The sequence below is a fragment of the Hydractinia symbiolongicarpus genome, chromosome 6 (genome assembly GCF_029227915.1).
Source record: "Hydractinia symbiolongicarpus strain clone_291-10 chromosome 6, HSymV2.1, whole genome shotgun sequence".
NCBI classification, from domain to species: Eukaryota; Metazoa; Cnidaria; class Hydrozoa; order Anthoathecata; family Hydractiniidae; genus Hydractinia; species Hydractinia symbiolongicarpus.
In genome coordinates, this window is record NC_079880.1 from 12,802,906 (window position 1) to 13,089,269 (window position 286,364).

Genomic DNA, 286,364 nt, shown 5'->3' on the forward strand with positions numbered 1-286,364 from the left:
TCCTACTCCCAGCCAGACTGGGAAAGAGTTCTGGAAACAGATATTTTGTTAATCGTTGTGTCACATATTTTAGTCCGTTGGATGTATGATTGAAAAATTTACTTTGTTGTATTTTGGTGAGAATGACCATTGATTGATATTTTTTTAGGTCAGCGAATATTCAGTTTGGGTAAAGATTGGCATAAAGATTGCTTCACATGTGAGAAGTGCAACAAGCGTTTAACTTCTGATGCTTTTAAACAGGTATGTTGTTACATGGAGTTTCCATGGTTGCAATTATTAAGTTTTCCTGGGAACAAAGTTGCTTTGTTAATTTTTTTATAATTAGCAAACCAGATTATATCCAACTTCGTCTCCAAAGCCTTATATAAAAGCAATCCAAAATTGAGTTCGAGGAAAAGCAAAGAAATGTTCTTGACGTCTTTCTAATCTTGTATGTACAAGAATAACCTAAAAGTACCGTAAATGATCGTTGGAAGCCCATTTCCGAATAACTCGCCTTCCTAAACAGTCTCCCAGGCGAAAATCAGTGTTGTTAAAAAAACATGGCGTTTATTTGGTCATTTACGGTATTTAATTTTCAGGTCGAAGCGATTTATACACAATTAACTCCGATTTATATCACACCCAGATCTCAGTATAGATTATGGGAACTAGCAAAACACGCTTTTTTTGTTTTATTGGTGTCATTCGTGAGCCAATGGCACGAACTCTTTAGAATTTACGCATACAGGACACTTTGATTGCACAGACAGGATTGTACGCATACAATTTGGTACTTTGTACAACAATACGGCGCGAATGTTTACAAAGGCAGAACAAATTCAACGTTGTTTGATATTGTTTTTAAATAGGGACCTATAATAGCATTTAGATTTGAGCTAGCATTTATTAGTATTAAGTAAATTGAGTCAAGTCACAGATTTTCTTTTTTTCTATGGCTACCCAAAATAACTTTGAGAGTACAAGGCTGAGATTTTTATCTGGATTAAATGTCAAAACCTAAGAAGGAGATTACGTCACAGTTTCTTGCCTTATAGCTACATAAGAACAACTGTGGGACATTTCATTGTTCGTCACGTTCCCCAACATGGTCATGTTTTGTTGTAGTTACCGACTAGTTTGATAATGATTTCAAGATGGTACCGAAATAACATATTAGCTTTCAAGATGGTAGCAGTAAAATATATTTTCTTTTTTAGCACGAAAGAAAGCCATACTGTATATCTCCTTGCTACGATCAACTCGTTAAAGTCGAAGAAATGAGTTAAAGAAATAAACCTATATGTCTTTATTTACAGCAAAATCTCGATATTTTTAACCAAACTCAGTTTTCCCTCTAAAACACATTTATATACCCTGTAGATACAACTTTTTTTTGCCCTAAAGAATTTTCTGTGTCCCTTAGGTTACATAAGGGATTCACTGTAATTTTTTACTAAAAGAATAAACCTTAATGTGACCGCGAATTTTTTAAGCAAATTCAAAATTAAGATACTTTCAGTGCAGCCTCCCTTACGCACTCCACCACCCTCTTCCCCAGGGATATTTGCCTTCTCCCTCACGCCACGCCACCTCTTTCTTATGGTGTACTTCAACCTCGATCCTAAAGGCTGCTATCTCTTTTCTGTATATTTTGCGGCGAGAAGAAACATTTTCGTCAGATTCATTAAATAAGCGCAGCACTGGAGAGAAAAAAGGCCTGGTAACGAGGTTGAATGTGCTACTTTTTTATATGATAGTTGTGTTTTTTACTGTTTTAAATTTTCTGTTACATAACTCTTTTATGTCACTATTTTGAATACAAAATGTTATGAATTAATATTTTTGTTACTTAGCATTTTTTTCCATTATCTACAATTTTTTAATGTTATAAATTCTGAAATGCGTAACAAGTATTCAAAGCGTAATTTTAGATTACGTTTTCTCACGGCGTGCTTTTCTTTCGTGTAACACACCGCAACACATATACCTTCTTTTTTATTGTGTATAGAAACCATTCTTGTAATCAATCGGAATGAAATAATAGAACTCACTTGAATCAATAGTGAATGGTTTGTTGCTCTTCCCCGTTGATAATTCATGTATTCAAAGTAATACGGAAACAAAAAATGTATCCAATGGAGAGCGTTAATATATCTATGTTACTTGTTGGTATCAAGTTAGCCAGAAACATAAAATAATAGTTTTGCTACGAGTGTTATTAATTACCATGAGTAGTTTGATACCCCAACTAATGGTACATGGCAACATCTAATACATTGCGCTGTATAAAATAAAGGCGGTTAAGTTAGTCTGCATTTCAACTTTAACTGAACGAGAGAAAACTGTAAATTAAGAGAAAAGTAAATATGCCTAAGTGTCCATCCTGCAACAAAGAAGTTTACTTTGGTAGGTGTTTTAATACTAAGTATTTCAGCTTTACTTTGTTATATTCGTAAAACATATACTTTGTAAAAGATCTTTGTAAGTTAACGATATTTTGTCGAATTTCTGTTACAGCTTTTTCTACTAGTATTTTTTTACTTGTTAATGCATTCTCGCTTTCAGAGTTCTTTTAAGATTAAATTTGTCCCGAATAGCGCTGCGGTACGTGGATGCTCCATGTGTTATAGTCGGTTCGCTTAGTTACCTCGTGATAAATTTTGTTTTGTTTTATTTAGCCGAGAAGGTAACTTCTCTTGGAAAGGATTGGCATCGTCCATGTTTGAGGTGCGAGAAGTGCAAGAAAACGCTGACGTCAGGTGGCCACGCAGAGGTAAGCTATAAAAAAGTCCATGGGTTAAAAGCTAAATTTTTACTTAAAAAAGAGTAAAAAAATCGAACTGGAAATTTCCTGCGATGTTTTACTCATGCGTTATGAATGTGATTTTATTTTGTTTTGATTTTATCTTATTTTATTTCAGCATGATGGAAAGCCATATTGCAATAAACCGTGCTACAGTGCACTTTTCGGTCCCGGTGGTTTTGGACGTGGTGGTTCAGAGTCGCATAAATACTAAACGGTTGTTTATTTAAATGTTATTTGCTTGTAAATTTCAAATGTAAAAAAAATAAAAATTCACGATTTAAATTGATGTGGTGTGTATTTAAAAGATTTCTAACTTGACTGTCTCAAGACTTGTTAGGTTTTTGTATTGAACGGGACTCCAATAAATATAACCTGATTGGATGTTAGTGTAAGCGGGGACCTAGAGACGCGGTTTGGCATTAGTGTAAATTGTACTTTACCATTCATCGTAGCGTCCAGCTAATGCAAAAATCTAATTACAAATTCAACCAAGTATAATAAAGCTCACTTTGTTCTCTCCCTCGAGGTTTTTTTAATCCTTTTGTAACGTCGGTTATTCAAGCTTTACTCGTATGACGATAACAAACGCAGCAAAGAGTTGCACAGTAACAATATTTAGTATGATAGCTAACATGGAAAAAAGTTTATGGAGCGCGCTAGAAAGAAAACAAAAGAAGGAACAAGAAAAAAAAAATAAAAATAGAAAATAAGCGAAAAAACATCTTCACTTGTTATTCGTAAAGCTTATACACGATGCCAAAGTGTCCAACTTGTAGTAAAGAAGTTTACTTCGGTAGGATTGCTTGACGTATTGTGTTATTATTTATGTTTTCATGCTGTGTTGTTATAAAAAATTTTTTTGTTTGTTTGTGAAATAACGAAAACTGTTAAACTTCCAGCCAGATCGGGAATTTATGTAGAATTCTTATTCGTTAAAGAGAGCGGTGGTAATAAATACGCGTATTTACATACATAGCAGAGTTTACAAGATATAAAGTTTTCAGGCTAGTAACCATTTTACAATTTGTTGCAAAGTTAACGTTAATACTCCAAGTACCACGGCTTTAATGCCGAAAGTGGCGTGCGTTTGAAAAATGTACCGCAATTAACGGCTGGTTTCTACGTAAACATCGTACATACGAGGACTATTTCCATCATGTGTACTCACCCTTTCCTTTTAAAAGTCTTTTCGTACCTACCAGATCAACGAATTTTCGCCTGCATACTAGATTTGCACCTGTTTTATTTATATATATGAATCATACTTCTCAACCAAGACTTCAGACCCAGACCCAGTATTCTTGAATATCTTTAATTTTAACCTTCATTCCCAAACACCATTCTTGTCCTTAGACCTCTTAAGAGAACGGTTTTTCCCAATAGGATTCTAACCCTAATTTTGGGACGTTAAGGGGGGGGGGGATTAGGTACCCTTGTAAGTTGTGGCTCGAATGAGCAGTAAGGAAAGCGGTCAAACAGGAATTAAAAATTTGAAAGTAAAGGTAGATAAAAAAATGTTTGGCCGGTTACCATTTTTATAATCAATCCCTAAATTTATCGGTTTCGAACCTCGAGATTCTTAAAAACCGTATTCATATAAACAAAAGTGCATGTCAACTCCAGTAGCTACAATTGCATGCTATATGTAATCTCTCCGACGATAGCCTATTGGATTCAACGATGAACATTTTATGAAGAAATAAAAAGTTAACTTTGTTGGAGAGGTGGCAATAAAAGTTGAAATTACCATGGTGGTAAATATTAGGATACTTTTAGAACTGCAATGGCGTAGTATATGCGCGGTAAGCCAACCACTTTTCCCGCCCTCCTCCTAAAAATTCCACAAAAATATCACATAATTGTTTCATGAGTAATTTATCGATACCAATTTAAAGCCTAGATATTTCAAACATTTTTTATCCAGTGGGCACTGACATGTTGGGGTCTCCTTATTCTACGAAAAAAGCTCCATAAATTTGAAATCTCGTCTCTCAACTGAAGACATGGGGCTACACCCATGAAATAGATCCTTCTCCTTCAAAAAGGAGAATTTTAACGATACAAATAGAGAACAAATGTAATTTTTTTGTGTGGAACTTCTGTGTGCCTGACAGTAAGAATTGTACTCTTTATTTCTCTTTCTGTACAGCTGAAAAAGTGACGTCGTTGGGAAAAGACTGGCACCGAGGTTGTCTTAGGTGTGAAAAATGTAAAAAGACATTATCTGCTGGAAGCCATTCAGAGGTAACTGTATAGACTTCCTTTGCATAATGTTGAACGTTTTTGGTTTTGGCCCTCGAACCCCGATAACCTGGGCGTCATGTCATCTGTTGGATGTAACTCGCTATAGCTTTTAACCTTAAAATATCAAAATTGAGTAGAAAAAAATGGTGCTTGCCAGTGGTATTTAACTAGGTCGATGGGCAGAAAATTATGTTACGTGTTAAAAGATGGTTGCAAAATCTCGTAAATATTTTAAGTCTATTTAGTCAAGAAGTTAATTTTAGAGCTAGAATTTCATTAGACAATATGTTAGGGCGTTTTCTTTTATTTTTAGCATGACGGAAAACCATATTGTAATAATCCTTGCTACAGTGCACTTTTCGGTCCCGGTGGTTTTGGACGTGGTGGTGCAGAATCGCACAAATATTAGTGTATTTTAAAGATTGGTTTTGTAGCAAAGTAGACATAACAAAGAAAAATGATATTGTGGGTTTTTTATTTATCGCAGATTATGTGTAATGCATGTCTTAATATTAGAAATATATATTGTTAGAAACTTTTGACTGAGATTACGCACTAAGATCTTACAAAAATATCAGAAAGCACAATTTGTACCCTAGTTGTATGGAATGGGTGTTGAGATGGGAGTTGACAGTTTTCTTCAAATCAACAACTCATGACGGTGAAGTATCAACGTTAACGAAGGGAGGGGGAGTGGGGTGGGGTCATTCAAATTGTAATATCAGATCTCTTTTAAACACAATACCTTTGATTAATAAGCCCTGGGTTGATGTTCGGGTGGTACGGATTTTGCTTACATCAACATCACGTGACTAAACAAAACCATTAACATTGTCATTGTTACCGCACTTTTTAAAATTTTTTTAAAATGTAAACGTTATGTGTCTAAAAACGTTTTCAGTAGCAGCGTTAGAGAAGGTTAGTTAGTTACCTAAATTAGAATACTTTTTAATATTTCCTTTCCGAAACGCATCTCATCGCTTCTTTTCCTGCCATTTATTGGTCGAACACTAGCGCTAAAATTTGTCCACAGCATTATTTCCTTTATTTTCGAATGTTATTGTATACAACATGCAATTGTAACAATGATCAAATAGCATTTTCTGGCATACTGACCGTAGCTCTCTTGCCTGTCTCGATCCAGCACTGCTTGAGATAAATTCAAATTAAGATGGGCGTTAATAAATTAAAAACTGGGTAATAAAATTTCCCCAAATTTGGTTGTGTATCCTCATAAGGTTACAAAGAGAAGGGGGGTGAATGACATAGAATTAGGGCGTACCCAGCGATGTTTTAACGACAGTATATTAAATTAACAAGTATTTACAGTAAACTAGTTTGCTGCATGTGGTGCACGGGGGTTCGCTCGTCCTTTATATATCGCATTGTGTCCGTCGCATAGCTGTAAAAACGCGCAGAGGTATTGACCGCTACTGTAGTACCATTTTCCGCAGAAACACAAAGTGCGGGTATATGGAGACCTTATTAAATTAATGTTACAATTATTACAATAACCTTAACCATAAACATTGTGTGGACGGATGATAAATAGATGAGCTTGGTTTCTGCCATGTCGTAATTGGCTATTTCTGGTCCTACACGATTCTGAGTACTGTCATCAACGATCCTTTAGACTTTAGACGTATAAAATGTGTGAAAAGAAAAAATATTAAACATATGCCAACAATATTTACAGTCTACAGTAAGAATTTTACACAAAAAAACATTTGCTTAATGTTGCGTTGGCTTCAAAATAAATGAGACTTGAGACCTGCATTTTCCACTGTAGCTTGCAGGGTCGGATCCAAGATTTTTATGTAACTAAGCAAAAATTTTTTTGGGGAAATTACCACCCATAATGGGCGTTAAAATACGCCAAATGGTCGGACCTAATAGAAACAAAATTTATCACTTGTTCAGGCTTTTTCAAGTGTAAAAAGTACACTATGTAACAATATACATGAAAAATATACAGCTGAAATATACAAAACATGTAAACTATTTATAAATAAACCAATAAACTCAATCAGTATAAATCAATCATCAAGTATATATATTTAAAAAACCCTTTATCTCTTATTCTTTTTAACAAACTCATCTATTACTTCATCAGAGTGATTGACCTGTTAAACATTAGAACTCCTACGCTGCTTAACCTTTCCTCTGTGTTTCGCATCTGAGTCCTTAAACACGCTGAAAGATATTTCTCTCACAAGTGCATGAGGTTACAGGAATTGTAGCCAAAATTCTCAAAACTTCATCAATTGATGGAAATGTGTACATATATGTAGTTTTAAGTAAAGAGATATCTGATGGTGAACACCTTTTCCAAAATATCCCCCATACATTCAACTGGGCATATGTTACTTATGTCCTGGGCTCAACAAATGTGTTGAATAAATTGCCCATTTGTTTATATCACAACCTTTGATAGGTGGTAATAGGATGCTACAAAATTAAAAAATATATAGAGTGACACAAATTTTAAAGGTACTGCCTGCATCACATATAGTTTACTCCTGTCAGGAATCGAACCTGAACCATTTACGAAATTGTATCATAAATATCATACCATTTGAGCACAGGAGTTTAGACATTAAATAAATAAAAAAAATCAAATGTGCACATTCCATGAAAAACTCAACATACCTCAATAAAATTACAAATTGATAAAACGCACATAAACGATGTCCAAATGAAGAATTTTGAAACATGTTTTGCTTTCTCAATTATCGCCTGTTCTCTTGACTGCGTCTTTGTGTACATGTCACAACCAACATCCGATAAACATTGCACAAAAATATTGTTAGGAGATTGTTGGAGCATTGGATGTTCAGCATAATATGTTGCATTTTGATACATTTCTAAAGAGGTCAAAATTCTCAAAATTGAAGCTAGCGTTTTATCACCAACCAGCAACACAGAAATAGATCTGTAAAGACAGTTACCATCTCCACTGACACCGATGGGGATAACAAGAAAAAAACACATTTGATAGGAAGGAGTTTTGAAATAAAAATTATTAGTAAGTTTACCAGATTAAAACTATAATGTTAGGCTTATGAAAAAAGCATGTGTATACTATTATAGGTATACCTGACTGGCCTCAATCTTGATAATGAAGCAGTACTTTTTCTAACCATATAGTTATGTATAACATATGCCCAGTCGTTTTGGCGAAGAACACCACAATGACTTGGTTTGAAAATTGATGGATTTTCCATCCTTCATACAACTTTCGTTTCCATTCATCATGCTGGCTCAATACTTTAGTGTATCCTTGCTATTATGTATAAAATAACAAATGAACCACCACATAATGTTTTTTGAGTGTATTCTACTTCAACTTTTCATTTGATGTATTTATTTGTGTGGTGGGGAGGTTTGAGGATAAAAACAACACAACACAAAGCACTAGCTATACAAACCCATTTTTTCACAAAATATAGCACCGCCCAGAAATTTCATACAGAACAAAACCAGTGGGAAAACTTAGTTTGCACACATTCTCAACTAGTGGTTTAGTGAAGAATAAATAAGTATCTCATTCAATAAAGATATTCTTGCAGAGAGAAACCTAGCATAGCTACCCTAGAATAATCTTCCCTAGCCAAAAACTAAATCGTGGTACCTAAAATTCATAAGAAATAGTGAAAAAGACATCCAGAAACCTTAAAGTAGTAGCACAGTACCCCTACCGTCCATCGATTGTTGATTGCTTATAAACACAAACAAAGTGGACTTATGTTTGCATTAATTTTGCCAAGGTTGAGAAATTCTGTCTACCTTGCCTTTTTTTTGCTTATTTGCTTATACGCGATAGCAAAGTAGTTATTCATCTCCGCATTCTCTCCATGCAAAAAAGCAAACATATCAACTTTGAGACGCTTACTTGCTTATTCTTTAATAAGCGAGAAAGCAAAGTTGCTTTTCGTTTTGTTTGCTCAGAGAAGTATTTATCTACTTTGTTTAGGACACTGAATAAGCTCAATAAGCAAAAACACAACTTCCTTACTAGACTTCCTAAATAATACAAGGAAAACTACACACGAGACCAGCGTGGGCTTTTTCTCTATGTTTTTGAAAGTAAGCGCGCGCTTATCTTGCTTATACCTCCATCCGACCCTGGCTTGTGCACAAACAAATAAAAGCTCTGATTTTATCAAAATGCACACGCGGTAACAACTAAAAATGGGTGCGCCTTTATACGCTTTAGCGGAAAAGGCAACCTCGTCCCCATGGTCTTGTTATTACGGAGTGGCCAACAAAGCCGCTATCAACTTCATCAACAAGGCATTTTGCCCTGGGAACGAGGTTGCGGAAAACGCTGTCAAAGTAGACCAATCTTTAGGTCATACCCGACTTAAATCACAACTTCAAGAATAATTACACATTTAGCGACGAAATAAACATTATATAAGAAACTGAAATAATGGTTGCACAGGAATGAGTTCTGTTAACCATTAAAGGTCCGGTCTGTGTTAAAAATGTTAACGGACCCAAACTTGTATTAGTAGCTGAGGACAAGACATAAACGGGTCGTGTTTGGTACCCATGAGTTACCAAATGCCTTCTTTTTCTGAAACATGGTCACTTTACACGACAACCTAGTGCTCAGACGTTATAGCAGACCCTTAGTGGGATGTTTTTGCCTCCATGTTTGCCGTATATTTGCCCGGTTTTGGCAAGATCCGGCAGTTTGTGATAACACATCTTGATTTCCTAATTCACGCACAGATCAACTTCGGCATAGTACGAAACGAGCGACATCGTAACATATTTTACGAGCGAAAAACTGTTAAACATTTACTAACATGTATAAAATCACTAATCACGATCTCGTGAAAAAAAATCCAGGGGAATTTTTCCGTATTACAAGTTTCAAACCCAAAGTAGCATTTCAGCTACATTTCTGAACAGAACCACTGCTTATAAAAAGAAACAAAAAATGGAGCAAAAAAGATGATCTAGTTAAAGTGTAGTAAAGTTGATATGCTATCTATTTTCCCGCCCAAAAATGTTTCCAAAAAAAAAGTGCAGTGTTTACAGTTAGGTGCAAGTTGAAATATAACACACAAATTTCTGCATATAAATATCGCAATAAGCTTCGTTACCAGTCTCTTGGTTAAATTATATAAAAACAGACCAAGAGTACCTAGTTACGTAAGTTGCTTCTCACATATTTACATTTTGCTTAATAAGAAGAAAGAGCAGCGTAATTATATTTCGTTACCAGACTACTAATTATTCCAACGCGACATTTTAAAATATATCCTTTAAACTTCGTCACCAGACTGTTGAAGCTTTTTTGTTACAAAGTTGTTTCCACAATAGAGACTGTGGAATTTTTTTCGGCTAATTATTGCTGAGATAATCAGGACACGGAAATCAAATACTACTAACAAGCAAAAGTTCCAAAAATTTAAATTTCGTAACCATATGACATAGAGTACGCGTTCAAAGTCATATCTTCGAGTGGATGAACATTTTTACGGTGGCCGAACCAGATCGTAAAAAAATTAGGTCTATGTGATTAAAAAAAAATTGTCACTCGCTTAATCAGTCCATTTTCAAATTCCTGTATATATATTTAATAAATTTAAGCGAGGCAAAGAAACTAACAGTTCCTAGCATAAGAAAGAATATATAGCATGCCAAGAGAGTGTAACCAAAAAATTGAACGCCTTGTAAGAAACCGGACATATTGGATCGCTTGTGATAGTAGAATAACGCGTACACGAACACGAACAAACCGGTGGACCTGAAATAAAAATAAATAAAACAATCAATCGAACATATTGTTGTAGATACTATAAAATATAACGAGAAGTATCACACGATTTGTTTTTAGTCTGAGAAATAAGTTTACATTTGCGATACATACTGAATTCTGTTAAATCACTGTTTTTTACTTCAAAAAAATTAATTAATTGACGTAACAACCCCATAATTGTGACGTCAAATACGAGTTGTTACAAGAACATCTGAATCTCAGCTGAGGCTGAACGTGATTATTTTTCATTTTCTCAGCCTCAAATGTTTTTGTTTGTGAAGTCAAGCAGAATAGGGAATATATTTGGAGTAACAGGCGATGAATATTTTTAGGATTAGAAGAAGTGACTAATGAAGTTGAAAAGATTAGTAAAATAATTGGTTCTTCGTACTTCCAGCACAGCACTGTCACTTCCTCTCACCAGCATATATCATTTTTTTTAACCTTGTCAACAGTTTCCAGGAGAGACGACGAAGGTAGTTGAAGTGTTTAAGCCTACCATTTGAGCTACAGAAGCCAACAAGACGAAGGCCTTATGCGAAAATCGAACCCACCGCTTCTTGGACATGAGTGAGCTGACTAAACCTCAAGTTAAGCAAAGTTTTTTCACGTTTCACGCATCAAAAGACGCTTGTTTTATATATTAAATAACTAGTAAAATCAACGAAAAATTGTTTGGAAATAATCGTTTATTAACAATGCTAATTATTTTCAGGCGACCCATAAGATTTTCCAGCGGCACGAGCAAGCGAAAAAGAGCAAGTATTTAAATCTTTTTTTGGAAATCATACATGGAAGTTTTACACCATTGATAGTTGGTACCAATGGAGGTGTTGGAAACGAGTGCAGCAAGTTTCTACCTATTTTAGCGAAAAAATTGTCGGAAAAAAAACAATGAAAATTATGGAACTGTAATAACGTGGCTTAGAACTCGCCTCTCCATGGAAAATAACTCGTGCCTCAATACTCTGTCTGAGAGGTTCGAGAGTCCCATTCAGACAATGAGAATGTTGGGGATCAACGTCTCGATAACGTTGTTAGTGGTACATTTTATTTGTTACTTGTACATGTAGAACATTTAGAATAACTTAATTTATATGCTAATCATTTCATTCATTTAATCTATAAAGGAAGTCAAACCGAGTACTCCAAGCTGCAGGTCATTGTTAACTGATGCCGTTTGTCCATTTTAAGATGGAGCTAAGAAACGGTTAAGTAAACTTCGTACCCAATTCGTACCAATTATCTTTCACACAATTTCTCAGGTCAATCAGAATAGGGAATACATTTGGACTAACAGGCGATGAATATTTTCAGGATTAGAAGAAGTGACTAATGAAGTTGAAAAGATTAGTAAAATAATTGGTTCTTCGTACTTCCAGCACAGAACTGTCACTTCCTCTCACCAGCATATATCATTTTTTTTAACCTTGTCAACAGTTTCCAGGAGAGACGACGAAGGTAGTTGAAGTGTTTAAGCCTACCATTTGAGCTACAGAAGCCAACAAGACGAAGGCCTTATGCGAAAATCGAACCCACCGCTTCTTGGACATGAGTGAGCTGACTAAACCTCAAGTTAAGCAAAGTTTTTCACGTTTTACGTATCAAAAGACGCTTGTTTTATATATTAAATAACTAGTAAAATCAACGAAAAATTGTGTGGGAATAATCGTTTATTAACAATGCTAATTATTTTCAGGCGACCCATAAAATTTTCCAGCGGCACGAGCGAGCGAAAAAGAGAGAGTATTTACACCGTATTTTGGAAATCATACATGGAAGTTTTACACCATTGATAGTTGGTACCAATGGAGGTGTTGGAAACAAGTGCAGCAAGTTTCTACCTATCCTAGCGAAAAAATTGTCGGAAAAAAACAATGAAAATTATAGAACTGTAACAACGTGGCTTAGAACTCGCCTCTCCATGGAAAATAACTCGTGCCTCAATACTCTGTCTGAGAGGTTCGAGAGTCCCATTCAGACAATATGAGAATATTGGGGATCAAGGTCTCGATAACGTTGTTAGTGGTACATTTTACTTGTTACTTGTACATGTAGAACATTTAGAATAATTTAATTTATATGCTAATCATTTCATTCAATTAATCTATAAAGGAAGTCAAACCGAGTACTCCAAGCTGCAGGTCATTGTTAACTGATGCCGTTTGTCCATTTTAAGATGGAGCTAAGAAACGGTTAAGTAAACTTCGTACCCAATTCGTACCAATTATCTTTCACACAATTTCCCAGGTATTATATCTTGGGTTGTAGGTTCTTAGCAGTTAAGCGTCTACTGCGTAGCCACGTGATGCAGTAAATTTAACAACATTAGTTAATGAAATCGACGTAAAATTTTCATAGCGTTCTTTCTTTTAACGAGAGAAAAAAGTAGAAAAATTCGAAGAGACTTCACGTGACGGCAAATGCCAGCGAAGGACACAAGTAGCTATCATGCTTACTGTATTACGAATGAATATAAATCACTCTGTTCATAACTTATCACACAAGCCAACCCAAAGATTAAAGGCATAGACATACAACAGCTTCATATAATTGAGTTTCAAAACACCGGGTAAGAAATTGCACAGTAAATTTGACGTCATGACTCGCAAGTTATAAAAATGACGTCAAATAACATTGAATTATTCGGACATGACAATGGTCACGACAAGAAGTCAATCAAAGTCTGGAAATCATGCAAATAATGATATCTTGAAAGTTAGACACAATGATGTATCGGTAAAACGCAAGAGCGTCCATACGTATCCGTTATTAATAAAGGGGAAACCGGTTAATATCGAACGCGATTACTGCTATCCAGTGAAATTCACAAGATGCGCCGGACTAGCTCAAATTGAAGACATCTGGCACGAAAAGAGGGAAGCTTACATCAAAGTTAACTTTTTCGTCACACCGGACCAACTACACGGTACCGAAAAGTGTCAAAACTATGGAGAAGTAAGAATATTAGTAATAGTTGTACTGACAGGTTGTAGCAGTCTTGGCACAAGGTTTGAATTTTTACCATGAGGAAGTCAATAATAAGATCTCACATACAATAATCATAATTTCAGCCCTTTGGCTGTTTCTTAATATCATATCTGAAGAAACATTTATTATAAAAAAGAGACAGCTAAGCTGTAACTGAAAATAACATTGTGCTAAAGCCCTGTACCCAAACCGGGCATTAATGAATTAAAGAAAAGTACCCTCTTTAAAAAATCAAAGAAAAACACCCGCTTTATGATTGAGATGATATATAACAAATATAAAACATGGCGAAAGCATTTTACGTGTTAGCCTTATATTGTTTTAACCTTAGGATGAAATACTGTTATACGAACACAAGCTGTTATTATCCAGTCAACAATTCCGACATTGTTACCGTCATGTTCTGAGTACCACACTCAAAACGGCTGGTACGAATATTTTTACGGAAGACGATATTAATGTGATCACAATAAACTCGACAGAATATATCTCGTTGAAACATCCGTCACAAAAGTTGTCAACCAATCCGTCAGCAACAAAATTTATAAAGACAATAATGACAGACTTTAACGTTGATCACGACAGTCGTAACGATGACGTTAATCACAAGAATAGTCGTCGGAAGTTACGGATTCGCGTAGTTGACTACAAAAAGTACTGTGAAATCAGAAAATGGAAAAAAGCATTAGAAACTGGAGTAATAATGAAAAAACAAACAGCTTTGGATATCGGGTTATTGCAGGAACAACCGACGAAAATCTTTTTCGCTACAGGGGAGCAATTTGCATGTGATGATATGGTAGAGAATGCTGGTTCTTTTACGACCTTGAAAGGTAAACATTCTAAAATAATCTCCCATCTGCCGGTTCTATCAGTGAGAAATCCGTCGGGAAAATTATTTTGTCACTATATCCCAACGAAAATGTCCGCAGGTAATAAACAAGATTGTCTGTTCTAATTTTTGGGTATATATATTTTTTTATTTATTTTTTTGATCCGATCATTCATTACGGCAACTGTCACTTCTTTAATTTCTTTATCGATGGAAAACGTTTTTATCATGAAAAGCAAAAACCCGAAAAAATCCCCTTTTCGTTGGATTTTACAGTGTCGGGAAATATTATTCTGGAAAATTTTTTTGTCAACCTTCTTAAATTTCGTCACTTGATGATCGCTTCACTTTTCTAGGTGAACGAAATCACAAAAGAAAAATAAGTACAGATAAGGAGATGGACATGATCGATGACCAAATGTATAAAAAATTTAAACATGTTCCAGTGCTCACAATGTACAAAAATGAATAGTTAAAATGAACAGATGAAAGTATGAAACGATTCAGCATGTTTTATTGAATGAAATAATGGGGAGCTGAAGCACCTCACTGCCTTGTTGCGGAAAGCAATCCGTTGAAACCTTCATCGACCAATCAGAATTTTCAATGCCATTGCGTTGGCTCGTTTACTTGGAAATTTTATTTCTTCATTTCGGAATGCAATCCCTTAAAATCTTTGGTTGAACGTTAGCTAAAAGTTTGTCTTTAACGCTGAGATCAGTTTGAAAATTGTGCGAAGATCCACATTATTTGAAGTCTTCGATATTTATTGTAAACATCCTTATAGGCAAAATCCAAAGTGAAAATTATTCCCAACAAAATAAAAGTGTAACATTAAACATTTTCTGAAAGTCATTTAATTGCGAAATGAGGGAACAAATTATTTGCGCAGATTTCCTCACGGAAGTAATTTTGCGGTTGAGAGGTTCAAAATTAAATCATTTAGCAAGTTATATATTTGCAATAAATTTTTTTTGATAAAAATTGTTGCGAAAACAAGAAATAGAACATTTGGCTGAAGAATTTTTTGCAGGTGACCGATTTTTAAAATTTTTGGACTAAATCTGAAAGAATTTTGCTTTCTTCCGCAAATAATCTCTTCCTGTCAAACAGCCGAGCACTTACCCAGCGCTTATAAGTGATCTCCACCACCAGCGGTAGTCTTCAGCCGCCAATTGAAAGTACGTGAGTGCAATCGAGATACTTGCCGTAACACTCAATAAGATTACGAAGATTATAAATAAAATGCCGTACAATGTGTACTGTTCTCTTCCCCACAGTGTGGCAAATATGTAGTAGAGCTCCACTGAGATAGCGCTAAAAAGTAAAGTGGAGGTGAGTTAAACAGTCATACGAATTGTGGACATCAACTTACACAAGGAAATAGTGACAAAAATACATTAAGTACTGTAACTTGTGGTGCTAATATGTTACACTATTTTAAATTTTTCAAAATTTTTAGCCATTTTTTGAGGGTTTACAAAGGTTTGTACTACATTTATCGCGATCATCGTTCCGAGCACAAAGACCAGTACAAAACATTAAAATCTATGGGGAGTTAAGTATTTAAAAATAAGTCAATGTTTCTTAACTAGACCGGAATATTTGTAAAAGTAATCATATTACCAAGGTTTTTGTCTAGAGAATGGATATTCCAGTCTGCTTTTAAGGTTTTGAGAATATTGAGGTCCGGCACATAACTTAAGTAAATTAATTTTAGGAGTGGTTTTTTAACACCTTTATAAATGATTGTATTAAAGCTAGACAAACCTGTAGAAAAACACGCCACTCAAGAAGAAAAAATAAACTAGTCGTATATTTTCTTAGCACTTTTAATTCACAACGGAAATGTTAAATAAAGAACACAACACACCTAAATGGTAAGAAACCTCCCACGCACATGTAAACAGGAGCTGATCGATACCTAAAAGAAAAATATGCAATAAAACATTTCAGATTGGGTAATTTCTTCCAAAAGATTGCACAGACCACCACCTCCCTCCTTCCTCCACCTTCTACAATTTAAATAAATATATATAATATATAAAATTACAGGAAACAACAAAGCTAAAAGATAACATACAATAAAACACGCAAAAACAACAACAACAAACCGACAAGGAACTAGGGAACAAAAAACTAACCATGGTACAGTTGGGATCTCTCTTGGAATGTTTTTAGTTCTACAAGGAGCATCAAATCCACTTGTCCAATTCTTTCCAAAAATACCTCCAACGACAGTGAGAGGAAATCCAACTATATAAAAACGGTTTACAAGTTTTCTCAAACAGAGTACAATATAAACTATTACTCGCAGGAATTTTATAGACTTAAATTGAATAGTAAAATATCTTTGTATAGTGCAAGCCCCATAAATATTTATCTTTTCAACTTTGAAGACTTCTTTGTTACAATTAAACACTTGCTTCCCGTAAAGTTAGCAACTAACACTAACTATACAAGAGGGTACAGCACTCAAACCTAACCCAATACTAAATATTAAACATAAGGAATTCATAATGCTCTTGAAAATGTTCTACAACATACCTAATAGCCAGACGAGCATGAGCAGCAGCACAGTTGTGAATGGTAACGCTTGCGTTGATTGGTACGACCATGCAATCGAATTCACAATACTCCAAATCACAAAAAATGGAACTAGATAAAAAAAAGGGTAATAGGCTTGTTAAAACACGATACGTACATGAAGTCTGTTCAAAAGCAACCATTTATAGCAATTAAACTAGGTAATAAGGGGTAGGAGAAGAATTCCAAATTGCAGTAAATTCCAGTGGATTTTTCCACGGACGACTACTTTATCGGACAAAAGTGACGAAATTTTTTTTGAAGGTGACGAAAATTTTGTCCGGCGAAAACTTTTGTCTGACGAAATATTTTGTCGGACGAAAAATTTGTCCAAAAAAAAAATATATTATCTGAAGAAAATTATGGCGATGGCTGTAGTGATCGAGCAAAGGCAAAAAAGAAAAAGGCCGCCAATAAATATCATACTCGTCCACAGCCGAAGATGGAGATGAATTCGAAGAAAATAAAGACGGTTGAACGATTATTTACAAGAACAATTATTTGTAAGAATAAAATTGATAAATCAAAAATATTTGTTATTATTATTGACTCGATTATTAAAGTATGCTATAATTTTAGATTTGGACAAAATTTTTCGTCGGACATAAGTGACGAAATTTTTTGGAGGTCACGGAAATTTTGTCCGACGAAAAAATAGTCCGACATTTTTTTGTCCGATAAGGTAGTCTCTTTAATAATAGCCGTATTTTGTCTGTGTGTCTTCCGGAAAAAAGTCGTGTTACGGTAACACGAAATGCACTATAAAAAGGAGGGGCAACCCCGTGGATTCTTCCACGGGTTGGCCACTAGTCTCTATAATAATAGCCGTATTTTGTCTGTCTTTCCACAAGTTGTTAAACGGAGACACGTAATAGCGTGTAATTTGAAGACGGACGAGCCCTTGGAATATCCCACGGGTTTAACGACTAGTCTATTATAATAATACCCATACTTTGTGTTTTCCAAAATTTGCGTGAGACTTAATTTAAAGTTCCACACAGAGTAAATAATTTGACTAATAGGCGTCTTTCTCTAGTAATGCTAGAAACGTAGCTAGTGCTATAACAATACTACATTAATTTCACATACCAGAAAACAGGGAAGCAGTTAGCACTAGATTCCAGGCCCATTTTTCACCATTAATCTGTTTGTACATGCTGTTTGAAACATAACCGGCAACACCTACAAAAAATTCGACGTTAATTTTGAGGTAAACTCCTACCTGCATGTGCAAAAAAAGAGAAGAATAAATAAATATACAAATATATATATAAATATAAACATACAGCATGTCAGTGCATACAAAAGAACAGCTGCTGTATTCATAGAGCCATGTCTAAAAAGAAATAAGCATTTTTATAAAAAGCCATACCATGTAAAATTGAACTGTGTGTCATATTTTACAAAACAGTAGGAGATCACAGTTTATGAGCAAACAGTACAAAGAACTATATTATAGACATATAAGGCAAGGCAAGATAGGACCAGACAAACAGGGTATTTTAATGAAAAGAAACAAATTTATAATGTGAAAAAATTAATAAAACTAATTATTTACTGACCTGTGAACGTTGAACATGCCAAGCAGCGCCATGATGATTATACCAAAACAAAGCGCAAGAAACTGGCATCCGTTACCTGATAAAAAACAAACACATTATTTGATAAAAGCTACCATTTATGTGTATTCACCTTACCTCTTCTAATACAAATATTAATGAGCATTACCCAATATTGAGCAAAGTAAAGCACGATGACCAGGAAAGCGGAAGACATCACTGTGTATAATTTTCCATCCATAATCATCTTGATCCAGCTCTTCCATATTCTCTTCATCGCTCACATTATAACGCTGGAAATCATTTCTTAAAATACGCATCTAATTGCAAAGATATTTGATATCATACAAAAGAAAGGAAAGAACATTATACAGGAAATATCGGAGAAGAATCCTAATGCCTGCATTTCGCAAAAAAAAAAAAAAAAAAAGAAGCCACCTACAAGAATGATGACAACAAAACCAATCAACAAAAACACCAATACACTGGAATTTAAAATCGACAACCAGTGAATCTATAAAAACAAAGCATGCACATGATCTTTTGGGTGTAGAACTAGACTAGTAAATTATATTTCACATAGAAAATATTACCTCCAGTGACTTAGGAAAGAATCCTTCAGCTTTGTTTTTCGTCAAACGTTCAGAGTGTGGTACACTAAATGGTTAAAAGTAGTTACAAAGTAGCTCAAGATGACCTTTTCTACAACTTAATTGGCTCAAAAAAAAAGTCCACTTACTTCGTTTTGGTCCAAGCAACACTGTACGTAAATTTGACTTCCACAGGATATTCTTTTATTTCATCCAAGTCAACTGGCTCATGGCCTGAAGTTGTGACGTTCGCTGTAATAACCTGAGTATAAGTAAAATTAATACTTAAAAACCGAATCGTACCTGTAGGATAATTCCTACATAATTTGATTTTGTGAAAAATTTTTGTGTACACATACATGTACTAGTTTCCAGACTCATGCATAACATACACATAATACTAGACAGAGAATATATCACTTAAAAGAACATAGTACAATTTATTTTGATAAAAAGATGTAAAACAGTAAGATTTCTGATCAAAAATTATGATACATTCAGCACCCAATCAACAAAAATATCAGAAACATAACATATGGCTCTGAGCTAACATATGACTTCAAAACATACAATTTCTGCATTGCATCTATAGTGGGGTTAGAAATAACATCAAAACAAAATGTGTGCGATCATTTAATCCTTATCTCACCTCATTGCCATTATATTCAATATTAAAATTCAAGTGCGTCCACAGATGTATTTTATGTGTGTGAGGTAAAAAACCACTTTCTTCAAGATGGCCAATAAAACCACGGATAGGAAGATCATCTGATAAGGCAAATAAACAGAATTCAATTAACATAACTTAATGCACAACGCATATTGAATGTCTAAAACACCAGAGTTTCAGAGTAAAATACATAAGTGCCTAGACATAGTAAGTACAGCCAATTACAAGCTTACATAGTTAAAATGTACATTTGCTATAAACCAGGCCTATCAATAAGGGGAGAGCAATCGCTCTTACTCACGCAATGATTCATGCAATTCTGAGAAATAAGAAACTAGCTGAGCCATTAATTTCTCCTCCCAATTCCACAAAAAGCTTGTTTGTCTGGATGAGCAATATCAATTCATCTCACATGGAAATCAATGTTATCATTTTTATTATTTGCAGTAAAAAATAACCAAAATATATATAAAAGATAAGACAAAATAGATAAAATGTGATAAAATATACATTTACAAACTTCTTCTATTTATTCAGGTTGCTCGCCTGGTCTAAATTATTATAAACTTGGGCAATTTTTTTCTTGGGCGGTTTTTTTTAGTTACACAGTGAGGATTTAATTGGTGCTAATAACTGTTCTGTTAATTCTTCTAGTTTAAAGGGCCAGCCTTGAAATTTAAAGTTTTTAAAGTTTGAATGGCATAGTGATTTAGTAAGTTTTTCCATTACTTTAGCAATCCAGTGGTAGTACATTTCACGAAACAAAGTAACACAAAAATCAACATCACTACAGTAGTTAGCTGAACACATTGTTCATTCAGATGTTTACGTTGTCTTAGTTTAGCTTTGATTACAAACAGGTAGAGTTTACTTGCAAACAAATTGATTTTATTACGCCTTGTCCACTACTTCAAGCAACAGCAAAATAACATACAGATAGCATCAACACGGACTCTTTATTCAAAGGCCATTTAGGAATGATGCACCAAAATATCACTTTTAAAACTAGGTCTGATTGAAAGTTATTTCTGATGTTATTTTTTTGCTAAGCGAATTTTAAAGTAACTGTGGCTAAAAAAATGATTATTGTAGCAAGACTTAGGCTATACAATATCAAAAAAAAAACATAACTATCTTACCAAGTATAAATTCAAAATAATACAACTCTTCAATGGCGTGACGTAATTCATCAATATCTTTCAATTTTAAACTTTCGGCACAAAGAACAATATCTTTAACATTCTCTAAATGTAAAAATAATGAAGCTTCGGTATCAAAATTATTACTTCACATTTATAAAAAGTTAACTTAAAAATAATTTGTATCTTCTTACGGTTGAACTTTATGTCATACATAGCAACAGCCATTCGGTCACCGTCTAAGACTTCTCCCAAAGTAAGACTGCGATGCTCTACCTAGAATAAATGCCATTCACAAGTTTATCTGGCCCACAAAAAAAACGCTCCATGATGTGAAAATCATGTCTAATATTTAAATAGTAAAACGAACAAAAGCTAGTTAAACCAAATTAATAATTTTATTGAAAGAAAATATATATTTATGTACAACATAGAGGCCGAATAAAGATTTTTTAAGGATGAAAAATCTATTCTTGTGACAAGTATAAATATTTCATGAATTTAACTAGAACAGGGTGGTAAAACTAGGCTAGGAATTCATAAGGACCCCCGTTGCAGGACCTCGTTGATAGCAGTACCAATAGGAACTGCAGAGGCTATCCATGGTAAACAAATTTCAGTAACAATAATTATTCTAACAAAGCTTCCTGTTACAGAAATCCCTACGTTTGAGAGTAATGTCACCACACCTGGTGGCATGTGCAGAATGAAAGCAAGGCCAACTTAACATGATTAGTGCTTTTGCAAAGGTGTTTGTAAGAGGAAACAATCAATCTTGAATTAAATAAACAATACGAAATATATATTTATATTAAAATATAACCTATAGTTTTTATGTGTTAACATTTCCAATTAAAGCACACAAAATTCCACTCATAGCATAAATTTCTCTACATTCTAACTTAAAAAATTTCTCAAGTAGCTAAAGTACTAAACATTTTTTGGGGAAAATGTACTTCAAATACACTCCAAAAACCAGTCTTATATAATGACTGAACAATCTATCAAGTTAATCTACAAAAAAAATGCCAGGTTCACAAATTAAGCAGTCTCTGTTGTGTGAGGCACATACGGCAACATGCACACATTTGTTTTAGGCGTACACACACAAATTAATGTGTTTCTACTAGCTGTTTCCCGTGGAAGAATCCACTGTTAATTCACGTAACAGATATATGTCAATCTGCATTGCTATATAAATGACCAAATAAATCAAAGGTGTTTAACAACCATAAAAAGTGAAATACGCTAAAACTATATATTTGCTTTGTCATTCCAGAAGTACACCAGGGAAAAAAGGATACCAAACATTAAAAAAATCCAACATTTTTCGTTAAGTCATACAAAATCAGCTATATTTGGTCTATTGGATACGACAACCCTTCCAAAGTTATACTCAAAATATAAGAAATTAATAGTTGACAACACATAAAGGAGAAAAATAAAAACTTAAATCATTTGATATATCTACCAAAATATTTCAATCCAAAATATTAGAAGAACAGTTTACCTTAATCAAGAAAATCACACAGAAAATCAAAGAAGATAACAATGCAGCGTTTTCGAATTTAAGCTTAGATGTATTCTTAGGATATTCTAAACTTCTGACCCATTTTTCAGAGTACATTCTTACAAAATAAGTGCTTAATGAAAATCCCAATACGCAACAACAAAATTAATATTTAAGGAAAAAAAGCTCTGAAAGAAACAGCTTAGAAATTTTTATACACCCAAATTCATTTCTCTATCAAAAAAATTAAACAACACACACCTGATTTTCTTTCGCTTTCTCAGTAGGTCGCTAGATAGGGTTCTTTGTAAAAAAGTCCAATCAGTTTTTTATCCCAAAGGGAACGAATTGGAAATGTATAACTAAAATTGTCTGATGCATTTCTAATAAATTATTTTTGTGATGTTCTATCATTGTACGTTTTTCTTCGTTTTAAAAAATATTTCACTTCGTTCGACAACAACAGTTTGTTTTTTACATTTTATATTTGAATTACGAATAAAAAATAAATGCGATACAACTTCGGTCCCAGAACACAAAAATGGAAAATGTAGAAAAACATCACATACATGCTTTAAGTTAACCTCATGATGAGTAAACAGTGGCATGCCTTGTTTGAAATTTTTTAAAGATTACTTTAGAAAAAAGAGACAACCTTCTTTGCTTCGGTTTTCTTTGTCAGTAGAAAAAAACAACTTGTTTCCTTGAGATAAAAAAATCTATAACGACCCCTGTGGGGCTTTTAAAACAAAAAGAAACAAATAAAAACATTTAAAAAAATTAGTAAATAAATTAGTTTTAATAAAATAAAAAAACAGAGTTTTATTTTTTAAAGCAATAAGAAAAAAAGAATAAAATGTTTAAATGGTAACCCCCTGATTTGCGTTTTTTAACTAAGTAAATTTTAGCGTAACACCACGCTTTGGGGAGACAATTCATGAGAAATAAAAAAAATGACGCGTATATTTTTGTCCTTGGCCTCACCGTGCGCACACACAAGGCGCACACAAAACTATGAAATAATGTGAAGTCATGCACATGCATCCACGCACAATTAATTGATTACAATTCAATAAAGTAATTTGAAACTATTTTGAAAAGAATTGAACCAATTTTTTGGTAAAATTTAATTCCTTTCATCCATATAGGCATCGTTTCAAATAGAATATTATACAAATTGAAACGATTTTTTTTGGATATGGTTTCTAGAGCAATTTACATCTGTACTACCAACAAAACAACTTGTTCCTGTCTATAAACAAATTAAGTTTACATGGTCTACAAAAAGTTGTTTACCCAATCTCCAAAAAAAGGTTATTTATGGTTATTTATTACAAAGAAAAAAGTTGTTTACCTTATCAGGTCTACAAACAGGTAGTGAGTAGTAATGGTAAGTTTCATGTGGGTTGAAATAAGGTCCAACCTTATTCACATATACTGGAACCTAAAAGATGAATAGTACATAGCTATCTCTTCAATACTAACTTCACCCCAATCAAGATTTGAAGGAATGCTAAATTGACAGTTTTGCATGTGTAAACATTCTTAAATTTTACAAAAAATTGGCTTCTAAAGTTCTGTTAATAATCACATGGCTGGATTAAAATTACTTTGCATCATTAATAGGATTTCTTTGCAATTTCCAGCTGTTTTGACATTATCAACTTTCACAGACAATATCCTTTTAACAGAGCTTAAAATAAATTTTTGAGGGGAAACTTTTAAATATGGTGTCATGATATACATAAACTACACCCTACTTAAGCAACAAACCACGTAACAAACACATAAACAGTATCTCGTATCAACTTCCTGAGATTTGGTTACCAGCCTTACAGAAGAAATAGTTAACTACATCTAGGTCCGAAAATGTTAGTTACCGTAATTAACTGTAATTACCAGCTCGATTCTGATTGGTTAATTTTACACATGCTCAACATCATTTTACTTTGCCCGATGATGGGAGAAGGATCTCCCAAAACGCCGCTTACTAAACTATCATGTTCAAGAAATGATAAACTTTGCAGAGCAATATGAATACTGAACAGACAAACCAAAGTAATATCTTCAATAATTATAGCAATGTTCATTATTTTACTTAATATCTTTAATCATTGCAGTCTGTTGTTTTTATTTTTTTTCCTCTCCATTGTTCTCAATGCAAAATAAAAACTATACATACTATACATACTGCAACTCATCTTGCATATACCGTTCGTATTATGTGAACGTGTTACAGTACCACTTAAAAGTAACTTTTTATTTGTTGTCTTTGTTAACCTATTGTTAAATGCATGAGATGTTTTTGCATGTATATATCTCAATAGTAGTAAAAAAAAACATTTTACAAATTATTATGTTCGAAAATAATGAAAAAATGACTACACATACTACAAATTGTCATATTTTGTTCTAAAATGGTGAAGAAAACCTACAAAGATTACAAATTGCTGTATAGCTAGCATGTCACACATGAGGATAAAAGACTCTAATCTCATTGTTATGCTTCACTCACAATAATAACAATAGAAATCAATTAGGTTCATGTGTAAACAAAAAAGATATGGTATAGTACATTTTTAAATTCTTTATACATTAAAGTTACATTTAAGTGGTACTATAATTGTAGATTTCACCTTTTTTTTCACTGGCAACACCGGATGGCTATATGACATAGCTGATCAATGGGAAAATCTTGTACGGTAGGGGTATGTCATTTTAACATATTTTTATCTTGGTAATTATTTATTAAATGCATGACAACTTATATTATTATGCGATCTAAAAGAGCATTTCTATCGCCGCTTTTCGTTTATAAACTTTTAAAATGCGATCTTAAAAAACATTTCTATCGCTGCTTTTCGTTTTTAAACTTTTAAAATGCGATCTCAAAAAACATTTCTATCGCCACTTTTTGTTTATAAACTTTTAAAATGCGATCTAAAAAAACATTTCTATCACCACTATTCGTTTATAAACTTTTAAAATGCGATCTTAAAAAACATTTCTATTGCCGCTTTTCGTTTTAAACTTTTAAAATGCAATCTTAAAAAACATTTCTATTGGCGCAGACAAATTTAACTTTTCTAGATAAATGACATTTCGTAAAATTACGATCGCGTCCATGGCGAAAAAGTATACACCAAGCAAAAACTACGAATATCCTTTTTTAACTTGATAAAATCTGTAACAAACAAATTAACTTTAATAAAAGACTTTTTTAAGAAAAAAAAAATTAAATTATACTGGTTATAAAAATTGTGGAGCTCGCGAAAATAACCGTGGGACACATGATCCTTCGTGGAGACAATAATATTAGCGTGGTGGCCACGATAGAATGTTTGAATGTTTGTTATACATAAAGACCACGATTTTATCGTGGTTCGTGTGCACCACGCTCGTTACACGAACACGATGTTAACAAACCTTTTCACAGTACTGTATTTTATTCTGAAACTAGACAGGTTGAAGAATATTTTGAAAAAATTTGTGCTCTCCTCCACAGATACTCATTCTTAATTTGTTTTACCAAGTTTTTCTAATGCCAAGTCTGTTTTTTGAGAAAAAAGAAAAAGGGTATATACATGACAATGTTTGAAGCAGCAACTAGCTACATCTAATACAATAGGCTTTAAAAATAATTTTAGTGGATCTAAATTGGAAAAAACACCTCATAGAATTTTGACATAAATCACAGAGCTAGGACATTTTAGTGGATTCCTTTTTTTGATTAACCCTAGGGAAAAATTTGCCTTGTTTACCGATATTTTTGCAAAATTGTTTCAAGGGCTTATAGTCAAAACCATGAAATTATGTCGCTAGAGGAGTTGGAAAATCATCACTAGAGCTGTTTAATTCGATAATGTAATAAGAACAGTATATGCTGAAGATGAGTTGCTGCTTGACGTTATTTGTTTACTTCAAGGTAAGCCATTTGTCATTTGCATGGAGAAAAAAGATGCTAAGGTTTGGTAAAGAGAGGTCTTTTGCTGTGAATTTTTAAGGTTTTAAACTAAGGTTTATTATAACATGTAGATTGATGCATTTCAATTTATTTGAATTCATTTAAAGTCCACAATTCATGCAGTCTGGTTTGCGTCATAATACTGGTTGAACCAATCATGGGCCAGTATTCAAATTAAGCAGCCATTATGAAATGATAGTGGTGAAACCTTCATAAATACAATACGGGATTTTTCAAGGAATTCTTCTTCTTTTTAGGGACCGTCTCAAAATGTTTGTGCGTAGTTCGTATATTTCGTATAAAAAACGATATCGATTTGTGTATGTATAGATTTATTAAATCTTTCGTATCATTTTATTTTTAAAACGAACCTTTTCGTATCATCAAAATTACAAGTTCGTATAAAGTTCGTATCATTTAAAATAAAGTTCGTATGTAGTTTGTATTGTTTTTAAAGAAGTTGGTATAAAAATTTGCTTATACGAAGTTCGTTTATTATAATTGGACTATTATCTAAAGTTTTATATTGAAATTTGTTCAACAATTATAAAGTTCGTTTCGTTATACGAACTTTGTTTATTTTAATTGCATTCAGTATCTAAGGTCTTTAGGGATCGTCTCCACAGCATCGTAGAAAGCAAAAACATCTCCATAGATCGCTTAAAAATCATGAAAACAGGATAATAGAAAGCGAAAAGATCGTTGTGGAACGTTTAAAATTCATGAAAACGGGATCGTGGAAAACGGAAAGATCGCAGAGATTGTTTAAAAATCATGAAAACGGGATCCTAGAAAACGGAAAGGTTGCCGTAGATCATTTAAAAATCATGAAAAGGGGATCGTAGCAAACGAAAAGATCGCTGTGGAACATTTAAAATTCATGAAAACGGCATCATATAAAACCAAAAGATCGCCGTAGATCGTTTAAAAATCATGAAAACGAGATCGTAGAAAGCGAAATGATCGTTGTAGATCATTTAAAAATCATGAAAACAGCATTGTAAAAGCTAAGAGATCGCGGTAGATCGTTTAAAAATCATGAAAACAGGATCGTAGAAAGCGAAAAGATCGCCGTTGATCGTTTAAAAATCATGAAAATGGGATCGTAGAAAACGAAAAGATCGCCGTAGATCGTTTAAAAATCATAAAAACGGGATGGCATAAAGCGAAAAGATTGCCGTAGATTGTGTAGATTGAAGCTATGAATATGCAATTTTACTAGTCTTTTCAAAGAAGTCAACCTCGTATTTTTTACTTTTTTTATTTCTGGTTTCGTTTAAAGTGCGTATCATTTCTTTTCGTCTTTTAAAAAAAATCGTTTAATTCTTTTGTTTCTGGTTTCGTATTGAAATAATTATGCGCAATTACGCCGGTACTTTTAAAGTCCGTTTCAAAATCGTATAGCAATTTACTTTGTTCAAAGTTTGTATCATTTCATTTTGTACGATAAAAAAACTTCGTTTAAGTTTGTATCCTATATAACAAAAGTTCGTTTAAACGAAGCACTTCGTATGACATTCGTTTCTCGAAACGAAGTACTTCGTAGCGTCCGTATAATTATACGAAAAAAACATATGAACATTTTGAGATGATCCCTTAGTCAAATCTTTAATATGTTTTAGATTTTAACGCTGTTGTGCTTATAAGTTCTGTTTAATTAAGGTTGCTACTGTGAAGGTTTGACCCTTAAAAGTCCATTTTGTACCCCATCAGAGAGCAACGAAGGAGAACATTACGACCCCAAGAATAGGAGAGCAACGAAGAACAACATTCTGACCACAAGAATGCCTTTCAAGGACAAAATGGCTGAAAATAACTTTGCTTCACCTAGCACCCCAAACCTTTTTCCACCCACACAGATGCCAGAGCCAACAATCTTACTGCTGAAATGTACTCAGGATTGTTTACTGAACAAAAAAACTAGCTGTAACGAGTGTTCTAGAGCTGCTGTCCTCTCCAAGCCGTAAAAAGATAGATAGATAGCTAGCTAACTTACTCTTTCGCCATCTTTGTAAGCAACCACTGGACTAACAGTTATAACGAGAGTAATAAGAGATTTTATAATCATCATAATGGAGATAAAATTGTATTCGTAAAGCTAGCTTTGGTAGGTATGTAATATGTTTGTTTCGATGCTATTGGGCCGCCATCTTTTCCTTAAAATGTGTACATCTATTAATTCGTGATCGCGTTAACTAAATGTAGATGGCAATATTCTAACTTTATTATTATTTCGTAAGTGTGGCCAATACTTAATTTGTTTATCAAATCGGAAAAAGCCGTCTCCGCGGGAAATGTCCACGTCCGCATCCCCTGATTGCTGACCTAACTACTACTCTGATCTTGCCCTGTGAGCTGGTCACCTCCTTATTTGTGTAGTAGAAGAATTAATCTATGATCAACAAATACTCCTCTTTGCGATTCCACAGATTAGTTTGATCCATGGTTTAAATCCTGATTATGGCAGCAGTTGCAAAGGTCACATGTTTTGAGTTATAAAAATGATAGTTCGTTGATGAGGTAGCTAATGATGGGGGCAAAAAATAGCATCTCTGCGTAGTGACTAGTTCAATTAAGATTTTGACAAGAACTCTTGCGAGTCCAAGAGGTCACAAAGATTTTGCAAGATTAAAACATTCTTGATTTGTATAAGTTTTTGAATTGCTCAAATTGTAGCTATCTCGTAATTGTAGGAATGGTATGTTGAATATGTTTTTTTATGTTTGAAACTAACACCTTACAGTGAGTTTATTATTTAGTTTAGTATATATATAATATAAAAATATAAATATGTATAGCTAGACTAAAAATAATTTAAAATCGAAGGAAGAATTTATAGAGGACTTGCCAATGTTTACCAAAATTTTTTTGCACATGCGCAAGGATTTCTGTAGGCAGAAAATATAAACATAGAACAACATTCTGACCACAAGAATGCCTTTCAAGGACAAAATGGCTGAAAATAACTTTGCTTCACCTAGCACCCCAAACCTTTTTCCACCCACACAGATGCCAGAGCCAACAATCTTACTGCTGAAATGTACTCAGGATTGTTTACTGAACAAAAAAACTAGCTGTAACGAGTGTTCTCTAGAGCTGCTGTCCTCTCCAAGCCGTAAAAAGATAGATAGATAGCTAGCTAACTTACTCTTTCGCCATCTTTGTAAGCAACCACTGGACTAACAGTTATAACGAGAGTAATAAGAGATTTTATAATCATCATAATGGAGATAAAATTGTATTCGTAAAGCTAGCTTTGGTAGGTATGTAATATGTTTGTTTCGATGCTATTGGGCCGCCATCTTTTCCTTAAAATGTGTACATCTATTAATTCGTGATCGCGTTAACTAAATGTAGATGGCAATATTCTAACTTTATTATTATTTCGTAAGTGTGGCCAATACTTAATTTGTTTATCAAATCGGAAAAAGCCGTCTCCGCGGGAAATGTCCACGTCCGCATCCCCTGATTGCTGACCTAACTACTACTCTGATCTTGCCCTGTGAGCTGGTCACCTCCTTATTTGTGTAGTAGAAGAATTAATCTATGATCAACAAATACTCCTCTTTGCGATTCCACAGATTAGTTTGATCCATGGTTTAAATCCTGATTATGGCAGCAGTTGCAAAGGTCACATGTTTTGAGTTATAAAAATGATAGTTCGTTGATGAGGTAGCTAATGATGGGGGCAAAAAATAGCATCTCTGCGTAGTGACTAGTTCAATTAAGATTTTGACAAGAACTCTTGCGAGTCCAAGAGGTCACAAAGATTTTGCAAGATTAAAACATTCTTGATTTGTATAAGTTTTTGAATTGCTCAAATTGTAGCTATCTCGTAATTGTAGGAATGGTATGTTGAATATGTTTTTTTATGTTTGAAACTAACACCTTACAGTGAGTTTATTATTTAGTTTAGTATATATATAATATAAAAATATAAATATGTATAGCTAGACTAAAAATAATTTAAAATCGAAGGAAGAATTTATAGAGGACTTGCCAATGTTTACCAAAATTTTTTTGCACATGCGCAAGGATTTCTGTAGGCAGAAAATATAAACATAGTTAACAATAGTTAAAATTTACATAAAAAATCTTCAATCTGCATTAAAAACCATTTTGCCCTGTGCAAGTCCTGCTTTTTTACCTACACAAAAGTGTGCACATGCCCATTGTTCTCAAAGTGAAATCAATTCAAATACGTCATGCGGAAAGTGGTCTATTAACTTTTGAGTTTTGCAACAAATCTGAGAAATAGCCTTGTCAAAGTACAATGGTGCAAATGTTGGGTATATCAGTAGCTTCCGATACATAATTGTTAAAAACCTTGCAGGTTGACTTCTAGTGATATAAGCTTCATTCTCATTCCTGTGTTTAAAAATATCTTCTTTGAATATATGAACATGTGTTTAAAAATATCTTCTTTGAAAATATGAACATGTATTTAATATTCAGATTATTAAAATTATTTATTTACTTTTATACCTAGATTTCTTATAGATATATTTCACTATGGGGATTTTGGAAAATGCACGAAAAAACTGGTTTCTGTATGGCATTGTCCTCTTTATTGCATTTGCAAAGATTGCTCCATGGATTGGTAAGAAAGGTGGACCTTTGTATCCACAGATCACTATCAAGTACATTGCTGTCTCAGTTATATTTTTTAATAGCGGATTATCATTAAGAAGTGAAGATCTAAAGGCTGCATTCTTTCACTATCGTTTACATTTATTTATTCAAATGTTTACTTTTGCATTTATTCCCGCCATTATCTCACTTTTTGTGAAATTGTTGGCGCTGGTTGAGTTTAATGAGTATTTGATTCGGGGCGTACAAGTAGTAAGCTGCATGCCACCTCCCGTTTCTTCAGCTGTTATTATCACGAAAGCCATTGGTGGAAATGAAGCTGGTGCTATTTTTAATTCTGCTTTGGGAAGCTTTCTGGGCATTTTTATAACACCTCTTCTATTACTGGCAAATGTTGGGGTCTCAGGAGGTGTTCCTGTCATAAACATTGTGCAGACTCTGACGGTGACTGTCGTCATTCCTCTTATGCTTGGTCAACTTGCTAGAATTTATATAAAGGATTGGCTTGAAAGGGAAAAGCCTCCACTCGGCCAAGTAGGAAGCTTTATGTTATTAATGATTATTTACACCACATTTTGCGATACCTTTTCGAGTGATGTCACAGGTGTAAAACCAACTGATTTACTTATCGCTGCAGTAATCATTTTTGGAATGCAAGCTGGTTTGCTTTATCTTATTTTTAGTGTAACTAATCGTTTCCAACTTGGTTATAATAAAGAAGATATCGTTGCGCTTATGTTCTGTTCAACACACAAATCACTGACACTTGGTGTGCCTATTTTAAAAATTATTTATGCTGGAGATATGATACTGCCATTCATTTCGATACCATTGTTAATTTACCACCCAACACAAATATTGCTGGGTGGTTTTATGGTTCCACTCATTAAAAGCTGGTTGCACGAAAGTAAGGAACACAAGAATGGAGTTGTTGATGATGAAATAGCATAATGCAAACATTAACTACTTACTACGTCATTATAGTCATAAGTATTACAAAGACTGCACAATTTTTTACTAGTAGTAGTAAAGGGTGTGTGTATTACTCCTGATCCAAAGTTTTGCATTAGTTTGTTTTAATTAAAGGTCTTTTTTTTTATTTTCAATGTAACACTCTCACCTTTTAGATTTTAATTGTTAGTACTGCTGGTCCCATAAAAATGTATTATATTATGCAAAAACCTATATAAAAGTTACACAGCAAGTATTCAGGATTTACCTGAAAAAGCAAACTGAAAACCAAAACTAATTAATTGTCCTGTCCTACATATGTGCAATTGTTTGAAGGTTTTTTCCAGCAAAAGCTGGGTTTTTTTAACAAGCTCTTATTCAAACAGTTTAGTCGTAATATTTTAATAATCTTTTTACTTAACCAAAGTATTGTTTTTGTAACACCAAAAAAAAACTATACAGATACACCCTTAGAATGGTAACCTTTCAAGAATTTCACTTTGCTGTAAGATATATTTTTTTAGAGATTAATTTATTTATCGTTGTGTATTTATTTGTATTGCACAGGCACAATAATTGTTTCATTTGGATTGTAATTTTTAGAATGGTTAGAAATAATAGTTACGCAAATATAATTATTTAATTAATAACATGCCTTATTTATATTTTAAAAGAAGGTTTTGGGATATTTGTTTTATACTTACTGTGTTAATTTTCTGTATGGCAATGTACTGGTTAGCAGGAGAATAAATTTTGAATTGACCTGTAAAGTGTATAGCAGAAAAGAACAGGTGTTGATCGTTTCAAAATTAATTCTAATAATTTTTATACAAATTTTTCATTAAGCAACCTGCTGGAATTGTATTAGGTTGTGTTTAGGAGCTGTGTTTGGCATAATTTATACTTAAATATGTTTAGTATATAATGCCTGAAACTTATTAAATCACTGTCATCCTTGTTATTGTGATTGATGTCATTGTTAAGATATATTTGATATATTTTAACAAAGGGCATATAAAAGCCATGTATACTGATGGAGTTAATCTATAATGTGTTTAGTTTTCCTTTTACAATAAAAATAAATAATACCTTTCTGAGATTTTAGTGAAGCTGATTGCATTAATTTACCATTCAAAATGGGTGTCAAACATTTATGGGACATCATAGATGAAGCAAAGTCTCGCGAAACTTTAGATTGTCTGCGTGGTAAAGTATTATGTGTGGACCTTAGTATCTGGATTGTTGAAGCTATCAAAACATTGCAATTCAAGAGTTCTATATTGAAGCCACACCTCCGCAATATGTTTTTCAGAATACTTTGTTTGCGAAGATTGGGTGTAAAATTGTTATTTGTTACCGAAGGAGATGCACCTGAATTGAAACAAGAAACCATGAAAAGGAGAAATGAAATCCGTTATGGTGTTAAATCGACTACAAAGTCTAAAGTAGGTCGTTCTCGATTTCAGAGAACAATAAATGAGTGCTGTCGTTTATTGGATATACTGGGCATTCCTTATGTGCGAGCTGCTGGTGAAGCAGAAGCAATGTGTGCTGTATTGAATAAACATGGACTTGTAGATGGGTGTTTTACAAATGATGGTGATTTCTTTTTATATGGTGGACAAGTGGTTTATCGTGATTTGGGTATAGATCCAAAAGACCCCCATGTTTTAAAATACACTCTCAAAGCAATTAAATCTCGCACACGTTTAAGTCAAAACGACATGATTGGATTGGCTTTGATTAATGGTTGTGATTATACGAAAGGTATAGCTGGTGTTGGAAAAATAACTATTACAAAGTTTCTTGAAGAAAAGTCTTTCTCAGATGATTTAATTCAAAGGTATCATGTCAATGTTTAGAACGAATTTACAATGCTTGACCAAACTACACATTTCTTGGTAGCTTTGAATTATTTCCCCCCCTGAATTTTGTTATTAATTTAGGGTATTTCTAGTGATTGTCAGACCAAGGCCAAGTTTACATTTCACTTTCCAAAGGTCTTGTGTGTACATTAGCCTATAAATGCAAACATTATACTTGTTAAGAAGGTATTGGTTTACCATAAAAGTGGAATTATAGAGGTTAAGATTTGTGCAATATGGATGTTGTATATGTTGTGAACAACAACAACAAAAAACGGGTAATTAATGGGGGGATGTGGAGGGCAAAAATGCATTCCTTCATTAATAACATAGGAACAGTTAACCCAATGACTCTGAAACTTTCTGCAGGTAAGTCAAAAAGAAATTTTGGACAATTTTTATTTTTATGCAATTGGTGCGTCAAGAAGTTATTGTTTATGGCTAAATAGTCCAACCAAGTTTTATGACTTATATTCCAACACATGATGAGTAAATAGAGTAGGCACTACACTTGCCCCTGGTACTGTATTCACACCCCCATATCCACATAAATATAATTAATTAACTTATCATACCAGATGTTTTGAAAATAATAGCACCATAGTGCAGTTCTGTAAATTTTAAAAAAAATATTTTAGATTTAGGAATTGGTATAGAAATGACTTCTTTCAAGAAGCTAAAGATGTTGGAAGAAATGAGCTTGTAATTGCAAGGTATAAAATAAGTATATTTTTGATTTCGTTTTTCAAGTATTTGATTGTAAAACTGTTTTATGAAGATAATGAATCCAAACATTTTTTTTAGAGAAATATGATTATTAATGTTTTCCATTTTCTTATAGAAAAGCTCTGAAAACAGAGAATTTCTTCAATCAAAAGGTATTTAAAAGTTTAACTTGTTTGATCATGTATATTTACATGTCTATCCATTATCAATTATAGCTTTAAACGAGATAGTAGATAGAAACGGAGTATCTTAATTTATTTTGTTTTACCGTTCGTGAATGTTCTATTGGCTTTGAAAAGTGACTTTTACTTGATTGCCTTGTTTGTACAAAACAGGCCCTACGTAATACAAAAAGGTAAAATCGATATTGCATTATTATCGCGTGCTTAATGATGAACGAACTTTCAAATATAGATGGCCGTGAATTAACGTAATAGATTTCGATAAAGAATTAGATATAAAGTCATCTCTTTCCAGCTGTGATCTGGGAGTACTGTAGGCCACTTGCAACTAATCTGTTGTCAAAATTTATGCTATTTCAACAGTCTTTACAGAAATAGGTGATACAAACGATTAAATAAAAACGGGATACGCCATTTTAACGTCTTTGTAGATTGATTTTTAGCATCTTTGTAGTTGATTATTGAGTTGCAAAATGCGTAGTGATTTTTAGCATCTTTGTAGTTGATTATTGAGTTGCAAAATGCGTAGTGATTTTTAGCATCTTTGTAGTTGATTATTGAGTTGCAAAATGCGTAGTGATTTTTAGCATCTTTGTAGTTGATTATTGAGATGCAAATTGCGTAGTTTTTACATTTCAGTGAGCTTTTTGTTTTCCTACTTTTACATGTTGTGAATACCTTCATCGTGAAGTTAAAAACAGGTTTATGCCCTTCCTTTTTCTTTATTTCATTTTAATTTACTTTAATTTATTTTACTTTTACTTTAGTTAAAAGTGTAAGTGTAAACAAACCATTCTAACTTGTTGTTCCTAATCGCAATTTATACCTTCTATTCTATTATTTAACAAACAACAAAAAGTGTTTTCTTGTGTGTGTAACACCCTATAGTACTTTGTGAGTATGTTTTAGATCATTGATGAATACTTAATAGAAAAAGACGCTTTGGACGGTGTCAAAAAGAAATTGAGATGGAAGTACCCTGATATAAAATCCCTTCAGGTACATATGATCTCAAAAGATTTGTTGTATTAAGGCCGTTTCACATTACAGCAATATATAGAAAAATATTGACAGCAATATATTTATGAATAATGATATCAATTGAAAATTATTGAATTCATTATATTGGAAAATATTTCGAATTATTGCAAATTGTCTCTTTAAATGTCTCTTTAAATGTCCATTTAAATTTTGTTGTAATTCAAAATGTCTGAGGAACAGAGAAAAGCGGTTGCTGCGATTATTATTGCTACAACTTTACTTCCGACAAACTTTTCCAAACCTAAGGTTACGCGTAGAATTAGGGTGAAGGAGTGGATGAAAAAACGAAAATCGATCGGTGTTTACGATAACTTAGTGCAAGAACTACGTTTGTATGACGAAGAGAGTTTCCGCAAATACCTGCGAATGAGCCCAGACATATATGAGGTGAATATAATTTTTAACTTGATATTCATGTGAAATAATTCTGAGTTTGATCTAAAACAATCCTTTTGTTTAGCTTTTACTTGAGAAAGTCAGAAGTAAATTAACGAAGAAGACAACGCATTTACGGAAACCTTTGGAGCCGGAGTTGAAGCTGACAATAACTTTGCGCTTTCTCGCTACTGGGGAGAATTTTACTAGCTTACATCATCACTATTCTGTTGGTATTTCAACCATTGCCACATTTATTCCTCAGGTTTGTCAAGCATTATATGATACACTAAAAGATGATTTCCTCAAGTTCCCCGAAAACAAAGACGACTGGCTTGAAATTGCATCTGAATTCGAAACGATGTGGCAATTTCCAAATTGCATTGGGGGAATGGATGGAAATCATATTGCTCTGTACCATCCTAAGCTTAGCGGTTCAACATACTACAACTACAAAGGTTTTTTCAGTTTAGTTTTACTAGGTATCATTGATGCGCGTTATCGATTTATTTTTGTCGATATCGGCTGCCAGGGACGTCTGAGCGATGGTGGAGTTTTCAGGCGGTGTGAATTTTTCAGAGGATTATCTACAAACAGCATAGATTTACCAGAAAGGAGAAAACTGCCAAACATATCTGGAATTGATGATTCCTTCCTTAACCCTGAGTGTGACCAGCCACTCTTGCCATACGTTCTAGTTGCTGATGATGCTTTTCCCTTAACTGAGTATTGCATGAAACCTTACGCACAGAAAGGACTTACTGAGTCAAAGCGCATATTCAACTATCGTTTATCACGTGCAAGAAGAACAAGTGAAAACGCTTTTGGAATACTTGTAAATCGGTTTCGCTGCCTCACTGCAAAATTAAATGTTTTGCCCGAATCTGCTGTAAAAGTAACGTTAGCTACTTGTGCGCTACATAATATGCTGTGTACTATGTCTATGCAAACGTATACAAACGCGGAGGGACCGGAAATCAAAGATAATATTTTTAACAACCTATCAAGTCTGTCCCCGATGGAAGGAACAAAATCAAGAAACTTTAGCACACGCGCAGAAAATATTCGAAATTCTTTCAGTGATTATTTTCAAGGCATAGGTCAGGTGCATTGGCAATGGAATCAAGTATACGGACAATAGAACTTTATTCACCAAAACAACAAATACAAACAATGACGAATCTAAGGGTTCTAGAAAAGCTGTATTCTTCGTTTTGTTTGTAAAATAAGTGATTGGATTTCTATCTTCAATTCCTCCTTATCTTCGCTCTCGGGAATGGAAGACATAGACTTTGACACCATCATTCCAAACAGATCGTCAGCTGACTTTTCAGAAGGCTGTGCGTTCGGCTTAGGAGTAGACAAAACATTCAAAGCTTTGTCCATAAGCGCAGATTGTTTGACGTACAGCAGATCTTGTTGACACGAACTTTGCCCCTTACTCCGGTTGTTGTTTTTCGATTTTGGGGTCACATAGAAAGATTCGTGAGACTCTAAATCGTCAATCTCCGATGAAGCCTCGTTTTGTCTCATGTTGGAATATGTGCGCTTGGAAGTCAAGTTATCGTTCAAAAATTCCATAAGTGCATACCAAGGCCAATTAGGCTTCTTCAAATCAGCTCTCCCGCTTCCACTTTTCCTCTTCGATTCCTCATAATTCTGACGTAATGTCCCATAATAAGTCTTCATGCTGTGCATCTTCTTTTGTACTTCACTCTCGCTACAATTTAGCTCGGCTGCAATCGCTACAAGTGCCAGTTGTTTTTTGTTTTTGTCCATATATCCTGGGCAACTAACTTTGTATAGAACTTCGTGTTGTGACCACAAATTTATCAAATGTTCAGTTTCACCACTACTCCAAACTTTCTCATGTTTCAAGCCTTTTCTTCCTCGCTTCTGAGGTTTCGCAGAAGTTTCATCTTCTGGATTTTGAAATACGGGGCTGAGTGAAGGTTGAAGTTGCTGTGGCACGCTCGGACCGAATATTTGTGTGTTTTGGCTCAAGATTGACGAGGTTGGTTTTGGTGAGCTCTGAGTGAAGACATGTGCGGCATGTTGCTGTTGCGTCGTAGCTTGAGGAAATAGTATTTGATCATTCGTAGCAAAATCGTGTGGCTGACTTTCAAAATAATAAATGTTATTTTGCTCCATCTTTTATCTTCGATCGTATGTTTCATTTACTGTTTATTTCAGACAGACAAATTTCGAATACATTGCTGATTCGATTTTTCTATTGTTCGGAGAACAATTGAGTCTTCTCACAACAAAAGAATTTCCCTTGCAATATTTTTTAATTCAAACCGTGTTTGAATTAAAAAGTCTTGACAAGTATTGAAAGCGATTGCGTAATGTTTTTTCGAACGTGTCTCAAAAGTTGGTTTCACATTATGTCAATTAATTGAGGCAATATTTTTCAATAGTTATCAATAATTTCCAATATATTGGATTCAATATATTTCTGTAATGTGAAACGGCCTTTAGTACCGTATATATTCTTCAGGTGAAGTCTCACTGGAACGGATCGAATTCGTAAAAACATTCATTTCTTGAATCTGACTAGAAGTTTCGAACTAAAGTGGAAATATTTTCAACATCTCTTGCAGACAAAAACAGAAAATTATAAAACCAAAAACAAAATATTAGAGTAGTTTTACTTTGTTCTGTTTTACACTTAAGTGATAAATCACGTTTACACGTATAAAGTAAGAGAAATATGTTATGTAATAGTTGATATATGTTTCAAAGTTTTTCCTTCTTTTTTGTTATGTACCCAGTTTGTTTTTTTTGCTTTCCTCTATTTTTGGATTAGAACCCAGCCTTTCTAATTTACGTCTGCACTCGGCAATTGTCAACGCGAGTGCCAACCGCCGGCTGGCTAATAACATCACGTTGATAATATTTTGCCGACGCGAATTTAAATAAGAAAGGGTGGAGCCAAGACGTTAGCATGTGCTCCGGAAATTGAAATACGATTCGCTTTGTTGTAGCAATTTTTATTGGACAATTTGGAATGGCCATTTGAATATACCCTGCCCAAGGTAAGAAGATTTATTGATTTATTAATTTCATTGAATTACTTTGTAATGTTGTTTATTAAAAAAACACTTTCAAAATATTATCTTGAGAAACCTAGTAAGGGGTTTCATTTTAACTGTTGTCATCTGTAGTTTTTGAATGATATAGGTCGAGATTCAATTCAATGTTGTCAATAGGAATGTCGAAAATAACTTTGAATGTGTAATACTAATATGACTTTTTAATGTATTCTAAAAATTGTTCTCTTCAAAAATTGTAACGTAATTGCATGTTGTCAATGAGGAAAATATGTTTCTTCCAAAATAAAAAGTAATAAATCGATCTAATTACTAGTTATACATATGTTCCACACATGCAATCTTATTTTTATATTATTATATTTTACTAGTCGTTAGCCCGTGGAAAATCCACGGGTTCGCCCGTCCTTTTTATACCGCATTGCGTGTTTCTTGCTATTGCGCAGCTAAGCTACCATTTTGCGTGACAGACAGACGGACGGACGGACAGACCTATACGGGCATTATAATATAGATTGTTATCTTTGTTTTATTTTTAGGCATTACAACTTGCAACAAGTACGTATTTAGAGAAACTTGCTGATTCAACTTTTTTTGATGTACCTATATCTCCTTCACAGTGAGTTTGTTTCGCATGTCCATGCGCTGTCAGCTTATTTTACCGCCAAAAAAATACTGAATAAATTTTTTTGTTTCTTTTTGGAAATAATAAAAGTAAAAAAGTAGCAATTCCATAATAATAAATTAATCATAAGCCAGGTTGTTTAAAAGTGTGTATAGTTTCCTGCACCTTGAACTTTTGAGTGGTCCGTTTATTACACACCATTCTTCGGAATGTGCAGGGATTAAGCTTATTGTTTCGTTTCGTAAATATTAAATTAAAATTTCCAGATTCGTAAAATAACTTTTCGCAAAAAAGTTATCGCGAAATATCTTGACATCGCGAAAATAAGTCTAAGAAAATTAATCAATTGAGATAAATCACTAACAATGCCATAACCACAAAACTTGACAAATCTTAATTTGAATCTTGAAAAGTATTGCCGACTGTGTTGTTCTGGTCATATTTTCCAAGGAAAAGTGATCGATCGGTAGATGGTTGTTGGGTAGACAAGCGCTAGTACCACTAAACCTATCGGTTAAAAAAGTCAGCAAAGTTTGGATTTACGAGCTTTTTCTTTTAATAAAAAATTCAACCAAAAAACAATGAAAACTTGAAGTAAAAAAATAGCCAAAAGGGTAAAGTTTGTTAAAAAAGAAAAACACCTAAAAAATTGTAATCGGTAAAAAAAATCGGCGAAAATATTTTGTTGGATAAAAAAATGGCAAAAATTGTTGGTCAGAAAAAAATATTAGGCGGTTTGCAAAAGTTTAGTCTATTTTTACTGACCTTTTTTCACTGATAAGGTATGTGAGACAGTAAAATTTCTTTTAGTGTGATGAAGACAAGATGTCAACAAGGTGTTTCTCTTGTTGAAATCGAATGGAAGATGGATGTAAACGAAAATCTGACGTACAGCAAAAAGTGGGAGAATTGTCCAGAATCCTTTGTTACCTTGGAAAATCAACAGGTGAATAGTGTGTGCTTGTTTTTTTGTTGTTGTTTTTGTTGGCTTGTTTGCTCGTTCGTTCGTTCGCTCATTTGTTCGTTTGTTCGTTCGCTCGCGCATTCCTTCCTTTATTTGTTTGCTTGTTCGCTCATTTGTTCGTTTGTTCCTTCGCTCATTTTTTCCTTTATTTGTTTGCTCGTTCGTTCGTTTGTTTGTTTGCTTGCTCGTTCGTTCGCTCATTCGTCATGCGTTCCGTTATTTGTTCACTCGTTTGTTTGTTCGTTCTTTTGTTACATACAGCCACTATAATTCATTTTTTCCCTAACATTTTGTTTTTCTGCACAGGTAGTGGTGAAAATGTTACCTGGTATGGTGGAAGATTACGTTGAAAAGAAAAAGGAAAAAGGTCGGTACATTTTTTTATTAATTTTTTTTTTTATGCTTTCTTAATGCAATGAAATATTTTTTGTATCCATAGTACGATTTTTTGTGCTTGTTTTAAAGGTACAAAAAAGACGAGGAAAGACAAAACTGGTAAACCCACTAAGAATTCAGACAAACGAGACCAGGAAATATTATCTGAAGAAGCGAGACGTTCGGACGATGTAGATGAACTGTGTGATCGATTGAAAACCCTAGCACCACACGAAGTCTGTAAAGACGTTTCACTTGAATGCAGTTGTAGTGACGATTCTGAGAGTGATGTGGTCTTGCCGTTAAGTGAAAGACTTTCTAAGAAAGCTGTTTCAGACGTAACGAGCAAAACGATAAAGAAACGTGAACCGAAAAAAATTCAAGCAGGTGGATACGTCAGAAACTTACGAGAGGGTGTTACTGAAAATATTTGTGAAAATAAGGTAAACATAGAAAGTCTTGGAAGAGATGAAATTGGTTTAAAGCAAAGCTTAAAACCTCGAAAAGAAGATAAAGACGTTTTTAATAAAGAATTAACCACGAGAGAGTGCGTCACAAAATGTATAATACAACCCGCTGAGGAGAACAGTCCGAGCCAAGTTAAAAAACATACCAATGAACACAATTCAATCATTGCGAATTTGGCAGCACTTCATATCAAGGAAACGCCGACAAAAGTAAATAAAAACGGAACGCTACTTAAAATGCTGTCGACTCCTTTATGCTTTGACGTGGACACACCTCCCGTCGAAAGTACGCCGTGCGCAAACTTATTACAATCTAGCGTAAGTGTGAAAAAGAAAATCTTGTCTGCGTTTAAAGATATTACGAACTTCTCAGAGCTTGGTGATTCGATTTTATGTGATTCACTCGAACTGTGCGTGAATGACGAAACATCGAGTATTGAAACGTTTAAACAGAACCAGCCAATAGAGAGTGGTTTGGTACATGAAAGTTTTGTTTGTGGCGAAGTCGATGACTCGCCTGAAAATAGTCCAATGTGTTTAGCTGATAGGTTGAAGTTGAAGCAAGCTTTTGTACGCAGCTAGGTTACCATTGATTACGATATTGAAAAGCTTAACTCGGTTCAATTCACATTTTTGAATTCACAACAAGTGGAGCCATCAGCGATTTTAGTGATTTTATCACTATCAGCGATTTTAGTGATTTTAGTGATAAAATCAGTGAAGTCTAGGCAAAATTTAAGTATCTCTCATACACTTCCTTGGTTTGATTTCAGGAATTAAAACTATTTATGTTTTTATATGCTCATATTTTAGGAATAAATCAGAACAGAACTCTAAGCCTGACTGTTTTTTTCGTATATCCTGTCCTGATTTTGATTTTCACTATCTTATAAACAAAATGCAATTGATCTGTGTAAGGAAAACCATGAAAGATTAACACTTAGCAATGGACAAGCTGTTTTCGTAAAAATCAAAATGCGATAACTTAATTTAAACCAGGTTATTAACTTCCAGGATTGTCACTGAGCCTGGAAAAACTTGAATAGTCTTTTGTTAAAAAGTGCTCGGTAAAGCCAGGCATCTTGCATGAACTGACAAATAGGACGTGAAAAAATAAATCGGCAAGGGATTTTCCTTCAGTATATTATTACCATAGAGATAATCATTACATAAGCCACTATTTAGATCTTTGTAGAACACGGACTGAGATTTAAAGCAGATTTTCACGAAGCGAATTGTGAATGGCGAATTCCGTGAGGGAGATTAGCTTCATAATATATTTTTAATTTCCACGAGAAACAAAAAAAAAATATGTGGCGAATTCGCAGAATCAAGTATCTCTTCGAAACAGGACCTTGAATATAAATCGACAAATTGTGCCTGCTTAATGATTACTGTTAAATATCAAATTTTGAAGTAGTGTCACTGTAAATTAAAGTTGTGGATATGTGGATATGCATGTATAAAATAATTCACGTGTAAACATTAAACCAAAACACCGTGGCATCCCTACGCAGCAAAAAAGTGTGATTATTTCAAGCAATAAAATTCTTGTTTTAAGCAAAGTATTGCTGAAAACAAATAAATGTTGTCTTGTCCATATAGCAAGCCAAATTGTATTACCAAGAATTTTCTTTCATTGAAACGAGCAAATTTAGTATTAAAACTAGCAAAAAACGTGTTCCTAGTAATTTTTCTCTTGGTTAGAATAATGCAAGTACTTATTTTCTTAGATAAAATAAATGTGAGTATTTCTTTACTAGCCTAGAGAGTTCCTTTTAAAACTAAAAAAAAGTTGACATATGAAAGAAAAAAAAGAAAAATTCAATTGAAATTTATTCTACATATATAACATTAATTTATACGCTTTAAGCAAATTAAGGACTACGATAACACTCTTTGTCAAAAATGCAATTCGACTAACGTGCAGTACATACAAATAGGCCGCCATTTTATAGTCATCTTTGTAGCTAAGAAAGAAACATTGACTTAAATTAATACTAGTACGAAGTTAATGTTCACTTAATTAGGGCGCTAAACTCAAAACTGCATTACACGTTTTTTTATAAGAAACCACTTTATAAGAAACAGACTAGTCGCCTTCCAAAAAATTCAGAAACATTTGCTTGTTGCAAAAAATTTTAGCTAAGAAGCCTTTTTCACACATGCTTCCCATTAATCAATGGAATTTTAATGGTATTCAGGTATGGTATATATAACAAGAAATTAGAGAATATCGACTTCAATGGAACGCACACCATTTTTGATGACGAATAACAGGCGAAAAAGGCATTATTTCATCTTTTCTTTATTTGACCGTTCAACTTTTTCCCGTAAAATTTAAGAAACTTTCACCAGTTGGCCGGTTGCTTGGTTTCTTTAAACAAAAAAAGTGTAATTTTAATTTCCCGTAATAAGGTAGAAGTCACTTTAATTTTGAATCTATAGGATGTTTCAATCCATATTTAGCGACGCCATAATAAATAATTGTTTCCAATTCAACAACTAATCCCCCAACCGATTCGTTAAAAAACGAATTTATCTCCTTACCCTCATCTTTACCAAGTACTCGATCTACTTCTTCAACAATGTAAAATGTGTTGATAAATTGGTAAGAAATCATTTACCTCGATGAAAGAGAATGTCGGAATTTTTGCAAGAATTTAGTTTTGTAATTTTTGAAAAATTAAATTTTGTTCGAAAATATCTTCCTTTATGCTGATTTGAAAAATTTAAAAATTCAGATTTATTGAAAAATTCAGATTTTACCCGCATCCCCGCCCCAGGTATGGTAACACAGGTACCAGTCGGAGAAGAGGAAAAGCCACTAGAATAAAATCTCGAAGCGCATTAAAACTTTCCATTACTTATTAAATTTTCAAAACAATATGCTATTTTGTAGCACACCTTAACCGTACTGGCTATCACGCTAAAATATATTTAACCGTATTGGCTACCACACTAAAATATATATAACCGTATTGGCTACCACACTAAAGTATATTCAACCGTATTGACTACCACTCTAAGAAAGATATTTAGCGCATGTAAGTAATGGATTGAGGGATAAAAAAATCCGGAGTTTTCTCGGGGTTTTTATTTTATGAAGAACTTTACATATTATTACATTTTGTGCAACCACAAAACACAAATTTATTTATTTATTAATAATATTTTTTTTTTGTTTTTTTGTCTTTTTTTAATTAAATTTTAAAATAACTGAAAAAGTAAAAAATCGGCACATCATTTCACATTACTTCTAATTACATTTTGTCTGTCAAATTAAAATTGGACAACCTCACATCAACTATTCCACCGATCATCCCTGATCTCTTTATTGTAAAAAGCATGACCACTCCTTGTAAGAAACAGTTCATTTAATATAAACCGAAGTACATAAGTCAATTTTTAATATGTCTGTGGACTCTTTAAGACTGTAAAAGCTCTCGTTGATTATCCACCAATTATTTCCAGATAAAACAAATCTCCGGTAGCTTAGGACCTTGAACCAACCAACATTTACCTCCAGTCATCATATAAAGAAGACTTCCGTGATTCGTCAATCGATATCTATACAATTCACACATATTATTAAATAAGCAATGATTCGTATGCTGATCTGAACGTCCATCATCATTTGCAGTTGTATTAGCTTTAAATGGTTACATTTTAAAAAAATTTGACTTTAAAAAAGCGGAATACACATTAATTTTTACAGTATATTTTGGTTATGTGTTTACAGCAAATGTTCAATTCGGATAATCCCTTTTCAGCATCATACTGTGCACATAATACCATCTATTACCTCTTCTACACAGATCATAGTAATTGCAATTATCATATTCCGAAGCAGTAAGGAAGCATTTATAAAAGCAATCGCCCCTTTCGGGCCGAATACACGGACATGATACCGTTTCCAGTTGATACCCGCTACTCTTATCTACAATCTTAAATCCTGAGCAGATTATTGGAGATGTCCAATCAAACATCTTCCAATATAACAAATTTTCACCAGTAGCAGTCAACTGATGTATGTTTTCAACACCAAGCCAATAATCCTTATCAAAATCGCCAAATCCTTTTTCGTAATCATCTTTTCGTTTGTCACACAGAACTGGTGAATGTCCAACCCTATTGTAAAATCTAATCCATCCTCCATCTTCTGTTTGCATGTCGCAATAAACTTTTGTCAAATTTCCATTGATATCGATTTCATACACACCGCTCTGGCTGTATCCTGCTTGAAGCCAATCAACACAATCTCGTTTCATCGAGCAATTGCTTCCACATCCACTTACATTCACAACAATTAAACTGTTTTGACACGTTAGGTGAACTTCATAGTAACTGGAATTTACATGCCTTTCCAATGTTTTGTTTTCACTGGTAATGTTAAACAGTTCGCACTTAACCTTATGATCTTCCTGGATGGCATTGAAAGAAACGCAGTAACCTTTATAAAGACAATGATCCATACACTGATCTTCATTTTGAACTTCAACAGTATCAACTGCAGTTGCATTATTTCTCAACTGATTACCAATCAATTCCACCACAATATCATCTTCGTCGCGATAACAATATGCATTTATTCCACAATTTGTCGCAAGAACATATAAGAAGATAACTCCAAACATTTTGCTGAAATGAGAAAGAAATTTACATAGTTTTTAAAATTAAAGATTGTACGACTTTATATTTAATAGAACAATGAAAGTTAATGTACCCTCCCACACCGCCCCGCACCCTAATAAAGGCTGTTTCACATTAGGCTGTTTTACAATTTTGACTTATGTCGTATTTTTTTCTATGTTACACCATGAAAGTGGAAGTTATGCATTTTATACCTTTATCGTTTCACCAAGCTCTTAACCTGTCTCTGTTTCGACTAGTAGGATAGGTTCAAGAATATCTTCAACAATGTCTTGTTGAAAATGTTAAAATAATATCTTCACCATTTTCGAGCAGTATGTGATGAGTTCAACAAGTTAAGTCAATGTATTATTCCGTGAAATAGATATAAATAAATATATTTACTCGGTACTGAATATAGATTCAGTTCGTAAATGTTTATATATTCACGAGAATTTCAATCATGACTTGGCAAGAGATGAGATATGAATCTAGACTATTGTTTATTTATGCTATAAGGTATATTTTCATGGTTTTATTAAAGCAAATAATAAATTAACAATTCAGAGCTATGCCGATTTAATTGGTTGTGAATGTGGTTTCACATTGATATATTATTAGACTTATATCAAACATGACTGAGTAGGTATAGAGATATGAAATTAGGCTATTAATTATTTAAGTGATGAGGTATCATGTTCATGACTTTCTTGTTAACCAATCACATGTATGATATTTTTTCTTGCTATTATTATTGTAAAATTCGACATATTGTGTTCTGTAGCATGCGACAACGATGATTTAATAGCTGATTTTAGTGAGTAACACACGAGAAAGATACACGTAAATATACAGAGATGTTTGTAAACATGGATTTACTTTTATAATTCTTTCACATTGTTTTTTCAAAGGAATTCTTAATAGAGTCGGAATATCACAAACAATAGTTACATTTTGATTAGACCATATAGGCCTCACATTAAGAAATTATTCCAAAAGAATAATATGTATTTTAGTGATAACAGAGTTCAATATTTAAAAATATTTGACAATTTACTTTTCATGGAGGGAAACATTGTCGTCTAGTGTCATAACTGATTAGTAAATTCGTCTTTAAATACGATTATCAAACATAAATATTACTGTTGCATGGCAAGAACATAAAATCGAGTAACTTTGTTTTGAATGACAAATCTATATAGTATTTGGTATTAAAAAGTATTTAAAAAATCTAAGAGAAATTTAATGTTGTTAGAAAAGTCATTATTAAATTTGTCGAAACATGTGGAAATCCATGCCAATTATTTCAAACAGCAAAAGTATGTAAGACTTTCCTCTTTTTAGTAAATTATTAAGAAATTTTTGTCCTTTTTCAGAAGTTTTTGTTAAAAAGATATTTTGCAGTTCTCACCTTCACGAAATTGGGACACAAGAGTAGTTTAATATCAAAAAAATTCAATTTAAACATCTTTTTTTAAAAAATGTTATTAAAAAAACTATCCGATGCAATGCCAATTAGAGAATATTGTTTTAAACTTTTGCAATGAAAACAAAAACTATCAACAAAATTCATGCAAAAACATTTAAATATCTGACGATAGCTATAAATTCTATAAATTTAGAATTTAAATAATTTACCTGCGAAAAGTAATGTCAGGTATCAAAAATTTCTTCAATAACAACTCTAGTTAGACAAGGTATTTCAACCTTCTTCATGAAACAATTATCATGTTCTGTTTTGAAGAATATGTTCATGGTGCTATTAAAGCGAATAATAAATTAACAATTCATAGCTGTGTGGACGAGTTCAAAAATTGACGTCATCGTACGATTTATGATAAAGTTATAAAAAAATATATTTAATTGGTTTTAAATGTGATTTCATATTGATACATTATTAGACTTATATCAAACATAACTGAGTATGTATAGAGACATGGATTTAGGTTATTACTTATTTAGGCAATAAGGTATTGTGTTTATGACTTTCTTGTTAACCAATCACATTTTGTGTTCTGTAGCATGCGATAACGATGGTCCTAATAAATGACGTCAATGAGTAACACACGAGAAAGATACACGTAAATATGTAGAGATGTTTGTAAACATGGATTTACTTTTATAATTCTTTCAGATTGTTTTTTCGAAGGAGTTCTTAATAGAGTCGATATATCACAGACAAGAGTTACATATTCATTGATCAGACCATATAGGCGTCACATTAACAAATTATTCCGAAAAAATAATTATTATTCTTGATAAAATAGTGTTTAAATTTTAAGAATATTTTACTAAACGGTTCTCGACTATTTTAAGACTGTCGTGACACAGTCTCAAGTTTACTATCTCGCTGTTATGGAAATAAGGGAACTTGAATGTATCAGCCTTTTGAATAAAATTTTGTATTGAAAAGTATTGAGCAGTTAAGATCAACTTTGATATTTTTAGAAAGACATTGACGTGCGCCAAATATTACATCGCAAAAACATAGATAAACTTTTTTGTTTGTTTTGTGTCATTACGTCATTCAGAATAACTTACATCTTTTATTATAAAGGGATTTCAAAAAGAAAAAACGCATACTGAAAAATATACTACTTTAAGGCTAGAAACTTTCGCAGGCAGAAAATTTCGCGTTTTTCGAGTTATTGACCCTTTTTGCTTTTGAGAATTTAAAAACAGCAAAATGCAAAAGTTTTTTCACGCAAAAATCATAGCCAATCTCAAAAACGCCAAAGTTTTTCACGCGTAAAAATCTTTCATTTCTAAGCAAATTTAAGACCTCTGCCTGAAGTTCGTTGTTATCAAAAAGATCAATTACACATTGATGGAATTTATGTTTACTTTTTGCGCATTCGCAAAAGTTTGCCCTTAAAGTAGGTTGGAAAAGTTGGAAAAGTTAGAAAGGTTAGAAAAGCTGCCCTCAGAGTAGGTTAGAATATAAACTGCATTGTTTTATACTCACCCAAAAATCATACACCCCAAGTCTTTCAAAATATTGCAACGCAACAACTATACATTTCAAAAACCCTACATGTAAAATAGAATATCGGGTATTAAAAATTATTTAATCACAAATCCAGTTGGACAAGATATCTTCTTTATGAAACAATTAACAATTAGAAATATTTTTATGGTATTATATGGAACATACAAAAATTAACAATTCATAGCAGTATAATATTGAATCCAACAAGTGACGTCAGTGTATTCTTCTTGATAAAGATATAAATATATATATATAGACGTTTGTGAATACGGTTTCACATTGATGAATTAATATAAGCATGGAAAATATGTAAATAGTGACTGGATAGGAGGAGGGAGATGACTTTTAGTCACTATTTATATGAATTGTGACGGATGAGCCCACACGAAAATCCATGATCTTGAAGTAAAAATGTTGTATCACGACTTGCGAAGATGGTACCTATTACCCGTTACCCTTATTTACATTGAGGTTGAGCTTCAACAGTTTCTCTTTAAAAATGGTGAATAATTTATCAACTGGGCCGAATATAGTCGGCCCAGTTGATAAAAAAATAATTAAAAATAAATAATGCAGATATTTGGACATCTAAAAGAAGGGTTATTTTCACCCTAACCATTTTGTTTTAAAAAACTTTTCATGGAAGAATTAAACGTGACTAAGACAAGTATTTTCGGCATTATTTATTTAGGCCATAAGGTATCGTGTGTTTCTGAGCTAGTCACGTGCAAGATAATTTTATTATTAATGACGTATTGACGTAAATACGTGTTCTTCTTTCACAAAAACATTCGAAGAGAATTATTGAAAACTGGTCGTTAGCTTGTACAAAAGTTTACGGGCCGCCGGTCCTCAGATCTGTCTATTTTTGTCCACCCGTAAGAACGAAGAAAATGTATTAATCTGCTGGGGTCAGAAATTAAGCTGCAATTTTACCATTTTAAACAGACGTTGACCGTAGTAAATCCACGGGGTTGCCGTGTTTAGACTTTCGCCCATTTTTCATAATTCCCGCATCGGAATTTCGTGCATTTTTGTCCCCGTGTTAGTTAAAATTATTAAATTACTCTACCGGGATGGGGGATGGTATGTGGGTTGGGGGAGGAAAGGGGGTGAAGAAAGATAGCGAAGTAAAGCTGCGGTACAACTATGCCAAACAGATAGACGGGGCTATCAATATAGAGACTATTCTTAACCCTTCTAAAAAATCCACCTGTTTTTCCGTAACCAAAAAATCTGTGGAGGAGCTGAAATGAAGCTGCAGGCAACCATTTTAAGCACGTATAATACAGCTATTAAAAATATTGGTTAGCAGGTTAAAAAATTCTTAGAATTATTTATTTAAAACATAGTCACAATTGTCCCTTAATTGCAGAAAAATAGAAACTTGTATTTAAAGTACATATTCACAATTCTCCCTCCATTGCAGAAAAATAGAAACTTGTATTTATAGTACAGATTCACAATTGTCCCTTCATTGCAGAAAAATAGAAACTTGTATTTAAAGTACAGATTCACAATTCTCCCTTCATTGCGGAAAAATAGAAACTTGTATTTATAGTACAGATTCCAATTCTCCCTTCATTGCGGAAAAAATCGTCTTCTAGTTTGCTTTATTATTGATTAACGATTTCGCCTTATTAATTATAAATAGAAAGAAAAAGTTGGACGAGCAATTGTCAATCTCGACCAAAGGACTTCTTTTTCGCTTTCTGACATGTGGCTGCGCTTCTTGTGGGCTAGCCACATATCAAAAAGCGAAAATGAAGCTCTGGGGACGAGATTTGATTGAAATTACACGGTTTTAGTTACAGAAATTTCGTAAGTTGAAGTAAGAATTTCAAAATTAATTACAGAAATGGACGTCCTTGTCAATATCAACTGACTTTTTCAAATTTATAAACATTTCGTGAGTAAGAAGTTGATAGTACACACAACCCCAATCTCTTGTTTCTTATAATCGTGCGTTATAATCAATAAAAATATTAAATATTAAAAAAAAAAGAAAATTCAGTTTTTTATTATTTATTTATTGAGGGATAAGTTATCGTGCAGAGGTTTCTTAACCAGTCACGTTCGAAATGTTTTTTTCTGGGACCACATTTAGCAAGACGGTTGCCATGACAACTTCCAAAATAGGATTTTTAATTATTTTCGGTGAAAAGTTGGGAATTAAAATAAGAGTCTTACAATAAGTTTGTTTTTGTTTTAGGAGTTATATTAAAACGTTGGTGGTCCTCCTCTTCTTCTTTTATAAGTACAAAAAGAGTAAATCACGATCCATTTTGTCGAATCCAATTTGTGAAATTGAAGTGAGACATATCCAACCTTTATAAATTAGTCGAAAGAAACGTCGACCAAATAGTTTTTAAAAATTGTATTAAATACGAATTCGATAAGTTAAATAAAAAATGCAACCTTGTACCAAGGCTTCTTGTATCTTTTTGACATCAGGACTGCGATACACAGCTGACATCATTGCATTTAACAAAGTTAGATAAAATAGACAGTTTACAGTTTTTTCCAGGACCTGTTGTCCCTTTTTGCATATCGGATGGCAAGACGAACATAGCCCTGGTGGAGGCTGGTCAAAAATCCGGTCACGCCCATACACGGCTCGGAATAAAACCAGACATTTTTCGTCAGACCTATCAACAAGCGTAGCGCCGGTGAGAGACAAAAAACCCTGGAGACGAGGTTGATAAAGTAAGATAACGTACCTGTAAAAAGAATTCAGCAGAATGGTTGGCCACACCTTCAGCTAAGACAAAAACAATCGTAAAGATATTTGGACTTGCTCCGCCAAGGTCTCAATCAGTTCTGTTTCAAAAATATTTATTTTATTTTCATTACATTCATTAGAATACAAAATACATTAACATTTCATATCAGTGTGTCCAACATTTGACGTCAGTCTACGGTTCATGATAAGGATATAAATAAAGTAGTCGATATGAATCCACTTCGGCAGGACAACAATTGAAAAAAACCTTCATTTAAACTTTAATGACGTCCGAAAGAACCTCAACCTCGTCCCCAGGGTCTTGTGGCCCCTGAGCCGTTACTACAGACAACCTCATCAACAAGACAAAATTACCTGGGAACGAGTTTTAAAAAAACCCGACAATACACAAACATTTTTTTTAAATTTGTTTGCCCGTTGCCTCTGTTGTGTAGAACTAGAGAAGCTGATGAAAATAATGTATAAAATAATGTGCTTTTGACGAAAGGGAGATAAAAGGGTTCGAATACTGTGACGTCAGCCAGGTCCCACCAATGTACAAAATATTTTTTTTAAAAAATTTGTTTAACTTTTGCGTCTATTATGAAGAGCTTGAAATGTTGATAATGTATAGGATCATCTGCTTTTGACGAGAGGTTAAGGAGATATTAACGTGTGTCACGCAAAATTGTAACTGCAGTAGCGAGACACGAAATGCGGTTAATAAAGGACACGAGAAGCCGTGGATTTATCCACAGGTTACCGACTAGTATTCAAAAACGGGTGAGTTGACTGAGCTTTAGAGAATATTTTTGGTGATTCCTAGTTACCCACTCAGAGGATGGCATCAGTTATGTTCACCCATCTTCAAGTTATTTAGCCTTAAAAAATTAGAAGTGCAATGAAATATCTTCAATTGTTTAATTAAAAATATTGACGTCAATCTAATTTATCGACGTAACGTCAAAATAGGGAAAAAAGTGTATCTTACCTTTGTCTCTCACAAACCCACGCAACCTCGTCCCCAAGGGTCTTGTGGCCCCTGGAGCCGTTATTACGGAGTGCCCGCTATCAACTCCATCAACAAGGCAAAATGCCCTGGGAACGAGGTTGAAACACACGCTCAGTTCAATAATGGTCTTACATAGGTAAATTAACATAAGCACAAAAATCTCCAATCCTGACTGGGTAGGAGAGACATGAATTTAGGTCAAACTTTATTTAAGCTATACGGCATCGTGCCTAATACTCTCTTAACCAACCTCGTCCCTAGGGCTCCTTTTTACTTTTTGTATTGTGACGGCTTCAACAAAAAGAGCAAAAATTATTACCCGCGAAATACTATATTATGCTTGGTACATATCACCACATATCACCATGTCAGTGTGTTATTTATAAAATTATATTCAGTTTCTCGTGTAAAGATGAACCTGCATTGAAAATTCCTTACTTATTTCCATTTGCTTACGCTTGGACGCCTGGGGTCTAATATTAAAAAGGCGTAAATCATTCCCTGTGGGTACAGTCATACTCGTGGGTATGGTCCCGCGTTAAAGTTTTTTTGGTACGTTAATTTTAGACTGCATTTACACGTCGGATAAAAGAAGATATGATAGTAGCCAGTAAATCTTTTGTTCCAAAATTATAGAATTTTTAAATAATTCTTAAATAAATAAAACTGAAGAAAAATATACCAAACTTTAAGAGGAGAAACGAAATGGGCTGGGAATGGCTGAAAAACAAAAACAAAATAAGAACAATGGCAAGGCTGAATTATGCTGTGTTTTTTATTTTCCCAGAAAACATAGAAGCATGGTAAAATTTGTCAAGGCAAAAGAAATTGTTGTTATTTACATGCTGAAGTGCCAGAACTTAGAAACATATAGAAGCTTTCTTTATTTGTATGTTGCAACTAAAACTACATTTCAAGTTACATGTTTCTGTAACCACAACATTATGATGTCATGTGCAACGCAAAAAGAATTTAAACTTTTTCACAGTTTGGTATGTCTCAAAGTTGACGTCACCATAATACGTCGTGTCGAAATGTTGACGTAACTATAATCCGTCGTGTCAAAATGCCGACATCACTATAATCCGTCGCGTCGTAATGTCGATGTCATAATCCGTCGTGTCGAAATGTTGATGTCATTATAATCTGTCGTGTCGAAATGTTGATGTTAATATAATCCGTCGTGTCGAAATGTTGAGGTTACTATATTACGTCGATGTTGACGTAATTGTAATACGTTATGTCGCAACTATAATACGTCACGTCGGAGTTTTCAAAGGTTTAGCTGTTTTATTTATTATACTTGTCCATTTAACTTTGTTGAGAAACCCAACCAAGCTTTGCATGTCGGGTAATTTAAAAGTTGATTTAAAATGTTCTAAAATCGCTTGCGATTGATCAATACTATCGTATTCAGCTTCCAATTCTAAAAGAAAAAGAAAAAAATAAATAATTCAAGGATTTCTAATTTATCAATCTTTCCGCAGGACAAAATTTCATTTGTTATTTCACTTTACAATTAATTGCTGCAATGCTGAATAACAGCAAATCTATCTACCTTGTATTCTTTCTTGCATATTTTTTAAACGTTGCGCGATTACATCTTCAATTCGTTCCACTTCGACAAGCAAATTATACCTTGCCAACAAACTTTCTCTAGACGCCTCTGCCAAACACGTGTCATCAAAAATTGTACCAAGTTCCATTTGATCACGTGATTTATATTGTTTTTTCTCGTTCTCGCCTTCAGTTTGATTCCATTCATCACAGTCCGTTTCCATATACGGAATGCTGCTCTCGTCGTCGTTAATATTATCCACGGCATACGATTGTTTATCGTCTATGACGTCGACACGTTTGTTTTGTGTCGAAGTTAGGTTCGAATTGTCGCTTGGTGAATCCAATTTTACTGTCTTATTATTTATGTCTTTTTCTTTACTTGACTCTTGTTTCGAAAGACCAGGTGTTATATTAGAATCCTTCCCTGTGATCATCTTACAAGTATCTTTTGTTAGGTGATTCTGACCCTTATCGACAGCATTGTCGGTTATCTCGTCTCCTATGTTGGCATTATTTGTATTAAAATCATCACCCTTCTTCGGAGAGGATTCAACGTTTATATTGTTTCTCTCAATCGTATCATTTGCCGTAAGTTCTTTTACATTACTTGTCCTGTCTATCGACTCGTCTGTTGCGTTATTTTTTCGTCGTATCGAGTTAATCATATCACTCAAACTTTTATCGAAATGTTCTGTTATTTTTTTTGTTATTTCTTCTTTATTCTCATCCTTCCCTTTCATATGTTGTAGCGTTGTCGCTTCGTCATCTGCTTTCCACTCCATAAGTAACGGGTGGTTCGGGTTTCTAAATTTCTAAATATACAGCCAATAAACAGTCATTCTTTATTTCAACCAATAATGACTGCAGCAAAACTTTTGACTTTCAGCCAATGCTCCACAATCAAGTCGCTTATCAACTTGATTGTGGAGCATTTGGAGCAAAGAACACCGGTTTTTTTTCATTCTATACTAAATCATACCAACCACCCTAACCCTTAACCCCCACACCTGTTGCAAAATAAACAGATAAACATCTGCCTAGTTTTTTGTCACATAAAACGTAATAATAAAATTTAGATGCAATGATAAACAATTTTGGTGATTTAAGAAGGAATCAAATTTTGGATACAATTTTAGCTTTTAGGATGGTCTCAATTTTTAGTTTATTTAGTAGATTTAAGGAAAAATAAATTGTGGAAATTGGTAATTAATGGTTTATTTTAATCGGGTTATTACTTATTTACTATTAAAAAACCCATAAAAATCAATAATTCGCTTATGACCATGAACTTTTATTTAAAGTACATATTCACAATTCTCCCTTCATTGCAGAAAAAATAGAAACTTGTATTTATAGTACAGATTCACAATTGTCCCTTCATTGCGGAAAAAATCGTCTTCTAGTTTGCTTTATTATTGATTAACGATTTCGCCTTATTAATTATAAATAGAAAGAAAAAGTTGGACGAGCAATTGTCAATCTCGACCAAAGCACTTCTTTTTCGCTTTCTGATATGTGGCTGCGCTTCTTGTGGGCTAGCCACATATCAAAAAGCGAAAATGAAGCTCTGGGGACGAGATTTGATTGAAATTACACGGTTTTAGTTACAGAAATTTCGTAAGTTGAAGTAAGAATTTCAAAATTAATTACAGAAATGGACGTCCTTGTCAATATCAACTGAATTTTTCAAATTTATAAACATTTCGTGAGTAAGAAGTTGATAGTACACACAATCCCAATCTCTTGTTTCTTATAATCGTGCCTTATAATCAATAAAAATATTAAATATTAAAAAAAAAAGAAAATTCAGTTTTTTATTATTTATTTATTGAGGGATAAGTTATCGTGCAGAGGTTTTTTAACCAGTCACGTTCGAAATGTTTTTTTCTGGGACCACATTTAGCAAGACAGTTGCCATGACAACTTCCAAAATAGGATTTCTAATTATTTTCCGTGAAAAATTGGGAATTAAAATAAGAGTCTTACAATAAGTTTGTTTTTGTTTTAGGAGTTATAATTAAAACGTTGGTGGTCCTCCTCTTCTTCTTTTACAAGTACAAAAAGGGTAAAGCACGTTCCATTTTGTCGAATCCAATTTGTGAAATTGAAGTTGGGACATATCCAACCTTTATAAATTAGTCGAAAGAAACGTCGACCAAATAGTTTTTAAAAATTGTATTAAATACGAAATCGATAAGTTAAATAAAAAATGCAACCTTGTACCAAGGCTTCTTGTATCTTTTTGACATCAGGACTGCAATACACAGCTGACATCATTGCATTTAACAAAGTTAGATAAAATAGACAGTTTACAGTTTTTTCCAGGACCTGTTGTCCCTTTTTGCATATCGGATGGCAAGACGAACATAGCCCTGGTGGAGGCTGGTCAAAAATCTGGTCACGCCCATACACGGCTCGGAAGAAAACCAGACCTTTTTCGTCAGACCTATCAACAAGCGTAGCGCCGGTGAGAGACAAAAAACCCTGGAGACGAGGTTGATAAAGTAAGATAACGTACCTGTAAAAAGAAATAAGCAGAATGGTTGGCCACACCTTCAGCTAACACAAAAATAATCGTGAAGATATTTGGACTTGCTCCGCCAAGGTCTCAAACAGTTCTGTTTCAAAAATATTTTTTTATTTTATTTTCATTACATTCATTAGAATACAAAATACATATTAACATTTCATATCAGTGTGTCCAACATTTGACGTCTACGGTTCGTGATAAGGATATAAATAAAGTAGTCGATATGAATCCACTTCGGCAGGACAACAATTGAAAAAAACCTTCATTTAAACTTTAATGACGTCCAAAAGAACCTCAAACTCGTCCCCAGGGTCTTGTGGCCCCTGAGCCGTTACTACAGACAACCTCATCAACAAGACAAAATTACCTGGGAACGAGTTTAAAAAAAACCCGACAATACACAAACATTTTTTTTAAATTTATTTGCCCGTTGCCTCTGTTGTGTAGAACTAGAGAAGCTGATGAAAATAATGTATAAAATAATGTGCTTTTGACGAAAGGGAGATAAAAGGGTTCGAATTCTGTGACGTCAGCCAGGTCCCACCAATGTACAAAATATCTTTTTTTAAAAAATTGTTTAACTTTTGCGTCTATTATGAAGAGCTTGAAATGTTGATAATGTATAGGATCATCTGCTTTTGACGAGTGGTTAAGGAGATATTAACGTGTGTCACGCAAAATGGTAACTGCAGTAGCGAGACACGAAATGCGGTTAATAAAGGACACGAGAAGCCGTGGATTTATCCATAGGTTACCGACTAGTATTCAAAAACGGGTGAGTTGACTGAGCTTTAGGGAATATTTTTGGTGATTCCTAGTTACCCACTCAGGGGATGGCATCAGTTATGTTCACCCATCTTCAAGTTATTTAGCCTTAAAAAATTAGAAGTGCAATGAAATATCTTCAATTGTTTAATTAAAAATATTGACGTCAATCTAATTTATCGACGTAACGTCAAAATAGGGAAAAAAGTATCTTACCTTTGTCTCTCACAAACCCACGCAACCTCCTCGTCCCCGAGGGTCTTGTGGCCCATGGAGCCGTTATTACAGTGCCCGCTATCAACTCCATCAACAAGGCAAAATGCCCTGGGAACGAGGTTGAAACACACGCTCAGTTCAATAATGGTCTCACATAGGTAAATTAACATAAGCACAAAAAATCTCCAATCCTGACTGGGTAGGAGAGACATGAATTTAGGTCAAACATTATTTAAGCTATACGGCATCGTGCTTAATACTCTCTTAACCAACCTCGTCCCTAGGGCTCCTTTTTACTTTTTGTATTGTGACGGCTTCAACAAAAAGAGCAAAAATTATTACCCGCGAAATACTATATTATGCTTGGTACATATCACCATGTCAGTGTGTTATTTATAAAATTATATTCAGTTTCTCGTGTAAAGATGAACCTGCATTGAAAATTCCTTACTTATTTCCATTTGCTTACGCTTGGACACCTGGGGTCTAATATTAAAAAGGCGTAAATCATTCCCTGTGGGTACAATGCATTCATACTCGTGGGTATGGTCCCGCGTTAAAGTTTTTTTGGTAAGTTTATTTTAGACTGCATTTACACGTCGGATAAAAGAAGATATGATAGTAGCCAGTAAATCTTTTGTTCCAAAATTATAGAATTTTTAAATAATTCTTAAATAAATAAAACTGAAAAAAAATATACCAAACTTTAAGAGGAGAGACGAAATGGGCTGGGAATGGCTGAAAGACAAAAACAAAACAAGAACAATGACAAGGCTGAATTATGCTGTGTTTTTTATTTTCCCAGAAAATAAAACATAGAAGCATGGTAAAATTTGTCAAGGCAAAAGAAATTGTTGCTATTTACATGCTGAAGTGCAAGAACTCTTTATTTGTATGTTGCAACTTAAACTATATTTCAAGTTACATGTTTCTGTAACCACAACATTATGGTGTCATGTGCAACGCAAAAAGAATTTAAACTTTTTCACAGTTTGTTATGTCTCAAAGTTGACGTCACCATAATACGTCGTGTCGAAATGTTGACGTAACTATAATCCGTCGTGTCAAAATGCCGACATCACTATAGTCCGTCGCGTCGTAATGTCGATGTCATTATAATCCGTCGGGTCAAAATGTTGATGTCATTATAATCTGTCGTGTCGAAATGTTGACGTAACTATAATCCGTCGTGTCAAAATGCCGACATCACTAAAATCTGTCGCGTCGTAATGTCGATGTCATTATAATCCGTCGGGTCGAAATGTTGAGGTTACTACATTACGTCGATGTTGACGTAATTGTAATACGTTATGTCGCAACTATAATACGTCACGTCGGAGTTTTCAAAGGTTTAGCTGTTTTATTTATTATACTTGTCCATTTAACTTTGTTGAGAAACCCAACCAAGCTTTGCATGTCGGGTAATTTAAAAGTTGATTTAAAATGTTCTAAAATCGCTTGCGATTGATCAATACTATCGTATTCAGCTTCCAATTCTAAAAGAAAAATAAAAAAATAAATAACTCAAGGGATTTCTAATTTATCAATCTTTCCGCAGGACAAAATTTCATTTGTTATTTCACTATACAATTAATTGCTGCAATGCTGAATAACAGCAAATCTATCTACCTTGTATTTTTTCTTGCATATTTTTTAAACGTTGCGCGATTACATCTTCAATTCGTTCCACTTCGACAAGCAAATTATACCTTGCCAACAAACTTTCTCTAGACGCCTCTGCCAAACACGTGTCATCAAAAATTGTACCAAGTTCCATTTGATCACGTGATTTATATTGTTTTTTCTCGTTCTCGCCTTCAGTTTGATTCCATTCATCACAGTCCGTTTCCATATACGGAATGCTGCTCTCGTCGTCGTTAATATTATCCACGGCATACGATTGTTTATCGTCTATGACGTCGACACGTTTGTTTTGTGTCGAAGTTAGGTTCGAATTGTCGCTTGGTGAATCCAATTTTACTGTCTTATTATTTATGTCTTTTTCTTTACTTGACTCTTGTTTCGAAAGACCAGGTGTTATATTAGAATCCTTCCCTGTGATCATCTTACAAGTATCTTTTGTTAGGTGATTCTGACCCTTATCGACAGCATTGTCGGTTATCTCGTCTCCTATGTTGGCATTATTTGTATTAAAATCATCACCCTTCTTCGGAGAGGATTCAACGTTTATATTGTTTCTCTCAATCGTATCATTTGCCGTAAGTTCTTTTACATTACTTGTCCTGTCTATCGACTCGTCTGTTGCGTTATTTTTTCGTCGTATCGAGTTAATCATATCACTCAAACTTTTATCGAAATGTTCTGTTATTTTTTTTGTTATTTCTTCTTTATTCTCATCCTTCCCTTTCATATGTTGTAGCGTTGTCGCTTCGTCATCTGCTTTCCACTCCATAAGTAACGGGTGATTCGGGTTTCTAAATATACAGCCAATAAACAGTCATTCTTTATTTCAACCAATAATGACTGCAGCAAAACTTTTGACTTTCAGCCAATGCTCCACAATCAAGTCGCTTATCAACTTGATTGTGGAGCATTTGGAGCAAAGAACACCGGTTTTTTTTCATTCTATACTAAATCATACCAACCACCCTAACCCTTAACCCCCACACCTGTTGCAAAATAAACAGATAAACATCTGCCTAGTTTTTTGTCACATAAAACGTAATAATAAAATTTAGATGCAATGATAAACAATTTTGGTGATTTAAGAAGGAATCAAATTTTGGATACAATTTTAGCTTTTAGGATGGTCTCAATTTTTAGTTTATTTAGTAGATTTAAGGAAAAATAAATTGTGGAAATTGGTAATTAATGGTTTATTTTAATCGGGTTATTACTTATTTACTATTAAAAAACCCATAAAAATCAATAATTCGCTTATGAGCGACCATGAACTTTAATGTGTCGTAATAGGCACAATGAAAGATTTCAAAACCATTGTTCCATCAACAAACGTTTGCACGAAGAAAATCTACCATACTTGCACATGATAAACTTCTGTCTGATGCCTTGTAACACATCACGAATATTAAATAACTCAGACACCATTCCGTGGGTCGTTAACATGATATTACTCAAAACTTCTTCGTCTTCCGTATTAACATGGCTACTTTGTTTTGTGGCGCTATCCTCTCCTGTTTCCGTTTTGGAGGGCGTGGTGGGAGGTAAACGCCCATGGCGGTACCATGTGTAATCATTCTGAAATGGGAACATCAGGATTAGCATAAGCGAAAAATAGAAATATTTGCTTAAAAATAATTTTTTTTGTTTTTTTATTTTTATGTTTTTATAAGATGTTTTATATTTTCTTACAGCTTCATTGCGCATATACGGAACTGAAGAATAGCTGAATGCTAATTTAGAAAAATAATAACAACACACTTGTTAATAAGCTGAGGGAAAGGTGACTGGTTGACTTTCACAGTAAGTATTCCAATTTTCACGGTATATACTTCGATTTTCACAATAAATATTCCGATTTTTACAGTAAATAATTTGATTTTCACAGTAAATATTTCGAATTTGACAGTGAATATTCCGATTTTTACAGTAAACATTCCCGTTTCTGAGATGTCCTAAATACATAGAAAAATAGACTTTTTGACTTACATCATAAAACGAAGATTTTCGTAAACCTATGATATAAAATATAAAAGTTATAAGAACAATAGAGAGTAAATATTAAAAAGTTAACATAAAGAACCAGTCGTGGACAAATACTAAACACGCTCAAACGGAATCAAGATTAAGGTCGGTTTCCACTGGCAAAAACGTCTCTGTATCTTAGGGCTATGTATTTTTCAGAGGATTTCTTTGTTACCATTTAAAGTTAAAAAGTTACACTGAACTATACTAAGTGTAAACTGAGCTTTCGCCATATTTAATTCAATTTACCTTTAGGGTTGGAACAGATGTGACATAAATAGAACAGTGGAACCGACTTCTGCTGTGAATAGCCAACACATTCACCATGCTGCCACGTAAAGCATTGTTCACACTAAGAGTAAAATTATTTTTACTGCATTAAGGCATAAACATGTGTAAGACAAGTTTGAAAGACATAAAGAGGTCAAATATGCTAAAAAACAGGGGAGGTATTCGTAGCATTAGAGATGTTATTCATAAAAGCATTTGGAAAGAATTGAGGAGGATAATAGAGTAAGTATTGGTCGTTCCTGGGATCAATCCCAGAGGCAGGCCGAAGACTTCGCTGGTAATAAGGACAAATTTAATGCAGAGAAATTTTAGATTAGAATTAACAGTCTAGAATCAGATGAAAAGAAGGTCATTAATATATCCTGTCTAATCCATGCTAGCATGGAAAACGGACGTTAAATTAAGAATGAAGTTAACGATGAACGTTCGAGAATGACGACGACGATGACGAGGGTAAATGGAACACGCTGCACGTGTTATAATTGAGAACTGTGATAGTATGGGCGGTATGAGTAGGGTAAGGTTTAGTAAAATTGAATCAGCACAAAGAGACCAGAAGGCTCCCGCTTTTTTACAAGCAAGTAAAAATCCGACATCAGGCTAAAAAAATCCGACATCAGGCTGAAACATGTCCAAAAAAACGCAGTCATGTTCAAAGTATGCATACGTAAATAAAAAACTTGGAGGTTGCTTTATAAGATTTTGGATAAGATGAAATGGTGGTATTTATAGCAAGAACAGCCATAAGACAGGAAGACTTTCTATTCAAAATACCTATATGAAAACAGCACATGCCAGAAAGATTCACCAACGCTGAACAAGAAGCTTAGCATATGCTTAAAAAATTCTTCATATCTAAGCTTAAATATGGTTATAAGCGTTAGGGTGAAAAAAAACATGTAATTTCGTAAACCAAATAAATTTATTTTCCCAATCTAAAATAAGATTTTAATAAACATAAGATTAAATTAAACCAAATGTTTACTATAGATGAGGTAGCTCATGATTTTACACAAACCTTCAAATTCTCAAAAAAAATACTCCACCTTTCGGGCTTTCAGATTTTTTCTTACCCATCTTACCGATAACATAAATTCGTGTACCTGTATCATGAATCCAAGCTCACATTCATCTTCACAGACGCACTTGACACAGTCATCAACAGAAGTGATTTCGTCACCACTATCTGAGTCAGTGTCAGAGCAATCAGTGACATCACTCGGCGGTAAGTCAATTTCGCTAGCAACACTTGTCAATCTGCTTAAGTCCTAAACATAATATCGTGAGAAGGCTTACGAGGTTAATAACTTTTGTGTTTCTGTTTTTATATAAGTACAGTTTGTAACAAGAATAAAGAAGATGTGAATGAAGGTTTATTATGGCACGCCCATGTCTTTATTCTCTACTGGTATGTTTCGTTAGACCTCTCATCATGATGAGATGCGCGAGTATAATTCGTGTAATCAAATTGAAATGGAACTACTTTGTACATCGCTAACATACTGCCAGAACTGGGAGTTGCAGACAAGTCGGTTTTTATAAAAAATATGTTAACAAGAGTCCCTTTTATTTGTAGAGAGTTATAACATACCAAGAATCAAGACATGAGCTGCTAACCCTTAAAGGTCGAAGTCAATGCTTCAGGAAACTGATTATGTTGACTGAAGAAAGGGTATTTTTAAAAACGGGCTGGTTTTTGAGGGTTTCGATAAACCCTTTGACTCGCTTACCTCTGATTTAATGCTTTTTCCAGCATGCTCATTTGGAGATGGCAGAGCACTGGGAGGGTTAGATTCAGTTGATGATATGGAAACTAATATAAAAAAATATTACTTTAATAAATAAAAACATTCCATCTAAATTCTTATAAATACGTACATCTGAAAGTTTAGGATAGGGACTCTCAACATTATTAAAGGTTAAATCTATTCATTAAAGGCTCGTTTCCACTTGTCTTCATTTTCTGTGGTCAGCGTGAACACATTCGACACCGAGTTTTTTTTTTAAGTACCCGGACTGACAAAAAAGCCCAATTTTTTTTGTGCTATAGCGGAAAATGCCGTCAAGTGGTGTCAGGGTGGGTGGTCTGGGTATGTGCACGTCTGAAATGTATCATACAGCATACAGGAAAGAAACTTTTCAATCTTACTTGAGGAACGACTTCTTTTTGTAAATGGAGCAACAGTATGAAAATACTTGTGATGATATTCAAGCAAATGCGACTTCCTGAAGGTTTTGTTGCAGCCTGGGATTGAGCATTTGTACTCATCCAGTGGAGATTCCACACTGAATTCCTTCGGTGCCAACACTGAAAATGGAATAAAATGTCTACTAAGTGCATTTACAGAAGACACTGATATGCTTTAGTAACATAGCTATAAAACTTTCGAATTGAGGAAGCTAAAGAAAAAATTCAAGGAAGTAAATACAGAACTTATCAAAAAACTTACTTTTAGCATCCTGCTCAACTTTCAGTTTCTAAACAGGTAATAAATTTGGATTATACACTAATCTTAAGTTTTTTTAATAAACTTACTTCAGCCTGTATGATTAGTGGAGATGGTGAAGTTACTAAGTGGAATAGTTGGAGTTACTCAGGGGAATAGTTGGAGTTACTCAGGGGAAGAGTTGGAGTTACAGAGGGGAAGGGTTGGTGTTACAGAGGGGAAGCGTTGGTGTTACAGAGGGGAAGAGTTGGACTTACTAAGAGGAAGGGTTGGAGTTACTGTGGAGAAGGGGTGTAGGTAATGTGAAGAAGGGTTGGATTTACTGAGGAGGAAAACAGCGCTATTGTGAAAAGGGTATAAATAAAGTGGGGATAAAAAAAAATTACTGTAGTAATGGCTGAACTTAATATCGGAGAGGTACAGGTTTAATGGAAGAAGTTGCTGCGCACAGAGTTACGGTGGGCAGTGCAGGGTTACTGTGGGAAAGGGTGGGGTCACAGTGAAAAAGGATGGAATAACTGTGGGGAAGGGTGGATAAAAAATAATAATATTCAATATATCGTAAGATCTGAGTATTGAGAGTATACCTTGTCAGGAGAATTATCTTTTGCAGGTTTCACTTTCTTTTTCTTTCGAAACTGATAACCTTCTTCCTTGTCTGATAGATCTCTTTTTCGTTTCTTTTTCTTTGTGAGTTGATTCTCGTCTGTCTTTTCGACAGTTCCCTCTTTTTTGACGTTTAATATTTGTTTTGGAGTCTCCTTCTTGTTTGTCTTGACATCTGTATCAAAAGAAGTAATGACAACAGATGCTTACAAAATAATGATACTAAGTCATTTTTTTGTACTAGCAACTTTTTGACCAGTTAGTGAAATAATGTAGCTAAATGGGTTTTCTCTATTTATTAAGGGAAATTTTGATTTCTAAAAAATTCTTATAAAAAACTAATAAAATTGAAAGCTTTCATGACAACAAAATTAACCCACATACAATGCTGTTATGTTGTTGTATGTTAAAAATTAATATACAGTTATAACCATGTACCTGTATTGGTAGGTAGCAGGAACCAAGAAAAGATCAGGAAACAAGAACTACAACTTCTTCAATACAGTTTAACTTATTCATTACAGTTTAAGTACCAACACAACACAACAGGAACAGAGAAAGGGGATCGAGTCAAAGTTTGAGACCAACACATTACAGAAGGGACAGAGAAAGGGGCCTAAGTAAAGGGGCCTAAGTAAGTAAAATATCGAGAAAATAAGATTATTAAAAAAAATGAAAATTTCTACAAACAGCCCATGAAGCAAGAATGGAATGTCTAATTTTTCTCCATTGCTAGACAACCTGCTTTGCACACAAATAAAAACTATAACTACCTTTTGCAGGTTGTATGACAGAACTGATTTTGTTTTTTTTGATGTCTTTGCTTATCAACAAAGCAGTTAGAGCACCTTGAGACAAATAAAAATAATATAAAAGAAATAGTTAAAAATAAAAAAAGACACTTCGGGGGAGAGTAAATTCATGCTCCCCACCATAAAAAAGGGGAAAAGATGTGTTTTTATTCTTGGTTTAAGGAAAAAGTAATATTTCATAATAAGGATAAAAGTAAAAATGCAGTAAAGCAAGCCTGCATCAGATCAGGGATTGCCAAATAACACACAGTTTAATTTCAATAATGAAGTCAAATCTTGCACTTACTTTTTACATCTGTTTTTATCGGGGCGGTTTGTGTCTTCGTTGGGACAGCTTGTTGTGAAAATATTTGTTGCATGGTATTGGTTGATTGCGGCTGCATCCCTCCGAGCTGGTTGATAACATACACTGGTGGTTCAGCTTTCATTGGCTGACATGATCCTTGAACATGTGGTGTAATCACATTAGAAAGAGACTGTTGTGTAAATGCGACCATGGAATGATTGGGGTTAACTGGAATATGGTTGATATTACTTTGATGTATGGCAAATTCACATTGACAATTGGGTTGAGAACAATGTGGCATTATCGATTGGACAGTTCCATGAGGGAAAAAATAGGAAGGATAGGAACTCTTGTTGGGAGAAATTTGCTGAATTCGTGGTACATTCTGCATAACATTCTGTGCGAAGTGTGGTATCGTAGGTCTGCTATTTTCATTTGGTCCATGTATCAGTGGAGGAGATATCATTCTTGCGTGAGCTTGTGATGAAACGTAAGCATTAGGCAAGATATGACATGATGTGGCATTAATTTGCTGAAAGGTTGTTGATAAGTTGTGTGCTGGCATTCCTGGGGGTAATTGAATATTAACTGGTGGAGGTTGAACCACTGGTGATATCGGTGAAATAGATAACCTTGTGCTATTCGCAGGATGTGTAGCTTGGTATGGTGGAGAAACAACATGACGAGGTGCAGCATTATGAATATGAACATCAAAAGGTGAGTTTTTTTGAAGTTGTTGGTTTATTTTCTTATATGTCTCCATTTTTTGTTTGTATTGAAGTCTACCAGTAATAAAATCCAGACTTTTTCTTTTCTTTACAATTGGTTTTAGTTTAGACAAAGATGTTTTGTTGCCTTCTTTTAACTCAATACCTGTTAAATCCAATTCATTATTCTGTTTCTCTTTGGAATTTTTATTTTCTTCAGCATCTTCTGAAGGTTGTACTACAATGATAGCATCATCTGAATCATGCTCTATGGTCTGTGTCTCTTGTTTTGTTTCTTGTAAAGCATCGCTTGCTGTCTCTTCTTGAATTGACCCAGGCAAAGGATATGACGTGGGTGAAGCAGTAGACATGTAACTATCTGATACATATGATGGATACAATAATTTTTGGTGGACTCGTTTTTGGATCTTAGCAGCAACTATTTGTGCAGCAGAAAGATTTTGCTGTGGCGGCTTTATGAAATTAAAATAGAGTTTATTAGGTCCAAGATAGCGTCCTGTTGATTTTGACAAACCTGGTTGATTTATTGTCTTGGGTTTGGAAACTTTGATCTGCTTTGCGTCGAAGTTATATTTTACTGGTTCTGGTCGCAGGCGCTGTGATGGCCTTTCCTCAGAAACCATACTTGCGAATGACAATGTATCACTTACATTAGGTGTGCGACTAGTATCTGGGATGAACCCTTCTGGTATAAATTCAGAGTCAATCTTTTTCTTTCTGGGTTTTCCCTTAGGCCAACCAACAGGTCGTCCTTTAGGTTTGATAGGTTTCACAGATAAGGGCACAGCAGGTAAAGGATCTTTTATGTCAACATTTTCTGAAGAAGGAACCTCATTTTTACTATGGTCAGTGCAATGTTCTGAAGATTTTGCAATATCAGAACAACTTTCTGAAGATTTGGTAACACTAGGGCAACTTTCTGAAGATGCTATAACAACAGGCAATTTTTTTTCAGATATTTTGTTCAGGGGATCTTTAACAACTGATTTAAATTGAGCATGGCCATTCTTCAGTGCTTGTTTTTCTCCTTTCTTAAAACTTACATTTAACTGACGTTGCTTGTGCTTTTGGACCCTCCCAAATCGTGAATGAGGGGTATGTTTAATTCGTGGATATTGTTTTCCAGTCACTTTACTTGAAACAGACATTGTTGAACTTGAAATAGATGGTGAAGTTGGTAGTACTGCTGTTGGCTTGACAGATATGTCTGTATCAGGTGTAGCTACAATTTCTTTTTTTGAAGAAACAACAGTGGCTTCAGTAGCGTCTCCGCATTCTTTATTTTTATTACCCTTGATTAACACACTTTCATTCGATGTAGCTGAGTCAACTTGGGGACTAACTGAATTATTTTTTTCAGGTAACGGTGTTGCTGAAGGCTTTTCTTTCTTTGAGGCTGCTTCATCTTGGAAAGAACTGTTTTGTTCTTGTAACATTTTCCTTCGTTTCTCTTTCTCCTCTTTCCATTTTAATTTAAACATTTCATACTTCTCTTCGAATTTTTTTCCATGATTTGCCTTTTTAGGTGCAACACTCTGTTTGCATCCTGTAGATTTGGTCACTTTGGCTTGTTTTTTTATCACCATTTCACCCGACACAGGTTTCTTTATGACCTTTTCATTTAACACAGGTTTCTTTGTGACAGTTTCACTCAATATAGGTTTCCTTGTGATATTTTCAATTGACTCAGGTTTCCCTGTTGCTTTTTTACTCAACACAGGTTTTATTGGAACTGCTTCACTCAATGCAGGTCTCTTTATAACTCCTTCAATTGATTTCTTTTTGGCTGATATTCTCTTACTCACATAAGGCATTTCATTGACAAGGGAAGAACTCTCCTGTTTCTCCTTGGTGAAATTATCTTTATCCCCACTATGTTGTTCGGTTTCCACAGAAACGCTTTCAGACTTTAAATCTTTCTCTTTCTCGTCCTTATGGTTAGAAGAAGCAGATTCAGCAGTTGGCATAACTTTAGCATCTTCCTTGACCTCTCTCACTTGTTTGTTTTTAGAACCAAACTGAAACTTTACTTTTAATGAGGGGTCAGATAACATTTTGGCCTTTGGTTTATCTGGAGGTAATTCCAACTTGTTGAGTTCATTTGTAATGCTTTCCTTTTCAATAACAGCTTGATTCTCTGGTGCAAGTTCAACAGGAGCACCACGTTTGCTTTGACTTTCCTCTGGAGTCAATACTGGAAACATCATGTAACTTTTATTTTTCCTTTTTACAATTTCTACACCTGATGGTGTTATAGTTTTTGATATAACAGACTCTTCTTTTATCTCAACCCTAGATGGTGTTACACCTTTATCTTCACTCTTGCATACACTCACAGAGTCGTTTTGGACTTTTAACTTCACTTTTGGAATAGTTGGTTGGGGAGATTCTACCTTTGAATCAGTCAATGAATGTTTTGGTGAACGTAAAGATGATGTAGACAATTTTCGACCAGTTGCACTAAGACAATAAAATCTATGTTAAAAAAACTTAATGACAAAGATTGTGAACAGGTTCTTGGTGTAATTGTTAACCGTGTTGTAAATTTTTTTGACTTCACAAAAACCAGGTTTGGCATTTATGCGACAAAAAATATAAGTTTGTAACAAACTAACTTAGATTTGTCATCTTCCGATGTCGATCTGTCAGACCCTCTTTTCATTCGTCTCTTCGAATGCAAATCTGTGACATAGTCTGCCATCGCTGCTGGTTCAGTAAGACGGCGTTTTGATCTACCTTGCTCAAGAGTTTCTGGGAAGGAAACATCAGTGGTTTCCTTAGGGGAACGTACTAAGGGTTGTGCAACAATAGTCTTTCGAGGAGAGCCTTCAAGATATTGACGGTAAAGTTTCTAAAAACAGGATCTAATGCGCGTTAAGGATGTTTACATTAATATGTAGTTGGCAATTGAAATTAAACATGTAGGAATTTAAACTTCCCATTACCATATTTGGTATGGTAATGGCCCAATAAAAACCGAATTGTTTTAGCAAGAATTGTTTTAGTTGTGGCAACTTCAAACACAACAGCTTTCTTTTACATCAAAGTAAAATATTCTTGCATATCAAAATAAACAAATATTTTGTTTACAAATAGGTGAAGTTGAAGTATATACACATCTCAAGGAAAGAAAAAACCCTAGCTAAGAACATCTGCTAGACATTTAAAACCTCTATACACTCAAATAACCTACTACAGTGAAAAGTACTTCAAGAGAAATCCCATTGTTCTTTATTAAAACAGGCTATACATTAAGTAGTTGAAATAGAATTCAGGTTTGCTTGTTAAAAAAATAGTGCTTTTTACTTGACAACATCAACACCACTGATGAGGTTATAATCTAAAATCTCTTTATTGTTGATATTTAGGTACATAGGCGACTCCAACTTGATTAGTTGTTCTACAGGCCCGACCGACCTTAATTTTCACAAAAACAAAAAAATAATATCAAGCAAAAAATTTCTCATTCCATCTCGTGAAAATATAATGAGCATAGAAGATAATCAATTTTATTTTTCGTTGATTGAACAGCAAGGTGAATCAATAGCGCTATTATAGGACCACCGTTGTAAAGGCCACTGAAAGGTGATTCTTTGTTCATGGAAATTTGTTGCGATAAAACTAAAATGCGTGATGTCCTAATTTTTAAATCACAAAAATAGTTACGTGGTTTAAATTTTTATGTGATTTATAACAATTAGCTACTTTTGCTAAAATAGTTATAATATAAGCGAAAAACAATACAAATTATTGTCGTAACACCCTCCTTCGTTGTGATTAATAAATATGTTTAAAATTGCGCTAGCTAAACTATAATACAGGCCATTTAGGAAAAATAATTAAAACAAGATAGAATTCGCTTGGTAATGAATTTTAAAAAAAAGATTTTACTGCTGCGAAAGATTTTAAATATTCTTAACTGAACAACCATAGTCTGAAAAAGAATTTGCACTTAAATTTAGATTTTCCAATAAAGCTGCGCAAAAAACATTAAAAGAACACTAAATTTGTTTTTTTATTATTATTTTAAGTAGGAGAAGAATAACTTGCTGTGTAAATTTCGAAACAGCGCAAGTATAACATGCTGTATAACTTTCAAAACAATAGAAGTATATTCTGTACAACTTTCAAAACTGCACAAGAATAATTCTTGCTGTATAACTTTCAAAACAACACAAGAAAAATTCTTGCTGCATAACTTTTAATGCAAGCATTTTTACCTTTTCCCCTTGAGAACTAGTTACATATATTTTTTTAGTGAGACAAATTATTATTATTATTTTTTTTCGCAATTAAAAAATATAAACTGCGTGCGTTATGCAAAAATACATAGAAAAAACGGTTGCCGTAACACCCTCCTCTGTCGTTACATACATGCTCGATAAAATTGTTTTTATTTCGCTGACTGACCGACCGTAAGCTACTATCGACTTCGTCAGTAGAACAAATAATTAAATTGGAGTCTCCGCATTTGAAAATATAGAAATTGCCATTTGCATTTATCTTTTGAGAAATACTGCAACATTAAACAAATAAATTGATGCCAAACCTCTGTATCAGCCTTTAGTGAAGATTTGGTGATAACTTTTTTGAAGCCATCATAAAATGTTACTTCTACGTGACCTGAAAAAACGAAGTGTTGAACTGTAAAAAGTGTTCTACATTATTGTACATATTTTGATTGCTTGATGAGAGAACAATTACCCTAAAATCACTGTCACGTCATATAAAGGCAAATTTGCACAAGAGAAATTTAGCAGCAAATTTTATGGTTTTACTTAGTAACACTGTCATCACAGAAAGATAAAAACATTGCATACCTAGTGAAATAAATTTCTTACCAATAAAGTATGGCATATTTTACTTTACACACAGACAGTCAGAAAGACATCAGTTAAACATTATCTTAAACATGTCTTACTTTCATTCGTTATTTTTGATATTGTAGCTGGGTACAACTTTCCAGCAGGCCCCCATTTGGCAATAACTCGATCTCCAATACGCCATTCCTAAGAAAAGCAAATTAAAGTATTTTCTATTTGGATTGATATTGTTTCTGTTTATGCTAAAGGAACAAACGTTTTACTAAAAACAGTTCCCAAGAGGGTTTACGAAATTATTAATCTATATTTATTTGTTCATTGCTTGTGATATCACTGTGTTTTTCTTGAATAAAAAATAGATTTTCCCTTTTCTTTTTGAAAGCTGACGTCAACAAGGGCAATCAAGTTAAAATGGCCAATACAAGAAACACTTTTTTTTGGAAACGTTTATGTATCCATCCTAGATTGCACTTCTGTCCAAAGCAATAAAATGGTGATACAGGCTTCGAAATGCAGAAGTTATTTGTCATGTAACCTCAGTTACTTTTAAATAGTATTAATATAATATATTTCTTGCATTTATTATACCAAGAAAAAATAAAAAAGTTGTTACCTGAGTTCACCTAAGGTGAAGGGTCTCTTTGAGAGACAAGGAAGGAGTTGAAGTCAGGTGGATGGGAGCTTCAGTGAGATTTGTCAAAGATAGGAGAGGGTCTCTTTTAGAGACAAAGAAGGAGTTGAAGTCAGGTGGATAGGAACTTCAGTAAGATTTGTCAAAGATAGGAGAGTAAGGTACAAGCTTTTTTGGATTTATAATAGTGATGGATATGAAGAAATTAGCATATTTATCGCAGAAAAGTGGGTAGAAAAAGTAATAGATGTTATGCATGTTAGTAGTTATATTGTAGTGATAAAGTTGTCACTTTTATGCAAGTTTATGCTCCACAGTGCCGACTCAGTATGAAAGATAAGCTAAGTTTTATGATGAGTTAATAGCAGTCACATCAAGTATTGGAGACTGTGAACTTGTCATGGCGGGCGGGGACTTTATTGGTCATGTTGGGAATTCATCTGAAGGTTATGGAGGTGTCCATGGCGGCTACAGATTTATGAGCAGAAATAAGGAAGAGGAGAGATTGCTCGATTTAGGAATGGCAACGGACATGGTGGGTTGCAACACATCATGCAGTAGGAAACACGGTAAGCTGATAACGTATGAGTCAGGTGGTTGTCAGACACAAAAAGATTACTTTCATAGATTACTTGTGTTACTTTGACGAATTGTCTTCTAGAAGCTTTTGATGATATGTGTTGGCGGCAAAAGGCAAGCTAGACATGATAATGAGGTTGACCAGTCTATAATAAGGAAAATAGGAAACTTTGAAGAGTGGAAGACAGGGCACAGTAAGAATATTTACTTAGAGGCTAAACATTGTGTTGGTACAGCAGATGTTATAGGTAAGAAGTGTACTTAACGATGTAGGGTGTAATCCAACGTTCTCAGTAGCTGTTAAAGGCTATTTCCCAATTGAAATTTATCCCAAATTTCCCAATTTATTAGAAGAGCTAATTGTATTTACTACAACATATGGGATTTATAGCCCATTTTATGCAAGTTGTAAAGAAGTAAGATTTCAATAATACTTAAGACCACCTTCATGAAATTCCTTGGGATTTAGCGGCCATTATTTTACATTTCTGGATTACACCCTGAGATATAGGCTATCACAGAGGTGGAGAAAAACTAGCTTAGAAGAGTCATTATCAGAGGTTGCTTAACACCAAGTTTGATTGAGATAAAGATAATTTGCCTGATAATGATGTTGTAGAAGGGCCAGCTATGCAGATAAGACAGAATGGGTAGTAGAGGCTATTAGGAAAATGAAGATTGGCAAGGTTGCATAGTATCAGGTGTTGTTGCAGAGATGGCATGAGCTTTTGGATATACTGAAGGTGAGCTTATTATAAGTCTAAAAGATAATATTAAAATAAGATTAAAAAGGATAGTGTTATCCGGAGTGACTGGCAGACAAGTGTAATAGTGAAATGTTTCAAGGGCAAGGGTGATGCATAATTATAGAGGTAACTTTATAGGGTTGAAGTTGGTTGGTCAAGTAATAAAAGTTATTGAAAGAGTAAAATGATAAGTTACTTAAATAAAGAATTGATATAGATAAGATGAACTTTGGTTTTCTTTCAGGGGGTGGCACTACAGATGCAATATTTCTACTTAGACAGCTTTAGGAAAAGTATAAGGAAGGAGAAAGTATCTCTATTTTGTCTTTGTAGACTCAGAGAAAGTTTTCATAGAGTTCTACATGAAGTTATTTGTTGGGCTATGAGAAAACTAGGTGTGTACAGTCTATGTACCGCAGTGCTATAATTTGTTTCAAGATTAATGATTCACTTAGTGAAGAATTTAGTGTAAATGTTGGTGTACATCAGGGTTCTGTACTTAGTGTTTTGTTGTTTGTTTTAGTATTTAAACGCTGTTAATGGAACTCAGAACAGGTTGTCTATGGGAGTTATTGTATGCAGATAATTTTGTTCTTATAGCAGAGTCAATGGAAGAATTAGTTGAAAAGTTTGAGAAGTGGAAGAGAGAACTTCAAGAGAAAGTCAATGTGTAATGCCAGTCTAAGAGACAGAAACAGTTCAAATGACCTAAGAGGCATACTAGGTATCTGTAGTGGTAAAAATGGTATCCAGATAATAAGATGGAGTTGGTTGGGACATTTAGAAAGAATGGAGGAGGATAATATAGTAAGGAAGATTAAAGACTTCCTGGGGCAAAACCCAGAGGTAGACCGAGAATAACTTGTAAGAAGGTACAAGGACAGACTCGATGTATAGGAATTTGTGTTTAGATCTAACACAGTCCAGGTTAGATTGGAAGAGGGTTATTAATATATCATGCTAGCATTAAAAACGAACGGACGTTAAGCCAAGGATGATGAGGATGATGAGGATGACGATAACAATGTTCTTGTTTGTTATATAGAGTATATTTTATGAGTAACCATTACATTATTTGTAAATCATTACCCTTGGGTAAAATTAGGGTGAATGAAGGTCTACTTTTCTCAAACGAACAAAAAAATCTGGCTTGTACTGAACAAAGCTTCAAATACTTGTCTCAATATTCCGCAATCAATTAAAATAAAAATATATTTCTGAGAGAGCATTTTGATTTAATATTAAGAAAACCAATATATAGCTTACCTTCTCTTTCAGTTTGCTTTTGTTGTTTAGTTTAGGCAGCCGCAGCTTTTTGCTGTCTTTTGGCACCCAAACGTCAAATCTGGAGTTCCAACCATCAAAGTGAATAAGAACCTGTGATGTATCTGATTTTACACGGACAATTTTGGCAGCATACCTGAACACGCAACATAAATTAGATAACAAATAAAAAGTCATCGTAAAGTAAAACAAGACCTAATATTTCAAATTTGAACATGTTACACAAAGAATTCTACTAATTTTACTAAAAATAATTAAATAAGTTTTATTACCAGTTGCCAAGAAAATCCATTGCTTCTACTTTAGTTCCTAAAGACATTTCAGCTTTTGGAGATTTAATTGTTGGTGATGTAACTTTTTGTTTTTTTGATTTTCCTGCCATATTTAATATTGGTTTCGTTTCTAAGCAAGGAGTACACACCAGGTAATATATAATAAACAACGCTACAGAATTGACAAAAAGCATAGATTAGGAGCAGCACCAAAAAAAAAAAAAATACAAATTAACAATATTTAGAGAACACACATTATAACATGCTGTTAATTGGCATCCTTGCTGGATATTTTTCTTTTTCATTTCTTATCAATATTTTTGAAATAATGTGCAACAAAGTTTCTTATTTAAAGAATGCATGTATTGATTTTCGTGTGTGCATAATTTATGTATGAAGCATTAATTACATTTCTGGAACAAATGCAAGAAAATTAAAAAATTTTCCTTAGAATGGCTAAAGTTGATATGCCCAAAAAACATTGCATTAAAAGGCAAAAAAAATCATAACATTATTCGGAACATCAGAGATGTCATTAAAATGTCATTATACCTGGTCTGTTATTTACACTAGACATATGCAAGATGTATACAGAAAATAACAAAATAATATAACACAGTTTTGTATTGAGAAAACATTGCCAATGAGGAGTCAATGTATATGTTATCCAGTAAACGTGTTTAATTTAAATCGATGTAATGTCCCATTGGTAAAATATAATTGCATGTATATTTATACTCTTTTTTTCTTTTTCTAATAAATACAGCCATGCACAGGAAAGAATTTTTCTTCTTCAAATTTCATTCTCAACAATGTCAAGACAACACCCAAAAAATTGAGAGTAACATATACAGCAACAGAGTGTAAATGTTTGTTGAGAAATATTACAAAGACATATAAAATATATATAAAACAAAAATTTATATATATTGCAAACTACTCTAAAGAGAAAATCTATCTTTTTTCCACTGTCTTTGTCCGTCGCTTGTAAACAAGTTCATGCTCACCTTCTTGGAATGCAGCATAACGAGCAACCGTAAATAAAAAATCACTTAGTCTGTTTACAAATTTAAAAACATTTTCATCCAGTTCAGAGCTTTGTAATAATGGAACCAGTTTACGTTCTGTTCTTCGGCAAATCGATCGCGCAATATGTAAAGAAGCACTACACTTACCACCAGAGGGTAAAATAAAGTTTTTTAACGGTGGTAAATTATCATGATACTCATCAATCCATTTTTCTAATTCGTGAATATACGTTGAGTCAAACAAGATTATATTTTTGTTAATAGCAGTAGATGTACTGGAGGCAGGTGTTGCAACATTCGAACTTACTTCTTGTAATATACACTGAATCTCTTCTAACCTTTCAACAATATCCATGTGCTCATTGTCAATGCAAAATTCTCTTGACAAACCCAAAGACGATGACAACTCATCCACAGTACCAAGTGCATCAAATACATCATCATTTTTGGATTTTCTTTCACCAGTAAACAAAGCAGAGGTCCCTTTATCACCTGTTTTAGTGTATATTTTCCAGCCACCACTACACAGTTGTCTTGAGTGTAATACATGAGCAGACTTCACAAAATATTTTGATTGATAAGTGTGTTTTTGTATAGCATTTGCAGCCAAAATATTCATACATCGGATTGTTCCTCTAGCTGCAAACATACCGTGCCCTCTTTTAAACGAGAAAACATATATATAAGTCTTAAGAACAATGTCAAAAAATGTATTTAGTTTTTGATTTTAATTTGAAAGTGGTTGCACAGTCCTTACTACACTGCTTGCAAATAAATTGAAAGTTGCAGAATTGGCAACTTGTTTAGGTAATATTGACCAAGAATTAAGTCTTAGTAACAGATTTATTTTCCAGTCATGATTGTGATTTTAAGCAGTAAAATGACATCATTATTTTATAACTATATTCAAAACATTTGCAAATCTCAAGTCATAAAATCTGTAAAGAATTAATGCACAGACAAGTTATTTTTTTCGTATATTCATGTATATTTTAAAATCAGACATATTGTTTTCTTTCAAATTAAACTCAAAATAAAAAAATGAACCAGAATAAACATTGCAATGAAATTCCTCTAGAGTTAATTCAAGGCTGCACAAAATGAAACAAAGCTAAGACTTTTATAACATGTATGATCGCTAAACTTCGAAAACAAAATTCCAGCACTTCAGAAATTTTTTGGATGAATTAACTGAACTCTCAGTCAACTTTTCAATTTCAGGGATAACAATACAAGTTCCAAACTAGTTAAATTAACAGCTTATTCAAGCTGTAACAATGCATTAAAAAATAATAATACCATATTCGATCACTTCAGTCAATACTTAGAAAACTCTCATTAAGGCCAGGTAAAGTTGATTGTCTGTTTTCTTTAAAGAACATGATGTATATACACATTTTATTTTACTTAAAAATGCATATGCCCCTGCCATTTTATAAACTAAAAAAACAAAGTATGCCGGGTTTTTTATGCTTAAAAAATACTTTACAAAAATTTTTAATATGTATATATATACCATAAACAACGGATAAATTTATAAACAAACAATTCAAATAAAAAATATTGACAAATTTTTTATGAAGAGTTTGAATTGAACTAAAATGATGGAAAATAGCAGAAGCATGCTGTTTTGAGTATGAAATAAAAATCAACCAATGTGTCAGGCAAAACAAGAGAGAAAATTTTTCTAAAGTTCTTTTTTTCCAGTCGTTTTTTTTAATCCAATATGGCTGAATTGTGAAAATTTCCCAATAGCAATTTTCGCTTTTTTAAAAAATATAAAAAATTTGAATGTACCATAGTTTTGGGGACTTTTAAACATGTAGGGTTCTAGGCATAAACAATTCTAAAAGCCGTATACTGTAGGAACCACTGGGGCCACGAAGTTAAACATTTCAGAATTTTAATCTTATTTATAAACTTGTGCCAAAAAAGGAAAAATGCTGACCTCTTCTGATTTTAGTTCTTTTTATTGGTACTGTTTTATATGTAGTGTTTTATAGGTACAATGGAATCTCTCTATCTCAAACTAAAGTCTCGGTCCCTTTGTGGTCCACCAAGGTATTGTTGTGGTCCACCAAGGTATTTTCCTTTTAATATTTCAAACTTGCGAGTTCGAGATAGAGAGATTACACTGTATATACACCTTTTTTTAAAAGGAAAAATTTAAAATCACAGTGGGAAATGCTTATTGAAAAAATAAAGATTATGCATTCGTAGAAATATTACCCTATGTGGTATACACTTTTTTTAAAATATATTTTATAAGAATATTTCGATGAAAAGTGCAGATTATTCTAAGAATATGATCATCTTTATTATTTTGTAACTCATAAATTTTTATTCTTATTATTGATGTAAAATATCTTTTCTAAGGTTTCACTTGAAGTATGTTCCCCTACAAAATGTAGTTGTCTGTTTGTAACCCTAACTGTGCTTAAATAACATCACCTTAGGGTTGATCTTCATGGTTAAAAAATTGCTGATGTCAGCAAAGACCCACCAATTTAATTTTTTAAAAAAATATTTACCCGTTAATTCTATTGTGTAAAACTCAACATGCTGACCAAGAAAATATGTATGTGTGCTTTTGACAAACATTTGCAGATATTAAGGTTTTTTGACGATGTCATCAACCTGTCTGTTCCTAAACAGGTAGATTGACCAAGCTTGCAGAAAGGGGTCCCATTTTGGTCCAACACAGGAAATGACATCAGTTATTTCCACCCATTTTCAAGTTATTAGACTTAAATATAAAAGTTAAATACATTGAATGGTTTTACAATAATAATTACATTGACCTCAAACTGCATTAATGTCAAGAGGGGACTATCTTTTTAGAAAACAAATGAGATGTAAATATACTCTCTTTGCAAGTCAGAAATAGTCTAGTATAGTTTTTTAACTTTAAAAGAACAGCAACAAAATCGAAGGTGTAATTACATGAAATAAGTTTGTACAGTACAGCGGTGTCCTATTATGTACAAGGAAATAAGAAAGTCTGTGTCTAATTAAAATACAAATAGCTAGGACGAGAAAAAACCCAAAAAGCACACGTAAGTTGATCAGAAGAATTCACCAAAGCTGGGCAATATGCTCAGTATGTATTTGAAAATTTCCCTATCTGAACCTGAATTCGCTTATAAGCGTTATGCTTATAAAAAAAACATGTACTCTTATAAGAGTAACAGTCTGTTAAAAAATGTAAAAATGTAGCTTAATAAGACAAAAAACGAAAAAACAACAGCAACACAACACACGAGTGTAGAACAAAATATACTACGGTCGTGGTCCAGCATACAAATAAGTAAATTCGTCAAATACCGTTATGCAAATTACTCATTTTTTGTTTTTGTCATGTGATTTGGCTGCAGTTTACTGCATGAGATTGCCCCACAAAAGTTGCACAAGCTGGACACATATTTCTACATTTTGTGTGTTGTGCTATGATTGCTGTTGGTAAAATGAAAACAACATCCGTCTTCTTTTTCTGCTTTGTGTCCATTTGCAATGCAGTTATCTATTCTGCATTAGAAAAAGGCCAAGATTTGACCTATTGGCAAAAAGAGGGATGGATTAAAGGAAGCAAAGTTGAGCCAACCAAGCTATTGCAACTGACATTTGCCCTAAAGCAAGAAAATGTTGGAAAGTTAGAAGAACTCCTTCTAAAGGTTTCAGATCCTGCTTCCAAATCCTATGGACATTACCTTAGTGTAGATGACATTACTAATATTGTTTCACCAACAAAACATGCAGTTGATGTAGTTAAGACCTGGCTTTCAAATCATCATGTAACTGATTGTGACCTGACACAAAACAGGGATTTTTTGGTATGCTGGATGCCATGCAAAACTGCTGAGGAATTACTTACTGGTGCTGTGTTTTACTACTTTATGCATGATAAGTATAGTAAGAATGTCATTCGTTCTTCTTCTCAATACTATATCCCCACTTACATTGCTGAATATTTAGACTTTGTTGGTGGTGTTCACAGATTTCCATCAATCAATTTTTTAAAAACACGCAAAGAAAAAATTTCAACTTCAATACCATTTAATAGTAATTCAGTTCATGTTGGTGTTTATCCAAAAGTTTTGCGGGAAAGATATAATCTTACTGCAGAAGATGTTGGTTCACATCCAGATAATGCACAAGTTGTTGCTCAATTCTTAGAACAATATTTTGCTCCAGCGGACTTGAGTGAATTTATGTCACTCTTCGTTGGTAGTGATTTTGTTCATCACACTAAAATTGATAAAATTATTGGCCCAAACACTGGAAGATCTGGAATTGAAGCTAGTTTGGATACACAGTACATCATGGGACTTGGTGCTAACATAACAACTTGGTTTTGGAGTACAGCTGGTAGACATGAAAACCAAGAGCCATTCCTAGAGTGGATTTTAGCTGTAGGTAATACTACTACAGTACCTTGGGTACACAGTGTTAGTTATGGAGATAATGAAGATTCTTTGTCTCCTGAGTATATGAAAAGAATCAATGCTGAATTTATGAAAGCTGGAACAAGAGGACTTTCCATATTATTTGCAAGTGGTGATGATGGAGCTGGCTGCAAGAAAAACAAATTTAGACCAAGTTTTCCTGTTACAAGTCCTTATGTTACAGGAGTTGGTGGAACAGGTTTTGTTAACCCATTTGCTGCTGGGAAAGAATTTGCATATGAAATAAGTGGAGGAGGTTTTAGCAATGTCTTTAGTCAACCAAGTTATCAATCTGCAAAAGTGGAAAAATTCCTAAACTCAAGTGGTGTGCCATCTGCACAATATTTTAATAAAACTGGTCGAGCATATCCAGATATAGCTGCCATCTCTCGTCACTTTTGGATTGTAAATAACCGCATCCCTGTTCCAGGTGTCGCAGGCACATCAGCATCAACACCAACTGTTGCTGGTATCATAAGCATGCTGAATGAACATCGATTACACAACAAAAAGCCAACCATGGGCTTCCTTAATCCATTTTTGTACCAAAATGCACAGGCTTTGTTTGATGTAACAAGTGGTTGCAATGAAGGTTGCCTTTCTGGAGATAAAGGTTTTTGTGCTACTACTGGCTATGATCCAGTATCTGGTAATGGTACCCCTAATTATCCGGAATTGGTAAAAGCTGCAATGAAGGTGTTTGCATAGTTTCTTTACAACAATAAAAACGATATGGAACATTGAAATTCCCGAATTTTGAAATTTCTTTTTTAATTTTCTTTAATTATTTTGCAATTTTTTTCTAACAGGTAAAACTAGAAGGCGTAGAAGCTTAACGAACAAGATAAAAATAAATAAAAATTATTACCATTAACATTAGAATTTTTTATTATTGATTTTTTATAGGATTAAAATTATAGCAATTTATTATTAATACATTTAAGTGCATTTTAGTCCTCTTTTTTTTACCTTTACCCATATTAAATTTTGTGTGCACTTGTTTTGAAATAATTTTTACGATTTGGTGAACGCAGATTCGTTTAACTAATACTAAATTGTGTTAAGTGCAAATGAATATCCCGTTAGTGGATTCTTTATTAACATTTTACTGAGAAACTTCATTTTGCGTTTAGTGTGGATGTGTCTTGACGTGCTGTTTTAAAAAATTATAATTCCTGTTTTTTAAGGTTAATTCATGATAGTTTGGATGCCTGTAAAACTTCAGTCGCAAAAATTTACGTTGCAAAATGCTAAAATTCACGAATCTTATCATTTGTGAAAGTTTCTGCACTTAGAGTGTTAATTTTATAAAGCCCCCATCAGAAATAAGGTATTTCGTTCCCTTTAAAGTCTTGTTAAGGTACAGGTTGTTATCGGATTTTCTTAAAGCGATATGATTTACTAAAAAATATGATTCAGCAGTACAATAAATTACTGCGTATCACCGACGTCTTTTTGCTCCTTTATTTCGTGTTTCGAAATTTGAAATTTATAACATTTAAGAAAATGTGAAGTTTCGTGAGCAAATGTTTGATTTTTGTATTAAGTACTTCCTCGTCAATTAAACAAATCCCTCTTCTGTTGCTGCAGCAGGAACCCTACCCGCATTATGAACGTCAAATCTATAGTATTTTGGAGCACAACGACGCTACTTCGACTCGTTGGAGCCTGAATAAATATGCTGCCATTTTCTTTTTAGAAGCAGCGAAATAGAGAGAGGAGAGGGGGAAAATTTAATGCTCATATGTAACAATTCTCGACTAACCAGTCGGGGAAACACCACTGTCCGTCAATGTAGAGACTTTAAAATAGAAAATAAACCTTTGCGTATACTAAGATGCCGTTTTCTTACGGACATATTTAGCGACATTATTATTTTCTTAATGCGCATGTGCAGATCAGAGTAAAAAACCTCTCAAAACAAAATTTTAATTGTTATCTCGCCGGGCAGGATAAAAATAGAAGTCTTATATACTTGTTGTACAGTTACTTTTTCCCACAGTCCAGCAGTAGAAGAATTTCCTTGTTAGGAAAGGGAAGGAAATTTAATGCTAATTTACTATAACACAATTTTCTACTAACTAACTGATTGTCTAACGCCTCTAGGATGAGACTGCTGGTTTTCGTTTGTAAAAATGTGTGGCAGCAGCACTCTCGTATAACTCTTTATCTTTTTTCTACGCTAATAAGGAAATTGTCAACAAGATTTTTCATAAATTTTTTCAGAGGAATCCTGGTTTTGTTTCTGACTTTTTAATACAGCGTAGTAGATTTAATATCTGCATTCAATTTTTTATCCTTTTCTTCTTATTTATTTGTCTAAAACATCGTCATGAAAAAGCCTCGCTATATGTCTAAGCTTCGTTGCTAGTAATATCTTTTTTTCTCTTGCATTGGTTTCACATGCTTTTTGAATTTTGGTATTTCTGTACCTTCGAGTGATCTAGTTCAGACTCTTGTATTAAAAAATGCTTTCTGGCCAGTAAACCAAATTCGTCGCTGCGATGGTCAATATTGGTTCCTTGGTTGCGTGTTATTTCATTCATGATTGCGCACCTGTCAGCAGGCTTAAATAAAAAGGCGATATTTGCACCCATTAGACAAAAATGTTGCTGACTTGCATTATGAGTGTGACGAAACCACCTATTTGTACGACAGTGAGTGTTGAATTTAAAACCACATTCACATTCGTTGGTGTGACATTTTACCGAAGTCATCGCAAAATTTTATGAATTAATTTTCGCTGTTAAAGTTTTTGACATATCGTAATTTTCTAACTTAGTGCGGCAAAAAACTAATTATTTTGATCATGGAGCACTAATAATTAGATGAGATTAACTACCGTCATATCATCACCCCCAAGCCCGCACTAAGAGGAGAATTTGACCTTATTGCACTGAATAAAAAATTCCATCTGTATCAACCTCGTCCCCAGGGCATCTTGTATGTTTTTTATAACATCGGACGGCGATACGAACATGTTCGCCTGTTATAAAAAAGTGATTTTTTTTTATAAGGTTCTCATGTGTTTTAATCAATTGACCAATATATACATATGTCCGTATGAGATATCAACAACAACAATGCTTCCAGCTCGTTTCAATTTCCACAAAGATAGGACTGACAAACTAGACCTGATCAAAATTGCCAACGCATTTGTTCCATCGGACGACAACAGAAAGCGAGTATTCGGAAAATTTACAAAGGAGGACTGGTAGTTGTCATATACTTCGATGTTACTATTGCTCAATTTTGAAAATATATCTTATGGCGTTTCTATATTTTTATATATAATCTCCTGTATTTTGTGGAGGCTTTCAGCGCAATATTTCGGAATTTGAAGTATGTTTTAGCTAATCTAGGGGGCGAAAGTTAAAAAATTTTCTTAGCCCTTCGCCCAACCATGGTCAGTTACCCCCTCCACTTTTAAAATTGATCCGCCTGGCTTGAGATGACGATTATATGTCGCAGAAGAACGAACCAGTTATTTTGTGTAATGTTTCCTTGCATATAATTGAAGAAAAAGGTAGAAAGAAAAACGATAAAAAGTTGGAAATGTGTTGATATTATTTTTTTGATCAGAAAAAGTCAATACGCACGAAAATTTTGACCCTCGCATAGGTAAAAGGAAAACTAAATAATTCCAAAACTTACTTGCTTAATTAATAATTAGAGGAAAAATGCATTTCGCGGTAAATTGATATTCGTAATTTTAAAAATAAAAACAATTATATCCCTACAACGCTTTATTTAAAGTGCTTCTAAATACTGTATGTGTGTGTGTTGTACAATATTGTGTACAACAGCTTTAAAATCTGCTTTTCTTCTCCTATTCAGGAAAAATTTACCTGCAGGTAAATGTAGCTACATATTTTAGCTCATTACATAATTTTTTTTAAAAAATATGGACAAAACAATCACAACCTCTGGAAATCACACTAGATTTTTACCCGGCCCGAACGACAACACCCTATTGGAACCGCCCCAAAACCAGTAAATTCTTGTTTTGAACTTTTATGTGACCCAAAACATATAAAAAATACTTCTCAAACAATTTCGGAACAATCCGACAGGTATTTAAGATATACTGGCTTTTTAAAAAAATGTTGTACACATTTGCACAAATGGGGGCGTGGGGTTAACGAAAACCGATTATTGATTGAGCCTAGTATAACAAATCCGAACATTTCGGATCGCATCCGGGATTATTTGTCTTGCTTATTTCCCAAGTTACCGAACTTGATTTCTTTACAACGATCTGAACAAACAAGCAAAAGCGTCCTTGGCAATTTGACAAGCAAATGGGCACAAATCACTGGGAAATTGCTATTTCTTATCCTGGCGACAAACATATTCATGGTTAATTCAAAGTAAAGAGAATTGAATGGTCATGTTTGTTTATCTTAGCAAGAAAGTAAGCCAGCTCTATAATATTGCTTTTTTTATTTTGCAGGCAATCCCAATCCTGTTTTTAATTCTCTTGCTATCAAACAGATAGCTAGATACGTACATATTGTACACGACGGCCCTCACAAATACCGAGGGATATACCCTGTCTTTTATTCTTAAGAGGGGCTATAGCTTATATGAGGAGTCCTAGAGTATTTAATGCTCATTTATGAGATACACAGTTAGAATTTGTGCACTTTACCTTCAACATGGCTTTGTTTAACCCTATGGCTTTGATAATATCACTCACCCATATTAAATCACCATCAAGGGGAATCAAGTTCCAGTCTCCTCCACAAAATGCGAGAGCTATAGCCACTAAGCTACAGCACCACAAATAAGTAGCATATGTTGTGCATTTTTTCTTTTTCTCTTTTTCACTTTCAATTTATTTCACTGGCTTATATCTTTCAAATCATAGATTTTTGACAGACTTAGTGAATTATTCAATTCAATGAAATACATCAAAGGATACTCTGAAAATTGTTTCAACATCTCTTGTAACTTCATTCTTATGTACAATCTTCTAAGGTCGTAACTGTATAGCGTATTGTTCGATGCAATTTTAGCATAAATTCTAAGCTTTACAAAACAAATCTATTAAAAGCTGTGTTTCCCTCGTCATCTTTATACAAACACATAACTAAACTCTCCACATATATTATATGAATGGCCTACTATCAAAGTCCTCCAAATTGGAAGAAGATCTTGGAGAGCTTATTGATGATAACTTAACCTCCAGTAGCCATATAACAAAGGAAGCATTAAAGGCAAATCACATTAGGGGTTTGATAAGAAGAATGTTTGATCATTTAGACTGTGATAATTTTAAACTTTTATATGAATCATTGGTGAAACTGCTTGTAGAATATGCCAATGTCTCCTGGAACTCATGGTTGAAAAAAGATTCAGCCGTTATTGTGAATGTCACTATGAAGATAAAGTAAGCAATGGCATTTTAATTCTCACATTGTCAGAAAAAACTTTCGATAGATTTCCATCTTGGTGAGACACTTTTAGATCTCAAATTTATTGAATTATCCTGGTCCGTTAAATCCACGAGCAAGCCTATTCATAGCCAACCTGACCATCCTAGCTAATTCACCAGCTTCTGACTTAGTTAAAAAAACTGTGTAGACATAAAAAAATTTTTGCCTGGCCCCTTCGTCGTTGGTAACCAGGTCTTACACAAGAATTTCAGCCATGCTGTTCTTAACTAATGCGGAGGTGAACGTCGATGGAGCACGGATAAAACAAGTCTGCAAAACTGCACTTACAGACAGAACAGACATTTTATCATGGATTTAAATGTAGATAATTTCTTCATTTGAAAAAGCAATGGGAAAGCATAGCAAGTCAGAATTTAATTAATTTTTTTCTTTATGTTACTTTTATCAAACAATCTCAATGAATTTTGAATATTTATTTAAGCTATGTGGATAGAATCAATGCGCAGCAAACTTAACTTTGAGGCATGTATTGGATCTGTAACATCCTTTGCATGTGCGTTTTACACTGAACGCGTAACTTGATTTACACGTGCGAATTATAGCACACCTACTCAAATAGTCCTGAAAAAGACTGTACAAGCATTCTCATACATCGTTATTAAATGCTGAACAGTGTACCTGGTGGCATCATTGATTACAGCTTTCATCTTCAAAAAACAACTGGATAGCATTTGGTCTGATAAACAGAGGGTTACATTGAATTTTGAAATGGCTACTGAACGTTTTTATTGTACAGTACAGTCCAGATGTAAGCGTACGTGTACGCTCAACTTGCAAAAATAATTGCTTTCATTAAAAAAAACAATAGGATAGCGAGTTCCTTTCAAATTGCGCGAAAATAATTGCTTCGTGTTAAAAACAAAAGCATAGCAAGAAACATTGTTTATAAACAATACTCTGCGCGAGAATAAATTAAACGCAAAGGCCATTAAATTTTATTTTTTTTAACAACGAAACTAATTATAGTAACGCGATTTTAATCTCGATATATTTAAAAAACACAAGCTCTTTTAAAAAACAACAAATCAAATGATCTAAATATTTAAAAAAAAAATGCTACTTTAAAACTTTTAGTAATATTTCTTTATCGTCGAAACATATTTTTTAACATGCGAAACTTTTAAAAGTTCGTTTTATAAAAAGCAACGTTTAGTAACGCAAACGGAAAAACCCTAACTTTCGACGCGCATAAAAGGAGAAAACGCTCGTTGTGGGAACATTTTGTTCTGGTAAGAATAAAAAGAAAATACGTGTTTTTTCTAAAAAAAAAATCTTGAAAAAAGAGTTAGTACAATCTTAAAAAATATTAATAAAAAAAGAGCTATAAAATTATTTGTAAGCAGGTAAAACCTTCGAGTAAACGAGAACTTGTAGATGGAATTATTAAGTTTGGGAATACTGTGTGCATCGCAAAATGTAATAAATATATTGACCATGTATTTAAAGTTTTGCAAATCGTCGTACAGCGAGGAGGGAGAGCGTCTGGACATTAAAACATTTTTTTAAATCTTTGTGTGTTTTATATTTTTCTGCATATATATTATTTATTTTTTTGAAAGTACTTTTCATAACCTGTTTATTATTCTTGTGTTTGTTTATGTGAATACTAAATTGCATAACTCTAAACAATAGATTCGTGCACAACGAACAGAGCATAATAAGATCACATTAATAAATAACAAAATTCTCTTATGAGATTTAAAGGGGAAGTTTGGTCAAAAATTATATTTTCATAATCAATAGTCATAAAAGAAAAAAAAAGAATACGATAATTCTTTTTAAATGAAACCCTTATTTTTTTGAAATAATCTGTGTTAACCACGCATAAAAACACCTCCGTGGACTGACCCCTTTACGTTTTACGAAGGCGTTTACGTTTTACGAAGGAGTTTGAATTATGACGTTTTATAGTTCAAAAAGCGAAGTTCGGTGTTGGGGATTAGGTGTAATCACACGAAGAAGCGTTTTGTTTATGCATTTTATTATTTCAATATGCCAAACTGTGCTGCCATCGGCTGTACAAATCGAAGTAGCAATAATAAAAAGACAGAAAAGGGTAAGGGAAGCGAGGAAAATAAGGAGGTAGATAACGAAAAGCTTACGACAAAAGACGAAGATAACAACGAAAGAAAAATCCGGGTAGTATTTTATCACATTCCTAGTGCGAAAAAAGATAAAGAGCTTCGGAATAAATGGCTACACAATATAAAAAGAAGTGGTACCTTGCCGAAAGACTCTGGGTTTTATATTTGTTCTCATCATTTTGAACCAGAGTGCTTCGAAAGAGATTTACAAGTAAGTCTTTTCGTTACCTATGTTTCACCAAACAGCCAAACATTTGTCTTTCTCGTATTTAGAAAAATTCAACACAGTTTCATTTATTACAGCCATTTCCAAAACAAAACCATGTCAAAAAAAATCATTATATTTTCTTCGCATGTTCGCATTTTCTTTCCCCCAGTGCTGAATGTTTTTTTAACATCGAAAAATCCTTCAAGAACATGTGCTTTCGTAAGACGGGGGTAATGGAAATCTATTATTTTTAAATTTCTAGGCTGAACTAATGTGTTCTCCACCGCGGAAGAATTAAAAGATGGTGCTGTTCCGACCTTGTTTAATTTTACAAAACAGCCTGGAAACGTAAAAGAACAGAAAAAAGAATCGAAGACCGTCAGAAACGACAGGTAAAATAAGTGTCTATATGTTTTTGCAATACAGAGGGTTTGTTTTAAAATGAAATTTTGTTTGGTTATCTTCTAGCTAATTGATTCTATGCTGGAAACAGAAGCAAGTGATACTACACAACCTGAAAATAAACAAGAAATGGGAACCCAGACTGAAACAAATGGCGTTGATAAAGCTGTCAATGCTGTCAAGTGCACTAAGACACGCGGCGTTCAATGTCAATCATCACTGTATGTGAGTCATGAAAAGGTTGGAATCCAAGTTGCTCCAATAAAAGTGAAGATTCCAAAACCAAAAAAAAAGAAGGACAAATGTTGTAATATCGATATTTCTTTCTCGCCCGATGTAGAAGTATCGATGTCTGTAATAGAAGAATTTTCAGAATACGAGGAAGAAGCAATTAGTAATAATGAGAAAAGTCAAGACGAATCGTTCAATTTGGAAAATCTGCCAGATAGTGAGAATGATAACGACTCCGATGCGGACATCCCCGACCTAAACGGCACGTGTTTTATCGTTTTTTGGTCTTGTCTTCTACCTCTGCTACGATTTTGTTTCACCTGTTTTAAGCCAGCTGAAGTGAATAAAATTGCAGTTAAAGGGACTCAACTAATCGTACATTTGTTGTGCAGTGACCATCATGCTCACCAATGGTCATCGCAACCACTGGTGAGTAAGCGACCGTGGGGAAATTTATTGCTTTCCTCAGCCATTTTAATTTCCGGTAACACATACCAACGCGTTAAAGAAATGATGCAAATCGCAAAAATACATTTTTTGTCCAAAACCACCTTTTACGAAATACAAAAAAAGTACATATTCCAAGCGATTCACAAAATATATTCCACTCATCGAGAATTGCGATTTCAGTCTTACCTAGAAAGCAATGAGGCACTAGACTTAGCAGTCGATGGGAGGTGTGATTCACCAGGTTACAGTGCAAAGTACGGAACTTACACGTTACTTAATTCAAAATCAAATGAAATAGTTGACTTTCATGTAGTTCATGTCGGCCAAGTTGGGAATTCGTCGCGTATGGAAAAACAAGGATTGATTGTTGTTGAAAATCAACTGTCAATTGAAGGCATTGCAACTGACAGGCACGTTCAAATCCGGAAGTACATGCGAGAAGAACGGAAGGATATTAAGCACCATTTTGACGTATGGCATATGGGGAAAAACATTAAAAGAAAGTTGGTCAAATGTGCCAAAAAAACAACTGCTAAAGATTTACTTCCTTGGGTAAAAGCTGTCATAAATCATTTCTGGTGGTGTTGCGCCTCTGGTAATGGTAACGTGGTAGAGTTACGAGAGAAATGGCTGAGTATGTTGTGTCATGTAAAGAACAAACACAAATGGGAAAGCAACAAAATATATCACAAATGTGAACACTCTAAACTCTCTAAGTTAGAACAGCGATCAAAAAAATGGTTGATGGAAGGAACGCCTGCTTACAAAGCCCTTGAATCTGTAGTTCGGGCTAAGTCTTTGTTGCGTGATTTGAAGTACTTCGTCGAGTTCAAACACACAGGAAATTTGGAAGTTTACCACTCACTCTACAACAAATATTGCCCAAAGAGGTTACACTTTAGCTTTGCAGGAATGATTGCTAGGTCACAACTCGCCGTTCTTGACTTTAATGCTGGAGCTGGCTCCTCCCACGCACAAACATCGTCTGGAGAGCATCGCTATAAGCAACAATACTCGAGGATTACAGACTCCTGGGTTGTCAAAAAAGTTTACACAGAAAAGCAAAGGTCGTACGTAGAGGATATTGTAAGTGAAGTTAAGTATTTGGTTACAACTAAAGAAGGGTACGCAGCTCCCAAAGTCGCCGATGTTCCAAATTATATAGCGCCAAGAGAGAAACCAGATAAAAAAGAAGCCATTGAAAATATGAAAACAAGGTTTACATTGTAATAATTTTTTTTTTATTAGTATTCAATCCCCTCTTTAGCTCTAAGGTTAAAGTTGGTTCTTTTATTCAGAATCGAAATCCGTGTTTTCATACAGTCGTTTGTCGTTGGATTTGCTCTCCGTGAATGGGATATAAATACCATTTTCAGATGGATATTTATTACGAATTGCCCATAAAGCACACGACGGTATAATTTTTTGCACACCTTTTCCCAATCTGTTATGTATCCACCACGTGTACTGTTTATAACCAGCAAAACGTAGTAAACTAAAAAGAAATTGTGATATAACACAAGTTTGTTCCCAAGTCTTTCTTGCCCTTAACCCTTAAAATAAGATGCAATAAAAAAACGTACCAATTATCCGTGTGCATTGCATCGCCCCTTAAATTATTTAGAGCAGACAGTGCAGTGGTTAGTACTGGTTTACATAGACAAACCATCCCAAAAGTTTCGGCTTCAGTTATACATTGTTTTCCTAAAAAGAAAATCCTAAAAAATGACCCCGTCTCAAGTTTTGATTTTTGAGCGCACGTTCTCATTCGATTTGTAAAGCTGAATAAAATAAAACAACCACCGTTGTGTTTTTTTGTGAGATTGTTTTGGCAGTAGCGAATGATAACGAATAAAATATATGCGAAGGGGAGTTAAATGTTTTTGAGAAAAAACTCATGTTAGGCAAAATATTTTGAAAGAAGTTTTGCGTCAGTTGTCGTGTTCGTAGGCTTATTTTTTTTAATAACGCGAAGACCAATATTTAAAGGGAATATGTAGAGTTTTGTTATGGTTTTAAACACGAAAAAGAAAATTATGCTTGGCTAAATTTTTTGTTTATTTTACCTTCAAAATGATTGTCAGGAATTTCATTTGTATCCCTGCAACACAAGCTTTCACTGTACGACTCCATCGCTCTACAGTGACCACCGCATTGGCACCAGTTATTATTGCCGATCCTTGAAACTTCATCTTCTTCCTCATCACTCTCGGAACTACACGTTCCTAATTTATTCAGTTCTTCCAAAGAAAATTCTGGTTTAAAGGGTCTGAGAGTGGATAAATCAGGTATGTCATCGTTTTCATCTTCGTTAGAACTTGAATCGCTTCGAATTTGATCCATTGCTTACAAAACTAACACTGTATTTTCAAAGAAGTAATTTGTTACAGATTTGAAAAGAAATATTGCAGGAAGGAAGTAGATTCTTCTAGCAAATTGTGTAGCCTGTGTTGTGACTCTTTCACGCGATGCAATGTTTTGAACTATAAAACGTCATACTTGAGTTAGAACCCAACTTTTTTTTTTCTGACGCGCTTTTTCAAAAACGGAGCATTTTCAAGAAGTGTGTGTCAACATTAGAGACATTTTCGAAACTCCAAGTTTAATGAAGTAAAGTTTTTTTGTTTTTATAAGTATAAATACATGGAATTATAAAATAAAATAAATTTATTTTTTTTGACCGAACTTCCCCTTTAAAAAGGATGCGCTAGCCTTTTGTATTAAAAAGATATGTAATAATTGTGTTTTATAGTATCACGCTACATTTTATTGTTAAAAACATTGTCTTTGTTTTTTCTAGCACGCAACAGTTCTATCGCTTAAAAGACTTAACAATGCTTCCAACAAACAATGCATCTCGCTGTCTATTTAGTCTTCTCGCAAATCTTTTATTTTATAAAACTATCAAACAATAGCTCGCCGTGTCACATTGATAGATTTGATAACATTTTAAATACTTAAAACACTATAAGGAAGCAAGGAGGTTTTAAAGAGAAGGAGACACATCTTCGCAAAAACATTTCTATCGCCGTTTTTTGTTTTTAAACTTTTATCGTGCGATCTAAAAAAACATTTCTATCGCCGCTCTTCGTTTTAAATCTTTTAAAATGCGATCTAAAAAAACATTTCTATCGCCGCTATTCGTTTTTAAACTTTTAAAATGCGATCTAAAAAAACATTTCTATCGCCGTTTTTCGTTTTTAAACTTCTAAAATGCGATCTAAGAAACATTTCTATCGCCGCTATTCGTTTTTAAACTTTTAAAATGCGATCTAAAAAGGCTTTTCTATCAAAATTAAAGTTTCAATCTTTCTTAAAATATAATAATTTCTATCGCTTAAAAGCTTTATTTAACCCGCGCAACCAACAATGCATTCTCGCTAGTTTATTTAGTTACCACACAAAACTTTTGTTTAAAAAAAATATTAAACAATGACTCTTCGTGTCATATTGATATAGTTGATAACATTTGCAATTATGCTATTGGGAATAGTTATGTTAACACTATTTAACAATAGTTACGCGCAGTTATAATAAGCTATTTTTTCTTCGATGATCTTTTGTTTATTACGCGCAAGTTAATGACTTACAAGACTCGCAAAATAATTAATAAGAACAAAAGACAAACAACTACCGCCTCCGAGAAAAAGGTGTGAAACTTGAGCGTACGCGTACGCTTACATCTGGACTGTACTGTATATTAGTCAATGAAGCCAGTGGAAAAATTCACTGAGCCAGGATAAAGTTGAAAAATATGAATTTTCATATGAATTTTGATGACGTCAGCAACTCATCCGCAAAAAAAATTAGAACCTTGTTTTTATGTTGAGCCTCTATTGCGTAGAGCTTAAAGCGCTGATCAAGAAAATGTATATAATCACGTGCTTTTGATGAATGGTTGATGAGAAGGGTTTAAAAATTTTCCTGACGTCAACAAAGTTCCAAATAAAGTATAGTATTTTTTTTAGAAATTTGTATACCTGCTACCTTCATTGTATAGATCTTGAAACGCTGATCAAGAAAATGTATAGGATCGTGTACTTTTGACAAACGGTTGCAGATAGGGTTTGAGGTTTTTTGATGACATCATCAACCTGTCCGTCACTCTGAAACGGATTCGGGGACCCAGGTTTGGGAAACTTACCCAAATTGGTTCCAGGTGGTCCCTAGTTACCTATGCGGTGAAAAATCATTGACGTCACCACCTTGTTTCCAAGTTATTTGACCTAAAGTTTTATGTGCACTATAATGGCTTTATTAATTTAATATAGGATATTGACGTTAAAGTAGTGCTATTGACGTTACAGTAGTGCTATTGATGTCACGCCGTAACGTCTTAAAATTTAACATTTGAGACATGAATTTTTCGGCAACATCAAAGGAAAATGAAGACATCCACTTTGCCTGTCACAGACAGACACCCACACCTAGCGTATTATTATATAGATATCGTACACTACTAAAAATATTTATACCTTTTTAAAAAATATTAAAAAAAAAAATATTCCTTTTATGGTTCATCTGGATTTATGATTTGTGATTACGGTGAACGAGACTTTGAGTTTTATTTAATTTATATACTTATTTACTATACTGACATTATCGTAATTATTTAGACCTGACCCTGGAGGTTGTAAAACATATTGTCAGAATACACTTATAAACTTATAAATTGAATGAAACCAAACAATTCATTTAACAGAAACTTTTACAATGTTGAACGCTAAGACTGAACATACAATGTGCCATGTCTGCGGACACAATAACCTTAACAATGTTTTTACATTTGAATTATCAATTAATGAAAAAAAATGTAGGGGTGTATCACTATCTTGTAAACAAAGAAAAATTAAGGAAATAAAAAGATGTTCACAAATGATTATTCAATTCTTTGCAATTTTACTGTTTTTTTTCACATCAGCAATTTTCTTGCTGTTGCTGGGTTAACAAAAGATAGCAGTTAGTATATTTTCAAATGTTAGCATCACAAACCTCTCAAATCCTGATAGTCAATCAAAGATTTTGTGTTTTTCTTTCACTTTAGAGATGTTTGAACTCATTGAACCTTTGTATGCCTATTTTTCATTGTAATGTAAATCTTGATCCACCGCACATTTTTTACTGCAACCATTTTGTTCTTATTTACAGATTGCTATCCCCAACAATACAAAATTAAAATGTATTGGATGGAATCGAGAACATGGCTACATTGCATGTGGTGGTGATGATGGTCTGCTAAAAGTACTAAAATTGGAAACTCAATCAGGTTAATAGAGTTTGTCATTGAACTTAGGATTTTATATGTACCAACTAGGTGATAACAGCAAGAAAGAGTTTTAATATTAAAAAAAAAATGATTTTGAGCTATGAATTTTCCTTATTATTACTATCTAGGCACGTTGTTTCAAATTTGCATCAAAATTTAAAGTAATAGTCAGTCAAATATTGTCTTTAAAATTTAAAGTGTTGGTCAGTCAAATGTGTTCCAATGTCATCTTCAAGTTCTCAATTAAAGTCCTAATAGCTTGTTCCTGTTTTTCTGTTAATTTTTTTTCGTTTTACTCTTTTGTTTATGGTAGTATTTTCTGGTTAAAAAAGTTTTTATCCTATTAACTTTTTGTTTTCTTACTAGTGTTTTTTCTACTTAAAATAATTTTTTTTTAACATCGAAAATGTTGCGAATACTAAGAAAATAGAAACTATTGTATGGATGTGTACTTAGCATTCAACAGCCTTCTTTTGGACCACTTTGTTTTTTTTTTTGTTTTTTTCAGTTTATTTTAGGGCATCAATACACGCTTCTATGATTAGAATAATATGGAAAGATCTCTTTTCTTACCAGTATTTGATGTTTTTACAATTTAAGTTTTTTATGACTATTGTAGGTACAGACCAGAAAGTAAAGGGACTTGCTGCTCCAAGCAACCTCTCAATGAATCAAACACTAGAAGGCCACTCAGGTAAATAACTTTTACCAGGAATGACATACAAATACACATGCACTTTCCCATACACACCCTAATTGTATCATGGGTAACAATAAATTTTAAATCTATCTTAAACACTGAACTTAAACCCATAAACTAAACAAACTGGAGAAGCACTGCTTTAGATCTTTAGAGAAAATAATAAATAATTTTAATGTGTTAAAAGAATTATTTTTTGACTATACCAAACTAGCCATTTTAAAGCCATTACTGAAAAGGTTGTCTGGTAAAAGGTTGAAATAATTCTAGTAGGTGTATCGGGCGAGTGAGGAACATTGAAAATGTGCTGTTTTAGTTTCTGTGGTGGTGGCATTATGGAACAATTAACGCGATTCCCCCCCCCCCCAAGGTCAGGTCAGCAAAAATCAGCAAGGTTGGAGGTTTCAAATCAAAAAACCTTATATCCTAAGTCATATAAGCCTGCTTGTGAACATTGACAATTAAATTTTAATATAAAGACTAATATAAAGGGAAATTAGGCATTTGTTTATTTATTCCAATAATTTTTTGAATAAGAATTAATATAATGATCAAAAACATACTCAATTTTAAATAATATATATCTTCCTGTTTTTTTTTAGTTTTTAGCCATATTTTGCATAAGTGACTTTTTCGAATTTCAAGTCATGGATTTAATTATTTTGTTTGTAATTAATTTATCCGTAAAATTAATTTTAGGTGCAGTGCAAGTGGCAACCTGGAATGAACACTTTCACAAGTTAACAACAAGTGATCAAGGAGGGCTGATCATAGTTTGGATACTTTATAAAGGTAGCTGTGTATACTTCAATGTTTTTTTTACCTACATGAAAGATTTAAAAAAACTGCGAATTGATTTATTGAGAAATGCATCACCAGCATGCAGTGAAGGTGTTTAATTTTAATTTCTGATGAAAGTTTGGTGTTTGTCTGACAGACTTTGTAACTAATTAAAATGACATGCTCTAGGAATTAACTATAAACAATGAAAATAATAATAAAAAATTTAGTTAAACTTGTATGAGGCAGACTCTTCTGGTGTTTAGTAAACAGTAAATAGGACCTACTAAGAATTACTTAGACAAAAGATCCATTTTAAAGAATTTCCACATCAGCATTTGCTACTAACAGATTTTAACTTTTGTAAACTTATTATTTAGGTGCATGGTACGAAGAAATGATTAACAATCGAAATAAAAGTATTGTGTGTGACATGAAATGGAATTCTGATGGACAGAAAATTTGTATTGCGTATGAGGACGGTAAGACACATTGTTAAGTATCTTTTAGAAAAACAGAACTTTAGTTGGTATAATATTGACAGATATTGTTATCTGGTAACTATTAAGCATGTAATGATTTAGATGTAATGATTTAGATTTATAAAATAGTCCATGTACGTTTTACTAGGTGCTGTAATAATGGGTTCTGTTGATGGCAATAGAATTTGGGGAAAGGAAATGAAAAATCTGCAGTTAAGCAAAGTTGAGGTAATTTATTTTGATTTACATAAATTCATTTTTAGGTCCTGTGTCACTTTTACAAGATGTTGTTGTATCTGGCTTTTATCCTGCATAAAAAATTCCACCCTGTGTCTGATATAAGTGCTTCCACTTAAAAACATTTAGCTGTTTTTCTTATTTATTCTGACAACCTGCAAGTTATTAACTTTTTAAACAAGGGTTGAAATATTTTTTACCACATAAATATCCATACACTTCACATATGCAAATATAAAACGTCTGTCTACGTCTTTAAATACTATTTCTGGAAACTACATATCCATATTCTATGAGATACGATTCTATGAGAGTTTTAAAAATTATTTTCAATCTATATTTATATTCTGCAATCTAATAAGACTCAACAGAGACAAAATTAACCTAAAGTTGCTGGAAATTATATTATGAGAATTATTTTTTTTGATAAAAAAGCAGTTAATATAAAGTTATAATCACTTAATAAAAAAGAAACAAAAATTCAGAGAGCAAAAATGTGTGTGTGCAAAGCTACTACAGTGTAAACCAGGAAGTACAGTTTCAGAAAAAATGATGTAAATCAATGTACTGCAAATATTTTTATCTCTGGTTTTACAGAGATTTGGTAATTTCTGTAAAAAGTACAATGTGTTGTGCACATATTAAATTAAAAAAATTCGAATTATTTTTAGTGGTCACCTGATGGAAAAATCATTTTACTTGGTATTGCAAATGGAGAAGTACAAGTCTTTGATAACATGGGAAACCCTATTGTAAGGAAGATTTAGACTATAGGGTTTATATGAGGAAAGACATTGATATACAGTGACTTACCAACTTGATATGTTTGTCCACTTACATAACATAATGACATGTTTTCGGCATACATAAATAAGAAAGCCTGCAAGCAAAGTACTTGCTCTTACTAAATCAATATTTGTTATTTCAATAGGGAGGAGTAACTTTGTATTGTCTGGAGGAAGTTACTGGTGCATATAAAATTGCTGGGTTAGAGTGGTAAGTTGGTACAAAATAGCAACCTAATCTAAAACATGTAGAAAACATGTGGACACATTTTTCTTTTCTACTACTCAGGTATAATGGCAGATTTGGATATATGGAACCTAATTGCCCCTGCCTGGCAGTATGTTTTGATAATGGGCTATGTCAAATTATGCGTAATGAATTTGATGAAGCACCAGTACTAATGAATACATTCATGAAGATTGCATCAGTGAAATGGAGTCATAATGGGTCAGTGTTAGCCATTGCTGGCGCACAAAAAATTTCTGGTCAAGATAAAGAAATAAACTGTGTGCAGTTTTATAATCCATTGGGGGAGCATTTACGTACACTCAAAGTACCCGGGAAAGAAATAAATTCTCTGTCATGGGAAGGTGGAAGTTTGCGTATTGCTTTGGCTGTGGATTCATTTATTTATTTTGCAAACATCCGTCCTGATTACAAGGTATATTTTTTTGTAGTTGACAACCCAACAGTTGGAGATTTTTTAAACTAATTTGTTATTTTCACACATCACAGCACATTTCTTGCATTTTGTATTCATAAACATATTGTGTTTTCATTTTTTATGTTGTTATTTTATTTATTGTATTAATTAATTTAGTGGGGCTACTTTGCAAATACGTTAGTGTATGCATTTACAAAACCTGATAGACAAGAATGGTGTGTTGTATTCTGGGATACTAAGGGAAACGAGGTAAGATGCTTTGTTTTTGTGTCTTTTAACTTTTGTATGCACAGTTCCTATGCCTTCTAAAAATCCTATAATTCTGAAATATAATTCTCCTAATAATCCTAAAAATTCCTAATATTTTTGTAAAAGTTCCTAAAATTGTTTTACATTTTTAGGAAACATCAATTATTAGTGAAACTAAATATTTATAACGAATTTCTTTTGTGGAATACAAGTCCAAATTTTTTATACTCTTTTTCAGCTAATGTGGTAATGAAATATGATCAATCCAGTTTATCTTTCTTGTCCAATTACTTTGATTCTTGCGATTCTAAATTTACGCTTTTACTAGATTAAATTCTCTTAAAATCTCCTAAACTTTTGTATGTTCCCTGATAATTGTAAAAAATTTATGAAAGCTTGATTTACTGGTAGTTTATGTGTTTTTTTGTTAAACTTTTCTGGCTTAGATTTATATAAAAAACAAAAATATTTTTGGTATGCCTTCTTTTTTAGCGCTATGTGAAGTATGTACGTAACTTAGTCAGTATCACGGCTTGCGCTGAACATTGTGTTTTAGTCACCAAGGCTGACGATGTTAACGTCCAGGTATCATGATTCAAACTATTTATTTATTATTGCATTACTTTCTGTTGTTTTAAAATTCTTTATTAAAATATGTTTTTCTTTACTTAGTATGTTTTGGTGTTGTGTAATGCAATCGGAACTCCACTTGATTCCAGATATATTGATATAGGTAAAGTAGCAGAATACTGTTTTTTTAGGTCATTACACAGTATTTCATTCAAATACTGTCACCTTATTATTCTCTTGGTTTTGTTAAATCATTGCAAATTTTTTATTTTTATCCAACCTACCTTAGTCACTATACCAATTTCTTTTTTCTTATAGATCCTTTGTTTGTTGCCATGACAGCAGGTCATGTAGTGGCTGCATCAAAAGAAGCATTCTACACATGGCACTACAAAACAACAAAAAAATTTAACTCCATTGAAATGAACCAAACCATCCAAAGAAAAAGAGATGGAACAGAAAAGTATGTTATAGTTTATTTATTTTACAGGTTCTCTTGTGTTGAAAAGTGATCTTTAGAATTTTGTAAACATAAAGCTAGTTTCTACCCCACTTTTTCCAAGTAAATACTTTTAATAATTGAGCTAAATTCATCAATAACACAAGTGAATTTATTTTTCCTAGACCTTTTCTAATACCTTTTTCTTGTCATTTAGAATGTTTCATATCGATGATGTACCATCAGGTGCTGGTGAGGGTATTCTGGACCCAAAGAAAGCTAAAGCTGTAAGTTGGACAGTAAACATATTTAATGCAGTGTGTCATGCAAATAAGAATGGTTTCACAATAAAAACAGACATATAAAAATCTATTCGAAATAATTTTAACTATAAATTTCAAGTGCAAATTGAGCGAAGTAACTTGTTCTTTTAGCCCACACAAGATCCAATATGTTGCATTTGTGGTTCCGAAAAAATGGTGATTGTGGTGAGTTGTATAATATATTTTGTTCTTAAAACTATGTCATTTACATTTTGTAGGCAAACAATAACATGGTTCATTTCCTTATCTTTTAGGGACGTGAATCTGGCACCATACATAAATATTCATTACCGAGACTGGCTCTTGAAAATAAATATGTTTTGAATTGTCGACCATATCAGATAGCTTTAAATAGTACCTCTGTGTAAGTTTTGAGAATAATAATAATTCTTCACTTTTTTAGAATGAAAATATTTATAAATGCATTTTATTTGCAAAAAGTGTTGTGTTGCCAAAAGAAGTTTCTATATTCTTTGATTAATTTTGCTATTTTTTGTTTTCTAATAGAAAATTGGCCATCATTGATATTATGGGAATTTTAACATTTTTTGATTTTGTAAGTAAATTTCTTCTTAATACCTTATCTAGTCGTTGATTTAAAGTAAATGACAACTTGGTAAGGCCTTCTATATTTAAAACTCCATTCATTGTCATCTGCGGCCGTTATGATTTCATGAGTTTGAATAAGATACTCTGTCAGTAAAAAAAATCACTGATCAAAGACATTAAGTAAAAAATAACTTATCAATACAAATTTAACGAATGGAAAGTGAAGAGAAAAGCAGGATAAAATTTTTTTTTGCAAAATATCCACTTTTCCCTTATGCACTAAATTTCCATGTATTGATATAAAATGGCACTAAACAAACTTTTAAGTGTAGATGACCTAATCAGCTTCTTGGTTTTCTTCCTTCAGTTTATGCACTTCATATTTACTTTTTGTTGTTCTTTTTATTTTGTATTAGGAAGCAAAGAAAGTTGATATAAAAACTGGTCAAGAAGAAACTGGAGAGCATTTAAGATTTGAACGTAAAGATGTTTGGGATATGAAATGGGCAGATGTATGTAATATTTTTGTGGTTATTAATGCAATTCTTTCTTCAACAAACTGAAGCTTCTAACCCTTCTACATTGAACCTTTTTTAAAATAATTCTGAACAAAGAAGGAGCCCAAAGTTTATTTATAATTATATTTTATTTATATATTTTGCAATTCACGAAACATTAAATGCGCATTAAATAGGAGCACGTATTTGACAAAGCAGTTTTCTGACAACTTCTGATTCAGTGTTATTTAATGTTTACATTATAGGACAACCCTGAGCTATTTTCTATGATGGAGAAAACAAGAATGTATATCTTCAGAAGCCTTGAGCCAGAGGTAATTTATGTTTGTTTTGGAAATACAATACACATAAATATACAGTCCCTTAATGTTATATATATATAGTCTAGAACTTCTATGTTTTTTTAAGTTTTTTAAGAACCAATTTTACGCACAATATATCATGCTTTTATTTCTGCTAGTGTAAGCTAAAATTAAATTTTGTTTTTCAGACATGTATTTAGTTAAAAACTTTTCCATTACATTTTTCTTTGTTTATAGGAACCTATACTGTCATCTGGTTACATATGTCAGTTCAGTGATCTTCAAATCAAATCTGTCTTACTGGATGAGATAATGAAAGTTAGTTGTTACTTTTTACTGCTTAATGAGAATTCTTTTCTAATTCTGTTTTTTAAAACTTTTGCTTTATGAATTTTTTTCTTATATTTAAATTTAGTATATTTATAAATTAACATGCATGCAGTATGATTTTGAACATTTCACACTTTATTAAATTTTTGGCGAGGATTTCAAATATTTTAGCTATTTTTGTCAAATATTTCCAAACAAGTTGTTGAACATTAAAGAAATAAATTCCGGAAGTGTTCATTTTATTACATAAAACGTGCTAAAATACATCCTTTTCCTCAGTGTGCTTATAAAAACTGCGGGCTTAAAATATGTTACAAGAGGTTTCTTTCTGCACTTCAGGCTGGGATTATGCTGCAGAATTTTGTTAACCTTAATCTACTTTTATAGGTTTTCTTATAAGAACTACGTGGTGTTATAATATGTTGTAATTTTGTTAATGATAGTATCAATTCTCAAATAGCAGTGCATAAAACAACGTTTTAAACCTAGCAATAATATTTTCTGACTTGTGTATTAAATATTGACAATGAAGATTTTTTTATATATTTTTATAAATACATTATATTTTATTATTATTTTGTTTACATATTTATATTTGCTATTATAATTTGGTTTGTACAATTCTTGTGGCCTCAAAAACTAGAAAAAAATGCATTAAAAAAGTTGAACTCTGCTCTTAGACATCGTGTTAGATATATCTAGGCTATAAATGTTACACTTCACAGATTCATGTGTAGTTCAACTTTGCTAGACAAAAGTTTGATTTTTATGTTAGCTGGTCTTTTTTTCCACTATAGGATCCTGATAATCCCACAAGAGAGAATGTTATTGATATGGAAACTAAGGTACGACAGGGAAGTCTTCATGTTGCTTGACATTTCTGTGATTAACTTTCTGACAATTTTGTTTTGCATTTTCTTTTTTTACCCTTTTAAAGTGCAAGAATTAAGACATCACTTATGTTCACATTTTGTGTACTTTGGGAAAAAAGATAAAGAGATTACAGGTTTATTTATACTCTAACCTTGATTTGAAATTTTCTAGTCACTGCGTGATAGTCGTGACTTACTCGAAAAAGTTGGTATTGATGATGCATATCAGTTTATTGTTGATAATCCACACCCAAGATTGTGGTATGTTGTTTTTGTTTTTACATTGTTGCGTGGATTGATTAAGCATGCATCTTTAAGGCTTATATTTTAACACATTGCTAAAAGAAAAAAATTAATGATCGTATGTTGCCTACATTTTGGAATTATTGGATGTAATTTTGTTTTAGGCGTCTCCTCGCAGAGTGTGCTTTGGAGCGCTTAGACTTAGAGGTAGCAGAAAAGGCTTTCGTGCAATGTAAAGATTATCAAGGCATCAAGTTTGTGAAACGTCTGGCTAAGTTAGATGTAAGTTGCTGTACCAAGTGCTATACTGTGTCACCCATCCTTATGTAGAGTTATTTTTTGCTCAAGATACCCTTTTAAATTGTGTTAATTCTTATGGAAAAAATCAATGGGATTTGCCTGTTGTTACTCACAAATAACATTTGGCTCAGGTAGACATATGGTGAGCATGACAATATTGATAGTTGCATCAACATTTTGTCATTTTTGTTTGCCCTTTAAATTAGGTACGAAAGCTACTCTGCAGGAGGTATAGTAAAACAAGCTAAAACTTGTAATTAGTGCTCCAAGTATGACACAAAGTATGGCGTCAGATTTAGATATTAATTGCCATACAACTCCTTGTTATTTGGATATATTTTTGTTCAGAGTGAGATGATCAAGACAGCAGAAGTTGCAGCTTATTTTCAGCGATTTGATGAAGCTGAAAAACTATATCTTGACATGGACAGATGGTATGTTATATTTTCTGCGACAAGCAAGGACGATAAATTAATAAATATTCTAGGAGATATCCAAACTGATTTTATATTTGTTAGATAATTCTCACATTCAATGCAACATTCGATGCAACAATCTCCAATATAATTTGCAGCAACAAAATTGCATTGTGTTTGTTTGTCCAATCATGCATGTTCTAAGATATTGTGTGTTGTTGTTGATATTGCTTTTTTTATAAAATATGATGCGTTCCACCAATCTGGGACCATTCTTTGTTTCCTGTTTCTCAAAGTATTGTTCTAATGTGTGAAATCCATCAAAATATACCTATATTTTTATGCTGTAGCTTCCTGTTTCACTTAAAACATAATAAGACAAGGATAACAATGGCTATGCTATTCCAATGACATTTTTTATTCTTAACAATACAATTCTTTTCCTATCGTTGCAAAAAAAATTTTTTGGCACAATGAAAATATTTCTTATTTGTTGTAAAGAGTTTATGTTTATTTTACATTTTGTTTTTTTGCCAAATTCCTTAATAAGAGTGTGTTAAAAAATTTAATGACTGTAGTGTCAGAAGGTGCAACTAACTGTTTGTTAGTACCCAACTACAAAAGTGCATTTTTACAGCCTACCAGCTACTAGGTTTTCATTAGTTGAAGCTATCTTAAAATTTTGCCGGGTGTCAGAAAAACTGTTAACTATATCTTTTTGCCCATCGTAGCAGCAGATTTTTTTAATGATACGATGGACATAATTGATCTGTTTCGACTGCATGTTATAGGGATTTAGCGGTTGATTTGCGTATGAAGCTTGGTGACTGGTTTCGTGTTGTCCAATTGGTTAAGTGGGGTGGTGGTGGGGGTAAGTCAAAAAATTAAAACAACATAATCAAAATCCGGTAGAAATAAATAGACATGTGGGATACAATTACGAATTGATTAATACTGCTTGTAGAAAGGCTAGAACATAAATAATTTATCATAATTCACACGAAAAGGAAACTCCAAGAAATCTTTTTCTACAAAGTAACATGATATTCGAAAAACTTTCTTAGAAAGAACAAATCTACTTTTTAGTGTAACGTATTTATAATCCTGGTTTGCTGCACACTTCTTGGTGTGCGAAATGATTTTTATTTATCAATTTTTATTTTCATAGAAGAAAATAGTACTTCATAAATTGAAGGTGTTTTTACTCTCACTATTCTTGCTCTTGTGTTTCTTGGGTGTGAAATTATGACGAAACAACTTTCTTATCTGAAAGCTTAATCAGATACTTCTACCAGATTTTGGTTAGGTTGTTACTTTATAAACCGTTTGAACTGACTGGCACTGTTTCCTTCTGTAGGTGTGGAGCGTATAATTTAGTAGAAAGATATTACCAATACCCAAGATTATTACAGTTAATAAAATGGGGAGGTTATGGTGGCAGTAAGTAAACAAACAGTTTATACAGTACTTCTCAGTATGTTTTGTTACGTAGTTGTGTCATGCAGTAGCCTTGATTAGTAGTGGTGTGACGTGTTTTTAGTGACGTTTGATGAACAGATTGGCTGTAAATGAGTCTTCCTTGAAGTGGTCATAAAGGCGGTTATTCAGAAAGGGCGTTTGATGTAGGAAATAGATTCGTCGTAAATGACTGATTAAATCACGTAGATGTCTCTGTTAATAATTGCCGTATTTTGTCTGTGTGCGCGTGCTTATGACAGAAAAATGTTGTGCAACGCACACGCGAAATAGCAAATGTGATGTATTTTTATCGACTTTGTTAGGATGAGTGAATTCATGTGAGTTAGAGATGACAGGCAAATTCCTGTCAACTTTCCTTGGGCCAACGACTTGTTTATATGAAAAGTGAATCCTCACCCATGGGTTTTATTTACGCGTAAATTTAACAGGATGTTTTATCAGTGAAATCAACTTTATACTCCTCTAAGTACGATATGAATCCACTGTAACTGGGAAGTAATAAACCGTTAAGGAGATTTTTTTATTGTAGTTAAGTGAGGTTTATATTGCCATCAGCGCAACTGAAAAGAATTATTGGAAGGTGTACGTACAGTTTCGTTGAAAAACAGTCATAACTTTTAAAAGGAGATACTCAGCAGTTCTTATAATTATTTTTGTTTCAAAACCTTAAGCTCAAAAGAACCTGCTACAAGTTTTTTTTTTTAAAAAGGCGTTTATATAAGGTAGCAGGTCGTTTGTTAGCATCTGGTTTTCTCAGGACGTTAATCCGTGTTTAATCAGTTATTAATGGCAATAATTAAAGAAATATGTTCTTTTCCTGGGGTGGGGAAGTTGTGGCTGTGGTGGGGGTAACCAAGCATGACTGAATAAATTTTACAATATATGGTTAATATAAACATACTAGTCGTTAACACGTGGAAAAATTCACTTGGTCACCTGTCCTTAATCGCATTTAGTGTTTTGTCTTGCGCACGAACAGACAAAATACGGCTATTATTAAAGAGATATTTGAATTAACTAATCATTCACCAAATAGTAGCGGCTAGCTCACAGCTAGAATGATAACTTCCCTCTATATGAGACAGATAATGCAGTAGATGATTTAAACACTACAGGGATGCCGGTTGTTCGAATTGCATTGTTTTTTAATTATGGTAGTTTTATGTAACAGTGCTATTCTGAAATAAAAAGATCTTGAGGTTACGATTTACATTGACAAGCAAGAGGACTACCAGTTAACCCCTGATTGACTTTTGTTTACAGATGACAACTTACTTGAGAAAGCCTGGAACGCGATAGGAGATTATTACTGCGACCGACAAAAATGGGCCAATGCTATTCAGTACTACGTGGAAGGTCGAAATGATGAAAGAATTGCTGAATGCTACTACATGCTTGAGGATTATCAAGGACTGGAGAAGTTCACTGAACAGCTACCTGATAATCATCATCTGTTAAAGGTAGGAAGTTTTCCGTTGTCGTTAAAAACTGCTGGAAAATTGTATAATTTTTCCCTGCACTGACCCTTATCAGCAATATTTTTTTAAATCTTAGACATTTTTTATACTATGTTATAAAAGAAGCATCATAAATGTTTAACATCAGAAAAAAAAGTTAATTTAAAAAATAATTGATTTTATTTGAACCTATAAGATCCTGCAGAGCAGTTTTTCTTCGCCGAAAATTCACTAGTATGAAAGAAATCTCCGTTATGTCGAATTTTTAGCTTGTTTCTTGCTTTTTATAATGACGTATGGGCGACACGGGTCACTGATATTTTAAGGAGAAAAAATATTTCTACATGTAGCTACATAATAAAAGTGGTCACACGCAAAGTTTTATTTGTTTTTGTTTATATATTAGGGTATGTGATAACATTTGATGTTCATGAAGTTGGTGTTTACCTCTCTCTCTTTTGTCTTTTTTTGTATACTTTAAGCAAATGAATGAAATATTTTCATTTTCAGTCCATCGGAGAGATGTTTTCATCTGTCGGACTTTGTGAACAAGCTATAACCGCGTTTGTCAAAACTAATCAAGTGAAGCAGGCGATTGATACGTGCGTTACGTTAAATCAATGGGATTTAGCTGTTAAACTGGCTAAAGAGCATAAACACTACGAAATCAACAGTTTACTTGCAAAATATGCTGCTCACTTGTTAGAGAAGAATAAACTATTAGAAGCGATCGAGTTGTATCGGAAAGCAAATCATTTCGTTGATGCAGCAAAACTTTTGTTTCAAGTTAGTTTTGCTATTATCTTTTAAATCCACTTCTCCTCCAGCTGTTTCAAGTAAGATTCGGTGTTCTCATTAACCCACCTCGCTTTCAGACTTCTGTTTCACATATATTTTACTATTATCTTTCTAACCCAATTCGCTTTCAGACTTCTGTTTCGAATAACTCTTTCTATTCTCGTATTATCCACCTCGTTTCCATACTTCTTGACTAAGATGCTTATAAATGAACGGAGAATCCGTCTAATTGTAAACAATAAATGGATTATACGTACTAAACGATAGTTCGTGCTTAATCTAGCTGGCTATTTTTTTTTCCATGATGGAAATTAAAACTCCTTCCTCTAATTATGCAACAACGATTTTTTCAGCTTGCTGATCAAGTGGCGAAGTCAAGAGTGAATCCGATGCGAGCGAAGAAGTTGTATGTTTTGGGTGGTCGGCTGGTAAGTGTGTACACTGTTCTATCATGTGTAAAATTGTTAACAATAAATTCTTGACGTCACAAACTTTTTTTTTGCCTACAACTGGCCGGTATGTTAAACAGGAATTTCCAGTTCAGTTTAATGAAAAACGCCCTGATTGCTATTTTTTTATGTTTTCAACTTCATCCCGAATATATAAGTCGCAGTTTGCAGGCAAAAGTTAGCGCGACGCTTTATAGACGCACTTTTTGCAAAACGAAACAAAACAAAACACAATACAACAAGAAAAATACTTAAATTTGTTTGGCAGTCTGTACGCAAGAACAGTTGCAGCGATTTCAACTTTTAGTTTGGATCGGAAGGGAAAAGGTTTTTCAATCAATCAGATTCAAGATATCACAATTGTCCGTTTTGATCCGATCCCAAAAAAATTTAAAATTTTAGATCTAGCAGAAAAAAAAAACGGGATCCGAAGTCTTAAGTCCGCTTTGAGTGCGTGTTAGTTACATAGACACGGCTTTTTTTAATTGTTTGTGGTTACGAGCCTTAAAATTTCCCACTTCGTTGTAATAATTTATGTCTTTTATTTGTGGCTCAAGTTTTGCCATTAAGTCGTGAACTAGACCGTCCTTCGCTAGGTTTCTTTTGAAATAAGGAACCTGTATTTTCTTTTGTTCTATTATTTAGATTGAAAACTATCATGAATTAGTTAAAGAAAACGCCTCTGCTGATAAAAACTCTACGAAGAAGAGTGAAACATCATCTGCGTTGGCTGGTTTGTTGCAAGAGGATTACACTTCTTCTGGAGACTCCCTCGTGATTGATAATGCGTGGAGGGGCGCCGAGGTTATTAACTTTTCTCACCTGTCTTTCCAAAAAATTTGATACATTTAATTTAGGATTATTTTCAACTTGGTAGCAGTAAGGTCTATCTTTGATACAGCTCTGTTGTTTTTTTAAGCTTCAAGTTTACCTGTAAAGGATGTTTGAAAGAATAAGAGCTAAAAAAAGAATGGATTTTAGTTACTGTTGTATCCACTTTTTTTCAACACCATTGAAAAATTTTAGCTATCAATTTCTTGATTTCTTGTTATTGCAATCGTTGTTATAGGCGTTCCACTTCTACTTGTTGGCGCAGCGACAATTATACGATGGACGACCAGACGCAGCTCTTAGAACGGTATGTTGTTTTGTTGGTATCACCCGAGCTTTTTGAAACACTCAAAGGCATGATAATGCGTAATAATTATGCCTTGCGTGATAACTATGTCTTCTGTGGTAATTATGTCTTGCGTGGTATTCATGCTTGGCGTGGTAATTTTGTCTTGCGTGGTAATTATGTCTTTCGTGGCAATTATTACCTGGGTGGTAATTATATCTTGCGTAATAGTTTTTATCTGTCTGGTAATTATGGCTCTTCTGGCATGTATACAATGTGTGCACACTGGCTCCATTCATGTGTTTATTAAGCAAGTCTAAAATGCGCGGCTATTTTTATAGCCATCTTATACAAGCATGTGTATATGCTAACTACATAATCCAACCGTGTTCAATTCAAGTTTTGATTTATCACTACAGGCCATGAGACTTCGTGAATATGACGATATTATCGATCCAGTGGATGCGCATTCGTTGCTTGCTTTAGTAGCATGTGCAAATAAAGCATTTGGTGTATGTTCAAAGGTATGAAATTCTTCTCGGCCTCGTATTCTTAATCCTGAAGAAGAAGTATATTTCACAAATGCATTTTGTTTATTTTGACACCTACTTTTTCCTTTATTACGGGAAGATATTCAATTAAATTCGCGCATTCAGATAACCACTTTCCTTTAGATATCTTAAGAAATAGAGAGGTTCCATGTTTCACACTAGTATGGTTGTACGTCTACTGGGTATATACAACCAGGCACTCACTCCTAAATAAGTGTCTACCCCTCTTGAACAAGTGCGCCCTAAATTAGTGTTTACCCCTCTTGAACAAGTGCGCTCTAAATTAGTGTCCACCCCTCTTGAACAAGTGCGCCCTAAATTAGTGTCTACCCCTCTTGCACAAGTTCGCCCTATATTGGTGTCTATCCCTCTTGATCAAGTGTGCCCACACCTGAATAAGTGCCTACCCCTCTTGAACAAGTGAGCCCTAAATAATTGTCTACCCCTCTTAAATTAGTGCGCCTTTTTTAGTTAAAGATTTTAGAATAAGCTCTTTTCCACCGCTCTGACCAGTGTAATATATTAGAGATTCTTGCATAAAATTCTATGAAAGAACTTAGAAATAAATTAACTTTTTACTCAAACCCCCATTCATGGTTGTTTCTAAAGACATTTTCCTATTTTATTTTTGTAGTCATTCATAAAGTTGGAGTCCGTTGAAGGTATGTCAGAAGATATACGCGAACGATATGAGGAACTTGCATTGGAAATCTTTACTAGGTACGATTTTAACATGGGTTTAATAATTTCCTTAGGCTCTTGTTCTTTACTGTTTAATATTAACAACTACCGTGGTTGCACTCTCTAAGCATTGGATTTTCCGTGTTTTACACTCTCCGCTGTTGTGTGCGTTTTAGACGCTCCGCTGTTGTGTGTGTATTTCGGCGTTTTTTAATCTTGTTTACTCCAAAAGACAAAGCTAATTTTATTTTGCCTGTTAGTATTGGGTTCACTACAGAGTAAAAAAAACCTCTAAATGTTTCAAAGATTTTAAAAAGGCTTCGAGTCGATGTGTGAAAAAAAATTAAAACAAGAATATGCTTAATCCATTTAATTTGTTTTTCTTTATTATGAACACGTGTTTTTTTTATTTTAAAGGTAAATTTAGACATAATACCTTCATAAGAAACCGGTTTATAAGAAACTTGTTGGTAGGTTTTCCGAAAACGGAAACTAACTATTTCGTTCAACAGCTCGAATATAAAAACTTAATATTTGTTAGATTTGACCTTGTTATCCACTCGTTACTCACCCGTTACTCACTCGTTACATAACCCGTTACTCAACCGTTACATACCCGTTACTCACCCGTTACTTCGCTTGTAGCAGTTTCCGTAATAAGTAATTGTAAAAAGCCCTGAGATATTAATTACGAGAGTTTAGAAAAGAAGCAGTAAATAATCTTGTCACTATTTTTAAGAGTTGAACAAAAAATCCTTAACATGATCTGTAAATATCCTCACCGCTACGAGCATTAAAACAATGTGAATTGTTCATTTTCAGACACGGTCCGAAAGACGGCCATGCAAGTTTAGTTGAATGTACTGGATGTGGGTCAAATATTCCATACTGGTAAGTTTACTTTTCGGGATTAGTTTATGTGCAATGTTGCGTAGTTAAAGACACGCTACTTCTTTTTTTAGGTGTACTTCATGCCCAAGTTGTGACACAAAGTTTAGTGCATGTATTGTCAGTGGTCGCCCGCTGCTGGAGTACCAATTTTGGATGTGCCGTGTATGCAAGCACAGGGCATATGAGGAAGAGATCAGTAGTTACAACGCTTGCCCGTTGTGTCATACGAATTTATAGTAAAAACCGACTCAAATAACTTCATTTAAGTGCTGCATTTGTGATAACCCAAACAACGGTTAACTGTTTCACGCGGTGCCTGAAATAATCGATAATAGGTCTTTATGAAAATCCGCAGTTAAGACCTGGTTCAAATTTTGCGACGCAAAATCAAGCGACACACGCATGCGTATAGTTGATTTTAAATATCTGACGCAAACGAAAGCGCAAGAAGTACACATGATAAAATCAAGACGCAAGAAAACGCAGAATGAGTTAAGGAAAGAAAAAGCGTTACAGAAAAATAGAATTCAATTTACTAAACTGTATATGGTTGATCGACCGTAAACATAAGCAGAACTGGTTCATTATTTTTTTTATCACTACAGAACGAGACATTTTCGGAATTTGTCTGCCAGCCTTTTATCAAAAGATTCCGTTTTACACTACTTCTGTGATTTTTGTTTTTATTATGAGAGTCATGCGTTTCTTATTGCATCTGCGTTTACTAACGTTTTCTAGTTCACACTATGGGAAACTATTCTGAAAATGTAAATGAATACGCAAACTTTTTGATATCTTGCATTGAGCGTATGCTTGAGTCAAAAGTATACGCATAATTTTTTCTTGCGTTTGTATACACTGGTGTTTTCGTTTACGTCACAAATGTGAACCAGCCTTAACTTTAGCTTATCGGTTAGCTATTTAAGAAAAGGATTTCTTTAACTTGTCTACATATTTTGTGGCTTTGTTTTCTTTTTATTGCTCTAAGTGGAGTTGAATGTAACTCTGCAACTTTGTCTTCTCTTTTCGAGGTAGCTGCATTAACTAAATCGTAATTTTAACTGATGAATTAACTCTGCTTTAAAATGTCACGTTAATAATTCTCTTAGTATACACTTTTCGTTGTGTGCTTTTTACACAAAGAATTTTATTTAAATTGGGTTTTTATCTAGAAATAAATTGTTGTATATAGATACCAACTTTATTAATTTATTTTTACGCTACCATTTTGGTTTCGTGTAAACTTTATTGTACCATTTTAGTTTCGTGTAAACATTGTTATTGTAAGGTTAATTTCTTGTAAATATGATTTTAATTATGTGAAACATGGACATCAGTTGTTCTGTTCTTTATGTTTTGTGCATGTGTTTGGAACAGATGTCTCGATAAGCCAAGTATCCTGTCGATTAAAAAAGTTGATGATTTCGGTGTTTTAGAATTAGCACGCGAGGAGTAAAGTTGCACGCTTCTCGTCTAACGTATCCACAATCATTTTTTAGGTGTTTTTTTTATATAGAAAAATGAAATACACTTTATAGCTAACATTTTCTTACATTTTGTGAGGAAATTCTCATGGCCACTTGTCTGAGTTAGTGCAACCTTAACCCCATCAGGACTTTAAGTATTTTTTAATGTAACAAAATTATCATATTTGCAATAGTTGAAGTGTATTAAGCACCTTCGTTCCCAGGGATTTTTACCTGTTTGACGTTCGCATTATTTGGCCATATTGGACAATGATAATAGGCAACTTTACGTCGTCTTCTCTCGTAAAAAAGGCAAGAATCCCTGGGAACGAGGGAGGATGTCTTAATTTATAAACGCAACCCTGATTATCTTGTTACGGTTTAGTTACGTACTCTTACAATAAGAGTGCTTGCACTTAAACGAAATTGGTGGTTTTTTTGTCTTAATGACTTGTGTGATCGGATACAATATAATGTTATATTAAAAAAGCACCAGAATATTTTTTGCTCACGAAAGTTCTACGGTTGGTGTACTAATTAGGAAGTGTTCAGAAGAACCTTAGAAACAAACATTTTTATTATTTGTTTTTTGTATTGCTTCGGTCACCTCATCACACTCGTAACTTGTTCCGTGTAAGGAGTCTATTTTTTTGGCCAAATTTCATATTGGTGGCCCCAATTTTACATTATTTTAAATCTTCTAACTCAATATGCAGCTGCAAATGCCCTCCTTATTTAATTAACAAAATTGCTACCAGATGCTGGGGGTTACGTAAATGATTAAAGAATAAAAGACTGATATTTTCATTGAAATAATAAAATTCAGCCTTGCCCAGCCCGTGTGTAGTTGTTTCGCGCGCGCGAGTCTCCGGCCGTTTTTAGTGGCCGTTGCATGGAGACGTTAATTTGACGCATGCGTATTTACGTTGCGTCTTAGAAGACGACAATAATATTCCGAAGGAGATTTGTAATGGCGGCTGTGTAACAGGTTAAGTAACTCCAAGGAATCTGGAATATTGCGGAATAAGTTGCCAAGGATTTTATTATTGTTCCTTCTTTAGATGCATTAATATATTAATTGTATAATGGCTAGCGGAGAAGAAAAACAACCCATTCCCGAAAGAATTTCAAAAAGTTAGTTTTTTAATGTTTATCTAAGCGTGTGTGGTGTTGAAATGATGCTAGAGACGCCCACCATTTAGACTTTGCATTTCCTTTTATCGCAACAGTAATGTTTAATAGAAGGAAAGTATTTATCCTATTAACTAGAATGTAAAACTATTTTTCTGGGATACTATTGATAAAGCTAGCTCACACTTTTTATTAAGTAGCTAGAATATAATATTCATTCTCTTGCTATATATAGCTAGCCAGCTGCTAAAAAGATCTAATGTGTGATCCAGCTAAAACTAAACCATTAATGACTACCCCGCGACTATGTTAGGTTAAAATCTAGCTAGCTAGCATCTCTAAATAAAAAAGATTATCGTAGAAATAATTTTGAAAGAATTTAGGGCATTACTCTTGTTCTGCATTAAAAATTAATGCAAAATATAGCAAGGATATATATTATTAAAGCTGTTTTTACTTGATGGATTTTATTTAATAATATTCCATGTAAAACTATTTAGCCTTAGGCATTTTGCAATTGCCAAAATAAACAGCTTGCTAGCTATAAATTAGTATACTTGTCTTTGTACAGAGTTGTGCCTATTGTTTTGTCATTTTTCTTTAGGCAACTTCAGTTTAATTAGTTGTTCTACGGACCCTAATTTTTACGAAAACAAGGAAATAATATCAAGCAAAAAAGTTTAAAAAATAGTTATGTGGTTACACAGAAGTTGGAATTTTTATGTGATTTAGCTATTTTTGCTAAAATTTTCGATGAAATTAGCTATTTTCGCTAAAATAGTTATAATACAAGTAAAAAACGAGACAGAATATTGTCGTAACACCCTCTATCGCTATGATTAATATATATGTTTAAAATTAGCTAGCAGAATTTGCACTTAAATTTAGATTTTTCTATAAAACGGTGCAAAAAACATAAGAACACTAAAATTGTTTGTTTTATTATTTTAAGTAGGGGAAGAATAACTTGCTGTACATATTTCAAAACAATAAAAGTATATTCTGTATAACTTTTAAAACAGCACAAGAATAATTCTTGCTGCATAACTTTTAAAAACAAGTTTTTGATCATGCAAGTATTTTATCTTTTCACCTTGAGAACTAGTTACATATTTTTTAGTGAGACAAATTATTATTCGAAAATACATGCGAAAATACATAGAAAAAAACTGTTGTCTTAACACCCTCCTCCGTTGTTATTTTTTTATAATTTTTTTGTTGTTGTTCCGACCATACGTTCTCAATAAAAAAAATTTATTTTGCCAACCGAATGTAAGTTTGCTTTGCCCGTAGAACAGCTAATTAAATTGGAATCGCTTTATGACAAAAAATGTCATTTTTTGTCTGCCTGCCTACATGTTTTTATTTTTTGAAAGTGTTTAGCCAGGATAGCCTCTTCAGTTCATATTGGTTCTGCTATTAACGTTGATACTGCAAATGGGGTCCTACCCTTAAAACAACAAGACAACGACTAAATTATCAATCCCATTCTCATGCTGAAGGCTGAGCAGAAAGGATAGATTCACGCTTTTGAGGTTTCTTGCATACCTTACCTGGGGTGTAAACCTCCAGCACTGGAGCGATTGCTCCACTACAAGGCATTTATTTGACCTCTATTTTATGTATGCTATTACTTTAGAATAAATACTTCTTCTTACCTGTCGGTAACTTTATAAGAAATAGAGTGCAGTGGCAGGCCTCTCAATAAGACACAATATTATGTTTTACAATTCTATAAAAAAACGAGTAATTGGATGTATGTAAAAAAAAAAAAAACATGACATGCCCCTAATAGTTTTTTTTATTTAAAAATAAACAGCTTAATAATTACATTGGTTCTTCTGTAACAACAACAAACAAAAGATTCTTTTCCGATGTTTTTATTATGTTATCATCCATGTTTTATCTTATCAATCACCACACGTGATAGATAGATAGATAGATGTGCATATTTTACATGGCTAGCCTCACAAATATTGAGGGATATACCCTGTCTATTATTTCCAGTAGGGGCCATGGCGTAGATGGAGAGTCCTAGAGTATTTAATGCTCATTTGAGCTACGCAGACCCAATTAGAGCCCGCGCTCTACTAGACAACTCCCGGCAACATCCAACGGCCCACACAGTGTGCCATCTTCCCAATTTCCCTCACATGGCTTGGGTTAACCCGGGGCTATGGTAACATTCACTCGCCCATGCTGAATCGCCGTCAAGAGAAATCGAACCCCCGTCTCCCGCACAGAGTACGAGAGCTATAACCACTATTCTACGGCGCCACTACTAATCTACGGCGCCACGTGTAAAAAATAAATTGCCTTGTTGCCTTATTTTACCATTTATTCAATATTTTCAACAACAATAATTAAGCCCTGTTCACTGGGTTGTGAACTACACACCTGAATTTGATACCTGTCGTATTTCCATATATCGACTTACTACCATCTTCATCCTCAGAAAATGTACCACATTGGCGTGTTCTTGACATGCGATGTTTAGCACACTCATAGCAATTGTCGCATATGCAGAGGCATGCACATGTGATCAGCCAGCAAAAATATTAAGAGGTCTGGGACAAGCAAATGAGTGTCATTTTATCGTAAAATTTTGTTATTTAATTGACCTTAGAATATTTGTGCATTGATAAAGTTTGATGGAGGTGGGTAATTGGGTAAGAAAGTGTAGAGACTTAATAGTTCCTCAGGCAAAGTCCAGAGGCAGGAGGTTATAATGACAGACTTGATACAGAGGATGTTGAGTTTAGATCTAACACAGTAAAGATCAGATTGGAAGAGGGTCATTAATATACCCCGTCCAACCCATGCTAGCATGAAAAACGGACGTTAAGCTGAGACTGATTATAATGATGAGTATATATTTACACAGGATGGCCTAACCACTCACAAAATGGTACTGTTATCTAATAGGGTTTACGTAATATCAAACTTAATTTTCTTTTCCAGTTTACCTCCTGCTTGAGACTACTTTTATCTTAAAAGCATTTATAAATATTTAAGAATTAGTTGATTTTTATAAAAGAATAAACTGTCAAAATTAGTTTTATGCAAATCTGATATCGCCTGATTCACCACTTCGATTGATTACTTCCCTGCAGAGTAAAAAACTTAATTTTTTTTCCACCATTGATACCTTGCTCATCTACTATGGTTATTAAAGCGATTACCTAGATTAAAATAAAAATGAACTTGTGAAATGAAGTTGTTAAAGTCTTGTATGTAGCTTTTATTAATAAACTACCACCATTCTATCTGTAATTGTTAAAATGTAATTTATAATGGAAATAAACAGCCTAAAATGTAGCTACATAGCAAAATTACATATTGCTAAAATGTAGTTAAAATACAAAGACAGATTATTATTGCAGTAACACACTCCTTCGTTATAATCATTATATATGATGCTAAATACACTAGCTAAGTTGCAATACTGTAGGACTTTGCCACACAGAAAAAATAATGACAGACTCTCCTTTTTCGTGATAATTTAAGAAATTGTTAAAACTGCAAAAGCCTTGCCAATGTTCCCAATTGAATTATAGGTCTTCAAAAGATTTTGCATGTAAAGGACTTAGATTTTTTAGTTTATTTTAAAACTGGGTGAAGAACTAGCTATTTTAGTAAATCAATCATAAAAAAGAGATTAATCTGACCCAAACGTATTTTTGGTGTAGACAATTTTTTTTTTACAACAGAAAATTATTGTTTAAACTGCATGTGTAAAGCGAAAATACAAGACAAACACCCTTTTCCGTTATAGGCACATTAATTGAGGATTTAAAAATCGCACACATCGACACCATAAAGCAATTCTTTGTGTGTCTAGTCTGCATTGACTAAACCACTAGCTTGTGTAATTGTTTTGTGCTTGTTCTTTTAAAGCTAAAAACAAAGACCATTAAATTTCGAATTTTTAATTGCTTATTAGAAAAACATGTGGTTTAAAATAAAATAGGATTAATTAAAAGGGTTAACCCTATTTGTGCTGGGCCTTTTAAGGGCTCCTCAATGCTGGGGTGCTGATTTCTACAATTTTTGTCCGTTGGACTTGAAACTTACCACAACTTTACACATGCAGTTTTTTTTAATTAAAAAAATTAATAATAACCCAGCTATTATTAAAAAACTTTGGTGAAAAAAAATTGGTCACATCAGCATTTTTGGTGATGATGTCATCAAATATCAGTGACATATTGAAAAAGCCACCAAATTTGAATTTTGGTAATTGTTGTATAATTGTGATCAATTTGTAACAATATTAATTGAAAAACAAATTAATATAACAATATAAACTAAGAAGCTTTTAAAAACATGTAAAAAATTTTTTTTCAGAATTTTATTCAACATAAAGGAAGTGTTGCTATGGCCACACTTTGGCAAAATTTCAAAAATAATTTTTTAGAAAATAAAGCTAAATAAAAGTTAGGAAAAGTCACAAAATTTGAAGGTGTGAGCCCCCCCCCCCCCCTCAGCACAAATAGGGTTAAGTTAGATTACAAGTTTAAGGTAGTAGTAACTGTACACTTCAGTGTCTGAACTGAAGTTTAAGTATATGTTTCTGTGTTTAAAAAACAGATGCTGTTTGATTTTTCTACTAGCCTGTAAGTCAATACAGGACAGGGCTGCAACTTCAAAGTTAGCAGTTTGTATGTATCCAACAAAAAGAAGAATGTAGATGAAGTTTTATCATGCCACATTTGGCCATTCTCTAATGAGAATTTTTCACATCAATTGAACCTTAATTATGACGGGTAAGTATGGTCACTGTAATCAAATTGAAGTAGAAAAGAGAAAGGGCACAGGGATGTGCCATAATAAACTTTCATCTACCTTTACACACTACGCAGATAAGCTATCTGTGAGCAACACTAAGAATTTGCTGAGAGTGTATTAAGTTTGTTTGCCATTCCAAGTTCTGGGGACTGGGGATCAAATTCCCATCACTGACAGGCATTACACTAAAAATGTTTATTCTACTCATCTCCATCCTTACTATTTTGTATTTTTTTTTTAATTCGAGACTATTTCTAAATGATATTTATAATTTGTTTAACATAATACTTTTTGGCTTTGTTATACTTCCAGTAGAGTAAAAGCAACTATATACCTATGTTTAAATTTCTAATATTTCTAACAAATTGGTTCTTTTTGTTTGATTGTTTATTTTATATAAACTTTTCTTCGTCTAGATGTTCCTATGCCACCAACACAAAAACTTTCCATAAAGGAAGTATTTGATTCAGATGGCAAGCCAAGAATAGATGTTTTAAAAGCACATTTCATATTAGAAGGTAAAGTGGAAGAGGAGGTAGCATTAAAAATCATAAATGATGGAGCTAATGTTTTACGGCAGGAGCCAACCTTGTTAGATATAGACGCCCCTATAACAGGTATTTTTTTAATTTTTTTGTTGCTTTTTAGCCAGCAGAACTGTTTAATTGTTTTTTTTCCATCAATGTTATAGACTAGTTCAGTACCATGCAGCACCAGCCTAATGTTCACAAACTTAACTTGTTTTTTAATTTATTGTTTTTACTTTCATTCCATTTTATAGTTATTGAAGATTTTTTGCTGACAAATGTGTTTTTGTTAAATTTTTTAGATATATTTTAGTACAATAATTTTAACTTTTCAACACAACTAACAGCATTGCGTATTGAAATTAATGTACCATTTTTCCAAAGCTAGTAATTTTTAAAACTTGTAGAGTAAAAGTACCTTGCTAAGTTTTGTTAACCTTTTGTTTAACTCCCTGAATATTTTACTGTGAAACATCATGAATTAATCAAAACACTTTATTGTGATTGTAATAATGAACTTTTTTTTATCTTATTAAGTGAAATATTATTTGTTTTAAGTTTGTTAGAAATTTGCCGTCCTGAAAAACTTGTTGTTGATTGACACAAAGTAAATGTAAAGGCTATAAATATATAATACAAAAGCAAATTAATAAGCTCAGTGTTTTAAAATATATAATGGTTTTGTTTGCAAAGATTAAGTTAGGAGTCTGCATAGTAATTGTAGATTGCCATGTCGAATGTCCATTATTTTTCAAAACGTCAACTCGATTTCTTCTGTTTACATTTATGATACATGTGGATTTCTAATTGAGATTTTTCACCTGATTAGATTTCCCAATATGATCATGCTGCGAAACTTATAAATTTATAATTCAAGATGTGTTGAATTTGAATAGTAAACCAGGAAACTGTTTTTGTTGGCTTCTTGGAAAAAATTAAAACACCTTGCATTCATATTGTTTAAATAATTTATGAACAATTTGAATCTTTTTGTGAATTTTTTTGTGAACTTCCCTGTGGAGCTTACTTTGTCTTTTGCAATGGTGTTGTTGCATAATTGGGGTTGCACCATAGACATCCATTTGTTTGTTTGTTTTAATTTATAACCTTAAGGCCAGGATACACTTGTATAACATCATTAAATCTATTCTATAATACAGTTATAATATTTCTACAATATACTTATAATTTGTTAAAATATCCTTATAATTCAATTTAATTTCATAACATCGTTGCCACAACAACGCTAGCAGATAATAGATCTATTGTCACCCAAACAAAAGGCATTCGAAACCAGATCACCAACAATATTATTAAAATCAAACTCTTTGAGCGAATTATGAGGTTATGACGCACATGCCAGGTGTTGAAATTATACATATTATATCTATATAAAAAAATTATAACCATATTTTAAAAATATTTCAAGAAGTTATATTGATATTATAAGTTATATTTCTGTGATTTTGTACAAGTGTATCAAGCCCTTTATAGTTTATAACAAAAACTTTAGTATGAAAAAGTTCAATGATTTAATTGTTTTATGGTATATACATTTTAGCTAGGCCTAGTATGTTATATACTAACTGGTTTGAGGAGGGATTATTGTGCCATAAAAACATAAACAAACCAAAAAAAGAATTTCATTAATTACAAGGAAATATGGAAGTCACTCACCTGGAGCTCTCTTTTCATTTTAATTCACATTAAAAAGCTTCAAATTTATCTTTTGAACCTACTTAAGCTTAAAATCGAACGATCTTGAATTCGAAAAGTATCAAAAATACGAAGCCCTCAGTTAAAGGCACAAACCTTGTGAGCTTAGTCTGTACAGTACAACATCAAAACCATTCAGTAGGGATTTATATTGGTACAGCAACAGTTTTATCAAAGGAAAACACAAAACAGAATGTCACACTTTTTTGGCATCAAGTTTTCTAATACCTCTTTTTTTAGTGTGTGGTGATATTCATGGGCAGTTTTACGATTTAATGAAATTGTTCGAAGTTGGAGGTAATCCAGCAACAACACGTTATCTATTTCTTGGGGATTACGTTGACAGAGGGTATTTTTCAATAGAAGTAAGTATGTTATGTTGCTCTCTTAGGTTTGTTTCATATTCTTAATAGATTTAATAGTATTAAATTGCAGCGGGATAGTTTTTGGGCAAACCTATATGAATACAAGTTTTCGAACTGGAATATTTAGATAGAATATTTTGAGTATTCTGTGTAAAAAAACCCTTTTACATTATGAGGCACCAAAGGATTTCGTGCAGGATAAGTGTGTTTGTGTATGCAGTTCCCAAAAATTTCTAATTGCTGTGCCTGATTTTAATTGTACACGATTGTGTACCACAATATTACTACCAAATCTGAGTTCTTGTTTACCGTAAAAATTATCCTTTATAATAAACTGATGGTAAAAACTCCCCTTGCTTAACTGTGGTTAATCATGTCGATTTTTTATTTACTTTAGTGTGTATTATACTTATGGTCATTAAAATTGTTATATCCTAAAACGTTATTTCTGCTTCGTGGCAACCATGAATGTCGACATCTTACAGAGTATTTCACCTTCAAAACAGAATGTAAGTTACTTAGCAGCTCTTCTGTTTTTGATAAGTTATTGGACTGATAATATTTTTAGTGTGCAATTTAGCTGGGTTTTTTTTTACAAAAGATTGTTATTTTATCACATATAACATGTAAAACAATTCAAAACGAAAAAAGTCATTTTGATGCATAAACGAAGCTACATGACGACCAGAAACATTTTAAAAGCTTGTACCCACATTTTCACTATCTGTGACAGTGATTTGACACAACGTACACTCCTATTATAACAAGTGCTATTTGTGCCAAGTAAAACTTAGAGAGGACATGCATTCCCCTCCCCTATCCCCCCTTTTCCATCTCTCTAACTTATAACTCAGTCATTCACACTACAATCTAAATAATGTGTAGACGAGGTTTGTTTTTAGGTAAAATCAAGTATTCAGAGGATGTGTATGATGCATGTATGGATGCATTTGATTGTCTTCCGTTAGCAGCTATAATGAATCAACAGTTTTTATGCGTCCATGGAGGCCTCTCCCCTGAAATTCACACCTTAGACGATCTTAAAAAAATTGACAGGTTTCGTGAGCCACCGGCATTTGGACCAATGTGCGATATGCTTTGGTCAGACCCTCTGGAAGATTACGGTAGTGAGAAAACATCCGAACATTTCTCTCACAACAGCGTTAGGGGATGTTCTTATTTTTACAGGTATGTGTTCTGCTTAAGTGTATAAGTTAGCTTCGACCACACAGTTAGCCCGTCGGGTCCCCCATAATGTTTACTAGAATATTTCAACTAAAATCGCTTGTGCTATTTTAGTTATCAGGCATGCTGTGATTTCTTACAACGAAATAATCTACTCTCCATAATCAGAGCTCACGAAGCGCAAGACGCAGGGTAAATATCATAGAAATTCATTTTTGCTGTGTCAGCTAAAGTTTAATTTTACCATTAAATTTATTTATTAATTTTCGTGCTTTTTTGTAGGTACCGGATGTATAGGAAAAGTCAAACGACCGGCTTTCCGTCACTGATAACAATATTTTCAGCACCCAACTACTTGGACGTATACAACAACAAAGGTATGTAGTGCTGACTTTTGTTTTTAATTAGTTTTATGTGTGATCTCAAATAAATTTCCTGAACAGTTTCTGTTACTTAGAATGCGCAAAATAAACATGTTTGTCCAACATTTATTGTATATCAAGTTTTTTTAATAATAATGCTACACTGTTTTATTTTTTGATAAGCAACTCCCATTTATCTTTGCAGCTTTTAGTTGCTAAGAACACAATTTTGATTCAAGTTAAGAGGATGCCGCCTAAGCGTGATGTTCAAAATTTAGAAAGCTTGTTATGATGACGACGATATCCTCAGTCATTATGTTCTAAATATTTTTTTATTGGCATATGAGAGAAAAGGCTTTTAATACTTTTCATTATTATCACTAATCTTCAGAAACTTAGTTGTTTATAAAAAACTTTATGCATAATTTTCTCACTGAAGTAAATGGTGCATCTATGGGATCATTCTGGATTTGTGGAGCCAGAAATACACGAAGTTTAAGTCAAACTGAAAAGATTGTGACCTCTTGTAATTATTTCTGCACATGCAGAAATTTAAACAAAAATAAATCGTTGTATTTGCCTGCATAAGCGGAAGACTTGTTCCGTTGTTCTTTTGTTACTGTGGTCTTACATGTACGTTATGCTTTCAGCCGCTGTACTTAAATATGAAAATAACGTGATGAATATTCGACAGTTCAACTGCACACCTCATCCCTACTGGCTACCCAACTTTATGGATGTGTTCACATGGTCTATCCCTTTTGTTGGCGAGAAAGGTAATATCAACTCTCATTGTAATTGTTTTCCATATTAAATTTTAAAATGAAGGTTTTTTCGTCAGGTATTGGCACTTTGAAAAAAAATTAATTACCTGGCGCCCCTTTGTTTAACGCCCAATATAACAGCATATCAACTAAGATATTTAACGTCCAAGGCGTTTGGAGGTTATCAAAAAACGTTAAACTGACTAAGTTATTTCATCTTTCTATTTGCGTCACGTATTTTGGATTATGTTTTTTTCTTTATACTCTAGTCACTGAGATGTTGGTGAATGTGTTGAACATTTGTACGGATGACGAGTTAGAACCGGATAGTGAGGAGGAAGAAGAATCCAAGAAACGCAAGGAAGTAATTCGTAACAAGATTCGTGCTATTGGTAAAATGTCTCGTGTATTTACTGTGTTAAGGTGAGAAACTGGTGTATGATTTTGTGCCATTTTTATAGCCATATTATATTGTTCAGATTTTTTAGTGAAAAAAATACATTGGAACTACAAAGCCTCTAAATTCATTTTTTAACCGCCATTCTCTTTGATTTAATGTTAAAAAAAAGCATATTTTACAAAGGCTTTTTAACTAGCGTGTTTTTTTGGTTTTTGTTTGTAGAGAGGAGAGCGAAAGCGTGTTAGAATTAAAAGGTTTAACGCCCTCTGGTACTCTTCCTGTTGGCATCTTATCGGGTGGCAAAGACTCATTAAAATCCGGTAAGATATTACGACAACTGTTTTTCGAATATGAGGTTAGGTAATTGTGTCAGTTTGGGCAGCCATATAACAACGAAAATCTCCCGAAAAGCCCGAATTTAAAAGCGGGAAAGTCAAAATAGCTGTAATGTTATGTTAGGTATTTTTATATAAATTTTCTTGTTTTTGTTCTTAGTATTAACTGATATGTCACTCGGCGAAGGCGGCACAAAGAAAATCCACGGTTTCGCCGACGCGAAGAATTTGGATCGAGTAAACGAACGCATGCCTCCTCGTAAAGACAGCGAAAAGCGTAAAAAGTAGTCGAAAGAAAGTATGCGTAGAAAGAACGAACATTTTTTAAATTTTAATATGTTTTTTTGGTTGGGTCGCTTATCTTCTCTAATCGCTTCTGTTGAGTATGAAGAAACAGAAAAGATGAAAAGATGATGACGGAGGAAAAAGAAGGAAAAAAAAAGAGGAAGAGGTTAAGAAAGAGTATACAATGAATTATTAAATTCGTTTTAATTGATCTACGTATAGAAGCCAACTTACGAAAAGTAAAGTGATTTTTAACTGGACACTTCTAAGAAAGAGAGACCTGCATACATCGTACTGGGATTTTTCCCCTTCCTTAAATTATGTTCAATGTTCTATATCTTCATGCATTATATTTACGAGAAAAAAAATTGAGTTTTATTTTTAGCTTTATTTTTCTGTCTTTTTTTGCGCATTTCAGATGTTTTATGTTTATATGTACAAGAAGTCTTCCACTGTTGTGTAGTTGCTCTTCCCGAGAAAAAGTTCAAAATTATCACGCATCTTATAATTTTAAACTCATTCGTAAATTCTTTTCACAAATTATTTTGTGCTCATGATGTGTAACGTTTTATGCATTATTTCGATGGAAAGTTCTGTGGAAGAGCGATCGAAGGCCGAAATGCACATATATTTACAAAGCTTTGCTACCATGTTTGAATAGCGCAACGAAGACAATTATAGTGCAAATGATAAAAAACCAAATTCTCTAGTTTCCTATATTTGAAACTATAAATTTTGCTCTTTAAAAATCTGTGTGCTGTTATAGAAGGCTGTAGAAAGCTATAGAATATATGTGTTATAAGGCTGGGAGACATGTAGTCCTTTTATTTTTACTATATATCAATAACTGCGATATTTATTCATATTATTTCTTTGACACTGTGCAACTTGGTACGAACTTTGAAATAACAAAAAGACCTAGGAGGGAGCGTGAAAACGTGCACTCCTCCTTAGATACTTTGTTATTTTAACGCTAAATTTTGATTTGTGGTTGATTTATTTATTGTTTTTGTGTTGTTTTTTTACGCTGCTTAGTTGCACTTACATCAGATCATGTTGTATATTTGTCTATTATAACAAATTCACAACCTGTTATTGCTATTTGCGGTTGTATATAACTCCAAAAAATTATCTTTCTTTATCAATATGAATCTTAAATTGGGGAATCTTTCAGTTACCGATATTTAATCGTTCTTTTTCTGTCGCACTGAAACTATAAGAATAACGGGAATTCGTAAAAATCTATGCCTAAACAGAGAAACTAGAAATCCTCACAGCTAGAATCTTTTGAGTAAGTACTTTGCTCAGGTCTGAAAAACTGAGCTAGATAATTTGGTCAGTAAAAGACAGCAACATAAGAGATATTAAATATATATCTCGCGATGCGCAGTTATGCTTGTTTTAATTTTGGTTCGAAATATTCGTTTTGCCGTAATGGGGAAACATTTCCTGCTTTTTAGCGGTGCAATAAATCGCTGCAATTAGTGTTTATCTTTAAGAAAACTCATTTTAGAAAAAAATCGAAATGACTGTTTTATTTTTAATACTCAAAATAGAGTTTACACTTCAAATTTAAATTCGCCACATGTTTATCGTGGAAATCAAAAAGATATTTATTTCGCAGCTGGCTTGTCGTTGAAAACGCCATTTACAATAAGCTCCGTGGGAGGGATAAACTCGACGCGGCCTCTAGTGGATTTCACATTTCAGCGCCATGTAAACTAGGCTTTAGTTTTCCCTTTCTTCTTCTTTTGTTTTAACGTCCACATCGTAACAAGTCCTGCGGACGAGGTTGCTTTTGTTTTTGTTTTTAACTTCTTTTTTTTGTAAATCTTTTGGGTGAGCGAGACAAAAACAAGATGCTGGAGACTTTATTGTTGAGACGATTTTATTATACTGCTGTCTGGTACAAAGATTTGAGAATCTAGCTGAAATATAGCTAATATTACAAAGAAATTAAATCGTTTTTTAAACAAGAATGCCGAAGTTAAAAATCTCATCTTGCACAGTCCAGTTGCTAGATGGAACTGATATTATAGTAGAAGTTGATGTAAGTTATAATGATATGATGCGCCCTGTCTATTTTTATTATATATAATAACTAGCTAGTTTAGCCAGCTGAATAAACTTTTCCTTTACTTTGGTCAAGAGGAACTTGTAAAAAACTTGTTACAAATTAAATAAAATGTTACTTAGGAACACAGCTATCCTTATAGCTAAAGTTTATTCAGCGATTCTCCAAAATCAAAAGTAAGGTGACGAGGGTGCCAAAAGCCGCATACGCCGTAAAAAGTGCGGGCGTTTTCGGGCGAGTTCGGCGTTTTGAAAAAAATTCAAGTATTCGCCCGAAAAAACCCGCATAGACCCGAACAATGCTCGAAAGAAAAAAAAACAGACACTAATGATTCAAAAAAACTATAAAAAATTAAAAAACTTACTATGTCGTAGCGAAGTTCTTAGAAGAACTGTTTTTAATGGTTTTTGAAGAAGTTTACTTTATAAATAACTTATATATAAACTTTATTAACTTTCTCTCATCAAGCGCCTTCTTCCCAACCATCGACCGCATGGTTTGTTACAAGGAACTGCATTTCGGGAATGTTCCGAGAAAGTGCAGGCGGTTTCGGGGGACAACCACCAATTTTATTTGAAAAGTCGCCCGAGCTCGCCCGTATATATGCGGGCGTTTGCGTCTTATCAGCACCCTCTTGTAAGGTGTGTGTGTTTTGGAAAGACTGATTATAGCGTGGCACCTATTTGAGCTGACTCAATTATTTGAGAATCCAGTTTAACCTTGTTTGAGAAATACTGAATCAAAAAATTGATTATTTACCTTTGAAACTAAAGCTAGTCTGGCCTGTGGTCGGATAAACAGGGTAAACAAGAGGGTGCCGACTCGACGAAAGCACTGTATATGTGAGGGCAGCTGCGGATGTTTTGGGGGAATTTTTTAAGGTTTTTGGCTGTAAATGCTTGGTAAAGTATGGGCCTGTCCAAAACCACCGGAAATGCAACACGTGCGAACTCATTGTTTTTATTTAAATTTTGCTGAGAAGAAGGAAGGTGCTATTTTGTCGTTGTAATTAATTTGGGTTTCTCCCGGCAAAATTTGGGTTATTTTGGGTTTCTCCCGGCAAAATTTTAGGGCTTTTTCAAAAACGCAGAAAGTCGTCTGACAGCCCCATGGTTTTTATGGCGTTTCTGGCAAGTCGGCGCCCTCTTCGGTAAACACCTGGTATACCATCCTAATCAAGTAATTATCAAACAGCTCTAGCAACGACCTTGCAACCATCTTCGCCACATAACTTCGTGGTTTTGACTAAAAGCTATCATTAGAAACAAATTTGCAAAAATGCCGGTGAACAAGGTGGGCGTTAGCGCAGGGTTGAGCAAAAAGAAAATGGACTAAACGTTCTATTTACGTTATTTATGTCTAAATTCGGTGATGTGTTTTTTTTACTGTGAGATCCACTGGAATTATTTCTAAAGTCTGTTTTATCATTAAAATGGTTGCAATACGTTGCAACTTGTCTCAGATGGAGCTAGTAGCGACTTGAAATATTACCATGTACCTTTTTCTGATGCTCAAAAAACAGACATGACATTAGGAAAACTTAGTGAAGTGAATAACCAAGGGGGATCTGTGGAGAAGAGCACATGTGGTATTAATATTTTTTTTAAAAATATTCCCCAGTCTGTCCAGTTTCATAATCATTAGGTTTATTTGGTATTTAATTATTGTTTACAAAGGTAACAATATATTTAAATGTCATACTCCAGCGTGCAAAATTTTTTTCATCTGTGATTTACCCCAGCAATGTTTAGGCTGTCTGTTCTGTAAAGTGCACAAGTTTCAGAGCTGGAAAAAGGGGCAATATAGTACATCATAGAGGTAAAGCACAGGATATCATGTAGTAGCCATTCATTGTTGCCAGTGAAAACAGAAAGTTACTAAAAAGGACATTAACGTAATTTGGACGGTATGTGCTAGCTGCAGGTAAGTAGAATGTCACCCCACACTATTAAATTTCCAGCCAAGAGTACCAAGGGTGCTGCATCAAATAAACAACATGTGCACGTTATCATGAAATATCAATGTAATGGCGTGCATTTATGGCTGGATATGTGGACACTTTTTTGAATTTTGAAATTTTTATTCGCTGATTGACTGACCCTATTTTTAGGACTAAAATGACTCTAACACCATATATTTGTTGATACCAACCTAATTAGACCACATGATTCGGTAAACTCAATTTGTCATGGTTACGGTTTATTCAACTTTAGTGGGGTGGAGGGGCAAAACACTGACATTAATTGGCAGTTTTAGGAATATCAGGGAATAGGAAAGTGAATCAGGAAAAATCCGTGAAAATATGGTAAAAATCAAAATTATAAAATGATGTTTGATTTATATTATAGAGCTTAAAGAGGTTAGTTAACATTCTTGATAAAATTCACTGACCATCTGATGGTAAGCTGTAGAGCAACTAATTAAGTTACAGTTGCCTAAATTTTAATAGCTTTTGGTGAATGTTGGCACTTTTAAACAATAGCTTGCATGTTACATGTGAGAAAAGCCTTTATCATAAATTGTAATAAGCCACACTTTCCAACATATCACTTTTACTGAATACAAACAGAACATAATCTTGGCATCATTTTCCCCATTTGTTTTATTATTTGTTTTATTATTTTAGATGAAATAAGAAGTTTTCCTCCTTGTTTTATTCTATCCTGTTTTATTTTTAAAATTTATGCAGAACATTTTGGAGAATAAAATTTTGGAGCAATTCTTTTATGAAAAAATGAGTTATAAGGGGTTACTGTATCCTGTAATGTTTTATTTTAGAAGCTGCAATACAGTTCTGAGCTGTTAGATGAAGTTTTTAAAAAAGTTGGCATTGTAGAAAAAGGGTATTTTGGGTTGAAATACAAAAATCCAAAAGATGGCAAGGTATGACTACTATCTCTTGTTTTTTTTGTTTTTTTTTATGAAAGGAAACTACAACATAAAAAGATTTAAAGACGCCCCATTAAAAAAATACACCTTGTCTGTAATAATAAGTATTACTAGTCATTGTTAACCATCTGCATTTTTCAAGCGGACAATACAGGCATTCTGATTGGCTTAGCGCTCTTGACAACGGACTGATATGTAGCGGTATTGCCCATCGTCAAGAAAAATGGTAGCTTAAAATGTAAACAAAAACAAATATATTTTGTGAAATCAGCGTAAAGATTCTTTATTTAAAGCAAAACAATATTAAGTTAGAATAAAACAGTTTTTTTAAAAACTTCATTAAAAACCAATGGCGAGTTTTACTGGCTAAAATAAACCATGCGGAACAAAGTTTCAGTGATGAAATAACTTTCAGCTTCTGCGTAAATATTTGATTATCACAAGAAACGTGAAACCTTTATGGACATTGATGATCAAGTTTTATTTAAAGTACGAAGTGCAAATCAACAAGTTACAACACAAAAATGTCTGTAAATAGATTAAATCGTTTCTTGAGTACAAAACAAAACGAAGTTGGGGTTTGAATAAATTTCATGAATTGAACAACATCAATCTTGATATGTTGATGATTGTATCAGCCAGACACAGTAAACAGTTTTAGAAATGGATGGCAATGTTTTTTAAACGAAAATAGAAGAAAAGTAAATATTAAAACAGAGGAACAATTCTAAAAATCGAAACAAGTCTTAGCAAGTAAAAGAAAACAGTTAACACGTATGGGAATGGGAAACAAACCTAATGCAACCAAACAATGCATGCATCAGAGGTAGACAAACTTTTTTTAAAAAAGCTTTTTTCAGAATCGGTAACCCAGTTACTTTACAAAGAACAATGTTGTGGAAATTGACAATTTAAATTTAAAAAAGGACGCAAACAGGCACTCTTTTCTTGAATGGAACAAGGAAAGAGGCACAAAAACTCGAACCAGGGAGAATAGTTTTTCCTACCAAAGAGCCTTTAATCCCAGAGCTTATAGAACCAGGAGGATATAGATGCCCTGTTTACATATTTCAACAATTCATTTTCCATAGACCCATTGAAAGTACAAAGGAAAACTCACCTTTTTTCTAGCTGTAATTCCAACACATTTTCTTAAAGTCCAACTTTTGGTATTTCAATCGCCCCTTAGGAAAAAATTATTTGGGTAAATTTATGACGGAAGCATCTGATGCTCTTGGAATAAAAGACACATTGGCATTTCAAGGAAGTAGATTAAAGTTTTCCTAGGAAAACTTCGATTTCTGCCCTCTTTGTGTGCATCCAATACATGTGTCACAACTAAGTGGACATAAGAACTTCTGAAAGTATGAAGTCGTATCATACTGTGTCAAAAAAGCACCAACAGTGATGTCAGATGTTCTTAGCGTAGCTGATAGTAGTGGAAGCAATGTTGATGTAAATCGTCTTCCATTCTCATCCTCAAATTCGTCAGTTACACAATTCACAACGTCAAAATCGCTATCACTTTTCGGCTGGCCAATTCCATTCAATGTTCGCTGGTGCAAAAATTTTAAACTGCACATTTAATTTTGCACACTTTCCTGTTTAAAAGTGAATGTTGAAATGCAAACAAAAAAATTAAAATAGAAAGAAATTTTACATGTTCATTCTTTTAGACGTTCAAACACCGTTTTCATTGTAAAATGTATCCTTTTTTAGACAAAATTAAATCAAATTTGGTCACCTGTAAATGTTAACCGGGGCGAAGAGCTCTTTTTAATATCCTTTATTTTTATTATCCTCTGCAGTTAGACCTTGGGCGATATTTTATGGTACAGTCTGGGGTAATCGGTTATTATCTATATTATAATACCTGTATACGTCTGTTCGTCACACAAAATGGTACCGCAAGTAGCAAGGGGCACGCAATGTATAAAAGGAATGGGCGAACCTGTTGATTTTTCCACTGGTAAACCAGCTATTTTATTAATAAGGCCTGTGAAAAATTCCACTTAGGCAGAAAAATATAAAAATTTCAAAGATTTATTATTTGAATTTTGCTGACATAAGCATACACAAACATTTTTCAGAAATAAAGAAAAAATTTAAAAAAATGTTGTTTAATCACCTGCTCTATTGTGTAGAGCTTGAAATGCTGTTCAAGAAAATTTATAGGATCATTTAGTTTTAACGTTGATGGTTGAAGAGATATTGGGTTTAAAGGTCATATGTTCCAAAACGGGTGTTGAACTTGCCCAATTTGGTCATTGGTGGCCCCTAGTTACCCACGCAGAAGATGATGTGAGTTATTTCCAGCTCTTTCCATGTAAAAGTGCAATGGCTTTCGTAATTAAAAAAATGTCTTGACGTCAGTCTAAATGCATTGATGTCGTGCCGTAACGTCTAGGCAGTTAAGAAATAAGGTATACTTTTTTTTGTGACTTAAAGAAAATTTAGCCGACATCAAAGAAAAAGAAACACATCCACTATGCCTGTTATTGACTCTTCCTATCATTATGTAAGATCAGAATATCGGGTTGAACAATAGAACAAATCTAGTCTCGATCTCATGGAAAAGTCCACAGGTTTGTTTGTTGCACATATTCTGGTTATCAGATTTTTACCAGTCAGCCATTGTTTTTTCAGAGTCCTTAGCATAAAGAAGTGATTCAACTACCATTTTTCAAAATAATGAAGCTATTATTGTAAGAAAAATGACAATCCTGCTTAGAATTTTCATATCAGAATGTTAAAATTAGTAATGGTTGGATACATTTGTGCTATTCAGAGCAGATGTTATTATTGTGTAGATTTATAAGATTTATGTACAACATTTATTTTTTAGGATTCTTGGCTTGATCCCAATAAACCATTGCATAGTCAGTTAAAAAAAGGTAGAAAAGTTGGTTTGCCTACAAAGTATTGGCTCAAAGTCAACCAATTTGATGCACTTTCAATGAAAATATTTCGTATTTATTATCAAGTTATAAACACTGAGTCAAAATTCGTAGTAGTACGGTTCATTTACACAGATTTGTTGATGTTTTTCCTGACATTTTTTTAATATTCTTTGTTAATTTACTTATTTTTCGTCAACATTTTAGCGTCGAATATGTTTAAAGCGGCAGTTCAGTTTTATCCTCCAAGTATTCATATGTTAGAGGACGAAATAACCAGGTATGTTTCAAAATACAATAATTCTTAGATTTTTTTTAATATGAATTGAAGAGAAGCCTAATTGTCAGTGACATTGCTTTTATTTTCTTACATTATAGATACAACTTTGTTTTACAAATCCGAGAAAACTTGCTGACAGGAGAGTAAGTTAATTTTTGTTTTAAGGTCGAGGAAATTTGTTGAATGTAGGTGGGTAAGCTAAATTTATAATATTTGACTATTCTCCAAATTAAATTCAAATCACATTTTCCTTGCTAATTGAGTATAAAATTCTAAGAGTTTCATAAACACTAAACCACTTTAGTTCTGGAAGCGGTAGGTAGCGTATATCTCGAAATTTGGCAAGCTAAATCACAGAAATGATTCGGATTAGATAGTGGTTGTGATTATTTCAAAACTTAGTACTCGTTTAAGACAAAAACCAATGCTTGATTTTGTAAATGTATTTAGAATACAAAAATGTAAAAAAATAAAAATAAAATGCAGGTTCACAACATTCCTTTACACTTTTTAGTTGGTGTTCGTTGAGTATCTCTCAACGAACACAAACTAAAAAGTGAAGTCATACAATTCATATTTGAAGGTTATAAGAAAAAAAGGTCTTTTACAATTTTTTTGAAAACTGTTTTTTTGTAATATGTCTCGAATGAATAGATCCATCACATATATTCACATCAATACTTTTACCACTTAGTTACTATAATCAGTTATGGGGTCTTTATATACTTTGTAATTTCTTATAGATGGTCATGTACATTGCCAACGCATGCACTTCTTGCCTCCTATGTTGCGCAGGGTAAGTATAGAAAGTAGTTTCATTGTGTAATTTAACACTGCAAAATAGAATCTACCCAAAAACACTCATTTTGCAGGTATAAATTATTTATAAATATCATGATATTCTCTAGTCGAATATTGATTTTTTTTAAAACACGCGAAGCGAAGTTATGAACAAAAAAGATTAACAAGCGAATAGAATAGCACAAGAACAAAGCTAAAAAGATAGACCAGGAAGATCTAATGTTGAAGAGAGCCACTTAGACAAAGTTGTCATTAAAAACAAACTAGAAGACTTGAAAAATGGAGGAGTTCTGTTTTGCTAAAATTTCAGAAGTGCACCCTGAAAAGAAGTATATTTAACTACAGACACCATTCTGATCATTCTGTCACTCGAATGCTCCTGTGGTTGTTTCAGCCTCCCAGCTTAGAGTTTAATGCAATCAATATGCCAAAAATACATTTTTCAAATATTGGACCATCAATTTCAATGATTCTTTTCAATCACTTCTGTTAAATTTTAAACTTTTGCCTGTAAATTGAATTTTTAAGCCATGATTGAGAGTTTTTTAGGAATTTTAAACAATAAAGTTTATTACACACTGTTGGATAGTAAATTACAGGGGTATAATCACAATAGCACATTTTAAATGAATATTGTTTGTTATGATTTAATGGTCTAACCATATACACAAGTAATTTCACATAACGCTTGATTCCGACATAAATACACCGTTAGACAGTCCGGAAACTGCTGTTTCTAAATTCGAATTATTTGTTGGTGGACAAGGCAGCAAAAAAAATAACATGTTTTATTTGGCCAAACTTTCTTTCAGCTGAATTTGGGGATTATGATGACGTCAAACACTCTGATACTTATCTCAATGATCTTCAGTTTATGCCAGATCAGGTAATTATAATCACATTATCCATCACAAATTGTTTGGTAACGTTTTTTTATTGCAGATACAGCCTTCTTTAATTCAATTCTCTGCACTAATGCGGCATTCACACGAGACAAGCTTTGTACATGTTGACAAGCTTTGTACTGTTTACATGATACCCTTAAAGTGCAACTCACCTTGGTTTAAATTTCCCCTGGTCTGAATAACAGAATTAAAATTCCACTGTGGGTTAAAAAACCTCAAAAAAAACTCATGTAAACAAAGTGAAGCTTAGCAAAGTTAACGCAGTAGGCGCATGTGCTGAGAATTTTTACTTTACTTTGAGGATAGTGAAGCCTCACAAACAAGACAGCAATTCTAACTTGAAATTTCACTTCTCTTAAGCTGATATGACGCTTTCATGCAAAGCCTGTCCAATTGTTGAGTGCCAACTTGAATGAGGAAAGTTGAGAAGTAACTTGCTAATACACCTCTATGACTCTATATATGTGGGTGTTTTAAAGGTTTTTGTTCTACTGATCTTCTTGTCTAGAGTTCAACTTTTCTTGATCGAGTTCATGCTTTTCACAAGAAACATGTGTAAGTAGTTTGTAAATTTTATATCGAAAACTCACTATTCGTAAAATTGGTAAAATGGAATTCTTAAAAATTTTGTTTGAAAGATTTGTTTTTATCCTTTTTATCGGATTTACGTAGCACTTATCTCATAGATATATGAATTTCCAAATTTAGTAGGTGTTATTTTGTGCTTTCTAAATTAACAAGAAAAAAATAGTTTTCACAAAAACTTTTTTTTAAATAAAATATTTTACATCTGCTTTTAACAGTGTTTACTCTCTTTCTACTTTAGTACTGTAACTACTACCAATGCAGACTGGATGTATTTAGAATCAGCAAGAAAGATCGCAATGTATGGTATGAATGTGATGGACGTACTGGTAAGACTTTGTATTAAATTTGGGTACATTCCCATCAAATAGCGTCTTTTGTAAAAAAGATTTAAATTTTTGAATCACTTGAACAGTTTGATATTTTATGTTCGAAATGAGAAAATACATTTATTTATATTGGAATCAGATAGCTTTTATGACCTTAAAGCATTTTTTCTTGCATTTGAGGGATAAGTCAATAAAGAGCTGACCATTCAAATCCAAACGTTACCTTGTATGAGCCATTGGTGAGGGGTAGGGTATAATGGTCTTGTGTTAGAGATGTTTATTTTATGTGGTTACTGTCAGAATCAACAATCTAGATCAATTTGAAAGAAAATTTTCTACATACCCTGTCCAACCCAGACTTGCATGGAAAACGGGCATTTAGCTAAAATTAGGATGAAGGTCAAAGTAAAGGATGTCTTTACACGTAATAAGCTAGGATGCCAGAATAAACAAGGGAGGAGGGGCGCAGCGGAAAATATTTTCACTATTTTATTCCCAACAGGTGCTTATTCAAACTCATGGGTATATTTTGTAATCTTTTTTTACATCTATGATTTTATTTACACCGTTATAGGACGCTGATGGAAATGTGATGAAACTTGGTGTAAACGTCAACGGGGTTCATGTACTTCATATGAATACCATACTTCACTCCTTTCTCTGGTAAGTTTTAGCAATTGTGGAAATCATTATTATTTTATAATTCGATGACCTAAAGCATCAAGATCTATGACAGAAAGCGAATTTCCAGACTTCTGACCCTTTCATAAAGTTTGGTTTGCACAAAAAAGCAACTCAGGAAAAATAAATTCAATGTGTTAAAATGTCAATATTTATCTTCTCCTTGATATCTCCTTAATAAGAACCACTCTAAAAGTATCATGGTGATGGTTTAACCTGCTGAAATATCCACGTGGTCGCCTGTTCTTTCTATATTGCATATGGTGTTCCCGTAACACGACCGTTTTTCTCGCGCATAAACAAACAGAATACGGCCATTATTAAACTTACTAGTCGTTAGCCCGTGGAAAAATCCACGGGGTCGCCGGTCCTTTAAATCAACCGTTGCAACAAAGTGGACAAAACTATATCGCATTTGGTATTGGTGCACATTTTAAAAATTTCGTGTTTCCGTTAGGGGACGCGGCTTTCGCGGACACACAGACAGAATGCGGCTATTATTAAAGAGATAATTACATAATTTTTATCATTTTCTAAATGTTATAGCCTAAGACCCATCTTTCTTTGTAATCTTTGATTTTGAATATTCGGATGCACAAAACTTTATCTCGACAGATTTTTTTAAATGATCAATTCGGGAAATTTTAACACATAAAGTACTTACTTGTTGATTTATATCATCTCTGTTCTTTTTAGGCCAATGGTTAAGAAATGTTATTTTCACGGTCGAGAATTTCTGCTCGATTTGGAATATCCAGTCAAGGTTTGTGTAAATTACTGACCAAAAAAAGTTTGTGTAATTTACTGACCAAAAAAAGTTTGTAATTTATTTAGAAATTGCGTTCACAAACTTGTTTTTTATATTTCACAAAAATAAGCTTTCGCTTCTAACAGATGAAATTTTTTTTTGTTTTTTATGATAAGTTTACACTAAACCATTATAATGAGAGAATTTTTGCCAATCATCCTACATGAAAACAAGTTAGTCAAAAGGTCCTATTGGGCAGAAAAAATTTAACACGAATGTGTACACTTATATCTTCTCCACAAATAATCTCACTAGCGTTATATTTTTTAGGGCGGCCACACAGAAGCGATGACAATTGGTTTCTATGCATTGAGTTCAATCGAGTCAAAGCGCATGACAAAGACATGCAATTCGTATCAGCAGTTTGCTTTGTAAGTATAGTCAATCTCAGTTGTTTGTAAAATACTTTTTTCATGAATTTTGATCAATCCAGTTTGTCTTTCTTGGTCAATTCTTTTGACATCCTTGATTTTTGTGATTCTAAGTTGCACTTTCACTAATTCGGAATTCCCTAAAATCTCTGACATGTTTGTGTTTTTTTTTGTGTGTTTTTTTATGCTAACCGAAAAGACCTTCTAAAAACCAGTTGGAATCTTGCTAAATTCTATTAAATGTCTTTAAAAAATGTATTTAAAAAATGAGTGGAGCCCTTAAACGTCTTCCTTAATTAAGAAATCTTTCTTTTATTTTAGCCATGGAAAGCCTAAATCAACCCCTGGTAAAGCGAAATCAAAAGGGTTCAGATCTAAAAAGTATGTCTTCATCCTTCGCTGAAATAAAACTATGAAACAGGGAGAGAGAATTGTAGAATGATTAGGATTAGGGAAAATTGTTTTTTGCTTGTTATGGTGGAGAAGTAAATGTTGTCCACCTGTCGCTTCATTTTGTGTAACTCTTTTTTGTATTCTCTCTCTTTAGGTTTAGGCATAATTTTGAAATAACTGAAAATTTTCGTGCTAAAAATTAAATTTCGTTCGTCATTCTTTTATTTATAAACCGACACTTTACATTGTAGGGGCAAACATGCACGAGAAGAAGTGGTAGAAAAAGAATGCTCGCATGTTACAGCCGACACCGCTTCTACCAACTTTAAACGCGTCGACAGTATTCGTTTCTCCAAAAAAATTCTTCAAAAAACAAGTAGGTTGTTTGTTTCTCATAATTTTACCAATATTTTGATGGTTAGCTTAATAGTTACCCTAAAAATAAGTCCGGCTATCGCGTTTTTGCTCGAAATAACGTATCACTTGTTCTTAGATATTTAAATTTTATTTTAAAGCAAAAAATCGATATATAGCACCACGCCTGTCTGAAGAATATTGTCATACTAATATGACCCGACTACTTTGTTACCAAGCACATTTGCGGTGTCCCTATGTTGTTCGTGGATTTTTTACATACTTTAAAGCTGTTATTTTGAGTCACAGATCAGCGTTCTTTATGTGAAATTTCTCGATGTAAACGAAGATTTCCCATCCTCCCAATGTCACAAAAATTCTCCCGACAATGAAAATATCAAGTAGAAAGAAACTATGTTTGGTTTTACATAAAGTAATTGGTAAGCGCGGCTGTTGAAAAGAAAGAGTAAACTTAGTCCCGAGAGCTTTCTTATGATGGCGTCGAGAGGAATCACTAAACTAAAGAAATCTTTCAAAATTGGAAGGGCCAAGGTTGGGTCGTCTGTGAAATATCAAAAATATTAAATATATAATAGATCAATTGCACAAACCTATAAATTCATCATTAAAAATGACGTTTTATAAAGCGAGAAATTTCTTTGCTGACCCTTAGACACAAGTGTGTTTCCGCCTCTGTAGTGATAAATCCCCATAACATGTTTGCAAGCGCGTCATCAACTATCTTTCACCTGCTTTTGTTTAATGATTTAGATAAGTGTATTTTAAATTTTTAGGTCCTCAGCAAAAAGCTGATAAGGTAAAGGAGAATGTTGAAACTTCGTAAGTGAATTGTATCTTACCTCTAAAGTATACTGTCTTTGCAGAAGAACTTAAGCTTTAAGCCTGACTTGATGATTATTGTAACTCTAGCAACAGTTCGCATGGTCTATTTAAGTCCATTAATCCGTTTTTAAAAAGAAGATCATTTAGCAAGAGTAAAACAGTGTGGTTTGACTCGTGGCTCAACACATGCTCGGAATAATAGAATGAACCAGCTGAGCAAAATGACAGCTAATAACTGGCGAGATGGCTCGTTTTTTTTAACCCGGGACCAGAGTTGAATAGGCTGGTTGGCTAATTTTGTAATAATATCACTTTACCGAGCCAGTGCTGAGATTGAAAATACAATCCTTGCGACCTTTAATGGACTTTTCACGAAATTCAGTTTTATTTTGTAAAGGAATGTGTCTAAAAATATGTTCTGTTTTACGTGATTTCGTTAAAGCAAAGATAAAGGCAAAAAAAACTTAGATTTTAAATAGCAAAGCATTGGCTACAAAAATACTCACGGATAATTTTGATTTTATATTGCTAGTTTGTTTACACTTTAAATTTGCTATTTTTAAAAAATTGCGTCTATTTTTTTAAGGCGGCAACGATATAGGTGTAGTCTTTTTTTTAATAAAAAATTTTCGAACTGGTTAACCCACCAACCAGGTCGCAAATGAATCAACCATGCTTTTCTCAACTCAATAATATACTGCGCCTATGTTACGATCATTATTAATTTAGTGCGCCCGTGGTAAACAATGAAGACGCTTCAAAGAAAACAATGGAAATTCCGATCATCACAGAAACGTTAGCTAGTGATAATCCTACGTCAGCCGACGAAGAAGAGCAGGAAAAAACTGATAAACAACAATCACCTGAAGAAATAAAAGAAGAAACTGCAAGTCCTAGCCACCACGAAGAAGAACACGCTTCTGATGACGAACCTGTTGAGGTTTGCGTTGAAGACATCAAAGAAAAAAACGAAATCCCCGATGGAGAACCGCAAGACTCTTCCACACATCACGATGAAGAATACGAAGACGTCACAGAGGAAGCTCTGCAAGTGAAACCTGATAAGTCTGAACAAGTGCACGAAGAAAACGCCGATGACGACGCCGACGACGACGCTTCACCAGAAGTTGTCGTGGTTTCCCCGGACGTTGCGATGAGCGATGATCTAGCACATAAAGAAACATCAAAACCTTCCTGCGATGACGCCAATGCGGATAACGTCGCACAAGATGTTAATAATGACGAGAAAGATTCCGACGAAAATGTGCCGTACGACGTTGAAACGGACCAAGAAATTGTCATCATTGAATTTGAGGATGTCGAAGAAGAAATTCCCGACAAACAAAAGGACGACGACTCGTTGTTGCAGGAGATTGAGAAAGAATTGCAACAGTCCTCTGAGAAGCAGATGTAACACACACACGAAAGAAAACTTCGAGATGTTCTTATTTTTTGAAGCTGAGATTTTGCATGGAAAATCGCTTTTGTGTAGGACCTCCGTTGGTTTGAAAATTTTGTTTATTTTTCAATTTTTGCATGTTTTGCATTTTAGCCTTTTATTAAGCACTAATTATTTCATGTGTTTTAGTATTTTTAACAATGTGCATTATATTTTATCTTTGTATGCAGTCTCGATTTCCAATCTTTAGACTCTAATTCCCTTTTCAGTTGTATGTCAATCAGCCTCTTTGAAAGGTTCAGCCAGTTATTGATATGAGTTTCTGGAGGTATGGTGTCGAGATTGCGATTTTAGTTTATTTATTTCTGAGGTATTGTAATATTTTTAGATTAGGATTACATATTTGAAGAAAATCTTTCTTTTTTCCAACTCAAGTTTTATTTCTCAGGTGTTATGCGAAATGCGTGCAACATGTATAAACTCTGCTCTAATTTAGCTAAAATTTTAACTCGTCGTTTGGTTTGCCCCTTTCGTATTTTATCTGTTCATGCAATGATATTACTTGATTAAAAGCCCGTTTTCATTTGACTGTATTTTCCGGTATAGCGCAAAAAGGTCACGAGGTTTCATTTTAACGCGTGCGCACTCGCTAGAAACTCTTGAGCTTTTTGCACTATAGCAAAAAACGTGATAAATGGAAACAAGCGGCAGGTTAGAGTACATCTCTTGTCACGGGCTCTTTCTTTAACCTGGAAGAATTTGTCAGAATAACTCAGTCACCATAACACGGATTTAAATCCAATGCTCCTGAATATACATTTAATCATTTAACTGCTTGAGGGTAAGGTCATTCGGATCAAACAAGACATGTAAGCAAAATATTACCGTCATCTTCAGTATTGACTCTATTTTCCATATGCTGTCAGCCTTGTTAGTAATTTTACATTTTTACATACACTTTTTAGCATAGCTTTTGACCACAATTTTGAAATCAGTTCTTCCACGTTCTGTTTGCTCAAGATAGACAGAGAGATTACTCTAGACACACAGGCTTCTTTTTCGTCCGTTGTCAAATTGAAAAAAAAATCCCTGGTTGGACAATCACGAGATTGTCTGCGCTACTGAAATATGCTAAGCCTACAATACAGCCACATTTGCTAACTCGAGCAACTTTATTTACTGGTCATCCCCGTCCCTTTCTCCCAATGAGCTTTTTGATCGAAGAATCTGGCAAAATTTCCCTGAAACGGGGTTGTTTGTTGCTTTATTGGAACATTAGCATGTGTACGGCATATACATTCCCGTCTAGTCAAGTTGTAAATGCAAAACACTGGTTTGCAGACAAATGTGATAGGTAAACGAGTATTTTATTACATTACAACAACCGTAAGATGTTGGAAACGTGTTTCAGTCCGGTTGCATAGCCTGGGTGGTTTTAGATTTTGCGTGATAGTCTTTCCTGTTTTAAAAATTAATTTAAAGTTAGTTTTTATTCCGCTCTTCTCAGTTTTTATCAATGGTTGTTTAAGCCAGAAATAAAACATTAAAAATTAAATTGATGAATTGTTTTTACTGAATATTAATTGATGAATTGTTTTTACAAAAAACACCCTCCATCCAGGTGTTTTAAGGTTTCAAGAATGCCTACCTAACGCCCCTTCAACGGCATAACAAATTTAGACACCGTGTTTATAAATGCGTCTTTAAGAAAAACCTGTTTTGTTCTACGAAATTGCCTCAAAAGATTTTCCTGTGTGTCGGGTCCTGGGTTTAAAAGTTTCCGAGACTTTTAAAATTAAGCTTTAGTCAACCTCGTTCCCAGGGCATCTTGGTTATAGAATCTATTCTCTCATCATCTCGTCGAACTCTTGTAAAAAATCGGATTAGCGGATTTTCGATTTTTATTATATATACTTTTTATTTACATTGGCCTTCCTCTCTTAAAACAAATAATGGGTTCTGGATGATGGACGAGGTTGGAGCAGGGCAACAATTTGTACAACTAGGGTACTACAATACGAAAAGTATAAAAAAAAATTATGCCTTCTTTTTCCCAAATTTTTTTACTTTTAGCAAAAATAACGGCGCTGACTCATACTAAATCATAATAGAACTGTCTGAGAATCGCCTTAAGCATGTTATATTGGCTTAGCAAGTTAAAGAATAGTTTCCCCTTTTTTCGAAAAAGTACTTTCGAACTTGTGGTGGAATTGTCTATTTTCAAAGTAGTATCAAGCGTTAATAATTTAGCAGGTGTAACGTAGGCCTTACGACCGGCCGTGCATAATAAAACGGCCCTTTATTTAGTGAGTATTCAACACATTGAATTCAGTTTTAAAAACATAATAAATTTTGGAAAATTAAAACACGACGATGGCGTGATATGTTTATAGCTGCATGGTTATCCAACTTATTTTGTGGATGTGTTGGAGATAACGGAGGAAAAAGGCTTACAACATAACATAGTATTAGTTGTTGTTAAATTTTATTAGTTTTTGATTTGTTTGTTTGTTTTTATTTTTATCACGTAGCTGGCTAGCTAGCTAGCTTGCAAGCTAGCTATAGCTAGATAGTTGTAGTAGAGTAATTGTAAGAGACTGGCATCCTGGAAAAAAGTGTAATCCTGGAAAACTTTAAAATTTGGAAGATAAAAATAAAAAAAAATTCTTTTCAAAGTCCTTGACATAATACCTGTGCATAAACATGATTGTTTTTTTTCAAAAGGGGCTGTCAACAAACAGTTTTTGTCTCCGTTAATGGCAAATTGGCCTTTAGGGGGGAAGAGGGGGGGGGGGGGGGGGTAATGCATTGTCCGTTAAAAATATAAAAATGGAGACAAATCTCACTTTCTCACCTTTTTTGTTTCTTTTAGGGAAAATGAAAAAAATTCAACAAATTAGAAAATGTTTCCACAGTAAAAAAGCACTATAATCTAGAATTGGTTGTTAAAAAAAATGTATCTCGTGTTCGTATAAGTCTCAACAAAGATTGTTCCGTAAAGCGCGGAGGGGGCAAAAATCTATTTAACGGCAAATTTGCCGTTAACACAGACAAAAACTAACGTAGGGGAAATGGGCTTGCCGTTAAGGGGCTGAGGGGAGGGGGTCCGAGTCTAGCGGCCAATTTGCAGTTAACAGAGACGGAAACTGTTTGTTGACGGCCTCTAAATTTTAAGAGGTTGTTAACTAGGTTGCTCTCAACAATATTTTTTGCCTGTACCAACAGAAATTGCCTAGTTGATTTAAAGAATGTAAATGTTATGTCAATTTAGTTTTTGAGGCTAACCTAAAAATAGGAAGTGTCTGGTTATCACTGCAAAACTTTATTTTGAATGCAAGCATCACATCCACAGTGTTTTTTTGGATAACAACAACATAAGTGATACTCTTGGTTGCTACTATACGCCTTTTCGAAATTAGCGCAGCCTTATTTAATTGTCCTGCAGGTGGTGCAAGCTGGACTTTGAACCCTGCGTTCTCAGTAGCGAAGCCTATAGACAATTCTAAAAATTATGATGAAATACCAGAAATATCTGATTTTGCATGAAAAATTTAATTTAAACTTTAAAAATATTTTAATAAAAAAAATAATCAACAATTGGAAATAATTCTAAAAAGTCAAAAGCTGAAAGTAAAACATCGGAAACATGCATATGGATATTAAATTTTTCATGCAAATCAGATATTTCTGGTACTTCATCATAATTTTTAGCATATATATATAATATATATATATATATATATGTATGTATATGTATAAATAAACAATAATAACAAACTGACAACCAAATCAAGATGATCTATTGATATATATATATATATAATTTTTTCATGTTATTTTATTGCAGGCATATAGTCTTGCAAAGTGACACAACACAGTTGTAGACTGTTTTTTCTATGATCTCTACGATACTTATTATGAAACAAAAAAATTGTCTTTTAATATAAATTGTTGTGACATTTTTCTTTCCAATAGGTTGCATGAAAGTAATGGCTTTAGAACATCTAAGAGTTTCACACCTAAGTTATTGATAATTTACTAGATTATGCTACACCTATACATACTTTTTTTATAAGAACAAACCAAAGAAACACTAGACAAATATCTTTACTTGACTTGACTACTTTTGAATAGTCTACAACATGCTGCCACCTTTAATTGATGCTTAAAACTTCTTTCTGCATCCAGTTTCATTTAGCTAGCCATATGCACATCTATCTATCTAGATAATATGAAGATTATTTTGGGATAATTTTAATTTTGTAGAAATTATGCTGCACCAGATATCTGCAGTTAAAAGGATAAACTAGAAAAAGCTGTTTGATCTTCTTGGATTTTTTTGTGACCGTAGCTAAAGATAAAATACTAATTATGACTTTATTTTTCATTTCTTTACCTCAAGATCTATTGGGTACCAAATTTAAGGTCCATAGCATCTTTAAATGAAGAATAATTGGGTAAAATCTGCTGCAAGAAAAAGAACCTGGGATTGAGTGTCTATATCTCAATACGTCTAAAATTTGGAAAAAAAATTTCTAGGATCCTACTTTACATATTAAAAAATCAGCCAAATCTTAGATGATGGTTTTTGGCCAAGAATGACAGGGATCCCCTTCTAAAATTCCTTATAAAGTAAAAATCCTCCTAAAAAAGTCTAAAAACCCTAAAATTTCCAGATTTTTTGTAAAAACTCCTAAATCTTCCAAATAATTTTTTTTTAAAATCAACTTGGTCACATTTTAAGTTGTCTGCTGCTATCTAGCTCTAAAGTTGCTTAATGGTTGCATAATTTTCTTCAATTACATTTCAGTCATTGCAGTTTTATTTTTCTGTGAGTTTTAGTTATTTTTTTGAGTGTTTTGATTTTTTTTAATTTAAAGAGTTGCTTATAAATAAATCGTGTATAACTCAAATTGTCTTGAAATCTTTTAAATTTAATTAAATTTAATTAAATAAATCTCATAAAAATAGCTATATCCTTAGTCTCAATAATAGTGGGAACCCTGAACCTAAAGTAATTAGATGCGAAGCAAGTATACTAAATTAAATTTTTAAGTTGCTTAGGTGACAATAAAACAGCCCTGTCTTAATGATGCTTTTTCTATTTAGGGGAGACTGCTATGTTTTGTCTTTATTCAAAGTTGAATCAAAGTTAATAAGGCCTTATGCCAATATAAGGTTGGTTGCAAAAATCAAATGTGCACCTCTTTAGTCGTTAAGAAAGAAAAGGCTTGCCAATTTAAATAAACAATGCCTTTGTACATGGATGTTTACCAGAGAGACCAGAGGTTTTAATATTTAGAACCTTTAAAAAGACTGTAACTTTTATCAAAAGTAATACTGGTAAAATGGTAGAATGCCAATATATTTATACAATGCAGCATATAATTTAAAGTGGTTCTTTCTATGTTTTCTCTTAAAGTCAAATGTCTTGGTCATGAGATATATTTTGCAGACATTAAAAAGTAAAAGTGAAAAGCTTTTAAAAAGCTCTTGTCTCCAATTATGAATGTTTTCTGTAACAACATATTTAAAATTCTTATTTTCAAAAGCTTCTATTTACGCGTGGAATATGTTATTGTAAAAAGTTTTCACAATATTTGTGTTTCATCAACATGCTGGTTTTATAAGTTTTTTTATTTTTTGTTTGTGTTACTATCACTACTTAACATATCTTTTTAAACACACTTGAGTATGAAAAGAGTATGATGTGCGTTTTACAGCTTGTATGTTGTAAATGGTTTTTATCTTTTTTGTACTTATAAATACATTTTGTGAACCATACTTCCCCTGTGATATCCATGCAATGTTTTTTATTTCCCTAAGCGACTTATATATAAGTGTGAAACAGAATATTTTCAGTGGTTTTATTGTTTTACATTCGATACCCTTTATTGCTAAAGGAATTCTTTTTCCATTTAAAATGTAATTAAGGATGTGTTTTTAACAAACCAATTTAGTCAACTTGAAAAAACAATTATTACAGCATATGACGTTCTTACACATAGTTTCGGTTCTTACACATAGTTTCGAAGTTGGCACAAATGATTGATGCTATGTATAGCTTATAATATAATAGCCTTCACAAAGGCTTGTTGTTTTGTTCGGAATACGTAATTAACAACATATAATTACATGTTAATTTTTTTAAGTACTCTATTTATTGTCATGCAGCTTCAGTTATTTTGCTTGGCGAAACTTGTAGTTTTGTATTTTGAATTGATTAAAGAATAAAACTGATGGTGATTTTTAAAAGCTTCTATTTTTTTGTTATTATTTTTGCTATAGCACCATGTTGTTCTTTAATAATTCTTTCCATTCATATTGTTAATCGGACTTGTGCCCGACCAATTAAGTAGAGATTGTAATTAAAGACATTGCATTGTTTTGAATAATGTCTGGTATGTTCATGCCTGTATGATTATGTTACTTTAGAAAAGCTCTTATGGACTGCAAAACACCCATGTAAGTATGATCATGACTTTAATATGGACACACCACCATCACTACGTTTTTTCTTTAAGAAAGAATAGTTTACTACAAATATGTTGATGGCATTTGTTGCTTGTTTTGATATCAAGATTAGTGTGCAAAAAAAAAATCATTTATTTTAATTTAAGAACCATTGTGTGTGGTATGTAAACAAACTTAACCTGTGCAATTTTACGATAAGCATGAATTAATATTAATTGCTAAAGAGGCAAAAGAACCATTGGCAGCGAACTGTAAAATTTTGCATCTTGATTGCTTTTTTGAAAGTTAGATGTAATTAAATTAAAATTCTGGTAATTCAGACTCAAAGCTTTTTTTTAAAAAAAATAATCTGTATAGTCTTGTCTAGAATATACTCTAAGTGCTACTAAAGATAGAAGGCAGATGAGCTATGGTGGGCAGTTCACCACACATGCTCTTTTAGTTTTTGGCGTGGAATTATGTTTATTGATAGAAAATGCTTCTGAAATCAGTTACTTTGATTATTTAGCTATTTTTATTATTTGCTTCTGTAGTGATGAAACATTAATAGAAGGCACAAGAAGTAGACAAATAATAACATGCTTCTGCATAAGTTAATTGGACTTTTGTTTATGGCGTTAATTGAGTTAGCTAACTTTTGCTGATGGTGCTATATCAAAGAGAATTACTGCAAATTGTTAGGAATAATTTTATAATAACTTTATGTGGATTTGCATTTTTGAAGCATAAAATAATAAACTGTTAAAGTTGCATGAATTAACACATGGTTTGGGGAAGTGAAGTAAAACAATTTTTCTTTTTATCTCTGCTTCCATTCAGGAGTTTAACACACTTGATGTCATACTTTCAAAGAAGAAGTAAATTTTTTTATGACTTTTGCATGAGATGAATAGAATAAATGTTAAATTACCATAAGCGTTGAAATTCTTAAATACCCCATTCGACTTCGAAAATTTTGCTTTTTTTATATACAATTTTCGTAAAAAAATGTTCATAAAATTAACTTGTTGCAGCAATTAAAGGGCAAACCGTTTTAATTTCATGCTTCCTTGATTTCATGTAATCAGGTAAATCCACAAAATATTACTTTGTTATAGTTAAAAACCAAATTAAAAATTGGGATAAGCAATTTATGACAGTTTATGGCAGTTTGTGACAATTTTACCTCTAAAATTAGAGGTTAAATTGTCAACATAAATTTTTATGTGTACATTTTTTTAGTATTTCTGTTCTCTCCAGAATTGAATACTGTCATTAGAGATCATGTTTATTACTGAACATGCAGCTAGCTAACTGTTAGTGGCGGGTGGTCAAAGACCTGTAAAAACAGTTAAAGTAAAAAAAAAAAATTGTTGACAATTTAACAAATAATATTTCCTTGTTCTAAAAACCATTAGTGATAGTTTTAAAATGTCTAGCTAGGGGTTAACGTTTGTGGGTTTTTAGCCACATTAAATGCTATAATTTTAAACCAAGTTGGACAAAGTGTTTTCACATGTTTTTAACTTAATTTTCAGATAAAGTTCTGACATTTCAAGGTCATAATATTTATCAAGGAAGAATAATCTTGGCCACAAACAGTCAACAGCTCAGCCAGGCCCCCTTCAATACCATCTAAGGTATAGACAAGCGAAAAGGGACAAACACAAGAAGGTAAAGACATTTTCATTGACAATAATAGCGATAGTGCTAAGTTATAGCTAAAATTGTTCATGAATGATATTTCTTTATTTCTGGCCATTTTAAACCTTTAAAATTTTAAACTAAAAAAATTTTTTTTTGTGTCCTAATGGTGTTTTGTTGGTGTTATGCTCTCTTTAAAAAAGGTTGATGCACCTAGAATAATGTCATTGTTTAAACCTGTCAAATCTTGACAAGAATAATAATTTTTTAATTGCCGGGTAAAGTTGTTTTTAGAATGTCTCACGATGTCATTTTTTTTCTCTATAAGATAATTAATATCACAGAAGTAATAAAGTTTCCATTCAAAAGTTTTTTTTTTTTAAATGACTCCAATGTTTTCCTTAATAAAATTTTCTCTATTAATAATTTTTTGTGTAGATATGCAGGTTTAACAGCTACACAATTTTAAAATTATATTAAACAGGTAAAAAAAATAAATGTAAGAACTATTGGATAAACAACATTTGTATCAGAAACAAGCTCCCCACAAATCTAAGTCTGTGTTATAATTTTTTAAAAAATTACAGGCCAAGGCTTGTTGATCCTGGTTGAGGAAAAGGCAGATATTATTGCTCATTGTAGTATTAGAACATTTCTGTTTGAAAAATATTTGTTTATAACATATATTTTACCCTTTTTACAAAAAACTCTAATGACTTGGCTAAGCCATTGTTTTTACCTAAATGTTTCTAATATTATCTATCTAATTGTAAGACTTGGTGAAGTGTATAAAATACTCTAAGCAACTCCTTGGCAATTAATATTGCAATTTAGCCTGTAATTTATATTGGTTTGAATAAGTGATGAAATTTTTCCTATTCAATCATATTTTATATTTTGTAGGTATATGTACTTTTACTACAATGAAATCTTTGATTGATCTCCCATGGGAAGATATTTTATGTAAACATGTGCTCCCATTTATAAATTTAAAAGATGTACACCAGTTACAGTGTGTGAGTAGAGCTTTTTATGACATTGTAGAACTTTATCTGCAAGAGTATTGCCAAGAATTAGATTTTACTACTTATGGTGGTAAAAAGTTCTTTAGCAGCAGTGTTTTTCGAAAAATAATGAAAAACAAGACAAACTTGTGTTTTTTAAACTTAACGAACTGTAAAAGTTGGGTAACTGATAACTGCATTGTCCCTGTCCTGCAAAGCAACAGCAAAATTACTTGTCTTATTTCACCGGATTGTTACAATCTAACAGATTTATACTTCTCTTGTATTGCTTATGAGCTGCAACTATTGCAAAAGTTAGACCTGTCATATTGTAGACAACTACCAAATGAATCATTGTGTTTAATCGGGGAAAAATGCAGTCAATTGCAGCTATTAAACGTGTCCGGTTGTTGGAATATCAATGACTTTGCGATCAACTGCGTCACTAGCAACAATAGAAATTTGCACGTTTTACAGATTGAGTTATGTTATGCTGTTACAAGTGTGTCGATTTCTAAACTTGCAAAAAACTGTTTGAAACTACAGCTACTCAACATAAAGGGTTGTTGGAGAGTTAAAGACATTGCCATCAAATTGATAGGTGAATATTGTAAACAATTAAAGGAGTTGCATGTTAGAGATTGCACTAACATTACTGAGATAAGTCTTGCAAGGTTGCGACCACGAAATGTTATTATTGACAGAAAATCACCTCATTATCTGTTGAATTCAGATAATGCTCACAAAATTTTGTTGCAAATATGAGTATGAGCATAACATAATAATTAAAAGTCTGAGATATAATCTAGCATTTTTATTTGCATTTTAAAATACATTGTTGTACAGCTATGAGCATTTTTTAATTAAGGCTTACACATTTGTCTTAAAAGATGTTAATAAAATTTTTTTCTCTTGTTTTGCATTAGTTTAAGCAAGTGTTGGTTTATTTATAATATACATAAAACGCAGTCCAAAAGCCTACTTTGCTGTAGAATGTACTTTAAAATGGAAACGTTTGTAATTAAAAAAAAACACAGAATATCATTTTTTGGTTTAAAATTTTTAGGATTTTTCGGATTAGATTTTGAAGTTAAGAGCCTGATAACTTTTTTTCTCACACAAAATACGCCTCTATTTAATTTTCTCACAAGTGAAGCAGGCTGGACTTTGAACCCCCATTCTTAGTAGTGAAGCCGACAAAGAGCGCCTAACCCTCTAGCTATTCTTGAATGAAAGGTTGTACCCCTTGCTGTGCTATTTCTAAGAGAACACTTCCCACAAAATATTTTACGTTGCGCAATAAGAAAGATGGTGTATATACTGGAAGCAGCTTGAAATTAAAAATAAAAATCATGGAGTATTTTAATATAGCATGTGATTATATGAATGTCCAAAAATGTAAAAAACTGTATGCTAAACATCACTGTAGGTTTTTGTGACTAGATCAATGTTTTAAATTGCATTGAGATCTTTCCCTCTAGCCTTCGGAAATGTTCTTTTAGTATTATTGACAGCTGTTGAATTTGATTGTTACACACAACGTAACTTTTTGCATGTAAGGAAAAGAGGAGAGCTATATGTAAGGATTAGGGGAGATACATTTAATCTCTGTTAGCAATCATGTTAATGCTCTACTTAAAGCTATTAACTTTTTGCAGCAATGAATATCAAGACATGCATTTTTTTTACAATTCATGACCTTTAAGTTGTACTTGACAGAACAAAAAAGATATTTTGAAATATGTATACCTATTAACTTTTTCGATTACGAAAACATAAAGGTTCTTTAGATCTAAAAATGTTTTAAGTCAGGAAAGTTTGACTGTCTGCTTTTTTTAACAAATATGTCTTTCATCTGGTCAATATTTTCTTTCATTTAGATACTGTAAATAATGCTTCTGAAATTAAAAAAGTAAATATATTTTAAAAAATGGATAAGCAGCAGCAACAACCATTTTATGGCGAGTCTTCTCATTCCCATCTTCCTCCGATGTCATCAACCCAATTTACTCAACAATCTCCATTATATCAACTTCAGAGACAGATGAGCGATTCTTATACTCAGGACAGACACCAGCAGCATTTAAATTACCCGCCATATAATGTTCTATCACCGGTACAACCTTTTAACCAAATGTTTACTAATAATTCTCAAAATTTTAACCACAGTAACAATCAAATGTATGGTCCAATGTCGGTAAATCCGAACATGACTAGATACCCTGGTTTTGATAATCAACAGGAACTTTATCCAAACGGAATGACTACGTTGCAAAAAGGACTTTCATTAAACAAGAATAATTTTGATAACGCTGATCTTAGCATGTATTCCACACAAAACAATCAGTCTATGATGGGACAGATGCCAATGTCAAATTTTCCACAAAGAAATATTCCACAAGAAAATTCCTATTTAAGCATGCTTTCGACATCAGTAAGCCCTGTGCAATTAAATAACGAAACACCTCAAGCTCTCTATTCGAAATCTTTAATGCAGCGCTTAACGAAGAGTGGCAGTAGTACATATGATTATCATGCTGACCAAAATTTTCATAATGGCAGTAACAGGTTAGATGAACCGCTTGTTGATAATAAAGGAAAAAGAAACTTTTTAATGCAGCAGTTGAGAAAAAAAGCGGAACAACCTAAAGCAGATGTGGTGTCAAACCAGTTAGCACCAGAAAAAGCTCATGCAGATTTACCTGCTGATCCCAGTGAACCACCATTTTTAGGATCAGCCGAAGATTTGGATATGATGGCGAAGAATCTTATGGATGAAGTTGATGGTGTAAGTAACTATTAATTTTTAGTAAAACTTTTCTCTCCTCTGTAAGTTATACATGTGAAATTTTGAAATTCTTTTCATCAAAAAAAAAATACTTGTACAAGTGTTTAGAGCTGAAAGAGAGGATGCAAAAGATGGTATTATATATGTTCAATATATTAGTAGAATATTAGATTTAGATAAACAACCTTTAATTGGCATTTTTTACTGATGTCAGCATTTCTAATTTGATTTTCATTGCAATCGCTTGAGAGAGGATAAGAGTTGTTTTGAAAATTGTTCGGTTTTCTTTTTTATTATTTACTGTCAAGAAGATATTTCATGTTGTTGTTCAAATTTGAGTCATCACAAAACATTAATTTTTTCTCTCTGAATATTCCAGACCTTTATTTATAATATTGGATTTTTAAGACAGCAAAGTTATTTCTTTATTTCGCCAAAATGTCAGTGGTTGCACGGTAGTCTTTAAATATGTTGATTCTTTCAAGACACCAGTTTGGTGCAATCTGTGCAGATGCACCAAGTTTTGGTGTCGATTGTGGTATAACCTACACACTGGGGATTTCTATTATAATTTTTTGCCAATACGTACAAAGCACTGCATTTCCATGAATAGTATAAAGCTTTTCTCCCACTTAAGAACAAATTGATTTTATATGAAATGCGAAATGCAAAATAATGACATCCTGAAATAGCTATACTAAAAATTGCTGTTATCAATCACAATTATAGAACTACTATAAAAATTTATATAAAATGTTAAAAGCGCCAATTGAATGGCATTTATAATCCTATATACCTTACTAAAAAACTTTATTATATTATACATAACTGCTGGAACTTTGAAGTCCCGTTCAAGCTCTTTTGTATAAAATCAACATATTTTCAGGTGAGAGATATGTTTTTATGTGGTACACCTCTCATTACCAGTCTTCTTTCTTTCTTTTAGCTAACGTTCGATTCATTTCAAGAATTTCTTGGTAGTCCGCTGCTTACATTAGGACAAGGAATCATGCATTCACCCATGTCAGTTGAATCAAACAAAACAGACTCCTCCTCGGGCTCGCTGAAAGACTTGAGAAATTTGAGATCTCTATCGCTTGTAGTATCACCTACAAGCGCAGACGCAAATGTAACGTTCTCTGCGCCGGTGACACCATCGGATGTCATAGTGTCGCCTACGTGCGATAAATCAGAGAAAAAGAGTCAGAATAAAACTGTGAAACGTACTGTAAAAAAGAAGCAGTCTTTAGAAGAGTGTCAAAAAACAATTAATAAATCGAGTATAATTCCAAAAAACAAAGACTTTTCAAAGCCGCTAAAGGAGATAGTTCCACAAAATGTATCACCGTTTGAGAACGATAAGGATGACGTGTTTAAAAGAGACAATCTAAACACAGCAAACTTTATGAGTTTAAAGGCTATACACAACCCCTACCCAGATGGAAAACCGCCGTCTTTCATTCACCGTTCGATGAGCACGCCTGGACTGGATATGGGTACAAAAAACACGAGGCAAACCCGCCGAACTATTCGCAAAAGTGATAGCGATGGTTTGCTTAAAGTGGCGCGAGTTAATCCTCTGAAGATAAACCGGAAAATGACCGGCCACGAAAACTTAACACCACGCAGTGCGTTTAGTCCACCCAGTGTTGATGGCGACATACAAAGTGATAAAACAATAGATTTTAGTAGCGATATAAAATACGAAGCTGATCCTACGCAATCCATTAAGGGTTTATATTTCGAGAATAAAAGCTTCTACAAAATACGTAAAAACTTACGCGAATTAGCGTCACTACGGTCGGAAACGGCCCGCAGTTTTCCACCGGGTAAATTTTCTCAGAAGTGTTCTAAACTTTTTCTCAATCAGTTGATGAGCATGAAACCTGACAAGTGGGTTTTAAAAAGTGTCGAACCAGATGTAAAAAATGACAAGGATATCAACTTGAAAAGTTTCACGGAGAGGAAAATTAAAATTTTAGATAATATTTCACAGGAATATGTAAGTTGCTTTCAATGTTTTGTTTCTCTTCTTGTCTTTCGCTGTTAGAATGCAAAATCTTATTGGTAACTTAGGATTCAACTATCTGTTCTCTAGAAAGATTTAAAAGTTTTGTAAATAAATCAACTTCTTTTTTTCTGCGCGTGATGTAGCAAATATGATATTTTTATCGACTTTGTTGCGACTGGTGAAATCCTGTGGAATTTAATAAACCGAAAACCGGATTTTTTTCTCTGATTAACAATAGCTGCCCACAGCTTTGTCATAGTAAAATTGCTTATCTTATAATTTTTATCCCTACAAATTATTATTTTTTTGTGCTATACTATATCTAAAAATTAAATCCACCCCCTTTATTTTTCAAGTATATTTGGTAGCAAAAACAATCCGGTGGATTTTGAGTTAAATTAAGATTTTGTATCATGAAATATTTTTTGCTAGAGAAGTATGCACACTGATAATTTGTGATGTATCTGTCTGAGGTTAAGTCAAGATGATATCCTGTTCTGCTTTAGATCTCCGAATATATTGAACCTTCCGACGCTCAACCATTCACCTATCTCAGCGACGATCTAAATAAAAAACAACAGCCATCAGAGAAACTCATGAACCTGCTAACAGATAAGAAAATATTAAGTCCTGTTCAAAAGGACTCGTGCAGTATAAAAGTGCTTTAACTTTATGGAAATTGAAAAAAAAAAGAAAATATATTTCTATGTACATAAAACGTTATCGTCACCTTTCATTTGATCTGATTGGTGTTCGAAAGTATTTGGTTTAATTATATTCGTATTTATGTTGTTGTTATTGTCGTGCTCATCAATATCGTTGCGGTTGTGTCGTTGTTATTGTCGTCATTTTGTCGTTGTTTTTGTCGTTGTTTTTGTCGTTGCTTTTGTTGTTTATTGTCGGTCAGAGTTGCCACACCTCCTCTTCAATTCTCCTCCATTTTAATTTTACAAATTGTTAGATACTTTTTTTTATGGCAAAACATGCTATATTTGTACAGAAATACTTTGTTTTTCGCTAATTTTGGAAAGATCTAAAATTTCCTTTCTTTAAGAAAACACAATTATGTTCTCAAAACAGTTTGAAAATTCTCAAGAAAACTCTTCAAATATTCTTAAATGTATTCTTAAATCTAAAAGTGGCAAACATGTTGTTGTTGTTGTTGTTGTTTTGTGGTGATGTCGTTCTCACACATGCTTCATTTCATTTTTTCAACATATGAATTATATATCACTGTCCAGAAACACATCTATATCTTCATCTGTTCTGCTGAAGTTAGCCTTCTACGGCGGTCTGTTTCTTTATAAGCCTTATCGGATATGTTTCTATCTCAACTACAAACATTCAATGCTATCTCATACTTTTTTCAACATTAGAATTTTATTCCTTTAATCCATAAATTTAGCAGTTTTTGGACCTGATCGCCGAAAATCAATTTCGCAGAATCTCCCTATATTTTTAAAAACTAAAATAAAAAAATTGAGATTTGAGTAAAATGGGTACAGATTGATCCAAAATTTTATTTTGAAGAAAGAAAAAACACGTCAATTCACAATTATTTTTCGTAAGCGACACGTTCAGCCTTTTGTTCACTTATAAGCAAGCCTTCTTATACCAGTACCTTATTTATTTTTTCGTTTCGTCCACTAAAATTAAGTTTGTATATATGAATATTTCCCGGTTGCGGTGTTTTGATGGAATTTGTCAATTATTTCGGTTACGTATCATAACTTTTATTATTTTATTCGGTCATGTACATAGCAATATAAAGAACTTCAAAAACTGTTGATTTCTTTGATCAACTTTTCCAGTTCCCAGAGTATTTTGCCTTCCAAGAGAGTATTTCCACCCCTTAATCATGGTCTAAGAAACCGAGGTTTGGTCTGTTTTCATAGAAAAAAAATCGTCAAGACTATGTTTCACGATGCGGATAGATATACAAAAAAATATATTCCGGAAAATGTGTCCAGGCGAACTGGAAAAACTGACTTACAATAATTTTATTTCAGAAGTATTTCAAGGAAAAACTGTAGCGTTTGTTTACCTTTTAATGTGTTTGTATCACAGCGAAATCATGTCACTTTTTGCATGCGAACGAAATCATATCGGATTAGGTCAGTTTCGTTGGTCAGACACACGATGAAACGAAAGTTGACTTCCAACCTCAATGTATCATATCGTGTAAAAAGCATTGTGTTTTGCACCCTCCTCCCTCCTACTCTCTTAGCTCCTTTTAACCCTAAAGACGCTCCCTCTCCCATCATCTAAAAGTGACTAAAAATCAAGAAAGACAGCAGGATCGGTCAGACAACACAAGACGTGGTTTGGGCAACAAATAAATATCGACTATGACAGGGTGACAACTCGTCGGGGTTTTGAATTGAATATGAAAGGAAAAATGAAGTAAAAAAAAAAACTGAAAAATAATTTTTCCACTTTTTTAGTCATGTTTGTTTTTACTCTTTCTGGTTATTGAAAATAAGGAAAACGGTACAATCCAAGTCCAAGAGCCGATGGGCCAGATTAAATTAGGCCCCAACCCCGACCGCAGGGCTCTTTTAACTGTTTGACAACGTTGTCCCAATTTCAAACAGTAAAAAAATTGCTCTGGGACGAAGATGATTTTTCCCAAAATACTTACGTAATGCTTCGAATAAACACCCGGGGCGTTTATTAAATTTTTTGACATTTTGGGGAGCGTCTATTCGAGGGGAGCGCCTAAAAGAGGGGTGTTTATTAAATTATTTACACTTCGTCTTTTTTGCAGTTGTTAAGTATACCTATAATGTATATATCTTCACAACAGAAAATAAAAGATATTCACATGTTTTAGAGAATGAACCTCAAAACCGAAAAACTAAATTTCCGACCTTAAACCTAAGATTTAGGATAAAATTAAGTAAGTATACTTTTACTATCGCCTCGAATAAACGCTCCTTGAGGGAGGGGCGTCTATTAGAGGGGGGTCTTTATTTATAAAATAACTGAAAAAGAGGGGCGCCTATTCGAGGGGGGCGTTCAATAGAAGTGGGCGTTTATTCGAAGCATTACGGTAACTTAGTTCTCAAGGGTGGCGATAGCAGCTTTTAACCTCGTCCCAGGTTCTTTTGGCCCCTGAGCCGTTTTTACAAAGTGGCCAGCCTTCATCAACAAGGCAAAATGCCCTGGGAACGGGGTTGAGCAGCTTTGAAATCAAGTAACACACCTAGAGGAAGAGAAAGACGTCTATTCTATAAATATATGATAGTAAATCGTATATTTTCGCATATGAAACAAGAAGCTATAATATTTAAAAGAGTATTTGTTCACTTATAACAGTGACTGCCTTATCGGGTAAATCGGTAAAGATTTTTAGTCACTTTTTGCTGCCTAAATTTTAAAATAACAGAAAACTAAAATTATTTTAGAAAACACGTGAACATTAAAAAATATTTATTTTGATAAAACAATGTCAACTTAAAATGTAAATTGAGAATCTCAAAATTTGTATCATCTTGTTTGCAAGTTTTACGATGCAACAAAAAATAAAAGAAAACATCTTAATTGATAAAAGTTAAAAAAGTCGATAAATTTGAAGGTCGGTCAATATATTGGCCTGTGAACAATACAAGACCTGAGCCAAAACTTAGTTACCTGAAGGTATATCTCATTTAAAAGTGCCATGATCCAGTAAGCCGAAAAAATGCACCAGTATGTATTTATAGTTTGAGCATTCCCTAGGTAAAACCCTTCTGAAACCTTTGTAGGGCTTCTAATTTTTTCTCTAGAACTGCAAACGGTAGATCATCAGTTATCTACATTTTTTCTTAAATTTCCCGCACTAATAAGTTTTTCAAAATGTTTAAACCTTGTGTTTAATTTTACGATCGACGAAACAATTATTTCTGCGTTAATAAAGGTTAGTTCACATCGATGCTTTTATTAATAAATGTATTTCTCAATATTTTCATAGTTTTTTTTCTCATTTTTTTTAGTGATGGCATTTATTTCTAAACATCTACTAGCTATACTTAAGAAAGGCAGACTCCGATGACAGCAGTTCACATTCTATCAAGGCACTGCCAGTTAAATATAATATTCGTTTTATTTTCTTCCTTTGCTTTGAAAGGTTATGTTGATGTTTAAAATTAAAATCTATTTTAAACAATGGATTTTGAGTTTAACATGAAATAAAGCTAATTAATTTGACTATCCCGCCAATAGGTTTAACTCTAAGCTCATAAAGTAAATGCTTATTGCTGTGATAAACCTGCACATTTAATTCACAGTTGTTACTAAACGTTTTAAAGAGTGCCACAGCTGGCATAATTACTTGTTTTATGGTTATGGGTGAACAAAGGCTTAACTTTTCATCAGTGTAGATTCAAATTTCAAAATGACTCATTTGAAAAACATTTTGTTTAAAGATTACTAATAAAACTTATTCGCAAAGAAAATTACATTAAAATGTCAAGTAAGATTCCAGTTTAAATTACATATACTAATAACATATACTAATAAGATACTTTTAAATAAAAATTACAATATATTAGGTGCACAAAAAAAATAATGTACTTATATATATATATCTGTTTTATAAGGAACCAGAATTTTTAGGCAGCCTTGCAGTTCCTTAAAGAGGATTTCCACTTAGAGCAAAACAGATTGAAGCGGACAAGAAAAATACTAAAATTTGATTGGCTATCTAATTATTCTATTTTTTACAGTTTTTTTTCTTCTGTCTGTATGGAAAGTTAAAATGATTTCAACTTTTAGTTTGGATTAAAGCAAATCAGAATGGCAAATTTATTGACTAATAAGATCCTAGAAATGACAATTGTCAGTTTTTTTTAAGTGGAAATCCACTTCAAATCCAGAGCCTACCTTTGATTTATATCATAAATAAAAATAAAATAGTTGAATTTCCTTTTTAGACTCAATCATGAATCATTTGAGCCTCATTGTTTCTCAATAACATTCCCTTAAGAATTTTAACACAGAGCCTCAGCTCCTTATAAAAAACTCTCATATAAAAAAGTGCATCACTAATACATGTGCAAATTCATTGCCAGTATTCTGATCATGATAAGGTTTTCATTTAAAAAATAAAAATAAAGTAAAAATAATATATACATCTTTCTCTTCATGACAAAGTAGGAAATTAGAATACAAGTCTGAAACCTTTTTGGTGTTTACTTAATTTTAACACTGCAGATTATAAAAGATTTCAAATTATAAATCAAGTTTAGTTATAGCCGAAAGAAGAAAGAAAATTACAACAAAATTAAAATTTTAGAAGATTTACTTATTAAAGGAAATTAAAAAAAGGATGGTCAAAAAAAAATTACAGTGAGAAAATTTTAAAGAGAAACCTGCCATTTTATTTAAGAGCTCTAAAAAAAAAGTTTATATATACAAAAATGTTCAAAAAGACGTTTTGTTACCAATTCATGGTTAATTGACAGTTAAAAGAAGAATCCAATACACCTTTATTAACCTGTTGTTGTGTTAGCAGTGGTAATACTTTGCATTGTTGTTGTTGCTATGGTGCTGCATGATATACAAACAGGACAGTCATCTTGATTCTTCAATTTCTTAGACACAACAATTAAGGAAATCATAAGAATAATTGAAAGAAGAAGTAATATTGCTATGACCATTTTCCAAAGAAGAGATATTGACTGTGCTGGAACATAAGTCTCTAAAAAACAAAATTTTAAAATTAAGAAAAGACAAATAAGTTGAGGTTATCAAAAAGATTATTTAAGATCCGTAATTTTTCTCTTGCTAACCATGTTGCTGCCCCATTGAATAATAACTTAGAATAAGAAGCAGGGTGCAAATTTGCAAATTCTTAAACAATTACCATTTTCACCATCTTCAGCTGATGTTAAATTATCGGTAGCAGTTGGCTGGTACACTTCGTTCTTCATTTTAAAGCTCAGTGTTTTTGAAAAGCACTTCTGTAGCTACCAGTTAGCCTGTAAGACTAAAAAAAGTAAAATTTTAAAAATACACTGTCACACAAGGGAAGAGCATATCTTATCTAGGCATCAGACATAATAGATGAAATCCAGAGTGACTTTATTTGTTTACCTTTCAGTGGTAAGCTCTGGCATTTGGGTGGCAGAAAAGAAGATCCTAGGATTTAGTGAAGAGAGGTCTTTACATGTGAATTTCTTCTCACGAAAACATCGTTTGAGATTTTACACTATTTTCGAGGGTAAGTCGATGCCTTCTGATTTATTTGAATTTATATAAAGTCCTAACAATGCCTTTGTGTGATAAAATGGACAGAAAATAACAACACTTCACCTAGCGCCCCCATCTTTTTTCCTGCCACATAGATACAAGAGCTGAAAGAGCTTACCATTGGAAATGTAAACAAAGAAATTAAACTATAGGTTGGCTATAGCTAGCTATTACGTTGCAAAAGAAAAAAATTCCTTACTCAGCTGTTTTGTGTAGTAGTTATTTATATTTTCTGTGGTTAGTTTCACTAATTACGAGGGACATACAATGTCAATTGCTTCCAGAAGGGTCTACAAAGGTAGTTATAGATTGTTTGAAAGTTGCCTTTTGAGCTAACTGCAACAGAAATCTCTGCATAAATTTCTGTCTAATTAGACAAACAACCTAATGTGCTGATCAAACCTACGACCTTTTGGAAGTTAATTGAGCGTTCTACCAATTACCTTTTTAGTGGGATTGTCAGAAGAGTGAGTAGCTAAGTATGTTTCTTCTTCTACACCTTCACCTTGTGTTATGTCTTTCCAAAACTTTGTTTTGTTCCAACCGTTCAAAATACAAAAAAAAATCAAACATGCGTAATCATTTAATGTGTGTTTTCATGTAATTACGCACGAAACAAATGCACAAATATGGCGGACAAGTAGGGTAATTTGTGGGAAGGAGGGTCGCTCTCCACTCCACTCCATTCCAAGATTATAACTTCTAATCTATATCTGCTCTGTGTGATTTAATTAAAAAAAATATGAATGTATTGTATGTAGCTGGGATGCTTTGAAATAACCTACAAAACCCTGGAACAGAAGAACGGACAAATTGGCCCTTTTTCTCTAGCTACTCTTTTGTGATGTGAAATCTTTTTTTTAATAATTGTTACAGCCCCTTTGACAAAACCAATGTTGCTTTTAGCTACCTAACCCATAGGCTTCTGGAGTATCTAGCTAGTTCTATAGCACCAGCTGGCTAAGCATGCTTTGAGAAGGAGGGAAGGAGGGCTAAAGCTCTTTAATATTCTCCCCAAATCCATCCGTAATATGTCTGCTTGCACGCTCAAACAGCCTCGATAAATATCTATTCCAGATACCAGACGAACCACAACTAATAAGATACACCATGTTAAGACAGGCTGATTTTAACTGGATTATACATATGCACACATTGATGTAAACTGGATGTTCAATCCAAGGAGGACTGGCACACAACTGCTAATCCTGAAGACTTTCTTCGGAAGCCTACAAAAAGGTACAACTAGGTAAGGTAGTAGGCAGCAAAGAATAAGGATGAAAGTGCTCAAAATAAATTTTTTCCAATATAATTAATATATTTGTCTAGCAGTTGTAGCAAATTTTCCTTTTCTTAACTCTTTTTCAAATGGGGCAACAGCATCACTTGGCCATTGCTCTGCAGCCTGTTGGTGCTCTGCAACAAGGGCTAAAAACTGCTAGCTAACTAAGTGTGTACTGCTATATAATTGGGCAACTTTTCAAATTAGGAATAAGATGCACAAAGACTAATTAAGTGTATGGTGCGGCTGGTTTATTCCACAGGTCACAGGTCAAAATTTTAAAATGTTCCAAATTATGACATTCCACATAATTTTAGCCATTTCCAGTTTCGTGATGCAGTGCAAAAGAGAATTTTTAACACTCTTTGCAATCTTTAACACTTTTCAAGACAACCTCACGCTACTTAACCTCTCCAACACCTAAGTCTGTTAACAAACTTAGTCCACAGGTTTTTAAGAGAATTAACAAGTTTGGAATACTTTTATTTATTGATGACTGATAACATTTTAACCACTTTTTTATTTACCCCTTTACTTTTTTTGATAGACCCCAGGATTTTTACAAAACTTATTTAAAATAAAATGTATATATATGTTCCGTATATTATATATGCACAGGTTCTGTATGTTATATATTACATATATATATTATATAAGTCTATGGAAACTTTTGTAACTGTATATATATACAGAACCGATCGCGAGTAACTATGCACGAGTATTAAACTACGGGTACGAGTAATATCTTCCATGGGTATTCCACGAGTATGCGACGAGTATAATGGGCGTACGAGTACGTCAAAAATACTCGCACATTTTTGCTACTGTACTCACACAGTACTCGCTAGCGTGCTCGATATAATTAATCGAGTAACTTGTTGAGAATGCACTTGCGGCCAATATGCTTTTATGTTGTTGTTGGATTTATTGAAAAACACTATTTTTACAGTGTTATTTTCTTCGTTCATTAGTTTTCTATGTTCAATAGTGAGTTGAAGCTGGCATTGAGATTACATGCTAACACTTTAAGTCCTGGCGTTTTGTTGATTTACGATCGAATCAGCAGTCCCATTTGGAACCATGCCACAGGGACCTGACACTCCGAAGAGCCAGACGAGTCTAAACTGATTCGCGTTATATTCAACTCAACTGCGGGAAAGTGCGCACCAACGCAAGCTATATATGATAGCCAGAACGAGGGAGAACCTCAATTGCCTTACGACGGAGTCGTAACTTTCAAGCGAACTCTTTTGCTTCTGAACAAACAAACAAACCAACGTCACTTCTGAAAAATGATTTTTAAGTCTAAAAATACCGAATGAAATTCAGTTGTCTGCGTTATAAAGATCTCCTCACTCTCTTTAAAACACGATTCTGGAGATAAATTTTTCTTTTGTGTTGAATGTTATTCTAATCTATTTATATCTTTGCAATCACATTGAGAATATTGAAATAATTTGCTTCTGGTAATAGAACAATATAGCAGGTATCATGTTTACCAGTTATTGACATGTATTTCACAAGCCCAAATTGTTAAATGCTGTTAAAAAATAGTAAAAAATGTCACAATTTAGTTTGGATGATATTCATTCATTCTTTTCTTTTTTATATTCGCTACTTTCAAACAACAGGTGATATGTGAAAAAAATTAAAAATACAATTAATAAGACACATGAAACTTTGTCCTCCCCATTACTGCCACTTATTTATTATGCACACTATGATTGGTAAGATAAGAATGGATAATAAAATTATAAAAACATGAGAAAGAATCTTCCGTACATCGTTGTTTTTACTTTTGGTTACTTACAAAACAATAAAATTAAATGCGATTGGCTTAATTTAGTAATTTAGTAATTTAGTTTAATTCATGCTTGCGAAGAAAAAGGAATAATGTTTGAATGTAGCAACAAAACTTTTAGCTAGGAGAAAAAAGGATTTAGATAACAGATGTAAATAGCAAAGGGTTTCCTCGTCGGTGAGAAATTAACTATATAAATTCAAAGTTATAAAGAGCCATTACAGCAAAAACTTTTTTTGCAACATAAAAAAAAATTATGTAAAATAAAATGTTATTTCTTACGACGCGAATACGAAGTAAAAGTTTTCACAATGTGTAAGGTAGCAGACAAATGTGAGCTATCGATAAAAATTACGCTATGACGAATTCCCGTTTATCTTATACTCGCACACGTACTCACAAATCATTCACTTACTGTACTCGCATGCGCAAAAGGCTATACTCTAGGGTATGAAGTAGTATACTCGCCGATTACTCGTATTTGTCTTGCACTTTACTCGGCATTTAATGTACCCGTACTCATATACTCGTGTATAGTTACTCGCGATCAGGGCTGTACCTTTTTATGCGAAATACACCTACATGAACATAGACAAAGCAAATTATGAGTCAATCTTGTGTCTAATAAAAAGGTATTTGTTCACCAGCAATCAAATATGAAAATATATCATACATATGCTTCACGTATCCTTTAACCACCCCTTCTTTGCTACTTTGGCTATCTATCAGTATTATTTCACTCATTGTGTACTTTCCCACCTATCACAAATTTTTAATTTAAGCTGTCAATAAAAAATCTTGCATATCAGAATGTTTGACCACCCTGGATTAACAGCCGTTGTTGCTGGTGGACATATAATTATCAAACACCTTCAAACAATGCTTTTGCAAGTACCACATAGGTGTGAAAAGTTTCTGATAAACTGGCAACTGTTTTCAATTTATTTTCTTATATCATAATGCACCTGTGGATAGTTTTGAAAATAAAAAAACAACCTCATCCCAGCATCTTTTTAATGTAACATAGGCACAGGTCGAATTGATGTGTTTATAACGCAGCATTAATGAAAAGATTGGTTGATTAATTTTATCTTTATAAATAAAGCTAAGTCAATTTTGAAAAAAGACCCTGGAGCTCTTTGTTGCCTAAGAAAAAATTTTATGAACACCTATTTTGTGATTTTTCACCTTATTAAGCGATGCCAGCATTAATAAAGCTTACCTCCTGCGAAAAATAAAGTTTGCTTAAATTTCCTCGTTTTTATATATTTATATATAAAAATGAAGTTTATTTTTCCTAATTAAAAGTCATTTACTAATAATATCCAATTTAAGTTTTGAAAATAACCATACATACTTTTAGAAAAGTAACATCTTTTTAATGAATAGGATACCTCTAGGGCAATTGTAAATTGTAAAGATGTTGTCATTCTGCAATAAGGTGCTACGCAATAAGCCATCCCAACAAGCGTTAAAATATATATAAAAAATATCAGCTATATACATATACCCTTCCCTCTTTTACGTATAAAATTTTGTGCAATTCAGGGTGTCTGGATGTGGAGTATATTTTAATAAAAGCTAGTTCACGATATCACTTGCATGTTTAAGTATAAACAATATGACAGGCAAGTGAAGTGGGGGAGTTTAAATATGAGGTACACTTTGTCTGATTATTTAATTCATGTAACAAATTTTACGAAACGGTGGTGAAATTGTTGGTTGTTCTGATATTATAAATCGATAAACTGTGATTTTTTCACAGGATGTAAGCATTAAGAAGAAAGAAAAAGAATGATGTAATTAAACCAAATTAGCATTCCTCTAGTTAACTTTAGATGAATTGCAAAATGATTGTTTACTGACTTCGGCTCCTACAGAATTATTTATCTTTTGAACAAATGGCTCCTCTTTCTTTTGAGTATAGTGATTAATTTAAACTTATTATTATAAAGTAATTCATGCCATTGAGTAAATGCTGCGCTATAGATCAACTCTATCGCATTATCCTGATGGATTTTATACTATGTTCTATTAAAACAAAAATATCCTCGAAAATCGCAACACAATGTTAAGATACTTTTTAGAGTACCGTACACCACTAGTTTTATTTGATTATTACACTCAATGATCATTGGTAAACACTGCCATTGTTTTACAGCACTTTATGATCATACAAATTTTTATTTTCGGTTTCTGTTTAGTGCCCATTCTGTTGTTATTTTTATAAAATAAACTATATAGATCCTATAGGATCTATGCTCTCTAGTATAGATACTTGAGATTAACTTGTGTGCAGTCACTTTAGGTACCTTATTTTTTCACATGAATATGGGTATTTATGGGGCCATCTTTATCACTTTATTGATATCACTTTGTTCTTGTGTTTCATGCTCAATTTAGTTATACTTTAGTCATGTTTTCTTGATGCTATTTCATGGTTAGGTCTAAGTCACAATGATATAAAAAGTTATGGATCTTGCTTTCCCAAAAAATGGACTGGCTGCAACACAAAAACTATATGAACAATATAATAGTTTGTTGACAATTTTGGGTATGTTTTACATTTACCATTAGACAATTTTTTGTGTCCTGTTTTTGTGCGAAGTTTGAGTAATCTGTTTTGTATCTAGTGTAGTTTATGATATATGTACTGTGTTTTACAGGTAAAGGTAACCTTTTGTTAAAGAAAGATGTAAAGAGTCCATACAGCGTACCTGAGTCTTGTGAGAATACCAATAAAATGGTTTCTGAACTGATTGCAGCTATGAAAAGCACTTTAAAAGATTTAAAACTGTCTTATGAGTTTTGTCAGAAAGAGTTTGAACAAAATAAAGATGGCATAGTGAGTAGTTTCTTTCACGTTTTTTAAAATCACACATACGCAGTAGTTTCATCACTCTAAATTAATTGATCACTGTTGATAAAATTAATCCATATTACAATACCTAACTTGCCGTCTGAGTCAAAGAAGGTTGCTGTGAGTTGGATGGTTCTTTAGCATGGAAAACGGACATTAAGCCGAGAATGATGATGATGATTTAGTTGAACTTGCTCGTATGTGTTTTCCTATTTCTTTTTTAGCCAAACTTCAATAATTTAGAAACACCAGTTAAAATGGAGATTGACACTTCTCCAGAATATATTCAATTGCATCAGGTAAAATTTCAACAGATCCCAGTCATTTTGTAGCAAGTTAATAGAAAAAAACTTGCATAAAATATAAGGCCTATGTTGTAAGATCTTGTTTTTTTATGTTAGGAGTTACAAAAAAAGAATACAGATCTGAAAATTGTCATTGACGAAATGCAGAAAATTTCAGCGGACATAAACCAATTAGCGCCATTGTAACAAGTACATATAAAAGGATAAATATTTTGAGTTGTGTGTTTGATAGCACTCATATGCATGAACTAACCTTCAAACATAATATTGTATCAGAATTTAAAGGATATTGATGGTTTTATTACATCGTGTTTTTGGTATTTCTTTTACTACTATTTACTATGGATAACAATGTATCATAATTGCATGGTAAACATTATTTTATGATTGTTAGGAAATACTAACTAAATGATGCTCAATTTGATTTGCAGATACTGTTTTTATTGTCCAGGTTTAAAGCTTCCTTTTTGACTACAAAAATCGTTTGATGAATAACAAAAGCTTGCTTTTAATTTGAGTCTGTTTACATAAATAAATAATTTCTATGTTGTGTCAGAAATTATGACGACATTTTAAAAATTTTTTAGTCACAGCAAACAGCAACGCATTATTTAGGTCTTTCAGGTCAGCAGGGCAAAAAATATAATTGAAACTTCATAATGATTATTGCTCTTTGAAAGAGAGGAGTAAGCTTTATGTTTTATGTTTTCGCAAAATAAGTAAATTTTGGACTAATAAGCAGTAGTTTGTAAATTGTTAAAATACCAGGGCTTGAATTGCTCTGAGCCTATTATATTATGCTTGTACAAGGCAAAATAATCTATTTTTGCATTATGACAGTATAACAAAAATTGACAATGGACGCACACTGTTGATAGTAAAAAAATTGATATGAGTGCTTTTTCCTATCATACAATTTTGTTGTTTTTCCAGAATTTCTTTGATTTCAATTACTGTTATTCATTATTAATAGATGTGAACAAAGCAAAATATATGTTTGACCCCTTCCTCCTACTTTTCTTTTTCATCTTCCAAAATTAAGAGGTTTCAAATTTTTGGCACTAAATTGCACATCTTCAATATATCATTATATACAGTCTGTTATGTTTAGATCTTTTCTCATCTCACTTTTTTTTAGAAAAACAATAAAAACAAAAAGAAATGACAATGTTTGGATTTTGTAAGAGTGCACCTGATATACCGATCGAACATTTAGATTACAAATATATTGAAACATGCAATGATGTAAACAAACTCCAAAAGATTTTACAAGTACTTAAGTAAGTCCTTGTATAAAAATAGGGTTTCTCTTTTTAACATAAACGCAGCACATTGTTTTTTATTAGTTTCTTGACATACTTTCTTCTGGTTACCAAGATGCTAGTGAGTAAAAACACACTATTTAAAATTTTAGGCGAGTTATACGAAGGTGCGGGCTATCTGATGGTCTGGGGTTTGTAGTTCTCTTAAAAATCTTGGTTGCAGGTTATATGATTTGCAGGTTATATTCCGAAAAATATGGTAGAAACTTTTATAATGTATATGTGCTATCAGCAGATCTTGATCTCACATAATGATATGCCAATACAGCCTTTGAATCTTTTCACATCTGCAATTTTTTTAATGTAATATGCTATTTGGCTGCCTGCTTTTTTAATGTGTAGACATTTCTGTCAGCAGTTGTTGCTGATGGGAATTAAAAAAGCTGTAATAAACATTTGTGTAACAGGCAAAGTGGATATATATTCTACCAGGTAAATATTATATTATTTTGACATCATCACATAAAAATTGAATGCATTTAATTTGATATTAATAATGTTAATTTGCAAAGTCATTGCAATGCACTGAAAACTTTGGAGGTAAATAACAATCAATATGGAAAAAAAGAGAGGTCTTCTCTTGTGTAGGAAGAGCACATCTGTGCTTAAATTTGGCACAATGGCTTTGCTTGTCCATTCAGTTCAAAAGCTACAGCTTGATGATGTCATGAAAGAATAATAGGATAAAATGATAGATGAATTATCAACATCTTGGGGTTACTTCAATAAAAACAAAAAAATGGATTAAAAAAAAAACGAATTTATGCATGGAATTGTACGTCATCAAAGTATTGTACATTAGATGCCTTCTTAATTTGGTCTTTTTAGTCTGTTTTCCACATGTTTTACATGGAGTGTGATTTTTGTTGATATGTAAATTAGTTGTTACAGTGATCTACTCCCATTAAGGGATATATTTCTATCAAAAATAAAAATGCTATAATAATTAATAAGGCTGTGCCTGGTACCTTTCATTGGATTTTTTCAATGAAATATGAAACTGTTACCCAAAAAAGGTTTTTATTAAAAAAAAATTTGTTAATTGTAAACTTCTTTGTTGACAATTGTATGTTTGATTGTAGATCTGGCGAAGAAGGTCGCTATCCAGAATTAGAAAACTTTGCTGAGAAACGATTAGCAAGCCAGAAGCCTGACAGGTTGGAAAAGAAAAATTACTTTCTTTATATAAAACTAAAGCTGTCTGTCTGTCTGTCTGTCTGTCTGTCTGTCTGTCTGTCTGTCTGTCTGTCTGTCTGTCTGTCTGTCTGTCTGTCTGTCTGTCTCTCTGTCTCTCTGTCTCTCTGTATGCGATCCTATACATTTTCTTGATCAGTGTTGCAAAATCTATAGGATGAAGGCAACGGGATACAAAATTCTAAAAAAAAAAAAATTGAGAGCACATGATCCTAAACATTTTCTTTATCAGTGTCTCAAGTTCCACACTTTGCAGGCAAAAAATTTCTTCAAAAATATTTTAAATATGCACTTCTGATGTCAGCAAAACACATAAAACAACCTATTTTTTCCATTGTTCTTCTGTCTAAGTTGATATTTCCACAGGCCTAATCGACTAGTATTAAATATTTCAGTGTTCTTCTTGAGAAATCTAATCGAGAAAAAATGATTACTGAACTAGAGTTGGAGGAAAGACAGAAAATCACAAACAATCTTCAGGTTTGTTGTTGTTCACTTTCTTAGACTGCAGTTAGTTAAGACTTCATTCTCAAAAAAGCCTTACGGTACTTTGTCTTATTTATTCTTTTACTGGCAATGCGAGTCTGATATAATTGCTGATTATGAATATCTTAACAGTAACTGTCATCTAATTTTTATCGTAAAACAATCTCTCCTTGATTTCCATTATTATAGTGATGTAGAAATTCCTGTAAATAAGAAATCCCTGTAAGAATATGCGTTATTTTGGCATCCCATTTTGTGAAAATTGTATCATGCTTTGTACCTTATTTACAAGATTAAAAATTGTAGGAACTTTGTTCTGCAAAATAAAAGCATCCAAAAATTGACGTAAAATCTAAAAAGCAAAATGTATTTCTAAACATTAATATCAAATTTCTAGAACATGCAATATGACCAATCCAATGGATTCAAGGAAGACAACTTGCCTCCAATTCGTACAAGCAAAAAAATTGGCCTCCAGGAACAAAAGGTTGGTGATTTCCTTATGTATTTTAGTACATTTTATTACTTCACACAACAGCTAATCTAATTTGATACCAAAATCACCTAGAGTACATTCCTATCCAGCTACCATTAAAGCTAATGTGGCATACCTAGCCAAGCAATATTGTATAAAGGTGTATACGAAGTTAGCACTGAAATAAAGCTGCAAATCATATTGTACTTACAATCAAAAGAAGTATGAAATTTCTAGCTTAGATTAAAATCAAAATGAATAGCAAATTGTTTTTTTGGATGTGTGACTTGTGTGTACCTCCACATACACACAAATTAGCGAATTTGCTGGCGAAATGTATCTGAGCGTGCACAGTTTTGTTTATCTTGATTTTGCTTCGAAAAATTCACTTCGCCGTAAAGTAGAAACAGTTTCTACTTTTTAGTGGCAGGATATTTTGCTATAAACTTTTAATTAATCAGATCACGTAATCACGTAATCTTCAGTGTTTATTTTTAGAGGAACTCAATACTGAAAAGAATCCAAAATAACTGCCTTGTTTTTAATATCTGAAAGAGTGCTTACATTCATTATTTTCAATTTGCCACTTTGTGTTGTCAAATAAAGACGTTTTGGTAAAAAAAAAGCGCTTATACACAAAGGAAGAGTTGGTGGTAACAACCTATAACTGTAGAACTACAATAACTGGATAATCTTTAAATTGTAAACTTCGTAGATAACAAATTCAAAATCTTGCAGTAATAAATAATGAATAAGCAATCTATTAATGCTCTGCAATCCTCATTTCTCTGACTAGTCCACTGACCACCACAGACATTTTACTTCTCAAAAAGAATATGATGAAAAATATTAGTTGTTAATTGACATGCACTAAAATCTAAATCTAAGTGAAAACATTCACACAAATTGTTATGCTTGCTCTTTTTTTCAAATAACAAAAAAAGGTTGGCAATCAGGTACTAATCACCAGAAAGGTCGTAATTATCCTAATTAAATGTGAATATTTATTATTTTTTCCCCTTTCTAGCCAAAACAGCAAACATCAAATAAACAGGTTACACCCCGGAGTTATGATGAATGGGCAAAATTGGATAAAGAAATTGAAAACCAAGACCAAAGGGAAACTACTTCAAAAACAGTTATAAATGAAGCTAACCCTCCTGCTTACAAATTGTTGGGAAAAGAAAACATCAACCAACCTAAAGCGAGTATGTATGTTGTATTGTAGTATGCTGCAGCGTTATATATTTGAGTCATTGGTAATTATTGATATTTTAATTAGGTAATGCTCAGTTGGATTAAAAGAAACTTGTCCTATGTTATGTTTCATGCCAAAGTTGATAAGTCTAATTTTGTCTGTGATAAGAAGATGTGAAACATTCTGATTCTTGGTAAAAATTAATACCTAGGTGCTAGATAAAACGATTTTAAAATCAAGAACAACAAAAAACATTGCTGCTGATGTGTTAATGTTATGAATGTTATTTTTATGAGAAATGTTTTGTATCATTATGGAAACAATGCGTAAAATCCTGACAGGTTGTTTTTTAAAAAATGGTGATGGAATTCTAAAGTATAAAATTGGATGACTAGGCAGTTCAGTTTATGAAAAGCTACAACCATAGACATGATATGTGGGCTATATGTAAAAATGTCAATGGATTGATAGCTGCACCTTCCACAATGTCCAGATTATGGCTCATGGTCTAGAAAGGTCGAAAAAATTAGTTTTGTTTAGATTTTCAGATCTAACTGAGTAACCTTATCTCTCAAAGTCTTTGATAAACTTTGACAAGTTTGAAGTAGGTGTTTCCTAGAGGACCAAAAGCACATTTACTGCTGATAAACTAAAAATATAGTTTGCTGTTAGCTCTCTAAAACCATATTGTAGAAGATCAATCATAAGTTTTGGTTGACCGGATCAGAGACGCAAGTTGTTTGTGTTTTCTTTATGCAAATGAAATGAATTCAGATATTCTATATTTAGCTGATGTACAAATTATATTTTCTCAAGGCTGTGAATTAGTAGGTTGACTTGCAAAGTATATACATATAAGGTCGGCTTAGTAATGCCGTTTTATAAAGCAAATGTGTTTTTTAAATTTCTCAAATATCAAGTTATCAATTTTTTTTAGAATCTGCCGATGAGCTAAACTACACTGCACAGAATGAGAAAAAGAAAGGCAATGAAGCGTTTAATAGTGGTGATTTTGAAGAGGCACTAGTCTATTATAATCGCAGTTTAGATATCATAGAAAATCCAGCAGTATACAACAATCGAGCAATAACAAATATCAAATTAAAAAACTATCCTCCAGCCCTGGCTGATTGTAACACAGTTATTCAAAGTGAACCAAATAATATAAAAGGTTTGTATTTATTTCTGACAGCCGAAAACATTTATAAGAAATATGTTTATAAGCAGTTGAATTTTATTTAAAAAACTCTGGAGCAAATTTGGTTGTGCACAAGAAACACAAAAAAAAATTATTTGGTGCGAAAATAGAAACAGAAACACTTTCAAAACAAAAGAAGTTGAACATTTTAAAAACAGAAAAGTACAATAATTTCTTTGGCCCACTCTTTAGTTTTTTAAAAAACAAAATCTTCGATTTTGGAAACTCTAGATCTGTTTTTGCATTTAGGGACATTTTTTTTTACTGTGAAATCTTGTACTGATATAATAAACAAATTTCCTATTGCATTATCATGTCAGCCGATAATTCTGAAAGTTTCTTATGTCACAGATCCTTTTGTAGTATATATGGATGGTATTGTGCCTCAACATTCTTCAGTTTAGATGTTTATAGCGCAAAAAGTAAAATAATTAGACTAATGGAAGTTCATGCTGGTATAAATTTTATATTGATAAACCGTACTCTCGCGTTTTCTATGTGAAATCCTGCTAACAACTTAAAACTAAGATTGTAAAAAACAAGTATACAGGATCTGAGCACATCCTTGTAACTTTATTGTGGTACAGTTTCAAGGATGGATGTTGACATTTTCACTTAAAACCAAAATGGTAAGTCTAATTTATGTATATCTTTTAGCATATTTACGACGTGGTATAGCAAATCAAGCGCTACAAAATTTGGATGATGCTTTTAATGATTTTACAAAAGTTTTAGAATTAGAACCAGCTAATAAACGTGGAAAGGTGATTTTTTTGTATGCATTGTTTTCACAGAATTGATCCTGTTATCAACCCCTTAACTTAACAATCCAACTATCGCTATATCAATATTTTATTTTGTGCTAAAGTGCTAAGCAGAAGAGAAACCTAATAACATTTGTTTTTTATACTTTTATGAATTGGTCAAGGTTTTAAACTGCTTATTTTTATGATAAAATTAAAAATTATACTTGTTTTCTTGTTTTCTTTTAGCAACTATTAGAAGAAATCACAGCTGCAATAAGGTGAGTAGTTTTTTTTTTATGCATTTGCAGTTTTTACAAACGGTTTAGATTATATGTGTAATTTGTTTTCATTGTATAGAATCTGCATCAAAAAAATAGCAAACTTGCTGAAAATCTTTATACTTGAAATTTTAATAGCACCAAACAAAATGTAGTCAAAATGCAGGTACTTTTAACCTACACCTAAACATCCATTACATTCTGCATAATCCTAATAAATAAACTTAACGGGAAACAAAGGTCAAACGTTTTTTTGTTGTTCGATTGAAATAAAAGAGTATGATGAAGCAATAACAGAAATGTTATTTTTACTCCAACGTTGAATAAGAGCATTTTAAAATTTCATTTGTTATGACATTATAATTGCATTAGGCTTCCTGTATAACACTCATAGTAAGTATGTAGATCAACAAAATTATTACCAGCAAATATAGCAAGTGACCAGACGCTTCGATAGGTTGACCCTGAGGCATATTTATACATATAACAGTAGAAAGACGAAAACACACAGCAAGTTTAGCTTTCATGTGATATGTAATTTTATTAAAACCACACTAACAATATACATCTATTACGTCAAGAAATGAACTTTGTGCAATATACATTTTTTTTTAATTATTTTTTTATTATGAATACTAATGTTGTTCTCTGTCTCTAAACGAAAAATTAAGTAAAATTTTTTCCAATCCTCTGTTACCCTCTAATTTTGCTGAAAACCTTTAAAGATTATTTAAGTAGCATCAAACAGGAACTAGTCATAGATATTTAGATAAATTTTAATTTCATTGCAGTAAGAAGAAAACAAATCAGAAAAAAGGGAAAAGATTAACTGTAGAAGAAATTGATAGTCAAGACTGTATGTCCGATAAAGTAACTGTAGATACAAATGTAAATGACCCAAAACCTTCCACAAAGAAAGGTAAAAGATTGATCATTGAAGATATAGACACATCAGTAAGACAAGAGGGGAATACAGTACCTGAAAAAACAAACAATAATAAGGAGGTACCGAACACCACAAATTTAGTATCCAAAGATGATAAACCTGTTGAGAAAACTTCAACATCCATTGTTGCACGCCCCAAAGAGCTCCCACCAGATGTTGTTGATTTGAAAAATGAAGGAAATGATCTGTATAAAGCTGGCCGATACGTTGAAGCTATGAAAGCATACACCAGTGCTATTCATATGCTAATGGACGGTGAGTTGCTTTTTCTGTCTGGTGTTGCTATTATCGTATTTGATGACCATATGAAATGTTTTCATTGTCAATGTGTCAAACAGAAAGATGAAGAATATTTCATTTCGTATATTGATTTTACAAGTAACATTACATAAATGTTATACAAAGAATGGAAACTGGACTGCAAATGTTACTGGAACAACCAGATTTTTTGTAAAGTTGTCTAGAAGTTGTTTTAGTACGCACTTTGAGATAATGTATGGAAAAAATTCTAAACGTTCTTTTCAGTTTCAGTATATTTTCCTACTGTAGTCCAAAAAGCTCTTAAGTTTTTTGTTAGCGTGTGTACACTTGGACAAAATCTATCATTTTTAAAATGTGCATGGGCTAACAAAAAAAACTTATGAGCTTCTTGCAGTACAACAGAAAATGCAGTCAAATAGAAATAAGCCTTAACACTAAAATAAGTTGAGCATAGGGGAACTGAATTTTCTTGATTAATGTATAGATCTTGAATAAAGACCTGGAGCTCCAATAAGAAAACCTTTCCATGAAATATATACTATTGTGTTTATAGGCATATGACTGTAATATTACCACTACTTTTCTGTATTTAGATCAAAACGATTTCAAGAATGCTTTGGCTGTTTTATTTAGCAGTCGGGCAATGTGTGAAATGAAAACTGGCCGATGTCGTGAATGCATTCATGATTGTAATAAATCCTTGAATTTTACTCCAACTGTCAAAGCATATTTAAGAAGAGCTGCAGCTTTCGAAACGATTGAAAAGTATGTTTTTGAATCATAAAATTTGTTTAATATTCAGATATTATTTTTGTAAGATCTTGTTTTCAGAAGCTCCTGTATCTTAAAAGTAGTAAAATTGCTATTTTTAATACCATAAAGCTGAATCAAAGACTGAGTTGACAGAATTAGGCTTCAGGTAGAAAGTAGCAGACAAGGATATAACATCCCTGTCTGCTACTTCTACCTTTCATAAGTCTTGATTTCCCAACCAATGTGCAATAACTGACTCTGTTAAGTACCATGTACATATTGGCAAATTTGTCTTGAATATTCCTCTGTTTTGTTGAATATAACTCACCCTAGGTAAATAAAACATGATGTTTAACGAAAGAATACAAACCTGTCTTGTAATATGCAATATGAAACCTGTTTTTCCTTTAAAGAGGATGGAAAGTTGAGAATGTTGTTAAATATATTCCTACCTGAAACAAAACAACAAAACAAAAATCAAAAAATTTATTTAAAATAATAAAAGTAATATTTTTCCCCTCTTTTAGATATCTGTCTGCTTATTCGGATTTTCAAGCCTGTCTTCAAATAGATGGAACAAATACAACAGCATTGCAGGGTATATCAAGGTATGTCAGCTCACTACTAAATAAGAAGAGTACCTAATAATTACGAAGATAAGGCCTTCTTTTATTGTAAAGGGCTATAGGTGAATATATGATGAAAACTATAAGAGTCAGAAGCAAAACAAATAAGGAATAGGTGATTGCCTTAGATGGATTACTGGTACTGTGAATTTTAGATAAAATCAGAGGTTACTTTGAGCAAATAATAAGAAGAATGTAAACAAGACTATGTTGCAATACTATAAGGATATAAACACTAAAACTTCTTGATACTTGTTCTTTTTTGATGTTGCTTACACCACAATGATTTCTAGTAATAGCCACCTGTCACGTTTAACACTTTTGTAAGTTATTAATTTCATCTAAAAACTATTAATTCCTTTATACATTTGACTATACACAATAATAACTGTATTGTGTTAATAATCGTTGCGCACAGCTTTATTTATTTTAAGCTATCGCGTAGACAGCGCACAAAAGATGATGCAGGAAATATGTTTAAAGGGTGATACTACCAGTGATTTTACTTGTTCTTAGGTTAAGTTCTGTTTTAAAAGCTGAACATGGTTCATCATGGCGTGAAAAACTTCCGAAACTGTCCACAGTTATACCAACAATACAACCCACTATCCAAACCAGCCAAACAAGTGAAAAGTTACCTAGCAAAGAAAGTCAACCACCTAAGAATAACACTAACACTAAGAAAGCTGAAGATGTTCCGAGTCAGAAGAGCATTGAGGAGCAGTTTAAAGAGACTAAAGAAAAGGGAAACAAATGCGTGCAACAGGTTAGCGTCTACATATATGTTTTTTGTGATCATCGCCAGTCTGAAAGCCGAAAAAAATTGTAAACATAATGCTTCTTCTTGAGAAAAAAGTGGTAATCAAAAGAAAAAAAATTTTTCAAAAGAAATAATTTTTTACGGGATAATGACCAGCCATGATAATTCGTACTTGTGATACAATAGTTCAAGCGTAAAAGTTGCTTTTATTTTAAAGTACAGATGAATTTTTATGTGGCTTTTTTGACATGCAATTTTATAAACACTCAAAACCTCCTTGCATTGACTTGCTAGTCATAGCCTGATGTGCGATGGTTTTGTACACATAGACTATTTTAGAAACACTCCCCAAAATTTCTTCCCTTTAGATTCAAACTTTAACCTGGTTTGAGATGCAACTTTTTTTTTTAAGACTAGACTAGTTTAGGACTTTGTTTCCTTTTAGGGTAAATTTGCAGATGCTGTTCCCTACTACACATCATGCATTCTTTTGCTACCTAATGAAGTGCCAAGTTACACTAACAGAGCGTTATGTTTTCTAAAACTCAATGAAGTAGGTAACTTAAAAATTATTTATCATCGTTTTCATTTTTCCTAGGATCTCATTTTTCCTAGGAATTATAAGGTGTGTATTTTAGGAGACTAATAATTTTTAAAGGGTAATAATAGGGTAATAAAAGCAGGCTATATGGAGGTATTGCCTGTGTTTATTATTAGTTTCAAAAATTCTTTACTATTGTCCTAGTTGTTAGTCCCTTAGAGGCTGTTTGCATGATACTGGTTTGACTCGGTTTGGTCCACAGTGTATTTCTTAGAATTTTTACAAACGTTTTTATAACTTAAGAAACCTTTATTTCGGTCAGAGTGGCAAGTGAAATAACAAACTTCTGCAACGTTGCTATATTATCACATCATCTTGGGTAAAATGCCGTTTGTGATCAGTTCGCATTAAAAGTCTTAAATGGGACTTTTGGTGGCACCCACAAAATTAAATTACAAACAGTTACATTTTTTCACATTGTGGTATAGAATTTTGCTTCACCTGAATTGTACACTGCGTTGAACTTTTTAAGGGGTTTGTTGAGAAAAAGAGTGTTAAGGAGTGTCTATAAAGTTGATATTTAGTGACAGAAGGGTACATATTTAGCAATAGGCACTTATTTGAAGATAAGTATTTATTTAAAGATAGGCACTTCTTTGAAGATAGGCACTTGTATGAAAATAGGAATTGGCAGATGTATTTTTGATAGGCGCTTATGGTTCTCAAATACTTTGCTCAATCTCAGTAAGAAATCACAAAAAATTAAAAGTTTTTAATTCTTACTAATTTCATTTTACCAGCCAGTAAAAGCAATAGAAGATTGTGACAAAGCACTTCACCTTCAACCACAGAATGTGAAAGCTTTATTTAGAAGAGCACAAGCTAATAAGGTAATCTTTTGAGATTAAATAATCTTTTGTTTTCCTTTTAAAACTTTCAAACCTTTAAAACTGCCATACTGTAAAAGAAATATCCAGGCTGAAGTGAATCTATTGCTTAAATTTCTTAGGCGTATCTTTTCACTTGAGCTTCTGCAGTGAAACTTTTTGCTTTTTACAACTTTTCTTCAATTTTTTCGCGAATTTAATTAAAGGGCTATTCTGTGACTTTACTGTTGTATAGATTACACACATTTCTGCATTAGACTTTGAAGCAATATAAAGATGCATTAAGTGATTTCTCACTTGTGTTGAAGTGTGAACCCAACAACACGCTTGCAAAAAAAGAAGTGGAAGAGTGTAAACAGCTTTTTCGGGAAGTAGGTGGAATAAAAGTTTTTAGATGTTCCTTTCATGGAGCATTCTTTCTATAGCTTGTTAAGACGGTAGCTGAGAGAAAACAAAAATTAGCTGGCCACCCTTCTTAGTTTTGTTTAGTTGATGTCTGTTTTTTTTAATAGTTTTTTTATTGTGCAGGTTAACTTATCTTAAGTTTTTTTTCTTCTTTGTACAGAAAAATTAAAAACTCGTCCCTGCGAACAAACGTTGAGTTTTTCTAGAGCCACTTTAAACGCTTTCACCATCTTGAAGAAAGAGGAACAGAGAATTCATATTTTTTATAACTATGATGCGAAATGGACACGGTATTTTTTTTGCTGAAACTTTGCAGTCGGAGCTGCGGAGGCTCCACTTTTGTAAAAACGTAGGCCATTGCAATCAGTAAAATTTAGAACAACAGCAGATTTGGGGCAGTTTTAAAAATTGGCAAAAACCGTCAACTCACCAATACTCTGCAACGAATATATGTATAAACGTCAAATGTTGAAAAATAAACTAAGATCCTAGGTCTGCTGTCTTCAAGTATAAATAATGTAATCTAATACAGAAAAAGCCGAAATTACTACTTCTGGTTACGAGCCTAACGTTTGTGATTATGTGCCAATATACAACATTCACACATTGCGAAACAACTCATATTGCAGTTCTTAATGACCTTGAAATTTGAACGAACCATGCTGACTTCAGCAATAATTACTACCATTTGTTTTCATCAGAATTTATGCTAATATTAAATACTCTTTCTTTTGTTTACAGGAACTTTTAGAAATTCAAGCTAGGAATGAAGTGAATAAACAAAAAAGCAAAAAGATGAAGATTGACGAAGTAACATCAGACATGGTGAGGAACATCGAATTCATGTGCGTGTTGTCTGTAAAATCAAGGTCATAGAAATGTTCCTTAAAATAATTTATGACAGTATTTTTTACGAAACATTAGTTTGGTTCCAAGACAACTTATTAGGTAAGAAAAATGACTAAAATCAGTAAAGAACAGTAAGCCAATGCCAATGGGTTACCATTTATTGACCTGCAATTATGAAAGCCTAAAATCTGAAATCTCTGACAAAACTTAGAACAAGAACCTAGACAACTAAATTAATAACATTTTTGTTTTTTCAGTATATGATTTTGTGTAAATTACAGAACAGCCTGATCATCCGTGGTAATGTCTTTCAAGTACATAGGGTGAAAATTTGATTTGTGTCCTTTCATAGATAGCATATTTGAACATTATGTAACAGTATTATGTATATGAAATTATTGTTTAGGTTTTTAGGCTTGATTTTTAAGGAAAATGTCTTGACACTTTTATTTCAACAATGCTGAAAAAAAGAATAAATAAAATATGATGATGGTCTTTTGAATGTGAATCGAATTGATACACGTTTTTTTTATGACAGCCTTAGATTGGGGCTTACTTATCAGTATTTAGGCTTCACATCCAACTCTTTAACACTTTTGCATCACTTAGAAACTTTCCCAGTTGAGTTGTAGCAAATGACTTTTGAGAAGCAGGTATATATCAGTGAGGCTGTTCATAGTGACAAAAATGAAATGAATTTTATCAAAATCTGTACAATAACTTATTGAGAAATGAAATATTTACCAAATTTTTAAAAATGTAAACTTTTCGCAAATCACCATGCATCCCCACCATTAATTTTCCACCCCCTTTTCCAATAAAAATTTGTTATAATGAAAATTCTCTTAATAATTTTTTAAAATTTCATAATTCTTCTAATAAGGTTTAATACCATCCGCAATTATGGACTTTAAAGTTATGGAATTTTCGTTATTTTTCAAACATGGACAAAAGGTGAATAGCCACTGCTCTGCTAGCTGTGAAGTCTCTACTATCCTGCATACGTAGGTCACGTAGAGAGCGTGTGAAATTCGCTAGCAGCATTTTTTAGCGCGTCCTAGCAGCAAAACGATTTACGTCGCAGCCTATGAAGCTCGCGAAATTTGGACAAAATAGTCGTGCTGACGTCAGCAACAATTAGCACGTTTCAAGAGTAACCTACGTCCACTCTAAACACTGACAAGTTGAAAATGCGCGACTCTAATATAGAAACAAGCAATTTGAAATTACACGTGCTATCTCAACATATTATATCCATGATTGTATCTGCAGTTATCGTTTAAGATTTGACTAAAACCCATATTACTGTCCAGGCTAAAAATTTAAAAAGTTATGGAACTGAGGCTTAAATAGCAATATATGAAGCCTAGAAAAAAGATTCATGATTTTCATTTTTAAAAATAATAACAAAGTAGTACAATCTTATTATACTTAACTTCTTGGTAAATACTCAAATTGAAGAAGTGTTAAGAAAGTTTTCAATTTGCGCCTCTTCAAAAACTTTTTGATAGATAACGTAATTTGTTATTTGAGTTCGGCACCTCTGTCCTGACATAATGGCTACTAACTCCCTTGCTTTTCAACAAGACTTGTTACGACGCAAGACAGGACGCCGTTACGATTTGTTACGACACGAGACAGGGTGCCGTCGAGATTTGTTACGACGCAAGACAGGGCGCTGTTACGATTTGTTATGACACGAGACAGGGCGCTGTTACGATGCATATTTTAAAAGAACTCGTGTTGATGTTCCTATTCTGTTTTGTTCCAAACTTCATAATTCATTTTAGACAAGCTCTTCTTCGAAGCCGTGTAAAAACAACACAAAAACTGGTAAATGCACTACATCTAAAAGTAATCCATCCAAACCACAATCTACGAAGAAGGTAATCTATTTGTGAATCTAGACTAATCAATTTTTCTTACTCGATCCCGAGAAATGTTTTATTTACTTATTTTTGATCTCAATCTCTGATCAGTTTACACTTGACTGTCACACCTAAACCACCATTGCGTGTTTTGCGTTAAATCGTTGAAGGATATTTCGTGTGGCGAAGGGCCTAGTTCAAAAAGTTTCTTATTTGTAGGCTGAAATTCCATGTTTTTAGTTCCAAAAATTTCTTATTTAGTTTCTTCATTTTCCTAGTAAAATAAGGCTTTCAAATGAATAGTTAGTTCTAAAAGTTTCTTTAAGTTTTGGACTAGTTGGTTTTAAAATAAAACAGATGTATCATTTTGTCTCTTTTATTAAACAAAAAGGATCAAAAACAAAAACAGTGATGACTGTAACATCTTATTTCAGAAATAGACATAGAATGTAGTAGTAACAGTTTCTTAATTTTTAAAGATTCTACATGTAGGTTTCTTATAAACATGTTTCTTATAAAAAAAGGGTGGTCCGGTCGTCTTGAACAAAATACAGGCCTTGCATTGAGTACTGTTTGTACTATTTGTGTTATTAAATTTTACGATGGATAATAAACTTTGAAGTTTGACCATATGTTGGTCTGAACAATGCCGACTTAACATTTCGTTGGTTGCAATATTTGTTACATGATAAATAGATGTGTTTTTTTAAATTACATAGTATGGCTACCAATGATGTGTTTCAGTGAAATTCATATGTGACTTGATGGAAAGTAATAGATGCGTGCTTCTGTTATCAGACACAAGATAAAACTTGTTAGATTAAAATAACACGAACATGGATCACGTGTTCGAGTCTTGTGTGCGTGTTACTGCAGGCGCACGCTTTGTTTTATAAGGTTTTGATAAGAACACCGGTTGCCGAGCTGACAAAAATTCAGAACGAAATAAGAACAGTTTTAATCATTGTATCTAAAACTACGAACAACGCGAGTCCTAATTTTACAAGAAAATAAGAACAATTCAGAATGTGAAATTATATTGCAATTTTCTCCTAACCTACACAAGCCAACGATTATTGTTTTTACTCGTGTTTGCTTTTGTGAGAATAATTGTATCGGCTCGATTGTTCATGAACATAATTATAGAGCCCTAATAAAAAACATCCAATTTTAGAGTAAGAGGGAAAAAGTGAGGCTGAATTTTGAAGTTGGTTTCTGTTTATTAAGAACAAAATAAGAACAAAACAGGCTACAAAAATAAGAACATTAAGCCTCGGGTCGGATTTAACTGTTTCTTATAAGGAAGGCTTGAAATTTTGTGAGTTACTGAATTTAATTTGTTTAGATGACTGGTTTCGAGTTTTTACAAGCATGGAATGGTATTAAATCTGAAAAATCTACTGATTATGCAGAGCTACTGAAACAGGTTGAACCACAAAAATTGCCAGAGTGTAAGTGTATTATGTTTTTTATGTAAACTGTTTGGTTGTTGTTATGGATAGAAAACACGCGTTGAGAGGCTTTTACTGCGAGAATAAAAACACAGCGTTATTTTGAAAAGCTCGGTGTTTTTGCCTTGATGTATCGAACTCCTGATATAGAGAGTCAATAACCAATTTTTTTGGCGAAACAGGTTCTTTTACCACGATCAACTTCTTACACTGTGCTTAACCAACTCATGATATGAAGAGTTCAAAGTTTTTTAAAAGTATAAAATACAAGATCTTACAAAATGTAATTACATTTGCTCCAACAAGTTGGCAATGAATTGTCAAAAAGATCAAACTTGTCTTTTTATTGCGTTTGTATTTTCAATGAAATCGCCGGCGGTGGTTAACATATATAAATATTTAAGTTGAATTTATTTACTATTTTGAAAGAAGTTTTTTTTGTTTCTAGTGTTATCAAATAAACTTGATGGAGATATCATTAAAACGATAATTCGTACGGTTCACGATCATTTCGCAACAAAAGGTTCGCTTCATATTTTTCCTTACTCAGCACTCATATTCATTTTACCTTCCTCAATTTTTTGACGTCTCCCTAGACCTTCCCGAATTGAAAATGATTCTTATCCCAAAGTTCCTTTGGTAGAACAAATTACCTAATTTCGTAATTATTTCTGTTCGTTAATTGCCTCAATTGCGAACTCAAAGTTACGATCACACCCTTCATATAGCCGAGCTTTCTAAGAATAGCCTCATATTCAAAATAATTATTTTCTTCAAATCTAAATAAAATCCAATCAGAATATTATATTGCTCTAAAAACTTTATTTTTGTCATATGATAATTTGATATTCTATCTGAATATCCTTATTTAAAGTGCATAGAACCATTATAAAACTTTGGATGACGTCATAATTATTATAATTTATAAAGTTCGGAAAAGGTGTATTACAGAGGCAAGAAAAATTCGCGTTAATTAAATTCCCCTTAAAGTGTAACGTAAATATCCAGAACGTCAAAAAAATTACTAGTTAATTGAAAACCTGTAATTGAAGTTTAAAAATCTATTTTCCTATCAATCGCTCATACTCATACTTTATTCTTCTTCTGTTTACTTCGCTCAAAAAATTTTTAGCTGGTATCCTGCTAATACGCTTTACTCACCTAATGTGACTAAGACAAGCTGGAGAGTATCTGTAATTGTTTTGAAAGAAAACAAAAAGTGATTGTTAGTGAAATTAGGATATTTTCTCATCCGCATTATTTTAATACTTTTTGTAAGTGCAGCTAAATCGCTTTAATTAAATAGTTATAGGCATTCACGTTAATTTCCTTCGTAGTAATTTCCTGGGATAGGGTATGTTGTTTTTATAGCGGCACACATAATAGAACCTTAATTAGGACTCAAAGGCCTTCAATATTTACGGAAATACATATGGAAGTTATTTACTTAAAATTTTATGAGTGATAACTTTGGACTAAATTTTTTTATTGTTCTTCTTTCGTATTGTTCAAGCTGTCAATCTGTCGATTTAGAACGGTACAAGTTTGGCATCTCGATTTTGAAATACGTCAGCCGTACGTCACGTTTTGTTATGATGTTGATGTTTCTTAGCACTGCCGACAAGACGCTATTGAAGACCACTGTTGATCTACTCGAAGTGAGGGTGAAACAAAATGGCGAGAAAACACTTCAAAACGATATTAGCAATATCAGAGCAGTGTATAAATGCTCTTAAATCTTCTTTTTTTTTACTCCTGTCACGGTTGTTGTTTTTTAAAAAGTTTTCGTGTATGTAAATTATGATTGTACAGCGGATTGATACTTGGTTTTATTTTTTATTGACAACACCCGTAAAATCCATTGATAACTAACAATAGTACAGTTGACCACGAACAATAATAGGACCAACCAAACGCTCCACTTGCGTTGGCTGAGTATACTATTAAACCACTTGCACAAAACAACGCTGCTAAAAGTGAACCTACAAAAGGTATTCTTGATTTCTCCTTGCACGGCAAACAGAGTATAGACATGTTGACACAGATGAAGTTCAGTAAACAGGAAGCCAACAAAAATGTTTGACAAGTCACTCTCCAGTCCGGATGTTCTTTTAAAGTGCCACATTTACCATGTTTACATGTTTTCCAGAGTCCCATATTTTCATGCGTGACTGCATCCTGTTGCCAATAAACACCTCCGGTGGAGACTATATTTAAACATATAGCAATCGCGCCGGAAAATATGATAATTTTATCCTTCGTCTTCATTTTTTATATCTGCGCCAAAGTTGAGTCTCTCGCTCTTGTTATTTTCTAACGATTGTGAAAAAGAAGCAAAATAAAAACACATGTTTTTGTAAGTTCTATTTTTAAACGCGAAGTGTTGGAAATAAAAAATTGTCATTCTATAAATTATAAATAACTTTAAAGAATGATCAGATGGATTAATAGACCAGCCAGATGTACATAAGTGTACTATGACGATGAAAAGACAAAACAGCGAATTATATGTTACGTTATCATAAAAGTTCAAATAAACTCCCACACTAAAATAAACGCACGTTTAAAAATTTTGTAAAGACCATCGCCAACCTCGCCCCCCCCCCCTTTTCGCCTTTTTTGTATCAGACTCGGAGCGAACTGGACCCCGGCCACCTTTGCGCTCTTATTTATTTATAAAAAAACGAAGAGGAGTCTTAGGGGCGGGGTTGAACCATCAGTACATCACAGTTATAAGTAAATAAAGTGTCCTCTGGTCTGCACGAAATATAAGGTGCCTAGCTAAAACCAATGTAACATAAACAATAGGACCTAAAATTTTAAAATTTGAAACCATCACTGGGAATAGTAATTTTATAAAAAATGTCGTGTCCACATGAATAAACGCAAAACTTGCATCCTTATCGTCTCTAGGGTCGTCTGGCCCCTGAGCTGTTATTACGCCGCTATCAAGTTAATCGAAAAAATACCCTGATAACCATGTTGCTAAAATTGACAAATTGGTCAATTTGTGCATGTCTCACTAACTTCCGGTTTTTGGCTTAAAGTTGTAGCAAGAAAAGGCAAACACTGAATCGGACTAAAAAGGGTATAAAGCACATCCTCGTCCCCCCTCCCCCCCTCGGGGTTTGTTGCCTGACGTCAAAGCCGCTAGCGCTTACTTTATTGCTACAAACGACGAGGAGAATCCCACCTAGGAAAAAAAGTATTAGATAAAGAGCAAGCCTAGGAAAAATTAACCTGAAAATTTCGTAAAAACTCTAATTCGCTTTTTTAAGTTAACTTAATCCCAGCTCCTTTTTGTGAACACAAGATGTTTAGGTTTTTTTGTACATCAAATATAAGCGCCAGAACATGCATCGAGTGAAATTTGCACAGTCGTTGTATGCGTTCGAACAAGGAGACACTGATTTTTTCTGATGTACAGTAAGTCAAATACGTCTGTCTATCATAAAGTAGTTTTTAGCCTGCTAATCTGGTCTGGCTGCATTTTCTGATAATTTATGATTAACCTGTGATAAATTTATTGTGTTGATGAAAACGACTTGCGCAACCGGATAAGCTAGATTAGTTGTTAAGCACATGTTTGGAGACCTGGGTTCTAACAAGCCGTTCTAATGCTTGCTCTCCACCACGGGCTATTTTAAAATATTTAAAACGATCTGATGTAGCAAATCGAAAGATAAGAAACGCTGTATTTCGTTAAAATTAAGGTGTTGCGACGCCGGGTCGTCGTCAAACTCCATGCAAGAAAAATAAAAAACGGGATTTTTACGAAATATTTGAGCAGCCGTGAACAGAATCGTTGTATTTGTCACCAGCTGAATATATCAATAAGGTTTCAGCAAAAGCTTTTGGCTTTTTATTTATTTTTCCATCGATCAATGAGGTTTACTTGCTGTGTAAGTTAATGTTTTAAACTTTTTTTATAATAAAATTTATAATGAAAAACCAAACGCGTGACTTTCCCCTGGAAATTGTTCATTTGATTTAGTAAAAGCCCACAACACAACGTCATGACTAGCAACTTAGCTTCGTAAAATGTGATTTAGTTAGCTGTTAGCTGCTTCACAATTTCATTAAAGCAACTAAAAACTTTATTAATAAAGCAATTATAATTTGGAAGTTTTAACTGCATTTTAGCTGAACCACAAGATAAAATTAGAGCTAGCTAGCTAGTCACAGCTATTTATTTTTGGAGACAATCTTCCAATGTGGAAGCAAAAATTTCTAAAAAGCAAGATATCTCTGATTTTGGTGACAATTTTCTAAGAGAACAGATACTATTTTATTGCCATATGCCACTATCACTGGATGTGGCTTTACTTTTGAAGCTATGCTTTTTCGTCTTCTATAAACTTCTATATATATTATTTCAATACAACATAATCATACAGTTTGGTCTCTAAACAGCAACTGATGAAAAGGAACGATTGTACTCGCATCAGTGGCAGCATTCTGAATCTATGATTGCATTCAGCTTTTTTCATCATTGAGGTTGACAACAACAAAATTTTGCACTGTGGTTTTTAGACCAAACAAAAATATAAGTGCTACAACTCTCTCCGACTTACTAATCTATTGCTACCCAACTTTTTTTAAAAAAACAAGTCTTCATTTAAATTACATACCATGCATACGAGAGTAGATGGGGAAGTTAAAAATTATAAAATAAATATTAAATAAAATATTTGGTTTTGCCATCATAAAAATATTTTGTAACAAATAAATCTTCCCCTTGGACCTTTATTAATATTTTCTCATAAAATTACTACATTATTTAAACTCTATTAACTTGAGCATTTACTAAGTCGAACCATTAAACTTGTGATGTGATGTGTAAAGGTGCAGACGTGCACACAATTCTTAACATGCAATATTTATCATATAAAATATGTGGTGTACTACAAGCCACTACTTTTGCTCATAGCCGCCTTGCTCAGGGTTGTGCCTATGCTTAATGAACCTTTAAAGATCTTCAGAGCAGTCAGATGTTGCAAACTAACAACAAATCTGTGATAAAATCAGGCTACTGATATATGAAAACAAAACTCTATAATACACATTTTTTGTTAATTTGCAATTGGCTAATAAGCACGCTGTATATGTATAGTTAAAAAAATGCAACCTTATCTGCTATTTTTATGATTTTTCAAATGCTCAAAACCAAGTGTTTATTTTAATAATAATCACTGCCCCTGCATAAAATGTGTACCATATATACAAAATTATATGCTATCCTGAATTTCGAAAGAAAAATAATTGCATATTTCCACACAAAAGGATCAGCTATCTATCATTTTAGTTTTATGATGCATTTTATGTCATAAAATAGACCACCATGACACCTAATGAAATATTAGCTTTAAATTCCCTTTGTTTGCACATAATAGATGTTTTGTGTCTTCCACATAATTGAACAATAATTTTGTCATGTATAGGAGAAATTAAAATAAATTAGAATGCATCCTGTTTTCTCAGTAAATGTTTTGTGGAATATTTTTGTGTAAAATTAGCAGAAAAGTTTTCAGAAAATATCAAGTTTATTGTTTTCGCATGGAAAGTTATTCACAATGTGGATGTATATATAGATTAGTCACAAATAAAACAAGCAAATGTTTATATAATTTTTCAATATTAAATTTTTCTAAAATATCCACACTTCTTTTCAACTATTGATAACTTAAAGTGATCTGTGTATACAATCTGATATCTCTTTTTATTTGGTTTTAAATATAAATAGCTTAAAGCAGATAATTGGTAAGTTTCAGCACTCTCTTTTTCGTGAACTCAAGTCTACTGGTTTCTTTTTAAAACCTTACTTCAATGCTCTGAGTAACTCTTTTTATAATTATTACAGTTAAATGATTTTTCTTCTTATGGTATTGTTTAAAATTATAGTTTCTCCTTCCTATCCATTCACTTTCACATTAACTTAAAGATAATGAAACTACTAACTTACCGGATCCACCGGTACGGTCTTTAGTAGGCCAACACCGGTGGTCGTTTCAGAACTGGGGCAAGCAGTCTTCTTTTACTTAGAGCTCCTAACAGCCTCAAAATGTTAAAAAAAAATATTTATTGAAATGGCAGACACTGCTTTTTCTGGTGAATGTTCCATTCATTTATAACCTGAGAAACAAATTTTCTCCTAGACAGTACATAATAATTGTCTCCCTGCTTTAGGCTCTTTATGACATTTATTTTGTTTGTTAAAATTTCTTAAATGGTTATGCATTCAGAATCTAATAGTACAGCAAGTCTGTGACAGGCATGTGTTTTTCTTTGAAATTAATTGTTACATCGTCAATACTATTTAAAGACCAAATAAGTTAGAAATAGTTAGTTTTTTTGCTTTCGTCTTCAAAAAACATTTAAACCTATCTTTTCAACAATTCCTCAAAAGCACATCATCTTATTTTTCTTGTCAATTTCTCAAGATCTACACAACAGAGGTGAATATGCAAACGATATACAAAATAATTTTTTTGGTGTGTTAATGGGTCGTTGCCAACATCATCAAAATTTAAATGGCATGTCTTTTCCATTGTTCTTCTGCCTAAGTGGATCTTACCATCTGTTTAAAAACTAGTCCTATAGACGTACAATATAAAATGATCAGTGTATTAGTGTATAAACTGTCATTCAGTGTCTACTAAAATGTTATAAAGTTTTTGAAACAACTGCAGTTTGGAAATATAGACAGTCACTTCGCTTAAGAGTTTCTTTTAATGAAGGGAGGCGACCTACTCTGAAAATACATTTAGTTACATGGCTCTTTATTGGCTCACCTTAAGTCTCAAATGCATACAAATAGACAACAGGAGAAAGCCATGCCAAAAGTGACCTAAAAAAACAAGAAAGATCGAAATTCACATGCAATACTTGAGCATAAAATAAATAAAGCTTTTGTGATGCACAAAGCAATGGAAGTATTGCTAGCAGATATATATAGGGAGAATGCTTAATTTTTTATGGAGATTTATGTGAGGCAATTTAATGTATAGGTGACAAACACTTTTGCGAGTGATGTTTGCGTTTCATGGCAAGGCCTTTTCCCCTGTGCACTGTACTGTCACTGTTTCTTGTAAGAATACTTTAAAATACTTTTTAGCATACTACTCGTGTGTACACCTGCATGGAGCTAATTTTGAAAGATAGAGGAGACTGGTGCCGAGCTCAACACTGCTGACTATATTTACAAAATTGCAAGACGTGTGTTCTGGCTAGATTAACTAGTCCGTTCTCAGAAGAAATATTGGATGAGTTAAATTGTCTACAACTTAATGACGTATCACTACAAATTGGAACAGACAGTTGGTTTAAATATCTCTGTTTAGTCGCCTCAGTTACATGAGGAAGCCCTGCATCAGTATTTATATTTGGATTGCTCAACCAGAACTATAATCCCAACGACGCAGCAATATTATGAAAATGCCACCCAGCAATCACTTGCTTCCAAATTTCGGCCACTGCTTGGTGGAGTATAAAAACATGCGCTTCTTGATAATGGATCGTCCTTCTAAAGCAAACATCGGACAGTTTGTTCAGGTTTGTTGACTTTTAAAATGTTTTAACTTTCTACTTGTGAAAGAAAATACAGTGATACTATTTTACTGACATGAAATTGTCTGTAAGGTTTGAACCTATTGTGCAACTTCTTGTGCTTGTATAACTTATATAACTGCTTTTTATAGGTATTAGTTTAATCATTCAAAAAAATTAATATTACACTCCCTAAAATATTTTGTCATTCTATGTCAAACTGTGGCATGACACACATTGATTTTGAATGACAAGTAAAGTAAAAGTGTGGCTAAAGTTAAAGAAAGTCAAACACTTGTCAGTTTTATGTTTTTACAGCAAAATAAGGTTAAAGTAGCTACGATAGCGCTCTCACACTTCATATGTAAAGTAATTTTGAACAGCTAGTGTTCTTGTACCATGTGTACTGTTCTATTTAGTTGACAACTCCCTATTTTCAACTGTTTGCTAGCCTCTTTACTTCTACTCTGCTGACAAGTTATGTAGTGGACATATGTGTTTGAAAACTCTCACCACTACAGAGAATATATATTTTATTTTTTTTATATTTATACGTGGGTGTGTTTTGCATGAAGGCAGTGATGCAAATTATTTCCTTCTAGGAGTTGAAAAAATGTGAAGTATGTGACGTAATTAGAGTATGCGAGCCAACCTACAACAGTGAGTTGTTGACAAAAGAAGGAATCAATGTCGTGGTATGTCGATCTCTTTTTGTTGTTTGTTTTATCTTCTCATGTATTTGTTCGATGTAAGACCAACCTTATTTCATATAAGGCAGTCGTATGCACAAAAGTATTTCATTTATTATGGCTCAAAATCTAAGCACAAATAATTAAGTACATACATAACTGAAAAAAATAAAATAAAATGTTAGAAACTTAATATCGTTTTTTGCGACAAAAAAACTTTCAGCTTGAGGTGAGCTGTTTATTTTTTATGTTCTTTGTGTTGTAGTTTTTCTACTGTGTCCAAACGTGTGGTCCAACATTTTTTTTACGTGTATTGTAAAAAAACCTTTTACTTCCCTATCAGACCTATAGTCAGTGGCAGTTTTAGCCCTTCGTGGAGGCCGTGCTAATTTTAGAAGTACATATCTCGATAAATTACGAGCTTAAAAAAAGTGTTTTTTAAAAGTTAAAAGTATATTTAGGCGATAGGGTTTTTTACAATGCATTTAAAAAAATTCAGCAACACGTACGAAAATATTATGAAAAAGGTTACGATAAAAATAAATTTGTGTTTTTCGTAAACGCGTACAAATTTATTTCTCAAGAAAGTTTTTAACGACGAAAGAGGAGGGGTTCTTGAATCAAACGCTAAAACTATAAATCATAGTTTTAGCGTTTGATTCAAGACCCCTCCTTTGTAAAAAATATCTTCAGGATTGGCAATTTGATGATGGAGCTGCTCCCCCGAAAGTTGTTGTTCAGTCGTGGTTAGAATTTTTAAAATCAAGATTTCAAGAAAACCCAGGGGCTACGATAGCCATCCACTGCGTGGCTGGTCTGGGTCGCGCGCCAGTGTTGGTGGCGTTGGCGCTAATTGAGAGTGGTATGAAATACGAAGACGCTGTTGATTATATCCGGCGTAGGCGGCGGGGCGCGATCAACAGTAAGCAGTTGGAATATTTAGAGAAGTACAAACCCATGAAACTGTTGAAGGGGAAAGACAAAGAAAAGGGCTGTTGTATCCAATAACATTTTAAATTTAAATATATTATTTTTTCTTTTTTAACAATTATAATCTTGGATGTTCACATGATATTCGTATTTAGTTGATATTTATTTTGAAATTAGTTCATCAGTATTAAAAGTTATGTATTTTTCATAGCAGCTTGCTCTGGTGGTTTTTTGAAACGTACTTATTATTTCCTTTAATTTGAATGTATTTTAAAATTTAGCTTTTTTTTTTTAATTATGATTTTTTAAATATTACTTTTTTCATTAAAAGGAAATATGGTTTTGAACAGACATGCGTGTTGTTTTTCTCGGGTCCAACCCACCCAAACTAGACACTCGATTAACCATGGCTTGGCACCCGGTCTGACAATCAGAAGTCGGGCTAATGATTTGGATAGTAGGTCCTTACCGTTAGCTATTCTATCAGTTAATGTGTTCAGAGGGATTTAGCTAGAAAATTGATGCTTGTGTTTCTTGCAAGGGAAAAAACACATGTTAGCTTTACTCGAAAGATTTTAACCAATTTGTTATGTTGTATAAACTGCGCTCCTTTTGTCTGTGTTTAGGATTTAGGTTTTTTGGTGTTAATGACGCGCCTTACTGTTGCCGATCACACTCGGCCTTTGTACTTTTCGTAGAAAAGCATTTTTGACGAGTATGGTCAGTAAAAGGTTGCGCCTACTTAATGGTCGTGAAATTTTGTAGAAATCTATTTTGCGTTTTCGCGTTTTTTTTTTAATTCTTGAAATTAAGTTCTACAAAAAACGAGTGAATTTTGCAAGAGCGAAAATAAATTCTGCAAAGTTTTTGAAGGTCATGAATCGCGAAATTTTATTCTGCAAAAACGTAAAGAGTTTCAACCGCGAACAACAAGTATTCATAGATCTTAGATTTAATTCTTAGAAGCACGTTATGATTATTGTTGTTATGAACACAATAAATCTTCAAATGGTATTCAGTTATTAAACAAGAATTCTAACGATGAAATTATATAAATTTTTGATTATCCACGAAAATAAATCATGCGTAATCCATTGTAAGTAGTCAACCACGAAAATAAATTCTTCGAAAATTTATGACAATATAGCTATTTTGGGTACCTGGACAAAACGTATAAAATAATATGAGAGAACATGGTAAGCAAGTTCGATCCCAGGACTTGCTGTCTCTTTTTTATTACTTTCGCACAGCACAGTAAATTTCTCCCGTATCCGAATATCGGTGTTCTCCAGTTATAGCTGATGTAAAATCGTTATCCGCATTGCTTTTATTAGTTTTCGTTAAACAACGTGAAAAAAATGCTAATAAACTTCCTTTTAAAAAATAATTTTAGGCCTGAGAACAAAATTTGAGATAAGAAAAGACGACCAATCATCCCCAATGCTTCTTTTTCACTTTCTGATATGTACCTAATGCTAGGCGTATCGGAAAGTGAATGGAAAGACGTAGATCTTCTCATGACCACGAGCCCCTTATTCCTCCTAACGTCGATTCTTACGTCTAACAGGACTGCGATCATCTGGCAGCTCAAGCCCTGCAGAAGTTAAAAGAGTTGTTTCCTGTGAACTAACAAGAAGATCAATAATTATATGACGTTCTTCATAAGAAAGAATGCCTTTTACGTACATTAGCAAGTTAAGCAGATCGTATAATAAATGTTGTATTATAAAACTATGGTCCAAACCTCAGAACAAGCCTTGTAGATAGATCAGGATCAAGCAAAGAAAATTAAAAAAAACATTTGAGGCTAAATTATAAACATTTTAAGAAACTCTCCATAGCAATCAATTGCTTAGGTTTTTTTTTAAAAAAAACAAAAACCCAGTAACAATAACAAAAACGTGTAAGTCTCTCTACGATATGTTTAAAGTCATTCAAGGCTAAATCATAAAAAAATTTAAGAAGTTCTCCATATCAACCAATTACTTAGGTGTTTTTTAAAGACACCAACAACAACAAAAACGTGTAGGCCTTTCTACGATATGTTTAAAGTGAAGAGAAACTTTTTCTGTATGATGAACCTTGGAATAAACTAACGGAGAAGTAAAATGAATTCACTTACTGCATCAAAGCAGATTGATTCAAGTAGTGTAGCAAACAACCTGTGGCACTGAAACTTCTCAATGAATTGTACTCAAAGTGTAGAGACGACTCGGAGTAGATGGCAATGTTTTCCTTTTTCAGTATTATTTTCGATGTTGCCGAAATGCCATAGACCTTACTTAGCGGTACAAAGGATCACCACTTATTAATATCAACTTTAAATTCAATACTATCACATGCGACGTATATTAGCAAGGATGACTTTAGTCGACACAACAACCAATATTCAAAATCAAATTTTGCTTACGTGCGTACTGAGTATCAAAGGGAAATACAAGTCCAGATATGTTGGAGTGGCTAACAAACAGTGTGGTCTCAGGTTAATAGCACTACTCTACCACTGCACTCTTCTATCCAAAGAGACTAGGCCAGATGTAAAATATTCTGCGAGTATATGCTGTACTCGTTTTTAAACCTCATACACAAAACCTCTTGATAGGATCATCAGTGTGCATTTATGCAGCAAAACAGATCTCTCCTACAAAGATTTGAAAAGATGGTTGCATAAGACTTTTTAAAGTAACCTGCAATATCTTGATACCAAACATGAATAAACTTTTATTTCAAAAAAGTTCAATGTTTCAACTCTCTGGCCTTTATATACTGTTACTGTTACCGTGGCTCCTTATGGTAATCTCCTGCTTCTAAAATAGCATTTTTAATCATCTACTGCACGGAGGATCTATTTTAACGATGAAAGCTGTTTTTTAATTTTGCAATAATGTCAACTTAAGGACCTTCATGAACGTCACTCATTCTATTAATTCTCAAAATTTATTTTTCTTAAATGTCCAACTTTTTTGTGTTCTTTCCTGTGCTCCTAAAACAGCTGATTATTTTACCTCAGTTCTATTTAACTTTGCCTCGCTTTTGTCAATTATGTTATCGTATAATATTATCCTGCTCCAAAGTTGCTTCAGTTTGTCGCGCAGTGTCTGCAACCCAGCGTTTAAAACTTTATTCGGATTAACTATTTGCACCTACTACAAAAGCTGTGGTTAAGCAGTGCATTGCAAAATCCTGTTCTGCTTGCCCAGCAATCTATATGGAATCGTTGCACGTCGGTGTTGGAAACTTCATAGAATCAAATGAAGGCAAAACATGTCAAAAGAAAGTAGACTATTGCAAAGATGTAGAAATCTGGACGCTCAGAATTGAAAATGAGTATGTCGCTATTTTCCATGGATGGTCCAGCATGTTTTGGGGATTGAAACTCTGGCCATAGTACTGGAAGCATCACTACATACTGCTCTATAAGGCAAATTGCTATAGGTCTAAGCCAATTAGGTATGCACAAAAAAAGATAATTCTTAAGGTACATAAGCATAAACGTTTGATATATTAATTTCGATAATATTCATGGAAGAAGGACTAGATCGTAGTCGATCATGAATTCCTAATGCATGAAAACAGCGCTACATGAAACTCAGGGAAAAGATGGAACAAATAATCAAATACAACGTTAACATTGTCAATGGGAAGGAGACATCGGCTTGTTAACAAAGGACATCAGCGAAAAGATGTCTTCATGTGGCATTTCTACAAAGTGTTAATGTCTTATACTAATAAAGTTTCACGGCACAGTCCGGTATGTAACTAAACTATAAAACTAAATAAATAAAAATAAAATCTAATAAACTTGCAATTCAATGTCCCTATGTCGTTCTCATTCATTGTTTTTGCAACATTTCGCGATCCCCGGATACACAAGATACACGCCGAAGCAAGGCATCAGTTTCAATACCGACAAAACCTTTTTCGTTTCGTAGCCAGTCCTCTCACACGACGTAAACACCAGCGGTGGAAACAACCAGTGTTTAACCCCTACAATTCGCCTTGTGTATTTCTTCTTTTTTTGTCTGCATTTCATCTAAACACATGCCCGAGGTTTTGGTTCAGGTAAGCGCCAATGTATTAAATATCCTTACGTCGAAAATTGCACTTTAATGCTGATGTCCAGTATTAATTCATCTGCAACATTTGAACCTGGTGAACCGGCTTAAGAGCTGCCGAGTGACATTTAGCACATTCACCCGCCAGCTCTTGTAGATGCGGTTTTGTAACAGCACCGTTTGAAGTATCCTTTGCCATTGTTGCAACAAGTCACGAATTTCGTCATAGCATTGATAGATATACCTTTTGAGCAAGACATTGCATGCTCGACGCTTTCTCATAAATACATGTTGTAAGTAGATATTTCATGCGCCAACGGTACCGAAGTGCTACAGCATTGAAAATTTGCCTTTTTAATTAATTTGCTGGCCGCATTATTTGCTCTGTAATAATAGCTTAGGGGCTAAAAGAGCTGGGCCGAAGATGCTTCAGCACAATTTTACATTCCTTTTTCTGCAAATAGCAATGATCGTAATAATCAAAGTCACCCAGTGAGCTCGAGTTATGTACTTTTTGAGTCGTGCACCTGGATGGATTGTCGTTCGTTTACAACATGTATTTTGACTAAAAACTCAAGATGTGGCTTGCTGCCTGATTTAGAAAAACGCAAGTATAATTTACATAGCACGAAGAAATCAAAGACGATATACACAGCGACTTGCTTCTTCATATGTACTAATAAGGCAGACAACTCTACACTCACTTCACAGTGTTTGTTGATCAGTGTGGCCTCAAAAATGGTTATATCACACAATTGCGCTCGTTTGTAAATGCAATCAAACCTCCTTATAGCGGACATCTTTATAGCGGAAACCTTTCTGCAATCGGTACTTTTCGGAGGGAAAGATAAAACGACGGTCAAGCTCTCATAACAAAACCTTTATGTAGCGTACATTGTGTAACGAACGCTCTCCATAGCGGACGTCAATTTAAGGTCCCCATTTACATTACCTGGTAGAACTTACCTCTAAAAATGCAGACACGCTCAACAATGGGTCATATGAAACAATTCTTCTCAGAAGTTTGTCATATTTTACTTAAGGCAAAGTTTTTGTTCATCTTTTTGTGAACCCACTCAGCCTATTTTATTTCCTTGAATCAAGATAGCATATCTCCATAGTTATAGCTGTCGAATAATTGTTTTTGCGCGAAATAGCACCGCAGTAGCGAGATACACGAAATCGTTATATAAAATGAGGCGCACCCGTGAATTTATCCCCGGACCACCAACTTGTTTACAAATACAATTTAGGATCTGTCTTCATTCAAAACCAACCTTTCGACACGATTTACGTTTAATTTAACCTCACGGGGTTACCACAAGGTAGGTTTTAGAAGCAATACAAGTCATTTTGGTTGAAAAAAAAACTATGTAGCGTATATTTTTGAAGTCCCGATGCTGTCCTTTACAGAGAGTGTATATGAGAAAGCAGATTAACTTGGAATTTGCACTGATAATAAATCATATAAAATAGAATCTCGTTATACGCTTTTAGAATTGTACTACCTAGTGTGTATTTTATTGACCAGATCAGACTGTAAATTATAAAGGTGTGTAATGATATGGGAGCGATTATTATCACACATTTCATGGTTATATAAACTGGTATTAACACCCACGGTAGCTGATATAGAGGTTGGCAACGTTGAATATATATGATTTGCCAATGTTTACAACTGGCTTTTTCTACTATCTAACTGTAACTATGTTACATTACCGCTGGAGATACGTATAGCATGACTCTAACTTGCTCACGTGCCTCACAGGCCGATAAGCGGTCGGTAGATAGCACCAAATGGGCTGAAAGCACTTAAAGTAAACCGTGCAGAATCGTAATTGCAACTTTATGATTGATAAAGACTTTTCAGAAACAAATGATTCAAAAGGCACTAGAATGATTCTTTAACTGTTGTGGTCTGTTGTTGTGTTTTTCACCTACCGAGAAATTTGTTATTGCTTTCTACGTAAAAGTCGTACGTAGGCCTTAGAGTATATTACTCTTTTAATCGAATTTTTTTGAAGAACACTATATCTCTGAAAATTTAAAGTTAAATCAAATTAATTATTAAAGGTTTGGGTACAGTATATAAAATATATATATAAAACATTCAACGTTCTCCTGGAAAGCGCAACACACACAAAAGCAACACAGAAAAAAACCTGGAAACGGGTTTTGGAAGTTTTAGCGCCTTGTACTAATCTGTGGCCGCCATCAGTATGAAATGTTGGGTCCTTTTATACAAAGTATGCCGTTGTGCTGGAACAGCGCCAAGTTCGGTGTCGCGTAAATTGTCGCGTAATTCGCGAATGACACACTATAACAAAACTATGGCGCATTTTTGTATACGAAACATTAAAGAGCCCAAAGACAGGAGCGGAATCTAATTTAACATATAATAAGAGGGAATTCTTCGTTTAAAATCTTTTGCATTAACTAGACACATAATACGTAGCTATAGCTAAACTGAATTTTTTTTGTTTTTAAGAAAGCACAGCAAGCCTAGTAATGCTGTGGGCTCGCAGAGCTAGTAGCTAAGTAGCGACTTATCACTATGGAAAGATAAATAGTTTTATTTCTATGATCAGGTGATCTGACCATTGTGGCTATCAATGAATAACCGACAATGTAGGGCAATTCTATTCTATGTATTTCACTTTCGTTTATACTTGCCATACTCTGAACGAGTCCTCATATTGTACGGAAATAATGTCGGAGTAGGATCGGTCTGAATGTGTTATAGGCTTTGACTGCACGTTTAAAAAAAAATATTCTAATTAAACCGGTTCAGCTCTCAGGAATAAAAGAAAATGGCTACAACATCACCGTACCACATTGCGTCTCTTCTTGACAAAGTAAGTTATTTTTAAAAAACTAGATAATCGTGAAGGAAAATAACAAATCACCTAAATAGTGGATGTTTTTCTGTAAAATATGTATCCCTATTGTGGTTTACATTGCTTTATTACTTTCATAAATTTATCAGTTTTATTTGTAAATCCACCAAACATAATACTGCAAGACGCTTTGAAATTAAGTGCTTATTAGAGATGTTCAAACATGGTTAAAGTATGTCCATTTGCAAATAGACATCCTGATTTTGAACACTTGTTCTATTTCAGAAAATTTAACTTGAATCTAAAAAGAAACCCCCTAAGTCATTCTTATCCTATATTTATTCTCTCTTGTTGATCAACTTAGCCTAAGAGAACTATAACTGGGACCACACTGTGCAAAAATTATTTTTTTATCACAGGGTTAGCTAGATATTAATTACAGATGATTCAGAGAAATCATGCATACGTAATTAACTTTTGTAGTTTGTACAAGAAAAAATACATTAAAAGAGCAATCAAGATTCCACTATGCTAATTGAATTTTTTGAGATATATAAAACAAAATAAATGAATCTTACCTTATTGATGCACCTTTGTAAATTTAAAGCCTAAAAAAATTTAAAACTGCTTTTCAAATTTCTAGCTGAAAGAAATGCTTAAGATATAATTTCATAGTTTATACATCTATGTAATATAAAATATATACTCAATGGTTGGGGTAGATAAATTAATATTTATTTACTGCATTTTGTGTTTCTCGGTTACCATTTTGTGTGACAGATGTATTATAATATACTTACTTATGTTACTTATGTTAACTTTTGAAGTTGTAGCTTCATGCCTGTCATGGACGACCAACGTCAGTCACTTTTTCCTCTTCTTCTACTCCATTTCTAAAGAGAATGTGGTAAGGATTAGATCAAACTACAGTGGCTGTACTGTTTTCTGAGGCTTCATTTGTCCCAGGGATCGGAGGTTCATCTGGGAGAGTTTTGAGAAACTTGTCGAGGGCTGTTAGATACAAAAGATATAAAATACATAGAAATCAGCCCTGTGAATCCAAAGTACCTAAAGTCGGCACAATAGTGCTGATGTTTGGCAGTCATAGCCTATCAAAATTTTGCAGACCTACAACAAACATAAATTTAGAGGCACTTCACAGGTTGACATGGTAAATTCTCGTTTACGCTGAGGATATAAATTACAAAATTTATGTGAACTAATATATGTGTTATTCTTCCTGTTTATTGACAACTTTGACTTTGTTTTCCTTAGAGCAGCAATGCCTATTTTTCAAGGTTTAAAAAAACTTGAAATACGTATTCTATGTAAGTTTAAAACAGAGCGAATTGGTTTTCCTTTGTGTACAACAAACAATGTATAAAAAACTTCTTTTCTCATTTTCTTTTTTTACACCCTTTAAAACAAACTTTATTCTGCTGATGTTAATTGTTTTCTCGGCATGCCAACCTTGACACACATAGGGCAGCTAGCTGTCCCTTTATCAATGTAGCTTGGCTTTTAGGACAGCAATGCTGAATGACAACGTGAATTCACAGGGCTGGGGAATGAAGATGATTAACAATGTGGTTCCTTGCAATGACAAACTCGATCTGCTAGGCCTATCTTGTTATTAGGGTTAATATGTTTCCATAGTTGGTTAAAGTTCTTTTACAATTGGAAATACTATGAGCAAATGCAAAGAGTGAGACCACAAGGAGTGTAATTGAAATTGTGTGTGGGATCTGGTGCAGGCACTTGAGTCAGCATCACCTGCCTCCTGCAAGACGCCAACTACCTTTATGGTAAAACCCATCTGCCCAAAAACATCTATATCTGACAAAAGTAAGACAAAAATGTGCAGTTGTTATAAATCTCATCATTGTTGCTTGGCATACAGAGCAGAGCCAAGTATTAAGAGAGGTTAAAAAATGTTGCTGGTGACCCCATAACTTGAGATCTGCATGTCGCTTTGCAATCAAATTTATTGAGTAAACATATAGGGCCTGTATAAGCTTACCCAGAATATTGTATTGCAAACCAAGTTACAAATCCCGAGTTTTTGGGTCATTAGAAAAAATTAAGAGTCCTAGGACGAACAAATGAGTGTCATTTTGAAAAAAATAAATTATGTTAATTAGTTCATCTTTATAATATCTATGCATTGATAAAGTTTGAAAGCACATCCCTTAACAGGTACAAAATTACTGATAATAAACAATGTCAAAATTTGCATTTTTAATAGGGCATCATAATTTATGCAGCATAATTAAATCTGAAATTCTTTAATTGTGCATATCTTGAGAACGAAAAGAGCTTTTTAAAAAATTTAAAAAGACTTGCTAGCCAACTTTTTAAGCTTTACAATATAAACATCACCGTTGAACATCACCGTGAGTTCCTTTTAAGAACTGACGTATGGAAACCTCACAAAGCTTATAAAAAAAAATTAAAAAAAATCAAGAAACATTTGCAGCTTGTAATCAAAATTTTTATAAACCTTTGTTACAACAACGTTCAGGTTTCTTATTAAAAAAGATAGAAATTTTCTTTTTACAAGTGAGACGTAAGGCTTAGAAACAGCTGCCCTACGAAACGCATTTATTCGGGATAATGTAGTTCTGTCTTGTTTATAAACGGGATGATCAACTTACAAACGCTTTAGGCTTTTCATTTACAAACAGGCTGGGATGGGAGACAAAACAGAGGCAAAACAGAGAGTAAAAATAAGTTTAAAATTAAGGAATATTTTTATTGTAATTCCAAAAAATAACAACGCCTTATTAACAATATATGGAAAAATGCACAAGGTGAGAGATTTTTAATTTTTATTGTTTACTATAATTTGAATCATACTCTCTTTTTTGTTTTAGATGGCCTCATCTGACAAAGATTTCCGCTACATGGCTACAAATGATTTGATGACTGAGTTGCAAAAAGATTCTATAAAACTTGATGATGATCGAGAACGTCTGGTTAGTTGGTTCTGTATTTCAATATTACTTACTCAGACTTGTTTACGCAAAGTTTTTTATTTTGAGGTATATGCAAATACATATGCACCCATCATGTAAGGTAAAGGATGAATTACGTTTATAGGGTAGAGAATAATTAGTGCCTATATTATTTATATATTGTCAATCTTTAGGTGGTGCAATCTTTGCTGAGACTGCTAGAGGATAAAAATGGAGAAGTACAAAATTTAGCTGTTAAATGGTGAGGATCATTTATTGCTGCTACTTGAGAAGCCTTATCCTCATTTAATTTTTGGGCATGACACCTAACCAAAAAATGAACTTTCCTTAGCCTTATTAGCTATTTTGATTAAGAGAATCATAAAGATGTTTTGCATTCATTTATTGCTATTGTTAACCTTCTTTATATGATTTCTAGTTTGGGTCCACTGGTAAAAAAAGTGAAGGAGTACCAAGTTGAATGGATTGTTGATACCCTGTGCACAAATATGACATCAAACAAAGAACAGCTTCGTGACATATCAAGTATTGGTAAGTATTTTATTACTACAACATCAGCATAAATGTTAATACATTCTTTAAATATTGCAGCTGACACTAGGACACATGTGATATAAATCCAAAGTACGTTCCAATGGCAGGAAAATTTTTGCCTACCTACAACGAAAATAAGCTGGGCAAAGCCGAATGTAAAGGCACTTCTGGGGTCAGCACGTTATATTAAAAAGTTAACCTCAAGAATTTACCTTCTCAGAGTTTTTTCATTTGTGACGTTTTTGTTTAGTTGTATAATTTTTTTGATCAGCGACAGGGCAGGAAACTTTGTGCGCCATACTACATATGTTGCAATATACGGAACGTTTTTAAAGCCTTGCTACTATGAAGGCAATAACAAACATTCTGGAGCATTCCGGCAAAACAAAATATATTTCCACATCATTTAAAACAAGGTCAGTTCTGCCAGCCTTATAAAGAAGTTTTCTGGACATGTCAACCTGGTGAACATATAGGGCATCAGAGAAAGGCTGTCCTTAAATCAATGTAGCTCGGCTTTTAGGTCAGCATTGCCGAATGACAATGTGAATTCACAGAGCTTCTACCATCTAAAGACTCTAAAAAACACAATTAGTAGCATTTCATCAAATGTACTAGTTTTCTCCTATTTTTTTATAAATTTACTAAAAAACAGCAGCAGAGGCTTGTCCTTATTCAGACTTTAATTGATCACATAGTTTAGAATATTTTTATTTAATATGGCACACCCGAAAACAAGCTTTTTATTTACATGTAGGCCTAAAAACTGTAATAAGTGAATTGCCATCTGCTTCATCACCACTGTCATCTACAATATGCAAAAGGATAACTGGCCGTTTGATTGATGCTATTACAAAGGTTTGTTTTGAAAATATTTTTTGTTGTTTTATGTACCTTTTTCAGCACAATATAATGTTTATGAATGATATGCAATTTATTATTACAGGCATAAAAAATTGCTGTATATTTAGTTGCTTATGAATATTGCAAGGAGAGGTTCATCTAAGCTTAGTTATATTGAGATTATTGTTCATGGATCAAAGTGTTTGCATGTTAATGTAAACAAATAAACTTTGTATGGCATCAATTTGTATTTTTTCAGACAGAGGATCAGTCTGTACAATTAGAAGCTTTGGATATTCTGGCTGATTTATTGAGTCGATTTGGTGGATTGCTGGTGTCATTTCATCCATCCATTTTAAAATGTATTCTTCCCCTGCTAACAAGTCAAAGATTGGCCATCCGTAAACGAACCATTATCGCACTATGTAGGTCTTACTTACTTATCTTACTCCTCAAAAATATCATATATTAGTTTTATTATTACTTTTAAAAAATCAATTTTTTTACCAAAATTTCTGTTAAAGAAAAATAGAAAAAATTGTTACTTAATTGTGATAACAATGTTATTAAAGCAGTAAAACTTTAAAAAAAAATTACCAAAGGGATAAAAAGCACTAAGTAAGTAAGTAAAAGCACTGAATTTGAGTATGAGCTTCAACAAATGTGTGTGTGTGTGTGATTGCACTCGTGACAAGAAAAGGCTTGTCTCTGACAAAGTGTAAATAAAAAAATTTATTGTTTTACTTAATCATATATAATCTATTTTGGTTACAGTTTTTTTTTACTAAAATTTCATCAGCTGATAAAGTCTACTGAATCCCTTCTCAAAAAATAAAAAAATTACAACAGGGCCTTGTCAGAATAAGAATATTTCTGTGAGCATTTCATAATGAAAATGTATGATCTCATTTTATTATCTTTCTTAGCCCATCTTGTAATGACAGCGAATGCAAGTCTCTTTGTTGAATTGATGACACATTTGATAAACGAGTTAAAAACAAGGAAGAATCACGTTGATGTTCGCACCTTCATTCAATGTATTGGAGCAATATGGTACTTATAATTTGTAACTAGTTTAATAACATTGATACAGGCTACAGTTACATTCACAGGTCTCCCAATTAAGACAACAATAACAACAACAATGGACATACACTGATTTCACCTACCTGAATCTTGGATAAGTTATAAAACCAAATATGAAATTGTGCTTTTGGAATTGTTTGAATAAATTATACAAACATCATTTAGATGCCTGCCTGCTTTGTTAACACTTTGGCAATGCCGATATGAATTAAAAAGACATGTCAGTTTTGTGACATCTTAAATGATTATTTTCCTGGCACAAAGCAATTTACCTAAGTGACATCATGGAAGTCTAATTGTTTATGCTTACTTTAGTCGTCAATCTGGACGCCGTGTTGGTGAATATCTCGAAAAGGTTATTCCAATAATTGTTGAGTATTCGCAAGTGGAAAGTGATGATGAATTAAGAGAAACTTGTATACAGGTAAGTCCTTACCTATGCAGCAAATTATCCTTGTTTCCATCTTATTATTAAAAAACGACTAGGTGTATGACTTGTAGAAAAATCCACTTTATTTGGGAAAGAAATACTCAAAGAAATTAATTTGATGACATCAGAAATAAACTGCTTAGATAATGTTTTTTTTTTTCATTACCCGACTCCACTGTTGTTGTTGTGCTGATTAAAAAATGTTTTAGATCACGTGTTTCACGAACTGTTACATAAATATTGAAGTTTGAAGTTGAACATCTTTAACAGGACATGTTTATTGTCCCAGTTTTGGGGAATTGACCAAATTTTAGACCCAAGTGAACCCTAAGTACGCATATGGGTGAGAAGTCAGTTTTTTCACCAGTTTCCATGATATTTAGTCTCAAACATTAGTGCAATATGATAGCTTCACTAATTTCATAATGTCTTGACATCAGACTAATGCATTAATGTCAAGTAAGACTTTATTTTTCTACTAGTAAACGAGATTAAAAAAACATAATCTTTATAAAGAATTACTGTACACAGAATTACTGTATGACTAGTTGACTAGTTATATGGTTTGTGGAAAAATTCACCTAAGTACAAAAACATAATGCCATCAATAACCTGTTCGCACTAATTTTTTTTTCAGAATTTTTTTGACTTGTTTCTTCTATTGTGCAGATCAAAATAATATATAACTTGATTTTATTGAAAGGTTAAATATATATTTATTTAGACCTGAAGGATTTTTTATGACATCATGAGCTTGTAGAATGACACATTAATACAGTGGTTTGACTAATGATAATTAAGTTTTTGACGTCAAACTAATGTATCGACATAAAAAATAACTAATAAGAAAAAAAATATTTGCTATCTCTACTTCGTTTGTATGTCACAAACAGACAAACGAAATGGATGATATTAGAATCGCAGAGAGATTGAACACATTTTATTGCTTGACAAAACACGAAAAACAAAAAATGTTTTGTTGTAAATTGTACTGTTGATTTATAAAGCACTACTTTTGAAACTATAATTTGTTTTTTCTATTGTTTCCCTGTTTTGTTTTTTAGACTTTGGAATCATTTGTGTGTAAATGCCCTAAAGAAATTACACCTTATATTGGCCAGGTAATGTTTTTGTGCCTGAGTTGCAATTTCTAAGTTCTGTTTAGAAATGCGTTTCGACACAATGTAGCTTACAGTTGTTCTTTGCGGTTTGCTTATTTTATGCAACAGAACATATCAATCATTTAGCACATTTAAAACAGGATTCTTTCCGTCTGTATAGATTAGTGATAACTATCTACATATTATTTCTCACTGCATTAACATTTTATGTGTAAACTTCAACAGAAAAACGCTGAAATAAATTAATTGTACAATTTCAGAAGATACATGCATCATCATAAACAATTCTGCCCTGACAAACACATTTTTTACTGGTAGTGCCGAAAAAATTTTTTATATAGGTGACAGATCTATGTTTGGAATTTCTTTGTTATGATCCAAATTACAACTATGGAGATGAGAATGAAAATTCAATGGATGTCAACGATGATTATCCTGATGATGATCTGTAAGTTACATCAAAAATAGTTTGCTTGATTATTAATCTAAATTTCCTTTGCCATCACAAACATTGTGCAAGACTTCGTTTTACCAAATATATAACAGTTTATTATTCTCTGTTTACTTTATTTACATTTCATTTGATTTTTTTTATTATTTCAGTGATGATGACGATGAAGAAGAATACAGTGATGATGATGACATGAGTTGGAAGGTGAGTTTAGGTCACATGTTTAAAGGGAATACAAAATGATTCAACAAGCTCAATCCCTGCAATTTCTGAATAATAAATAGCGTGCAATAAACGGACCACTCAAAAGGGGAAGGTGCAAGAAATATATACATTTTAGAACAATATAGACGTGTAGACAACCTGTTTATGAATAATTACTTTGCTACTTTTTATTATTTAAAAAAAGAAAAGTTCTCCTTAAGTATTCTTTTTGGCAGTTAATAACATAAGGTCTGTAAAATATTTTAAATATCAGTAAATAGAAAGTTTGTTTTGATGAGGGACAGAGACAACATGATAAGCTGTATTTGTTACAAATTGCTACGTTACTAGCTTTAAAAAGGTAATTAATGCCTGTAAAAAGATTTTTAAGTCGTTGTTGTTGCTTAATCTGGTTTCATGTACAATAAACTTATGTTTCTATGCAAAAAACGCTTGCTACCTAGTTCAAAGGGTTTTAAGTTTATTTTATCAGAAAGTTTGAGTTAAAAGCAAGGTAAGTACTTATATCAGATAAATGATGGATATCCAATATATTTAGAGAACCTTTTGGTCATTTTTAGTTATATTTGGATACCAAATATAATATTTAAGACGATTTAAGCTGTTGTTTTCGTCTTCAGTGATCATAGCCATTAGCTCAACTATCGTGTAAGTCACTAAAGTTGAAAACTAACAGCCATTTTGTAGCCCCTTTAATGCAAATGGACAAGAACATTTGTAAAAAAACTAGGCTAAACAGAAGCTTGCACCAGAGGACACACAAGTTACGGGTTGATACAGCAACGCTTCTCACAATAATCTTGGGTGGAATCAGTATTTACTGGATGTCATAGCAAACCTCCTTAAATTTAATTTGCTCATACTTTAGCTGTACCTGATACCCTGTACCCCAAAGATCTTTGCCCTAATTTAATTGGTAATTTTGAAAATACTGTTTTCAGTATGCTTAGAATCAGCAAGTGCATTAATGTAAGAGTTTCACATTTTGTTTTTTGTGCATAGGTCAGAAGGTCATCCGCCAAATGTTTAGCATCTATTCTTGGCTCTCGACATGAGTTAATCAAAGGTTTTTATTCAAAAGTTTCACCAAAGCTAATAGCAAGATTCAAAGGTAACATTATGTCAACAATATGTTTTCCCTATTAGAGTTTTACATAAAAACAACATACTTTAAACTCTTTTTATCTTTTTTTGTATTCATTTTTTTTCTCATTATATTTTTTGTGTTAGCTTATCGCAGATATTTGCTTGTTTGAGAAGATTTTTTAAGACACATTCCCATGCTGGTGTTAATCTTTCTTTTAGAACGAGAAGAAAATGTAAAATCAGATATATTTCAAGCATATGTTGCGTTGTTGCGTCAAACCCGACCAATTGCATCATCTGACACTGTTGACAACGATGACAGGTTTCTTCTTATGTTGCCATTATTTAAATTTTTGAATTTTATTCCTTCTGGTAAAAAAGTATCTCTTTAAAGAAAGTTAGATAAGGCATTTTCTTTAACTGTCCTGTAGCATTTGTTTAGTGAGAACTTTTTGTTAAGACTTATCCTACAAAAAGAGATCAAAAATTAGGTGTCCCTTTGTTTACAAGTAAAACCAAATCATTCAATTAAATTTTATGACTTAGCTGCTGTGTTTGTTAAAGCAAACAAACATAAACCTGTTTATGTATATGGAAAGGTAGCATTTTGATATTTGTTTTAGTCTACTAAAAATGCTTCACGATCAAGTACCAATGGTTATAAATGCTTTACACAAACAGATGCAAGAAAAAAGTGTCAAGACTCGACTTGGATGTTTTAACTTATTGACAGAACTAGTAACAGTGTTACCTGGAGCATTGTCAGAGCATATACATCTGATTGTTCCTGGAATACACATGTCAATCATGTAATATTTGTTTTTATTTTCACCTCGTTCTTTTATTTCTATTTGTTTATGTATATATACATCACAATTTGACGAGTAACGTAGGTGGCATAGAAAACTTGTGTGTTAGCATTGGTAAAAAGTTATTGTGAGGACCACTTTATAATAAAGTTCATTTGTTTCTGTTTGCTTTTTACTTACTTGTATTGTTGTTATTGACATTGCTGTTTTTGTCTCCTAAGATTTTGTTTTTATTAGAGATAAATCAGCAGTATCAAATATGAAGATCGATGCTCTCTCATTCTTGGGTTGCATTTTGCATCAGCACAAACCTGAAGTCTTTTTTCCACATATGGAAAAACTTCTACCAGTAAGGCTGCTAGTTTTTTACATTGGTCTCTTATTACTTTGATTTTAGAGCAATAATCTTCTCCTATAATTTTGTTTTGATTTTTTTTTATCATTATGATGTGTAAAGTTTAAAATGTATTATTCAGAAAAAGAAGATGTAAATGCTGGAAAATTATATTGCGAAAAAAGTAGATGTTTTACCAATTTTCTCCTCAAATCTCCTCGGTTTTAATTTTACAACCTATTGCATATTTTTGTCATTAGTGTAAATCTCATCAAACGTTGTCCTTGATTATTTTTTACAAAATTACCTGTCTTCTCAACAAAGAAGAATTTTTATCAAAAGTCCTCAAATCTTGTCAAATTTGACTTTATGAAAAGAGTGTCATGTAAAGTTTGTTTTGGTTGTGATTTACAGGTAGTTGTAACTTCAATTAAAGATCCATTTTACAAGATCACCTCAGAGGCTTTGGGTGTTGCTCAAAATGCAATAAAAGTTATCAGACCATTAGGTAAGTGTTTCAAAAAGCGATTTCTTACAAAAACAGGATATCAAATTTAGCATTTTCCCACTAGTTATTATGAATGTTAAGCAACTGCTTGATTATGTTCAAATTCAATGTTTAGGGTCAGTGATTAGCAGAAAGCAAAAATAATGTTTTTTAAACATTTAGACAAAAAGACGAACTTTGACTATACAGTGTATGTAAGTGATTTGTACAAAGCTGTATTTTTTCGACTACAAGCAGCAGACATTGATCAGGAAGTGAAAGAAAAATCTATCTCATGCATGTGAGTAACCTTTTTAGTCTCGTTTGTTTCATAAGTTGTATTCTTTAACACATTTTTCCCATTCCGAATAATATATGCATAAGTAAATTAATTATTGACCTAGAACTATAAACCTTATTTTGTTATAAACTCAAAACGTTGTTGTAAGAAATATAGACATAATTTCATTATGAGGCTGCTAAAATATGATAATAGAAAACCTAAACACCACCATATTCTGTCAGAAACAAGGATAGAATTTAATAAATATTTTGATTGGATGATGGCCTCATTTTCATGCATGTTGAAAGTATCTACCTTTGTTTGTTTCCTATTCTATGCATTTTTTCTTAGGGGTCAACTGTTATGCAATCTTGGTGATTGCCTTACTCCAGAGTTACAGAATTGTTTACCTATTATGCTTGATAGACTCAGAAATGAAATAACCAGACTAACAGCAGTAAAAGCTCTTATCATGATCACAAACTCGCCCTTAAAACTTGATATTATGTTTATATTAAAAGAAGCTGTGCCGTTGTTGGCAACGTTTTTGCGAAAAAATCACCGTGGATTAAAGCTGTCTACGTTGACATGTCTAGATATTATCATTCGACAATATGGTATTGTAATTTTATTACTTGGAATGGTATTGCAGTGGTTTTTAAACACGAACCTGTGAATACATCACTGTCGAGCCATTTCTATATCAAGTTCCTAACTGCCTAAACTTTTAAATAACTTACCTTTGATTACATAGCATTCTATCAACTCATAATGTTTTCCTGATAAACTCACAGGCAATATTTTCATAGCTTCATTTTATGATTTATTGGTTTATTGAATATCAACTTTCAATGAATTTCTGAAAAGAAATGATAATCTCAGAAATATGTAACCATGTTAGCTATCTTTGTAAAGCATTACTTTAATCATAGGTGACGCGATGTCTGATATGCACTTTGAAACAGTATTAACAGAGCTACCTGATCTGATAAGTGAGAATGACCTCCATATTTCACAGGTATCTATAGAATATTGTATTTGTAATTACCAGGTTGTGAGTTAGCACTTAATATATTACATAAATAATATAATATATAATTGCCTGTTTACAGCCCTTTGTTGACAGCAAGTCAGCCTGTGTTACGGGAAAACAAATTAAAAAATTGCTATTTGTATCTTTGGCAGTAATGTAACACAGTGCTTGCTCAACTTGAAAATAATGTAAAGCAATTTTATATCAATAATGTTGAAACGTTTGTAATTTTAGTTGGCTTTAAATTTATTGACGTCAATAGCGAAAAAACAAAGGTCGTTGTTAAAGATGGTGAGTAATTAAATGAGATTAAGAATCTATAAGTGTGAAACGTGATTTAGCTACAACCCTGAACACAATATTTTTTTAGCTATTCCTAGAAGTTGGCAAAAGGCTTTAAAGCTTTGTTTTATTCTCCAGCTACTCTGGCAGGAATGTAGTTAAGTTAACAATGTCAAAAGTGTGTTAGCTGCATATTCCACATTGTCCATATTATGGGAAAATGGGATAGCCTAGACCTTAAGTTGGCAGAGGAAATTGACAAATGAACGTTGACAAGTGAACGTTGACAAGTTTGGAGTGGGTGTTAGTTAGATAGAACCATTTTATCAATTGTTTGTGGTTTTGAGTTTTGAAATTTTGTCCTTCGTTGTATAAAATATAAGATATAAGGATATATTATGGATCTATTTTTTCTTTGTTTTTTTCCCTTTTAAATTTTTTCTATAATATCCGGACATAGATACCTTAAGTGAAATTATACTCTCACTGCGTTACCAAAGCTTCTAAGCAGTAAAATTTCTTTACACGACACTATCAACAAAACGTAATTAGTAATTTTTCTTGTATATTTTTAGATTAAGCAGGGTATTTTACCAGTTGCAATACTGCTGACACAATCTCCATTACTACAAGGTAAGATTCTGGGTTTAAGTTGTCTTTGTAATACTACCAACATAAAACATGTAAAACCAACATACGACATGTGAATTGAAGGTGTCTTTGAGATTCTTCCTGCATACAACATGCGATACCAACATATGACATGCGAATTGAAGGTGTCGTGATTCTACCAACATAAAACATGTGATACCAACATACATGTGAATTAAAAGTGTCTTTTGGATTCTACCAACATAATAGGACATATGATAGCAACATACGACATGTGAATTAAAGGTATTTTGTGTAATCTTGGAGTATAATTGTAAACATTGTTTCCCCAGGTAATGCACTGAACTCGATGATCTTGTTTTTGAATGAGCTTGTTGTTAGCGGCGAACCTGGTTTGGGGTATGCTGATCTATTACAGGTTTGTTTATTTCTCATTGTTGGATTATTTGAACGTTTTTCTGGTGTTAATGGTTGAATTTTTTGTATTAAATCCTGAACTTGTTTTTTGTGGTCATTTTGTTGTTAAATAATAAAGTTAGAAAAAGAGGTGTTTGATTTTCAGAACCTGTATTGGTAGATATGAATTGTATTAATTGTAATAATTATAATTATAGTAATAGTAGCTCCTACAATTTGGAATCTGATGAATGGCCTAATGCGGCATTTTTGGCCTGACAAAAGATTTTTTGAGATGTTCTCAAATAGTGAAATTTCACTTTATGAAACGATAATTTTTCCTTGTAAATTATTTACCCTACAAGACGATAGTATGTTTATCCTATATAAGGATTTGAATAATCGAATTCGAAGCAAGTTTAGTTTCGTTTCTATAAGAATTAATTTTGGGAATGTTTGCAAACATAATTTTGCATTTGCACACAATAGTCAGAATTTTTAGACTATTGCAAAATACTTTGTCACTGTCTTCAGTCACGAAAATATGTTCTGCGAAAGAAAATAAATTTCCATGAAAATTTATTCTATATTTATTGATAGTAAAAGTTAGTTCGATTTATTAAGCATTATCTCATGCAAAAAAAATATTACAGTTACTTTTGGACACGTATTCTTGTTTTCAGCTTCTTACAGTTGTAATATATGAACCTTCACTAAAACATTCAGAGAAAGTACCACTTGCTGTGCATAGAATGGTAAGTTTTTTATTCTCATAATTAGTACATAATTAGTATTATTCTCATAAAATTAGCACAGCATAAATGTTTGACATGGTAAGAAGCATTCCCGTCTGATTGTACTGTTGTCATACATTTGCGTTCTGTATACGAATATTTTGTGTGTTTCTAACACAACTCGTTTCAGGCGCACAGACAGACAATGGCTATATCATTATCTACCTAGATAATTATTTGATTGCAAATGCCATCACACTTTTGGACCTCACTGTATTTAGTGTAGATAGTGATCCCTCTATTTCTACGCAACACCGCCCACACTATTTGTCCTATTCACCGTCCCCTATTTTTAGAAAGGTTTACTCATCTATCACTTAATTCAAATTTGAGCGTCATAAAGTGTAACTGGGTTTTATTACGTAGTGACAAAATCTTTAGGTTATTTTCAGTCAGAAATGCAAATTTACTTCACAAATGGAAAACCTGGTTTTTTCATATAGGCTAATCACTAGCCTGTGGATAAATCTATAAGTTCACTCGTTTTTTATATATTGCATTTCGTGTTTCCGTAGCATGACGTTTTTCTTGCAGACAGACTGAATATGGCTGAATATTAATAATATAGAAATTGCCACAAAGTCACTGTATATCCTATTTACTTCATTATACATACAGCTGTGTTTCTGTTACAGGCATTTCATTCGATTGCGAAATGTGTTGCAGCGTTAACCATGGCTTGTCAGTCTGAAGCGAAAGGAGTGATTGATAAATTTGTTGCTGATGTAACGGTAAGGAAGATATGGATTATAAAAAACGTTATGGTAATAAGAAAACTGTTATGTCCTCTGAAAAGATTTCAGGAGTCCTGGTTAAAAAGCACTAGTAATGTAAGATACTTCTGCTGCATTATTACCACACTCGTTCACTCATTCACTCTGTATTTTCTACAGCCTTAAATTGATGAGTTTATAGTTTTGCATTTTTCAATCTGAGACATGTTATTTTTAGGACACGTCATCATCAGAGTCTGTGCAATTATTTTCTTTACTGGCAATTGGTGAAATAGGAAGTCATATGTAAGTATTTCTTTTTTTTGTCAAAGGGTTACAACAACACATTTAGAAAGATCAGGGAGAGTCAAGAAAGATCTTCAGGATAAAAGTCAAAAAGGATCTTCAGGAGGAGAGTCAAGAAAGATGGATGAGGGAGGTGGGAGGGGGAATCAGCCTTAGCCTGATCTTTTGTATTTTTTGTTTCCTACTGTCTTATACTGTCTACTGTCGTATACGTTTGTTTACATCGTCTCTTTAACTAAATTAATGATTCGAAATTAACGATAATAATTAATATTGGTGCATGCCATTTTCACTTCAAGTTTCAACCATCGTGAAAATGAATAAGTAACCAAGCTGGTTGCAAGAACAACAAAATGCTAAACAGTGACCTTAAGTGGGTGTTTAAGTAAGGTATTACCATTCAGACCTAAAACGGGTCAATTCTTGGACCCAGAAACCCATTGCATAACCTGTGATAAAATATAGGGGCTAGAATTTATAAAAGGTTTGCCGTTATTAATTTCGAAATCTTATATACTACGCTCAAGTTTATTTTGTCGCTATGTAATGATTGTTGAAGTGTATTCTTAGAGCCTCAACCGAATGGCCCTTAGAAATAAAGTACTTTAAGTAGTAGGTTATATGTCGAGATATTCATGTACTTGTCAACTACTTAATACCTCTTCACAATGAAAATATTTGTGTCTACAAGATGAGAAACATATCGTTGTGAGAAGTCCCAAACTGATGATGCTGCACCTAGTTAGTTGTGGAACTTAAAAAGTCGTCAACAAGTTTTGTCAAGATGTCACTCATTTGCTCGTCTCAGACCTCTATCCTGAGATCTGTGAAATGTAAAAGCTTGAAAAAAAAGATGTTTTTAAATAATTTTACAAATAAAGTTAGACATCACCTTTTACTTTAAGAATAAAGAAACACACTGGTCTTCTATATTTCCAGGATTTCTCACGACCCTTTCCTAATGTGCATGTGTGAGGGAATGTGTGAGGGTAATTTTTCTGTTATTGAGGGGGTTGAATCATGCTGATAGAGAAATTTCTGAGTTGAGATTTTCAGTATTCGTATCAATATTTTACATAAAAACTAGACAAAATGGGTGGAAAATAGGGGATTAATAAGAGTCTACATTTTATTAATGTAATTAATTTATCCATAAATTTCAACATCATTTGTCAGAAGTTATATCATATAATAGTTTTGTTCAGATTTGTAATTTTGTACTTCTGAAAAATAAAGGTTTTGATGTGGGAGTTGTGGCGGAAGGTGGGGGGTTATCATCAAAACTATAATGTGTGGGTTAAAATTTTTTGGTGTCGGGATGCATATTCCAGTGCACTCCTATTTTTTCAAAAGGACTTCTGTTTGTTTAGGGACTTAAGCGATAAGCCTCGTTTAAAGACAGTTATCATAAATGCGTTTTCATCAGATTTAGAAGATATTAAGTCTGCTGCTTCGTATGCACTTGGTAAGTTGTGTTCTATTCACAGAAAGAAATTTGAAGAATGTTTTAGAAATTAGAAAAGTGATACGCCCAATCGAAATTCGTTTAAGAATATCCGCCCTTACTTTAAAGACACAATTTTGAGACTGATAATACGCCCTTAACTTGAAGACCAAAACTGAGACTAATGATACGCCCTCCACTTGAAGATTAAAATTGAGATTGATGATACGCCCGAATAGGAAGGATATGGCCTATCGAAACGCCCCATGCAAACACTTTCCGTATTCATTTCACACGCGTAATGTATTTCGTTTCAACATGAGTATTCTAAACTTTTTGGAAAATCATCTCGATATATTTGTAGCATGTTGTTAGCACATTTAAAATTGAGAGATCTGAGAATGCAAACTGGTTTGTGTGTTTCTTTCTTTAAACATGCTGTTTCGGCTGATAGGTTAAAAACCTAGATTTTATGGAGAAAATATTTCAAGTGAAACTTGTTGTGTTGTGCTTATATTTCATTTTTGATGCCACAAAAAATTCAACATGAGCATATTATTAACTTATTCTTAACTTTTTTGTCTAATTTCATCTTGGATTTATAGAGTTTATAAAAAGTTTGAATTTTTTTTTATTTTTCAGGTCACATAACTGTTGGAAATTTGACTGTCTTCCTACCGTTTATTTTGCAAGAAATTGAAAAGAATGCTAAACGACAGTATTTATTGTTGCACTCCCTCAAAGAGGTGAGCACCTAATTAATTTTAGCGGGAATTAATTTTGGCGAATTTTTCAAGATTTTGTCAATTTCCCGCGAATTATTTCTCGCGAAAATTATTTGGACACTAGCTGTTGACGAAATTCGGGAAAATTTAATTTCCGCGTAATTATTTTTTTTAATTTTCTTGAAAAACGATTTACACAAAGTTACTAATCACTACTTATATATTTAAAGTTCAACATCAGCAATTTTTATTTTATGTCTTGTCCAATTTATGACGGTATAAATTAAGAAACAGAATGTCATTACATTCTATTTGCGTGAAATTCGCGAAATTTAATTCTCTCGAGATATTAGGATATTTTTTCAATAATACATTTCCGGCGACATGAGCCTTTTAGAGTACGCCTTTAAGATTTTCGTGTAAATTACTAAATTCCAAACCAATTCATTTCGAGCCTTTTAACAAATCATTATCTCTTTGCTGTTGTTTTAAGTTCTGTTATGTGAATTTTTCAGGTTATTTCATGTCAATCCATTGATTCTAAATCTATTGAAGATTTGCAACCATTCCTACAGGCAATCTGGTGAGTTATAGTTGATGTCAATTATTCTTATCCATTGATCGTCGGTGTTGCTAGTAATAATACCTTTGTTTTTAATGTATATTTTTTATTACCATTTGTATTTATGTCGTTACTGTTCCTTACAGATTTCTTTTACAAAATGAATTTGCATCTTATGCTGCAATTAACTGTATATATGCTGTAATTCACCGTATATATGCTGCAATTAACCGTATATATGCTGCAATTAACTGTATATATGCTACAATTAACTGTATATATGCTGCAATTAACTGCATATATGCTGCAATTAACCGTATATATGCTGCAATTAACTGTTTATATGCTGCAATTTACCGTATATATGCTGCAATTTACCGTATGTATGCTACAATTAACTGTATATATGCTGCAATTCACCGTATATATGCTGTAATTAACCTTATACTTTTATTTAAAGGGAATTGTTATTTTCTCATTGTGAAAATGGTGAAGAGGGCACGCGTAATATCGTTGCTGAATGTCTTGGTAAATTAACATTAGTGGATCCAGTGAACTTGTTACCTCTGCTACAAGTAAGATATTTTGTAGTATCTACACAAGTTTAGATAATCGGCTGAAATAACCAGTCGTAGTCATCGTAGTAGCATAGTGTTTATTAACACATGCTTTGTATATGTCGAGTTGTTTTCGTTCTCCGTCGAACACAGTAGAGGCGTTGCTGAGTTGGAGCGCTACGCTTATTGTCAGAGTTCCACATCGAGCGCTGCACTGTATTATTAAATTACTTACACTAAGCAAGCATGTACTGGTCTGTAACCTTGCTATTTCGGGCCATTTTTGTTTGGGTGTAAAGTTAAAGTGGGATATGGAAATTATTTTCCGTATGGGACCGAGCCGTACTAGTAGGAGTCCAACTTTGAGAATTGTAGTTAATTTTCTAGATTTGGGCTACGCTTAAAGAAATTGAACCGACATGAATGTTTTTCTTTCGTTTAGAAATATTTATCGTCATCATCTGCGCAAATGAGGAGTACGGTCATCACAGCATTTAAATTCACTATATCAGACCAGGTATGACACGAAGGAGAGTTACAAGGACTTTCATGATATACGAATGACTTTTCCATGTTATGCATTGTTGTTCAGTCAATTTGTAATAAGTTGCAATACCTTAAGGAAAGAATCAGTCGTAGATTCAATTTTGCGAATTTATATACCTGGTACTTGCTTTGACGTTAAAGGAGGTTTAGTGAAGTAGTTAATAAATATTAAAAAATTGGTTTGTGCTGTTACTTTACGAGAGATGCAGATGATAGCTAATTTTCTGCCATTTTTCTAATATTATACCGTAATTTTCGCAATTCACCGCCCAGTGGCTTATTAAATTTTTTGATATATAGGCCAGCGATAATTAGAGGAGGCGTTTGAAAAAGGGAGCGGTTATAAATTTATTTTTAAACTTGGGTGGCGGTTATAAGCGGGGGCGTTTAAAAGAGGAAGTAAGGGCGCTTAAGAGAAAGGGGGCCTTTGTATCTGATCACAGCCGTTTAATTTTTCGATATATTTTTATTTCAGCCTCAACCTATCGATGCACTGTTGAAAGATTGTTTACGTTTCTTTCTGCAACCTATTACAGATCAAGATTTGGTGAGTTGTTTACATGAATTTCAGTAAAAAAACTCATTGTTGCAGCGCTGGAAATTTCCATGAATCTCTCCAATTTTTCGCGTAAAGATTTTCTGCTCTATTTTACCGACTGTTGGAATTGTTTGAAAGATTTTTACCGGAAGGGTTGGAGAGTGTGTTTATGGCGCGAAGAAGAATTTCGACCGTTACCCTGTTTAATATTATTTCTTCTTTCCCTTCAATGTTTTTTTTGTATTTTATTTATCAGAACGTTCGTCGTGTTTCGCTGACTACATTGAATTCAGCAAGTCATAACAAACCAAGACTCATCAGAGATCTTTTACCAGATATTTTGCCTCACTTGTACAACGAAACAAAAGTTCGAGTAAGTGTTCACTGCTTAAGCTTTGCCTACACTAGTACTTTTTCGTCGAATTCCGTTGTGATATTTACTGTGTGTTCACCCCAGTTATAATGCATACCGTACCAAGATTAAGAATTTAGTCATATTTAAAAATCTCTAGGAAATCCGAAAAACATTTGGAAAAAAGCCACAACTGTCATTCTTATCAAAATAATAAAATTGTCAGACCATAGGAAAAAGCATGAAAATGAAAAATTCTTTAACCTAAAAGTAATTACTTGATGAGTTTTTAAGCTCCTGAAACTTTTTTGTATTTCGTGAACTTGTTTTTTTAGAAAGACTTGATACGAGAAGTGGAGATGGGACCGTTTAAACATACTGTCGATGATGGCTTAGACATTCGCAAGGTTTGTTGGTTGCGAAATTACTTCACAACTACTTCTACCATTTTGGATAACAACAAAATTGTGTGTTAAGTTTTTGAATCTCAGTCAAGTTTGCTCATTACCCAAGCGAAATAACAGCTCAATAGAATACTTTTAAAAATAGAAAAACTTTTATTGTGAATATGGCTCCTCTTCCCGCTAAAAATTAAGTTATACACTTCTCCGTTTTTCCAGGCTGCTTTCGAATGCATGTACACCCTCCTGCACTCGTGTTTGGATCGATTAGATATATTCGAATTTTTAAATCACGTTGAAGACGGATTAAAGGATCATTACGACATAAAGGTTGGTTTATAAGTTCTCCTACATTTCTATTTTACTTTGACTTTAGTTGTAAAGCTTTAATAATTGTTTCTATCAAGATACAGAACCTTCAGAAATTTATGAGCAAAATTCTATAAAAATTTAACATTTTTTTGTCTTCATAACAGGTTTTTTTGTCTCCATGTTTTTTCGAAAAAGTTCCATATCAAAATCGCTTTTGTTAGTAGAAGTTTGACTTGCTACTTCACATATTGTTTCGATAGGGTATTTTACCCAAAAATTTGAGAAAAACTATTTGTAGTTCCGGGTACCACTCTTTTAATTGTTTTAAAATCTAAACTGTAAAATTATACGTGTTAAACAAAAGCTATTCCACATTTCACTTTAATAAATTTCATGATAGCTCAACACCAGGCTTAAAACATCTAATTTAGAATGACTAATTTCATATTTTCATTTGAAATTTCTTTCTATTATTGTTTTTTTTAAGATGTTGACATACTTGATGCTCGTTAGGCTGTCCAGTTTATGTCCGAATGCTGTTTTACAGCGTAAGTAAACACATCTTTATTCTTAAGTTGGATTTATACTATATACATATTGTAGTATTTAGTATTTTCATCTCCATTTTGAAGAATTGGGCGTTCTATTATTCTTACGTTTTTGTAGCGTAATATTGATATATACCAAAAACCGAATTTGATGAAAACAGTTTCTTTTTGCTACGGTAAGGACGTAATTTTTTAAGAGGATTGGGAGGGAGTTGTTCGAAAAATCCAAAAATTTCTCCGTGGCATTTAAAAATAGTATGCTTTTTTTTATAAGAATATTGAAATTCTGACCAGGCTGGTCATTATTCTTATTTTTCTATTGTTTTAAACAACAGTCCTTTTGTTTTTTATCTGAAATCCTGGTCTGATATTCTTGTAAAAAGAATTTAGGTAGAATGCAAATTATTTATTAATACGTGTGCTTGTTATGAATAAAATTTTTAACTGCTCACATTCCTCTGCAGAAATCTTCTGTGATGGTCTTTTGTAATCCCATCCTAATTAAGTTTATAATGTACAGTGCAGCAGACTAACACCCAACGGTTTTACCCCGCTTTAAAAATCATCGTCTTTGGTGACGTCACAAAAAGGATCAATCAGGTGAATATTGTATGATTAGCTCAAAAATTATATCGCGTCGAAAACTGCAGTTTCTAAAAAACATGGAAAACAAAAGTCAAGTCTCTTATAGAATTTCGTTTGTCGTTTTTTTAGATCTTGATCGAATCATCGAACCACTTCGTTCTACCGTTCAAGCGAAAGTAAAAGCAAACTCTGTCAAACAGGAATATGAGAAACAAGACGAGCTTAAGAGGTCGGCATTGAGAGCGATATCATCTTTGCAACAAATACAAGACGCTGGTAAGCCTTGATAGTATCAGTACTATTGAACTCGTCGTCGTATTTCGAATTTTAAATTCCCCCCGACGTACATTATCCGCGCGTCGCTATTTTGTACAATTTCAACACAATATAGCGATGAAGCTACCATTTTGGAACATATTAACCGTATAAATATAAGGATGCTCTTCTTAACTCTTTTCACGACAGACAGGTCGAATTTAAGTCTTTTATGTTCCTGTTGCTTTTGAATGCCGTAACAACGGACTTAATCCACGGGATGAATTTATAATACATCATAGAAAGAACTTCCAAATGAACCTACATTTGAATAGGCTGGAGGCAAGTCGCCTAAATTTTAAATTTTTCCACACTTGAAAATCAACCAAATAAAGTTATACGCCCTTTTAAGAGTTATGTATATGCAAGATTTTTTTTGAATATATCGTGATTTAAGATTTGAATATTGCTTAAGTTAACTCTACATCATGTTTTTCTGGTTATTTCCAAGTACACGCTTTTTTCATAAGAACATCAAAATTCTTAACGGTCATATCCAAACCTGATATTTTTATAAAGCATATTCTTAAGAATTCTTCTTAAGAAAAGCGTATATTTGTGAAAAAGTTAAACTCGAATTAGTAGTGATAACCAACATGTGTACTTTCATTTAAAACCGGGGGTTTTGTAATCAAAATCGCTATTGTACTACTAGTGTAGTGTAATATATTTATATTTTTATAATATATTTTATTTAAAAAGTTCGAACAATTCCTACAGAAGTTCGTTAGCCACTTTTTTAACTTTGGTTAATTGAAACAAACTGTGACACTTGTAAAGACAACTTACGTTATTAGACTTTTTCAATATTTCTCTTTCTTTTTTAGATATAAACCCGTTGTTAACAGATTTCATCACACAAATCCGTTCAAATTCCGATATATCCGCTATGTTTGAGGCCGTGCAACGAGATCCGTCAACGACTTCAATACTCGACGCAATGGACATAAGCCCTTGATAACCCTTCAATTTCTTCGACACTTAGGCGAAAACTTGTAAAAGAGGGAGTGTAATTCTAAAGTTTGTTTGAAATTACACTCCCCCCTTGTTTTCCCACTTACGGTAACCTTGATGGAAGCTGTGGAATTAAAAAAAATAATAATAATCGGTTTATTGAAAAGCGTTACATTTACCTCGAAGTAAACTCAAATTCGAGTGATTTATTCCCCAACAATTTTCTTTGTATTTAATTTAACTGTAGTTTGTAAACAGAAAAATTAAAACAAATTTTCCTGACTCTTGTTCTTATTTCTCCTGAAGCCTAGAAATAATGTCAAATCCTAAGCAACACATTCTGTGTTCTAATGCGTTTGGGTATTAGGGACAGAAGAGGGTGTTTGCCTCTCATCCTGGGTTAATGAGACAAACATTCTTTGCTAAGACTCATAAAGTTGTTAACCAGAAAACATTTTTTCATCAAATGGTTTTGAACGGTCCAAGTGTCCAACTTTTACTACTTTTAAAACCGAACTTCGTAGTTTCTAGCATAAGAAAATCGATAAAATATGATGCGTAGCTCCTTATGCCGTCGTTAAGTTTTTATAACTTATCTGTCTAAAGATAATACACACCAATCCCGCAATTTTAGTATTTAGACTTAAATAACAGGTTAAAAATAATGGATCTGGTTCTATTGTTGATAATGATCAGGTTAGAATTTGTTATTAAGATAAAAACAGCGTGTTGTACAAATTTAGTCTCATGCGGCATGATTTTAAAGAGGTGGTAATTTTGAATGCGTATTTAATAAGGTATTTCCCGCGCTGATGCTTTGTGTAACCTGGAAATGAGGTTGTACTATATTGGCGGGAAATATTTGCCAATTATAGGAGACCTGAACAAAGGGGGTGGAATTTTCTTTGTTCCTTCATTTTTCACAACAAACCGTGGAAAAACAAAAACCCCGCGAAACTTTGACACAACACAGGACACTGGAAAGCAGGGAGCGTTACCCTTGTGGAAAGGAAATATATATTAAGTTTCATTTTGTGTTGACCCTGATCTGCTAATAAACTTGAATAAATCATAGAATTGCTTAAATAATTGTATGTAAGGAAACTGGATTGCTAAATGTTGGGCAGATTTGAGGAATATGGCTACTAAATGTATATCCATACAAAGTGAGAGTAATACAGGAACAAGAAAAACAAGAATTCTGCGACCTGCAACTACAAACCAGACAGACGTTTCTGTACCCACATTATCTCCAGTAACTCCTTCTGATTCACATTTCCATAGAAATATAACATCTTCCACTCCTGCATCATCTGAAACTCTCCAAGAAAACAACACAAGAAAGCAACCAAAGCCACAGGTATAAAAATGTATTTCCAGTCAAAAAAGTAACAACAAATTTTGGAGCGACAATATTCATGAATATGTATGTGTTTAAATAGGATCGACTTCAATGCCAGCATACAAACACTAGTCTAGCTAAAGTGTTTGTTCCCCTATTAAATGAAAACCCGCTAATAAAATCTAATGGTGCAAAACTCCTACTTTTTCTCTGCCTTTATACTTCCTCTTACTCCACGCTCCATCGTTCGTAAGGCCTTAACGTTGGTCACCTTTGTAGGCCAGCTGAATGGCAAATCTCCAATTCAAAAAGTCTTGCGCAGCATCATCAGTGAGATACTTTGATGCTGTATTTATTTTATTATCTATATTTTTCGCAGTCAACCTTGTGGCAATTTGCAGGTCCCTTAAAAAATCATGTTATTCAGCCAAGTATTTGCATTACATTGCAAGATATGTCCACAACATCTTTCGAATTGTAATAATAATAATAATAATAATAATAATAAATATTTAAAGTGGCTAGCCCAGAAAATCACAAAAACCTATAGTTAGTGGATTGTTTCCACTGGGGGCCACAGGTATTATAATATAGATAATATTAAAATTTTTAAAAAAATAAATGAAATATTATCTATAGAAAAAAATGAAATATTCAAAAAGTAGATTGGGCGAATGTGCTATGATAGATAAGTTACGACACCACTAAAAAAGAAATGAAGGAAATAAACTTAAAGGAAGGCAATCTAAGTGCGCAGATGTAATTAGACATGACGCTTTGTGGGAACAAAAGTAAAATTTAAAATTTAATATCCCCATGTTATAAATACAAACAAAGGCGATTCTTTCTGCAATACAGTTGGTAATTCGTTAAAAGTCATACCACCTTGATGACTAAAAGATTTCCCTGCGAATTCAGTCCTAAAATGGCCTTCCCTGATTGACTGTATCAGAATGGTAATGATGTAAAAAAAACATTAAGCAGATTTTTTTCGGTGTTTGTCCACACAAGAGTTGTTTTGTTATTGGACAGTGTAAAAAAACTTACGACATCGTATTTACATATATATAATTGTTTTACATCCTAGTTCATTTGAAACAGTGCTACTGTCCTGATAAGTGCGATGGTTAAATCTATTTATTTATGATCCTTTATCTTGTTTTCTCATTGTTGATGAACCAGATATAAACTTCCATCCAGACGATAAATGGTTAGGTATAAATTCCTTGTGTTTCTGCTATATATTTTATTATTTATTTTTAGGTGAAACGGAAGTTAGATTTAGAACATAAGTCAATTTTGCACCAGCAACAACCTCAAGGGTCGATTATATACTCTGCCTTTAAAGCTCCTGCGAAAGTATCAGCAGTGAGAAACGTACGTCCTACAAACATTATCAGAAAACAAAGAGCCAGATCAATGCCACAACCAATTGCACCTGCCATAGGTATGCCTGGAGTGAAAACAGAGAGTCTTAAATCATGTAGGAACTTTTATTTCTAACATTAAATGACAAATATTTTACTGAATTTTGTAGCTATACAGTTTGGTTTGATCACCATATGAATTAAGCTTTTTATATTTTCATGTAGCGCTTAAATCGCCAGCGTGTGAAAAAAGATATGAAACTTCATTGGGCATTCTTACAAAAAGATTTGTGTCACTACTACGAAATTCTGTGAATGGGATTCTGGACTTAAACAATGCTGCAGAACTCTTAGATGTACAAAAGCGCAGAATTTATGATATAACCAATGTTTTGGAAGGAATCGGAGTGATCGAAAAGAATTCTAAGAATAACATAAAATGGGTGTAAGTACTGCATTAGTATTTGTTTGCAAGCTGACTGTCCATACAGATGTTTGTGGCGGATTCCACCCCACTCCTTTCAATTTTTTTTAAAAAAAATTTTTTTGTTGGGCAGCATAGTTATGATCCTTCCTAGGTTTAAATATTTATAAAGGCACCTGCATGCTAAATTTTCAGGACTCGTACTTTCCGAGCTGTGGATATTGGCTATTACTTATAATCAGGAAAACTTTCGTTAGTATTATACATGAAGTTGACACTTACAAAACAACTTCATTTCATTAAAGGAAAATTTTTAACTAGTCAATCAAAAATATGTTAAGAAAACCCCAGACCGAATAGGCTTGAATACTATAGTACTATTATGTTTGTCCTAATATTTAGAGGTGCCAAGCATCTGGAACGTGTATCAGAGCCTGACGAGAGTCGAGACGAAACTCTGCTGGCAACAAATCTTGTCAATCTTCATCATGATATTGAGGATTTGAAACTGTCTGAAAGTCGACTGGATGAATTGATTGCGGAATGTCAACAGGAGATGAAGCAATGCAGTGCAGCAAAGCATATAAACAGGTGAGTTTATTTTTAGTCTGTGTAAAAAGGTTTTAGCATCTCACCTCAGTGCCTTCTTAAAAAAGTCAGTGCATGTAATCTGATGTGGTATCACAATTTGTAAAAAAGTTTAGTATCTTAGAAACGAAAATTTGTAATTTCTCCTTAATTTTGAAAAATAACAATTTTTCCCCTCCTCACTCTTTATAATTCTTTTCCTACCACCTACTTGTTGAGTAGTCACCATGTTTTACTTAGCAGTTTCTGCGAAAAAAAAAAACTACTTTTGATTTTGTGGGATAACAGCAAAATTTCTAGAGATTTCTATTTCAAATATTTTCGGAGGAAAAAACTTCTCTGTGCGGATTTTCCATAAGCCACAAAAGTTCCTTATGCAAAGTTATTCCCTTTCAAATATCAATTCAATAACGTATGAGTTATTTCAATGTTTTTGCATCTAGGCATTCCTATGTAACATATCAAGACATACGTGGTATTCAAGATTTTAATGATAAAACAGTGATCGCTATAAAAGCACCACCTGAAACGAAATTGGAGGTTCCAGATCCAGCCGAGGTAGCTACTGTTTTCAATCATCTTATTCTTCCTGAAAACCGTTATTTCAGGTTGCCTTTTAGCTTTTATTATTCTTAAGTTTATAATAAAAATATGGTAACCTTTTAAACTATCTAAACAAAGTTTATGGATTACGCATTGACTGTTAAGTGGTCTAATATTTGTTGACTTTATTTATTTATTTTTTTTTTTTTAAACACTTTCAGTCAATACAAATATGGTTGAAAAGTTCCAATGGGCCAATCGATGTTTACCTTTGTCCAGAAAGTAACAAAGAAAATCATATCCCCAGCAGCACGCAGGATGATTCCAACTTTTCAGATACCAGTTCCACAACTACATCGTCACCACTACACACGACAGAGCTTCCCTCTCTTGACAGTCTGAGTCAAAGTTCGGGATGTTTTGAGGATGAATCTCAAGATCTCCACTGCTTAAACAATATCCCAACATTGTCCTCCGTGAACACATACACTCCAAAATTCAAAGTGGAGCAGGATGAACTGGTGTACGATGCAAGATCGGACTTCTCAATATCACCGCTCATACCGTTAGAACCAAACTTCAAACCGGAAGATTATTTATTTTCGTTGGACAGCAATGAAGGGCTGACAGATCTCTTTGATGTTGACACTTTTTTGTGACGCTTCGGACAAATTAACTTATACTCAAAATAAATCTGAAATTGTTCCTTGTTTTTTTTTTCAAGCTTCGGTTTCATAGTTTTAGCCATACTTTAAGTATATCTTCAGTGTCTTCACGGAATGACAGGATTGCTACTCCTCAAAATTCTTCAATTTTAAACATTCTACTCCTTATGTCGACTCAATATTGAAAAGTTTCAATCTCCTCAAATCTCCTTTAGATTTTCGACAACCTTCCTAAATTTCCTTAATTTAATTTTTAGCACATGTTGCTATTAAAAATGCTCCATGGATACAGCAAAAGTTTGTTCTTCACCCATTCACCTCTAAAATCTCTTAAATTTCTTTGTAAAATCATGAAAATCTCCTCAACTTTTATTTTGGAAAATACCATAATCTTTAAAAGGTGAAGAGTTCTCATCAAATCTCATATTCGATATAAAAGCAACCCTGAATAAGTTACCAATACTTACCAATGTTGCCATTTAGTTCATTCTCTGTCAATTTGAAATATATTTACATGTAAAGATCGAGGCTAAGCAAGCTGAAGCTTTTAATTATAACTGTAAAAACGACTTCATGAAGATGAAAAACAAATTATTCTTGTTTTTTATTTAATATCTTCATAGCATAGATTTTTTTTCATCCTTTCTTTGTATCATATTGTAAATGTTGGAATGAAACCACACACAGAAGAAGAAGCTCCTCTTTTATTTGTATATTTTTAAAACATTATTTTAGTTATTTTTTTTATTTTCCATTTCAAAGCAAACGTTCTTACCAATTGTCAACGAAACGCGTACATAATTTAGCTTGGTTGTGACACATACACTATCCCATTTGCAGAGAAACGTACTTCCTCATTTTTTAACACACATTCAGTAGTCGTAACTTAACCTAAATTGTGATGGTGTGGGTAGTAAAGATTCTAAACTTCTATTTGACAGCCTAAAATACTGAGATTTGTATTCAAATGTTTTTTCATTTCCACAATTTGTGAAATGTATGACATTTTTATTTGTATATTTAAATTATAATGTATTAATACAAGAATCTCTGTATGTAAAAAGTTTTTTTTTATTTCCTTTGATGCATTACCATGAAATTTATGCAATTGATTAAAATATACACAAAACACCAATATTGGACATAATGTTCTCAGTTGTTTATTTTGTACTGGCATTTTAATTCAGAATATTGCATAAATTAAGTAACAGATCTGTTCAGAAAAAATGATCATTTAGTTTTAAGATTATGCCATCAACATGAATGTAATTAATTTTACATTTTTAGGGTAATCCAAGGTTCCAAGAAATATGAAATTCTGGTTAAAATCAGCAGAAAAAACGATCAGGGTCTCAGCCCTTTAATAATTGGCAACTTAAGCACCGTGCAAGCACAAAGTATCGCGCGTTTGTTGAACATGGCCAAAAACAGCACGGTTTTATCTATAGACAGCTGATTCAAGGGTACAAAAACCGGAACAATTATTTTTTTATCTAAAACTAAACAAATTTGAGTGTTCCTTGTTTTTTTATCTAAACAGTGAAATCACATCATTCTTGCCTAAAACTACTGTCATTCTCGAGGCATGTCTCAAAGCGCTCTAGGCAGAATGTATTTAACACGTCCAGATATAATGGAAGATGTACCCGAAATGTAAGAAGCTCATTCACTTCGGAACATATAATGAGGCTTAAATTTTGAACCACACTGACTAATAGAAGTTATACTTCGGCTCATCAAAAAGTTAACCTACTCTATGGTTTGAAGGGTTCTATGAAAAAAAGATTCGTACCTATTTAAGCTTGATGTTTGCGAGTTTGGGAAATTATTGTTGTTAATTCAATCAGAAATCAGTCTCAATTGCTAAAGGTATTTTTTTTTAGTTGCTAAGAAGCTGCTAAACGTATTGTTGGAAGATAACAGCTTATAATATTTCTGCACTTCATATTATTCTTTAGTGTCAATGCTTGATTGCTTAACTTTCCAATTCTTCAGTACGACCAGTTGTTTAAGTTAACCCAAATCTCAACCTCTGAACTTAGCAACTGTGGTGCGTATCAAAAGAAAAATGTACGTAAAAACATAATTACTATTTTAAAAACAACATTACAGAAGTTATTTACGTTCTCTGAAAATTTCATCATCTTAAACTTAATCTGATTGTGTCACTGCTCTAATTTGTAAATATTGTACCTGAACAATCAATTCGTCAATAAAATGTTCGGAAAAACATTAAACATATCGCTCTAAGATGCATTATTACAAATAAACCTGCACTTTACAAGTAATGCAATGATGATGATGATGATCGAGCGGACCATTAAACATGTGAGCGATCTCACAAACAAAATTGAAACTAAAAGTTTTGTAATATCACCACTTAACCTATTTTTAAAAGTAACTAAAACATTGTTTCGTCATGCAATAGGAGCCATGTTTACTCAAGTTAAGGTTATGTGAGGAATGTTATTTTTTTTCGTGTAATGTTTACGTAAGAACGTTAAAGTTTGCAAATTTGTGTTTCAGCGCTGTGGTTACATGAAATGAAGGAAAGTTTATTTTTTTTTTGTATAGTAATTTATTTTTTAATTTTATGGTTATTTGTTGGATATTAGTATTGTGTTTTTAAATGCTGTATAAAGTGATCTGAAGTGAATAAAACAGGATTCGTTTCAAATTACGAAGACTTACTCTGTTTTCATGTCAAAAAAAAAAAAAAATCACAAAACTCCATATTGCTTGTATTACTTCTTTTCTGTCAATCGTTTATAATTCAATGCGTTCAAACTTTTGCAGCTACTATTGCACTTCCATAAAAGCAAAATCTTCGTCATTTAAAAAAACAAAAAAACACAAAACAATTTCAAGATTCCGTTCGCTCGTTTTTTGTTTTCATGCTGTAAAAATAAATCAAAATGTCTCCAAAAAGAAGTTTGAATTTTCTTTCTTTTTTCTTTCCCGGCTCTTGTTCAGCAAATTTCTACAAGCACGACGGTATTTTTTCTACCATACCATTAAGCGGAACTCATAAGGTTAGCCATATCGTCTGGTGAAAGAAATGTTTCACCGTAACCTCATTGCATTTTCTCATTGCTTTTGTTGAAATTTGTCACCGAAAGAAAATAAGTGGTGAGAAGACGATATATATATATCATACCTAGGCGATAGATAGATTTTTTATTGACATTTGGTGTTAAGAAGAATAGACCAGTTTCAGACTTAAAATTGACCAATTACTGATAAATAACACATTGATCACTAAAGCGCCTCCAATGCAATAGTTCGCAGTCATATAATTAAAATATTATTTTTTTACTTATGCTAACAAACAATTGTATTTGAATGATATTGACGTGCTAGTTGGGTTAAAATATGTATTCTTGATACGTTTTCTGATCATTTTCTTTCTAGAAGCAACTGCATATGAATATGACAATGAACTTAATGTATTTGGTGTTCAGTTTCTTCGCATTTCTTTTTGCAAACTGTCTACAAGGTGAGTATAGACTTCCATTTGTTGTGTGATTTTTCTTTTATGAAATCCAAATATAAATAAAATATAAAAACACTGCATTTAGTTCTACCATTTTGAAACAAATAAGCACGGGGAATAAATATATTTGATATCATTTTCAACTCTTCTGGTTAGATCCTATCCAAGGACTGTTCTTCTGTATAAGGTCTTCTTCTTCTTAGTTTAGTTTTCCTTCCTCTTGCTTCTGTATAACCCTGACTTTTTTCCCAGTTGAGAAACCAGCAACCACATTAATACCCTCAAGTGACCCAAAGTAAAGTTTCTTGTTGCTACGAATTCCATTCAACATCCATCAAACATTGTTCAGGCTTGCATTTAAGATTCTAAAACATTTTGCTTTTTTTACTTTCCAGAAAACACGTGTGATTTTGAGGAAGAAGGAGTTATCTGGACACCATGTGGAGATCACAATGTCACCAATACACAATGCACAGATGTTTATAACTGTTGCGTTGCCCCGGAGAAATTTTTAAAGAAAAGAAATTGGACAGAAACATGTTTAAAAGTGTCTAAAAGGTATCTTTATAATAATAGCCTTCGTTTATCTGTTTGTCTGTCTGTAAAGGAAACAAGAATTGCGATATAAAAAGGACAGGCAACCCTGTCGATTTTTCCACGGGCTGACGACTAATTTGTTATATTTCGGTGGATTAAAACAACTTTTTTGACGATGTGGTATATTCGATGTATAAATAATTAACTCTAGAGTTGCATAACATATTAAGGTCAGTACCTCAACCAAAGCAATTAAAAAGCAAGTTAGTTAAAAAATTAATATTTTTCAATCTAAAGTCTTTTGAACTTGCAAAAATTACTTTAAATTGTTTGTCAAATTAGTGGATGCTTCTAGGTATAAAAAAATAATTCCACATGATGCATAACATTATTCTTTTTACTGTAATTGGTCAGAAAACTATAACCTTTATTTTTTCTTTCTGGTTTCATTATTTTGCCTCCTTTTTCGTTTATTAAAAAAGTTTATGTCACTTTTCACTTATATAGCCCAGGTATCACAAATGGAACCTGTCAATACTACAATGGTTCGGTATGTTTCCAATCAGATGCTGAAAAGAATAGCACAAACATATACCGATATATAGATTCTAAAATTGGTATGGAACAAACAGATGAAATTTTTGGAGAGTTTTTTGAAGCCCTTCGAGATAGAGCTGTTAGCAGGCAGGAATGTACTGATATTCTCTCCCCAGCGATGTGCACCTATGGGATTCCCGCATGCTACTATGATGGCACACCACAACAAATTTGTCGAGAAGATTGCGAACATATAATGGAGTTATGCAAGGACGATTTAAGTAAATTATTAGGAGCAATACAGTATATATCACTTAAAAAAAGAATCGACTTTGCACATCTCGCTGTTTTGGAAGGGTGTGGTTCTTTTCAATATTCATATGAAATTGACAGCAGATCGAACAAAACGTGTGCTTACCTGTTTAAAGATCTTGGTGAGATGTTTTATGTATTATGTTTCTACGTGTTTTGCTACATTCATCAGAACCTTTACCTGTTAAAGAAAGCAAAATCCTTAAATGATAATCTAAATGAAAGGATAGCTGAAAATTTGCACAACATATATTACAAATAAGATGATAATAACTCTACAAACCAAAGGGTTTATTTCTACTCTCCTCTAATTTTAACCGTGTCGAAACGTTGCAGATAAGAGTCGTTTAGGAATGCATTTCGAACCAAATAGGCTGCGTCTTTACAGGAAACTGAGCTGCCCGATATGCTAATCAAACTAATTCCGCTTTAAAAAGTGAAATGATTTTGCTCCAAAACATCAGTGGCAAGAAACGAAAACAAGATTAAAAGGCAAAAAAAAGTTAATGTTTTCAACTAATGAATTAATTAACTACTTTTCTTAGAAGACTCATAGCCTGCATATAGTACACACTGGATATCTTTCCAGGATGTGTAAAGATGATTTCATTAGCAAACTATCGTGATTGCTCGATTAAGTACCTCCTCTCAATCAAACGACTATCTCCACTTTTCACCTCTCTTCATTAAACGCCCCTCCTGATTAACTACTTTACTCGATAAACCGCCTCTGTAAACTTCACCGCCCTTCTCAATTACTTATTTTACTCAATTAACCGCCTGTTTTGTTTTAACCGCTCTTCTCGATTTTAACGCCCGTCTTGAGTAACAGCTTTACTCAATTAACCGTCTTTCTCAAATAACCGTCTTTCTCTAATCAACGCTCCAGGAAACTACCAATTCATAGCGTAACTAATAAAAATGAGCTTTTTTTAAAAACATTTGTACGCTTACCTGCTTTTTATTACGCACCTCTTTTGACTAAGTCCTACCCCCGTCCTGAGGAGCGATTTGAAACTAGCACTCCACGCGGTTGATGAAGCGTTAAAGGTAACACTTTAACCAGAATGATCCACCTTTTTACTGTTTTGTTAGATAGAAGTCGACCAATTGCAGCTGAGAGTTCGAAATTACCATTAATTGCCACAGTATCCGCAGCTGTTGTGCTTGTGGTCACAATTGTTGTAATCGTTCTTGTGTTGCGTCATCTTCGAAAAAGAAAACAAATGTACAAAGGTGATCATGAAGGCGCTACCTCGATGACTTCAATTCGTGATCGAATCCGACAGGATTCATACGTCAATCCATTAATGGAGCTGTTAGCTAGCTCAAAACCTGGAGAGCTAGTACAATATCCGCTTGATTGCGTCGAATACATTCGAGATCTTGGTGAAGGACAATTTGGAAAAGTTTTTCAAGGTAATAATCTTGTTGCAGTTTAGTCAAAATAATGTGCTGATCAATTGAAACCTCTTTGAATAACCACAGTCCCAGATTACCACACTTTTAAAAGCCGAAAGGCAAAGTTAATACACTTAACTGAATTTTATAAGGAATGATTAGATCCTTCCCAATCCCTTAGAATATTTAAGCTTACTATCAGGTAACTTTAGGTAAATTCAGTACAGTGGACTCTATCTATCTCGAACTCGAAAGAGATCAACGGTAATTTAAACAGGTTGTATGCGACATAGATGGTATTTAATATAGATGGTATTCGATATAGACGGTATTCGAGATAAACGATATATGAGATAGATGATATTCGGGATAAACAGTTTTTGAGACACAACGATTTCAAGATAGACGGTTTTGAGATAGACGATGTTCCAGGCGGTATTAGAGTCTATTGTATTTGTTTTTATGGAGTTTTTTTAAAGGGTTTAATCTCAGGTCAAGTCATGCCAAAGGCCATAAAAGTTTGCTTTTTTGTGTGTTTGCAGGACGTGTGCATGGTGTTGTCAAAGGTGAGGAGAGTACAGACGTTGCAGTCAAATGTTTGAAAGAAGGTTCCTCACCACAAGCGCTTGATGAGTTTCACAAAGAAGTTGCATTGATGTCAGTGCTACAACATGTGAACATATTGCGCTTACTTGCTGTGTCGACAGAAGAAGAACCATATTGCATGATTTTTGAATTCATGGAAAACGGTGACTTGAACGAGTACTTGAGAAAGTGGAAAGGAAAAGGTATGTAATTTGTTAGTTGTTATTGTTGTGTTGTGATGTGGGACTACGGATATCATTTCATATTGAGAATTAATAAATATAGGTTTAATGCTTTTTATCAGTTGCTTATTTTGCAATAAAATTCCAGACCAGAGAAGTCGACACAGATACAAAGAGTCCAGAAAAATAAACAATGCCAACCTTCATTTAGATTTAGTTTATTTTAGATTTTTTTAACCATAGCACTGTGTTTATTTCTAGAGCACCTTAACGACAACGATTTGATCAAAATATGCAAACATGTGGCAGCTGGAATGGAGTATTTAGCCTCAAAGAAATTTCTTCATCGAGATCTTGCAACAAGAAATTGCTTAGTTGGAACGGATATGTTTGTAAAGATAGCAGATTTTGGAATGTCCAGAAATATTTACCACTCTGATTATTATAGGGTAAAAGTGGGATTCTTATTTTGTAGCTTGCATTGTAAGGTTTTGAAAGATCTACGGGCTGACACGATCCTTGAAAGTACTGGGATTTGTCAACTGCCACGAAGCACACTGGAGTTTGACTGACGTTGACAGATTTTTCGTAATTTGTTTTTTTTTTTATTAGGCACAACTTTAAAAGCAGTTAATATTTTAGCATATTACTAAAATTGATAACTTCCATGTAAACTCAATCAAGAGGGGATTGTGATTCTATTTTTTGGGATTATTCAATCCTTCGTCTTTTATAGGCCTGATATATTAAATTGTTTTAATCTCTTTTTTTTGATAATTTTTTTTATACTTATTTAAATAGTTGTTAAAGGGATTGACATTGCCTATTGAATAATTAAAAAAAAAAATGTTATGCAGATATAAATTCATTTTTTTAAGTAATTAAATTTAAATAATTTCAAATAATTTTTTTAATTAATTGGTTATTACGCATAATAAATATAACCCTAACCCTTATACATAATAGCCAGTAAATGTATAAATTTCCAATTGATCCTACTATAACATATACATGCATGTTTCACAGGTCGGTGGCGAGGCAATGTTGCCTATTCGCTGGATGCCACCCGAAGCGATCTTATATGGTAAATTTACTGTGGCAGCAGACGTTTTTTCGTTTGGTGTTGTATTATGGGAAATATTTAGCTTTGCACTTCAACCGTTTTATGGATATTCAAATGAAGAAGTCATTGATTTCATTAAGAAGGTACGCCGCCATATTATTGTTGGATAAAGGGTTGCTGTTTTTCGAATTTATGGCAAATTTTAGGGGTTTTTTAGATAACGTGTATTAAAATGACGAGCACTTTTGACGTTGTTTTTTGCAATATGTTAAGAAGGAAAGTTTCTATAGTACTGGTCCAAAAATCTTAAAAGTTCATTGTTGTTAATAATCGACATGAAAAATCCTAAAATTTCTAGTTTATCAGCGATCTACAAAACCCTGATCTAAAAAATCCTCAACTTATTAACCAGGTCATTCTAAGAATATTCACTAGAATCAGATAGTACAATTTAAAGAAAGCACTTCATTATCACCTGACAATTTTAAGATTTTCGTATTTTTCAGGGAGTTCTCTTACCCCAACCAGAAGATTGTCCTGAATGGATATACAACATAATGTTGGGATGCTGGAAACGTGAACCTGAAGATAGAATGAGTTTCTCACAAGCATTAAAGTTGTTGAAAGGACAGTTTCCTGATTATGACGAACCAAGTGAGTGTAATTAGTTGTGTGAGAAGCATATGGGTAATTTACAGAATGAGAATAATTACTAAAGTTGGGAAGTGGTTTTCATTGCCGTCCATTGCAGAGATTGCTAAAACAACATTTCAATGTGCTGCGATTTAACAAAGATATGGGTTTAGTGGCATGCTAAAAAAAATTTCCAGCTTTTTATTAAACGCCCTCTTGATATAACGCCTCTTTGGAACATTTATTTTTTTAAGTAAACGCCCCTCGTCATTTATTAAGAAAAATACGGCATATATTTAACTACCCTATCACATCCATAGCCTTTTTAGATACAAGGCTATCCCGACAAACATTGATTACATACTCTTTTTAGGAGGAGCATCACCCTCCACATCAGCTGAAGGCTACGATGTTGTCACTGTCATTCCACCAGAGTCAACGTACGATCAGGTTCCATTGCACAATGAAGACGAAGACGAAAAAGTTGCTCCTACGACGGAGGGTAAACAATATTATCAAAATGTAAAAACATCTATGGAAAAAAGTACGTAAAGCTTAGTTTACATTAGGGTTTAATTGCTTATTAAGTTCGTGAAGCTTTAAGAATCATCATCGAATAATAGCTGGTGGCATGAAGTATTAAATTACTTTGCACGAAATCCATAATAAAGCTGTGGGGAAACCGTTTTGGAGATAAAGAATAAGGCTATTATCAAGTCTAGTGGTTATTAAATTTATAGAAAGACCCGAATTGCGACATTAATAAGGACTTTGTTGAATGTTGTTTACTCGTCAGATTCGACTTGCTTTATTGATAATAGGAAACAACTATTTTTTGTTTGGTAAAATCATACTTACTACCACAGCTCACATAAATAACGAAACCATCGATCTTTTAGATCCGAGTTTAGCAGAAGAAGCACCGTGCTATCAAAACATCAAGCCAAATCAACCGCACCGTAAGAATGATATGTTTTTATTCATCCATAGTTCTTGGACGATTTTAGACATTAAACTGATCCGACGAACACAAAGGATCGGATGGTGGGATGGGTCAGATGTCCAATGGGGCCTCTTATGTTTTTTAGATATAGTTTAGGTGGCTTTGAAAAAAATTATTTTCTCCATTTTAACACAATAAGACTTTATATTTTGAATAATGTTTTAGGCAATCTGGAGGCACCAACTATGGTGGGCTTTTTTAGTACATATGTTGGCCCCTCCACTTTTAAGTGGCCCTATAAAATATTTTAATTTATGCTTATCAGAAATCAAAAAAAAAAAAGAAAATCGCGGGGGAGATTTAGTTTCAAGCTTTTAATTTAATATTTTACAGGTCAAATACACAAAAAACTGAAAAAGCTTAAGAGGCCAAACATTTTCACCAACTTGCAGAGACATCTTCTCTATTTAAATGCAACAACTTGATTTCTCCATAGCATACATAACAAAACATAGCATATCGAAATGTGTGAAATCTCTCGATACCTGAAGTATATTCCATACATAAATATAAGACTTACAATTTGGTGATAATCCCAAAAGGACGAGAAATCATTCATTTTTTGTTTCACATCCTGAGAAATATTATTCTGTTTTAGAAAATAATGACGATGGACATTCAAACGGTGCATTTGATGATGACAACAATCTCACTGCTTCTCTCGTACCTGCAGAACTACGTAAGTTTAAGAAGATGTACCTTCCTAAATTCCTTTTAAAGCTTCCCTACCGCATAAAATAAGTTAAGCTCATAAGAAAGATTTTTCAAAGTTATCTAGAAAATTCTTCGTTCTCGAAATATATGTGTTGAAAATTTTGCAAATCATTATGACGTCATCCACTAGCTCTAAAACATGTTGTTTTTAAGTGTATTGATGGTAACTAAATATTGAAATTTAGGTAGAATGTTTAAAACGCCAAAATTAAATGTCCAAAAAAATGTTTTAACCCTACATACCGTGGTAAACCGTTAAATATAAAACCTCAATCAGGGCTAACTTATAATGTCAGCATAATTTAGTGCAACTTCTCGTCCAAAATTTTGAGAACCCATGGATAAATCCAAAAATGTAAATTTATCGTATGAAAATTAGCATGTTTAAATTTTAGTATTTTCTTTTATTTGTCAGGAAGAACTTCAAAAACAAACAATAAGACAAACTCTCTCCCAAAAGTTAGAAAAAGTATTGAAAAAAAAGCTTTGAAGGTCTCCAAAACAGACTCATATCCACGTGGTGGAGGCTCTTTGGGTGGAGGTCGTTCTATTAAAGATGTTTTAAAAGAAGATGCAAGATATGTGTCTGGAGACAGTCTCGCGAAAGCTGCAGAACCAATCGGTACGTAATTTTTTGTTAAAGTTCGAACACAATATTTTTTAAACGTTTGAAATCTCGCACTGTTTTTCTTGTTTTAAATCTTTACGAATGGTTTCCGATGAAAAATATACTTTAACTCTAAATTATGCGAACAGAGAAAATACTTTCATAGTTATACAAATTAAAAAAGTTGAGGTGAAAAACTTCATTTGTTTGATATAGAAGGATGAATGCAGATAATGAGTCTCGGCTTTAATGTCAGTCTTGAGTTACTGTTTCATTTCGGTCACTTGAGACGTTTTAAATCATGGGGCGTTTCACATAACTTTCTTAAGGCGACTGCCAATCGGGACAACATTTTGGCCAACATAGGTCACCGAAATTTGTTGGCCAACATCCTGTCTTGATTTGCAGTAGCTGTAAACATGTTGGCGAAGAAAAAATAAGCCAAAAATAGCGGCATGTGGGCGGTGAAAAAAAAAACCGTGCTTGATACTTTAAGGGCAGAAATTTTCGCGGGCAGAAATTTTCGCGATTATCGCGATTTTGGCCCCTTTCTGCGAAAATCTCTGCTCAGTAAGAAATTTAACCTGAAATTCGCGAAAGTTATTTTCGCAAAAAATCAACTTTTTCTAAAAATCTCAAAAGTTTTTTCCAGGTTTTAAGCGCTGAAAAATCTTAAATAACGAGGGCCCTGAGGAGAAGGGTAGAAATAATAGAATCACAACGAAAAAAATTAACAGCCTGAAAAATGGCTCCAAAGCCCGACTCAATGTGGGAAAATCAGCTAAAATATCGAAAAACGGAAGGGTTTGAATATCTTTGTATCAGATATTTCATTGGAAAGATATTCGATTTAAAAACAATTTTTTTTCATTAAAATCCATTGTCATTTGCGAAAGTTTTTGTTTTCAAAAATGTAGATTTTGGAAAATTATTCTATTTTGTCTGTAAAATTTCTTCCAGAAGTAGAATTCACGAAAATTAACTTCGCGAAATTTCTGCCCCCAAAGATTTCTGCCCTTAAAGTAAACAAAACTTATTTGTAAACGCAAAGATATGGCTGTTGGAATGCTTATTACCTTTGATTAAAACATTTATTCGTAGATCTAGGCAAAGTTTAAATGTATAATATTTATGTTATGAATATGCAGAGAGTTATTCATAAAGTTAAGCTAGCTACTCAATGAGTTTTACGTACTTCCATCTTGAAGGAAGAAGGAAGAAAACAGCTCGTTTAAGCTTCTACCAAGCTATTCCATTTTTACCAAGCTATTCCATTTTCACATCAAAAACTTTTTGATATTAATTAAACCGTGTCTACAAATTTTTGTTTGTCTTTTTTTTTGCGAGAAATTTTTGTCTGGCATACTGAAGAGGAGTATAAGTTTAATATCTACTAGGAAACCTTGTTTGTTAACTTTCCTTGCCTTAAATGTTGGAGGTGTTAAATGAATCAACGTTACTAGTGTGTTGGGCAAGTTTTAGATACAATATGACTGTTAAGGCTTTGAAGATTTATTGTTTTCTTTTAAGATGCACCGAGTAGGCACATCCAACCTTCATTTCGTCCATCAAGTGAATTTCTACAATTTCATGGTTACGGTGAAGATATTCAGGCTACAGACCCTGATGAAAGAAATATGATAAAGAAAATAATTGAAGGTGATCACTCAAAGCATGGAAAATAGTTCTTTTTGATCAAAGAGCTGACTATGTTGATGCAAACAACAAGGCAATAAACATCGCACTTTGAAGGCATCCTGACCACCCGTGGTCGTGTTTTGTATTTAAAGTTCCCGCTGATTGGCTGTTATTGGAACGACCTCTTTTGTCAATTTAGCCACTAAAATACTTTCTTGGTTCTTTCATAAGATAGACTTAAAAACGTTTTTATTAAGTTTTGTGAGATTATGTGCTGGTAAATACATTATTGATTCGATATTCAAAGTTTTATTCAAACGAAGATGATATTTAATAGTTGTTTCAAGAAATATTTTGAGTTTTTAAACCGTCAACTGGATTCCATATCAGGAGGCAAGAAAAATGAAACACGCTTCTAAAACTACTTGAAATAATTCTTATTTTTATTTATCTGAATAATACTCCGAAGCTCATATGCGGTGTACATTTAATATTATGTTTATTATAAGCATATATTTTGCTTTTATATTTTGCTTTACGGTTTTTTCGAAGTAAAGGAAACCAGAAACTCTAGTCACGGATGACATAGCATTGATATCATTTATTTTAACGCAACCACATGAATTTATTTTTTTGTAGAATAACATCCGTTTGACTTCAACTTAGAATTTAGCGAATTTAAAAATTTAAATTGATAACTGATTCATTGAAAAATTGTTTAGAGAAAACACTGAAAACATAATGATTTTCGCGTGTACCGCAAACTTCTTTTAATTTCGCGAAAACTTGTTTTGAGTATGCGAAAATATTTTAAAATTGCTTTTTACTAACTAACAAAAAATTGTTTTAGTGGAAAAATAAAAATTCATTTTAGCAAGCGAATTCGTTCACCCAATTTTGTTATTCATAGAGAAAAAGTCAGCGTAAAAAAAGTCGGTAAAAATTTTGAATCGGTTAAGTTATTAGTTACCCGCACAAAATTTACAAACTATTTATCACAATACTTATTGAGTTTATAAAATCTTGGATGAAATAAAAACAAATGTGTTTGTTTTCTCCAAAAATTTTATACAAAGAAATTTGTTACGATCCTTCGTTTCATACAATAATTTCAAGCAACTGAAAATGCCTGTTACTTCCTTTTCAAGAAATTCTTTTCTTAATGGAATAAAAAGGGGATCAAAATTGACAAAGTCGAAAAAAAATCATTAAAATAAGGAAAATATTTTGATCGCTAAAAAACTTTAGTTACTAAGAAAAAATTTAATCATTACCTACAAAATTTTTTCATTGAAATGCAAAAGATATAAAAGCGGTGTAAAACTATAGTTGTTATTTTCATATTGTGTAAAAAGAAGATAAAATAATCAGAATTTTTAGGATTTTATAACAATGTATAGCAAATTTTATTGATTATAGATTTTTTTTAGTCGAAATTTTTTATTTGTAGTAAAATGTTTTTAACACATCGATTTTATATGTAGGTATGTATCATATTTTAGATAAAAAAAAGTTAACTAAAAAATTGGATTCTAACAGTTTTATCTTTCAATTAACATAAAAAATTACCCTTCTTATTTCTATGTTCTCAGCAGATGGGAGGATCACACAGTTACAGTGTTTGTTATGAGGCAAAAAAACTCATTTTAGCCCGCACTGGTAATATAAGAGCTGCAAAATTCGGACTAATAATCAATCAGTCAGTAAATATTAATTTTAAGAAAATCACTATGATTACCGTGGTATAAAAAGTCATCATGCTCCTCATATTTACCTTAATATTTTAAACAACACAAAAAGTACAACCTCGACTTATTTAAAATCCGCCATTTTTAAATCTATATTATTGCTTAAGAATCAAAGTTTTGTACATATGTAGTGCCAAGAGCATTTACGTTTTCATTTTCTTTTTTTGTTAATTCCACATAGCGATTCTTAGTGTCCAATCAAGACTACCTATGGGCTTCTTCACAACTACGCCCTGTGCCCTAGGTGCGTTCTCCCGCATTTTAAAAAAAACGTTAATTTGACGTAAATACAGTCTGGAAGTGTCGTTTCTTTACTCCAGAATGCTGAAATGACGGGAGTTTATATTCGTAAATGATATCTCATTTTTTAAAGAAAAAAAACCCCTCGTTTTATATAACTGTACTCACGTGTATTTTTCTTAAGATCCTGTAACAAAATCTGGAAGAATAGAAAACAATTTTGTCACACCCATCCAAGCAACAAATTGTTTCTTCATTTTCTTATTTTGTTTTAAGAGGGCGTAGATTCTGAGAGCTTTGAGAGGGCGTAGCCTCTGTGTATGGCGGTCTTAATTGTTTAATACTGTTTGTGGCCCTTACTCGATCATCTTTGCCTTTCTTATTTCAAAACTACTTAACTACTTTTTGTAGATGGTTAGAGTTAGAATAATATGCTGGTATATTTTTAAGCAGAAGTTTTAAGTCATTTTGAAGTTGTACGACTTTTGCTACCAGTTAAGTAACTTTTTTATCATTTTTAAAAATATAGTTACTCATTAAAAATCTGCTTGTGCGAGGGTTACAAAGTTACCTCGAAGGAAGAATAACATTAAAAGAAATTCAGATTGTAAAATAGAAACAAACGAACAAACAAAAACAAAACACGCTTATTTCATGTAGCTTGATATTTAGAAAAAAATGCAGCTGATACTTGCAGAGTATTGAAGACATGCCAATGCAATGTTTGCTATAATTTCAACCAGAACAGACGCGTTTTTTTCTCCGCTTGCAAATTTTATAACATCTCTTCCGAAAGCAGTACCTTACACAGTGTCTTGTCCATCGAGGTTTGCAAAGATGTGGTAAATTTGATAGGTATCTACCAAGGCCACGATACCCTTGCCGAAGACTTCCCACTATCTGTTTTCGTTTAGCTGCAGCATCGTTAAGTTGCGAACATATTAACAATATATACACAACCACATAAACATGGAGCTCCTTCATTGTTCTTAAAGTAGGTGTTGCTTGCTATACCAATCGTCTTTATTATCAGTTTAGGCGATCGCATTATTTTTGATACATTTACAGCGTGGTAATGTAATAACTTTGACCACAAAAAACAGTTTTGGCTAGCTTGTAAATGAAACTTCCCTATCTTATGTGGTATTTGAGGTTTAGCACAAAATGGATGCTTAGCTACATAGATAGATGCTTAGCTGCAAGATAGATGCTTTGTTACACTGAGAAACTTTAACCATAAAAAAACAATTTTGGCTAGCTTGTAAGTGATACTCTTTTGAGGTTTAACACAAGATGAATGCTTAGCTATAAAGATCGATGCTTAGCTACATAGATGGATGCTTAGCTACATAGATAGATGCTTAGCTACACTAATGGAGTGTCATGAGCACCTGGGTCACTCCTTACTAATTTCACTGATCAGATAAAGCAACGAGTAAATTATTCTTTACTTTAAACAATTTTTTGAAAAATCTGAAGCGTCTAAAAATGTATTTTGGTGAGCTTTCTAGTAACGAACTAAATAGGGATGAACCATTACACACATTTAAAAATGCTAAAAAGCTCCAACGCGTCATAGTAACGTGGCATTGAGGCTATGTTCAGCCGACCTTTTAACTCGCATCGAATTAAACCATGTACATTTCTCGCATCATGATAGACAGATTTTTAAGTAAAAGAGTTGGTTTTGATGTCTTCACTATAGCATGGAGGTACAAATAGAGAGTTCTATCTCCATGCGAATAGATAGTAAAACGTTTAACCAAAGAAAACGATTTCTTATGGACTTAGATATAAGTTAAAATGCATGCTCAATTGAGACATTTTATGTCATGCCGAAAAAAAAATCATTTGAAGTAGATCTATTAGATATAACTTACAACATAATGATTAAAACACGCTGCGTGATGTAGCATGTTAATTTTGTCATTTTGTAACTTCTTGAATGGTCAGAAAATTTACTTCATTATTCCACGTTAACGTGGTTATGCTATATAAGAAAATCAAGAGGAATGGGTTTAAAGATGTGTGTCGTAAAATGTTTGGAAAAAATGTACCGTTAGTTGACTTATTTTCGCAAGGTTAAAAAAAAAGAATTTCACAGAGATTAATTTCGCGAATTAGTCATTTTAAGACATACTTAGGGATTATCAAATAGGGATTTGAACAAGTTTAACAAAAATGATTTGATTATATAAAAAATACGAAAGTTTGTAAACGGTATTTGTTGCTAAAAACAAAGTCCCACTTTTTTTGATTGTGGAAAAGGATTCTTCAAAGTTTGGTAGATATAAATATATAATACCTATATGAAAGTTTTTTACTATAGTGAAGTAAGGTTGAAATATCTATAGTTGCTTATATCTTCAAGACTGTTGCAAGACTGTCAGTTGTCAGGAGCTAATGGTACAAACAGGACTTGCCTATTGGATTTTACAAGAATCAATTTTTCGCATACCCAGTGTTGTATCTTTGTTTTTATTGTATATATACTTATATATATAGTTAATTGTGTATTCTTTCGTTAGTCATGGTTTTTGAAAACAATTCATTTAAATAAAATAAATAAAAAATAAAAGAGATTAAAAAAACCTATTTGTTTCTTAAAGCTCTCATAGTAACATTTGAATTTAACCGAAACAGGCACTTCAAAAAATACACGTCTCAATAGTAACAAGAAAATCTGTCAGTTTGAACACACAATCCAATCCTAATAAACAAATTAGAACATGGTTAAAATCTGCCTATGCAAGAAAGTGGGACGGCTTAAACACTCACAACTTCCAGAAGGCTATTCTGACCTTCTGTCAGTTGAAACAAGAAGGCTTTCAACTATCTACGCTTTTGTGAAAATGTTTTATTACAATGGATAGCAGCAGTACTTGCATATAGAGGGTGATAACGATTAAAAAAACACTGTATATAAAGAACTTTTACTATAAAAAATATCAGTAATATTTTTTATTTATTTTATTTAAATGAATTGTTTTAAAAACCATGAATAACGAAAGAATACACAATTAACTATATATATAAGTATATATACAATAAAAACAAAGATACAACACTGGGTATGCGAAAAATTGATTCCTGTAAAATCCAATAGGCAAGTCCTGTTTGTACCATCACCACATCATATTACTGCAATTTTAAGTAACAAATTTGCAAATGAGAAAAAATATCACTTATGAAAGACAAGGAATTTATAAAAAGTAGCAGTTTGGATGTGATTCTCAAGAATCTTTACAAACATATCGGAATAGAAGTGACATCAGGAAATAAAGTACAGGTATTTGGGACTTCAATCCTCAAAAATTGTGTTATTTAATGCAACAATAAACGTTAAAACTGAGAAAATGGAGCTGACAGCTATTCTCATAAACAAAATTATGTAAATAATTATAATATATACAAAAAATATATTAGGCAACCACATTGTTTTTCTTTCTTATATTTATTGCATTTTTTGAAAGTGAAAAAGTATATGTCCTCTACCATCCTTTTATTACTCCAGCGATAATCTGGTGACTCTCTCGCTCTCTGGTTTTTAACGAGGGTACCAACAAGCCGGAAGCACCCGCGTATAAAAGGGCGAGCTCGGGCGACTTTTTTGAACTAAATTGACAGTTCTCCACCGAAACCGCCCGCACTTTCCCGGACACGCCCAAACTCGCCTGGAGCATTCCTGAAATGCAACACCTTGTAACATAAACATGGCGGACGACAGTTGAAAGCATGCGCTTGAAGAGAAAAGGAGTTAGTAAAGTTTGTATAAGTTATTTATCAAGTAAATCTTATTAAAAATCATCAAAAACAGTTCTTTTAAGCACTTCGCTACCACATAGTTTAATTCATTTTAATTTTTATACTTTTTTAAATAATTTGTCGTGAATCTTTTTTTTTGTTCGGACATTGCGGTTCTATGTAGGTTATTTCAGGCGAATACTTGATTTCTTTTCAAAACGCCGAACCTGTCAGAAAACGCTCACACTTTTCACGATGTATGCGGCTTATCGGCACCCTCGTGGTTTTTATTCCATAAAATAGCTATGCAAAAATGCAGGTAAACAAAGTGGAAATTTTTCTCGGTTGAACAAAAGATGAATTATCTAAAATGTCCTAATTTCGTGATTTAAGTCTTAATCCTGTGATGTGTTTTTTTTCAATCTTAGATACTCTAGGCTCTACATATACATCTATATTATAATACCCGTATACGTCTGTCCGTCTGTCTATCTGTCTGTCACGCAAAATAGTAGCTGAGCTGCGCAAGTAGCGAGAAGCACGCAATGCCGTATCAAAAAGGATGGGTGAACCCGTGGATTTTTCCACGGGCTAACGACTAGTACTAAATAATATAAAAGCTCGTACGCAGCTTATTTCTCTTCGATTTGAAAAATCTCAACAACATAACAAATGCAAAATTCTGGACTTCATTGCAAAATTTGTGATGTAACCAATGATGTTGTTGTGTATAATAAAGTGAAACCTTGTGTTTACAATTATATTTGATTGATGTCAAGACTTTTGGGGTGAAGAATCATCTGAAATGACAAATTTCAAGATGATCGTGTCATCATAATGGAGATACAAAATCATAAGCAACACTGGTAAAAACTTTAGAAATAGAATGAAATGGAATAAAAAATAGAATCAAAGTCTGCAGAATGAATTTCCATAATGCACCTAATTTTTCTATAGCTAGCTGAAAGTTCCTTATAATGGATGCAATCAATATGTTTTAAGCTCCAAAATGATATTAAATCAATGTAAAACCATAGTTGAAAGACTAAGATAAGGACTAAATACATACATTAAAATTCAAGATAAGTAACCATCAGTAAATACCCACCATCCAACACATGTGGGATAAGACTCATAATGGCAGAAAAAATCAGTCAAACGTTTGTACGGAAAGCGAAATATGTGCTTTTTGCGCAAAAATGATTAAACGGCACGCCATTAAACAACTTTTCGTTTCTGAAGTTTTGTTTCCAAACACTAGCCACCTAAGGTGTGAGTCGGTAACTTGTACAGGAATATAAAATACGTTTATCTTAAGCCAGACTTAACTGCACTATAATAAATACAACATTATGAGCACTAGATCTTAACATATTCTTTTAAAAATCAATGTCAACCTGCTTTATAAAAATTTTTTTACCGCCTCGGCTAGTGTCTCGTTTAATCTCGCACATGAATTGGCTCCGCGTAAAATATTCACCAATATGTTCATTTTTTTATTCCGAGACGAAGAAAGGCTAAGCCAAACATACATTCCTGCGGATTGTGTGAAAAACATCATCATTTATATGATTATTGATAGTGATCTTAGACTGGCTGTTCATAAAATGGTTATCTTATTGTTGAATGTATATTTGGATAAATTCCAAAAAAAAATTTTAACCTCAATTTAAATTTACAATGTAAACATGAATGTACGTAATTTTCAATGTCCACAGTTTTAACCGCTGCACACATATCGTCTTTCCCACTTGCAAACTTGAATACACCTCCCCCAACAGAATTTTTTACAGATGTATCGCCATCGATATAGACAATGTTTTGGAGGAATTCGAAGTCTAAGACGTACTTTTGATTTTCTTAGTCGAAAGTGTCTCCGGTGTTTCAATGCGGCATCGGCATGCTGAAACTGCAACAGCGATATCAGTAATAAACATAAAATCGCAACCAAGAAAATTGTTTTCCTCATTGTTTTCTGATAAAATCAAATATGATGAAAAATATCGTTGTTCCAACTACTCCAACTTCTCTGCTTTTCTATTTAGTTATTGATGTATGTTTTTCTTTCATACAGATTGTAACCATATAATATTTTCTTGCGTTGGTCATTCAAGTGTAGTTAGAAACGGAATGACAGTGATTAAGGCAAATGTGTGAAATTTATAAAAGATGAAACATTATGCTTTATACTTCCTCAAATAAGAATGTGTTTTAGGTATTTTAAGTGGGTTACAAATAGGTACATTAGTAGTGTTATATCTCAATAAAAAAACAAAGTCTCCTTTCTCCTGTCGCAGATTCACACTGGCTTGCTTAGCTCCCACTGGTACTCCAGTTGATAAGAATCTTGCAAAAAGAATTTCTAGTAAACCTGAAGTTTATCTAAAGCTCCTATTTGTGCTAGAGAATTCTAGGCCTAAATGAAGCAGCTGGTAGTAAGTGATAAATTTTTTCAGAGGTAGCAAGGACTAAGAGGAAAAGACTTAAGACTAAAGAAAATTTACCCTAACAAATATTTAAAGTTATAAATGACAAAAGGTATCAACTCATCGATTAAAAATAAAACATCACTTATTGACTGGAAAATGTTTTAATATCGGAGTTGTTATGTTATACTTAGAGCAGCTGACAACTAAAAAAAGTTAGAGTTTATAGCTAGTTTACTGTCATAACGGTGTCATTAACCTAATAAATTATCTGAAACATGTGTTATATAACCATGTGCGACTTGTATTAATGTTTTAGTCAGCATTTTACTGCAGTTTGCGGTGCCATGTTAAATAATGATCAATTGATTGATGCAAAATATTTAATGTGTTTTTTTCAATTAATTTACTTTTCGTTAAACTTGGAGTTTAAATACTCTTAGGAATATGAAAATATGTTTGTAGAAATATATAAAAAAGTTAGCACGTGGATTGTTGTATCGCAATAGCTGAAAATAGGACTATTTATAATGTTTGTTTATCTAGACAACGATCAGACGATGTTGGGCAATTTTAAAGGATAGAAAAGAACAGTCATTTGTGCATGAGTATATGTCCAGCATAGCAGTCAAAAATTGATTTTCACTCAACCGTGTGATTTGACCGTAAAGTGGTTTGCGGCAGGTTGCCGTGAATTAAAGCCTGCTTATTGAGTGTATAGAGTTACAGCGCCTTTTTCCAAAAAAACTTCATCGCAACTTTGGTTTGAATGAGAACACATACTGTCGATACCCCGTGCATCTAAAACATGAAAGTTTTCGTGAAATTTAAAAAATTTATTGTCACTTTAAATAAAAGCGCATTTTAAAGCCTGTCGTTACCAGATGAATTGTGGGTAACAAAACCCTAGCTAAATATTTCAGGTTAATTATTATCTTATTAAATCAATAAACATTAGACTTACTCCAAAATTTGTACTACAGTAAAAGGCTACGTAACTGTATTGAGCATCAGAAATATTTTTATTGCAGCCAATACCAGCAGCCACAAACCCATGTGCAGCTGATTAAAAATCAAATTTTCGAAAATAACACAAAAAGAAACAATGATAATAGCTAGGATAAAAGTTATACCAAACTAAATTAAAATCATACATACTACTGCACACGACAGCCAAATTTTGTGTTTAACTTAAAAAACGTGAAATAGACGCCCAAAGGTTGAGGGTATATTCCAAATAAACTTGTAAATTTCTATTAGTTACAGAACATCCAGAAAAAAATTAATACGAAATTAGGTGTTAGCAAATTAACATGTGAGAAATTTCATATTGCAGGACTCATAATTGCGTTATTTATAGACAATCAGCATCTGAGTGATTGAGGTAAATAGAATTTACGAATTTTTTCTATGGACTAGAAGTGGCAGGTTTTTATGAAAATGCACCTTGAACAGTTTATTGAATCAAATACACGTTTTTTTTTTCTTTGTTTTTCTTCTCTTGTCAAGCTTCGTCTTAAAAGTTGTTGTGACGTACGATCAACGTTGAGCATGTTTTGTAAATATGAAAAAGAAAAAGGATTTGAGAAAGAAAAAGTCTGTTTTGCACTTCGATTTGGTTACTGAATGTGTTTCATATAGTTTCAAAAACTAAAAACTTTCTCTTCACTAGCACAGTATTATGACATATCTTAATTTATGATTACTACCTTGAACGTATTTTGAATCTTACTTATATTGCGTATTTAGAAAAACATGTTAGCAAATACGACAACGCATAAGGTTGGAAAAATATATGAACGCTTTCGGTGAGAAAAAATAAAACGCTTCTAACAAATTCAGAAAGTTGGAGAAAGTCGTTTACTACAAGATAGTAAATACTGGGAGACCAGCCTATATTAGGCTATATCTTGTGCCTTTGTTTAAACTACCGAGTCAACAAATGTGCAACTTAAAGTATAGATGCATTAGACGCTTCACCTGGATCCGGGGAACGGCTGACCTTGATCGTCGGGTTACCTAGCCGGTATCAATATATCCGTCTATGCGAAAAAGAGTTAATAATTGAGGGCTGGAATATATCAACGGGCGAACCAGAAAGTGACACAATAGTAGCGATAGCTGTTTCCTGGGAATATCCCGTAATCGGTAAAATCTGTGGATTTATCTAGGGATGCAAACTTTCTATATAATACCGGGATTCTCTTTCTCTGGTGGTAAGAAAAACTACCTGCTGTGGGAACACGTAACGAGATATCAAAAAGAAAAAACGAATCCTTGATCGACGTGCTATCGACTAGCGTGAGTGATAGTAGTAATAGCCGTCGCCTGTCTGTCTTTATGCGCGCTCTCTACTGAGTTAGAAAGTCGTGCTACAGAAGCACAAAATACGTTATATAAAGGAACGTCAAAATTTTTCTCAGTGTATTACAATGTGAAAATGAATGTATGTGCGTAGAATTCTTGTAATTCGTTATCTTCGTCATTTCTGTGGTTAAAAAGTAAAAGGTTATTGAAAGGCTATCCTGATAAAAGGAGAACATTTGTATTTTGATAAGTTAAACCAAAACAAAAGAATTTTCAAAAACCAAATAAATTCATGTGGGCCGCAGAATCATGTCAAAAATCATTCCTTGCATAAACGCACAAAACATGTTTTATTCTTTTAAAAACTTCCTTGTATCTACCCTTTGCAACAGTTTAAATTGTCATGGGTGTATCCCGACATAATAATTGATTATACGAAACATTCTATCGGTTATTATTAGAATTGTATTATATTTAATGAACAATGAACAATGAAATCGGAGAAAGGCCATATAAAATAGCATGGCATTTAAAGAAACAAGAATTTCCCCTTGGGACGAGAAAAAAAATTGCTTTACTCGAGCGATTACCACATAATAAGAATTGATTTCGAAGCTATAAATACCGGTTCAAATCAGAAATGCTTCATTAGAAGCTCAAAAGGTTGGACGTTTCTATAAAGCACGCAAGGAGAAAAAGATTTGGCTATAATGAAATTCGCTGTGATTTTAGCAACCTTATTTGTTGTCAGTCTCGGAGCGCCGCTCTATGAAGGTAGGTGAACGATAATAAAAGAACGGTGTGAATGCAAATATATATTATGTTAAGAACATTTCCGATATCTTTTTTAGATGAATATAATACTGACAGACTTGCTCAAGATGCGATTGGTAAGTCTAATATACTCTTGTTTAAAGTATGTATTTTTGTATGAATTAAAATGTTTTCTTCGTTGTAACATTAAGATGGTGACAACACAGCTGTTAAATCTGATACACATAATGATTTAGCAGCACGTGAGTCAGATCAGTTCAACAATGGGTGGGGTGACGCATATGGTGTGACCGACGAAACGCAAAAAGATAAGGCATTCGTCACTGACGAACAGAACAAGTCCGACGATGTTAAAGACGCGTCAGAAGATGAGTCCCACGTTGTGGACGACGCGTCAGAAGATGAGTCCGACGATGTAGACGACGCGTCAGAAGATGAGTCCGACGATGTAGACGACGCGTCAGAAGATGGATCCGACGATGTAAACGACGCGTCAGAAGACGAATCCGACGATGTTGATGACACGTCAGAAAATGAATCCGACGATGTTGATGACGCGCCAGTAGATGAGTCCGACGATGCCGAAAACGGGCCAGTAGATGAGTCCGACGATGCAGAAAACGGGCCGAGTCCGACGATGTAGAAAATGGGTCAAAGATGAGTCAGACGATTAAGGATGGGATCAACAAAGTCTTAAGCGAAAAAAATATAGTGGGAAGAAAAAACCAAGTCAAGAGAATAGCTGGCTTGGTGAATTAAATGAAAATGTTTTTCTAAATTATGTAAATAAATTATTCATCAAAATGGAGTTTTTCATAAAAATACTGATAAATAAGAATCAACACTTTCTAACAAAAGCTAAGGAATACTTTCTGACAAAAAAATCAGAACTGCGTCTATAGTAACAATATCAACAGTCAATTAAAATTCAACCTTTCCAATTAATTAACACCCTCTTTCAAAAAAATTACTAAAGCAAAAGGAATATTGTCGCTAAAAGTTTAAATTTCCTGGTCAAAAAGGTGACGGACTTTCATTTTCCCATGATATAATGTGTGGAGTCCAACAAAAACGTGTGTAGTGAAAAACTAACGCCTAGTTATCTCCTTTTTGTGAGTAAATAACGCAGCAAAATTGGTGTTGTTTAACTTAATGTTCCACTTGCAAACTCTTAAAACTCAGCTATTTTAAAGTTATCCTTTTTAACAAATTAGTACATTAATAAAGACGAAGTATACAAAATTTCAGGCTACACTTTCGTAAGACGTCATAGAACTAAACGTCGTAGTGGGAGAGTGGCCATATACTTTAAAGAGAAAGTAAAATTGAAAAAAAGAAGCGAAGTAGAGCGGGAAAATGTTGAAAGTTTGTGGATCGAAATTATTTTCTCAAATACAATAAACACTCTCTTGACGTCATATTACAGTCCACCAGAAAGCTCAAATTATTTCACGAAAGATTTCAGTGATATATTGAATGAACAGTTGTTACAAGCAACAAAGGAATCAAAAGAAGTCATACTACTTGGGGATTTAAACACCTATTACCTCAAGAGAAAAGATAGTGAGAATATAAAACAAACGTTGAAATTAAATGGCATTGTATGTCAAATCTCCTACCCGTGTCACAATTAATTCTTCTATATTGATCGACATCATTTTAAGTAATAAAGACCGTGAGACTTCAATTCACAATAAAATGAAAATCAAATATTGTTTAACAGTAAAAAGATGTATGTTGAATGATGTTTGTACTTCTTTGAAAAGTTATTTTATAATTAATGAACATGGAATAAACACTCGAAAAAAAAGGTTGTTATTAAAACTCCTTGAACTTAAATTTGGAAGAAAGTCTTTCCTCTTTCTTGAGGCTAACTTTACAATTCTATACCCAAGAATATTAGAAAAGTCGAGGCTTTTAATTCTTTTAAAAACCATATGAAGTTGCTAGAAATTTAATTTGTTTTTATTAATAATATACTTTTGATTAAAAGTATGTGGAGTGTTTGGAAAAGTCTGTAGTTTTAGTGTTTTACGTCTTATTTAGGTTTTTTCTTCTTCAGCTACACTTTTCTAGACACACTGTATATTAACTTCTTTATATATTTTTTAACCTTTTAACCTTTTAACAATTTAATTGAAAGTTGTTATACATTTATTGTTTTGGTCCAACATTTATAGCAGAATATTATTTTTTGTAACCCAGTAAAATATTGCGTTTTGCCGTATTTAAGGTTGATTCGTCAAATACTTAACATTTTTATCGTCTCATCTGTATCTATCACCAAACCATCTGTTTTGTCGAGTTTACTTTCTATTTTTATCGTTCTTGTTGGATTTATTCGTTAACCAGGTGTGGCCAACTTCCAATCAATGTTCTCTATATCGTCTCTTCAAAGGACATTTTATGTAGATTTTCTCTTCTTTGCGAACATCTGCCATTTGGTCAACAGACTTACTAAGAAAAATTCAAACGAATTGTGCTATCAAGGATCAGAAAAGGGAAACAGAACTCGGTGTAACTTCGTAGAATAGGCTCATTATTTTTGATTTTCGGAAGTTTTCGGGAAAAGTCAGAAGCATTTATAGAAATCTTGACAGATCAAAATTTATTGCGTTCGTTTGATTTACATCTCGGATTACATTTTAGATTAGATATCCCCTGTTTAAAAAAGAGATGCTTCACAACAAATATTGTAGGACCATCTCTACAACAGCTGCACGAGAACTAGTGGACAACGATTTCGAACTCTAATGGAAACCATTTCAAAATGACGAGCGGATGTTCATGTGAAAACTACAACAATGGACATAACATATTAGGAAAAATAGCGGAATCTTAAAAACTGCAGCCACAAGCAATTAAAAACGCCAATTCTATTCAAGTAACACACATTGCAACCTTGTGAATGTTTTTAGTAGCGGACTTAGGACTTAAGTTATTTAGGTCCAGACTGAAATTTTAATTAATGATGGTTTTTGGTGAATTTTTCCTGCCCTAATTCCACCATGTCTTTGGCCTAGCGCATTTTCGACATTGCTTATTTGCCCTCCAAATTACTTTAACAAAAGATATGAACTAAAGCGCTTAAAAATGTTACAGAAATACAATAGCCTGCTAGAGAAAAACTAGTTTATAAATTACTTGGCCTGTTTTATTTATTATCCGCTACTTCCAACATTTTCTAAAAGGATAACCCATAAAAAGCGTTGGTTATTAAAAAAATATTTATTCCACCTAAAAATGATTAAATTTGCAGTATTTGAGTTGAAATTGGTTGGCAAGGGAATACCTAGATGGTTCGTGTTTGGTATTACGGGATAACACAATTGACCTTCTTTGGAAACAACAAAACCTTCAAATGATGACCTAGTCCTCGGGAGCTATCAAACTCCCGATTGGGCCTGTCTTTCCCCTATATTTTGACCGTAAATATACGTGATTCGCGGCCCAACATGCAATATGAACTAAAAAAGTTTTTAAAGCAATAGAGAAGAAAAGTGTAATGATTTCACAGAAGTCAATTTTCAATCTAAAGAACAATTTAAGTGATTTCCAAAGATCGTAAATTTTATTTTAATTATAAAACGCGGTGTTCGTTAAAATTACAAATTTCTCGGCTTTTCAAATAAACAATAATTTTTTTAGCAACAAAGTAAACGGACGTGCTCAAAATATCATATCAACATAGGTAGAAGTATTTTTTACTTCTTTGAAAACTTTTTAAATAAACGAATTGTAGAGTTTGGAATAGCTGTCATCTTGATAGAAATTACAATCGTGTTCACAATATGTTGGGACAAGACAACGAGTTTCGAAGTTCGACACCACAAGTATTTTTTTGTGGGCTCATTTTATATTAGATTCACACATCTTGAACTTGTCAAAGTTCACTTGTCAATGTTCAGAGTGGACTTAGGACTTAGGTTATTTGGTAAATACAAAATTCTTAGAATGTGCTAATTGTTGCTGACGTCAGAAAGGCTATTAATCACGAATTTCGGGGCCTTCGTGGACCCCGACGTGAATTATTTAGGTGTGCGGGCGTCGTAAAGAATGTGACTAGCAACTTTTCAACGCTCTCTGCCTGGCCTATTTGTGTGCAAAAGTAGCGACTATTTGACTGTTTTGTCCATATTTGGATAACGAGTAAAAAACTGCCTTAGTCTCAATATTTTTGTCCACGATTGTAGTCTGTGCTCATGGGGGTAAGTAATAATTGTTCCAACCCGGTCATAAAATCTAATACGTACACTAAAACGCTATAAAAACTCGCTTGTATCGATAATTGTCCCAGTCGGGTGATAAAATTTAATAATTACATTTTAAGGGTATAAAAAACTCGCTTGTATCCACAAAAACATTTAAATTTCAACTAGAAGCCTGAGAGGTTTAATTAAGCTTGATTCTAATTCAAACAAAGAACTTGATTACGTCATCATGGAGTAGATGAAATTTTACAACTCCAAAGTCAAACATTTATTTTTCTTCTCATGTCAAGCTTCGTCCAAAAAGTTGTAGGTGTGACATATGATCAACGGTGAGCATGTTTTGTAACATGAAAAAGAAAAAGGATTTGAGAAAGAAAAAGTCTGTTTTGCACTTCGATTTGGTTACTGAATGTGTTTCATATAGTTTCAAAAACTAGAAACGTCCTCATTTCCAGCACAGTATTATGACATATCTTCATTTATAATTACTACCTTAAACGTATTTTGACCAAAGGTGCAAGAAACTTATTTATCTTGCGTACTTAAGCTCGGTTCCCACTGTGGTTTAAGTGTGTTTTAAATAAGATTTTAAAGTGAAAGCATAATGCGAACGTGTTCGTGTTTTAAAAGTTTCGGCATAAAACCTGTTTAAACCACAGATAAAATAAAACCTTAGATCAAAAAATTTTGATATTGTGGTTTAAAGTTCAAAAGCGCCGACAAATGCCGAAGGAGTTTTCAACGATTTTAGGGTACATTGTGCGCATTTTCACGTTAAGACAGAAAAGACAATAAAAAATGGCAGAAAAAACTAAGTTTGGTACAGGAAGAAAATCTTAGCTATCTTGTTCGCCAATATCCAGGGTACAAAGAGAGAAACGCCACATGTTTTTGCTTTTAAAACACAGTGGGAATGCTCAGGTTTTATTGTAATTTTTAAAACACATTTAAAACCTTTTAGGTTTTATATTTAAATCCCAGTTAAACCACAGTGGGAACCAAGCCTTAGAAAAACATGTTAGCAAATACGACAAGGCATAAGTTTTGAAAAGAAACGTGAACGCTTTCGGTGAAATAAAATAAAATGCCTCTGCTGTGGGAACACGTAATATCAAGAAGAAAGAGCGAATCCTTGGATTGACCCACGTGCTACCGACTAGCGTAAGTCATAGTAATAGCCGTCGCCTGTCTGTCTCTACACACACTCTTCGCTGAGTTAGAAAGTCGTTCCACGAAAACAAAAATGCGATATATGAAGGACCAACGACCCCGAGATATTTTCGCTGGTAAATGACTATTGCAAATCATAATGCTCGCGGTCTGGCTGTTAGCCAAGAATGGTAACTTCCATTTGAGATAAGCGAATTCCTGCAGTTTTTTCCGATGAAAATTGTTCACATACTTCATCAGGAATACAACCAAATTCTTTTACTTTAAACAATTTTATACTTTTAAATTTTTCCACATATTAAATTATATCTTAAAAGATAAATGGTGAGACGCAAATTCTCATAAAGTAAACGCATGTTCCTAGATGTGTTGTAATTTGATATCATTTTGATATCCTGATTAAAAGAGAACGTTTTGTATTTTTATAAGTTAAACCAAAACGAAAGGAATGTCAAAATCCAAAGAAATTTACGCGGACCGCACAATCATGTCAAGAATAGCTCTTTTACAAACGCACAAAACACGTTTTATTGTTTTAAGAACTTCCCTGTATCTAGCCTTTGCAATAGTTTGAATTGTCATGGGAGTATCCTGACTATAATCGATCATGTGAAACATTCTATAATCTATTGTTGCGATTACATTATATTTGATAAACAATGAAAATGGAGAAATATCATTTAAAGAAACAAGGATTTTCCCTTGAGATGAGTAGAAATTGTTTCACTCGAGCGATTACCACATAATAAGTATTGATTTCGAAGCTATAAATACCAGTTCAAATCAGAAAAGCTCTATTACAAGCTTATGAGGTTGGACGTTTCTATAAAGCACACAAGGAAAAGAAAGATTTGGCTATGAAATTCGCTGTGATTTTAGCAACTTTAGTTGTTGTCAGTCTTGGAACGCCGATCTATGAAGGTAGATGAAAGATATTAAAAGAACGGTGTGAATATAAAGATATATATATATCATGTTAAGAACCTTTCCGATATCTTTTCTAGATGAATATAATGCTGACAGACTTGCTAAAGATGCGATTGGTAAGTCTAATATATTCTTGTTTAAATTATGTATTCTTTTATGAATTAAAATGTTTTCTCTCGTTTTAACATCAAGATGCTGACAACGCAGCTGTTGAATCTGACACACATAAATCAATTGATTTAGCAGCACGTGAGTCAGATCACTTAAACAATGGGTGGGGTGACGCATTTAGTTTTTCCAAAGACTCTGAAAAAGACAACTCGCAAGAAGATGCATCATCCGTCAATGATGCAGAAAATACAAGTGATAATGTTGAATACGACCTTGAGGTACAAGAAGATATGTTGGACGACGTAGACGACGTGTTAGAAGAAAACACCGAAGATTTAGAAAAGTCAGAAGATGACGTGGTCAATTTAGAAGACTCATCAGAAGATGTGTCGGACGACCTAGACGACGCTTCAGAAAATGTGTCAGACGACCTAGACAAAGCGTCAGAAAACGTCTCCAACGATATAGAAGATGCATCAGAAGATGAGTTTGACGATGCAGAAGACGTGTCTGAAGATTCGGGTTACATTACAATAAGAAGGCGTGTAGGAAGATAAAAAGTGCGATGGGGCTGAAATAATAAATTGGATGAAACGTCTTATAGGTAAATGTAAATAAATTAACTTAATCACAAATAAGGTTTTTCTAGAGAATACCGAAAATTTAGTATCGTGCACATTTCTTTTCCATACTGTTGCCTCATCGTGTTTGCTAACATGTTTTTCTAAGCATAAAATAATATGTCACACGACTGTGGTAAAGATGGGAAAGTTCCAATTTCTGAAATGACTTTTTCTTTCTGGAATACTTTTTTATTTACAAAACATCACAACTACAACTTCAGAGACGGTTAAATAAAGATAAGTTAGAAATAATTGAATTATATTGGTGAATAGCCTTAAATAATGAAATGTCTTTATATTTAAGAATTGATAACGAAAAAATTACCAGCCTACATGATTTTTAGTTTTAACGACGTTCGTAGCCAAATGCTCAATCAATAGTTCTCAGAGAAGATAACCTCTTCCACTTATCGCATAGAAAAAAGAGTTAGCAACAACATAAGACCAACAACAATAATATGAATAACAGCATTTGCACTTTTGTGTACTTAACCATAAGAATAGCAACTTATCTACCTCTGTATCATTGCTTATTGAGCAAACCTTCCTGATAAGTATTGATTTGTCTACCATCACTTTAACAAGGCAGCTATTGGGCTAAGTTATTTTAAAGCATTCTAAATATAAGGACGGAAACTTTTTATTGATTAATATATTTTTCCTTCTTCTGACAATTGTGTAAAATATTGTTTACACATAGCTTTGGCAGCCGCTGCCTCCATACTATTCTCAGCAGAGTTTTTCTCATAAGAATCCTGCTTAATAAAAAATTTGGCAAATTGCAAGGTTTAATTACATTCTACTTTGCTAATTCCATTGTGCATGATGGGTGTGTTACCCCAATAAATACAGCTGCTTCCACCCTGAACAACATCCCTGCAACATGATTACGGCTACCTGTAAAAAATAAGTCTATTCATCCAATTATTCCCAGAAAAGACACATGTACATTTACATAGTAGACCAGCTGTACACCTACAACACCCGGCTAGGAATTTGCCACCTAACATATCACCATGGTCTCTCTCAATGATATACCAAACGTCATAATGTGTTAAATTAACTGTTTGTGATGATAGAAACTTCGCTTTAATGATACTTGCCTTGCACTCCTGTTCCAGTATGTTTTTTATGACGTGGCGTAACGCTAAAATTTACCAAGTTAACATATGTTTATTTGTTTTAAAAGCCCCGTTGGTGGTTATAGATAGAATAATTTAATTTAACCTCCGGTTTACCATGTGCGCGCCGTATCTCACGGAAACAAAGTTTATCAACTGAAAAAGAAAACCGAAGCGAAGAAGGCTATCTCATTTTCAAAGTTATCCTGAAAAAAGTTGTTTTAAACAATGTTTACTCATCATGAGGTTAGATTAAAGCTTATTTGTTTCTCCTATCATTTTTGAGCTCTGGGACCGAGGTTGCTTTCTTTTTTAAAAAAACTATGGAATTCGAATGATAATTTGAATCTAAAATGTAAAAAACAAAACTGTTGTTGTAGAGCGGCTTTTGTATCGAGCGAGCATAAAAAGTTCATGTTAGTTGGCAGAAATATTTGTTATAAAGAAGAAAAACGTACGATGATATAACATCAAAAAAAAACTGATTGGAAATGTATCAGACAATCAGTAGCTAGCTATACATTTTCAATTTGTTTTCTTTGGTATGAAGCGAAGTTTATTAATCGAAGTAAAAAACTGATTGGACTTTTATCCAGAGAGCTACTACTGAGAAAGCGAAAGAAAACCAGGTGTGTTGTTTAGATTATCTGGTAGGGAAATAAATTTAGGTGAATAACGTTTTTAAAGATATCTTAAAATATGTCCAGCCTCGATTGTTTTAAATAAATATAAAATAATTTGCCAATAGCCATGGCAACTTATAGCAAGCCTTATTTTAATAAGGCATTATATATTTTCAGGACATAGACATGCTAAGAATATAATTAAGAATAATAGACAAGGTATATCCCTCCATATTTGTGAGGCTAGCCATGTAAAATATGCACATCTATCTAAGAATAACGAGGATAGTGTTTGTCAAGAATTTTAAGAACATTTTTTGTAAGACTATATAAACAATGGGTCAGAAGTTCAGAATATTCTAAGAATATGTCTAATCTTGATTGTTTGTTCTAAATATAAAAAAATTGCCAATTGCTATAGCAAGATAAAAAAAATTGTATGATGCACAAATTTAATTAGAAGTTTACTTTTTTTTGCGTATATATCTCACAAACTGAACCTTTTTCTCTCCAAAGCAGGGGGCAAGTACACCAGGCAAAGTTAAGAACATGAAGGCTGAAATGAAAAAAAAAACACTTGGTAAATTTAATGTTTGCTATTGCCGTTGTTACTGTTTTTAAGGCTACGACGTGGTTGATGTCATTATAACAAACCCTAATGTAAACAAATTTAAATCAATGTTTACCTCCGTTACGTTACCGTTTGAAATAATTCGATTCTTAAGTTCGAAAACATTGAATTGTTATCATGCTCGGCGTTTACGCAATGGGAGGGTTGCTGAATGCAATAGACTAAATAGCTAATTTGGTATGATGCATTAGAAACTGTACGTTGTGAAAATTTTGCAATAACCTTTTTTGTCTGACTTAACGATTTTTCTTAATGTCTGGTATACTATTTTTCCTGGTTTACTTCTGGCATGGCAGAGCTAGTATTTAGTTTTTGCAGATTTAACTTTTTACATAACCGTTGTTAGACACCTTCGATTGTGTTAGACCTTCTGCAAGGTTTTTTCATGTTTTTTTCAGTTTTGATGATATTTTTGACGCCAGACATGTTTTATAGCTAGCATCATAAAAATCCAACCATCAACAACAACAACAGCTAGCTAGCTAGCTAGCTAGGAATTTATATATATATGTAGCCATGCTCACTATACCTAGCGAAGTCTCCAGTTTATATTTAAGTGACCAGCTATTAGCTGCTGTGGCTAGCTAAGGTTAGCTTTAAACTAAAGATTCCCAGTATACCTAGCTAACCTGTGAATTTTACGTTGCTTTTACATGTACCTAGGTACTGTAGTTTATTTTAGTGGTCTTTGCTAGGAATATGGCTGTAACCTATTTGGCTTGACCTTTTAAGCCTAAATAAGAAGATAAAAGAAGCTACAATACCTTTTAAGAAAGGATTTATAATGTTTAAGGATAGTTTAAGGATTCTTTTTTATGCAACTAGATAATATTTTTTCCACATTTTGTGTAACTAAACTTACATCGGTTGCATGCAATATGACAAAAGGATTTTTATTTAACATGTAGTAATTCTGATGTTCTAGATGTTCTTACTCAAATGTTTTTATTTATGACATTTCGTGTTATTTAAGAAAACTTTACACCTTTTCGAGAGAGTTACTACATGCTAGCACAGAAAAAACATGTGTTTTTTTTTAATTCTTATTTTATAGAGGTTTTTGACATTATGGGGAAAATTTACGTAGCTTTTTCACATTTTTTGATTTTATTGCAGTATTTACATGGGCTTTTGATTATTTATTCATTTAATTTAGAATTGTATACTAAACACAACCATTATTTTACATTTAATTTAATACACCAAAAGAGCTACTTTGTTGATTTCGATTTTATACTCTTTGTAAACTATTTTTTTCTTCTTTTTGACATTTTGAATTAACTTATTGTTATAGAAGGCATATAATATACAATATATATATATATGCATATAAAAAAATGGAATTTTGCAAATTTCTGTTTTACCACTCAATTTTTACATTTTATATGAATTATTTGGGACATACTGGTATGAAATAGACCAAAATACCTGATCTTAGTTGTTTTTAATTTACATGCTGCGTCTATGAAACTTTAAGGGAAACATTCTGTGGAAGACAATGGCATGACATATACTGATAGAACTGATTTTTGTTGTGTTCGATGTTATATCTGAACTTTTGTGACATTTTATGTTATATTTGCGAGGAAGGACCATATATACACAGAAGAAGAATTCGATTTTACACCTTGCAAGCAGTGTTTTTCTATACTTTGTATAAATTCTTACCAGGTGGGACTCTGAATTTGATGTGTACCAAATCGTAGTTTTTTTGAAATTTTGTGTAAGATTTAATGGGTAAAGACAACATGCAAAATGTCAAAAAAAAAAGATTTTTGTTGAATCAGAAGCACTCCCTACAACCATTCTTTTTTTTACAGTTTGTAAAGCTTTTGTGGGGAAAGAGTGTATGCAAAATCATCGAAATAACTGATTTTTGTTGCAAACTGTTTTTCTTTGGCATTTTTGATTAAAATATTGTTTTAGTGGGCATATGCAATAGATATATATACCAAAATAATTAAATTTTTCAAACTTTGATTTTGTTATTAACCTTTAATCTTTTACATTTTAATCAAACTTTTTTGGTCCAAAATAGAAGAACTTAGTATTATTTAGAATTTATATTTTGTGTTGCCAATTTGGTGCAAAAATTGACATAAGATGAACTGTTAGAATGATTGTTGTTGTTTATCCATGACTCATTATAACTGAAACATTTTTTTGGCAATCTTATTTGACTAATTAGCCAAAAAAAATTTTTGCCAATAAGTTTCACATCATACAAGCTGTTTTTTATATATATTATATGACACAAAAGATTCGAAGATTGCAAGATTCGCACTGCTGTATTGTTTGTTTTTTAATGGACGTATATATGTTACATGAATAATGGATTTTTCCACGGGAAACAGCTAGTACTGATGTAATACTGTACTGCTATTAGTTAATTGGGCATATTTTAAAGGGTCTGTAATTACAACAAGGAAATAAAAGGATGTTTGCTTTGGAAAAGCCAATTCTTGTGTCTGTGTGGATTTATCCGCTCTTCAGTCAGTATAACTGCATGCCTAAAGCGAATTCACTACGTAACGTTTGATAGCGTGCTAACGAGGCAGGAAGTGTATTCACGCCAGAAATCTTGAAGCTACAAGTAACATACGCGATAAATTTCACAAAATTATTGTAATCCCTCGCGCGTAATACAGCAATAACGAGCCCTGACTTTGTGCGGACTTGAAATGCTGACGAAGAAACATGAAGTCAAAGCTTTTAATTTAATTCTGTGACACGACAACATTAGCATGCGTTTGTATCTAACAGAAATCGCAATTCAATTTTTCACGCTATATTATTGCTACGACCGCCCTATATGAAGCTGTAACTTGCTATTGCGTTATAGGTAGTTTTAGCTAACTCAACAGATGTGCTACATAAAGTAAAAATGCATGGGAAACGGCGTACCTAACTTTACTAAGCGCTCCACCGGACGTGCAACTTCGGCTAACCTAGTACTTATATTAAAAACATCCGTGCTTTTTCCGTTAGTAAAAGAACGGGAACATATGAACGGTCTAAAGAGAAGGTGCCACAATAGTAACAATAGCTGTCTTCTTGGATTTATGCAGCTGTATATTGCACACATTAGGCGCGATGTATGAAGGATGGAGAGCACTGTGGATTTTTCTAGTGGCTGGAAAATGTCTTGATAATACCCGTATTCTGTTTCTTTGCAAAAAAACGTCGTGCCACGGAAACACGACCTGAGATATACTAAGAACAGGCAAATCCTTGGATTAATCCACGCGCTACCGACTATTCTGTATTATCTCTATCTATCTGTAACACAAAGATGTTATCTGGCAATAGTGGCAGGCGAATTATTATTGATTTTTTCGATGCGTAAGTGTTCGCTAACGGTATACAACTAGTTTCAGTTATTTCTGCCCAGTTTAAATTTTCTTAATTTTCTTACATATTCAATGACGTTGTTAAAAGTTGAATGGCAGGTCTTTTATCTCTTAGTGCATTGCGTTGCAAAAATGTATGTGCCAAGTTTTCAAGCAATTTGATTTCTTCTTTATTTTGTGTTCCACAAGGTTCCATTTTGGGACCACTGCTTTTTATAATATTTTATGATGATTTTGTAGACCATATCTCAAATTCTAAATTTATAATGTACGCAGATGACACCGTCATATTCGTTTCTCATAAAGATGTTACTAGAATTGAACAACTTTTCAATCAAGACCATGAGAGACTATCAGTATATTTTCGTGAAAATGAGTTAATTATAAATCTAAAAAAGGGAAAACAGAAGTCATGTTGTTCGGAACAGCTAAACGCTTGAAAGCGCATGGCAAGGCTCTACAAGTAGTATGTCAAGAAAATCCGATAAATTTCGTTTCTCAGTATAAGTATCTGGGAACAGTAATCGACAGCAAGTTAATGCTTAATGACAACTTCGACCGATCATATGAAAGCGCCAGCAGCCGTTTACGCCTGCTACAAAGATTACGACCGTACCTTACCGCTGAAGCCGCACACAATGTTTTCTCGATGATGATTGTACCTTTAATCACTTATAGTAGTGCATTGAGAATACCTTTCACAAATACACAGCTCAACAAATTAAAATCGCTTGAGAACCGTGCTAGATCGATTGTCCGGAGTGATAATATTCCATCCATCACAGGACCCGTCAACCCTAATATTGGTTGACGGGTCCTGTGTAGTACTCCTTAAAAAGTGTCTACTAAATGAACTAACGTCTGAACATTTTGACAATTATTTTTTCAGCCAACAACATGACAATAACACATGAAATAACGGCTGCATTGTCAGGTTACCTCGGGTCAAACTAGAAATCGCCCGGAAGAGTTTCTATTTTTCAGGGGTAAACTTTATAATTCACCGCCACTTGAAATTCGAAAAATCGATAATATGTGTTTTTTATGAAGGCGCTCAGAGGGTAAAGCTCTTAATAGACGATACCAGCTATTGAGCGATGTGCACTCTCAGCGGCTATCTTAGTCACTGTGCCGTCCAGTCTGCTTCAAGTTTGGCTAAGTGGGATTAATGTTTTGAACTCTGCCTATGTCCTATTTAGCTCTAACATTAAGTCACTTTACAGCTTGTCTGCATACTGTTGCATTTCTATTTGATCAATTTTTTGTTTGTTTTTATCGTTTTTACTGTTTTTACTGCTTTTTTCCATTTTTATTTTCAGACAGGACGGACATTGATAGCCATTTTTTGTATTTATGTATATATTTACAAATTACTGAAGTCCTCATCCTGTATAAATATTTTTAAATAAATAAATAAATAAATATATGTAGCAAAGTTCAAAATCAAAAGGTTATCATTATTTATGTAGGGTATCCCATTAAGAAAAAAACCTTTTTCGTATTTGGAGAAGTTAAATCAATACCAAAAAAAATTAAAAGCAAGAGAAATTCTTGTGGACCGCAGAATCACATCAAGATCTTTTTGTTTAGCCACAACAAAAAACAAGGTTCATTCTTTTGAAACCTTTCCTACATCTACCCTTTAGTTTGAACTATCACGGGTGTATTCAAATATTTAAATGACATTCATAACAACAATAAATTTCCCTTGGAAAAAGTGATCTCACTCGAGTGACTGCTAAGTAATAGGAATTGATAATTACATTCCGAAGATATAAAAACTGATTTAAATCAAAAATGTTCTATTACTAGTTGAAAGTTGGACTTTTTGATAATTTTTTGCTTTGCACACAAGCAACAGGAAGACTTTGCTATTATGAAATTTGTCGTGTGTTTAGCATCTTTATTTGTTCTTAGTCTTGGAGCACCTATCTTTGAAGGTAAAATGAAAAATTTAAAAAACAGTGTAAATGTAAAGATATATTATTTTTCTAACGTTTGATATTTTTAGTAGATGAATATAGTACTTACAGACTTGCTGAAGATACCATTGGTGAGCCAATATATTCTTGTTTAAAGTATTTTAGACAATTTTAGTTATTCTTAATGAGTTTCCTCTGATTTTGTTTAACATTAAGATGATGACAACACGGCCGCTGAAACTAATGGAGATGAATCCAAAATTTTAGCAGTAAGTGAGTCAGATCTAATAAACGATAATGGATGGGGTGACACATATGGTGTGACCGACAAAACGCAAAAAGGTAAAGCATTCATTCGTCACTGACGAACAGAACAAGTCCGACGATGTTGAAGACACGTCAGAATATGAGTCCCACGTTGTAAACGACGCGTCAGAAGATGAGTCCCACGTTGTAGACGACGCGTCAGAGGATGAGTTCGACAATGTAGACGACGTGTCAGATGATGAGTATGACGATGTAGACGTCGCGTCAGAAGATGAGTCCGACGATGTTAAAAACGTGCCAGAAGATGAGTCCTACGATGTAGACCACGCGTCAGAACATGAATCCAACGATGTGGAAGACGCTTCAGAAAATGAGTCCAACGATGTTGATGACGCTTCAGAAAATGAGTCCGATGATGTTGATGACGCGCAAAAAGATGAATCCGACGATGTAGAAGAGGCGTCAGAACATGAATCCGACCATATTGAAGAGGTGTCAGAAGATGTGTCCGATGATGGAGAATACGGGCCAGAAGATGAGTCCAACGATTGAGCATGTGATCAACAAAGTCGTGCGACAAAAAAAATATAGTGGGAAGAAAAGACCAAGTCAATATGAATAGCTGGCTTGGTAAACTAGATGAAAATGTTTATCTAAATTAATGCAAATAAAATATGACAGCTAAGGAAACTTATCTGACAAGAAAATCAGAACAAGTGAAAGACATTGACTGCGTCTATCGTAACAATATCAACAGTCGATTATAAAAAAGTTCACCCTTTCCAATTAATTACCACCCTCTTTCAAAAAATTGCTAATTTTTTGATTTTCTTCTGTCGACTGTGAAAGTTTGAAATTCCTGGTCAAAAAGTTGACTTAACTTTTAGTTTCCCATGATAAAGACCATACTGACACGTCGTGGATGGTTGATTTTTGATTATAATGTGTACAGTCCAACAAGAGTAAGTCTAGTGAAAAACTTGAACGCCTATTTATCTCCTATTTGTGAGTAAATAACGCGGCAAAATTGATGTTGTTTATGTTAATGTTTCACTTTCAAACTCTCAGAACTCGACTATTTTAAAGTTACCTTTTTAACAAATTATTACATTGATGACGGAGTATACAAAATTTCAGGCTACAGTTTCGTAAGACTTGATAGAAATAAGGGTCGTGGTGAGGGAGTGGCTATTTACAATAAAGAGAAAGTAAATTGAAAAGGAGAGCGAATTAGAACGAAAAAATGTTGAAAGTTTGTGGATCGAAATTATTTTCTCAAATGCCAAAAACGCTCTCTTGACGTCATATTACAATCCACCAAAAATTAAATGAACAATTGTTACAAGCAACAAAGGAATCAAAAGAAGTCATACTCCTTGGGGATTTAAACACATATCACCTCAAGAGATAAGATAATGAGATTATAAAGCAAACGTTGACATTAAATGGCTTTGTACAGTATATCAAATCTCCTACCCGTGTCACAATTAATTTTTCTACATTGATCGACATCATTTCAAGTAAAGAGAACATTGTTAAAACCGAAGTTATTCCATTGTCTATCAGTGATCACGACATGGTCATCGGCATTCGTAAAATCAATTACACAAAATACAAAACGATTTACAAACGAATGAGAAATGTTGCACGTTGTGACCATTAAGAACTCGTCAAAGAACTTAAATCAAGTGATTGACATTCCATCTTCATGAAACTGATGTGAATAATGCTGTTATTTTGTTTACAAATATTCTCAACAATGTTTTCGACCGTCATGCACCATTTGTAAGGAGAAAAGTGAAAGAAAAACCTACTCCATGATTAGACGAATCTGTTAAACCGCACATGGATCAGCGATACAATTTTTGAGAAAAGCAAGGAAATCAAACTTGCCAGAAAACTGGAGTGCTTACACAAGGGTTTGAAACACGTGTACAAATCTTCTCCGATCAGCCAGGTGCAAATATCATCAGAATCTCCTTAATGAAAACCGCTTAAGTCCTAAAAACCTTTGGAAAGCTATCAAGAAAATCTTTCCATCGAAAGTAAGAAAACATCACCATCATCAAGTGAATCGGAATCAAACGAGAAAGTATCAAAATTTAGAGACTTCTTTGCTTCCGTAGTAAATAAACTAAAGAAAAACAGTTTCAAGTTAGTTGAATTAGTATGGAGAATGCCAAAGGTTTTTCTCTCAAGAACTAATTCAAGATTTTATTTCACGTATGTATCTGTAATCTTTGTTCGGAAAGAATTACGAGCACTTAAACGGACGAAAACAACAGGTCTGGACCAACTTCCACCTTCCCTTCTGAAAGATGTGGCTGACGTAATATCAGTACATCTTACACACATAATAAACCTATCATTAAAATCAAACCTTCCCGTCACTATGGAAACAAACAAAGATCATACCGGTCTTCAAGAGTGGAAATTCTGCGGATCCTTTGAACTACAGAAGAATCTCTGTGGCTTTACCAACACTCTCAAAGATTCCGGAGAAGGCGGTAAACTAATAGATTAATTGGAAGACAATCGCCTGTTAAACAAATGTCAGTTTGGATATAGAAAGAACCGTTCAACTGAATCTGCAGCTACTATTCTCGTGGGCCATATCTGAAATGAAGTCGAGGATAAAAAACTTCTCGGAGCAGTATTCATGAATTTAAGTGGCGCATTTGATACTTCTAGCCACAGCGTACTTATCGAGATGCTTAACTTTTATGGTCTTAACCATGGAGTGGTAGCATGGTTTGGTGATTATCTGTTTTGTAGAACTCAGGTGGTTGAAGTAGACACTACACTCTCTACACCTTTCCAGCTAACGTTAGGAGTACCACAAGGGTCGATATTAGGCCCATTGCTGTTTTTAATTTACTTCAACAACCTGGCAGACCATCTTCATTATATTCGTTTTCTAATGTATACAGATAACACTGTAATCTACTAATCCGACAACGATATTTAAGCTATTGAGTGTGCTGAACTCCGAGTTTGAAAGAGTTTTTTGTTACATGAACGATTCTGAGCTAATAATGAATTTAAAAATTGGAAAAACAGAATCAATGTTGTTTTGCACTTCAAGAAAGTTATCAAAAATGCCATAAGACTTTGAAGTAAAGCACAATAACTATGCTATCAATGTTACCGACGAGTAAAGCTATTTAGGCAATATCATTACTCCAACTTCAAACTTGGACAGAAACTTTCAAGAGCGTTATAGAAAAATGTCCAACAGGATCAAATTGTTAACAAAAACTTGTGAATATCTAACACCTGAAGCTACATATAAAGTATATGATAGCATGATTGAAGCACTGATGTTGTACTGTGGTTCATTAAACTTAGATCTTACTTCAACCCAGCAAAAGAAGCTTACAAGTATAATAGATTCAATTTGACAATGGCAAAAATGTTCAGCACCTTGCAGATTCAACATAGCTGCCATTTTTTTCTGCTGTAATGTAATTATGTAATTGTGCAAGTTTACAGTTGTCACTGGACTAGAGCAACAGCATCATAACAAACACAAGACGGTTACGTACTCTAATGGAAACCATTTCAAAAGGATGCACGGATGCTTCGATAGTTTCTAGACATACTACAACTTAAAAATTCAAGCAGAGGTTCAGAAGTAGATGTGAAAACTACAACAATGGACATAACATATTGGGAAAAATAGCAGAATCTTAAAAATCGCAACCACAACCAATTAAGAACGCCGGTTCTATTCAACTAAAACACATTGCAAACTTTTGAATGTTTTTAGTGGCGGCATTAGGACATTTTTAAGTTATTTAGGTCCAGACTTAAATTTTAATTAATGATGATTTCTGGTGACTTTATCCTGCGGTAATTCCACCATGTCTTGGGCCTAGCGCATTTTCTACATTGCTTACTTGCCCTACTAATTACTTAAACAAAAGATATGAACTAAAGCGCTTAAAAATGTTACAAAAATACAATAGCCAGCTAGGGAAAAACTAGTTTCTAAATTACTTGGCCTGTTTTATTTATTATCCGCTACTTCCAACATTTTCTAAAAGGATAACCCTAAAAAAGCGCTGGATATTAAAAAGATATTTATTCCACCTAAAAATGATTAAATTTGCAGTATTTGAGTTGCAATTGGTGGACAAAGGGATACCCAGATGGTTCATGTTTGGTATCACTGGACAACCCAATTGATCTCCTTTAGGAAACAACATAATCTTCTATGACTACCTAGTCCTCGGGAGCTATCAAACTCCCCACTGGGCCTGTTTTCCTCCTATTTTTTGACCGTAAATATACGTGATTCGCGGTCCAACATGTAATATGATCTAGTATTAGAGAAGCAATGTGTAATGCTTTCACGGAAGTCAATTTTCAATCTAAAAAACTTCCGCTTTCCGCTAAAAATAGTGTGCGACATCAGGCGGATCGTAAAACACTATAAGTGATTTCCAAAGATCGTAAATTTTATTTTAATTATAAAACGCAATTTCTCGGTTTACCAAATAAACAACAGTTTCTTTAGCCGCAAAATTAACGGAAGTGCTCAAAATACCATATCAACATATGTAGAAGTATATTTTACTTCTTTGCATTTTTTTAAATGAACGAATTGTAGAGTTTAGAATACCTGTCATCTTGATAGAAGCTAGTCTGTGCTCATGGGGGTGAGTAATAATTGTCCCAACCCGGTCATAAAATCTAATAATTACACTAAAACGCTATAAAAACTCGCTTGTATCGATAATTGTCCCAGTCCGGTGATAAAATTTAATAATTACATTTTAACGGTATAAAAAACTCGCTTGTATCCACAAAACCATTTACTGAGAGGTTTAATTAAGCTTGATTCTAATTCAAACAAAGAACGAACTCCGCCCCGTCCATCATGAAAATCGCCGTATGTTTCGCAGCTTAATTTGCCATCAGCTTTGCAGCGCCAATCTATGAAAATAAGTCCTTAGAAAATTAGATGTGACGTATGGAAAGTAATAAACTTTCTGATTGCTGGATTTCCCTTTTTAAACTGCTTGTTATTCAAAGTCATCTTAAATAAAGTTACTCTTTTTAATTCCTAGACAAAAAAATACAGTGGATGAAGTCGGAACAGCTGCTGGAGAAGTAAATGCTGTATCTGTCCGTGAAACGGAAGTAGAAAAAGAGTTGGGAGATCTAGAGGTGGCAGAACAAGACCGTGAAGTACACCACTCAGAGGATGTAGATGATGCTGTAGATTATTCCGACATAAAAGACGACGCCGAAGATTAATCCGACGTTGAGTATGATGCCGAAGTTCAGTCCGATGTTAAAGATGATGCCGATGTTCAGTCCGACGTTGAAGACGATGCCGAAGATCTGTCCGACGTTAAAGATGATGCCGAAGATCTGTCCGACGACGTTAAAGACGATGCCGAAGATCTGTCCGACGACGTTGAAGACGATGACTATGTTCAGTCGACGTTGAGGACGATGTCGAAATTCAGTCCGACATTGAGAACGATGCCGAAATTCAGTCCGACGTTGAGGACGATGTCAAAGATCAGTCTGACGATGATGACGATGCTGAAAGTCATTCCCACGTTGAGAACGATGTTGAAAATCATTCTAAAGCTAGCTATAACGAAAAATACGATGCTTCAGAAGATGATTATGAAAATGTCGACACGCAAATTAACTCTGACACACAAGGTAACTCTGACACAGCACATGACATGTCGAAAGTTGATGACTTTAAAGATGTCGAAGACGATATTCCCGAAAATGATTACAATGATACAGACGATGTGTCGGAAGATGAATCCGACAGGTCCGAGACAGAATTTGTAGAATCAAATGATGACACTGATGATAAAATCGATAATGAAACAGAAGTCAACAAGGAGGAGGAAAAGGTGGAGGACACAAAAGAGGAATCCAGCTTAGATATGGACTTGGTATGGCTACGATAGGCTTGAATTTTACGCCTCTCTTTAATTTCGATGTTTAAACTATTAGTTCAGTCTTAAATAATACAATTAAAATTTGTATGAATAGTGGTTTCTTATTCTGTAGTTTTTTTGAATTCTACAAGTGATCAGGAGGCCTCGGAAACAATTACAATCTTGCAATATTTTTAAATAAAATTATTGGCAATTTTGGTCGCAACAGCTAGTTTTATGGATGAAAAACGTCGATTAAGTATTGGAACGTTGGGGACCACAAAGCATGTAGGCCAACAAATGGTACGTTTTTGTCTGGGTATATAAGTTCACTTTAAAGTTGAACGTTTTTAAAATATGTAAAATTGGCCAACGTAGGAAAGCAGATATCTTGTTTTGTTTTATTCTTATTTTTTTGTTACTCACTTGATTTCCTCAAATTTCAAATGCTGCTATTGTATTGAAACGATTTAAATACAAATTAGTTTGACCAATTAAACTTTGTGTGTGTATTTCAGCCAATATGGAAACAACCGAAGTTGTCAACACCTGTCATGTTTTTTTTATATTGTCGATGACATAAGATCTTTCTCCATTTTTCAAGATAAACAATTATGATTAGACCTCAGTAAAAATTTAATTCGGATGTAATTTCAGCTTCCGCTTAAACTTTAATTGTTCAACGCTTTTTTGATTTGTTAAACAACTTTTCGGAGATAACTTTACGATTGGTAGATTATAGGTTTTATGACTCGTGTGTTAGAATTACCATATAATTAATGACGGATATTGAGAAAGTGACACTTCCGTCTTTCCGCTTTGTATTTTCTCTTCAATCTACTCGGTGCTGTTCAAATAATATCAGAGATATCTCAACTAGAAAAACAAAACAAAATTCGCCATACACAATTACCGTTTTCAAACAATATCAAGGAACATAATTGAAGCAAGTACAATTAACAAAATCAATGTCTTTTTGTCACAAAATGCAAATTTTTGTGAAATGGTGTAATTAACTTGTGTCTTGTGTCTGTGTATATTCGCAGATAGTTTTTTTATATAAATTAACATGGCTATATTTATACTGCGAAGAATAGTTGGTGTAAAAACATTGTGACTGACAATACAAATGCATCAAGGAAGACAGATTTAATAAAAAGTGGGGCAAAATTGAAACATAAAGTACAGATGTATCTCACAAACATTTGCATGTATCTTATTGTTTGATGAAACCTTTATTTTTTATGTTTTTTTTGTCAAAGTCAGTCTATGATGCCAAAAAAGTTAAACGATAATTTTACGAACTTTTAAAAAATTTGAAAATGTGTCTGATTTATTCATTAAGCGCTTAAGTTACATTAAAGCGTATTTATTTATACCGAGAAAAAAACGTTTTGGAAGACAGGTGAACTCAAGTTTGTTTACCATTGTTTTAGATAATTACGAGGTAAACAAGGTAGAACGAGTGTGCGATTTAAAATGGGACGCACAACCGCGGACATAAGCCAGTGGAAAAACAGAAGAAGTTTTTAAGGTCATACGTACAAACTATTAAGAACAGTGTTAATCTCAGTAACACGCCCTTCGAATATGACAATGTATACAGCAGATTTATTGGGCTTAGTGTTTTTAGTCCAAGGTCACCCCGCCCAATTTTTCTCATATTTTGGACTCTATGGGTCATGAAGGGTATTGCTAATGCAACCATTTTCGAAATCTGCATTTTTGTCAAGTCGATGCAACGTTGTTTACTTTACCTACACACCTTCCAAGCAAACGCAAAGTCCGGCCAAGTGATGCTATTTAGGCATTTCAAGGAATAGCCAACAAAGGGTTATATCCAAAAATACTATGCCTAGGGTTTTAGACATGGAATTATAAGTAGATATACAATAGGTAAACATAGGTTATTGAGATTTATTAACCCGAGGTGATTTATATTCAACGACGCGCAGCGGAGTTGAATATAATATCACCGAGGGTTAATAAATCCAATAACCTATGTTTACCTATTGTATATATGTTTTATTATATACCCAAAAGAGATTGTTATAATTAATATTACTTATTTTGTTTTGTGTTTGTTTTGTTTTCGTTTCATTTTATAGTGTAGATCGAAACATTTTTTTGTGAAATCGACATGTTTTCGAAATGTTGTTGAAATCGACACGGTACAAAGAGACAAAAAGTTCATTTCTTTTTTTTGAATGTTGAGTAAAAAGAATTTTCTCGACAAAAAAGTTCCCGCCATTTCACGTGTTTGGAAATCGACCAATCAGAAAAGAAACCACTAAGAAACAACCAATCACAGTTAATTACGATAAAAATTAATGAGGCGGAAAGGATAAAATCAAAACATGCGTTTACGAATGTTTTGTCAAAACTATTGTTACGTCACAAGCATTGAATAATACGGGTGGAATACGATTATTTATTCAATGGCTGTTTTTGCTTACGGGTATATAATAATAGTTAATATATCAAAATGTTGGAAAAAGGAATGTTGGAAAAAAGAGCAAAATAAAGTAACATAACTGTCAATCTTACAAAAAATTACTTTCCACAAAACACCTTACAGTAAAAAACCAAACAAACCCCAAAAATATTCTAATTCTACATTTATCTAAGAACAAAAGTTTTAGAATTACTAAGTTTATAAACCTTCACCAGTTAACCCTTTCCGCAATTCTGCTGAATCTTTATCCAGAGCACACACGTTGCACTTGCCATCTACAAATGATATGACATCTCCACCAGAAGCAATACCTTTTACATATCTTAACTTTTTTATATCGACACCGTTGCGGGGGTTTTGAAGTTCTTCGTCTGGCCATCATTCTTCGTCTTCTACTTGACGATTGAACTTCTTCAAATTGCGAGAATATTAACAGAAAACATAGGACTGCAACAAAAAGAAATTTTTTCATCTTCTTCGTTCAATGAGCCTTCGTGCTTGTCGAAATTATCATTGCGTGTTTGTCAACTCTTTGGGTTGCAATTAATCATGCTTTGAAACTCGTAACTTAAAGCAGTAATTACTCTTGTGGTCTTTACTTACGCGAAATGACTTTGTTATTGAATTCTTTTAGGTATTTTGTAAATGGAAATTACGTCGGTCGTAATTTTATACAAAACTAATCTGTATCCTGGAGATAAATTCACGGCTTTGACCGTCTTTTATGTATCGTATTTGGTGTTTTCGTAGCATGACTTTTATCTAATACACAAACAGACAAAATAAGGGTATTAGTAACATAGAGATAAAAAAGATTTTACATTTCTGGCTGCTATTTACGATCCAACTTCATTCATAGCCAAATACAGATTAGCACTTTGTAAACACAGAAAGCGTTAATTGTGCTTTTAAGGAAATGCTGACAATGCATCAACACACATTTCTTTAGAAGAAAATGATTTTTAGAATATGAGGCTGGTTTGAGTTTTAATTTTCTTATAAAAAAAGCCTGTACTGTACTGCTGGCATCATCAAAATTCCTAAACAACCTATATAAGCATAAGTGGATTTTTCAACAGGTTTATCGACGCGTCTAGTCCCTATAATAATAGCCGTATTCCGTCTGTCTGTCTGTTCAAAAGGGTTACCGATATTCCTTTGATCTTTCCGCGATTTTTAAAAACCAGGGGGTTGTTTAATCGCAAATCTTATTATTGATTAAAATAAATTTTGAAAATTAATTTAATTCTTTAATTAATTGTATTGCTTTAATTTATTGCCATAATAAGAAAAATAAATTTAGTGATAAAAATGAATGCATTATTTTAATACGCCATTTTTAATGATAACCCCCGTGACCTCAATCGCCGTTTTCGCTCAGAAGCTACAGAAAACAAATGGGACAGTTTACTGATAGTTTTACTGACTTTGTTTTGACCGCTTGTACATAATACACCAATCAAAAACGCTTGGTTGTTTAAAAAACCAATCCAAGACTTTCGCGGCCTGGGCATGCCAACGAAGAAACATGAGAACCGAAACATGATGGCCATTTTTGTTTTAAAAGTAATGGTGGGTCAGTGCTGTTTGTACAGTGCTGTTTGTAAGTCTGTTTCACCTTTTTGTCTTCTATAAGCTTTTTATTTTCGTAATATTGGTTTTTTGTATGTTCTAAAATGTTAAGATAAATATGTTGTCACGTTTTTACTCACGTACAGATCTTAAACGCACCTGTTTTAGGATTTTTGGCTAGGAACGAAGATTTTAGAGGCTAGCTAGGTAGATCCTACCCACCATTTATTTTTGTGTTGACACTGTAGCCATTTAGCTAGCTCCTATCTTTGGCTAAAAATTGAGAGTATAAAAATGCATTTGGCTACAACAATGTTCTTAAATAATAATTGTTATGCCAACTTTTTCCTGAAGGGGTATTACGCCTCTACACCTGTTTGACTCTGCTTAACTATACTAAGCGGTTAGCCCAGTATTAAGAACAGTCAGTCTTTGGTAAAAAGCTGCTATGCCTATATATATATATATATATATATATATATATATATATATATATATATATATATATATATATATATATATATATATATATATATATATATATATATATATATATATATATATATATATATATATATATATATATATATATATATATATATATATATATATATATATATATATATATATATATATATATATATATATATATATATATATATATATATATATATATATATATATATATATATATATATATATATATATATATATATATATATATATATATATATATATATATATATATATAACGCTATATCAACCTTAGGTGGACACTCTGAAAATTCGAACTAAAAGTGGACATATAAAAACCATGTTTTTTCGCAAACCCTTACCCCCTATAACCTTTATTTTTGTATAAGGAGTATTCTTTTTGTCTGCGTATGCGCCCTGTATGCCTTTTTGCCTCTTAAAAAAAATTTGAAATTTTTGTGTCTACATAACGATTCCATATGATTTGTGTCTACTTTAAGAAAATTTTTACATTAGATCGACTAAATGTAGACAGATATATATTTTATATACATGAGCGTTAAACCCGATCATCTGATAATTATTAATATTGAACTGCAATATTGTCTTTTTAAAGACATTTGTCTCATTGTTGTAAGTGATATTTTTTATAATCTGTATGAAAACAAAAAAGAAGCACACGTTAGCAGCTGTCCAGTTCGGAGAAAAAATATAAAGGAAAAAACACAAATTATAGCATCCTTAACATGTATTTAAGAGTATGTGAATTTGTACCAAAAGTTTGGTTACAATTTAAGAACTAGCTTAATGAAGCAGCAAAATGCGTGGAAGTGGTTTATGTGGGTACAAAACCAACAAACAACGAATGCAACAATTGCGCTTTGTAAAGAGGATCTTAAGCAACATTAAGGGCATTAAAACTGTTGCTTTTGCATGTATTCGATCCGATACGTTTTTTACAGGGTTCACATACAGCTTTTAAACCAAATTTTTCCCTGACTTTTCATTGAATTCTATATTCTTTGCCCTGAGTCACTGAGTGGAAAGGCCATGATTTCCCAGCATACAATCAGTAAAAAAAACCCTTTCAAGACATTTTGTAGTTTGCAAACGAACACAACTTATACTGTTTTTGCTATGATGTAGTAACTACGGGTTATAAATTTTCCTTAAATTTTTTTAAGATTTTGAGGTTTTTAAGGCTGCTGGGTTTGTTTAAAAAGATACAAAACTAAGAGTGTCAAAATAAAAGTGTATTCCTGAAACTTCCAAACACATGACATGCGTAGTAATAGACTCCTTTGAACATAACAAAAATCAAAAAAGAAAGAAGAACACCTAAATCTATAATATGCGTTATTAAAAACAACAGAACAAGGGTAAAAATGAAAAAAAAGGGTAAACACATAAAATTCAGTATTTTCATACATTTTTATATGCAAACAAAAAAACAAAAAACGATTAATCATTTGCTGCTTCTTCGAATTTAAATAAACGAACCTGGATAACCAAGCAGTTATATCTTACTAATTCCACAGAAATTAACTTCCTTTTCCTTTTTCTCATTTGACACTAGTTATATAATGGGGCTGCGTAAGGAAGGACTGAGAAATCAAGAAACGTACGCTAAATGATAATCTGTTTAACGCCTTAAACCTTCCTAAATGTATCACCTTGTACGAACTATATCACGAATAAACGAGAAATAACTGTGTAAACAAGATACCTTCAGGGAATTAATTTTCGCGGGGACTTATTTTCGCAGAATTTTTTTTTACTAGAATTTGGCGGGAAAAAAGGGAATTTATTTTCACAAATTTAGTGTTGAAGAAAATTTCGCGGTAACTTATTTTTGCGAATTATGCAAATTTGGAAAAACAACTATTCCGGTGAGTTATTTCGAAACAACATACAGAAGAGAAAGGAAAATGTCCCAGAGAAAGTTATACATCATTGTCTTTTGTATCAGGCCGATTTGGAAATTTCCCAGATCAGGGATATTTAAACTTTTCGCGGCGACGTATTTTCGCGTTTTTGGAAAAACTCCGAAAAAACCGCGAAACTTAATACCCGCGAAAATTAATCCCCTTAAAAGATATACTTCACTTATGAGAGCCAGTTTTCTTATCACATACAGTTATGAAAACCACACAGTTCAAAATATTTTTCATGGGAGAGGGGGGAGAGTTGAATTAAATTATCGTTGATCATACATTTTGATTGTTAAAACATGATTGAAACCTGTATAGAAATTATCCTCGTGACTTTAACACTTTTTCTTGCCTTTCTCCCCGTCTAAGGGGTGACGGAGTGATGTGTTGTTTAGACTTGAATTTTTTAGAGTATACTCAAGAAAATTTGATGATGATAAAAGCTGTCACATTATTTATAAAAACATGTATAGTGTACATGTTTTTATAAATGTACTTTTGTAAACATAATAAATAATTATAAACATGTACTTTTATGGTAACGTAAAAATAATAAAAATAAAAGAAACCAAAGCTCTATCACAATTAAACAATGTTCATTTTCTTTTTTTTCGCTTCCGCTTGTCGTGCTATTTTTCCTCTTTCATTGTTAATTTTATTTCGAACAGTTCCAACAGTAATTCCTTCCTCGTTGGCGAATTTTTTCAGATCATCAGAGCCTACACATACACAAATATTAGATATTCAAAAACATGTTTTCATAATTAGTGCAAAACATACATGTCATACATACAAGGCCATCCATTTTTTTTATTTTTTATATGTCTTGCAAATTTTTTGTATAGTTTATCCTCTTGCTCTGACGACCATTGAATGTATTTTCTTTCTTGTTGACCTGTAAAAGAAAACATTACAAGATTAATTTATACACGAAAAGGGCATACAAATTTCAATGATTTCATTCTTATTTCGTCCTCCAATAGAAGAGAAGAAATTGTCGCGGAAGCAATTTTTGCGGATGGATGCTTTCAAAAATTGTATGAAATATGCGAAATAAAAAAGTTACGAATAGTCTCATTTAGTTGCAATTGAAAATCTTTAATCAGATTGTTGGAATCTCAACTTTGCGGATGCCCGCCCTTGTCTGGTAATTTGTGGAATTTTGGTTTGTGAAAACAAATTCGCAAACATTAATTCCACCATCTTTATTATCATTTTCATTTCTTTATTTCAGTATTTCTTTAATGAATTTTTTTCCATATTTTAAAAAGGTTAATTATCTATATTATAATACCCGTTTACGTCTGTCTGTCTGTCTGTCACGCAAAATGGTAGCTTAGCTGCGCAATAGCGAGAAGCACGCAATGCGGTATAAAAAGGACGGGCGAACCCGTGGATTTTCCACGGGCTAACGACGAATAGCGAATTAATAATTATTAAGTATTATAGGGATTAAGATAATCTATTTCTTTTTATTAGTTTCTGTATATTTTCGGACTCCAATTTCAAGAATATGGAAATAAATATTGTGAAAACGGATACGATGATTTCGGATCTAAGCTGTCTGCGAGTTGTATCAAATAAACTTTCGTGTTCAAGTACAATAATTTCATTTATTTGACGCAAAATATTCCACTTTAGCAATATTTTCATTTTCGGCAATTACGCAGCAATTTTTAAGATATTATTCTTTTTAGCTGTTGTTTATCACCGGTAAGTACAATCAACTAATTTTTGCAATTTCATATACTATATATAGACAGACCAAGAAATTAAAAAATATGGTACTTTTTGATTTTTCTTAGTAAGGAGTTATACAGTATTGTTGATTAACAAAACCTCACCAGTGCATTTTACAGAATTCTCGAGTTCGCTATCTTCACTTGATTCAGACCATTCAGAAGGTTCATCATCGTTCACATTTGTAAAATGTTTGGATTCTTCAGATGTTTCTAAACCGTTAAAAACATTGTAACTTTATTGAAAAATCAGGAAAAAATTAGGGAAAATCAGAATATAAAGCATCACTTTGCAAACAACCAGTAACTTGTTTATAAAGAAGTTAAATGCTGACAAAAAACAAACAACACAGGATATCATTTTGAAAACACAAAATCATGGAAATCAAGACATACTTTGAGAAACGTTCTTTTCTTTTCTAAGTGCATACTTTCTCGTGGGTGCTAAAAGGAAAACGGCTTTCAGTCATTTTGCAATCAGGTATTGTAACAAAGTTAACTTACACAACAGAAATACTAAAAAAATTGACTATTTATACTGTCCTTCCCTAGTAACAAATATTATGTGTGATGTTTTATGACGTCACTATAAATCTGAGATCGTGTTTTCGCTATTGACCATCTAAGTCGAATAGGTTGGTTTTTCACGTAAATTTTGTTTACATAGGGGCTTTTATTCGAAGCCCTGTTCTGAAAACAAACATTTTATTTGCAACGTAAGGCTCTAATGATTCAAAAACGAAAATGTTTCCAATAATACATAATATTTTGTGAATAAAATCTTATTGTTACGCAATGAACTAACCGCAAGTTTTCTCTTTTTTAAATGTATCGTTTCGATGAGTTTGTCTTTTTTCTCCCACTTGTACACTTTTCTTCATTTTCTTTTTATTCGGTAATTTTACAGTGTTCGCTTTACTTGTGTCTTTTTCAGCATTTTCATCTACAAAATACATTTACAACGTAATTCAAGCCTGTATGTAGGTAATTACGAACAAGTTAGACCTGAATAGAATGAAGAGTCAAAAGAACTTACTTTGGAAGAATTTCAAAATTAAATTTCTTGTTTGACTGCTCACAAGGAAAAGAAGTATGCCAATATGAACAGCCATAATTCTAAGTTTTACCTCTAAATTTTTTTTCATTTTCTTCAACTAAGTTAGGACCCTTTTTCTCGAAGTTATTGTCATTCTTTATACTTTGCGCTATAAGAAGATATGCGTTTGTTTCACTTTTAAAAAATTGATACACAAGAATAGACTACAGAAAAACAGCTCACCATTATCAAGGACAGATAGATGTTTCCCAGTTGACAATAGTTGTCGATGAGCAGCTGGTGCTTGGTATATCGTTTTGTTAATTCTCTCACTGTGCCCAAAATGATCATAGGCCAAACTCATATCGGACTCTGATAGACCTAAACCAGCAATTAAGGTACTAAGGCGATGTCGGTTACTTGTACCACTAATTCTTTCTCTGTTGGCAATTGGAAGTTTTGCACAAACATTATCTAAGCTATGCCATCCAGAGCAATGATTATCAGAACCTTGGGTACTGGGAAATATGTATGAGTTTTCTTCAAGGACACCAGCATCTTTCCTTACTTGCTCGTTAGCCAACAACTTCATTGCAGCAACAGTATCTTTAGGAATAAAAACAGGAACTAAATGGTTGACTCCTTTTCCCGATTGAAATGTGATCTTTGTCCCACTGCTTAAGTTAGTTTCTTTTGCAATATCCTGTATCCGCTGTTTGTCTAACCATTCATCCTTTTCAGCTTCAATCCACTGCGTAACGGTTAGACGCGATGGTTCTCCACCTCTTCGGCCATTATACAGCACAAGACGAGTGCAAGCACAATCACGTAGTTCAACAAACGTATGTCTGTCCATGATGATAAATGGATCTGATGATAAGTGGCGTATCCTTTCAATCACATAATCTCGAATTAGTTGGACATCGCCTTCGTTTGGAAGTTGTGCAGGTTTTTTAGTTTTTACATTCCTTCTCATGTTTAAATCATACGTTGCGTCAGCGAATATTTCATCTTTGCGTAATTTCAGCAATACCAAAAAGTTTTTAATTTTTTCTGCATCAACATCATTATTTTTACCAAGGTAATAACCAATTAGTTTTTCGGCGGCGTCTTTCAACACGTAGTACAAGGCTGCCTTAAGTCCTGACTTTTGAACTTCCAAATCAGAATGAGTGTAGGATTCAATAGAATATTTCAGCACCTCAAAATTTTCCCTCAGAAACATGTCACCAGCATTGTTTTTGTCATTACAACAATCTCTTGGTACTTCCAACACCCTATCTTTAAATCTGGAATAAACATGTGCCAGACGACGCATGTCGCTTCGAACAGACCGTTCAACTTCCATCTTTTTGTTTAGTCTTCTTTTTATTTTGCCATAGAGGCGATGACCAACCATCAAAATAACGGGATCCGATTTGGCAAGAGTACCAACGGCATCGTCTCTGATGATGTTCAAAATTCTCTGCTTAAATTGATCATCCGATAGCTTCCATGACTCATCACTAGTACAATCCAGAGCAATTGTAACAGGAAATTGACAGGAGTTCTTTGAGCAGTCTGCCTTGTGCCTAGCTTTAAAGGTTTTGGCATAAAATCCTTTGCAGGTGGTGCACATAACAAGTGGGTCATCTGAATCGTTTTGCTTTTCACGCAACAAATTTCTACCGCCCTCCTCAATTTCTTTAACATTATGATTATATATGCCAATTTTTCGAAAGTTAGCGAAGGCTCTCAGTCTTTCTTTTCGAGGCATGTTCAAAGCATCCTTTACATCTGGATGATGCTTATGACATAAAGTGATGTGTCTATTTAATTTCGAATGCTTGATCTTTTTATCGCAAACAAAACAGGGTCTCAATGGTCTTGAGTTTATCTACGAATAAACATCACGCCTAAGCTACTTAACCGTTTATTCTTACAAAATGTTTAGCATCAGATTTATCAGATTTGTCGGAGACAAAGGGGTTCAAATAAGCAATTTAGGAAAGAAGCTGCGTTTAAATTGCCAATATTACAAAAAGAAGCTCTTGAGCATCAGTTATTCTTGTTTCAGCAAAGAGTCTGGATTCAACTTTTAAATGCAGTGACTTAACGGCGTCAACGAAACAAACAAAAAATAAAATTACCTGTTTGGCTTCTTTTTCCTCAGATTTTCCCACTTTCTAGTAAAAAAAGCAAAAGGTTATAAAAGTTAATATATCAAGTGCAAAACATAAGAATACATTTTTAGCATCCAGTGAAGTTATGGATTATCTTGTCAAGATCTTTTAAAATAAACAAAAAATAAACACTACCTCGTTGGCGCTTTTCTTTACAGATGTTTCTTTCTTCTAATAAAGATACAAATCAGGCTATAGGAAAGATGTCAATCGCAACATTATGTACATACATTATGTTCAATTCTTATTTGATTCGATTGCTACGGCATGTCATATCCTTCCAATGTCAAATGAAACGCCGCCTTTAGTTCGTTTGATGTAAATTCTAGGCCTTATTATAATATATAAAATAGAGTCGCTTTTTATAACTAGAACAAACTAATAGTTACACAACATCGGGTATTTTAGAAGGCTAAAGAGGTACATACTTAAAAATATGATTAATACTTTCGACATAAAATACCAATAAACCCTATAATTAGAAGGAACCTAACTTTAACTTTGGATTTTAAAGATTGCGTAAAAAAAGTCAGGGATTAAGAAAGAGAAATGACACTATGCGTAAAAAAATGATAACGTCAAAGATTGTAGTTATGCAAACCGAACATTCTCCTTATAGGACCACGGAACATTACCTCTATAGCAATACTGTTCTCCACTTTTCCTTCCTCGTCTGTATCAATGATTTCCATATCGTCTTCAACATTTAATCCGGAATCATTTTTCACAGAAATCTGAAAGAATCGGCATTAAACAATTTATTTTAGTAGGGTAATTTTATAGCATAACGTGTTATTTACCATAAATCTTCTTTAAATACTTATGATCAATTAAGATAAAAACCTTTTGATTTTTACGTATCCATTTACACTTTCCTCGTTTGCATAACAAAGTATTGTATGGAATTTCGGAATATCATACACTAAGCTGCTATCAAGTTACCTCACATATGGATGGACTGTCCGTAGTAAAATCAACCTCAAGATTGTCTAAAAAAATTAAACCTATTTTAAACCAAAATAACAAAGGACACTTTTTAGCCAATGGACCAATTAAAATAAATACTTAAAACAGACACAGTATGGCTTTTTTAAAACAGATAAAAACAGTTTATAAAATGGGACTTGATAAAGGTGAGCGGGTTAGTATTTACGAATAAAAGCGAGCAGGTTATGAGTTCTAAGTTACAACAACAGAGTCCTTTTTGGAAATCCAGTTATATATCATATGAGAACATGCTTTATTCAGAAGGATTTTTTGAAGGCCCAGAATTCGAATAACAACTTAAAATCATTGCACTAAATGCAAAAAGAATCAGTCACATTGGAGCTTAATAGAAAATTAATTTAATGTAGATGGCAGCTTTACCTTTATCAATACTTGTTTGCACACCTGAAGCCTATGAACAAGACAAATGTGACTTTTACTTTTAAGTTAAATTAAATTAAAGAAGGGAAGAGAATAAATTTAGTTAGCAGAATTTTTTCATGGCATACAATTAATATTTATGCTATCTTTATACTTCCTAGATTATGGCAAACAAGCGTCTAGAGACTTTCAATTTAAAAACGAACACGCGAGATTATAAACTTAGAGAATTGACCACTGAATTATAAAATAGCAGTTGTTTGGTATCTTTGACGGCAATAAACAAATCACTCAATCTATTTATGGCGTTATGATTTATAATGAAAAATGTTACACCATGAAAATTTTACAGCGTTCATTTTCACAATTTTAATGAATTAAAATTGTGGAAGTTGTTTTGAAGTTCCTATCATACCTTATACTGAACTGATAGTTTTCTAGTCTGTATCGGAGTTGAAACTGTGACCTAAGAGCATTTAAATTTATATAATTGATAGTAATTTTAAATGCAATTATGTCTAGGAAGCATGACATTCAACAAAGTATGTATTACAAAAGCCTATACCAGTCCGATTTCCTCATATGGACAAAGGTTTAGGTTTAATTTCTTGAATACGCAAAATTATAAATTACTTACAGACGAAATATGATTCAAAGTATCCAACTCTGAAATATCTTCTGCCTCTTCAGAATCTTCAACCATGGACTAAAAGGAGAACAAACATTTTTATTGTTATCAGCAATTATGCTAACACAAACAAATTATGATTTAAATTAATTTAACATTAGTGCCGTAATTTCTGTTATGTAAACCGTCAATGTAATCATAGAAATATATATGACCACAACAATAATAAAGCAAAACTAAAAAGTCCATGAATAGTGCACCAAACTCAAATAGGCTTACCATAAAGGGAAGTAAATTTATTAACCTAGTAAATAAAGACGTAAAGAATTTAAATAATATTAAACTTTATAACACCAAGACTCTCCATTGCCAGCACTGTGACATTAAGAAAAAAGAAACAAAAATTATACATGTTGCCACTTGATTTTAGTCCCTCATCTTCACTGTCTGAAAAATCTGGCACCATATTTTCCATCTTAAAAATAAAGAATGTTAAATTTAACAAGAACTAGTTTAAGATTTGGCACACTCAATTTACAACATTTTTTAAAAAAGTTTGTCTTATTCCTATGCTAGAACAGATTGTGTGCTATGTTTCATAAAGCTTGTATTTCTTAGCAGCCACTCTGAAAACGAGTCTTAGAAGCTTTGAATCAAAAATAACAATTTTAAAAGAACCAGGTATGTAAAGATTCAATTCTCTAATAAAAAAAATCATTTTTACTTGGCAGCCCATGGCTCAACTGGGATTTTGTACCTGGCCTTTAAAAAATAATAAGGTGATGCTTTTCCTTAAACAGCAAAATGTAGTAGCTTTACCACTTTACATACTTCAATTTACATTGAATTTTTTATAAAATTAGAAAATATAACAAGTTTATCACCTGAGTTGCCACCACATCATCAAGCAATTTTTTGAGAATATCTGTAATGATACCCACATTTTCGTCATTATCCTCCTTCTAAGAAGATATTATCAGTGTTCACATTTCAAAAAACAACATTCGTTTTGCTATATCAACTGTGTCTTATTTTTTATCACGTTTACCTTTTTTGCAATGACATCAGAGGTCAAGTTATTCTTGCCTTGGACCAAGGTCAAGTTCTTACTCAACACCTGAAACAACAAATATCATAGAAAAGGAAGATCCCAAGAAACTAGAAAATGGATAAAACATATTGCTAATGGACGACCTTATTATATGCACACTTACTATTTATTACATGTAATATAAAAACTTACTAGCCTATCTGAAACTAGGTCTTCTAAATTGAATGGTATATTATGTGTTGGATCCTACAAGAAACAAACAGTTTTATTTGACTGTTCTTTCATATATGTATATATCTTTTATCCTAGAAGTTTTTTTTAAAACATGTCCGAAAGCTGTGTTCAAAATAAAAGCTGTTTGACATACAACATACTTGCAGACAACAAGCTTAGGCATACTCAAAAGAGGAAAATATAAATTTTGTTAATTGTGTGCTACCTTTTGCCATTCTAGCCCTGAAATTCCATAATTGTATCGCAGTTCAGTTCCTAAAGGAATGTCATAGGAAGCAAACAAACATATGAATGCATTTCCACCCTCCTCGATCAATTTTGGATAACAATTCAAATATTTCCGATGACTTGAATGGTTCACATATTTTCCCAGCCTGGTCTCATTTGTAGCATCAACACTAAAAATTTAAAAAATATATTAAGACATAGAGAACTATAGAAGGGAACTGTTTGTAGTTTCGTTTTTATCTTTACCATAAGATGTTTTAAATCAAATTGCAAAAAATCCA

The 286,364-nt window shown here is 33.1% G+C and overlaps 25 protein-coding genes and 1 long non-coding RNA gene across 40 annotated transcripts in view; 19 read left to right on the forward strand and 7 right to left on the reverse strand.

The window, feature by feature from the left end:
- Positions 1-2,229: 2,229 nt before the first annotated feature.
- Positions 2,230-5,496, forward strand: LOC130648046 (cysteine-rich protein 2-like). The gene is made up of 8 exons (XM_057454066.1): positions 2,230-2,391; positions 2,664-2,758; positions 2,907-2,989; positions 3,244-3,283; positions 3,354-3,409; positions 3,535-3,584; positions 4,941-5,035; positions 5,349-5,496. The coding sequence occupies exons 1-8, from the start codon at positions 2,352-2,354 to the stop codon at positions 5,442-5,444; spliced, it is 555 nt and encodes a 184-aa protein (XP_057310049.1). The 5' UTR covers positions 2,230-2,351; the 3' UTR covers positions 5,445-5,496.
- A 4,510-nt stretch (positions 5,497-10,006) lies between these two features.
- On the reverse strand, positions 10,007-29,242 carry LOC130647043 (transmembrane 9 superfamily member 1-like). Its single transcript, XM_057452758.1, has 17 exons — positions 28,646-29,242; positions 24,040-24,129; positions 21,370-21,451; positions 21,176-21,280; positions 20,016-20,134; positions 19,516-19,628; positions 19,370-19,433; positions 19,219-19,290; positions 18,946-19,096; positions 18,780-18,855; positions 18,504-18,553; positions 18,307-18,399; positions 17,179-17,289; positions 16,776-16,887; positions 16,505-16,555; positions 15,757-15,948; positions 10,007-10,796 (listed from the first exon to the last, which is right to left on the reverse strand). The coding sequence occupies exons 1-17, from the start codon at positions 28,718-28,720 to the stop codon at positions 10,595-10,597; spliced, it is 1,758 nt and encodes a 585-aa protein (XP_057308741.1). The 5' UTR covers positions 28,721-29,242; the 3' UTR covers positions 10,007-10,594.
- A 1,877-nt stretch (positions 29,243-31,119) lies between these two features.
- On the forward strand, positions 31,120-32,999 carry LOC130647045 (sodium/bile acid cotransporter 7-like). Its single transcript, XM_057452760.1, has one exon. The coding sequence runs from the start codon at positions 31,162-31,164 to the stop codon at positions 32,188-32,190; it is 1,029 nt and encodes a 342-aa protein (XP_057308743.1). The 5' UTR covers positions 31,120-31,161; the 3' UTR covers positions 32,191-32,999.
- A 146-nt stretch (positions 33,000-33,145) lies between these two features.
- LOC130647042 (flap endonuclease GEN homolog 1-like) lies at positions 33,146-42,700 on the forward strand. The gene is made up of 9 exons (XM_057452757.1): positions 33,146-34,033; positions 34,694-34,768; positions 34,897-34,933; positions 35,873-35,962; positions 39,367-39,417; positions 39,972-40,051; positions 40,868-41,003; positions 41,328-41,388; positions 41,487-42,700. The coding sequence occupies exons 1-9, from the start codon at positions 33,327-33,329 to the stop codon at positions 42,443-42,445; spliced, it is 2,196 nt and encodes a 731-aa protein (XP_057308740.1). The 5' UTR covers positions 33,146-33,326; the 3' UTR covers positions 42,446-42,700.
- LOC130647044 (uncharacterized) lies at positions 36,026-37,520 on the forward strand. Its single transcript, XM_057452759.1, has 2 exons — positions 36,026-36,391; positions 36,465-37,520. The coding sequence occupies exons 1-2, from the start codon at positions 36,170-36,172 to the stop codon at positions 37,518-37,520; spliced, it is 1,278 nt and encodes a 425-aa protein (XP_057308742.1). The 5' UTR covers positions 36,026-36,169.
- Positions 42,701-44,945: 2,245 nt separating the features above from the next.
- Positions 44,946-52,304, reverse strand: LOC130647046 (angiopoietin-related protein 6-like). 2 transcript variants are annotated; one of them, XM_057452762.1, is made up of 2 exons: positions 52,205-52,304; positions 44,946-46,504 (listed from the first exon to the last, which is right to left on the reverse strand). In XM_057452762.1, the coding sequence occupies exon 2, from the start codon at positions 46,498-46,500 to the stop codon at positions 45,613-45,615; it is 888 nt and encodes a 295-aa protein (XP_057308745.1). In that variant the 5' UTR covers positions 46,501-46,504; positions 52,205-52,304; the 3' UTR covers positions 44,946-45,612. The 2 variants fall into 2 exon arrangements, with proteins under 2 accessions (XP_057308745.1, XP_057308744.1); XM_057452761.1 differs by lacking the exon at positions 52,205-52,304 and adding an exon at positions 48,134-48,488.
- A 1,675-nt stretch (positions 52,305-53,979) lies between these two features.
- On the reverse strand, positions 53,980-79,727 carry LOC130647048 (uncharacterized). 3 transcript variants are annotated; one of them, XM_057452764.1, is made up of 18 exons: positions 79,020-79,727; positions 75,461-75,590; positions 75,171-75,324; positions 72,047-72,134; positions 71,675-71,748; positions 69,741-69,976; positions 66,398-69,585; positions 66,073-66,147; positions 65,281-65,474; positions 64,697-64,724; positions 64,396-64,554; positions 63,977-64,059; positions 63,350-63,514; positions 62,205-62,307; positions 61,920-61,945; positions 61,291-61,508; positions 54,777-55,582; positions 53,980-54,644 (listed from the first exon to the last, which is right to left on the reverse strand). In XM_057452764.1, exons 1-18 carry the CDS (start codon positions 79,087-79,089, stop codon positions 54,478-54,480), a joined length of 5,964 nt encoding a protein of 1,987 aa, XP_057308747.1. In that variant the 5' UTR covers positions 79,090-79,727; the 3' UTR covers positions 53,980-54,477. The 3 variants fall into 3 exon arrangements, with proteins under 3 accessions (XP_057308747.1, XP_057308746.1, XP_057308748.1); XM_057452763.1 differs by lacking the exons at positions 53,980-54,644; positions 54,777-55,582 and adding exons at positions 59,056-59,785; positions 59,919-60,724 and having other exon boundaries at positions 79,020-79,723; XM_057452765.1 differs by lacking the exons at positions 53,980-54,644; positions 54,777-55,582; positions 66,073-66,147 and adding exons at positions 59,056-59,785; positions 59,919-60,724 and having other exon boundaries at positions 79,020-79,722.
- Positions 75,972-78,548, reverse strand: LOC130647050 (corrinoid adenosyltransferase MMAB-like). Its single transcript, XM_057452768.1, has one exon. The coding sequence runs from the start codon at positions 77,135-77,137 to the stop codon at positions 76,415-76,417; it is 723 nt and encodes a 240-aa protein (XP_057308751.1). The 5' UTR covers positions 77,138-78,548; the 3' UTR covers positions 75,972-76,414.
- Positions 79,728-79,852: 125 nt separating the features above from the next.
- LOC130647049 (tripeptidyl-peptidase 1-like) lies at positions 79,853-81,883 on the forward strand. Its single transcript, XM_057452767.1, has one exon. The coding sequence runs from the start codon at positions 79,935-79,937 to the stop codon at positions 81,636-81,638; it is 1,704 nt and encodes a 567-aa protein (XP_057308750.1). The 5' UTR covers positions 79,853-79,934; the 3' UTR covers positions 81,639-81,883.
- Positions 81,884-85,185: 3,302 nt separating this feature from the next.
- Positions 85,186-112,544, forward strand: LOC130647051 (WD repeat-containing protein 35-like). The gene is made up of 34 exons (XM_057452769.1): positions 85,186-85,344; positions 94,913-95,030; positions 95,650-95,724; positions 96,430-96,522; positions 96,891-96,992; positions 97,141-97,220; positions 97,901-97,981; positions 98,161-98,225; positions 98,304-98,676; positions 98,836-98,928; positions 99,421-99,513; positions 99,601-99,661; positions 99,817-99,961; positions 100,155-100,224; positions 100,372-100,425; positions 100,515-100,624; positions 100,768-100,816; positions 101,226-101,321; positions 101,573-101,641; positions 101,867-101,947; positions 102,757-102,804; positions 103,004-103,092; positions 103,239-103,356; positions 103,723-103,808; positions 104,582-104,661; positions 106,533-106,729; positions 107,237-107,512; positions 107,878-107,952; positions 108,619-108,777; positions 109,043-109,111; positions 109,510-109,614; positions 110,276-110,361; positions 111,145-111,213; positions 111,285-112,544. Exons 1-34 carry the CDS (start codon positions 85,315-85,317, stop codon positions 111,448-111,450), a joined length of 3,561 nt encoding a protein of 1,186 aa, XP_057308752.1. The 5' UTR covers positions 85,186-85,314; the 3' UTR covers positions 111,451-112,544.
- Positions 112,545-113,648: 1,104 nt separating this feature from the next.
- LOC130647055 (protein phosphatase 3 catalytic subunit alpha-like) lies at positions 113,649-125,638 on the forward strand. Its single transcript, XM_057452773.1, has 12 exons — positions 113,649-113,667; positions 113,741-113,813; positions 119,015-119,215; positions 121,082-121,206; positions 121,604-121,715; positions 122,109-122,394; positions 122,506-122,583; positions 122,674-122,768; positions 123,404-123,529; positions 123,787-123,940; positions 124,140-124,237; positions 124,413-125,638. Exons 2-12 carry the CDS (start codon positions 113,765-113,767, stop codon positions 124,538-124,540), a joined length of 1,452 nt encoding a protein of 483 aa, XP_057308756.1. The 5' UTR covers positions 113,649-113,667; positions 113,741-113,764; the 3' UTR covers positions 124,541-125,638.
- A 676-nt stretch (positions 125,639-126,314) lies between these two features.
- On the forward strand, positions 126,315-140,575 carry LOC130647054 (band 4.1-like protein 1). Its single transcript, XM_057452772.1, has 16 exons — positions 126,315-126,587; positions 129,390-129,494; positions 132,346-132,394; positions 132,605-132,677; positions 132,776-132,820; positions 133,421-133,473; positions 134,291-134,364; positions 134,892-134,938; positions 135,210-135,297; positions 135,872-135,960; positions 136,675-136,741; positions 137,057-137,157; positions 137,479-137,538; positions 137,802-137,926; positions 138,699-138,744; positions 139,477-140,575. The coding sequence occupies exons 1-16, from the start codon at positions 126,516-126,518 to the stop codon at positions 140,159-140,161; spliced, it is 1,779 nt and encodes a 592-aa protein (XP_057308755.1). The 5' UTR covers positions 126,315-126,515; the 3' UTR covers positions 140,162-140,575.
- Positions 140,576-142,315: 1,740 nt separating this feature from the next.
- Positions 142,316-150,153, forward strand: LOC130647057 (F-box/LRR-repeat protein 15-like). 2 transcript variants are annotated; one of them, XM_057452774.1, is made up of 3 exons: positions 142,316-142,611; positions 145,256-148,273; positions 149,147-150,153. In XM_057452774.1, exon 3 carries the CDS (start codon positions 149,167-149,169, stop codon positions 150,010-150,012), a length of 846 nt encoding a protein of 281 aa, XP_057308757.1. In that variant the 5' UTR covers positions 142,316-142,611; positions 145,256-148,273; positions 149,147-149,166; the 3' UTR covers positions 150,013-150,153. The 2 variants fall into 2 exon arrangements, with proteins under 2 accessions (XP_057308757.1, XP_057308758.1); XM_057452775.1 differs by having other exon boundaries at positions 148,138-148,273.
- A 139-nt stretch (positions 150,154-150,292) lies between these two features.
- Positions 150,293-155,828, forward strand: LOC130647053 (uncharacterized). Its single transcript, XM_057452771.1, has 3 exons — positions 150,293-152,035; positions 152,982-154,037; positions 154,553-155,828. Exons 1-3 carry the CDS (start codon positions 151,178-151,180, stop codon positions 154,712-154,714), a joined length of 2,076 nt encoding a protein of 691 aa, XP_057308754.1. The 5' UTR covers positions 150,293-151,177; the 3' UTR covers positions 154,715-155,828.
- A 2,601-nt stretch (positions 155,829-158,429) lies between these two features.
- On the reverse strand, positions 158,430-160,873 carry LOC130647060 (uncharacterized). The gene is made up of 3 exons (XR_008982799.1): positions 160,721-160,873; positions 159,892-160,014; positions 158,430-159,726 (listed from the first exon to the last, which is right to left on the reverse strand). It is a non-coding gene; the product is annotated as an uncharacterized LOC130647060 (long non-coding RNA).
- Positions 160,874-165,669: 4,796 nt separating this feature from the next.
- Positions 165,670-166,949, forward strand: LOC130647059 (uncharacterized). The gene is made up of 4 exons (XM_057452778.1): positions 165,670-165,914; positions 166,027-166,205; positions 166,445-166,519; positions 166,622-166,949. Exons 1-4 carry the CDS (start codon positions 165,833-165,835, stop codon positions 166,709-166,711), a joined length of 426 nt encoding a protein of 141 aa, XP_057308761.1. The 5' UTR covers positions 165,670-165,832; the 3' UTR covers positions 166,712-166,949.
- A 184-nt stretch (positions 166,950-167,133) lies between these two features.
- Positions 167,134-184,591, forward strand: LOC130647052 (sperm-associated antigen 1-like). Its single transcript, XM_057452770.1, has 20 exons — positions 167,134-167,805; positions 168,930-169,004; positions 169,437-169,521; positions 169,925-170,014; positions 171,030-171,210; positions 172,138-172,371; positions 173,056-173,162; positions 173,391-173,422; positions 174,214-174,623; positions 175,223-175,394; positions 175,910-175,990; positions 176,525-176,774; positions 177,214-177,321; positions 178,110-178,199; positions 178,454-178,567; positions 179,343-179,426; positions 181,241-181,336; positions 182,664-182,769; positions 183,218-183,292; positions 184,303-184,591. Exons 1-20 carry the CDS (start codon positions 167,687-167,689, stop codon positions 184,503-184,505), a joined length of 2,712 nt encoding a protein of 903 aa, XP_057308753.1. The 5' UTR covers positions 167,134-167,686; the 3' UTR covers positions 184,506-184,591.
- A 14-nt stretch (positions 184,592-184,605) lies between these two features.
- LOC130648047 (claudin domain-containing protein 2-like) lies at positions 184,606-185,037 on the reverse strand. Its single transcript, XM_057454067.1, has one exon. It carries the CDS (start codon positions 185,035-185,037, stop codon positions 184,606-184,608), a length of 432 nt encoding a protein of 143 aa, XP_057310050.1.
- Positions 185,038-186,509: 1,472 nt separating this feature from the next.
- On the forward strand, positions 186,510-192,284 carry LOC130647058 (protein tyrosine phosphatase type IVA 2-like). Its single transcript, XM_057452776.1, has 4 exons — positions 186,510-186,671; positions 189,884-190,320; positions 190,917-191,009; positions 191,697-192,284. The coding sequence occupies exons 2-4, from the start codon at positions 190,198-190,200 to the stop codon at positions 192,009-192,011; spliced, it is 531 nt and encodes a 176-aa protein (XP_057308759.1). The 5' UTR covers positions 186,510-186,671; positions 189,884-190,197; the 3' UTR covers positions 192,012-192,284.
- A 6,388-nt stretch (positions 192,285-198,672) lies between these two features.
- Positions 198,673-221,746, forward strand: LOC130647061 (cullin-associated NEDD8-dissociated protein 1-like). The gene is made up of 37 exons (XM_057452779.1): positions 198,673-198,843; positions 201,699-201,800; positions 201,974-202,041; positions 202,219-202,331; positions 203,092-203,192; positions 203,437-203,602; positions 204,104-204,230; positions 204,579-204,687; positions 205,758-205,814; positions 206,156-206,262; positions 206,418-206,469; positions 207,493-207,601; positions 207,796-207,898; positions 208,200-208,385; positions 208,623-208,734; positions 209,134-209,227; positions 209,390-209,507; positions 209,841-210,106; positions 210,422-210,507; positions 210,757-210,813; positions 211,380-211,437; positions 211,749-211,834; positions 212,496-212,567; positions 213,242-213,337; positions 213,558-213,625; positions 214,996-215,090; positions 215,712-215,815; positions 216,310-216,377; positions 216,817-216,931; positions 217,356-217,430; positions 217,935-218,006; positions 218,254-218,370; positions 218,685-218,756; positions 218,970-219,080; positions 219,550-219,610; positions 220,325-220,471; positions 221,338-221,746. The coding sequence occupies exons 1-37, from the start codon at positions 198,799-198,801 to the stop codon at positions 221,466-221,468; spliced, it is 3,726 nt and encodes a 1,241-aa protein (XP_057308762.1). The 5' UTR covers positions 198,673-198,798; the 3' UTR covers positions 221,469-221,746.
- Positions 221,747-222,407: 661 nt separating this feature from the next.
- LOC130647355 (transcription factor E2F6-like) lies at positions 222,408-227,528 on the forward strand. Of its 2 annotated transcripts, none has more exons than XM_057453179.1 (6): positions 222,408-222,824; positions 224,070-224,253; positions 224,399-224,618; positions 225,000-225,188; positions 225,629-225,743; positions 225,950-227,528. In XM_057453179.1, exons 1-6 carry the CDS (start codon positions 222,603-222,605, stop codon positions 226,385-226,387), a joined length of 1,368 nt encoding a protein of 455 aa, XP_057309162.1. In that variant the 5' UTR covers positions 222,408-222,602; the 3' UTR covers positions 226,388-227,528. The 2 variants fall into 2 exon arrangements, with proteins under 2 accessions (XP_057309162.1, XP_057309161.1); XM_057453178.1 differs by having other exon boundaries at positions 222,410-222,824; positions 224,070-224,289.
- A 1,079-nt stretch (positions 227,529-228,607) lies between these two features.
- Positions 228,608-240,628, forward strand: LOC130647298 (muscle, skeletal receptor tyrosine-protein kinase-like). 2 transcript variants are annotated; one of them, XM_057453093.1, is made up of 13 exons: positions 228,608-229,889; positions 230,282-230,444; positions 230,931-231,394; positions 232,368-232,691; positions 233,216-233,461; positions 233,702-233,889; positions 234,467-234,646; positions 235,010-235,157; positions 235,510-235,680; positions 236,036-236,095; positions 236,738-236,818; positions 237,269-237,475; positions 238,991-240,628. In XM_057453093.1, the coding sequence occupies exons 1-13, from the start codon at positions 229,817-229,819 to the stop codon at positions 239,143-239,145; spliced, it is 2,460 nt and encodes an 819-aa protein (XP_057309076.1). In that variant the 5' UTR covers positions 228,608-229,816; the 3' UTR covers positions 239,146-240,628. The 2 variants fall into 2 exon arrangements, with proteins under 2 accessions (XP_057309076.1, XP_057309077.1); XM_057453094.1 differs by having other exon boundaries at positions 235,510-235,638.
- Positions 240,629-250,201: 9,573 nt separating this feature from the next.
- On the forward strand, positions 250,202-251,141 carry LOC130647345 (germ cell nuclear acidic protein-like). Of its 3 annotated transcripts, none has more exons than XM_057453167.1 (3): positions 250,202-250,337; positions 250,415-250,453; positions 250,529-251,141. In XM_057453167.1, exons 1-3 carry the CDS (start codon positions 250,274-250,276, stop codon positions 250,978-250,980), a joined length of 555 nt encoding a protein of 184 aa, XP_057309150.1. In that variant the 5' UTR covers positions 250,202-250,273; the 3' UTR covers positions 250,981-251,141. The 3 variants fall into 3 exon arrangements, with proteins under 3 accessions (XP_057309150.1, XP_057309151.1, XP_057309152.1); XM_057453168.1 differs by having other exon boundaries at positions 250,574-251,141; XM_057453169.1 differs by having other exon boundaries at positions 250,577-251,141.
- Positions 251,142-256,377: 5,236 nt separating this feature from the next.
- Positions 256,378-257,432, forward strand: LOC130648048 (coiled-coil domain-containing protein 1-like). The gene is made up of 4 exons (XM_057454068.1): positions 256,378-256,429; positions 256,496-256,639; positions 256,723-256,761; positions 256,838-257,432. Exons 1-4 carry the CDS (start codon positions 256,378-256,380, stop codon positions 257,311-257,313), a joined length of 711 nt encoding a protein of 236 aa, XP_057310051.1. The 3' UTR covers positions 257,314-257,432.
- A 7,979-nt stretch (positions 257,433-265,411) lies between these two features.
- On the forward strand, positions 265,412-265,845 carry LOC130648049 (germ cell nuclear acidic protein-like). Its single transcript, XM_057454069.1, has 2 exons — positions 265,412-265,424; positions 265,484-265,845. Exons 1-2 carry the CDS (start codon positions 265,412-265,414, stop codon positions 265,843-265,845), a joined length of 375 nt encoding a protein of 124 aa, XP_057310052.1.
- An 11,101-nt stretch (positions 265,846-276,946) lies between these two features.
- Positions 276,947-286,364, reverse strand: part of LOC130647065 (uncharacterized) — a 15,807-nt gene continuing 6,389 nt past the window's right edge. For 2 of the 7 annotated variants that reach the window (XM_057452782.1, XM_057452783.1), the window contains 20 exons: positions 286,061-286,253; positions 285,814-285,867; positions 285,619-285,687; positions 285,455-285,532; positions 284,981-285,045; positions 284,850-284,874; positions 284,580-284,648; positions 284,358-284,408; positions 283,943-283,973; positions 283,517-283,563; positions 283,210-283,308; positions 282,710-282,745; positions 282,542-282,577; positions 280,656-282,288; positions 280,504-280,581; positions 280,182-280,319; positions 279,773-279,820; positions 279,482-279,589; positions 278,431-278,532; positions 276,947-278,356 (listed from right to left, as the gene is read on the reverse strand). In XM_057452782.1, coding sequence (XP_057308765.1) covers positions 278,223-278,356; positions 278,431-278,532; positions 279,482-279,589; positions 279,773-279,820; positions 280,182-280,319; positions 280,504-280,581; positions 280,656-282,288; positions 282,542-282,577; positions 282,710-282,745; positions 283,210-283,308; positions 283,517-283,563; positions 283,943-283,973; positions 284,358-284,408; positions 284,580-284,648; positions 284,850-284,874; positions 284,981-285,045; positions 285,455-285,532; positions 285,619-285,687; positions 285,814-285,867; positions 286,061-286,253 — 3,094 coding nt within the window. In that variant the 3' untranslated portion in view covers positions 276,947-278,222. Of the gene's footprint in view, positions 278,357-278,430; positions 278,533-279,421; positions 279,590-279,772; positions 279,821-280,181; positions 280,320-280,503; positions 280,582-280,655; positions 282,289-282,541; positions 282,578-282,709; positions 282,746-283,209; positions 283,309-283,516; positions 283,564-283,942; positions 283,974-284,357; positions 284,409-284,579; positions 284,649-284,849; positions 284,875-284,980; positions 285,046-285,454; positions 285,533-285,618; positions 285,688-285,813; positions 285,868-286,060; positions 286,254-286,364 lie in introns of those variants that run through there. The other 5 variants (XM_057452785.1, XM_057452784.1, XM_057452786.1 and 2 more) reach the window with 5 other exon arrangements.

What these genes read in the sequence shown, in the direction of transcription:
- LOC130647045 (XM_057452760.1), top strand. Translation starts at nt 31,162, where the DNA reads ATGGGGATTTTGGAAAATGCACGAAAAAACTGGTTTCTGTATGGCATT.
- LOC130647053 (XM_057452771.1), top strand. Translation starts at nt 151,178, where the DNA reads ATGGATAAGCAGCAGCAACAACCATTTTATGGCGAGTCTTCTCATTCC. An exon ending in TTATGGATGAAGTTGATGGT is followed by an intron (nt 152,036 to 152,981) that starts GTAAGTAACTAT and finishes TCTTTCTTTTAG; the next exon opens with CTAACGTTCGATTCATTTCA. An exon ending in ATAATATTTCACAGGAATAT is followed by an intron (nt 154,038 to 154,552) that starts GTAAGTTGCTTT and finishes GTTCTGCTTTAG; the next exon opens with ATCTCCGAATATATTGAACC.
- LOC130647044 (XM_057452759.1), top strand. Translation starts at nt 36,170, where the DNA reads ATGTCTGAGGAACAGAGAAAAGCGGTTGCTGCGATTATTATTGCTACA. An exon ending in TGAGCCCAGACATATATGAG is followed by an intron (nt 36,392 to 36,464) that starts GTGAATATAATT and finishes CCTTTTGTTTAG; the next exon opens with CTTTTACTTGAGAAAGTCAG.
- LOC130647298 (XM_057453093.1), top strand. Translation starts at nt 229,817, where the DNA reads ATGAATATGACAATGAACTTAATGTATTTGGTGTTCAGTTTCTTCGCA. An exon ending in TCTCGTACCTGCAGAACTAC is followed by an intron (nt 236,819 to 237,268) that starts GTAAGTTTAAGA and finishes TTTATTTGTCAG; the next exon opens with GAAGAACTTCAAAAACAAAC. An exon ending in GAAAGCTGCAGAACCAATCG is followed by an intron (nt 237,476 to 238,990) that starts GTACGTAATTTT and finishes TTTTCTTTTAAG; the next exon opens with ATGCACCGAGTAGGCACATC.
- LOC130648046 (XM_057454066.1), top strand. Translation starts at nt 2,352, where the DNA reads ATGCCTAAGTGTCCATCCTGCAACAAAGAAGTTTACTTTG. An exon ending in CGTCAGGTGGCCACGCAGAG is followed by an intron (nt 2,759 to 2,906) that starts GTAAGCTATAAA and finishes ATTTTATTTCAG; the next exon opens with CATGATGGAAAGCCATATTG. An exon ending in CTAATTACAAATTCAACCAA is followed by an intron (nt 3,284 to 3,353) that starts GTATAATAAAGC and finishes CGGTTATTCAAG; the next exon opens with CTTTACTCGTATGACGATAA.
- LOC130647061 (XM_057452779.1), top strand. Translation starts at nt 198,799, where the DNA reads ATGGCTACAACATCACCGTACCACATTGCGTCTCTTCTTGACAAA. An exon ending in ACGAACCATTATCGCACTAT is followed by an intron (nt 203,603 to 204,103) that starts GTAGGTCTTACT and finishes TATCTTTCTTAG; the next exon opens with CCCATCTTGTAATGACAGCG. An exon ending in CACTTGCTGTGCATAGAATG is followed by an intron (nt 212,568 to 213,241) that starts GTAAGTTTTTTA and finishes TTTCTGTTACAG; the next exon opens with GCATTTCATTCGATTGCGAA.
- LOC130647052 (XM_057452770.1), top strand. Translation starts at nt 167,687, where the DNA reads ATGACAATGTTTGGATTTTGTAAGAGTGCACCTGATATACCGATCGAA. An exon ending in TTGGCCTCCAGGAACAAAAG is followed by an intron (nt 170,015 to 171,029) that starts GTTGGTGATTTC and finishes TCCCCTTTCTAG; the next exon opens with CCAAAACAGCAAACATCAAA. An exon ending in CAGCTAATAAACGTGGAAAG is followed by an intron (nt 173,163 to 173,390) that starts GTGATTTTTTTG and finishes GTTTTCTTTTAG; the next exon opens with CAACTATTAGAAGAAATCAC.
- LOC130648048 (XM_057454068.1), top strand. Translation starts at nt 256,378, where the DNA reads ATGAAAATGGAGAAATATCATTTAAAGAAACAAGGATTTTCCCTTGAG. An exon ending in AGGATTTTCCCTTGAGATGA is followed by an intron (nt 256,430 to 256,495) that starts GTAGAAATTGTT and finishes TATAAATACCAG; the next exon opens with TTCAAATCAGAAAAGCTCTA. An exon ending in ACTTGCTAAAGATGCGATTG is followed by an intron (nt 256,762 to 256,837) that starts GTAAGTCTAATA and finishes TTTAACATCAAG; the next exon opens with ATGCTGACAACGCAGCTGTT.
- LOC130647042 (XM_057452757.1), top strand. Translation starts at nt 33,327, where the DNA reads ATGGGTGTCAAACATTTATGGGACATCATAGATGAAGCAAAGTCTCGC. An exon ending in CTGATATAAAATCCCTTCAG is followed by an intron (nt 35,963 to 39,366) that starts GTACATATGATC and finishes GCTTTGTTGTAG; the next exon opens with CAATTTTTATTGGACAATTT. An exon ending in TTGAATATACCCTGCCCAAG is followed by an intron (nt 39,418 to 39,971) that starts GTAAGAAGATTT and finishes TTTTATTTTTAG; the next exon opens with GCATTACAACTTGCAACAAG.
- LOC130647050 (XM_057452768.1), bottom strand. Translation starts at nt 77,137, where the DNA reads ATGTTTGCAGCTAGAGGAACAATCCGATGTATGAATATTTTGGCTGCA.
- LOC130647059 (XM_057452778.1), top strand. Translation starts at nt 165,833, where the DNA reads ATGGATCTTGCTTTCCCAAAAAATGGACTGGCTGCAACACAAAAACTA. An exon ending in TAGTTTGTTGACAATTTTGG is followed by an intron (nt 165,915 to 166,026) that starts GTATGTTTTACA and finishes TGTGTTTTACAG; the next exon opens with GTAAAGGTAACCTTTTGTTA. An exon ending in AATATATTCAATTGCATCAG is followed by an intron (nt 166,520 to 166,621) that starts GTAAAATTTCAA and finishes TTTTTATGTTAG; the next exon opens with GAGTTACAAAAAAAGAATAC.
- LOC130647051 (XM_057452769.1), top strand. Translation starts at nt 85,315, where the DNA reads ATGGTCATGTTTGTTTATCTTAGCAAGAAA. An exon ending in AAAATTGGAAACTCAATCAG is followed by an intron (nt 95,031 to 95,649) that starts GTTAATAGAGTT and finishes TGACTATTGTAG; the next exon opens with GTACAGACCAGAAAGTAAAG. An exon ending in ATAACATGGGAAACCCTATT is followed by an intron (nt 97,982 to 98,160) that starts GTAAGGAAGATT and finishes TTATTTCAATAG; the next exon opens with GGAGGAGTAACTTTGTATTG.
- LOC130647049 (XM_057452767.1), top strand. Translation starts at nt 79,935, where the DNA reads ATGATTGCTGTTGGTAAAATGAAAACAACATCCGTCTTCTTTTTCTGC.
- LOC130648047 (XM_057454067.1), bottom strand. Translation starts at nt 185,037, where the DNA reads ATGAAGACGAAGGATAAAATTATCATATTTTCCGGCGCGATTGCTATA.
- LOC130647048 (XM_057452764.1), bottom strand. Translation starts at nt 79,089, where the DNA reads ATGTTTGTCAAAAGCACACATACATATTTTCTTGGTCAGCATGTTGAG. An exon ending in GAAAATCTTCGTTTTATGAT is followed by an intron (nt 61,509 to 61,919) that starts GTAAGTCAAAAA and finishes TTCCCATTTCAG; the next exon opens with AATGATTACACATGGTACCG. An exon ending in TATGCAAGAAAGAATACAAG is followed by an intron (nt 54,645 to 54,776) that starts GTAGATAGATTT and finishes TTTTTCTTTTAG; the next exon opens with AATTGGAAGCTGAATACGAT.
- LOC130647057 (XM_057452774.1), top strand. Translation starts at nt 149,167, where the DNA reads ATGAAATCTTTGATTGATCTCCCATGGGAAGATATTTTATGTAAACAT.
- LOC130647043 (XM_057452758.1), bottom strand. Translation starts at nt 28,720, where the DNA reads ATGATGATTATAAAATCTCTTATTACTCTCGTTATAACTGTTAGTCCA. An exon ending in GTTTTGTTGTCATCATTCTT is followed by an intron (nt 19,097 to 19,218) that starts GTAGGTGGCTTC and finishes CTTTGCAATTAG; the next exon opens with ATGCGTATTTTAAGAAATGA. An exon ending in GGAGGTTTCTTACCATTTAG is followed by an intron (nt 15,949 to 16,504) that starts GTGTGTTGTGTT and finishes TTTACTTTTTAG; the next exon opens with CGCTATCTCAGTGGAGCTCT.
- LOC130647054 (XM_057452772.1), top strand. Translation starts at nt 126,516, where the DNA reads ATGCCGAAGTTAAAAATCTCATCTTGCACAGTCCAGTTGCTAGATGGA. An exon ending in TTCAGTTTATGCCAGATCAG is followed by an intron (nt 134,365 to 134,891) that starts GTAATTATAATC and finishes CTTCTTGTCTAG; the next exon opens with AGTTCAACTTTTCTTGATCG. An exon ending in ATTTGGAATATCCAGTCAAG is followed by an intron (nt 136,742 to 137,056) that starts GTTTGTGTAAAT and finishes TATATTTTTTAG; the next exon opens with GGCGGCCACACAGAAGCGAT.
- LOC130647345 (XM_057453167.1), top strand. Translation starts at nt 250,274, where the DNA reads ATGAAATTCGCTGTGATTTTAGCAACCTTATTTGTTGTCAGTCTCGGA. An exon ending in CGGAGCGCCGCTCTATGAAG is followed by an intron (nt 250,338 to 250,414) that starts GTAGGTGAACGA and finishes TATCTTTTTTAG; the next exon opens with ATGAATATAATACTGACAGA. An exon ending in ACTTGCTCAAGATGCGATTG is followed by an intron (nt 250,454 to 250,528) that starts GTAAGTCTAATA and finishes TGTAACATTAAG; the next exon opens with ATGGTGACAACACAGCTGTT.
- LOC130647058 (XM_057452776.1), top strand. Translation starts at nt 190,198, where the DNA reads ATGAAAATGCCACCCAGCAATCACTTGCTTCCAAATTTCGGCCACTGC. An exon ending in ACATCGGACAGTTTGTTCAG is followed by an intron (nt 190,321 to 190,916) that starts GTTTGTTGACTT and finishes ATTTCCTTCTAG; the next exon opens with GAGTTGAAAAAATGTGAAGT. An exon ending in AAGAAGGAATCAATGTCGTG is followed by an intron (nt 191,010 to 191,696) that starts GTATGTCGATCT and finishes AAATATCTTCAG; the next exon opens with GATTGGCAATTTGATGATGG.
- LOC130647046 (XM_057452762.1), bottom strand. Translation starts at nt 46,500, where the DNA reads ATGTTTGGAGTTATCTTCTTATATGTTCTTGCGACAAATTGTGGAATA.
- LOC130647355 (XM_057453178.1), top strand. Translation starts at nt 222,603, where the DNA reads ATGGCTACTAAATGTATATCCATACAAAGTGAGAGTAATACAGGAACA. An exon ending in GCAGCAAAGCATATAAACAG is followed by an intron (nt 225,189 to 225,628) that starts GTGAGTTTATTT and finishes TTTTGCATCTAG; the next exon opens with GCATTCCTATGTAACATATC. An exon ending in AGGTTCCAGATCCAGCCGAG is followed by an intron (nt 225,744 to 225,949) that starts GTAGCTACTGTT and finishes AAACACTTTCAG; the next exon opens with TCAATACAAATATGGTTGAA.
- LOC130647055 (XM_057452773.1), top strand. Translation starts at nt 113,765, where the DNA reads ATGGCTAGCGGAGAAGAAAAACAACCCATTCCCGAAAGAATTTCAAAA. An exon ending in GGATGTTCTTATTTTTACAG is followed by an intron (nt 122,395 to 122,505) that starts GTATGTGTTCTG and finishes GTGCTATTTTAG; the next exon opens with TTATCAGGCATGCTGTGATT. An exon ending in CACGAAGCGCAAGACGCAGG is followed by an intron (nt 122,584 to 122,673) that starts GTAAATATCATA and finishes GCTTTTTTGTAG; the next exon opens with GTACCGGATGTATAGGAAAA.